The 212,592-nt window shown below is 39.7% G+C and overlaps 2 protein-coding genes across 2 annotated transcripts; both read right to left on the reverse strand.

The window, feature by feature from the left end:
- Window positions 1–14,131: 14,131 nt before the first annotated feature.
- On the reverse strand, window positions 14,132–17,230 carry caap1 (caspase activity and apoptosis inhibitor 1; the record flags this gene model as incomplete). Its single annotated transcript, XM_079215126.1, has 6 exons — window positions 14,132–14,625; window positions 14,752–14,819; window positions 14,936–14,993; window positions 15,102–15,186; window positions 16,019–16,210; window positions 17,126–17,230. 6 exons carry the CDS (start codon window positions 17,228–17,230, stop codon window positions 14,132–14,134), a joined length of 1,002 nt encoding a protein of 333 aa, XP_079071252.1.
- Window positions 17,231–47,960: 30,730 nt separating this feature from the next.
- LOC306733925 (phospholipid-transporting ATPase ABCA1) lies at window positions 47,961–176,679 on the reverse strand (the record flags this gene model as incomplete). The annotated part of the gene is made up of 49 exons (XM_079215236.1): window positions 47,961–48,089; window positions 54,030–54,273; window positions 63,250–63,342; window positions 64,743–64,846; window positions 66,825–66,959; window positions 67,911–68,052; window positions 69,259–69,365; window positions 70,883–70,945; window positions 75,656–75,776; window positions 76,212–76,341; window positions 77,170–77,293; window positions 82,862–83,006; window positions 84,197–84,312; window positions 85,407–85,584; window positions 89,761–89,930; window positions 92,629–92,703; window positions 95,624–95,729; window positions 96,296–96,390; window positions 107,599–107,788; window positions 108,465–108,563; window positions 113,248–113,372; window positions 116,641–116,780; window positions 117,409–117,441; window positions 117,604–117,711; window positions 118,565–118,613; window positions 120,251–120,456; window positions 122,217–122,295; window positions 123,389–123,603; window positions 128,906–129,043; window positions 129,805–129,944; window positions 130,604–130,735; window positions 131,578–131,749; window positions 132,477–132,593; window positions 132,856–133,060; window positions 136,626–136,847; window positions 141,407–141,629; window positions 147,661–147,837; window positions 148,317–148,522; window positions 151,593–151,790; window positions 155,415–155,531; window positions 156,261–156,400; window positions 164,126–164,300; window positions 164,417–164,503; window positions 167,703–167,900; window positions 168,770–168,897; window positions 171,658–171,785; window positions 171,934–172,075; window positions 172,319–172,412; window positions 176,614–176,679. 49 exons carry the CDS (start codon window positions 176,677–176,679, stop codon window positions 47,961–47,963), a joined length of 6,726 nt encoding a protein of 2,241 aa, XP_079071362.1.
- Window positions 176,680–212,592: the final 35,913 nt, after the last annotated feature.

Here is a 212,592-nt window from a genome sequence, read left to right on the forward strand (position 1 = left end):
AAGCTTTGAATTTTGGTTATAAAATCATAGTAAAATAAATGGCACTTACCGTCATGGTCTTTTTTTCCCAATACAAGAGCAAAAGTGTAAGAAGTTAATTAAACAATGTATTTTTCTTATATAGGAAGAGCTGCAATCTTTAGCATGTCAAGCTAACAAGCTCACTTCTCCAGAAGTAGCAGAGCATTACCTCCAGGGCACATTGTTCACAAACTACATCAGATGCAGGTTGAGTTCAAAATAAATAAATAAATGCTGTCAGAGTTTAAAGTGAAATTAGAAGCTCTGCTCTGCTCTTTATTGGATTTAGGCAAGTTTACACTCCAGGAACCACAATGTAACCGGATATAACTTAAGTGTGCAAACCACATTGATTTGTCTCTATTCTAAAAACACTTTCTCTTGTAACGTTCAGTGAAAACCTAAGTACATAGGTGCTTGTTATGTTAGAACAAAACAGCCTGAGCTTGTGGTTCATTCTGGACACATGACATCTATTGCTTCTGTCCATCCCGGGAGAGGGATCCTCCTCTGTTGCTCTCCAGAAGGTTTCTTCCTTTTTCCCTGTGAAAGGTTTTTTGGGGAGTTTTTCCTGATCTGAAGTGAGGTCCTGGGACAGATTATAAAGTCCTCTGAGGCACATTAGTAATTTGTGATTGTGGGCTATACAAAATTTAATTGAACTTACATGTTTTCTCATAATACTAAGACTAACTAGCTCTCCACTGAAATATAAGAACTAGATTGGATAAATGGATCTTCAACTGGTGAGGATGCTGAGATTTGGGACATGGAGCCATCGCGTTAATAGTCAAGGCACCGTGAACAGAATTGTCATTTAAAACGGACATTGATTTTTTTGGGAATTTTGAATTTGCATTCTTGATCACTCAGGGCAGCACTAGGCCGGCCTCCCGAGGCAAATTTCCCAGCCTGCTTACTATTCCGGTTGCGTGGCACGCGTGCTTCTCTTTATTGCAGAATTCACGGCCGCCCATAAAGGCCATTACAGAGCAGTTTAAAGTGACAAAGCATGTGATGTGAACAAGAAGCAGGGAGGCCATTATCACTGTCTAGGGCCAAGCTGTGTGCCAAGTCCAGCTGGTACTCCCAGACCCCCGGCAGTGCCCCCATGGTGACTGAGTGTCGGCAGAGTTACGCACGAGTCTCACAACTGTCCTGGAATATCTCTGAACGTCATCAGGATTTAATGAGGTGACAGTGCATTGTATCAAAAACTAGTGGGGGGTCTGCTGCTGCCTGCCACTCTCCCCTCATTAAAGCCCTTTTAATGGGCTGTGAAGAGGGGAGACCTGCTCTAACTGGCTTAACGCTTGTTCAGGTTGTCAAGGAAAATCATTTTTGTTTAAGGACGAACTTGCCAGTCTGCACTGAAATATTGATTCAAGTAAACTTCAAGGGGTTGCTGGCTGCAACTAGTATAATGGCAGTGACTACATAGCTGATGGCTTTCTGAGACTCAAAAGATATACGACTGAATACAGACTAGACTGTATATTTAGCAGGCCAGGCGAAAAGCAACACTGGAATACAAGAATGCATTGATAATTGCCTATTGACACTCTTTCATCACAGTTATGTCCAAGTAGTCAAGTTTAAACAAAAAGGAAAAGGTTAAAGCTAACAACGGCAACCATTTTGGAGAAAGTGTGACATTTGCAGGCCGGGCTTTGCTGGAAAAACGGATGGCATTTCCTCACCGTAGCACGGGCGGTTAACAGATCAGATCAATCAAAGGATATTATATGTTGAAAGAACATCCACAAACAGCAGCGCTTCATGCTGGTGTTTATTATGTGCTTTTCACTTTTCAAGTTCACGCCTCAAAAACGAGCCTTGAGCCAATCAAGATGAATACATTCTCCATTCAATGTGACAGCTTATGGAAATCCAACCAGCAGAGGCATTAGCAATGTGAAGTGTTTTTTTTTCTTTTCAAGAAGAACTAATTACATCATTAGCCACATTAAAACAACTTTGCATTTGAGAAAAGGGCAAATGACTTCTATAGCATAAAATGCAATCGCTTTGCTAGCTTGTGTGTCATTGCGTCGTGGTGATAGGAGAAGTTAGCTGTGTGGAAATTAAAGACGGGGCCAAACAACACGTTAATTAGTATGACAGTAATTGTCTATTTACTCCGTTAATGAGTGCAGATGCTTAAAAGTAGATAATGGCCAATATGTCTTTAAGGTACTGTGATTAACATTAAATGAGCTTTCTTTTTCCCACTCAGGCATGGTCACGCTCCATATCAAGGTTTGTGATCTAATACATTGTGTTCAATGGAAGGATAATACATGAATGTGGGCTATGTTGAGTGATATTGAGGAGTGGAAACCTGAAGCCGAGCCACAGTATTTATTTCAGATGTAAGAATATGCAATTTAACACATCAATTTAAATGCAATGCACGTAGATAAGTTTACAAACCACTACTTTTCTAGTACCGTGTGGAACTTTAGGCCCCTGGCAGCACTATGGTGCGATGTTTTTATGAGTTGGTCCCTGTTTGGGGCACAAGGGCATGCAGGCAACATAATAAACATTCCTGATTGACAGTCGGTGGTGGCAACATGCGAATAATTGTAGACATTTTCCAACAAGGCCAAAGAAAAAGACGACTAAATATGGATATAAACCATTTAAAATATCCTAAAATGCTGGCTTTGTGAGGAGGGAAATGCATAATTCTTTTTTAGATTCAAATTTGTTAGACGTTGAGGACAAACAAAGCCTTATGTTAAGAGACTAAATGTAAACATAGCATTGTTTAACAAGAAACGGCAGCTTTAAGTTTCACATATAAGTTGTATATTGTTATGCTTTTTATTATACTGCAAAATAGTTTTTCGCGTTATATATTATATTTTGGACAATATCTAATTCAATGTGCTGTAGATAAAAGGTAAGCAAGTCAAATAATGTGGTTCCCCTATTTTCATACATTTCTGTATTAAATGCATTAGCGTCGCTGATGGATGTATGCGCTCAAAGGGAAGCTCTGCTATCAGCTGACCTCTGGACAGTTCTTACAGGTAATGCTGAGAATGCAAAGACTTTGATGGGATTTATGCTGCCATTACAATTTCTGTCACTCTGAAATAAAAAAAGTTCAAGAGGATGACCTCCATACTGGTGAATGTGGCGACAGTGAAGGACACTTAAATCACTGCTAATCTTAAAAAACGTGAATGGTTTTTCCACTGACGCACAGACTTTATAGTGGGGCCTGACATTCAAACAGCCTTGTCAAAAAGTCTGGAAACAAAGTTTAGGGATGTCTTTTTTTTTATCTATTTTTATTTTTTTAAACAAATGCACATTTATCATGTGTTGTGCTCAGTGAAATTGAGAGACAAACCTGAAATCCCTGAATGATTTCCACACAGAGGCACTTTCTGTGATGCGAGGGGAAGCTATAACTCTTCAAAACAGCAGTTATCCCCGGCAATCTAGAAACATACATCATCCGGTAACAACACATTCATCACAGAATGGCAAGAAAAGAGCTGAGGAAGGGGAGCTCTGCGTAATACCTCTGATTAAATCTCGGGAAAGCGGCACAAAAGTTACATTCTCAAGCAAAAATCATTTGTTCTTGGCAAATTAGTGTGGGCAGGTGCTATTATTCTCGCATGAACTCTTTGGCTTTTGGAAAGAAATTCATCTTTTCAGAAATAGGAGGGAGCAAATCACTGTGAAGTTATTCAATCACTGCCTAGTGATTCAAGTAAAATTACCTTTTTGCTTTGTATGCAACTACTGAGCTTCAGTGTCGATGGCATTTAGAACAATGATAGCGGCTGTCAAAAAGAAGCAGCCCTGGTTCACAGCATCCAGGGACCGAAGGAATACAAAACTTACTGGACTCTCTGTGACTGCACGATTTCACTTTAAAGCTTACCCTTTAGATGAAAAACCTATTGCTCCCCTTGCGAGGCTAAAAGACTCTTCCTTTAAACTTGTCAAATTTCGACCAACAACACCTCAACGTGTTTAACTGACCCGCTCTGGCAAAACCGCCACTGAATGCCGCTGCAATATGAATAAATAAGCAAACATACGCTCATCTTCTGCCCACCCCTCACACAGCGTACAGTTCTGAACTCAATTTCACACACCGCTGCCTTCTCAGACAATTTAGACAGGCTGATGCCAACAGCAGGAAGTGAAGAGACAATGCATTTATTTATGTGTGTGTGTGTGTGTCAGAGGAGCAAGCGTTTGTCTGTGTGTATGCACCTATATATGACAAACACATTGGAGGGAAGCAAGAGAAATGTGATTCAACCCCGAAGAGGCGCGAGCGAGAGAGAGAGAGAGAGAGAGAGAGAGAGGAGAGCGAGACAACGGGCATATCCAGGGGAATTGTTTTCTTAGTCACTCATCCGGTGTTTGTCCCCAGCACTCCCGTAATGTGTCGAAGGAGGACATGAAACGCTCCCCGTCCAGAGACAAAACTCCACCATGAGAATGCTGACAAATAAGAATGACTCTGGGTGTAGTTTAAATAAAAGTAGGACCAAGTGTTGGTGTTTTAGGCACTGACAGTCAGGATACAGTGGCCTTTAAACAATTCTTCTTTTTGTCTAAATCTGTTGCATCCTCCAACTTAAAGAAAGCTGAACTGCAAGATTATCGCTTTAAACCATGAAGGATAATTCCGCAATGTGGTCTCATGAAATAACATTTGTATTCAAACAGAAAAGGAAGCTTTAAAGAAAAGTAAAAAAAAAAAAAGAAAAAGCTTTTCCTACCGTTTAAAAGACATGAGACTATTACTCGATTGATCCCCCCCCCCCCCTCCTCACCCCGTCAGTCTTTTTATATGCAGGGTCTCTGAAAAAAAGCAGCAACGGCTCCTCTAAAAAAAACACACATTTAAGTCTTTATTTTGTATCAGTTGCTCACTTTGCAAAGTGACGTCAAGGACAAAACCTTTAAGCTGGCAGGGGGAAAATAGAGTGCCTTGCCAAAGACGCGTTTCCGCCTGGAAATTATTCAAAGCACAGCCGTGTATAAGATATCCAAGTGCTCCCCGAGTAGAACCGGGGGTTCAGGTTCACTGAGCAGTTCCTTATCACAAAGACTTTGGATAATTGACACAGACATATCAAATAAACTTTCTACAAAATTCACAAGTAAGCAGGTATGACATTCTAATGGACTTCTTCATTAAGTCTTTCAGCGGGGGGTAATGTTTGAAATTAATGTGACATTTTCAACTCCAAAGAGTTTCAGGCTTCAGCTATTTCTCCACGCCTGAGACTCGCTGCGCATGTAATTTATGCACAGTTGTGATCTAATACAAAGCTGTGTTTTCTAAGCTGCTGGAATCCGACATCTAACACCGAACAACACGCACATGTGCGCGCATATCAGCGTTGGTGAAAGAGCAACAGTGATCTGAGGCTTCTCGCTGCCGGGTGTGGCTTTCTAAGACAACCGTGTAGGTGCTTTTAATGTATATGAGTAATACGTATTTTCACAAAACGTGCAACAACTGCAACAAAGACACGTTCTTCTTCTGTTAAAAAAAATAAATATATATATATATATATAGCACTTAATAATAACTACACATTATTTAGCATTAGTAAAGCATGAGTAAACACTTAATTCATCATTTAAAAAAAAAGCATTGTTCCAACATGAACACTCATTAGTAACTCGTCAGTATGCAATTCATAAACAGTTACAGATGTTTTATTTATTTATCATGCATTTATTTATACATGTAATGATTTAGATATGCACTACGTTTACATGTGCTTTATAAACGGCTTTTAATACTGCAAATCCTGATTAATTCAGGTAGTTACTAGTCGTTAGTTCAGTATTTTGTGCCACCCCAACTAAAGTAAAGGCTATCTATGCCTTACAATGCAATATATATATATATATATATATATATATATATATATATATATATATATATATATATATATATATATATATATATATATATAAATTTGTGTCTCACAAACGTCACAATGAAATAAATGCACAAAATATAAAATATATATATAAATCTGTCTCTCTGTGCTCTTTATGCTTCAAGAGTTACTTCCACTTCTGTCAAAGTGTGATTCCTGAAATTACAATGGTGAAAGCGATGGATACAGAATAATCCATAGTCTGGTAACTAGGGAAACTGGTTCTAAAATGCCAGTGAGAGACCGTGCAAAAGAAGATGAACGTTGTCTTCTTTCCCTGCAATATGAAGGGGTTAGTCTTCCCCAGTTGAGTTTTATCCAAGACTCTTTATCCAACACTCTGCACTATTATCATCATTTCCCACTAAGCAGAAGCTCCCCAGATACTCCCCAGAGAGCGGCATTGAGCTGTACTAGCGCCTTTGCCATGTTACCATGGAAACATTCCCATGGCATAGCCCATTACAGAAACAGACACTTGCACATCACTTCGGAAAAGCTTTCGGGGGAAGATTTCAACCCCAGTGTAAAAATACTGCAATTGTCTTTTGCTCAGACTTGAAACCTGAATTTTGCATTACCTGTGCAGTGATATGTGGGACACTTTGTCGGAGCTTTTTAAGGGTTTTCTGTTCAACATTAAGGCTGTCTGGGTAGCTTTCATCAAAAGAAATAGAAATACCGCAGCACTTTTCTTCATACAGAATACCATATAATAAAATGCACTACTGTAATTACCTCTAAACTGCTGACTAATTTCATCAAGCATTAATTGGAAATAACAAAGAACCCTCTAGCAGCCCCCCGTCTCCGCATCGATGTCCTCCATCACCTAAATGGTCCTTGATGAGGTTAAGTACAACGGTAGCCCCGGCCCGACTGTTGCACATATTCTGCTGTGGGGAGACATTATCCTGGAGGCCTGCTTGCTTTTGATTAAGTCACGTTTTTATTATGCCGTCTCTGCACCCGTGTAATGAGTCTGGCGGAAGGAGGATAGAGCCTTGATAAAACATCCAAAATAGCCGGTACGACTTCTCAGCCATCGAAAATAAAGAAATAAAAGGCTTTTGGTGAATGCTGAGTCTAACTCCCAGTGGCAGGATGTTGTTTGTTTACCTTTGGGAGCAGAGAAAACAGAGATACGGTGGGCGTCTTCTTGGCCCCTACTGCAAATACCAACCCTACTCTGAAGAGACATGTACTACATCACCGCCTGCGTGTCTTAAGCCACAGCCATCACTCACCTGCTCATCACTGATTGCTCTATTATGACATACCATTACCTCTGTGACTAATGAGTCACCTCGGAATAGGTGAGTTCATCAATACTGAGCAGCGCCATCGTAGGTGGACCTTTGCCGTGAATACAGAATGACTCGTGATGGATCTTTTGGTTTTAAGATGTTGATTTTTGAAGTGACTCATCACTTCCGTGTGACCTTTAATTGAGCAAAGTGATAGTCAATTCATCTTTGCAGGAAAAATGGCATCAAAGCTCAATTGGGAAGTCCTAAGAGGGCTGCATTGCCTGCTACTGATTAGTTTGGGTTGGGCGAGATTAAACTGAATGGCAAGGGAATGCTGATTAATGTTGGAGTCACTTCAAGCTCACCTTGATTAATTCCAAGGAAAAGGCTGTTTTAGCCTCTGACAAACAAATTGTTGATTTCTAAAGCTCATAAGCAGGCGGCGCAGCATAGACTCATTTGACAATGATATTTCTGCATGTATTTGAATTTGAATGCATATGCAAACATTGCTTTAGAACGACTTATTTGCAGAGGACATCGACGAATGAATAACAATGAGCAGCCACACTTTGTGCAAACGTACCGCTTCAGGCAGGCTGTGCAGGTCCCGAGGAGTTGGAGCCGGTCCAGAAGCTTCGGGCTCTTGAACTCGGAGATGAACGGCCCCCTCTTCTCCTCCCAGCATGCAGACTCCATAACACCTGTTCCTGCTGAGGTATCAGGAATGACATTTTAACATCTGTTCCCCCAAGTCCTCATCGACTCTGTGCACGCTTTAACATTACAGGTATGTTGACCTCACTTTAGAAGACTAAACTTGAGAAGCTCATTAATTAAGTGGCACAAACCCAATAAAGTACAACAACTCTCGCCATAATGAAGGGCTCACCGACTGCACAGGAACTGGCGTGCATTCAATGTTGAAAGTAGACAATATGTTAGTATTTGTTTCATCTTGTTTGTCACATTATTTATCTATAGACAGACAAATATATAGATGTATAGATATATGTAGATGATGTGACAAACTAGACTTCCATGAAACATTTAAGGTCTATGGAGAAAGTCTGGAAGTTGAGCAAAAACTACTTGAGGCTTTTTAGCATTTATTTTACTTCTTCTACTCAGTGAAGCATTTTAAATGTCCCTTTCCCCAGTAAAACCATTATATTGTTTTCACATCAAAATGTCATTTGAGTTGCAAAAGTACACCTTCTGTATAACCCCTCACAATCGGAGCAAGGGATAAGCAATAGGTTTTTGGGGAAAGCGTAAAGCTGCTTAATTGGCTGTCAAAAAGTGCAACTGAAATAGCACTGCCTTCACATGATGTGATGAAGAAGAGGAGAGTATGGATGTTTGGGCTAGAAGTGGCGTCAGGGCGTCGGTTTATTGGCTGTATGACTCATGCAATTGTCTAAAATTTTGGGCGGCTAAGACAACATATTTCACATGTCGTCTATAGCTTAAAAGCTTATACGGTTGTTTAGTTCTACGAAGGTTTTTTTTTTTTATAAAAGTTATCAGCCATCAATAACAAGTGATAAATCACACAAGCCACGTTTGTCACTGCAGGCCATGAAAAGAAGGGGCAACAGAGTTGTGTCACAGGAACAGAAACCAAAAGAGAAATGCAAAAGATTTGTTCATTTCTATCGATGTCCGACTTAAAATGAAAGAAAAAAAAGGTTGCCGTGACCCCCAATGTCGACATGCTGCAGCAGTTCAAATGCACGACAAGGCCATTAAAGTGAGGCAAGGAACGTAAAAAACAAAGAGACAGAAACTCATCCAGCAATACACTCCCCTCCTGACATTCCTTTTGACAATTACTTATGTCATACAATTGCTTGCCAGCTGGTGGTGGGAAGAAATCTGACAGTTTTATCACAACTTTGACAAAAGTAATTTACTTGGCTCAGTTCTGTTGTGCTTCTGTGGAAAAATAAATCATAAAAATAAAAATAAATAAATGGCACCCCACCAGGATTTGACAGTTCAATGTCTTCCAACCCTCGCACAAATGGTGTAGTCTGAACCTAACGTCATAAAAGTGGGAGCTACCAGGGCGGTGTGCGGTGATCCATCATCTGTCTGGGGGACACTTTGGTGGTCCATTGCTGTTCATAGGCCAGCTGGGACTATATCCAGACGGCTGTTTAAAGCTCAGCTTCACACAAACTGATTAGTTGAAAAGAAACTGGATTTAGAATGGCTTCAGATTTTATTCCTTATATTTCTCGGTCTTTAAAGAAATGTTTGTTCTACGCCACATAAAGTTAGGATCAGTATGTATTCCATCACAGTACACTGGAGGTACAGTATTGTGACAAATTCAGGAAGATTTTACTCAAAAAAAGAGCTAAAGTGTGGTTTATACTTTGCCGCAGTGAAGCCCCAAAAAGATGTGATAAAGTCGAACAGTTTAAAGGTTTGTGTGGTTCTATTTTTGGGATCGCTCTCACGGCAGAAATTCAATAAACTATTTAACGGAAAATGTTTGCTAGGCTAGACGTTTTTTCACCCCGCCAACGGCTGAGGGAGCTTGGACATGGGATTCCAGGTGGAAGGCCTTCGATATAAACTAGCCATTAAGGAAAATGTCTTCCTAAAAATCTGGCCGCCACCTCGATAACGGTCAACACCCAAGCAGAACTGAACTGACCCGTAGACATCACGCGCTCGACAGGATCTGATATACGGTCTGATTAATGATGCATCACATCCAATGCTAGATTTTGTTTTGTCTTTTTGTTTTCAGATTATTTCTTCCTTTTCCTGAATTGTACTCATCAGCTATAACACGTAAGCGATTGTATTGTTTTGTCTGCTGCTTGCTCTTCTCTAGTTGTGTGTATGTTGTATACCATATTTAAATCCTCAGGCTTTGTTTTACCTGCACACTACTGTATCTTGCCTCTATGATGAACAATGTTGCCATTGTGATGTAAACACTGTCCTTTCAAAATTCAACATATTTGAAATAATAGTAGTAATAAAAAGAATAATCGTTCCCAAATGAATACACATCCACATCGTAAAATACATCCGTAATTTGGTTTAATCAAATGTACAAGTGAGTGATGTATTTCCACTGGGCATGGTGACAGAATGTTTAAATACATGAACGTTGTTTTATAGTTATTAAAACCAAAATGAGCTTCAGTGTTTTGTGTTATTGATGTAGGATAAAACTTAATCTGATGCTCCCATAATTATCTTGGGCGCTGTAACCCTTAATTCTCAAAAGGAGTGCTACATCTTTGCATACAATCATAAATCAGGGCTGCAGTCTGCATACTTATTTCAGTGGGAATCAGTCACTTACGGATTGGAGATTAGCCAGAGATAGCATGAACATTTAAAAGTCACACGGTATTACAGATTTACACTGCGCTTACTCCATTAGTGGTAAAATATATTCACTTGAGGCTATCGACCAGAATATGTTGGTGAGAAAGAGGCTTTATTGGCTTGCTGGTGTACCTGACAGAATTCCAATGGTTGTTTGATGGTCTTAATGCACCATTTAAATGTAGACCCTGAAGCTGAGGGGAGGGGAGGAAACCCATGCGATGAGAGTATGCATGGAATCTGAAAGTCAGATGTCAGAGGAGTCAGTGGAGGGGAGGAATTTTCTCAAAATGCAGAAACCACAGGAGTGGAATATCAAATGTTTAAATCTTTTTCCTAGGGATTTTGGAGTGTGACTAAAAAAAAAAAAAGAAAAAAAAAGGGAGCTCTTCTCTTTCAGTAGCACCAAAGTATAATCGACCACTTCATAATTTAAAAAAAAGGGCCCCTCCAAGCATACAAGTCTTTGAGGAAATAAATAGAGCATTTATGCACACAAATTAAGTGAATAGTGAACAGATGTGCTGCACACCTGGGATGAAATGACCACAATGGCCATTCTTTTCCATTCAATGACACAACGGGGAACAGAAGGATCTATTTTTCCAGGGACACGATTAAAATTACTTACCACATGTAGTGCACACAAATCTAAAACAGAAAGGCCAGAAATCAACAGAGACATGTACAAGTCATCGAGCAATAACTTAGAGAATAAGAGCCTCTTTACAAAGGCAATCATGAATATTGCCAACGCAACAAACCTCTTTCAACATTAAAGATCTCTTCTACTTTAAGGAAAGCCGTCTGAAACTTGAAGGAAATGAAATGTGTCTGATGAGTCATTGCTTGGGGAAATCAATTCATTTAGTCATACAGAGGTGCTAAGTTATTTATTGCCTGTCAGCATGAGGTGCTGGTTCATAATGTCTTGCTGCAGAAAGAACAGACGCTAGAGGAAATTTGACGAGAATTATTTTATTTATACAAACAGGATGTGTTCTTAAAAAAAAAGAAAAAGATGATGAACATTTTTCTATACCTTTGTCTTTTCTCATTTTTCTAAAATGCTTCTTATGCTAAGAACAAAGCACAAATATGAAGAGAAATTCTCAAAACATTGAATGAAAGACAAAATGAAAACACAAAAAGAAAACGTCCCTCAAATAAAAAAACAAAACAAATACTGTACATATCACAATAGCAGCAATGTGCACCAAAACAAACGTTACAGCAAAGACAGTGAACCTTTCCAGTGGCTGGAATGCTCAACGCACACAATAAAACTAAATTGTTGAATTAGTACAAATCGGAAAAGACAGCTTTTGTCATCGGATCTTACTGCAGTTTCCTGAAAAATAAGAATTAGAGCGCGGTGGTGTTGTAATTCAACAGCGGTTATCTTAAAACGTCGCACAGCTCGTCAGATCATGTCGAGCCCGACAAGCCGGGGAGCAACATCCAACCGCCTCAGCTGTCATTTGTCAGCATCCAGATGTGCTCCATTTACACGTGCAGCTGTGCTTAGAGCCGAGACCACGTGCTACCGTCCTGCAACTGTGCGTATTTCTAAACGTTAACGTTTGCATGTTACGTGCAACCATTTGTACCACATGTCGAGCCTGCACATTGTTGGGCTTGAAATCCAGCAAACATCCTCACAGCAGGGTACCACAGCCAGCATGTCATTCTAAATGTTAATAGTTGCATGTACGAGTTGTCATTTATGTTAGCGTGTCAAGCGTTATCATTCTTGAAGTACAGCTGAGGCTAAAAGGGACCCGGGCCATTCATTTTTCATGTTAAATGTTTGTGACATGAAGGACGAGGGGACATTTTACCCGTTATTGGTAGAGCCAGATGAAAAGTTAGAGGCTCAAATTATTCATATTCTGACGACTATGGATGACTTCACATATTTTAGTGGCAATCAATCCAGTAATTATTGAGCCATTTCATTCTGAACCAAAGTGTTGGCCTAGCAGACGAAAACTGAACAAAACATTGAACACTTTCATATGCAGCAAAGTAAACGTAGAGCACGATCGCTGCACAATCACTTCTGTCTTTTAAGTTGGACTTTGCACCACGGAACACTTCTACAATCGAGAAGCCTAGTCTCTTAAAGTTTTGAGACATTTTCACACAGAAAAAGTTCAACATAAAGTTGAGGACACACCACCATAAAGTAATAATAATATATTAATGGGGAAATGCAAACGAGGCTTGGTCACAACAATGAGGGGGATGTCAGGTGAGGCTATTTAACAGATGAAGCAGTAAGCTACTTTCTTGCACAACCTTGTTTTTGACTTTCATCACAGCACCATTCGTGAAAGCAACACACCTCATAATTTTAACATGGATCACGACATTCATTTGAAATCAAAAGGTACTCCCTCAACAAAACAATATCGTCTCACCGCCATGAATCTGTTTTTTAGGCCACTCACTTTGATGTCTGCTTAAAAAGCCATTTGTCTGCTCATATCAAATTGTAATTGGCATTCTAATAGCAGTAAAATGTCACAGATACCAACAAAAAAAAAAACACGTACCAATTATAGACACTATGAGCACTTTAGAATTGTTGTATCCTTTACCTACCTACCCCACCCCCTCTTTCCTCCAATGGAAAAACCCTTTTAAATGCAAATACCTAGGAGGCAATTGGCTTCTTATCATATGTGCCATTGTCTCCTTTGGGGTAGAGGGGCAAAGAGCCGTTTTGCTCCGCATCTGCATGTAATTGCACGCAGAGCTTTACAGTTTATGGTAGAGCAAAGCAGCGTCCGAATAAATTACAGCAAAGACGCTCCATTAAGCGGGAGGATGCCATTTATTCCTGGTGCTACATAGACGAATGGAACGCAAACATAAATGGAACTGCGGCAGGTTCTGTAAGTTAATGTACAGGTGGGGTCAGCTGGTCTAATTTATCTTGGATTTATGGGAACTACTTCCTGTTGTATTTGCCTTATTATCTGGAACCAACCTCAACATATAGAAGATGCAGATATGAAAGAGAGGCAGTGCATGCTCTTACTATGCACACTTCAGCCTGACGAGTCAAACAGGTGGTCAGTGAAGAGACACTGCAGGTGTGACTTTCTACTGTAAATGACAGCGCAACACCTGCTTAGGCTGGCAAGGCCAAGACAACGTACAAATGACACTTCAGATAGTCTCACATCCTCAAAGATTAATCAAATGATACCGTAAATGTATAACTAATTAACATAGCAACTAAGACATTACTTTTATGCAGTCTTTCCAGTTTGACTATAAAGTGAGCAGATAAATCCTCTCTTGCTCTCGCCTCTGCACATCAGACATGTCTGTGCCACGGCAGGTTAACACTGCCATCTAGTGACCAGAGAGAGAAACACATCTGGAAACACCCATAACTTGATCATCCCAGAAGACATTGATTCAGTAGATGCAGGGCACAGCTTGAGGTGTTTAATTGTCATTAAATAATCTATTCTAGATGGTGTAAACATGGTTTGAAAGGTACACTCAATAAATCAGGAGTTTCATTCAGTCAACAACAGATAAGGCACGCTACACATTCTTTACAACGCATGGCTTTTTTCCATCACTTGCTTTCATCAGGGCCTTGATGGCCCTCGCCCTCATTTCTAACTCCAGAAGCTCCAGTTGCTGAATTGAAGGCTGACACGCTGCAGGTGCTCGACTTGAAACGGAGCCGCCTTGAACAGGTAAACTATCATCTGTGGACTGCGGAGGTACACTCTGTTCTTTAGCTTCCGCTTTACTTGAAGAGGATGAAATAGCTAAAATCTCACTGACACTTTTGTCTATGTCGCTTAGGATGTCTTTCTTTGCTTCCGGTGGTTGAGAGCCTGCGGGAGGCTCAGGATTTGCCGGGCCTGGGTTTACAACTGGGTCAGCTCCTTCCCTGCTGCTGTCCGCTACCTTCACTGCCGCTTCCACAGATTTAACAGTCTGCTCCTCTTTGGGTCCCTCTATGTCACTATCGTAAGTGTCTGCGTTTATGCTTAGGACGTCACTCTCCTCGCAGGAACCAACGCCCTCTGCAAAGAACATTACACCAAGATTTTACATCTAAAAATGGTCCTTTTTGTAGATTTTATTCTCTCTTTGAAGTTTGAAGTTGAGAGCCTGGGGCATTATCTTTCAGCGCGTTACATATTAATTACCTAGCTTCGGGTCCTCAGCCTTTACAGTTTCTTTGAGGCAAGATGTAGAGTCCACATTATTGTCTTGCCTTGATGGGTTAAAAAAAGAAGAAGGAAATAAACACATAAAAGTATAAGGAAAACGTGAAAACACAAACTACTTTTATTCAGAAATTGTACCCAGAATAAGTTAGCAACCACTCACTGGCTTTCCGAGGTCTCTTCTGTTTTTTTGTCGTTATTCCCAGATGTCAGTTCTTCCCCTATAAACAAGATCTTAAGTGAATGATTTGTTTGCAACACTAGAATGATTTTTCTTTCCAAAAACTATTCAGGTGTGAAACATTTTCCAAACTAGTCTTAAGTCTTACCTGCTAAGATCTGCGTAAGATTTTTCTCCGAGATCAGCTCCAGTTGCTCCCAGCACATCTTTTGGATTTCCTCTAAACTACAGTCCTGTGAATGATAATGTGTTCAATGGTATCTTTTAGGATGGGTTGCTTTGATAGCCTCCCAAGCAAACAGCAGAAGCCTATGGCATTACTTCTCTATCAGTATTAGATATACATTATCACTTTTTCAATCAAGAAATTAATACCCTTTCTAGAGTTGGCACAAACGAAGGTACTTTCCAACTTTTTTACTATACAGCTTTATAGCTAATTCATAGCTATAGATAGAATCTTTACAGCAATGAAACACAGTAAAATAGATACATAATTACTATCCAACTAGCGATTTTTTTTAATTATCTAAAAAACTAAAATGTGACTTTCAATCAGTTGCAATGAAATACAATTAAACAATGATATGCATCACAATACGATAAATGCCCACAAAAAGATGGAACAAACCTTTTCATGAAATGATCACTACTGCTCAAGGTGTTGTTGCTTTTTCAACCAAAGCTGTTGCTGTTGGAAAGTAGCCAACAGTCCAAAATATGGCCATAAAAGCCCAAAATGAGGTCCATAAAGCCACAGGCTAATGTCAGTTAAAAACACAGCGTGGCAGCAGAAAAATATTTTTTAGGTTTGTGGTGAACAGACATCTTGAAAACAACTTGTAAGGAAGTCAAAAGCTGCATTGAAACCATTGAGAAATTAAGCTAATTTATCCGGCTGGTTATGCTCCTTGATCAAGTCATTATATAATTTATTTAGCAACGGGAAACACATGGGCTTCAAAAACTGATATAATTTACATTGTCATAAGACAGGATGCAAGACATGCAGAGATCACGAGTTTACAATGACATAACATGGCGTTTACAGAACAACACAATCACCTTGAGTTCATCAGGCAGCATTTTCCGGAGCTTCTTCTCCCCGAGGACATGGAGACACTGCTCCAGCATCTCCCGCTTGTCAATGACATAAGCAGTGATCGGCTGGAACGGCATGCTGAGGTCAAGTCCGCCCTCCTCAATGTCACTGCCAACCCTGTCCAGCTCTGCGTCAGCAAGTTCCTCTTTGGTGTCCTGCAAAAACTAATGGGTTACTGACAAGTGACTTCAAATAGGTTCTAGGCTACTTTTACATGAATGACAAAGTAAACAGTGTAACCATCTTTACTTCTTTGTGCCAGTTATAGTGTGAAAGAGGTTTTCCCAGAGAACCTACACTCACGTCAACTGTCTGACATAGTTTTGTGGAGGCTAGAGTTTGTGATTCTGTCAGTCATACTGAAGCGTTTCTCACATTTTGTCCTTTTTGTATGAATGTTTATGTCAGGTTTACCTACGTTCACGTTATATATATATATATATATATATATATATATATATATATATATATATATATATATATACACGTGTAAACCCCCATTTTTTGTTCTGTTAAATATAAGACTCAGTAAATTGTTGCCATGCATGGACACAGCTTACTAATATCAAAACAACCCCTCATGTTAAAAACGACTGTTTGTCATAACCAAGCTCTCTTTGAAAAAAGGCTGGAAAGCCAAAAGTACAACAACACTAACAGTTATATATTAACGTCAATAACTAGCTAGCTAAACAAACCCAGAGGCTAACGAAACAGCAAGCTAGCTCGCAGTGTTTTCTGCCCTGACAGCATCGAAACCAATGCGCACGGTTTAGGGGTTGAAATGTGTTAAAAAGCAGACAAACAGAACCGATATTACATTAAAATACAATTAAAACTTGCATGTTATTCTGTGAAGAATGAAGAGAAACACTGCTACAATATTGAAGGAGCAAAACGTTGGGACGTCTGTGTTACAAATGCCTCAAAAGTCAAAATTACAACTTCATTAAGTTAGGGAAATGTATCCGTATACTTTGGGACAACATAGTATACGTCGACGCTACTCTGGCTTTCTGAAATAAAAACATGACACTAGCGTGACACTAGCGTTAGCTTGGATCTTTTACCTCCAAGTTGGATTCTGCACTTCTGCGTTTATTGCCGTCGTGCCGCTCTTCAGGCTGCGAGTGTTTCCTTTTCTTTTCACTGGCACTTGATTTCTTTTTGAGCATTTTCGAGGATAATTCACTCGCCCTTCTGCAGAAAGCTGTTTACTCGTGAGCTCACTGGCCTAAATTGAGTGGTTGAATGTCGCGGGGGGAAATGTGTCATTAGCAAGCGACGACATCCTTTTTCGTTGTCGGCGATCAAGCAGCCATTGTTTTTAGTTACCGCCACCTGCTGGACGGGGGTGGGGCTGCATGTATGTATTTTCTCGATGGGCCAAGAAAGAGGCAAAATCCTCACATTAATGTCGTAGCAACCATTAGGTTATATAATTCATTAACATAGTGTCTTTGTTATCCCACATGTTTAGTAGTGTTGTTGTATCTTATTTCGTTTCTAATCTACTGTAGATACATTCAGAATTGTTCAACACTTGGATAAAGATTGCTCTAAAACAATGTACTGTATTTACTCCCAGAGTACATGTACTTTGCAGTTCTAGACTATAACCATATGTCCATAAGCCTAATTAGTGACTGAAGCTTTCCGTTCCAGTATTTTAACTAACAAGTCTCTTTCTGGCGGCCACAACAAGAAAGAGTGGCAGTCTGATGCTATAGTATACTCTGTCTATCTGTCTGTATATGTGAGCCTTGATGTGCTGTTCCTGTGACCTCTCAAGCTGTTGATGGAAGTGCAAATACATTCAAACTGTATCCCCATCAACATTTTACACTTCAAAGCTTGCTCGGATTACTCGTGACAGTCAATCACAAGTCCTCGTCCTGTTTTTCACGGTCTTGCCATCTCCCCATTTCCATCTGCCTCAACATTTCATCGGATTCATTACCGCAAAAACCGTCATACCGACTGCCGCTGCTCATTTACACCGTTCGGGTTTTCACGTTTTAAATCAGACAGCACTGTCCTCATTGGTAATGCATGTTTCTGTCAAAGGAATTTACAAAGGAATATGTGGTCACATACTAATGACACACGGGTAACAAATGTTTGCAGAACTCAATAATGATGTCAAAAAAAGAGACACATCTACTGTCTATGGCTATAAAGCATTATGCATGCAAATATAAAACTGTGACTTGAAACATACACAGTGAAATTATAATTTTACATATAGGTATAGGTATGTGGCGCATGGATGTTTTTCTGTGGATATTTAGAATCAAAAGATACGTTCAAAGATTTGATCACATTCTCTGCAGTTAAAATTGAATTTGAAGGATAGATATCCTCAGACAGGTACATGTTTTAATATCAGAATATAACAAAAAAGATATCAACAACCACACAGAGAGCAACACAATCATGTTAACTTTACTTAAAGAACAACACGATCTCCCGTCTGGAGCAGAATTACATTACATTTCACTCATAAACAACTCTCGTCAGTATGTCATCCTTATTGCCACCAAGGCGGCCATGTGTTCTTCTTGAGCTGGACCGAGACACAGGTTTCAAGGTGGTGACGACACAAGTTGTAAATCACTCTAATTGGCTTACCCGCCTCTGCCTAAAAGGAGGCAGGAGCCAATGCAATGGCTGCCCGGGCGCCATGGCGACAGCTGTCTCCACATAATGCAGGTTGTTATCCTGATGCCATCCGCCAAATTATGCAGTGGATATGGTAGGAGGTGAGCATCGATCACAATCACGTCAAAATGTGTTTTCTTTGCAACATCTGCTCCCATGTGTCTGGATATCACCTCGTTAAAAGGGCAATGATGGAACAGGCGCTGCTGAAGGGGACATTGCATTTGAGAGCCATGAAAAGGACCCGGAAAACAACCACACGCTGGATATGAGTCTGTGAATTCAGAGACGTATAGCAAAACCAATTTTAAAATTACGGAGCAGAGTTTTGTGATAAGAAACACTTTCTATTCACAATAGCACATTGTTGCATTCTTAAATTAGAGGCTGCTCGTAGAAATAGCATTTCATGGTTGTCTTCAATAGATTTTCTGTTGAATACACAGCAAGGCTCTCTTGTCTAATGAGGAAATGTGGCTAATCAAGAGATGTGCAGCAGTGAATTTAATGGTTTTGCTTGTTTCTCTCATTTGATTTAGTCTAGTTGCCAAATGCAAAGAACATGATGAATCACAGAGAGGAGCCACAATTGGAATTACTTCAAGTGAGATTACAAAGCTCACACCAAAGAATACAAACAAAGAAGAAAAACAACAACAGCAGAAGCGGATGAGAAACTAAATGAAAATGAACTCAACGTACGGAAGGAGGGGGAGCAAGGAACAAAAAACACAAAATAAAATAAAGAAACAAAAACAAAAACGCCAACACAATACATACTACATCCAGTTCAATCTGGAGCGGGAAAAACAATGAAGTGAGTTGCATGTGTCTGTGTATGTAGTTTCATGGAGGATCTATATTGCTTTCAGGCCTTGATTCTTTTATGATTGTGCAGCTGAAAAGGAGCAAGCAAGAGACAAGACAATTGTCATAGAAAGTCTGTGTTAATTTAACTTGGAGCACACAAATCAACCACATTCTAGTGCTCATGTACATCCACACAATTACTCATCTCAGCACCCCTGAACACCTTTCTCGAAGCCATATAAGTGTTATGTGTGAACAGACAACTCTCAAATCGACACCTGTCCTTGACAAATCAACACGTATTGACAGTGAGATTGTTTGGTGCAGAATAACAACTTCTCTGCCAACTGAGCGGAAAGCCAAATTGTGGATCAGTTGACACAGACTAAGCCTCAGATAATACTTTGCTTTAAAGCTTTTGTTTTTGGTGCCAATTACGCCCCTAAATATAAAAAAATACCACTTGTTTTGTCAATGTGAGGTGTGAACAATTTGTATGTGCAAATGCATAGTTTTATTCAAGATTTGAAGGCCAAGTATATCCAATTTAAACTTTATTACTTTTGTCATATTACATCATTTTTACATACATACATACATGAAATTATTCTCTGCATTTAGCCCATCCTTAGCAGGAGCAGCGGGCTGCTGAGAAGCGCCCAGGGAGCAACTGGGGCTTCAGTGTCTCGCTCAAGGACATTTCGACATGCGAACTATGGGGAGGCCGGGGATCGACCGGGTCGCAGGACGACCACTCTACCCATGAGCCACAGCCGCAAATTGTAATCAAAGGAATTGCTTGGCATTGTTACTGTAATACAATATTTAATGATTCAAACCTATTCATCCCATGATGCAATCAGAACTGTTTTCACACAGGCTTCCCACTTATTCCACTGGCACCCAATTGAGACAACATGGGAATTTCTCATGGGGTCTATTTTGCTATCATTGTTGTGTCTTTAAAAAACAAGCTACTTATAGTGATCCAGTAGTACATACAGATGTAGGTCGACCAACCTAGCACATATTCTTTCTACTCAAAGTGGCATCAAAATCTAACCAAAGCCATGTCTCTCCTTTGAGAATGAGTCTCTTGAAAGACCACTGACATTGAGAAGCCTTAATATCATGACACTGGCTCAAAGTTGTATAGCTATACAGATAATTGCCCAACGCTGAAGGGTTTGGAGATGAGTCTTCCAGAAATCTCCTCCTATGGCTAAAGAGTCCTGGCAGCGCCACAGCCAAAGTGAAAAATGCAGCAGGTTTTAATTTAGCCCATTTTAATGGCTGTCCAGTTTCTCTAACTATGCTTTCAGTAAGTATCCTCAGCTGTCATCTCCCAATAACAATAACTTATTATCCTGACACAGCTTCGTGCAGCAGGCTGACAGTTGTCACCAATTAAATTTAACTAAGGTATTAGTTGCCTTGCCAGCAGGTGTGACATTTTAATCAGTGGACAACAGTTTGTCTTAAAAATGACTCTTCTCCACTTCTTTTGATATAAGCAATATATCTACCACTGACTTCCCTTGTATAAAGTTCAGTTTATGGCTATTGCCGACAACTTGCTAACCATAAACAGGATCAAAAACAAGAACAAACTTTATTTTGTCATATTACATAGTTTTTTTGAGTTTGGTCTCTGCATTTAACCCATCCATAGAAATTTAGGCGCAACATGCAAACTCATGGGGAGACTCGGGATTGAACCGGCTACCTTGCGGTTTCAGGACGACCACGCGAGCTACAGATTTCATGAAAACCTTAAGGATTGTAACTTTACAAATAGCAGTTGTTGGAGCCAAAATGGGGGTTTGTTGTTTGAGGGAAACACTGAGTGATTGGGGACATGTAGTTCCTTTATTTGAACACAGGATGGCACATTCAGCTCAAAGGGCATATAGGTAAGTGCCTGCTATTGAGAACAGGTGTGTGTGGAAGGGAAGCACAATAGTTTTTGACCATGGTCGTGTCAACGTGGTGGTGCTGTATCCGGTCTTGTTGCATCCTGTGTTGTGCTGCAACATGTAAGGCTAACTTAATTCAAGTGTTTGGATTTGTTTGTGGCAAGAACACGCGTCCGCACATGTTCTCCCATTCGCCCCCTCCCCCTCCCCCCTAGTGGCTCACCTAAATTGGGTAAGGTTGGAGCTTCTACAGCAGTTAATACAACAATGTTCACGAAACATGACATGATCCTCAACTTTTATGGATGATAAGTCCTCTTTTGAAAATGTACATTTTGTTTATTATCAACGGATTTGAAATGATCATATTTCTTTTGTTTATAAGATTTGTGACTTTTGTCAAGACCCCACAGCATAATTTCTACATTAATTTATTCGTCGGTGGTTAGGCAAAGTCAAAGTGTCTTAAACTAGATGTGTACTCTTCATTTACTTTAACTGCGATCTTTGAAACTCCTCCTCAATGTTCCTGAGGCGGTAATGTCTCAACGTTTGCATCACGACGATCTCTCGAGGCTCCCACTTGTTTGTCTTATTGCAACAAGGCTGTACACTCGGTGCACTTTAACATGTCTAATTCAAACCTCAGTAGGCTCATGAATATTTTAAACACACCTCTTCTGACACTGGCTGGTAGAAACCAGGAGGCAACCGTGAAAGAGAGTTTCTCTTTATCTCTTTTGCCTTTGAATCCCACCTGATTCAAACAACCTTCACTCAACAATGACCGCTGTTCCTGATGAGCTCTCCTACAAATCAGTGCGAGGTAGTTAATAGATTTTTAATACACATCTCTGCCTTTCATTACTCAAGACAACAACTGTGTACACACTGCCTTGTTTTTGCAGTCCTCTAACAAGCTGCCTAGCAGCACCGTGGAGAAAAGCTGCGGCTTAAGTGAGAGCAATTGATGTTTAAGTTAACAACATGCCGAATGAGGGAAGCAGCAGAGCTGCTGTATTGTGATCCTGAGCCAGAAAGAGAGATTGGTTCTTTAGTGCCATTATTCAGTGTTTTATGTGGCGCTATCAGTTGTTTTTTAAGGAGAAGACTAAAAGCTGTTGAATGCGAATGTTTAGCCAGTATGTGTTGTCCTCATTTATAATTGTTTAAGATTACATAGCGGAGTTACATCCGACCTTTTCATCTTTTTAATGCAACACAGTAAAAAAACCTGCAGAAAACAGTGAAAATAATGTAGTAATATGAACATGTCCCATTTCAATTTAAGACGTATTGGCAATGTCAACCAGAGCAATCAATATTGCCTTAACTTCCTAGCATGTTATAATGTTGGAGCTCCAACCTAGAACTTCAGATATTCTCTTTGTATTTTGTGTCTGAGTCTGCAATTCCTGCACTTAATTAATTTGTCTGCCTTTGCAGGAGAAATTCACAGACAATGACGTATAGTGTAATCCAGTGATGCTCGTTTTATATTGGTTTGCATAGTATTGACTGATTACTAACCGCATGTCAGTTTGTCGCACAGACTGAATTGCAACTTGAAAGCCAAGGATGAACTGTCAAGCTCTACTTTAAGTGAACATGGATCCGAGGTGCTCAGGATCCTGGTAAGTTTCCACATCTACATTTCCATGGCAACTGAGCAAAGTCAATGTGATGTGGTTGAAAGCTCCAGAACAAGTGGACATTGAGTTGAGCTTGTTTTGTCAATTACGGTTTCTGAGGTAAAAATTGATCTGTCATGCTAAATACATTTTGGAAAATATCACTAGTTTTTCTGAACTTTCAGACAAATCCACAGGAAACAGTATTAGACAATAATAGTAATAGACAAGGTAAGGTAGCATGGCATTGCATGTCAAATTTTTTCCGTGATTTTCTTCATGTACTCTCAAATTCTGAATTTGGTTTGCCAAACACCATAATGCATTACTTTTACTGAGACAGATTTTTATATCTCATGAGAGTTGCAGCAAATTCACGCTTCATTCCTCCATCCCAAGCAAAAATCTTCTCGAGAACATCCATCTTAAATCTCTGGTGTACCCAAGAAGAAAAAAAAAAAAAAGAGGCTTTTTTCACAGCTGGTGTGCATTTCACATAAACCAGTCAAGTGATGTCAGTCATACTCATATTCCAGCTGTCACCACAGTAGCTTTTTCTGCTGGGTTAAGCTGCTCCCTACTCAGGCTATAAGCCTTGAAATTGTTTACTAAATAATAAGATAAAACAGTGCATTTCTTCATAGGACAGGCAGCGAGATAACGGGAGTGGAAGTGGGATGAAAACGACACTGACATGTTTCATCTGCACATGTTCATGTGGGAGCAGCTTAGGAATAAGCAACATGTAAAGGAGTGTGTGGGAAAAGGATATCTGGAACTCACCCCATCTGCACTCCTGCTGAGAGAGAGCAATGCACTTTGAAGCTTCTTTGGAGCACAACTAGCAGCTCACTTGCAAAGGTTCCCAGGAGCTATGTTCTGTTCGGGGTGCGTTCGAGTTAGCGAGCGTGAACAAGCAGAGAGATAGCCTGTCGGGTAGCAGGGTAAGACGAGGACCAAGCACAGGCTGGGATTTGGTCTTCCTTTCGCCTTTGATTCAGTAATTGAGGGCTAAGATTGGGAAGGAAACTGACAGTATCTTGGCCCTCAAGGGTCAACCCTCAGCCTGCCAGACTCTTCGGGCAATGGTTCATTCCTGGGATACTCAGCCGAGGTTGAGCCCACATACATTTCTCATTTAATAGAGCGATCAGATCATTGTTTTCTGCTTGCTTTGAGATGGTCTGAGGCTACTTACCACCTGGCTGCCGCCTTCAGCCAAAATCAGAGGAACTTTCTCGGAATAAAAACAAAGACAAAACTGAGACTAGAGACACCAGCAAATTAAGACATTTACAAATCCCACTGTTTCACACAACACGTTTAATGCAATTTTTTAAATAGCCAATTAACTTGATGGCATTTGAGAAATTGGCACGTTAGCTTGAACAGTTGTCACAAATAGATGCAAGTTATGCCATGCTAGCCATTCTGCTAAAGTACGTACTAACAAGCTCCCAAGGAGAATGCTAATTCACAGTGTGCTGAGGTTTAGCAGCTAATGCTAATCATGTCCACAGTCTCAGTTTATTGACAGCATGCTTTCATTTGGGAATATCATACGTTTTTATTCGGGTTTATTGCATTGCTGATAAATTAATGTTTCATGGCGAAAATAGATTCATCCTTCTACAGCAGAGCTATGCTGTAATGTAGGCAGAAATCTATTATACAAGATGTATCAATGAACTGTAAAATGAATATTTCCAAGAAGAGAAAATCCATGTGTTAAGCCTGGACATATCTTCTGTATAACTTAGCCTTTTCACTGTCTTTTAAAAAAGCAGACTGTAGCTAACAGGCAACATTATATTTTTCTCTATTATCTTCAACAATTAAGATCCAAAAATCTGTAAAAAGAAAAGACAGAATAAATCCTTGATGTAATGTTTAATGGTACATATAAAATCAATACAAAAGAAGACATCTCACAAATCCCCTTTTTACACAATGTAATCAAATCAAGATTCACCATATAAAACATAATATCATACCATAATGTGTACTCTACAAATTCACTGGCAAGAATGCTGGAAATAACATCAAAAAGTTTGATGCATCCTAAGGTAGCTTTGAAGGGACAGGCGTTTGCAGCAACCTTAAAGTATGACTGACAGCTGCCAAATCTGACATATTGGAGTCATTTCCACCTGTCAGAAGAATATTTACAGTCACATAAGCCCTGGATCTGCCCATGACTAATTCTTTTTTAGCAATTCCTCCCTTCACTCTATCTCTTAAATACTTTCTAAGGCGAAATGTGAATCAGGTCAGATAATATATATAGTCTGCTTCAGTATATCTCGAGAGGAAGATTTGTATTAGAGCTTTAAGAGGACTGCCATGGGTTCGTCTGCATTAAATACGGGTCGTACACTCCGAATTACCATAGATGGCACTGTTTCATCACAGAAGACAGAGCCTGGCTCCTCTTTGCTGCCCAGAAACAATGATGCAGCGGCAGACTCCAGTTCAACACGAGTATGATGTCATGCTGTGACAAGCACTGAACCAAAAATTCTGGTGCTCCACGACAGGTGTTGTTTAAAAGAAGATATATGTATGTATGTATATGATTCCTGTTTAAGAATCGTTACATGTCAGATGCCTATTAGGCCGTGGAAGAGAATCATTATGCTCCCATGAGGCTCTGTAGACGGAAGAAGGGGGAGAGACTACTCAGAAGGAGTCTGGACCAAAATGTCTTTTGTAGGTCTCAAGTGTATATTAATTTTTTAACATTCTCTGTGATGAATATTAACTTCTCAGTATTCTCAGTGGCATTTAGATTGAACTGAATGGGTATAGAACTATTTTAAGCATTGTGCAAAAAAAGTACAATTTAGTGTGAACCATGGAGGGCTGACTCATGGCATGATAATATATACAATATATCACTCCTGATATACATATTAAGATAACTGTACTTTGTGCTTAGTGCTGATTAGTGCTGCTAACATGCTAAACTAAACTGGTGAACATGCTACCATCGTCATTGTGAGTATGCTAGCATTTTGACGTTAGCATTTAGCTCAAAGCACCATCTGTCCGTAACATCAACTCAATTGGTAACAAAAAGTAATTATAATTACAATTCTACACTAAACTTAATTTAATTTTGATCTGGTTTAAAAATGGTTTGAAGAAATAGCATTTACATGAATGAAATACAAATGAACATTATATGCCACTTTTGAATGTTGTATATTTTAAGTTAAAACAAGCAGTAATTGAATGTGGGTCTTTTTTTCTGATGAAATTGAAAACGTACTATTGTTGATGTCATTATACAGTTAGCACAATCAGTATAGCACGTAAACACATACGTTGAACTTGATAAGGTCCAAGAATCAATCAGAAATAAATGTATGGAGGTGGGTCTGCATTTGTCACTCAAAAGTGAATAATTATAATGCTTGAATGTAAGAGATTGGATAGGATCCCAGAGTTTTCTCCACCTTTAACATTGGTTGTGAAGGTGCCATTGAGCTTGTTTGCATGCTGAGAAAAACCAAACAGGGCACGCACGCACACACACGCACACAAACGCACACAAACACACACGCACACAAACACACACACACACAAACACCCATTATAGGGCAATGTCAAATAGGCAGGACCTGGGTCTGTCATGCGCTGTCTATCAGCCGCCCTTCAGCTTTTTGCTTGTAGAACTCAAAAAAAGCCTCTAGTGAGCAGGCTGGTGACTGATTATGCCTGACAATACCATTTCAAAAGCATCACGCCTCCTAAATATGACACAGGAAAGCGCTAGGTGTGGGCCGCTGCAATCCCCAAACTACTTTCAACTTCAACTGAGTGCTGCAAAACTACAAAATGCAATACATCACTGATGCTTTAACTATTGATGTTCTCCTGTCACTGGTCCACTGTGTACTCTCATCATCCATCACAAGTTGCTACCTGTCTCTTCTCTTTCTCCTTACACCTGTACTCTTTACAAATGAGCTCCCAGGATGCAGCCTGTCTATTCCCACCAATATTAGCCGTTTCACACTATTCTTCACAGTGGAGCTGAAGTGTTAGCTCAGATAAAACCGCTCTATATCTGAGCCCAACAGTCAGATTGATATCGGGGGTGGATATGAATGCGGATAATGCTTTTGCCTCACTGTGAAAATGAAACGACTCAGAAATGAACGCTAACAAAGAGCATTTCGGCTCTAGCAGGACCTGAAATAGCCCACGGATTTTGTTTTTACAATCAGATTTGCAGATTTTAAATCTGCATATTAATCTGAGAAAACAGACCACAAAAATGCATTCATATAGTTGCATTCATTTAAGATACTCACAGACTACAAATATCAAAGTTAAGGTTATTAAGAAACCTCATAATACTTCACTGGATGTGACCTCATGTGCTTCTACATGGAGACAATCAAAGTTTCAATCTGCTGTGCCGACCAATTTTGAGGCCCATCCAAGGTGTAAAATACAGAGGTCTAAGACGGGAAAATGTTTCCTGGCGGGATACCCCCTGTGGTATTTACACACTTTTCTGTTTTTCACACAGAAATGGTGCCAATTCCCAAAATAAGGTAGTATCCAGATCAGTAGAAGGCAAAGTTATGAGTGAAAATAACTCCAATGTAATGCCTACAAGTGCTTCCATGTTAGGTTAGGTTTAGGAAACTATTGAGTCACCGGACGTGCTTATTGGCTCCTGTCATGGCCACGAGAAGTTGGCGTCGCTTCTTATACTTGAGTGGGTGATCAACCATGTATGAGTGATGAATCTTTGCCAATCCGTATATATTACAAATGCTTTGGTTTTATAATTGTTAAACTGATCAGCAAGGTACTCCTGAAAAGAAAATGGGTTTTTCCTCAGACAGCGTTTGAGGGAAAAATGTATTACCATGTATGTAGTGTAGTTTTTTTCTGAATTGGGCATAATCCATCCATTAACACTAGTGATTGGGTGTACTGGCTGGACGCTGGTTGACGCAACCTTGCACTTCCACGACCATCAGATACTGCATGCACGAGTCAGATGAGTTAGAGTCGCTATTTCGGGTATTTGAGGGTATCTCTGAATATAGTATTAAATGTAAGCCTGTAATAATAAAATAAAAACAATTTCATTTTTTTTAAATAAAATTCCAAATGGCCGACTTCCTGTTAGGCTTTTTTTTGTACGTCCCATCGTGTTACATATACCGAGCAAATGTCATGCAGCTAGGTGGAACTCAATGTTAGGGCTACTCAAAAGGTATCACATCTTCGTCGGTGCTCGGCCCCTAATTAACTACTGTACCGTTACCGCCCGTGAGGCAGATGGACGTGGCTTCACCCCATTGACATGGCAGACCCTGGCTTTGATGGAGCAGCCTAACCTAATGTCCCTGTGTCCTACACCGCTTGGCATGACCTGCTCATTAGCTGGTTCAAGGGTCCAAACCCGCCATCTGTCCCAAGACTAAGGTTCATGAGGGGCCCCCACTGTGCCCCATTGCACTCTCTGTGGCCCTCCCAGTCGAGATGCCAAGGAGCAGAAGGTGACATTCCAACTTTCTTGCTCTCTCGCTCCAACTCCGGGTTCGATGTATTCTGAGAAACGTTGGATCCAAGTGCGGCATTGCACTGCACTGACTACAAAAAGAGGTGGAGAGACTCTGGTGTTTTTGTTTACAATGTGAAGAGAGAGCAGGGGAGAGTGTGTCTCCTTAAGAGTCTCAAATTGACAGAATCTGGCTTTGAACGTCTCACTGTGTGTTCCTGTGAACATGCTCTCTCTATGCACATCGTTGTACCCATTGGCAGTGTCTAGCGGGAGCGATGAGGATGGGCCGAAAGATGTTCAGAATATCCCTCTTTTCCCAAAAACACTTTCCAGAGGGCATTGATACTTGATAGAGATGTGCAAGCCGAGCTCAGCATGACAACGCTCACTCTCTCCTCTAAAAGTCACACAGGCAGACAGAGGGGAGGTAAGAAAAAGAGGAGGATCAAGAGTGGTGGGAGGCAAGAGTGAGGGATGGGAGACAGTGCTGCAACTCTCCTGTCAGAGCCTGAAGCCTGACTAGTGCTGACGCTCATCTCATGTGTCACCCAGAGCGAAATTAAGATGGGCTTTGACAGTCATAAATCAGGGGCAGAGCCTTCGCAACTGTTGCGGCTATAAATGAATTTCACCATTTAATCACTTTTAATCTGCCTTCTCTACAGGTACAGCCTCTCCTCAACTGGTCTTAAACTGAAAATAGATTTTATAACGAACGTAAGTAATGTCTTTAAAGGACGGCTGTTAAAGAACAGTCCAATTTATTTTCCTTCACTCCATTAGATGTGATAGTTATCCATTTGTTTTCAATCACAGTAATGAAGGATTTGAATGCTACTGTAAGAAGTAGAGAGAAAAACAAGCTGTCCTTTTGGGAAGGTTTTCCTTGCTGTGCTGGCATGTGCAGTAGGTACAGCATGTCCTGCTAAATCACCAGCAATATAAACTGCATTAAAGAGTTTCACATAAACCTTAATGTATTGGTCATCTAGCAGAACTGCTGGATAGATTTCCCAGCAGAATACAAGTTCACATTCCTTTAGCTGGAAAGGGCAAGAATAAGTGCTCCAACTTTCATATATTCACTTCTTTCCTAAACACCAAATACAGCCCACTGCACAGTACAAAGGTGACACACAGTATATCCACACTTACCACCGCAAACTCATTCCTGACCTGAACCACAAGGGGCCAGTAACAGAGCATCTAATCAATATGTGCGCAGCAATTGAACAATACAGAATGCACCTGAACACTTCTCACGGGTGGACAGTTCACAGAAGACGAGCTCTTTCCAAAGTGATTATCTGAAATATACAAAAGTGCACAGACTGTACAGCTGATGGTTAAGATGTATGTTTATTGTCCAATTCTGTTCATAATGTCGCATGTATCCCTCACTATTTATGACGTATTCTAGTGGAACGTAGAGAAAACCTTCAGCAGGATGTGAGGATCTGATGGTACTGCAGCGAGGATGCGGTGCCGAAAAGATGAAATACAACACGGCATCAATGTTGTGTTGCAAATGACTCCACCTTTGATGCCTCTCCAGTGAGCGTTCCAGACAGCCACCTCTTTGTCTCTCTCTCTATCTCTCTCCCCTGATTTCTCTCTGGTGACAAACTCCAGCCCAAGTCTTATATGTGAAGTTTCTATAGCAACCATGTTGCCAGCATGATCTCATCAGTTAATTTCCCCAAAGGCTGTCTGACAAAGAGAGGAAAAACCAAAAAGACTTGGGGCATCAGGTTGACTTTGCGGTTGAGAGGGCTGCTTCTTGAACTCCACTTTAATCTTCCAGATGACTGTCACTGTTACCCGTAGGAACACATCGCTGAGGGAGATCACCGTTTTTGATGAATTCAATCACATCAAGACTTAATTGCTGTCAAAAGGTACGTTTACAACCTCATATAAAAGAAATAGCAACGTCAGCAGTCAGTGCGAGATTGAAAAAAGTTTGTCTGGATTTGTCCCCGTAGGCGCCTCAAGGCAACGATGCCTCGTCAGACACCTCTACCCAGGAAGAGCATCGAGAGGACGCAGTCAACAGTCAACAAGAGTTTGAGTGCAGAGGACAGAGCACAACCTGCCTTGTTAATGTCTCCATGACAGCGGGAGATGCCTTATGTGGGTGGACCACACACAGCCCCGGCATTGATGGGCATTCAAGGGGGTCGCTCTCACGGCTGGAAATCCGGCAGCTTTTAGGCTCTGGCTGTGGCTCCAGAGGTCTTTGGAAATGTCAATCATGTGCCCTTCGACCCACATGCTGGGACCAGAGCTTCACAACTAAACGCTGCCCTGCAAACAAAAACACCTTTCGACAGGAAAATTCTTCTAGTGGCTTAATGTTCTAATGTTCAATTCAAACAATTGTGAGAATCTTGACGACCTTCCACTTTGATGAAGAAAATGATCTGGGAAAAGCCATTTTGCAGAGTAACTTCCAAGGTGATGCAGATTCTTCGAATACATGATTTGGAGGAATAGTCGAGCCTTTTGGGAAATATGCTTTTTTTGAGTTTCTTGCATAGAATGAAAAGATTAGATGACATGATTGATAAAACTGCACATGTATAAAACAAGACAACAGCTATTAGTTTCCACTATTCCCAGTATTTATGCTAAGCTCGCTTCAGATATGAGAGTGGGATCAATTTTCTCCATGAACTCTTGACAATTAGTACTTTTCCAAAAATGTTGAACCGCATTGATCATGAGGAGAAAAGGTGACAAGGCTTTATTTTACAATATGTAATTTCCTAATAATGTCAAAGCAAGTTTCCCTGATGGCAATAATTAGAAATAAAATAGGGACAGTGTATAGTTGAATCTTTCAGTCAGTGCACAGCAGATCTGCTGAACATGGGAAATGTGTCTGGAGACAACATTCAACACATATGGAGAAGCTTCAAACATGTTTCACAAAATAATACTGCTTGGAATTCTCTCTGCTTACAAACTGAGGAATTTCTGTAACTCACAACATTTTAAAAGAAAGAAGTAAGTGCTTTTAAAGCATACCTCTGTCATAAAACAATTTAAAAACACTATAAAACTTGAGAAAAGTGGCTGCATGGTTGAAATGGTCTAATAATCAAAATGCAGGCCAATATTTTGTTGTGTTATTGATTTTGCAGTGCTGTTTATTTTTTATGAGTTTTCCAATTTTCCTGCAAGTTGACAAGAAGAAACATCAATTTGGCTGTGTATAATCACTGACACATCCATTTGTTTCCCCATATAAAGTAATATGATTTATTGCAGCTCAATCATTTTATCTGCGTCTGTAAACATTTTAAAACATCAGTCTGCCACTCGTCATGAATGATCCCGATAAGTTCAGGTAGACGAGCCAGCCACTCACATAGACTTTGATTCGCTCTTCTAATACACAGCAAGATTAAATGTTTGTGCAGAAGTTATTAGTGCTTGTTGTGCTGAAATCTGGAATATGAGCGTCGCAGAGGTGAGCTTTTAAAACGGTTGGTTATATTTTTTATTTTAAAACGGGTGATTCATCAATGGAAAAGCTATTATATTTTGTTCCTTTTAGCTCAACACTTTCTACTCAAGGCTTCAAAAACATTTATTTAACACTACCTCGCTACAAACAAAGGCTTATCCCCACATCACCAATGGCATGTAATCATCCGTACAGAAGCAATTTCTGCATTGCGACTGAATTTCAGGACAAAGACACTTTAGTCACCTCAAGAACTGTTACAGCTCTTTTGTCCTTCGAGTCAGAAAAGAAAAAAGAAACTGTCACCTTTAGAAGCAAAAAATATTTCCTATTCGACAATGAGTGGATTACAATTTAAAAAGTCATAAGCCTTTCAGATTGTCTGAGAATAATAATAAATACACTTTCAGTATTTTTCACACTGTTACATTCTTTGCTTTGAGTTTGCTTCAACAGTCAATATATTTATGCTGTGGTACTCCACCTGTTTACTAATGTAAGAACAGTAATGTATGAGCTGCTGTCAAAGAAGTCCAATTAGTAAAAGCTGTGGTTCAGAAGGAGGCGAAATTTGCCATTCGTCTTCATGATTGTTCTCAGTCGAAACAGTTTGGGTGAACAGAGCAAAGTCCCTTGGAAGTCTGCTATATTTCTAGGTATCTACCTTCGGAGAGTGCTCTCTCTCCTTTGCCAGGGGAAAAAGGCCTAATATAATCATATCGAGCCATGACAGTACTTCAAACCAAGCAGAACAGACAAGACTATAAAGGCATCAATAATATTCCAGTGCGAGGAGGACAGAAAAGCTTCTTAGGCTTTTTACATCAATATCCAAACAATTTCATCAGGAGTCTCATTTGGATGGCTCGGTCATGCCAGGTAAAAAGCTTTGACATTGCCACCGGCGCATCATAATAGAAACTGCACCATTGTGCTTCTTCTGCCTGTGTGGCCGTGACACCGTCATCTCCATCTTTTCTGTTGTGGATGGATCTGACACTGCGCTCCCCGCCACCTGTCAATCACACGTTTCACCGACACATTAATGACCCTCATTATGTGGCTTGGCCATATGGCACTGTGCCCCCCCGGGTGTGTGTGTGTGTGTGTGTGTGTGTGTGTGTGAGCATGCATGAGCATGCATGCCTATGCCATCGTGCGTGCTCTGCCGTCCTGAAAGCAGATTGCACTGGAGACGAGGCCAAGCTCTTGGTCACCTCCCTTAGAATCTCATCGCTGTGGTTGTACTGACAGAGGAAATATGGCGGCGGAGCTGGGGGGCAAGAGTAATGGACTCTTTGCATCTGCTTCAGAATGTCATCCCAGATGTCCCCTTCTGTGTGAATGAGCAACGGGCAGAGTTGTATAATCGCCACGTGAGGCCACCGAGGGGTGACTGGAAGCTTCTGAGGGTGCAAGTCACAGTGAACTTTTGACCCTTTCAATATTAAAGTGTCAATCTTTGTGACAGTCATTTCTGTTTGAAAAGGGGGTTTATGTGAGTTCTGCATCAGAAAATGATGCAAGTGAAGGTACGTCGATCAGAACGGCACAGCATTTAACCTCCAATATCAGTGTCGCCGACAGAGAAGATTAAAACTATCATTGATTTGACACCCCTGTACCTTACAGGCATACATGCAATTACAAACTTTGCTTTGCAACGGGAACTCTTTTTCTTCCTAAAAAAAAACACGTTTTAGAAGTTCCACCCAGACAAAAGTTTTTCCTGGAAAATAATTCACACGTTTTCCTTTTGCAAAGACAACAGTCAGGTGTCCCGATTACGCCCTTAATAAAAACGTGGTTATTCGCATTCCAGCAGAGAGATAGATGAGAAGATCAATGTGTATGTGCAGTGTCTCCCCTGGTTGCTTGGTAACCTGCAGGGATGACAAGTAAATGTCCCTGGCAGTCTTAATGCTAAGCTAGGCTAATTGCCTCCAGCGCCATACTGTGTCTTCATGGCTCCCAAAGCAAAAGCACCACCTTTGCAGAGCAGCAGCTCCGTCTGTGTTCAGGATGCGTTCAGGGACAGTAATGAGCATAAGTTATCCGCGTTTTGGCAGCACTCAGATTCCAGCCCACAATTACTATAGTAATAAAAATTGCGTACAAATATGCTTCCTTGAGGTGGCCTGTGTAGACAGGTGGTTTTAATCAAATGAAGACACTCCGTAACTAAGTGGTTTAATCTTCTCATTTTACTCTTGGCAAAAAAAAAAAAATTCTCCTCAAAATGTAGAACAATTCTTTTAAAATACTGAGGTTTAGGTGCAGAATTGGGTCATATGATGGCATGGCTTGCATAGCAGTTCAGACAAATACAACTTATCTGTAAGGCATCACTTAATGGTACAGATAGATGTTTATTAAGAGTTCTAACTTGTGTCTTAATTATATGATTAATCAAATGTTTTCTGTAATTCTGTCCAAAACTGTACAGCTCTCTCATTCTTTAACAGTTATATTGTACATATTTGTAGTGTTTTTCTCTAGTAAGTTTTTATTTTTTTAAACGTAATTTTTCTTTTCTATCCTATTTATGTTCGTGAATAATGCAGTACTTCCCCAGTAGTTTTATTTCCTCTAAATAGGGTTATTTTAATGCGCAAATGGCCGGAGTAAATTCTGTGTAAGTGAATAACCTACTTGGCAATAAACCTTATTCTGATTCTGATTCTGTCTTTTTGTATTCTTCTGAGAGGAACATAGTGGTTCCTGTTTGTGATACTTACTCCAGGCTGTTAAAAATGTACAGGAAATGTCCTGGAAAATGAATTCCCTGTAATGCTTTTGCTTTTTGGTGGATTTCTTTTCTAAAATCATAATAAACAAAATGAAAACCTCGCTGTCTAGTGAAGCAGGATTTCAGGCCCATTGCGGCCAGACGTAATGACTCCACTGGTCCGATTGAGCTATGCTGACTGACTTCCTACTCTCAAGAGGCTTTTACTTCGCCAGTCCTATTTCATCTATATGTATCCTCTAATGAGCCTCATCTGTCTCCTCTTATACATCCAATGCTGCTTTCACATTGTGGATGGTATGAAAAGCAAATACACATGCATTTGTGGAAACTGGTCCTCATTTTTCATTGAAATAGTAAAAAGCAAAAGCTTCCATAACTGTTTTTTCTTTTTTTTCTTTTCTGCGAGAAGAAAAACATCTTGGCTGGCAGAGCTGTTCCAATTCCCTGAATAGGCTTTCTTTATTCACAAATCTCATATTTAATTATCTTCAAAACATACCCTGATAAGACATTTTCAATTAAAAAAACAGAAAATTGACATTTACCCTGGTAATTTAGTGTCGGCCGGACATGGATTGGTTGAGTCAGGTTGTCATTGACGTTGACTTGCGCCTTATGATGCCACCAGCGTGTTTATTTTTAGAGCCCGGTTTTAAAAGTGCGTAGTCCTCAGAGACAACTACACGCAGAAGAGCTTCGCCTCCTCTACTGTCAATAATATATTCCAGTGATTTGGGAAGCCAAGTGGGCTGGAGCAGGGTAATCAAAGCAGCTGGAAACACAAACAACCAGCAGCGAGCCTGAGACCAGACATTCAGGCGTTGCAGAGATCTCAGAGCCATGAGCCATTGTGCTCGGTTTCTAGCTGATCCATTTGATAAGTAAAGTGGTTTGATTAACTGTCTAACAGCGAGGTCAAGATATGTGCAGGTTGTAACACTCGGGGAATGACTCCTAAAATGTGGTTTCGGCTGATAATGAATGACCTGAGAAGCAATCAATTGCTGGTAACAACTGGACAGCAGCGTGTTGCTAATGACGTTTTTAGCTTACCTACATTAGAAGAAGAACGTATTTTTATTGCCCCTCAACACACTAAAAGAGTTCATGATATGGGATATTTGTCTTTATGTACATATATAATACAGTGTTTTATTTACCATAAAAATACATCACAGTCTTTTCTAGATAAATCAGTCACTCAAGCACAAGGTGTCAACAATAAAAACATTAAGGTCGTCAAATGTCACCGATGTTGGGATTTGGGCCCCGGAGATAAAGTCCCTCACTGGAGCTGCGTTTCCTTACAGGCTGCAGATGCAGTAAGACAACTCGAGGCGGTAAAGAGAGAAGATGTGCTGAATCCAAAAGTCCACACTTGCTCAGACTTGCAGGCTTTGCAGAGGGGTTAGGGCAGGCCTTTGCCAAAATGCATTTAGTCTGCAAGTGCTCTCATGCGAACATTTGGTGTGGGCTCTGTGTGGACTTCCAGAGACCGCTATCCTGTACACACAGTACAAGCGAGATTTCTCACAACTCACTGCTCTGCTGATATGATCATAAAAGACATCAGGTAGGGGCGCCCTGGTAGCTGACTAGGTACTGTAGAGCTTGTACCATTAAGGCTGAGTCCTTACCGCAGCGGTCTGGGTTTCAGTAAGGCCTGAAGTAAGCTTTTTACTTCTGCCAACTGCAATCACGCTTCAGAAATCATAAATGTGGTGTCCATTTGTGAAGATTATCTTGCTGAACAAAACGTGTAATTATCAGATACTTGTGTTTGCCACAGAGCTCATTGGCAGGTTTATGGATGCAATAATCACAAATCTAGTGGCTTTATGCAGGAGGAACCAGTGCAATGCTTTCTTCTTGGGTTGGCCTACAACAATACGTCATCCGTACATCACTCTATAGCGGGGACCTAAGGAGTCCATCTGGTGTTGGTCCGTCAAATTAACAATCAAAATATGTAGGAAGTTGCTACTAATACAATCGTTAATGTTGCCTTTGACTGCTTTTTATAGCTCTGAGGTTAAAATGTGTGAATTTTAACTCTGTATCTATCATGAAATGCAATCAGCACAGAGAGAACTCGACACGCTTTTGACTTTCATCAAGGCAGCTTTTGCCCCTTTCAGCCTCTTGAAGCAGCCTTGCAAACCAACGCATTCACAACGAGCACTTCAGTCATTGTCAGACTCCCTAAAATCGTAGTCCACCAGGGCTCTGTCTGCACATCCTGTGTCTGGACATTGAAATCCACCAATAGAACAATAGCGGCACAGGAAGCCCACCGAGCGCAGAGCAGCAAGCCAAAATGTGCTCTTTGACTAAAGCTGTTAAGCCCTTGCTGATCGATTGGACTGGCCTTTTACTGGCACTGTAAACACACACACACACACACACACACACACACACACACACACACACACACACACACACACACACACACACACACACACACACACACACACACACACACGCAGTAGGACATTGCTCCCTCTCGCCCATACATGCATGAACAGACCATGATACAAGCGTGCACACACGTCAAAAAGCCCCTCACACACAACACAATGCCACTCGTTGCTCTGAATACTATTCAACAGCTCATCTAACGAAACATTCAAGTACATTGTCACGGGCAGATCTGTTGACGAACGTTGCTCTGTGGTGCCAAGGACAAGGCAGCTACAATGATACTTACGGAACTAGCAATTTATATCATTGCTCTGTAGAGTTGCCCATCAGGAAGGAACCAGAGTGAAATGCGTCACATAAGTCCAGCTTGATTACTTGGTGTAATTAGGCTGTAACTAGGTGTTGGTGTGGCAATGTCTACAATAGTTCTACTCAACTGGTTTTGGGATGGCATTGAAATCAGAATCCAAATAACAATCCATTTATGCAAGAGGTATAAAAAGACCACTGGCATATGATGACAAGGATGGCAGACTTAACATCATGACTTCTTCATTTGTCTTTTAAACTAGACAAATTTGGAGGTGAGCACTAAAGTAGCCTCGGGGTTTTTATACAGCAAAATAACAATTTATTTATGACTTTCTTTAAACTACACCTAAATTCCTTGATGTATTTCTATCAAAAATATCAATGCTGGCCTCTGCCTTTCATAAAAAAATAAGGCTCAATTGAAGGAGTTTGTCCTGCTGCTGCAGCATTTTCAAGGTCAGTCATTTTGTGTGTCCTTAATTTTTTTCCTCCTGATTCAGCGAAGTCTAGTGATGGTAAACATATGTATCTCTTTCTTTTTTAGCCGACTGCGCTTATCTGCGAGAGTGCAGGGTGCTGATACTGTTTGTTTCCAAGCTGTGGCACCCCATTCAGATACGGCTTTAAACAGGGGCCCTCTGTCTCGCTTACTTTGTATTCCAATGACGGTAAGGTCAAAACTCATTGGATTTAAGGGGGGAGAAAATATATATATAAAAAATCTTCCTTGGTGTTTCATGAGGGGACTCACGACCAAAGGGAGACCAAGGTGGCACTTCAAGTGCGGCCCTGAAACGCTCCATCAAAATAAAAGCCTGGCTGAATCATCCTGAGCTCAATGACGCTTTGCTGATCAGTATGCACCTGCAGGCAGATGTGTGTGGTGCATTAATAGGTTCTTTCCCGGCTTTCTTTTTGACCTCATAACCATGCACTGCATAACAATTCAATTGGAAATAAAAAACTTTGTGTTTTTTCCCCCCGTATATGGACTGCGTTTTGGAATTCTGGCTTAACTATTGTGTCATCCCATCAGCTATGATTCCGTTCAAATGAACACCGATCACAACTCCAACCAGCTAATTTGTCTCTCAGTTTATTTACGACAGAAGTTTTGTCGCTTCCTGAGTCGGTTGCAGTTTGATAACAGAGCCCCAGCTACAGAATCAAGCATCTGCTCATGCTCCCAGAACAAGGCCGGGCGTAGCTGCTGGGTCATACAACCCTGTCAAAGTGAATAATGAGGTGGTCTCCGAGGCTGAGTCTGTGCCAGACCAGGTAGGTGACGTGCTGGGGGCAAAGCATGCTGGGAGCCGCGTGGTTCTGCCGACAGGCTCAGCAGCGCTTTGTCATCTGCCGAGTTGGCTTATGTGTGCACACTGAAGGGTTTGGGCTGTCATTGGAATCGAGGGAAGCCGAAACTCTTCATGATGTCAGATAAACACTGGGAGTGGAGTACGATGCTCAGTTACAAAACAGATTGGAAAGCACTGGGAGGCGTTGGGAAGTGAGAGAAGAAAAACAGCCGGGCATGAGAGTGTCTGGGCCGTAAACTCTCCTTCAGCTTTCTTTCCCCTCTCTTTCACTCCCTTTCCCCCACTTCAGTAACCTTGTTGGCAAGCCGAGACTCTTCACCATCCCATTAGACAGTGAGGATTTGAAGTGGCAAAAGCCGGTGAGAGCCGGCTCGTTATTGCACCTCTATTGTCAACGAGATCACTGGTAGCCTTTCAACCGAGTGCATCCCTTTCTAGACACGATTACATACAAAGACTCGGCCAAGACTGAGAATTCAAGCCACCCTTTAGTGGACAAGACAAAACGATAAAACACACCCAACTATATGATAGAGGAGGATTCTGGCACAAAAACCAGGGATATGGCATCCAAGCACATGTGTGGATGCTCAAAATACTGTTCAAGCCCTGAAACCTGCCTGATTGGCCAGACAACATTACTTTTGTATTATCTAAATACATTTACTGAAATGTATTTGTGTGTTCAAGCTCGGCAGCAGCCTGCATAGGTCCATCATGCATATCTTATGTTACAGGCACTACAATCAGATTTGTTTCGACTCACCCAACTGCCAAACACTCCAACCTTTCTGGGTGATGAGCTACACAAACTGTCCAGCACATTAATTATTTAAGTGAGCTTTGTTGCTGAGCCCTAGTGGCATCATGAATTGAAACAAAAAAAAAAAATGCTTGCACGAACTCAAGCAAAGACAAAACAAATCACAAATTCAACTCTGTCTCCTTAAGTATGTTTAATACATTGTGTTGTGTTGGGAAATGTTATTTATGCCAGGACATTTTGCCTGGTCCATGAAGTGTTTTCACACAGAGGTCTTGAGGAGGATATAGAAAGCTCTGGATTTTGTTTTGACATGGATCCCACAACATACATGTTAGGTTATGTTAAGGACTTTACATCAGGAGGCGATTGAGTTTTTTGTTAAATATTGAAAGAATACAAAATACAAAAACAACATTAAAACAGCATTGTATTGGAATAACTAATGAAATATATGTTACAAATTCCTTTAATGAAATGTTTCCTGGGAGGCATTACATTTCTGCTGTTGCAAATTAGTATGGGTGGGGATCCCACTCAGGAAAAGTGCTTTCAGTCAGTCTGCATATAATGTAAAAGCTGCATGAGAATGGAACGCTGTCCCAGTGGCCATGAGAGACCTGGACACATTTAAAGCTCATTGGAAGAAATGGTTAAATAGTACTCAGCTCTGTCAGCACTAGCATGTAACTGAACCTTTATGTCCTCAAACTGTCTGCACTGAACTTCTTCCAGTCTGTTTACTGTCACCTGATCTTCTTTAGAAGTTTAGTCCATGTTTTTTTATTTACCTTACTGTAATTATCCCTCATTTATTTGCTTTGCATATGTTGTTTGCATGTCTTAATAGTACTTGTTAATGTCGTATAAGCGTGTCCTGAATGCTGTTTCTACTGATATTAATATTCTCTCTTCTTGTATTATTATATCTGCATGCTTAGAAAAGATAGATGATTCAACTACAGATGAGAGATAGCGTCTTGGCTAACTCTGGCTCATTTACAATGATGTTTTATTAAGATGCACTGTCTCTACCAAATAAACCAATAAACAAACAGTTTACTCAGTCCTAGTCCTATATCATAAAACTGAAATTTGCAACTGAGAATAAGCTGAGGATGTCATGCTACATCCGCAAGAATGTTTTATAAATAACAGAAAAAGCTGTATGTATATCAAAGCAACACACCAGTATTGTAAAAGCAAAATGGGCTTTAACAATCACTCACATACTCTTTATATGGTGCACTTTATGTTGGCCACCTATTATGTTTTTTTGATTAACATTTGAGAGAAAGAAAATGGAGGGAGCAGCTACAGCAGGGAAAAACATTACTGAATCATATTCACTGGGTATACTTGGCCTGAATCAACTGCTGATCAGGTTTGTCCTCAAGATGTCTGTGGATGAGTATTTTTTCCATTGAGGTAATAGTGGAGGAGCAATATTCAAATTCCCCCTCAAAAGACAATTGCAATTTACATCCATTAAGCAAGTCCGAACGGAGACATGGCGTAATGACTTGGGAAGAAAAGTAATCCACCATTGATTGCAAAGGAGACTTATTAAAGAAAGCTGAATAATTAAAATGTCCGTAATCAGTCAGCTCACCAGACAATCCATACCTGACGCTGCTGTGACAGCGAACCCCACCTTCAAAGACAAGCAGTGCTTTGGAAAAGAATCGCTGGAGGGTGCTGAGAAATGTCTGTGACTTCGCAGCGGTGTTGGAGCATTCATCGTTGCGGGAGATCATAAATGAACACCAATCAAAAGGTAGTCGAGGACCACACAGCGAGCCTGAACCCTCATCATCCCTCAGCATGAAGCCCCAGAGAGGTGGCTGGCTGTTGAGAAAAAGGCATCTGGTGTAACTTAAATAGCCCGGGACTAAAATTGCGACAATACTCGGGTCATCGTAGTTATTTCTGACGCCGTCTAGCCTGGTTGAGGATTAGAGATTTGATTAAACTGAACCCCGTCACAGAATGTGTCATCCTAGCCCCCTGGTACCTCAATACCGCAGCATCCACAGAGGTCAGTCAGCCACATATTGTAATAGACAGTATGAAGCTCGGAACTTGCTCAAAATAGTCCAAAGCAGCGCTGCATACAAATTACCGACTCACTCAGTGTGAGCTTTGCTGTGTCTGCAACACGTCAGAGGGGGAGCATGGGAATTAAACAAATGCCACGAACTTAATAAAACAGAAATATCAGTAACACAAACTATAATGGCCACCATAAAAGAGAGGCTGTGAAACCATTTTTTTTTTGGAAGCAGTTACTTCCTATCTTAAAACTGGGAGAAAAAGGCCGGTGAGGAAAAAGAGATGTTATTTCCGTCCCTTTAAATCAAACCAGGAGACAAGATGGAGGGTTCCGCGTGACATGTATGCATGCAAAATGTCAACAAAGGCAATTAACTGCAGGAGGAGAGGAGAAGCCTTTTCCACAAGGCAACAAAAGCAAACGCAATGTTTTACACAATAGCACACATTGGGCTTTGCGCTGTGTGAAATGCAGGGTGCCAAAAATCCAAAGTTAAAGCAGCATTTATTTTTCCCTTTTCTTTTGTCGACAAGATGCTGCTGACATTCATTTCCACAGAAAATGCACCGCCTGCACACAGATTGGAATATGCGACATGCAAAAAAATACACACCTGATTTCTAAACATTGGCCATCATGGAAAGGACCTACTGCACACATAAGTGATGCACAATTATGAGCATAACAAGCCTGCTTTGTTCGGTAGATGCGTGTTGGCTCAGCACTCAGTAGTGGGTGAAGCAGAAGTGTTACTGATAGCGTGAACGATGGCTCTGTTCTATATAAGTGTCCCAGGAAGTCATGGCAGTGTGACAGCGAGCCAGCATACATAATATATAAGAATATAATAATCCCACGACCCGGAAACTGAGGCGGCTAAATGAACTTCAGGAAACATTAATCTCATGATGTGCTTTTCCTACCGTGACATGTCAAAATGTGTTCAGTGAGGTGTTACTGGACTGTTTTCACTTTTTTCTACTTTGATCGATTATTTTTCGTTCTTTTGTCTTTCTGCAAATGTAAAGTTTGGAGGAACACATTTTTTCTCCTATAAAATGTGATCACATCAGAGGGGGCTCCAGCCAACCTGCAGGGGTTTCATTGAAGCTCGAAAACGCAGCAGTCGATATGTGCCTGTAGCTGAAATAATGGGATAAATCAAAAATATGTGCAATACAAACGTCAAATCACATAAGGATAACACAATGTTAAGAGATTTCACGAGGCCATCATTTACTAATTAAATGAGTTTGAACAGGCCCATGCCTCTCTTCTGCAGAGGAAAGTCTACTTTTTTTCCAAGATAAAACAAGTAAATAATAAAACATCAAACAAATACCTAAAGTAACATCAAAGTAAGAAAATAATAATGAAACAACTCTATAATTAGGTTTTAAAATAGTTTCCTGATCACAACAAAGGCTTTAAAAGGGCAAACTCAGACTTGCGGAACTTGTGGAAGCTATTCCCAAATGTCAGCTTCTTTCTTTAAAGTAAGGAACAGCTTCAGGCGGCACATTGTTATAGCCGCAGGTCATATGAATATCATATGTGTCTGAGGCTTTAATTCAGAAGACATACTAAATGCTTTATTATTGTAGCCTGCAACGATTTAGCATCTTGTCATTGGAGTGAGTCTCCTACTTTAAAAGTCTCAGTCAAACCTGATTTTCAGTTTCAAAAAATCAGTGAGCTGTAATGCATTTGTCAACATGAGAAAGGTTAATATTAAAACCCATGACGAACGCTCATGAACACCTTGAAAGCATGAGGCCTGTTGAAAGATTATCAGCCCTGTGGAGACCTTTCAATTATGAAATTGACGAGATGTTTTCTATGATTGCAAATTTAATAAGTTCAAGGACTGTCAGTTTGAGAGTCAGGGTGTTCTTCAGAAATTACAGCGCGTTGTTGTTGTTGTTGTTGTTGTTGCAGCAGTATTTAAATGCATAAGATAGCTTTAGCAAAAGTTCAAAGTAGAGTGGTTTCCCACTGTGCTGCCACAAACCACACCCTGTGCACTTTATAATACACTTAATTTACGCAAGAGTGGCGTAATATACATTTGAATAGGATGAGCATTTACAGATAATGAATGGATGGTTCTAATGAGTGGGATGTAAGTTCAGTTGACTTCATGGTTTCTATTTAGCCAAAAGACTACGCCAGAGAAAAAGTAATGAAAGCAACATGAAAACACAAGCATTAAAATTAAAAAATGAGAAAAATATCTAAGATAAGAAAAATCACTCCAGACAGACAGAAAGTAACAAGTTGCTCTGAAGAGTCTGGAGTCAAACTGCAGTGAGATACACAGGCATGCAGCCTATATCACAGGAAGCCCGAAGCAAGAACAGCAATCTCAGTACGGAGGGTGATTACAGTCTGAAAGGGTGGCAGGAGCTTTCTGTAAAGCTCGCCTGTCGAGCAGATCATTGATCACAGATCATCCTCTAACTCCTGTAATCTTCCCATTCCGGCTGACAATGCCTTTCATTTATTCTTGTAACTTGACACTGAGACTGGCAAGAAGCCAAGTCCTGGGAAAGATTATGTATAGAATGAGCTATGAAATCATATTGTCGGCGTAATAAGTGGTGGTTTGCGAACTAAACAAAATCAAAGCCAAATAATTTGAGGAAAAATGAGGATACACTGCCAGAATAACTCTGACAAACTTCACTCCAAACATATTTCTGCAGCATTCAATATACTGAAATGGAAAATACCTTTCATTTGTCATCCTGCGTGCATTTTTCCACTCTCTATCATTTCATAGCAAATAATAATGCGTACCACTGCACCAAAAGAAGGAATTTTCTTTGGCAAATGGTCACCATGGACACCAAGGACAACTAAATAAATATTTAAAGAAAGGCTACCAATAGTTTGCCCTGAATGGGAAAAAACAGGTCTGTCTCTGCAAATCTAAATATATATACATATGCATATATGTATATATATATATATATATATATATATATATATATATACATATATATACATATATATATACATATATATATATGTATATATATGTATATATATATGTATATATATATATATATATATATGTATATATGTATATATATACATATATATATATATATATATATATATATATATATATATATATATGTATATATATATATACATATATATATATATATATACACTAAAGAAACATTCAGAGAATCAACGGCTTGAAATGAATTAACAGCCGAACACACAGACCCGAACACGCAACACTCCTGCTCTGTAATGTGACCTCTGCTCGTAAACCTCCGCAGTATTACAATTGGGCGTGAAGTGCGAGGGAATAATGGCGGAATGTGACAAGTAATCTTACCTTTAGACACGAGTTTTATCGCCTCCGTGAAGATCCCACCTGACTGATTGCCTCTGGCAGTGTGCCCCAGAGCGTGGCGCTCTAATGAGCATAGAGAGACAAGAGGTGCGATACATGCAGAAAAGCCCAAACATTAACTCAAGATACTTCAGTTAAAGCAACAGTTTGCCAAGATTAAGCCTTCTTACTGTATGTGGGAAATATGAATGGTGGATTTGAGGGAGCCATCCAAGAACAATAGAGATCATATTAGAGTAATTAAAGCTCACATGGACAATCAGAGGATTTGCTCATTCTTATAGACAGTTAATAATGACCCTTGAAATCAAGCTCTTCACTAAAATAATCTTAAGGAAATGAATTATATTGCATATTCAATTGAATTATATATATATATAGCTTATTACATATGTAATTAAGATCATATTTATACGTGTTTCCATTCAGACTGGAGCTTAGTACGTCTTGCACATCATGACACAACTGAATAAGACATTACACTTCCCAAAATAAATGAACTAAAATGTACTTCTGAGTCATCAGGGATCTATTTTATTCAGATGTGCATGCAGGCCAAGAAGCTAGAGAGTAAATACTTCAGCCAGGTGAGATACAGAAACCTACAGAGCTGTGCTCAACCCCTCTGACTGCCACTCCCAAGCAAAGACAAACAAACACATTTGCAGCAGAGATGGAAAAGAAAATACACATACATATACATACACCTCTATAATTTAGACGAGAAAGTAGATCAGGCACTTAAATAGATCAGGCGAGCTCTGACTGTCTAATCCAGAAGGGAAAAAGCAGGAAATCAGTATTGAAAATATTTTTTTAAATTACAGAAAAATGAAATGACGATGAATTATTGGAAGGAAGGCTGTTCCAAAACAAGTCCTAGATATTTTGTGATAGAGAAACAAAATCAAGAAAACAAATGGTATAACCATAAGGCATTCTGGTTTTGAATTTGCTGGAATAAAAGGAGCATAATAAAAGAATGTGTAATAGTTTGACAAGAAAATGAATTCCTTCTCAGGCATCTGGCAGACAACATGTCTCTCCTACCTCACTAAATGTAAGTAAAAAATGCCTTTCCCTTTCTGGTGCAATCGGTATCTGGCATCCCATGTTGTCAGTTACAGGATGGACGTATGAGAGACTCAACGAATGTGAGCCTGCAACTTAACCCCACACTCAAATTGAAAGACACCAAGGAGTGAACAGAAAGACAATAACACCGCATGTAGAAAGTTGAACTAAAGAGACTTTTCTAACCGGGATCCAATGACTCAGTGTACAAATAAAGCAATGCAAAAATTAAAGTCCAAGTCACGTTACAATTTGTGCAAATGTTTAATTTGTCTTGGCTTTATTCAGTGAAGATAGGATTCATTATTCTTTGCAATGGGCATCACAGTCATTTGAACACAGCAGAAAAATGATGTCAAGTTCTTGAAGTAAACCAGAGTGCCCGTGAGGCGTGAACTGAGGAAGGATTTACATTCACAAAGTTCTCATCAAGAACTCACAATCACAGACTGTGAGTAATTGATACACAAATGGGTTTTGTGGGTGAAGTATTTCTTTAACATTGTAAACAATACATGCTGCTGGGGCCCATTGATGGTCAAAGGGTTTTCCCACATGGCGGTTTAAAAGGCACATTGTGACTAAATGTATTGCTGTAACTGCAGTGACAGTCACAAAGGCTCTGAATAGTAGTTATCTGTAGTTACTCAGACTCATCGACCCTCTGCTGTAACCGCAATGTCTTTTATTACATATACAGCTGATGGAGGCTCATTCAGTTGTTCAGCACATCAGACAGAGTTGCTATTATTCTTCTTTTTTTTATCAAAGTCAATCATTAAAGTGCCTTTCAGAAAATTACAATATGAGGTAGGACCTAACTGTGGATCAATGCGTTTTAAGATAAACATTCTTACATTTAGTTGCTTGTTGATATGTAACCCACCTAAAACATCAGAACAAGCTCTCTTTTACACAGTTTCACGTGTCAAAATATGATCAATATAACCAACAAAACATCTCAAACATAATTCAATTTGAAGTTCAAACCTGGGGTGTCCTATATATGGTGCAAAGTATGATGCTTTCGGAAGATCATTTGGTCCTTGCACTCTCCTCCACTATGCGAAGGTCAGCAATATATTCCAAACTAAATCAAACTGGCGTTGTCTCAGAATATTAGGGTTTTAGTCTGCATGTGACCGTTAGGGTCATATCCCTACCAATACTTTTGGGAGGGAAAACTTGAGCAAACATTATCTTTGTTTCATCAGTACGGGGGCTACATTTGTATACAACTCACCCGTTTGAATTATATTAAGGCTTAAAGCTGAACATAATTGAGGGCAGGTGGGTGCCATACCGGTTCCCTAGCTGCTAACTTTTCTGCTGCATCACCTGCAGTTCCTCAGTTCCTCCGACGAGCCACGTAGTCCGCCTGAGCCTCCCACTTTGAGCTTTACAACAGCTCTTCAGAGACCTATGGGGGAGGTTACGGATACTACATCCATATTCTATAGTCTATGGTGTTGACTTTGCAGAGAAAGCATTAACTGAGAAAAGCTGATCTCCAGGAGAATAAATATTTAAAGGAAATACAGAATGCCTGAGAGCATAAAAGTTTTTTGCAGTGTACACTCACTGTAACTCGAGATTTAGATGAGTTGTGTAAGAGATGTTACGCTAGGGTGGTTATGGAAGACGACACAAACAATTACAGTACATGTCATTGTTGACCAATGCCAGTCATTGGTGCACTTGTGGACTGAACAATGCTGTGCATAAAAGGTTGAGCCCATCCTTCTGCCTGTGGAAATGACACCAATTTCCACTTGTTTGAAGTATATTGCCAGCCCACTGTAATTGTAATGTGTGTATTGGGTGTTACGCCATCGCTGCTTCTTGGGAGGCCTTCATCGACTGCATCGGGAGCTCATCTGAAGTGTCCACTGCGTTGTCATAGGCCTGAGAGTCATCTTCCCCTTGCTGGTGCTTCGCGAAGTTAACAAAGACCTGGAATATCAACGAGAAGAAGAAGGTACTTAAAGGCAAATACAAGATAAAAAACCTAGAATACACACAATGCTGAAGGGCCTGTGGACATTTCTCTCCCCATTTCATTTTTGCTCACCCCCCACCCTCGGCCTCAAAAACAAACAGAAGTAGCAGTACAGACGACGGGGTGCATGTGAATGAGTTGCCAGACAAGGGCTATCAAGCATCAAGTAAGCGTCTAGGCTCACACAGTGAATGTCAGTTTGACATCTTTGACCAGCTGAGAAAGAGAATAAAACAATCATTCTTCTCTCTGTGATACCCATTTAATGTCAGAAGAAATCAATCCTATGGCATTCATGAAAGGCGGTGTGTATTTTAGCGTGCCGTAAACATTGCTGGAGTCCAGGCTTTTTATTCGCTTCGCATTAGCTGTCTGTTGTGATAAAGCTACACAAAGATTTTTACACCACAGGAAAAAAGCAACAAAGAGGGTCATGAAAAATGATAAGAGCATTGCTTTTTCATTCAAAGATTTTTAGTGGCCGTGTGAATATAAAAGGATGTGCGAATGAATAGATTCTATTTAAAATCTCAATGGAGGAAAAAACATCGTCCAGATCAATTCAAAATAAATACTTTTTCAAAGCCACATCGCCAATAAATAAAATGGGATGGAAAGTAAATACCTGTGATAGAGTATAAATGAACAGAAATAAACAATAGTGCCCTTTCAGGCCTTTGTTTTTGAGAGGCTCAGCTAATTAAGGCTGGGTAAGAAAGATCTATCCTGTCAGCCTTTGAAGCTTTGGTTTTTAATTAGCCAATTTATATAATCGGTTCCCTTAAAATTTAATGTTAATGATAAAGAAAAAGTCTAAACTTAGAAAATTCTGTTTTCTGAACAAAGGAAGAGGTTTGCCTATTACTCTGAAGTATTGCCGTTATCACTGCTGTGTAATATTGTGTTTTTGGAAGCAAAAATGTAGGCAGGAGGTATTTCCATTGCTCTGGTCGTCTATATTCATTTATATACATCAGAACCTTTAAAGATGAGTCAGACATTTTGGGAAACATGTATTTGTTACTATAAAATTAACAATCTCACTCTCATAAGTGAACACACTCACTTGTGAGCAATGCTGCTGTAATGCTGCTGTAATCCTGTAATTTCCCCACTGCGGGACTAATAAAGGATTATCTTATTTTATCTTATCTTGTCTTATCTTATCTTATGTCTGTGTATTAATTATGGGCCTTGTGCAGTGAAACAATGAACTTAGTTTAGCTCTCTACTAATAAACTAAAAACCAACAACAAAACGCAAATCTGTGTACTGAATAAACAAACACTATATAAACTATACATAAGTACATTTTACAGGTGCTTGTCGGCAGATTGTTTATTTTATTGTAATTTGTAAAGTACATCATCAGACATACAGTGCTGCTGGTTGTAGTATTATTACAGTTGATCAATTTAAGTAAGTAAGTTTCTCTTTTTTTCTATCCAGAATAAGTTTACCAAGAAAACATATTTCTTTCCAGGAAAACTCTGCTCCAAAGTCACTCTTGGAAGCAACTCAGTACAGACAAAGCCCGAAGCATCCATTATCCGCAACCACTTATTCTATTCAGGGTCGAGGGTGGGCTGGAGCCATATCCCAGCTAACATAGGGCTGAGGCAGGACACACGGGGGCTGACACTAGAGACAGACAACCATTCACCCTCACATTCACACCTATCGGCAATTTAGAGCAAACAATTAACCTACCTAACCTGCCTTTGGACTTTGGGGAGAACCCAGAGAAAAGCCATAGGGAGAACATGTAAACTCCACACTGAAGAGCCGGTCAGAGGGTTCGACCTCTGGCTGGCGATAGGCATGCTTGGTGGTAGTAACGAGCAGCATCAAATTCCACTTTTTACAAAGGAGTCAGATTTTTTAAATTAGGGATTTCATGGAATCAACTGTGGGGCTTCCATTCAGGATTTGTAATGCACAGATTATGGTCCTTTGTTCACTCCCATGTACAACAGGCTTTTGCGACTTTGTGTAAAGTACTTCAAAAGCTTTAATGTTTTCTTTTTTTGCCCCAGACAAATACAAATACTGTTTGTTCCATTTAATTGGAATTTGGCACCTACATATTTAAAGCTTCTTGACCTCAAAGCTCTTGGAGCTGCTGGCGAGTTGGTTGTGTTAAAAGTAAAACAGCAGACTACCTTGTAATGGAGGAACAAGCTACGCCTGCAGAACGCCTGAGGCTAAAGTATGCTTCTGTGTTTGTGATGTCGGACCATCAGCAGTGTGTATCAAGGTCATAGTTGTCAAGGCATCTTATCAGGGGAGAATGAGTTGGAGGATAAGAAAAGAATGACAGTAGCAGCAAACACAGCCTCCACCCATCTATCTCGGCCTCTGACCCTGCCACTGGATGACGCTGGCTTGATGTGCTGAGGCATGCAAAGCATTTCATATTCATAGTCAAGGCTGTATAGCAATACAATTCTGAAGTACCTTTTGTGTTTAAGTTTCTCTAGGATTCATAATATGGTTGAAAAAAGTGCAACCACAGTTAATTCATTGCTTGCTTTGTGTTGTGACTTTCCTCATGATGTACACTTTCTGTATTTAGCCAACCAGTCATGACCTGAATGTCATACACCAGTGCCGTTGAGTGGTATTTTATTAATAACAGATAAACACAGGCATTAATTACATTGCAGAGGGAACATTTGGGTGTTTATGTAATGCCTGTTGAGGCAGAACAGAGGCGGGAAAGGAGGTGAATCACCCAATAACCCTCTTCTGTATGTTGAAGGAGCTTAATGGCTATTCTTACACACGTCATCCACATGTTCATGCTCTGCTGCTTTATATTAAGCATAATATTACACCAACTTTAAAATATTCTTTAGCGGTGGAAGATCTTGTTTTTGTCAGAGTGGAAACAATCCACACCTTTTGGAAACTATCTGCTCTTTCTTCCCGTGTTCAAGTAGTGTTCGAGTAGTCGTATGAACCTGAAATGAGTTCTATTACTTGTGTTATTTTATATTACATTTTTTTATATTTAACTATAACTATGAAGGCATGATATGAGCCAGATTCCTCAAAAATGCCTCCTAGATCGGTCCCCGAGTTTTTCAAACTGTATGGTTCATAAACCTGTATGGTGCAACAAAAATCCCAATAAAACAAAGCATTGGCATGTTAGGAAGGAGTTTCAGTCAAAAAACGGTGTTGTTCGGTTCAAATATGGAAAAAACTGCTTATTTTATGGCAAAACATTGGCCGATTTGGGTATGCTGGGTACCGAAATGATCATCAGCTTCCGCACTTGCTGTATGACGCGGTTTTAGAAATTTGGAAATGTGGATTTAGACTCCCACAAGCCCGTAGGGTTACGAAGATGTGTCTATTATCGAAATCTGAAGTTGTAAGGGGTACTTATTAACGTTTTAGTGAAACGTTACGATCACCGCGGCAAATTTACGGAGTTTCCTGAGCTTCCGGAGCTTGCGGAGTTTACATAAGTACTGAACCTTAACGGTTACTCTTTTTTTTTTTAAACCATAGGTCTCTTCTCACAAGGGTTACAGTCATTTAGAAATTCAAATGAAGTTAACCATGTAGTTGCGGAGATAAAGGAAATGTTTGAAACATATATTCTCTTTTTTTTGTCCGAGAATAGGCGTGGGGGGCTTGGTTTCCACATGATCCGACCAATTGCAGCTTTAATTATTATTTTACAGTAAACTACTAAATAATTCACATTTTTTGTTGCAAATGATGCATACTACTTGTAGTAAAATGCTTTTTAAAATACTTCAAGTTCACATTGGATGTAAGCACCATTACACCTTATCATTTACCCATAATTGTTATTTTCTACCATAATTTTCTCTGGAAAATGTATTATTCAGGCATTTATAATAGGGTTGAGTCTATTTTTTCTATAAATAAGAAGTCATTGGATGGCTGTATACTACCAATACAATACTCAGTGTGTGAGCATGTGAGCAAGGGGAAGGATTTCAAGTAGCACTATATAACCCAATGAATTTAAAAAAGTAATAGACGGAAGGGTTTGTGTTCCATTAACTCTGAGGGAAACTAAAATGTTATTGAGGTTAAATACAAATGTAGTTCATTATAAGAATACAGAGAAAAGTGACCATTAGGACCACATATACAATATAACTCAAAGGTCATCCGCTTCAGTGGTACAGTAGTGGCATGGCTGAATGTGGACCATTGTCTACACGTTAAGCAACACATATTTCACAGTCCTTCCACACAATCTGCTCCGACAAGACAGTTTAGAAAGTCACTTTTCCTTTCAAAAGCTCCATCTGCTCTGCTCTGTCTCGGCCATCAGTGTTAATGCCTGAGCTGCAGGCTGTGTGGATCAATATTAATTGTAGTGCAAGTCTTGTGTTATACTATAGGTCATGGCTCCTCTCTATAAATCACCAGCTGAAAGGTGACAGTCTGGGTCTCCACAGGTTCGCCATTCCTACCCTATGTGTTTTAATAATGTGACCTCCTGGTCAAAGTATGATTTATTTACTACCTCTTATCTGGTAAATATTGACCAGTGCAGAATGTGGGGTTAGTTTATGAAAATGTTAAAACTAAAATCACACAAGGTTGGATGCGGCAGTGCGGCTGAACACCAATGATGAAATAACCTGACTGTAAACCGGGCTCAGTTAAAGCAGTTAGCTTAACGAATAAATCCCTTCACCTTTCTGTTTCTGAAGGGCATATTCTGCTAAAATAATGCTACAAAAGATGGATTTATCTTCAATTTGGGGTTCTCCGCATGGAGATCAAGTTGTTAATGAAATACTTAATGTTCTTGGAATTCTTTATATCACATAATTTGATTTAAATATAACAGTGCCACAGTGCAAATATTCACACAGATTAGTTTTGTTTTTAAATCCAAGAAGAGCCCGAGAACTGTCTGGACCCCTCAGAGGTCATCTCCCACCTTGTCTACGGTTGCTGAGCTAATGGCGGGCTTGCAAGACCAGACACACTTGCCTCTGAGCAGCTGATTGCATCAGATCCCTGGGGACATTTGGAAAACACAAGGTGAAGCCAGTCCGTAACCTGCCAGGGCTCAGTTTATGTCACCAATCAGGGGGTCTAGCTAGTGCACTTGGACTGGAAATAAAAACAAAACAGGCACTGGCTGGGGGAGCCTTTTATATATAAAAAAAGAGACCTCAGTCCAGATTCTTGATCAATACTGAGACCTGGCGGCTGAACTATCTTGGCTACAAAAACTCTGTGTAGTCCTCATTGGTCAGTCTGACAGCCTAAATGGGAGAGGACAAAGCGTGGGCAATGATAGATCTTAAATCTTATGCTGAACTGAGCAGACTTGCATTAACTGAGAGCACTTAAAATGCTGCAGGCACTGACACTTGCCCTAATGATGTGTTAAACTGAGCTGGCAGTCCACAGAATTACAGTGGGACAATGAACATGGCCATGGATACTCTACAGTCTACATTTTGCTCATGTCAGAAGTGAAATTTGGAGTCTAATAGTGCATCCAATGCTACTGTACAAGCTGAAATCAGCGAACATTGATGTTATTCTATCAAGAATAATACATTACAGAACATCTGGATAAAAGAATGTGGCAACGCCAACTCTTTGTTGTGAACAAACCTTTGGAAATAATCAAGTTCATGGTTTGTTTTTGCTCCTTTTGTTCTTTTCAGAGCCAGCCAGGTCCCCAATGCATAGCCATAATAACTGTGCAAAGCATGTGTACAAGACAAAATAAACGTGGACTCTGTGTGGGTAAAGCCTTATCAACATGTTTTGTTATGATGATGATTGATGAATAAATGTATTGCCGAATTTGTATCGTACTAACAGTTAAATGATACTGTGGATTACTGGTCAAAGGAATAAAATGACTTTGGCATTACCTGATCGAGCGTGGTCTGGGACACCGAGTAGTCCTCCACGCCCAGCCTCTGCTGGTGGCTGGTGAACAGGCTGAAGATGTTAGCCAAAGCTCCTTGTGTGTATGGGAAATGATACTGCAGAGTATTGTGATGCGTCTCCTTCAGGACGCTGCCCAGGAAGGACTGCTGGACGAAGTCCTCTACTGACTTCATTGCAGGAGGAGAGCCACCAACCCTCACAATCACCGTGTAGCCGTCACCAAATCTAGAACAAGAAGCCACAATTAGCCCTTATGCATGACGAGGGACGCTTTTGGCTTGTTAATGTTTTGAGCATTTAGGATGTTAGTGTGTGGCATGGCATTTATTTTGCCAATGGTGTGAGTTTTTTAACTTCTATAATAAGTACATAATAAAGAGTGTAGACAAATACAGACTCAGAAACTGCTATTGAAAGGGTCAGCATTCTGAAAATTAATACATATTTGGTAATTATTAGGATGGTCAATGTTGGCTCCAGAATTCTACTGTGAAAATAAAAAGTAATATTAACATGTTGTTTAAAAAATGTAACCCTGAAAGTGGAAAGCAATTTTAATATGTTCTATCTCTACAGCGGTTACATAAAGAGAACAATTGTGTTCTCTAAGGTTAAAAGAGGGAGTTTTTTTTTTTTATCTGACCAATGCAGAAAAAATAAATCAAAATCAGGGTTGTTCCTAATCATTGACATAACCCAGATTGTGAAAACATGAATCCCCCTTGAATCTTCAGGATTTTCACCCCCCAAAAAATATTTTTGACAGACATTTTTGTCCTCTAAGGACACAAGAGCTAGACATCAGGTTAAGCTTTCTGTAAATGCAAACATGCATGCCACGCCGGTGTCAAATTGCTCTCGGCTGGTCATCTAAATAATGAACTTTTCTTTTCTCCTGTGATCACGGCATGGTGATGAATAATAAGGTGATGCACTGGAAGGAAGAGACGAGGCGGGAAGCAAAAAAAGATGACAAAATATAATTGGATGTGGTGAGCTAAAGGAGCACCTGAAAGCAAAAGCATTTCGACTTCAACGGTATATCGACGCTGCCGAGAATTGGATCAACTGTTCAACTTTTTCAAGTACTAATACGTTTCAACACAATCGCCTGCACCAAATGTCAAAGAAAGCATTCATTTGAGTAAAGCAAAGCAGCCAAAAGAGACAGAATTTGCTTTTAAGGTGTACATTAGTGAAGAGGCCTTTGCGTGATTGAAATAACTATGCAAATTTAAAAGCTAACTGTTTAAGGAATAATAAACTCCACGCGTTAATATTCTCTCTGCATTACTTATTATACAATATACCACCAATGGCGTCGAACAGCCACAGTTTTGAAAATGTGTCAACATGCTCTACTGGTATAGCTTTACAACATGAACAATATGCCCGGACATAAAATATTGTCACAGATGAAAATATGCCACAGCTAAGCTCTAAAGCTAATTAGCATTCTGCATCTTCCCAGTTGTATGCAACGTCTGGTGAGTTCCACATAAGACTCTGTGCCTTGTTATTCTGTCGTTAGCACTCTTATGACCCATTGTTTTCTGCCTAATTAATTCCCTAATGTTGGATTTACTCATGGAAATGTCCATTGTGGGCCAGTACAGAGCAACAAGCAACGCGAGTCAGAGGCTCCCTTAGTGGCAATTAGAGATATGGTGACTAAACTGCAGGCCTACACAATCCCTAAGGGAGTGAGAGTGGAAGTGAGGCTCTGTGCTGGTACTGAGAAGCACAGTGAATGGACCCCATGGGTAGCAGAGTCCCTTTAGTTAAACATGACTGCTTGATGTTGAAGAGCCACAGAGCAAGAATAGTGCAACTTTGCATAAATTGGATATGGGAATGCTTATTTAAAATTAATTTTCATTAAGAATGCATAAGTGTCTCTTTAATGCTACTTTTCGAATCATGCCAAGGCACATTGACTGGCAGGTCTGAACGCTGCTTAACTGGAATGTTTTGGCATTATGATTGGACGAGCCAGACTTCATCTTGTACCACATGTCAGAAGTATATTGACATAAATCTACAGGAGCTGGCATTCGAACCAATCAACCCTATGATATCATTATGTAACCATGCTTAGTGACTTCTGCCTCCGGCCACTAGAAGCGTGTATGATTTAGTGTTTGTTAGCATTGTGGTCTGATACCAGAGTTAAGGAAATGGTCACAACAAAAAATAGCAGTTTAAATAAACACGCACAATTAGATGGCGGGAAAATTAAAAATACAGACACAATTGCAGACAACGTGCACCAATGGCTTCTTCCCATTTCATGATGCAGCTGACCAAATGGCAACCACGTTGGCCTACTATATATAGGGAGGATCTGAGAATTGTGCTTGCACTCTGATCTCTTAAGGGGCGGCACACCACGGGTGATCAAAAGCATCCCCATGAACCTCGGAGACATATTATTTTGCACACATCATGTGGATAGAACTATGGGTGCCCTGCATGTATCAGCGTGTTAGCACTTCATTAAGCAGCTGCCCTTTAGACAGCCCTTCAACCGTTCCAAATTATCCTCCACACTGACCTGAGCCCTGCTCAACCTGGCTTTGAAATACCGTTCTTTTGCGGGGCGTTTATTATGTACATAGAGCTTCATCATCTCAAAGTGCAAATGGAAAAGCAGGATTATCATCAAAGGAGTAAGGGGTCTCAGCAACTCTGGTATTATAGCACAAACCAAATTATACCATAGCTGCAGCGCTTTGTCCTTCTTTAAGAAGCTCCCGTCAGTTGAAAGTCTTTATTTTCACGACTACATTCAATCCTATTCAAATTTATGATTCATATTTGCTAATGAAATTAGGCATAAAGGGATCATAATAATTAGGAATATTACACAGAAGGATTCTGAACTTGTGCTCATTTGGCAAGGTACTCAGTCCAAAAGACTGTAATTTATCATTTTTATTTTAATAATATTCTATTAAAATGTTGTACATTTGAGTGCAAATTGGCTTTGTAAGGCACAGAGTAATCCTGTGTAAGTCCTGTAAGTGGAAACAGTTAAATCATTATTAGATTCTGCTGTTAAACTGAAGATATTCAGTATAATCATTGTACGCAAAAACATTTTTGTGCTCTTTATGATATATATATATATACATATATATATATATATATATATATATATATATATATATATATATATATATATATATATATGTATATATATATATATATATATATATATGGTGATCAGTGGATTTTCTACCTGCGCAGCTGGGTCACGCAGGTCCAATCTGATTGGATAAGAGCGTTAACCAAGCCGCCCGCGAACAGCCAGAAGCTGAGGAGCAGACAAGACAGGAGCTGAGCAATGAGGAAATAAGCTAATAAGGAAAATAATTAAAGAATTGAAAAATTAAATTATGAAATAGCTATAACTTTGTGATTCTGTTTAGCCCAGCAGAGACGGCTTAGCAGGCCCACCACTGATGGTGATAGACCTGTGGACATACAGGCATTACTGTCTTTCTATCACAGTATTCATTCATAATAAAAAACAATGCAAAGTATTGGCTTTACAACATTAAATCAACAGCAATGGGTAAATGGGATAGCATTGTGAATATACTGTGCTATAGAAAAAATATATGTAATAATACAGATGACTATTTATATTACTGCATGGCTGCTTCCACGATGTCAAATACTATCACCGACTGGACTGCCATAAAAAGAAAGTATGTCAAGACTTGCTTGTCGGCTTTGATTTGCAGACACAGCAACATCTTCCGTGAGTGAAATGTTTATCCGGGATGCAGCCACATCATTTTTGATGATTTTTACAAGACTTCAGAGTCTGTAATCAGACACCACCACCAACACATCACAGCCATCCTCACACATCAAGCTTAATTCATCATCCAATCAAGACTACGAACATAATCCTGTTGTGTTTATTATAGCTGCCGGCTCAGGAAATGTGCTTTGTCCAAGGACTGCCAAGCTCAGCCAAGATGCAAAAACATTTTTGCAAAAATCCAATAAGGCCAAGAGAAATTGTGGCTAAAGGGTTGGCGGTATGGTTTGGGGTGTACGTGAGTAATGATATGCTGCTCCTCAGTGAAGGTAAAAGGGCTTATCGATTAGCATTCCGTCAGTCTTCCTTGCCTACCTTATTTTTTATTTATTCTCAGTCTGCAGCTACACAGGGGCTTCAGGCAGCACTTTGGAGAAAATATCTTTCTTTTATATTCATCATTTTTACTCTGCCTCTGTATTCAAAACAAAACAAGATTATTCATCTTTGATACACTGCCTGTTTCTGCTCTCCTCAAATCACCTCTGACTGTGTAAGGAAAGTTATGCGCAGATATCTTTAAACAATAGTGCAGCAAGCTTCAAACAATTAATAAGGTTTCAGCTGGCGACTGGTGATTTTAAAGCTAAAAGCAAGATATTTGCAATTTGGGGTTGAACAACGCAAAGAGGAAATAATGAATGGATTATGTCATTGCTGTGCCACATTGTCACAACTAATCCGTTCATATTGTTTTACATTAGGGAAATGATACAGCAGCGCAACACAGCATGGCAGAGACACTGTAATAGCTGCAGTTCTCTCCTTCATTTTCATTATTCTGCCTCAATCCTCTCCTCCACCCTGGTCTGCAGGAAAGCCGTTCTTCCATGTAATTTAAAACAAACACCAGCCAGACACAGATAAGGGCATGACAGGCAGAAAATAATTCTGCTGCCTTCCTTCATCTAAGGACGTCTAGAAAGGTCACCCTCGCCACTGCCAAACCTTGTATTTATGTCCGCGGGGGGAGGGCAGACGTGGGGCAAGAGGTCACAGCGTGGCTTGGGTGTTCGGGCGCTTTGATCAGGCAGGAAGTCGTCCAAAAAACATCCTTAGTTCCTGGAGGGGGAGCTAACAGAGCTCTAAGCAGAGGCTCCACGGGCAGTGGGAGAAGAGTTACGTGGATGAATGGATAAATAGAGGGATTGATGGATAGGTTGTCTTTGTCCAATCAGAACATTGTTATTATAGCTTTGATTTACTAAAATGAATGTGTGAATACTGATGATAGTCGTGTGCTTGCTCACCGGGAGCCTCTGGCAATGTAACAAGTTGGAGTTTTCAGTGTTATCATTGTGGTTGGCGTGAGACGTGTGCTTTACATTGGGGCCTTGAAGCAATCATGAGGTTTCAATGTGAGATTGTGAGCAGCTATAGTAACTTAGAATGAAACGTCATTCACTAATTGACATTGACCTTGAATATAGTCGTAGTATGTAGTGGTAGTAGTAATATGTAATTGAAAGCTTCACATAAAAGGTAGATTGGACCTTGAGTGAAGATTATTGTGTTCAAATAAAACTGTCAAATCTGTCCAAGGCATGTAATGTCATTGTGTGTTAAAAGTAATCTCACATGAATGCCATCAGCAGTGCAATTATTAGTACAGGATTTTCAAGCATGCATAGTTCACCCAACAAAAAGGCATCTAGGCGTGTCGGAATTTTCGTGAAGGAAAAATATATTTTGAAGGATCAAATATAGATGCAAGCTTGCCTCTATTATAAGCACAAAAATAAGCTGTGATGAAGTTGATGTCAATGCAATAACTCTTCTCGCCAGGTATATATGGAGAGCTCTCAGATATGTACACTACATATACAGTGCACCATCTGTGTCTGTCTGTGTTCGAGCAGTCTTAATTACACCTACTTTGCTGATGCATCATAAACCGTAGAGAGAATTATTTTGTCATCCATCTTTGCCGGTGACACACACTTAAAAGCCATACACTATTTAGTTAATGGCACACCTGCAGAGCTGATGCAGAAGGAGTGGGAAGAAGTTTATTGGACTTCTCAACGTCATCTTCAGGGGATTGATCCAAACTTTTAGACACCACTCTTGTAAAAACTCTTCAGTGCCCACACCACATTACCTTAATGCACTTAGGGCACTTTTACCCTCCACTTTTATATCATGACGTGCTTTAAGGAAGGAGAAAATAAGACTCTAAGCTGTGGTGTGTGCTTACTGCAGGTACTTTATGAAGAGGGGATATGAATGATATCAATCAGTGAAAAATTCGGCATCGGCTAGCGGGTGTCCTTTCTAACTGACAAGATTATAGGGGATCTTTGAAGCCTCTTTTATTGGTTCCTCCACTTCATTTGGGTTTACTTAACACCTGGGAGCTTTCATACCAGCACACTGCTGTACTAACGCACTATTTACAGCCTCTCATACGCTTTTTTTTTTGCTTATTTATTTTCCCCCTTCTCTGTCAGCCTTAATATATCCCTAGAATCGGGATTGAGTTGAGGGATGGCGGAGGATGTTTTTACCAGCCATGGAGGACAATAATGAAGGGGCTTCTTAAAATGGCCGCCCTAATGTTCTGAATTCACCGCCCAAACCAATTCTTCAGCCCCTCTCACATGCTGACCACCTCTTCAGCAGTTTAAATGGACTATTTGGGCTCATTTGGGCCTTGATTGATATGCAGAGGCGGGGGTTGTTAAAGTAGCAGAAGGGCATCTCAGTGATAAAGAAAGGGTCACCACTGAACTAAAGGGGGCAGCACTAACAAGCACTTGGATGGCTGGGTTGGAAGCCTTGCCACCTGAGAGTAGCAGAGGGAGGAATAAATAAGGGTAATATGGTGAGAGGTTTTTGAAGGAGAGGAGGCGATGGGGGAGCGAGGGCTGCGAATGTGGGAGAGTGAGCAATAGGGGGTCAAAATGTGAGCGCTTCCCCCACGGTGAGATTCTGCACTCCTTTCAGGGGCCTGTGATGAAAAAGAGATGGAGACGTTGGGGGTGTGGGGTAGGGGGAAGAAGCGGCACCCCCCAGCCTCGCAGGTCAACCGCTCACGCCGTGCGACGAAGGCGTACAACACCTGCTTCTATCGGCATGCTTCCCCTCTCTACTTCAACCCCTGCTGTCTGATGGAAGTCTTCCCATCTGCAAACTGGCAACAGCTTGTGCATTTGTGAGAAGCAGCCCCTCTATTCTCACATCAGATGTGGAGACAAACACAAAATGTTCAATGTTTTACCCTACAAAGCTGGATTGATGAGGCTTAAATGATGGTGGATCACATGCTAAACCTGTGTGTGTGTGTGTGTGTGCGTGTGTGTGTGTGTGATGGAGGGGCAACATGGCAGCACAAACATGTGGCGGGATAGTGACGAGAAAAGAAAACAAACGGAAGACGGCCCTTAATTGCCTTTTCAGTCATTAACAGGGTCCCACACCTCATGAAACATTAATTACACCAAGCGCTGAGGAGATAGGGACGCTTAATTAGAAATTATTCACTGCGTGGCAAGAACTGAGCGATAGCATTTCAGCGGCATGTAAATTGTCCGTGTGAGATCTAAAATAAGCACGGCAAAAATCGGCGTCGACGTCATGCTTATCTGGTTTCCTCTCCCTGTCTTATGAAGTGTGATTCCCTTTTTAACCCGATAGCATGTTAAGGGAAGTAGGACATGTGTTAACCCTCTGTTCTCCTCCCTTGTTTCGCTGAATTCTTCCCCGCACTCCTTTGCTCCAATGGCTCTTACCTATTCTATAACTGCATGCTTCATAAATTATTTACACCACCCTGCTCTTCCCCCTACAGACAGGATGTAATTGACACAGCGGATCTGTCAATTACCCTAACATCTGGGACGGACTGATTGGTACATCGCTCTCCCACTTTAGCCCTTTGCCTCTCAACTGGCCCTCCTCCCTTTTTGTTTAGCCCCATACACAATCCGCCTCTTCTCTCTCCACAGGCCAGTGATATGACAGTAATGCTCTTGATGTGAAATACCCTTGATACTGTTGCCTGCCCCTTGTTGTTCCATGCCTTTCCCCTAATCCCAAAAAATGGTCTGCTCCTCCCCTCATCCCAGGTGTATTGATCTTTCTCTCCATCCAACGATTGCCACCACATCTTCCTGTTGTGTGTGTCGCTCTTGTGTGTGTGTGTTTGTGTTTGTGTGTGTGTGTGTGTGGAATGTCCTTCCTCTTACAAGATCGCACAATGGTGTGGTAATAATGTCACCAGACTGTACCTAAGGTAATGAATCGGTCTCACTGCTACATGCAGGGCTCGGGACATAAGTGCTGGCCTTGAGAAATGTCCGATGAATATCAGAGAGGAGGCCCGCGTGCTAGAAGTTAGGGGCAGCGAATATCTGTTATGGAGACGTAACGAAACCCATTAGGACACATGCAGAAAGCCTATTAAGGATGTGCAGAACGACAAGGATGGTGGAAATAGAATTTATGGGTCTGGAGAGAAACACATGTGAAATTGAGATAATGGTGAAATACTTGGGACACTGACCTGAGGCCGACAGACCCGAACGTCTGCCCATTTGCCTCATATATGGATCTTTTCATGTAAAATCAATACAATCATGTTGATGAGTCTCGAAAGGTGCATCACAATATATGGGCCATATATGTGGGTTTATTAAGACGAAGCTTCATGGGAAGCAAAACAAATTAATACACTATCATTACATTGCCACTGAACCTCAAAATCAGATTTAGAACTTGGAGTTGTTTATAGTATTAACACATAAAGAACAGTTTTACATTGTGGGATATACATTCATATTTTTCTTAAGAGTGACAGTGAGATGAGAGGACGGATGACATTATCACGCCTGTATAATAAGCTGGTTAGCTTAGCATAAAGACTGAAAACAGGGCAAAGCAGCTAGCCTGGCTCCATCCAAAGATAAACAATATCTACCAGAACCTTAAAGCCTTTTGTTTGTTTAATCCATACTAAACCAAAGTAGAAAAACATGCCAGGTTATTCGTTTTCAGTCTTTAAATGAAGATAAGCTAATTTGTTTCTGCTAGGCAAGAAAGCTAATGTGTATTAAAATGTTGAAGCATTCCTTTTATAATAATGACATTATGAAGTTTACGCAAGGTTCAACTTAAAACTGCGAACTTATTGATACATTTGGTTTTTCTTTGTGTATCTCCCATCGAGTCCTTGTCAGCTGCAGTAGTACATTTTATCCTTGAAAACCCTGAATCATTTTATTTTCATTACTAATATACATGACCTTATATATGAATAACAGAACACCTCAGTGGGACACAGATTTCTTTCATCTCAATTCAAGGAGCTTCAAAGATAAAACATTTGTATTCTCCTCTCGGTGTATCGGACCTGGTCGTAAAAGACTTACCTGCTCTTCAGATGCTGGATGCTGCCAAGACACTTGAAGCGACCATTGACCATGATGGCCATGCGTGTGCACAGTGCTTCACACTCCTCCATACTATTGAAAGAAAAGAGGTGGTATTGCATTAATGAGAAGCTCGAGTCTCCTGCTAACCAGATGAAAAACAATATTTTAAAACTGGTCTTCTGAGTATGATGCGGGTATTTCATCATTATTGTAATATCTGACCTCATTCAAGCTCTAAAATAAAATGTTATGAATTTAAGGTGAGAGCATTCAACGTTTTTTTTAAAAAGGGTGCAACTCAGTTAATTTCATGTCATCTCACAATATTTTGCTGAAAAATATCTCCACTGATTTACTGAGACCTTTTTCTTCTAATGTACAGTTTAAGTTTGGATTAGAGCATTTTTACATGTCTACTTTGACACCTTAAATGGACGACAAATTTGGTAATTAGAGGGATAGGAAGGGACCATCTGTAGTTCTTATTATCTCATTTTTTCTCTTTCGGCATTGGGCTGGAGCAGGAGTCATTTGTAGTTGAGGCAAAACCTGTGAAGCCTTTCTGAGGAATGGTCCAATTAGGATTATGACTTTGTAAAACCTGGTGAATCTGCCACTTAACAAAACACAACCACCTGGTCATGCCATGGACGATTGGATGCGGCTCAGCCACATTGCCTTGGAGGACAACAAATGCTTTCATTTCCCCATGAAGGGAAAACATGAAAGAAAATAAATAAACAACAGCAGAGATTATTCATATGCACTGCTAGGGGCACACATTAATAAAAAACCTAGGCAATTTGGGAAATAGTCAAAAATATTGGGAGTAACTTTGCTCCAGGAAGTCTTGGATAATTAAAAGACTCCAGCAACGATATTGACAGTTTCTCCTTTCATGGAGTGGGAAAAGCTCCAGTCAGTCAATATGTCCTCATGCTTCGTGAAAGCTTTATAGCACCCCGTGTGTTTCTGGCAGCCAACATTAACTTCCACACAGGAAACAATACCTTGCAACTAAAGTGCAACTTAATCAATTCGAACTACAATATGTGCAGGTCACGTTCATTTTATGGTTTGGTTGCTCTGACATCCCTGGTGAAGATTCAAAATATTTTCATTACATCTTTGCGGGTGAAGTGTTTATGGAAGCTCATTCCCGCAGTAAAAGAAACAATGATAAGACAAGGAAGTCATAATAACAGCAGTCATAATTATGAGATAGAAAGTTAAAAAAATATATTTCCACCATATAACAGGAAGGGAAAAAAGAAAGAAAAAAAGAGCCAGTGCCACTGAAGCACATGTGCACTTTTTTATCTCATAATTTCAACTTTCTTTCTCATAATTTCAAATTTCTATCTCATAATCTTGACTTTCTATCTCACAATTATGACTTTTTCTTCGACTTTTACACGACTTTCTTATCTCATAGTTTTGGGAGGAAATGGGCTTCTATAAGTGTGAATCCATCAGAGAAATATATGTACCTGTGTGATGTGAGAATGACTGAGCGTCCCTCTTTGATGACACTTAGGATGCAGTCCCACAGGAAGCGCCGGGCTTTGGGGTCCATCCCAGTTGTTGGTTCATCCTGTAATAAATGTAAACTCTTTACTTTCATAGATGATAATAAGAATAATAATAATAATAATAATTTAAATGTATATAGCGCTTTTCTAGATCCACAAAGACGCTTTACATTATGGACAAGAGACAATGACAAATGGAACAGAACAAAAATGAAAAGACAAAGCAAACAAAACAAACAAACAGGACATTTTTGTGACAAAGAAAGAAAGAAAGAAAAGAAAACTGGAGAAGCTGATCATTTACAAACATGCATGTTTGACTAGACATGAAGGTGGGAAAGGAAACACATAGAATAGATGTGTGGATAAACATAATGGGCACCAATAAGCAACACAAAGCAGTCATCACATCTCAACCCAGCTTTTGAGACGTGTGAGACAGCGCTCTCCAACACCGTCAACAAAACATTAAATGGAGAAACTTTTTCGAAGAAGAGTGGTGTTCAATCTGTCCGGTGAAGGCCAAGGGACTAGACCAATGTGAGCCAAGGTGCGTTGAAGCTGTTCTGACCCGACACATCAATAAGACACTTGCTTTGTCCGTCTTATGTGCGTGTTTACAAACACATAAATGAGAGATAGAAGTGTCAGGAACAATACACATATAAAACCAGACATACCTCGGTACAGTCTGGGAGAATTCTGAGTATACCCATGTCCACATATTGGAGACACATCCTGAAGCACTCTCCAACACACACACACACACACACACACACACACACACACACACACACACACACACACACACACACACACACACACACACACACACACACTCACACAGTCTCAGTGACTTGCTGTTTCTTTTTCCTCTGGGCTAGTCTGTCCATGCATGATTAGAGAGTGACAGTACTCAGTCCATTGGCTGGTTTCGTTCCAGGCCTGGTTCTCTCTCACTAGCAGAATCCTACAAATCCCATGGGGCATTTCCATCACCGTGCCCAATGTGTCCCTGTGCAAACCCTACGTGGCACAGCCTCAAGGCCGCTTGGACTCCCTAGGCTAGCACACAATACTGAAATTGACACAGACAACACATTATCCCACTGCCTCAAAGTGAAGGCTAGCCTGGCTCAGGCGAGTAAATAAGTCGGTTCGGAACAGTGGAGCTCGATAGGCTAAGCACTGAGCCAAAAAGGAGACATGGTTTGGAAAGATTATTCTGTAAATTACCTGACTAAAATTGTTACTAGCAGCATCATCTGATGGTTAACTTTAAATCATGCAAAGTAAAGCATGTATCACAGTGTACGGGCAGACAGTCAGACAACAATAATGTGGCATATTGCAAGATATATGTGGGCATGGAATTATATTAAAATATATTCATATAATGCAATATGTCTAATTTATTAGACCATGTGAAGTGGTGGTTGGGACACGGTATAACAAGTAGAAATTGCAAAATCCTACACGGCCATAACTTCCTAATGCACATTAAAGCTGCTTAATTAAAGGCATGTGATGCAGTGTATTCGGAGTCACGCCTCCATTAATCTTCCATCAGTGAGAAAATGCTTTTGCCCTCAGTTTAAGTCCTGATGAATAGGAATTTAATACGTGCAAATACTGCTCTGTGTGCTCTGCGTTTTTTAATTGCTTCTCTCTTGAAAAAAATAATTAAAAGATGACCAGTGATTGACCGCTGAAAAATACACCCTTTTCTTCCACGAGTGATGTACTTGTAATCCTTTGGGATATCCAGGAAGAAGTTTCCAGATTGATCCAAAACTTGTCTTTTGCTCATTTCTGAAAGCGTACATTATCCCGCATTCCTGTTCTCCATCATCTTCTTGCTGCGAGTCGAGTCTTTGTGTGCTTGTTAAAAGAGAAAAATAAATGATCTGCTCTAATCCAAATATCTGCAGAGCATCAATATTGATGTAAAGTATTAAACCCTTAAGTCTCAATGAAACAGCCTTCCATACAGCATTACATGTTCACCATGTACAACACATCAATAAACATATATCTCACCAGGAAAATCACTTGTGGACAACCGATCAGGGCTATCGCTGTAGAAAGCTTGCGTTTGTTCCCACCACTGTAGGTTCCTGCCGACTTGCTGGAATATTTGACGAGCCCCAATTTCTGGATTCCCCACTCGGCCACCTTTTGAAAAGAGAAACCAAAGTGACCAAACCTATTATGGTGTCAAGAAGATTGTTCACATAAACACATTTTCTTTGAGGGATGATATCATGACTTAAATCTCCAATGTATTTAAGCCCTCTGGCTTTTCAAGAAAAAAGGCATGACAGCTGGCATCGCTTCAGGATGGAGGTTGTTGTGGAACTGTTCTCTTTGCCGTTTAAACAGCGTCTTGTCGAACATCTGCAATAAGCAACAGTGGCACAATATCATGTTGAGGTGTCACAATAATACAGGCTGTGGCACTTGCACTTTTCTTGATTATACTTGTGGACATTTCTGTTTACTGATGATACAAATGTGACACCTCAATTTGGATCGAGAATTGTCACCAAAAAAAAAGCACATCACAATGAGCCACAGAAGAAGAGTTATGCTAGCAGGGCAGAATGGGATCCCTTTTGCAATGCAGCTACGAGATCAAAGCCCTGACGCCCGGGTCTGAGGCCAATGGTCGCCGCCAGCCTATTCCTCTTTTGATCTTCTTGTTGTAGAAGAGGGAGTGCAGGGAGGCCGCATAAGGCCGGCCACACCACTGGGCATGGTGAATAATGTAGAGCCATAACCCTCAGCTGCTGCCTCTCCACCACTGGCCATTTTTCATTATGTATGGCTTCTCCCATTGAGGTTTTCTATCACTTCGACAGGTACTTCAACTTGCCCTACATGTATTCCAGTTGAAATAATTTTGTTGGTAAAAATATAACTAAAAATCATTCTAGAAGCAAATAAACACGTCTTAGAGTAGCAGACCTGCTGTGTTTCTTTCATGTTTTTTTCTGAAATATGCACAATTCTATATTTGCTAGTTATTTTTTAAAACATAGTGCCTCACAGCACCAGGCATTAGTAGAACAATGCCTTACTCCTCCTACAATGTACAAGGACATGATGAAAGGATGTAATGGTTACCATGGTGACCTCTTGTTCTGGTACCCCTCGTAACCTGGCGTAAAACTCAAGATGCTCTTGTCCGGTCAGCAGGTCATCAATGGCATCAAACTGGGGACAGTAGCCCATGTTCTGGTGCACGTCACTCATTTCTGTTCGTATGCTGTGGACGAGAATACACCAACAATTATTTTATACAAAAGTGTTGGCTAACATTCAATGTGCCAGCCAAATTTGACTTTTTATAAACCTAAAGAAACATGATAATGGTAAATGTGTGACTGAGAGACCACTACACACACATCACTCATTGAAAAAGTGTTATAAATGTATTAAACACAATCACAACCGAGGTAGTCCACTGCTGCTATCAGTTTGTTTTTCAGGCTGTTTTCTATAACAAGAGACTGCCAACGTTATACCGGCAAGCTTTTGTCTTTTGCATTCTACAGACAGTCACACACCAGGTGGTAAGGAGATGCCGAATCCGGGTATGAGCAACTATTCCTTGTGATAAGAGAGACAGTTGTCGGGAGAGCAAGAACATCCATTGAAAAGATGCTTCTGACAATCATTTTTTTTGCCAATGCGCAGAAAGCTGAAAACAGAAGAGTGGGCGTACTCACATCTGTTTCTTACTCTTTCCAGTTTTTATTCCCCCTAAAGGTCTCTGGATTTGTCTTTGATCTGCGTTGCCCACATTCATCAACATTAACACTGTTGTGTTAGGCCTTGCTTCATTCAGCGCTCTTCCTTTGTTGAACACAAACTCAATTACCAGATGTATAAATGAACAACTACAGCATCCGTTGTGATGCAAAATCAACCGCAGCTTACACACAACGGTGCTCGGATGTGCAGCTTGAGCGATGCATGCCGCGGCGAAGAAACACAGTTGTTTCTTCCTGAAAATAAAGAAGAGCAAGCCTTCATTTCGCTCGAGTCTCATATTGTTGGTGTCAAGGATTTTTTTTTTTGGGCATGTACAAAGATTTCTTATAACTGATTCTGCAGCAAGGTACAGGGCGAGGATGTGAAAAGGAATGGAATATGTGCAAGAGGCAGAAAGAAAGCGAGAGAATTTCTGAGAATATCGCAGTGAGATGTCATGAGAGAACCAAAGTTGAAATAGGCAGCGATGGCAGAATCTATAAAAGATATCATAACTACCAAGAAAAAAAACAAAGAGCTGGAATGAGAGAGAGAGAGGGAGAAATAAAAAGCGGAGTAATGCAGAACAAGAGAAGCTAACATAGGGTGTGAGCTTTAAAAGAAAAAAACACCTCTGCTCGATCCCCTTATGAGCAACCATCTTGGGTGGCTAATTATGATGAGTTACTCTGTGCGCTAGTGGGAGTTAGCGCCTCACCTGTATCCATTTAGGAAGGCCTCTCCACTGGAGACTGGGATGTCTCCTGTCAGCATCTTGAACGTGGTGGTTTTCCCAGCCCCGTTGATTCCCAGCAAGCCGAAACACTGACGGAGACAATGGGGAGGCTTCACACGGTGTTTTGTGGATACAAGCCTCATTGGAAAACAGGCAGCAGACAATGGTGGTGGATGACATTTCAAATACTCTGTATGGAGATGAGTTTTCTTTTGAATAAACACGACTCATTAACACCTTTAATGAAGTGTATCTATATATTGTAAATATTTGTTCACAACATACAGAATAATTGAAACTACAATGTATAGAGTATGCACGACTGGTTCGGTGTTTAGCAAAAACAACAAATTGATGTCCTGATTTCTGTACATAAACAAAACAACAGACACTAAATCAACATGGCAGGCACACAGGAATTAATACTGTAACAAAAAAAAACAACGCACTGCCTCTGTAAATTTCTACAACAAACACAACTCTCTCTCTCTCGCTCTCTCTCTCTCTGCTGCTGATTTTTACTTCCCTCTGGAAGCCATGCGGCAGGAAGCCGTCTTTACGCAGCCCCACGGTCATGTGACCCGCCTTAGGTGCTCTGGCTGCGGCATAAATATTTGATTTCTGTCATTCATTGATCCCTGCTTGTTTGTGACCTGTGCCTGTGAATGCATAGCTGAGGACTAAGCTTGATGTAAATAATGCATGGAAATGCAGTGTGTGATCAGTCGAGCCCTGTGAATCACAATATTCCACTGGCATTTACATTGGGCTTTGAGTAAACAGTAGCCGGGAGGATTGATACCACCGGAAAGCCCATCGAGCACGACTGCCTGTCAGCATTTGAGATTATCTTTAAATGAAGCTTCCAGCGGTAGTGGAAGTGTGTATGTGTGTGTGACCCTAAGTGTGTGTATGGGTATGTGTAATGTGTAACATGTCATGATGAATAAGGATGCTTTACATTGACGGTCAATTCCACACAAAGGTTCCTGAAGTCAAAACATGTGTAAAAGTGTTCTTTGTTGTATTTGGTGGATGTCGTTTCTCACTGCTAAATTGGCAGCGTTCTGAACTAAACAGCACTGGGTCCTCATTCCTTCGCTTGATAGACTCCGTTGCTCTGGCAATGCTCTTCTACTAGCCTGCTTAGCACACACATGCTTGGCAGTAATACAATGGCAGAAAAAAAGCCAGATAAGGAGATTAGTGTTTCTCCTAATGCCTTCTCTAAGCAGCATTTGGAAGATATTTTGATTCGACTCAGTAAAAAAGGCAAGACGAAGCCAAACAACAATTTGAATCTTCAAGAAATAACTGCAAAACTGCAAATCAAAGCCCAGACAGAGTGAATCTGCTCACTGCTCCCTGCTCCCTGCTCTCGTGTGTCAACATTTTGTAAATATTATCATTGATAGAACATTTTACTTGAATATGTACCATTTTGTCAATTCACATCCAAATGTTGTATTAACAGGCAACCAATAATGCTGCTGGTGATCTTTGAAAATTAAGCGAATGTTTAGGTGCTACAAAGTCGTCTTGCACGGACAAACTCAAAGGGGCTGCTTGAAGAGGTGCATGTGTGATTCTGCAGCTTTTGGCTCACCTCTGCGGCAGGTACTCCCACACATAGCCCGTCCACAGCAGGGGTGCTCTTCCGAGAGTATACCTGCAGGGAGCAGACAATAAAATGAATCAACCAGCCAGCCATAGAAAGAGAAGGCAGGGGGCAGGAACGGGTGGGGAGCAGACAGCAAGGAAGACAACAGAGAGGATAGCATGACGAAATATGGAGCGATAGCCCAAAGCAGCAGGGAAGAGCAGAGATGGAAGGAGCAGGTGGGGAAAGCAGAAGGGAAAGAGACAGAGAAAGTGGAGGAAAAGAAATTACCAAGAAGGGATCATTTGCCACATTTAGAGCCATCCAGATGGGAAAAGGTAGTAAAAAGTTAGACACTTCCACAAGGGAGGAGAAGGACATGGACATTAGTATTTGTGACCGGATGACAGTATTCATGAGGAAATCTGTCTCCACTTTTAGCATCACTTCAGAACCCTCAATAACCTTCAGCACACTCACAAGTCACCCAACATCCTATGTATGGACACCAGCTTTACTGCAGCTGCATTTAGTGATGTCAATATACAGAGATGACTTTGGTGAAAAAGCATGTTGTCCTTAATCTGAAAAGTACTTTGTGAAATCTATTGCAAATGGTATAAGTCTATAGCCAAACCAGGGAGAGTGATGCTAAACTTAAACAGCTGCTTGTCGCTGCTGGAAATGCCCCTGATAAGAGCATCACAGTGAAAGAAAAACAAACAAAAAAGGTTACAGGCAGTGAAGCCAACAGAATGAGTTTAATGAAGCCTATAGCACCCTTTATCTGTATGAAAATTTTGAAAATTGCATAACTAATACACTTAACAAATTGTTGTTAAGCTTGTAATGTCAAGACAACATGAGCATATTAGCATGCTATGTTAGCATTAATCACACACAAAAAAACAAAGAGGCTGATGGGACTTCTAACTTTAGAGATTGATCTGTTGGTCGTAAATACCATCCGTCCTTAAGACAAAGTGTCTCGCGACCACGAACATGTCCACCAACAACGCCATCCCTAAAGCTTCTACCATTGCTAAAAAAGAAAACTAAAAGACTAGATAAAAAAAAAAGAAAAGACCACGTCGGAAGCAGAATCCCATCTCTCATAGGAAAGAGATCACAACTTCTCACATTCTGATTTTAAGTCAGCATCCCGCTAAGACCAAGAAGCGGCTCTGGAAACGAGAAGGTGATTGATGTTGTACCACATTTCGCGTGAACACTTTCCATGCAGCATCCACATCTTCCCCCGCTGACCAGCCTCATTCATGCACATTTGCATTCTAGTCTGCATCATCTAAAAATCCTACCAGAGGAGGTAAAGTAACTCCCACTTAAAGCGTCCAGGATTTTTTTTTTGGTGTGTGTATCTTAAAGAGAAATTCAGCAGTCGAAACATTCAACAAAATGAGATATTTAGTGCATGAGGTATTTTTCCACATCCAAGACTACCAGCATGTTAGGATTTGACATGTTTTCAAAGTGGTTTGAAAGCAGCCTTGTCTTACTCGAGCACAAAAAGACAAGACAAGACAAGGCCTTTGTTGTTGTAGCTGACTGTGACATTCTGTGAAAATTCTAAATCAAGGACACCACTGTGCCCCTTTGGGTTATGAAACAGTGACTACGGTTGGCTGTTTCTCGATGAGCGCTATGTGTGTTTACAAGCCTGTATGTGAGTGTCAGAGACTCAAACAGTGAATGTTAAAAGTGACAACGTACATTTCCAAGTATGAAGGCTACGTTTCCTGTATAGAATCTCCGGACCAAATATTATACACCATTAAAAAAGAAAGAAAAGAAAACAGCCATCCCAGACACATTAAGAATGCTACCAGGTAAATATTAATTTAGAACTGCCACTTCAAACCTGACAAACAATGACATTGCATTTATTACACAGTTGGCACATCAAACGCATGAGATAAAAGCAGGAGTTGCATAGATCCACCGTTCTTTCAGTGCCATCTGGCAGCTGCACTCAGTACTTATCAACCTGGATTACGCATACTACTTTTTAGTGACAGTTTGCAGCGCTAAAGCCACATCAAAGCAGCATATACATGTATGGAGGAAGGCAATTAAAGGATAATTCCCCTCTGACTCGAGCACCACAGCAGCTGTCATGATGAGCAGGCTGACGTCTAATCAGAGGAGATAGTTGGGACAACGTGATGGCGGCAGTTGTGCAAACCTAAAATATAGATTTAGGTTTGAAAATCACAAGGTTCAAACGCCGAATGCTACAGCTCAGGTACTAAACCATGATATTGACACTCCTATATTCATTAAAGATTCCAAGGTAAATGTATTCACAACGATATTAGGTGTACCAACACCACCTGTTTCATTACTGACATTAAACTGGTCATGTGCAATTGTATAAAAGTTGATATCATCATATCTTTTTTGTAAAAAACAAAGTGATACTTAAAGCAATTTAGTTTTAATCTTTGTTCTAATGACTTTGGTGAAGTTTCCACTTGTAGTGGCAGAGGCTGGTTATTTCAACCATTACTTCGAACCATTTATTCTAACCATTCTTTTTTCAAGAATAAAGATTTTGTGAGAAATTTGTGAGATAGTCACAAGTGAAAGAAAAAAGAAATAAAAGATTTTTGAAAAAAAAAAGATTCTGAAAATGAAGACAAGAAAATATAAGAAAGAAAAGACCAGTATCCAGTCAAAAAACAGGTGGTAACATAGTTTTTTAACAAGTTATATATATATATATATATATATATATATATATATATATATATATATATAGGCCCACAAAGGCCACCTTTGTGTCACCATACAACACAGAGACTACCCTCATTCAAACCACTCATATGCCCAGAGTAAATATAATCACATGGTCATACTTGAAGTATTTCAAGGTGCAACTCATCACTCTTCAGTCTCCTGAACTCAAACAGCTGTCACAATGTACTGTAAAACTTCTCTCTGTCAACTTAGTGAGTGACTGGAAGGTTAAAGCGACAGCACTGGGCCTAGAAGACGCTCACAGACGGACACACTTCCATTACAGTCTCCATCGATTACAGTGCCGACGCTAATGCAGCAGCTAAGTGGAGGCTAGCAGGTGGGGTGCGTTGCAAAATGCTCCTGTTTAGAGCAGCAGGAAAAGGAAGGGGAGGAGCAGGAATCTGACAGATGATTGATAGGCTGTCGATCGCTTCAGAGGCATGCTTAGATTAATGACAGGGCTCAGCCTGTGGCACATGGCCACCGAAGCCATGCGCTCATTGATCAATTTGTTATCTACATCCCAAATGGATGGGGCACAGCTGTGGTGGGAGTCAATGAGGGCACTGCATGAAGAATCCTGATGCCTTCTGCCACTGCACTGCTGTTTTGTGTGATGACGGGCCACTGGGTCTCATCTCAGGGACATATTGAACAAAATGAAAGGTGTGTGTGAACAATGGCTCCCAGTCAACAGCGGACAAGCACAATCCAATCTACTTCTTAACATTTTGCCACCGCTTTAAGATGCACGCAGAGTAGAGATGTTAGTGTTTTCACAAGTTTGCAGAACATGAAAAAGTTCTACCGACAAGTTTTTGCTGCTAAAGGAACATTCTACTCCACACGGTTTCACCTTGCAAAATGATTTGTAAGACGTTACCCATCCAACTGATTTACCCAGCGCTTGTTCGGTAATTACCCTAGGGAGTGTGGAGCACGTCTGTGTCCGTGAGCAATGAGTGAAAGATTAAGTATAGTGAGACTGCGAAGACAGAGGGAGTCGGGGACCGAAGAAGGGTGGTAAGAAGCAAGAGGCTGTTAGATCGTCCAGCTGTCGGCACTGGAGCTGCAAAGCAGGCTGCTGCGGTGACACTTCCTGCTGCCATGCCGCCCGCAGGGAAGAAACATCTGCCGATGGATGAAGCGTTAATCTCAGCTGTGTTAAGGCATGCACCATCGCGGCATGCTTGACTTCATCTGCTGCAATGTGGGAAGGGCCAGAGCTGTATAGCAGTGCGGACCTTTACACCCTTAATATGCAATCTTGTTTAGTTCTGATGCCCACTCATGATGTTTGGGAATGTTCACAGCTGCACAGTCGCTATCTGTCTTTCTCATTTGCCTTGCAAACTGAATTATGCAGGTGCAAAGAAAAAAACTCCTCCCACCCACACAAATCCACATGCACAGATAAAGTGGATTACGGCCTTTTAAACAGTGTTAATTACAGGGGGAAACACACTGTGTTGTTTGTTTTTCTTCTTCTTCAAAGTTATTTGTTATGCTCATAAACTATGTGCAGTGAACAGCAAAGTAGCATACGGCACTAGTGGGTATTTGTTATTAAGAATGAGAAATAGAACAAGAGTAAAAATAAGAATACAAAATGAATAGAAGGGATAGAATAGAAAGAAGATCAAATAAATACAATTGTGTAGGTTGGCTGTTACATTTTCTGGTAAAAAACACAGTGAAGAGGAAAAATGTAAAAAGTCTATGGCAGAGCTAAAGATTCCCAAAGGGCAACATGAGGTCATGGATGTACAAAAGTCAAAGGACAGAGTTTACCATCCTGAAGGCCTGAGGGAATACACTTTCTGAGTATCTCTGTGTTAAAGAAAAGTTAAAAACTATTGCACATTTCACAAATAATAAGTAAAGAAAAATCAAATAAAGCAATCAATCTACACCTGATAAAAAAACAAAACATGACATAAATGACTGAATAACGTGGGAAATCCTGACTACAATCAGTGCAATACTTTAGCAGTAACACAAATATGCACAACACAATACCTTAGTGAGGTCGCAGATCCTCAGAAGGTCGTTCTGGGCCTTCCCTTCATACAAGCGCTTGCGTTCCTGAGCAACATCAATATCCTCTTCCTCTGAAGATAATGATTTCCCTGAAATGAGCCTGGCAGAAAGAAGTCCACCACAGTTGGCACAACACCATTCATTAAAATTAGCATGACAAATGATCGCAGTCAAAGTGTAAGCACAATGAAATAATCTCGGCAATTTTCATAAAAATTAGAAACCACAGGTATTAGCTTCCATGGCAACCTTGCTATTGGAGTAACTAAACGCAAAAAAAGTAAAAATCGAAGTACTTTCCAAACAGATTCACAGTGCAACATGTGTTTTTATGAAATCCATATGAACTGCATTACTAATTAAAATGGGAGAGAATAGGGGTATGTTTTATCTGACTAAAACAAATACTAGATGGAAATTTACTGAAAACATAAAAACTATAACAGTCAGAAATATGAGTGTAGTGGCGGAACTTTCTTCGGCCAGTTTTGGACTAATTTATTCTGAAATAACAATTTTTAACAGCTTCCTTTACCTTGGTTTGCAGAAAAACCTATACTGGATAAGGATTGTGATGGCAAACATGACAACTCCCTGGATGGACATCGCACAAAGGTTCTTTCCCACCATGTCCCAGCTGAGAGGGTCCTTGAAACGGTCTTCCCCTGAAAACAAAGTAAAAAACTGAAGAAATATGGTGATAAACAAAGGCGATAAACACAGAAAATGAGAAGTAATGAAATGCTTTATTGCTGTGTGTCAATTCATGTTAATATCCAGCCCTTATCTACAAGCTCAGAGTATGATTTAGCAGAAATGTCTTCAAAAAAGGAATTAGCAGTGTTTTCTTTCATGCACAGCCAAATATGTCTTTGTCAAAAGTTAGAGGACAGCTGGAATTTGTCACCTCTTTGAAGTGTTTTTGAGACATATTCATTGCTGAAAGCGAGCAATTTAGCGAGCCACTTAGCCTTAAAAAAATAAAACGTAAAAAAAGTGCTGTCACGTACGTCATGTGCGGAAATCAATGATATCCTTTTCTTTTCATATTGAGGCCTTTTTTGGTCTAATTAACACTCAAGTAAACCGGTGACAGCACCCCTACTCTGATCATTTTAAATTCTGCTCTCTGTCTTTCCTCCCTCCCTCAAATTCTACAACCCTTGAGCCCGAGGAGGCAGAGTAAGTAGACAGGTAAAACGAAAGTGCTTGCAGTCTCATTCTCTGGTAAATAGCAGTTCTCCACACTAGCCCTTTTAGGTTGTGATTGCTTTCCCGTCCTGCTCTCCGTCGCAAATGATTCCTCAAGCCACTATTTCCTGCTCCATCTCTCTACAGATAACACTCCTCTTCCTCTTTCATGTGCCTCTTTGCCTCTTGATGGCCTCCTCAACCCTGCCGCCATCTCCACAAACCTGGTCCCCTCTCCTCCGTGTCTGCTGTGTAGATGTAACACATGTAGGGTAAGTCATATAGTGGTGGTGACTTCTTACCAAAACTGCTGAAGAGGGTGGCCATCGCCTGGTTCTTGGCCATGTCAATTAGTCCTCTGCCCAGACAGAAATGTGGGAATATCAGCAGCACGTTTTTCACGATGTCATTGATGCGGGAGACATTCTGTTGAGGAAAATGCACACAATCACACAAAAAAGATCAGAATGACAATTCCCAATTCAATGGCAATTAAACACTTTGAATATTTAAGCCCCGACTGGGAATTAGCCAGCACAAGCCTAATATGTCGACTCGCCGCCTTGAGTCAGCACGGCCAGCGGCGCAAGAGGCTTGGAGGACAGTGCGTATGGCCCGGACACGAGCGCGGATAATTAAAAAAACATCCTGCACGACATTTGCACGCTGCGAGCTGCTGTGTTGCGAGGTTCTAAACGGCCCGCTGAGGAAGGGCAGAGCATCTCAGTTCATCTACCTTCTTGATGTTGGGATTCAGCAAACATTAGGGAACATACTGTGTGATCTGTGAGGTAGCACACGGACAGAATGTGTAAACACAAATTGATGAGGTTGTGCTCAGGTAAGCAGATGTTCATCCTAAAAACCCTCACTAAGGGTAGAAGGAGCACCCTGAGACCAAAAAGACACAGCTGGCAAAAGACAAAAACAGTGAAAACACAGACAGAAACTCTGTGTCTGCCTCTGTTCTTTTTTCTGATACTGTAGACAAGAACAAAGAGACAGATACACACATATACACACAAACACAAAGCCAAAGCATACTGTTTCACTGTTTCACAAGGCATACATAAAAAGCTAGTCTTATCTTGACAGGGCATTTCCCAGCTACAACTTGTCTTTCTCCCCTAAAAATAGTTCTGTCCCTTTTTCACTTTCCTCCATCCTGAGGCTGCAATTCAAAAGGGCCCTGAGTAAAGCACAAAGGAAATAATGTATTTAATGAACACACAATGGACTGGGCTATAACAAACTGGCCCAAATAAGGAAGGAAGTACAGTAAGTAAGGGAGATAGGAAGGTATGGGAGAGGGACGACTAAATATGACAATTTTTTCATGTTCAAAAGCACAAAAGCAAGTTCATGCATTATGCATAGGCTACTGCTTCATTGCAGCATAGTCTTCAAAGCTCTTGCATACATGGAGGAAGAACATAAATCCATCATTTCTGTTTTTCGGTGAGCCCAAGCAAAGAGTAGGGGGTGCATTTTGTTTAAGCCGTGTACAAGATTTCCAGATGACGGCAATTGTTGTTGCAAGATATATTCATGGGTGTGTGTACCTGCTCTGTGATTTATGAGTTTCACCGAGTAAGATTTAAATTGGCAGTTAAAGATGAGTGCATGAAGCCTGTCTGCATAAAAACAGATAGCTAGATTAAAATATATTTTTATCGAATAAAAATCAGTTTTTTTTGTTGAGTGAGATGAGATTGATAACACTACTATGTCTCTATGGTGAATATCAGAGCCAGCAGCTGGTTAGCTTAGCTTAGCAAAAGGACTACAAACAGGGGGGAAGAACTAGCCTGGCTCTGTCCAAAGGTAACACAATCCATCAGCACGTCTAAAGTTCACTACTTATCATATTATATCTTGTGGTAGTAACTTCCACAGGTTGCCTGGCAACTGGTTCCTGCCAAGAAACAGTCAGGCCGTGAAATGGCTAATTGTCATTTCTGTGAATCGCTTGTGGGTGGATTTTGTCACCCTTGGACAGAGCCAGGTCAGGTGTTTCCAGTCTATATGCTACTTCCTATGTCCATAGTGTTATATTCTATGATACAGCAGGCAGACATGACAGGGGTCTTGATCTTCTCATCTAACTCATACAACACATTTGCTAAAATGTCAAACTATTCACATTTGCCAAAATGTCAACTATTCTATATATATATATATATATATATATATATATATATATATATATATATATATATATATATATATATATATATATATATATATATATAGCTTTTCATAAAACATCATACAATGACTTCCATGTCAAAAAGAAGAAAGCAATCAATCTTGAACAGAGTTAACGTGGGCCCAAGTGGGCACATGCATATGGAGAGATGACTAACTTTCTCTAAGGGGCATATGAGAGTGTGATAGAAAGGCCTCATTGATCACGGTGTCAAATCAAACCTTCAGATGTCTGCCAATGTCTTCAACCATAATGCATCACTGCTTTTATCTTCGTTTACACGTTTGCTTGAAGACTAAAGGGTACAAAGAAATGTAATAGCTAAGAGTAAAATAAGGGTTATTTAGAAAAACGCATCCCTCCCTCTCATCAATCAATACATCAGTATTCCGAACATTCAGAACTAGAGACTAGATTGTGATGGCAAAATCGGGCCAGCGGCCAACTTCCTCCTGCCTTACTTCCAAGCACCCTTACTTGGACTGCACCCATCTTCAAACACGGCTTTCATTTTGATCCAAACTACCCACCTGTAATGTTTTGTGTATGCATCTAACACAGTCTGTTTTTTTTTGGTCCATCTGACCAAAGAAAGACAGCTATATGAACACATGGCAAAAGTACATTTTGCAATGATGACTCACATACAGTGAACAAATACCAGCCACACACTGCCTTGGCTGGCAATATGTTTCAGATAATGCCAATACAGCACAAAGGTGACATATTCAATGTCTACATATTATAATAGCTCATACTAATTAGAGCTGAGGTGCGTTCAGGCACATTGTCTGACAAATCCAAAAAACTGATTACTCTTTAGGGTGTATTTTGAACCAGTTTGTTATGTTGACTTTTATCCAGTTGATATGTATTTGTCCTTTCATGACAGTATGCTATACGGATGTATATTTAAATATGGAAACTATTACAATCTTTGCATCGGCAGTTCAACGTAACAGAGGAATGTATACCCTACAATGCGTTAACACTATCTTTCCTGAAGGTTTGCAAACTTTTAATGTCAAAAATATTTTTATCCCTGTATGTAAATGTTCAAATACACACACGTCTTCGGATTTGTTGAAGACACCTCTGTTCTAAACATTCAGTTATACAGAGATAAAGAAAGTTGAATAAACCAACAGCGATGACCTTGGCTGAATGCGGCCCATCTGTCTGGCCGAGGAATGCGAAGAAAGCAAGTCCTAATTTGAGATCAGTACATGAAGTAAAACATCTTCATTCATGGTGTTCATCAGGGAGATCTTAGAGGCTCTTGGTTGGGGATGATGAAATGCTAGACAATTTCCTCCTTACGCTTGTGCTTTATGCCTATGAATCATTTTCAAATGGTTTTAAAGGTGGTATAGTCGGCGAGGCTCTTGTCTGACCCATATTGCTACATGTGCTTATTCCCACAGCACGGCTTCATTCATAATGCTGGGAATTACAACGAGAGCAGACTGACACAATATACGGCTCAAACTGTCTCGTTGGATATTTTCTGCAGACGATATTTATGTTTTTCTAAGCTACTGCAGTTCTTTTGGGAGCGCTACCAACCACCAAGTTCAAGTATTTGTATGTAAATCTAGCTAAATTATTGCTTTGCTTGTGAGACTATACTTTGTTTTTTTAAATGGGCTGGAGAGATAACTGGACTTAGTCAGCAGGAGCCCTTGCTTCTGTAATACTATAGAAAAGGACTGATTATAATACCTATTTTAAACACCCTGCTGATAAAGGATGCTGGACTCCACACAATTACACTACATGAGGCAGGTAGTACCTGCTCACACCTTTATGTTTGTCCAGGAAAATCTATCTGTGCCTGTGGTTATCTACGAGTGGCACGTGGTGGAGTTATTGACTCAGACACTGCTTCAAGCATACAGGCAGGCAGGCTGGGATTGATGCAATCCACAGGGAGCTGGACAGTCCTGAGGGAAAGAAAATCTCCCATTGGTCTCGAGACAAAACTGGGGCATCGAGTCTGTAACACTGCAGCTCTTCTTCCTCTCTTGTAAAAAATAGTGCTATGCCCAAAAGGGATCTAGATTCACCCTGTGCTTGAAAACAGAGAACAGATTGAGGCCTGTGGCTTTACTTTTGAGTGACATTGTTTAACTAATGCCACCGCTGAGGAGTCTAAAAATGACGAGACAAAGCTTTGAAACAGTAGAAGTCGCAAGAGGGGAAGACTAGCTTGAGCTGTCAGATGGATCTACCCTTTCTGCCGTACTTGGGCACACTGTTGCACTGTTGTATCCAAGCTAGATTTTTTGTGAGGAGTCTTTTCCCTTAAGAGATCCAAGCTGAATATGGAAACTTGGAGAGTTGTACCATTTGTTGATTGATGTTGACCCATCAGGCTTTCTTATCGGCAGTGAAATCAAGTCACATTAGCAGAATTACCACGGACCTCTGTCCCTGTCAGGCCTCTGAGGAACACTATCTCTTTCTCTCACACCTTGGACAAGAGAAGAGCACAATAAATCTGTCCCTTTACACTGCCAGTGGGCAACATGCTGTCCATTAAATTATTACCAATGGCACCCTGTATGAGTAATACGCTCCTCTAACGTCGTATCAATAAATAAAGTGGATGCAGAGACAACAGAATGGAAACAATGACAGACAATGACAGACAAGACTTGCCAGATGAACAAAACAAATTGATAATGAATGTTTGTGATAATGAAATCCCAATGCAAATGATGCCGCCTCGTTAGGAGGCAGGAAACCGCCATGCCATAGACGAGCGGCGCCAGAGGAAACATCAAGTCAGAGGCAGGCGTGTCGGAGGGGACAGAGTGTGCCGAGGCAAAGTCTTCGAGACAACATTGTGCTCAGTCTGAAGTGTGGGATCAGAGCTGTGGGAGACATTCCGATGAAGCATCAGATGGATAAGCAGCTTGTCAGAGAGCGAAACGACTTTGTGTGTGTTGACGAGGAATGACTGATCAGCCAGCACAAGGCTAAAAATATGACGTGAAAAAAAAAGATCCTGAAGTAGGTGATGTATGCTAATCACGCAAGTAACAATTAAGTCTTCAAATCAAATTAGTCATATTTAGTTCAGAGACCAAAAAAAGAAAGAAACCGAGAGTCTAGGATCGTTTTCTAAATCATTGCAACCTTTAAGGCACATTGAGTGCTCTGGCTGTGACACAAATTGTAGAATCAGAATAAGATAATTTTTCACCGTTTACATCTTTTATTTTTTTATTATAAAATGTCACTTAAATTCTAATCAAAAGTAAAATGACTGACAGTCAACATCCCTATTTTTTCACTCTCTTTCTCTTCCTAAGCTCTCCATTACTTATGCAGGTCTTTTTTTTTGGTATCTTTGTCTTTTGATTCCCCGGAGACCGAAGCAGCTTGCAGTTAAAATGAACACTTGCTGAAAGATGGATGAGGAAAGTTCTCCGAAGACCCAATTCTCACCAAACGATTAAACATTAAAGAGAATAGGGAAAATAACTCCTTTGAAAAATCCTTGAGAGGATAAAAGAAATAAATTAAAAGCTATACCAGGTGGGCACACACTTCACCCACATGTGTATGGAAGCAACACAGCATGTATCTGTGATTCAAGTCAATTAGTCATCCACTGCAATAGCCCCCGAATATATTTTTTATGCAGCTATGGGAGCCTGGATGTCTGTGTCTGCTGTTTGACAGGAAGTGTGGCTTCCACCATCTTAAAATTGTGCACATACTGTATATACGCGAGTCTCTTGTCCATTCCAGTGTGCTTGTGTGTGGCAGCTACTTACGTCATCATCAAAGAGCTCCAAAACAAAGGTTGCGATGCTGCCGTTGATACCAATGAAGAGGTTGACGCAGGTCAACACCACGTAGGCCGTGCTGGGCACGCTGAAGAAGAAGGAGGCTGGGTACATCATGGGGGTGATGGCCCACCTGAAGAAATGAAGACGCCGTCACACAAACAGACAAGGATCATCCGACACGATTTAGTAAACCTACTGTACAAACAAAGTCAAAATTAAAATATACTTAAAAAACATAGCCCGAGGATGAACTCTAAATTAAACTGTTAACACCAGTTTATGTGACAGCAGCGGCCAATGCCATGTTAGCAGGATTTATAATTCATAAACGCAGATTACCAGGTAAATTGTACAGTTTCACGGCCTCACCAACCAACCAGTGACCCATAAAACACTGCTGAACAATAAAAGCCTCCCACACTTGGCCTGCAGTAGTTCAAGTTCAGTATTAGAAGGAGTAGAAGTGAGGATCTGCTCTAAGGAGTCCCTGAAGTAGTAAAACAACAGCTCAATATTTCAAATAACATTTTATGAATGAGTTCGGTATGCTCATGGGCGTGCAGGCAGGAATAAAAAAATCAAATTGACCAGAGAATTTTAAGTGTTTAATAATGTTTTATCTGTCGGCTTACAGAACGTAAAGGTCAGTCTCCAAATCTCTTTGATTCTTTTTTGACATCAGGCGACCCATTACTGTATGCTTTGTGATAAGGCTGGTCATGTTGGGTGCTTTACGTGTAACACCTCATTAACATATTGATTTTCATTAGCTTTCACTTGGGAACTGCAACATACAACGATGCAACAACCACGACATTGCACTCATGCTATGATCTCCACCATGCAACGGTACCTACTTTGTATTAATCAGCTTTAATGAATGTGTTGCACATTTCGCCTGCTATATAATAGTAGCAGTAACCGTTACATTTTATGAGAGCGGCGGCTCAATATCTTCATAAGTCTAGATGATGTACTTTGACGATTTAATTTTGTCAACCAAGAACTCCTGTTTTCCCTAATGCCGGTTGAATTATGATAACTTCTTCCTATCTCCATTTTATTTTTTCATTAAATATACAAAGTGTGGTTGCACTGTAGCTTCCATAAAGCACTCTAACTAGTGGATGCAGAATAAATTATACAGTATGTAGTACTGCTGAACAGTGTGAAAAAAAGGAATCTAGTAAGGAACCATCCATGATCCAAATGTCCAAAAAGGGATAACCCAACCACCAATTGGAACCCGCTATTACTCATAAATTGACTGAAAGGAAGTTTAAGGTGGTATTGAAAGTATTGAGTTTTTAATTTACTTACCCATACAAAATAAGCAGCAGAATCAAAGCAGGCAGGTTAGGAGGTGAAACGTAGGCTTTTTGTTGGAAGCAGAGGAAGATCACGATCACAATCAAGCATGGGATGATGTAGTTACACTGCCGGAACAAACATACACAAGCACACACACAAATAAGCAGCTACCCCATCAGAAATACAGGCCAGTGCATGATTAAGAAATGCATTTTTCTTCAAGGCATTAGTGACAGCATAAAAAACATTTTCAATCATTACCATTATCCCCCCATTTCTCTTTCACACAGAAAGGACGTGTACTTATTAAGCAATATCATTAGCACTCAAATACATCCCCCTTTAATTTTCTAATTAATGACCGGGATAATAGACCCATCCAATACTCGTCTTTGAGGCAAGTGTCCCCAATGATTTTGAAAGTCTTTTCAACTCAGAGACTTATATTGATTCAACATCTAAAGAAGGCTCGAAGGTGTAATATTCCTGTAGGTGTAATATTCCTCTTGGCTGCCTCTTTAAAAACAAATCTACAGTTGCCCACCGGTAACATAGTAAATTATGTAGTATAGATACAAACAGAATGTATCAAGATATAATGATACATATTTATTTACAATTCACAGAAAAAAGTTTAAACTGAAACCTGGATTCGCTGTAATATCACTCTTTGATAGATTGTGTATACTAATGCAGATAGCTTCAGGCTAGACTCATTAGAGGGGCTCCTGCATTTGTCTTCTACTCAGACAGCATTTATCCACCAGATTGATGAGCGCCCTGGTGCCATTTCTTTACCAGAGATACCTGATACAATGTTTACTCCCATTATGCCTCAGGGAAACTGGCAGTAAGCCTGTTGAGTGTAACCAGCGGGGGCAGCCAGCATCAATAATTACGCCTCAGCCAATAACTGTTGCTCAGAGGAAGCTTTTTCCCAGAAGCCAGTGGTGTCAAAGCTACATTATCAATTAGAGTGAATGGGTATTTGTTGTTACATTCAGCCTTAGCTGGATAAAATACCTGCTGGATAGTACAGTAGAAAGTAACAAAATAGGGTAAATTGAGGTCCACAGCACTGAAACCAGAGTCGTATGAGTTGCATTATCATGCATATCTTGAAGTTTTGACCCAGAACAAAATGTCAATGCTAAATTGTGCACCTCAAGTTATGCTCAATTAAAAAGGTGATAAAGCAGCCTTAAAAGCTGATACTTACCATGTCCCAGGCAAAATTAGCCAACCAGTAGACAGCTGGGTTTACTCCACTGACAAATTGCAGATGTTTGGCTTTGTTCACCCTCTCTTGGATGAGGAAGAGGACAAAGCTGGCAGGGATGAAGGACATGGCAAAGATAACGCAGATGGACACCACCACGTCAGTAGAGGTTGTGGCCCTGTGATTGAATGGAGAACAGCAAACAGGAAGTAGAGTGGAGAGCTATTAGTGTGTACCAGGACACTGACAATAAAACACCAAAATAGAAGCAGACATGTCCATTTAAACTCTCAACACGATGTTTTATTTCTGTGAAGACTCTGAACTACAGGATGTGTTTCGTTTCCTTTTTGATGTGAACAAACAAGGTCACAAAGATGGAAATTATTTCATTACAGCGCAGGTAAATTGGATGAACATATTGTTTCCACTGTGTTTACATAATATGCTAAGTTATGTAAACTGTAGACACGGATTGGAATATGAAATATCTTCAGAAATTACAGGACCTAACTCAACAGAAATTTTAATTAAATGGTCTCATGCTTTCAATACAAATGATAAAAACTCTCATTTTCATTTTAATGTATAATAATACTAAACCTCATTGATATAGCACCTTTCAAAACACTATTACAATATAAACAGAACACATACAAACTAACTAGAAGCCAGCAGCTTAACACATTAAAAAAAAGATGGTAAAAAAAGGACCGATATAACTGAGGATGCCAAGGTGTGGGAAGGGACAGAGGGCAATATGAGATCTGACAGATAACTGTCAAGGCTTTGTACATAATCAATAATATCTTAAAATCAATTCTAAAAGTAGCAGGTAGCCAGTGTAAGGAACTGCAGCAGCAGAGTTTTGGATGAGCTGAAGGCGGGAAAGGGATTTTTTTGCTGATGCCAGAGTGCAAGTAGTTGCAGTAATCTAATCTACTAATTATAATGGTTTCTATGACTTCCTAACTATAATTTTTTAGGGCAGACTGGTTCACTTTGTTTTTTATTTCAGTGAGGCACTAATTATCAGAGTATCCCCAAAGCATTCACATTCACCTCTTTTGGCAAAAATACCCAAAATGCTGGTGTATGAAAAAATGAGCGCACATTTCTAAGGGATAAAAACAGGCCATTTGTTGGTTCTCTTATTTCCAGGAAATGATTTAGATGACACTTTAACAACGTTAAAGCAGCATTTGGCTCATTTCCTGTAGTGCAAAAAAACACATTACATTATTACTTTGCAATAATTAGGAAGCATTTAAACACATGCTACACCTACAGAAATAATCTATATAACTAATGTTTCAGGTGTGTGTCAGTTTTAATGACTTCCTTAGGCACTAGCACTACATACATTAATGCAACGCACTGAGAATGCTGTTTGTATATAATACAAAGGCTTTTAACGGTCATTAACCTTCTGAAACCATGATAGGTTCACCTTTTAATCGCAAGAGAATAGGAGCAGATTTCACCAGACTTTTTATATGACTCTTTCTTGTTTGGAACAAATCGTCCCTTTCACCTCCAAGACGCTGACCTTCATTTCACTGTTGTGTCTTCATTTATGCCATCCTAGCTTTGAGAATGTCTTCCGTGGTGTCTGCTCAATAAGCATTGGAGAGCACTGTGCTGTATTCTTTGAACCCCCATTGTCATCCTCACCTTCGGCCCGCCATAATCTCTTTGGCGATTTCTTACTGTGTAATTACCATATTAAATACGCTACCCTGTGCGGCAACATGGCTGTATTCATCATCGGCAACGAGACACAATTAAAACATATAAATATGAAATGATGTACCACAGTGGGTACCGGCCCACATTTCAACAGGTTTCAAAGGGCTATGTGCTCTGGTTGGGCGGTTTAATAATGAAGGGGACAATGCTGTGAATGACCTAACCCTGAATGCTTGAAACTGGTTAATTGCTGTGAAGACGAGGACAAGCAATCTGCTAATGAACTAATAATGGGAGAGCAAGAAAGATGAGCAGCGGGAGTACAGCTTTACAGGATATATAGCTTTTCTTCAGGTTTTTTTTAATGACAAGGCCTGCAGGACTCAGTCTTCAGTGTTAAAGTGTAGGGGGGCTGAAAGCAGGAGCTAATTATCAAATCTGAAGCTCCTGGCACAACATCCGGGTTGTCATTTGTATTATACAGTATTAAGTAGATAACATAGAGAACCATTTCATTTTTGATAGAAGCATATTACAATTAATTTGATAGCTCAACCGTATGGGGTTTTTAAATGGGATATTTTTGCAGATAGCATGCGGGAATCAGAAACAATATTAATTTGCTGAGTGTAACCAAATTACACATGCAATTCTACCAGGGCGGAGGAGCAGAATTTTTGTCAGTTGCCAAATTGATATTCCTGAGCAATTAAGAAGTGATACATACTGTGTATCTCCATAATGAAATGGTGCCAAAGCATGACATTTCTGAAAATTATAGAGAGGTCCTATTTTTGCGCTAGTGCAGATGAAGCAATGAGACCTTGCGCAAATTAAGTGGTAGTTTCTAAAGTTGTATGCATCACCATTCTTTCCTTCTGCATAGGTTTACCATTTTAATGACTCATGACGCCACCTGCATTGAGGGGGCACTAGAGGGGATGGTCACTTCAAATTAGACGGTGCAGTGCAATCTTTGTCATTCGTGCCAATGGAGTTATTATCCATAGAACGACTGAAGCAATTATCTCTCCATGACATTAGGTAGGTGTTAATTCGAAATATAAAACCATTAAAAAAAAAGATTTTCCGTTAAATTAAAGTTGCTCCTAAGAACTTTCATTTTGTGTGGATCTTGGCAGCTTTTGATGGAGTCTGAGCAGGAGCTTAGCTTTGTTCTTCACTTCTATAAAATATCTAAGTGTTGATTTATTTTACAGGTAAAGCTATTGCAAAAAAATCTGATAAGTAAGAGTATAATTTGTGAGTCTTTAAAACAAAACAAAAAATCATAAAAAGGCTAACTCTAAAAACAACAGTTCTTTATGGTTTTATCTTTTGTCACATAGCACATTATCATTTGATCCACTGCTCATATGAAACCATTTGAAGTGGAGCTTAAAACGTCTTAATTACATCGTGCTTAAGTCATCTGCTCAAGAAGTCTCTGCCCTTTTCCCCACTCTCGTCTGCAACCTGCACACTCATTTAGCAGTGAAGAAGTGTCCAAGCCTATCTGGAAATCATAGTTCATAAATTGTAGTCGTCACACTCTCAGCACAGAGAAGTCGAGAGGGAAAGAGGCTTATCCTGAATCTGTGGTAGGCAGGCCATCGTAATTATCTCTTAACTATGCCGCAGTCTCCCACTCTAACTCAGGCCTGTCGTGGGCACCTGATCACTACATAAATACCTGAGGATTGGCCTGGAGCGACGGCGGAGTACGGAATAAAACTGCTACTATGTGGTGATTGGTAGCAGCCACTGGATTGCCTTTATAATGTCAGGAGTTGTGGCGACGGCACTGTACAGCAATGTGCTGCAGTTGGATGTATTCCAATTTCCTTTGAAAGTCTTGATCAAAATCTCTGAACAGACCAAATGCATAATATCAACAACAGACATTCTTAAGGAATAGACACCAGCTCAGAAGAACTGGTCACAATCACAAAACAGTACACAGCACGCACAGAACCGTTAGATCCATATGTTGTGATTTAGCACGCCATTAATCTCTGCCTCTCATGGGGAGCTGCTCTACTGCTAGCCTTGGGATAAAGCAGAAAAAGGGTATATCCTCATAAAGGGCTCATACAAATCCCTCATCTATCTATCTGTCGTGCGCTTTCTATTGTATTGTCTCTTACTCATCTGTTCTCCCTTTGTCTACGCTGTCGCCGCTTTTCTTTCTCCCACTCCATTGCTCTGTTCCTCTCACTCTGCTTTATCTCCCTCAGCTCCCCAGTCACCATCAGTCTTTCTCCTCTGCATCTCCTGATGTATTGTTAGAAAATCAAAAACTCTGTCTTCCAGCGAGAGAAAAATGTTATCGCCGCGCTAAATATTGAATTCTAAGGAGGAAAAATAAGATGCAGGTTCCGGAAATAAATGCAGCATGCACTGTAGACACCATACAACATGTATTTTAACACGATTAGATCCTGAGCACATGTTATCCAGATTACATTTTTTTAAATCCCACATTTTTTAGAGGCCTTGTTCCTTCCTTCCCCTGTTTTCTCTGAGCTGGACCACTTCAAGGCACATGTGATGTATTAATGACTAACAATAAGGAATTTTCAACTTGTGCCTTTGCTCCACAAAGCTAAAGCACCGCAGCATCTACCCTTTAACACATTTTTTTTTCCCCGGTCAGATGACTCACATGGCTGCATAGGAGAGCTGCGCCTTAGTGAGGTTGAGGGGGTGATTGGACGAAGAGATACCATACTGGCTGGGATCCTGTCCTGCCGGTAGATTTCCCCTCAGGATGGCGTTGTTTGCCACACTTAGGAAGGACGCCATGCCATGCCATGCCTCGTTGTAGAACCACACCTGCAGAGGTAGAGCCAAGCATTATAACTGAGAACAGCATGAATCGTAGGTGTGGAGAAAGATTTACCATGCAAGTTATTTTGAGAGATTGATTTCTTTATCAAAGAGGTAACCACGATATTTGGACTCGACGCACGTTGTCCAATTGTTTTGCACCATTGAGTCCCAATTTAAGTCATCTCAGTTTATTAAACGACTCTTCTGGCTTTATTCTTTTGCTTTGTTGGAAATCTGACTAGTCAGAAAAGTATCCCAGACAGTTATAAAAGAATGGTTAGACAGCATCTGTGTGCTAGTTTTAAAGCTGGGTTGTTACAGTCAGCTTTTTAGTAGGGCTTATAAGACCTCTGTACCACTTTTACGGCAACAGAAAGTATGTAAAATCTATTTTACAGATGAAGACATGGAGAACACATTGCCATTTGAAGATAGCTTCTTGTGCATTTTTGTGCAATGGTGAAATGTCCAGTACAGTGTTGCGTTACTGTTGGGCTACTGTGAATTGACCCACATATTTTTGTCTCGTAATGATCAGATTAATTAATCAAAATGAATCTGTGTCCACTCGGTGCACAAAATGCACTCTGAAGTGAGAGGGGTCAAATAATCACTCATTTTTCAGGGGGGCAACATACTGATCTATGAGAATAATCAATTGAACTGACAAACATTCCTTTTCTATTCAACAGAAGATAAAAGGCCTGCAATGAACGCCAAATCTGCAGAGACAGAGGCGGAGTAAAACATTTTTTGCACACTTTCTTTTTAATGCAAGTGATTCTCTGACTCTGTGGCTGCTGGGGGTGGAGAAGAAAAAGAATGGATGATAGAGAGTGGGAGTGAGAGGACTCCCCGCTGATAGTGCAGCACTAATTAAGAGAGGATGGTGGTTGAGTGTCAGCCTAACACTGTATCACAGAGGAGTATATGGAGTACACCAACAGATGTGAACACACACACACACACACACACACACACACACACACACACACACACACACACACTTGCCTTTTTGTCTCTCTGCTCTCGTTGTATCTCAGAAACACACATCGACCAAAATTGATATTATTTTCACTCTCATATTTTCTTCAGCATGTAGTTTCTGAAAGGTCTGCAGCTAAAATAGCATTTGATGTACTCAAGATAAGTAGAAATTTAAGTGCTAAATGCATGCCAGTGGTATAGAGGGAGTGGAAATCTTGAGAAGATCAAAGATAATGGCAATCCACATTGCATTTCCACTTTAAACATCAATTTATTTTGGGGAGGAGCAAAGCTCTAGTCTCAGTACATAAGCCTGAGATATTTGCAAGTTCAACATAAATGAAGGTTTAACGAAGGTAAACACAGTGAACTGCCGTGTGTGACGGCACTGTGCTCAGATGTGCCAATTTTCAGAGGCTGCAGATTTATCAACATATCAGTCCTCGATAAAGTCCTCCGACTGAACCGACTGAACCGACCCATAACTAAAAGGGCCCCAAACAGCTGTAGATGTATTATGATGTTTAGATATGAAAATAATGAGTACTTTAACTCAGTGTGCCCCAAAAAAACGTACAAAAGGCCCCAACAGCACGAACAAAATATGCAACTCAACTGTGTACTACTGAGTGTTTACTTCTAGTAGTAGTACTACATTCTCCTGCCATAGAAATGTTTAAGTATAATAAACTATCCATAAAAGAATTGAACACCACCTTAAATGGGCTATTTGTGAATTTAAGAATATTGTGCTGATAATACCTCTCTTTCACGCTTCACTTGAAGTTAACGTTTCAATGCAGCACTGTTACTGTGCGGTTTGGAGATGTAAGTACTTCTTCTACTACCACTGCTAATATCAACATTCCCAGTTATAGAAAGAGTGAAAAGCATAGCAAGACACACTGGATCTGTCCCTGAAAAAAAATTGGTTCACTTGAACAAAACACCAGGGGCTGACTTTACTGGAAATGTAAGCAACTGTAACTCAAAATTAATTTAACTATCCAGCATTATAAATTGAGTGTTCAACCTTCACCAGACGTTAACTATATTTAAGTAAATATTACATTTGAAAGAGAGGCATTATCAGTTCAATGGAACTGATAATGCCTCTCTTTCAAATGTAATATTTAATTAAGTTTTAATATGTTTCCATGCGAGAAAGTAAATGTTTAGATTCACAATATGTTATCAGTTTGTCCAAATACCGCCTGTTATTAAAATTTGCTGTCTTTTTTTTAGCGTTTTTAGGTTGTTGCATTGGTACTTTTACTTGAAAAAAGGATGTGTTTACTTCTTCCACAACTGAAGTTGCTTTTTAAGTCATTGCACACCCTTTCCCATTCTGTACAAAGTTTACGGACACACTATTTGCATTAGTAGACTGAAACATCGTGCCGTATCCTACCTTTACAGCAATCTACTTATAAGCCAAGGTGTCATTATTAACCTGCCACCATCTGATTTTTTTGTATTATGTAGTCATTATAATTCATAATGAAGTAAATTGCACGAGTAGAAAGATAAGTAGATAAGTTTTATGTGGGTATGCACCTTGACTGTCTCTGTATATATCCCGTTTCTCATAATCACCAGTGTTCCTCCTTAAAAATCTGAACTGCAGCTGAATTATTTCCCCTCAGAGATCATTAAACTTTAATCTCATCATGATCTCATACAGTAGAGCAAGTGGGCGCAATGCAATTACTACCTTTAGGTTGTCCCTGGTTCCCAGCTTCTTCAGCAGCGTCTCAGTCTTCTGCAGGAACTGGTCAGTCAAATTATCCTAATGAAGATGAGGAAAACAAGAAAACACAAACACTGAGTTGGAGGCTTAATTGGATACACTTGGAAAAACACCACTGCGCTTTTGAAATGCAAAGCAATAGGCATAGGGAGACAAGAATTAAGACTTCCCGGAAGCACTTGGGTGTGCTGAGACACTTATTTCCCTCAGACTTGGGAGAAATGTACTCCAGTCATGTTGCATGTGAAATGAGCCTTGGGATGAGGGCTTGAGATGATAGGTGATTTCCAAAGTGTCATGTTGATACCATGCTGTTCAGCCCAACCATAAGAGAACTGAGCACATTACACATGTGATATAAATGCAAATGGGCCTCCTGTTGGACCCTGCCCTCATAGGGGCGGGAGTGGATGTGGCATGTGAGTAGTGGTCGGTGGAGGAAAAGTGGAGGTGACATCTGGGGGAGAGAGTTTGGGGGTAGACGAAATGAGAGGAGAAATATCAAGAAAGAAATCCCAAGGATGCAGGAGTGTGCTCAGGTGCAAGTGTCTCCTCTGAGTTAGAGTGGAAAGGAATAAACCACCAAAGATATCGCAGTCCCCAAGTTACCTAAGGACCACGGACATCATACTAGTTGTGTTCTCACTTTTTCTACCCGGCAATCCTTCACTTAGCCAATCCTAACCGACTTCCTGGCATTATCAGAAACATTTCAAGAGTGAATTCAGGGCTTTTTATTTGCCCTGTCATAAATCTCATGTGCTTTCCGTAACATAGCCTAAACTCTTCATCACTTTCCATGACACTGCGTAAAAGCTAGGAACCCCCCACCCACCCAAAAAAAGCCTCCATCAAAAGGAGTATTTGTGTTAAATAACATCAACTCTGCCCCAAGACATAACCTATTCCTACACACAGAACATGTCTTCTACTCTTGCCTGTCATGCTACCTTCAGCAAAACCAAAGGAATCTTTGCAGCATGTTTATTTATTTTTTTACTTTACTCCGGTCTGCATTGTGCCAACAAGCAACGGGTAGCGCCATTAGGCGGCCTAGCTGAGGATTAGCGTAGGCTGAAATGAGATGAGAAGTGGGCCAGCAGCTGCCTGGGTCTAATCCTTGACAAACTCCTCCCCGCTCAAGGACAATGACAAGGCTGGTTTGGCCAGTGGACCTGCCCCGTGTCACGGCTAACAACACAGCAATAAAGCCACTCGAGTGTGTGGTGACTTTCTTGGCTTGTATTCCAAAGTGGCCGGCACAGTTCAGTGGTCAAGTGCTCCGTGTGACTGGCTGGTCATATGGGGACTGTGGGGACTTTGTGTTAATATGTTTCTGCACGTGTGTGTGTGTGTGTGTGTGTGTGTGTGTGTGTGTGTGTACTGAAAACTTGCCAGGAAGGATAACTTTTGTTAAATTAGGGGACTATTTCTCTGAAAACTATAAATGATAAAAAAAAAAAGATGTTGTTTGAGAAGGTTACCGTAGATTACAGGGAGCAGTAGTGACATGAATACCATCTACATAACACACATTTTGGAGTCCATTTTTTTGGGCTTAATTATACAATTTCCAGCACACAGGCTTTCTTGTTTTTATCATTGCCTTCAATTCTTGCAACACCAAACCTTATTTCTACCTGCTAGACACAGGAAATGCAATTAAAGTTACATTTCACAGCTTGCTTCCCAGCCTGCACAGGTGGCCCAGAGTGCAAAAACACACTACTTCCCGTTACCGTCTCACATCACAATGCCTGCCGAGCAGAAGAGAGCCAGGCATTTCCAAGGACAGTGAAGCACTTTAATAACACAGAATCCAGAGCTGGGACGGCTAATGCCCGGCCATTAGGGTTACATCATCTCCGCTGCACGAATTAAAGTCACATTAGCGTCGAGATCCAAGAGACAGAAAAGGGAGTATGTGTAGGGATGAGACCGGAGACGCCTGAGGGCAAAGCAATGTGCTGATCTCAAAGTAGTTTGAGAGTCCAAAAAAATTGAAATATTAATGAGAGACCGTGTGTATGCAAGAGAGAGATACAAGGAGGGGACAAGTGCATTGGCATGTAGTTCAAGAAACACAGTGCCGAAGTAAAAGTGTATGAATGTAATGAAATGAATTGAATTGAGGTGGTGAAAGTAGATCAAGTTTAAAAGAAATACGAGAGCAGAAAGGTTTGCAGGATTGTGTGCGTGTGTGTGTGTGTGTGTTCGTGTGCAGTGAAGTCCCAGATTCCTCCATTTATTCAAGGCAATGCACATACAATCAGAGCCTGTTGCCATGGACACTCAACAGAATGGATTTGAAGAATCTAGCCCTCCTTTCCTCTTTGCTTTCATTCTTTGTTGTCAATCATTCAAGAATACAGCGGGGTCCAAGAGTCCCCAACAAATAACATCACCTGGGCCCAAGATACAAAGCCAACTGAACAAAGAACGCCATGCTCCAATTAGGAGCCGCTCGCTCAAAGAGCAACTGGCAAACTGCAGCTTTGATAGGATAAAATCTATTTCTGATCCACTTCTTCAGGCACTAAACTAGTTGAAACATTTAGTGTTGGAGAAAGACTTACAATGCAACAGAGCGACCAACCCACACTGTCAGATTCCGTCGACATGGCTGAGAAATCTCAATTCAAATTAAAAAACTTGCAAGACTTTAAGAAATTGTATTATCTTGATTGAAGATAACATGTGGGTTTCTATTTGAAAGATGTGTACTTGTATTTGGTGGTTTCAAATAACTTATAAATAACACATATAAAGATCAGCAAAATGGTGACTTGAGAGGTGTTATTATTCTAAGTTTTAGCGTTGCAGATGAACAAACAGACTACTCAAATAATGCTTTGGTATCATTATGTATATATATATATATATATATATATATATATATATATATATATATATATATATATATATATATATGTATATTCATTTGGTATTTATTACATACCTGAAAGGAGCTGAATAGGTCTTTTACATCCCTGAATGAAGCTTCGATTGCTGCCTCGTTCAGACGGACTTGGGAGTTTACGCCTCCGACAGAGATGCCTCCGTACCTGGAGTAGGGGCAAAAAAGCAGAAAGAGAGGGAGGTTCAGGTGGAGGTAAGGGCATGTGATTAATGTCAAGGATACACACACTCATGGATGTTTTACTCTAGCTACACACACACACACACACACGAAATACAGACATCCAGGAAAAGCTGGTTTTACAGTGGAAATATGGAGATTACCAGACATGACCATGTGGTAATTTGGCCACCCAAAACCAAAATGACTGAGGAAAGTCAGTAGTTTGTAAAGTGTGACAAGAATAAAATATGTGAATGCACTGCGATACCTGGATTTAAAAAACCTTAAATGTTGCAGCATATTCAAACGAGCATTACCGCCTCAGGGTTGTATGTTGTAGTTTACATCTATGTCTGTCCAAAACGTTATATTGTCATAATTAACATACGAATTATTGAGTTGGCAATAAGAGCCCTTGACCTTTACCAACCCAATTCAAATCAGTTCATCCTTGAGTCCAAGTATAATATCATCCCGGACAAATCGACAACAAAGTAAAAACTCTTGACAAAAGTTGATATTCACAAGTTTCACAATGACATGTATTACCTTGTTTTACCCGAGCGTTGAAAAGTCTTGACCAAGAAGTCAGTCATGTTCCGTCCGGTTAGATCCAACAATGTGTCTGTTGTGTTCTGGATCCTCTGTTAGAAAGAGAACAAAGAAAAATAAGTACAATTGAAATGTTGGAACTCGAAAAATAAATCAAAACTGAGGTTAAACATGAATTGATTTTGGGGGCATTGAATGTCAACTGACATAGTATCACTTTATTAAGTTTATATATCACCTTATTTACACATCTAGCAGATACAGAGCAACATTATAATCCAGTCATGTTTCTGGGAGCATGATGAATGTTACTCCATTATTCACCCTCATTTCAGCCTTGAGTCAACTCCTGAGAAAAACATATCTGGCTCTTAGCGCTACATGCTACACTAACTTTGTCTGCTCATGGCGCTGGCAAGGAGCATCCAGTGAGACTGCTGCCTGTTTCCGCTGAAAACGATGTTCATGAGAGCCATGAGAGTGAATCAAAACATCGCAGTTGCCAACTGTGAAACCGAAACAATACGGTTGATAGATACCAAAATGCTCCGTAGTGTGACGCCTTTCACATTATACATAGTCAAATCATCCAATGGTGATTCAAAAATATTGCTTAGAGCTGCTTTAAATTTAAGATGCAGAAAATAATTTCAAAACTTTTCTTTGCAAAGCTAATCTGAAGATAATGACTGGGGATGACTTTCTTGCAAAAAAAAAAAGAATGCAACACTTTTTCTTTTACTTATGGAAGGATTTAAAACTTTTGCATATACTGCAGCACTAAACTGGCTGTAGTGCAGCATCATGAGCAGAAAGGCTCACCACAGAGAGACTCAGCTGCTCACAACTGCTCAGCCACCCATGAAAACTCACCCAGTAGATCACCCAATAAAATCAACTAAACTTAACAGAACATTTTGCAGTAGGTATCTGTTCGCAGTACTATGGAACATATTCCCCTTATCATAAAAGTCAATTATGCCTTGCCATGGGAGGCCTGGTTGAAATCTAGACCCCCCAGCCAATGCTGTGCCTAATGTCAAAAAACCCTTATTAGATGCCCTTCTGTGGATTAATGGGTACATTCAAACATCTAATTACGGGAGGGTGCGACACAGCACCCTGAATGCACTCTACTTCCCAGTACACACACACTGCTGACACCAAGCTGCTTTAGCCTTGCTTATTTAGAGAGCTAACGCAATGCTAATTAGCAACGTGATCCTTGATAAAAGAATTGAGACCCCCGACTGCAAGGCAATTTACCAGCAACACCCCCTAGTTATGCTGGTTATCTATCCGTCTGTACAAACAGCTTGATGTGCAAGCTTTGGGTACACATAGTGTGTTGTGTGGTACCGTTGTGCATAGACCAATTATTTATCACGTATAACATCCAGTAGATACATGGCATGGCAGTGTCAAAGGGGTATAGAAGTAGCATTAATGCAAAAAGAGGAGATGAGGAGGAGGAGACGAATAAAAAGAGTTTAGAATCCAGATTAAAAACAAATAGGATAAATAAGAAAGCAGAGCAAGAGCAGATCGGGGACGGAAACGTAAGTTACAAATTGGAGATGAGAGCACAGGAGGAAAGAAAAAGAGGAGGTGAACTGGAAATTACAAGGAAAAGAACAAACAGAAGGAGAAAGAAGAGGAAGAAGAGGACCCATCTGGCTTATGAATCAGAGATAAGGAGAACGAACGGCACATCCACCTTGGCTTATCTCTGAACAAACATGCTTCTCTTTCAAAAAGCCACAGGAACTCGGAAACAAACAAAGCCAAAAATAAGAGCCTTTACACTCCACTGTGTGTACATTGAGTTATACAGGAGCATACCGTCAGTGTGGGTCTAATTATGTTGGCCGTGGTCCACATCCCCCATCAAAAAGACTGAAATGGGAACACAACGTGATTGCGCAATACCCGGGCCTCTATCTCTTGTTCATTACCTGGGAACAGCTTCAGAGTGCTTGGCATTCTGTACATGACATCAGTTCTCCACAACACAGTCGTTGCGTGATAGCTCGGGAAGCAAACAGGGGTGAGGGAAATGTAAACTAAGGAGTAATCAAATCTGCTGAATGAGCTGGCATACTGGAGCACTGAAGAGATAAGAAGCCGTGCTGTGTTCATATTACTCTTGGCATTGTTTACGTCGCGCTGCACCTCCAAGGTAAAATTAAAATGTTATCTAGTGTGCACAAAAAGAAAAGCAATGCCGGTAAAGCTGAATCGTCGATAATTAACATGTTATGTTAAGTCGTCCCTTGTCCTCTGACTAGGATTTTGCAAGGGATGATCAGGTTAATTGTTTTTGTTCTGTCAGTGTGAAGTTGTATCTAATATTTCACTTATTATAACATGATGTGTTTGTAGTGAAAGTGACAGGTGGCCTTCTGTGAATCTGTGAATTTGTGTGTTTTTCATGAGCTGTATTTCATTGTGTTGTGTGATTACGTCCACTATGATCACATCACAACGGTCGTTTAAAACAATACCATAAGATAATAGCTGGAGTATTGTGGGAAGCACTCGCTGGGTAGCAACACACAGTTATTAACCACAGCACTGCTCCGGCTATTCTGTCCCAGATCATGAGCGATTGAGTTGCACACCTCCACGTGTGATGACAGATTTTCATCCAAACCTTTTCTGTTCCGTTTAGCCATAACAAAGGGGAAGCGCCGCCTCATCCACCATGTGCCTCACCTCACAATTCAATGACCTTTCTGCTTTTGTTTGAGCATCTCTTGCCTTCCGCTGAGAGGGTGGCTCTGGACAGGTACTTTTAACACTAAAATGGATCTGCGGGTGTTGAGAGTGAAAGTGACAAATCAACAGGGCCCAGCAGAGAAAGGATGTGTCAGCCTGTTGTGTTCGCCAGGTTGAGTATTGGCTGGCGGGCTTTGGAACTGATCTGCGCTTAGTTGGATTTGTTCTTTGCCAACAGCTGTTGTTGGAGAAAAAACCTGCCCCTATAGGTTTTTTTATGGTTTCAGTGAATACATTATGACATTAACTGGCAAAAGTATGTCTGCTCTAAGAATTGTACATTGTAAATTAATACTAATTATGCTGCATTATACAATCAACGCTTTCTTTTCAAAAGGTACAACAAATAGTCTTGCTGAAAAGACTTATTTCCTGTTAACAAGGTTTTTCTTCACCCTCAAACAGACACACTATAGTAGATAATGGTGTTTGTATTTCTCATGCAGAACTTCTTTTTTTTTCCCACACAAATGGTCAGCCGATGCCCAACTTCAATACACTGATTGATGAGACCAAGGAGAGTAATTTGCAAGCAAGCTCTAGTTAGGCCAGTCTCCAAATGATAAATACATCAATCGTAATTCCGTGAACGTGGCGGCTTTATCAATTCCTCTGCACACATGACGGCCTATTCATCTATGAAGGTTGAATATCGCCTGTGAACAAGAGTCAATACTTCAGAATTGATAATGGGCTTACTGATGCCTGTCATTTCCATAGAAACAATGATTCCACACTCCCTCATGTGGTGATGGTGTCCGTGTTTTTTCCCTTTCTCTTCGTCTTTTCTCTAGTTTCTCAAGGGCATATTCGGAGGATGGGCAAGATAAAAGATTTAAAAAAAAAAAAAAGTAAAGTGCGAAGCTGGTACACTTTGTCATGATTTATTCAGCAGGGGAAGCTTTCAGGTCAAAGGGAATACATCCTCACAATGTACTCAGCTTCTGTGGGTGGTCTCTGCCTTGGATTTGTATTTAATTCATGGCCCCCATGTGACAGGGCCACAGTCTACAGGTAAGCAAAGTCATGGTAATTGCATATGTTCCCACACACATGAAATAAACTCATATTTATATCAAGCAGCAATCATATATCCATATATGTCACAATATTAATCCTCCCTCACAAGCAACGCTTCTTTGCAAAAATGATATTCTTTCAGAGTTCATACTGTATATCTGAGCCTGACAGCCACACTAAAGTTTCTATCCCATGACCTTACACTTCATTTCAAACGGTAAACTGTGGGTTATGGCCCGCTGGTGTATTGCTGTTAACAGCAGGGAGGCAACGAAAGTCGGAGAAGTGTGGAGGGTTATGGTCTACAGTTACACACTGAACCAGACCAATGCGCTCGGGTCTTTTCACTAATACTGGGGAAAAAAACTCATAATCACACTGCATGTTTCTACCATATTAACTCACATACTACCCCAGTGGTGTAAATCTTTCAATATTTTAGATGAAGAAATAAAAGGCTGCAAAGCTTGCTGGCTTTCTGTGTTACAAAGACTGACCCCTGCCACATAAATAAAGTGTTTCATTATGCAAAAAGAAGGTGATGAACAGAGAGACGTGACTATTGAAAGCATGTGGCTTGCATACAAATGCTTTCCCCTTCTCACTTGTCTTCTGCTATATTCTCTTCTCTTGTAGAAGCTTCTTATTCTTCGCATACAGATCCTCACACAGTGCGAGATGACTGGCAATAATCTTGTTGCATCATTATGACTCAATGTCCTCAAGGTTGTTTCCATGCAAAAATAATAGTCCATTTAATATCCTTTTACAAGATCTGGATTGGATGTTGTAAATAAAAGAGAAATGATGCAAGTGAATGTAACAAGATGTAGACAAGAATTGGCCTTTGTAAATGTTCTTTTTTATTGAGGCTAAGTGTACTAAAAGTGCCAGCTACATATAAAATGACACTATAAAGCAGAAATCCAGCAAAGTAGTGAAAACTCATAGAATAACAGAATTGATTCAGGCTGAGGAACACTTAAATGAACGAACGAGTGAAGTTGTTTAAAATGGGAGAAGCAGGTGGAGAGGAGGAAAAGAGCAAAATAGAATAAAGGGTTAGAAAAAAAGACCTTGATGGCCTTGCACGATAAAGAATGATACAAAGATACAAGTAGCGCCACGACAAATGGGGTTTTCCTTGACAGTGCTGTCATGAGCAAGGAACAAAAACGTCAGGGAAAAGAAAAAGGTTACACAAAGGGCACATCTCTTGTTTGGCTGTCTCAACAATCATCCTATAACATGATACCTGGACAGTTGCTCCTTTGAAGTGGCCCTGGATGGCCTTGTCACAGGAAGGAGCACACAGCAAGACTCATACAAGTTCAACTAGCCATTACAGATCTGTAGAGAGTGTGAAATGGCAAATGACATAGTGTGGGGTATTGTATAGAGGAGGTATAGGGGGAGGGAAGGGAAATAAAGGAGTGGCAGACGAGTGCAGCAGTCTCATTTCACGTCCTGCTTCTCTCTGTGTCATTCGGGGGGCAATTCCATGACAATTATGAGACAAAATTGTTGAAGATATATCTCTATGTGACTGTGAGTGTTTTCTTAACAGGGCAAGAATAATTTCTTCCCTAAAAACAGGATGCGAAAATCCCCCTGTTGATACTATCAGACAAAAAACAACAATATATTATATACGGAACCACATCGTTGTTTAACTTCATTTAAATTGCTACAATACCGCAACCCTTGTGAGAAGATACTTCTGGTGTGAAACATAATTCAAGTAACCGTTAAGTTTAAGTATTTACGTCAACTCAATTTTTGAACCGAACGACACAGTTTTTTGACTGAAACTCCTTTGAACACCCAAATGCTGTGTTCTATTTTGATTTTTGTTGCAGATTCCAATTCTTTAGGTCCTAATCTTTCCAAAAAGCTGTCTTATTAGTATGTGGACTGTTGTTAGGGCACCATAATACAGTTTGAAAAACTCCTTGACCGCTCAAGGAGGCATTTTTGGGAAATCTTGCTCATATCGTGCCGGATATTCATAGTTTTGATCAAAATATCTTTTAAAAGTGATTTTTTTGCAGATATAATTTTTTTTCCCAAGACTTTGCTGAACAGATACATACAATACAGATATTGGAATTAATGTGGGGTTCCTACGATGACTCAAACACAGGGGAAAAGGAAAAAAAGTCTGTAACCAAAACTGGTTCCACCGTGCTTAAAGGGTAATAAGTGAGACTTATTTGCCACTTCACAACTTTGCTTTGCAAATTAAACTTACAAGTAATTGTAAGTTTAATTTGCAAAGCAAAGTTGCAACTTAAATATATATATATACATATATATATATATATATATATATATATATATATATATATATATATATATATATATATATATATAATATAATATGCATAAAAGAGTTGACAAAGTTACAACTTAAATATATATATGTATATACATATATACATATATATGTATATATGTATATACATATATATACATATATATAATAAAATATGCATAAAAGAGCTGACAAAAAAAAAAACGTGTAAGGCAATGTCAACCACAGTGAGGCATAACTTTGTAAATGTCCATTGTGTCATTAGACCCCCCAGACAAAGTGGATTTTTCATTGAGTGGCACAGTATATAAATAAACTATATTAACACAAAAGGCTTCAGGCCATGTTGCTGTATTTTAATTGTAATTATTATGTTTAATTACAGTAAGTAAGAAAAAAACTAAAATAGTATCGCTGGAAAGGGAAATATATAACTACATTACTAGAACACGAGTGTATTAATGTTCCTTGAAAATATGGTTCAAACTTACAAACTAACATAACACACATTTTCCGCTGCTCTTCCAGTTAAGTGGATGAGTGTATTCAAGTGCAAATTGCATGCTTACTTGTTTTACTGTATCATGTAGTTTCTAAAGCAGCTCACGCTTACCCAAGGGGAAACCTAACAATGTGTAAGAAATGCAGGTGTGTTAAGCAAATTAAATTGTATGTAGGTAAAGGTGGAGTGGTAAGTGTTGATAAGGTTGTCTGCTCTTGATGTGCAATCGAGAGATAAGTGTTCAACTTCATGAATATACTAAGTGCTGATGATGACAACTGCAAGCTGTTGAGCCAACCATCATCAGACAGCAGGCATTTATATTTTCCTCAAAATAAAGGTCAACACTGTGATTGTTGTTTATTCACGGAAGCCTCTATGAAAAGTGTTTGACATAATAATAATAATAGTAACAATAATAGCTAGGATTTATATAGCGCCTTTCATGAAACCCAAGGACGCTTAACAAAGACATAAATAAACACAACAAATGTAACAGTAGCTAGAGGACATAGGCTTTGGTGAAGAGATGAGTTTTGAGAAGTTTTTTGAAGGTGTCCAGGGATGGTGTGTTGCGGAGCTCTATGGGGAGAGAGTTCCAAAGTGTGGGGGCTGTCACACTGAAGGCTCTGTCCCCAAAAGTTCGCATTTTTGTGTGAGGGATGGAGAGCTGACCCGTGCCTGAGGATCGAAGGTTCCGGGACTGTGTGTAAGGGTGGAGGAGGTTAGATAGATACTGAGGAGCCAGGGCATTGAGGCATTTGTAGGCGAGGAGGAGGATCTTGTAGGTGATGCGGGACTTGACCGGAAGCCAGTGGAGGTGGATGAGGGTGGGGGTGTTGTGCTGCCAGGGCTTGGTGCGGGTGAGAACCCTGGCAGCTGACATGATGAAGATCCAATGTTTTTAAACCCGATTAAAAAAATGTGAAACGTGGGCAGACATTACTCTTTTCACATAACACTATCAACGTGTCTATGCCACATACACTTTTATTTTTTTTACACCTACCTACACACAGGATTATCTGCCACACCTACACCACTACACCAATCCGATTATACTGAACCAAGGCCCACACGTTTATTTACTGTCACATACACAACAATTACAAAGTGGCAGTCCAAGACCAGTCTGTGTGAGTTATTGTGTGTGAGTTATTGCCTTATGTCCCCAAATGAGTGATGGTTGAAAGCTCTTGAAATAATTTGATGACAAGTTATTGAAGCATGATGATCTGTTATGATTTGCAAACTGTTTCAAAATCGCAGTTTGCCTGGCATGCTATTGCTTGTGAACAAAATGCTATCCAAACTGCCCATTATCAAGGACTGCCTATGCTCACGCATGCAACTAACATGAGTTGGAAGTGCAACATTGTGAATGACCTATCTTGCAGTGGCGGGCCGTCAGGGCCAGGTAAGCCTTCTCTGCTGGCCTAAACACAATCACAAAGTTATAGCTATTTTATCATTTCATTTTAGTATTTCTTTTTTATTTCCTTTTTTTTAATAATTAAAAGTTATATCTATTTTATAATATAATTGTTTTTCACAAATACACTACATGTATTATAATAATTTTTCCCTATTAGCTTATTTTCTCATTGCACAGCTCCTGCACAGCTCCAATTCCCATCTGTTCCTCAGCTTCTGGCCAGCACGCTGGCCAGGGGCGTTTCTAGGATTCAAGGAAAGGGGGGGCTTAGCCCCTAGAGAACTGGCATGTGTGCGCGCGGCAATTTTTTTTCATTGTATTTAATTTATCCATTGTTTCAGACAGTTCATAGATTGGTTCAATCAAAAAGAGTGTGATTTTGTTCTGTAGTTTTGCTTGCATTCATTCAGTTATGACAACAGAAGAGACAGAATTTCAGGGTCATAGTGAACACAAATATGAACTTTTCTCAAATAACGAGAGAGAAATACTTTTCCTGCTTTTAAAGGAAAGACGGATAAACTAGCTTTCAAATCCACGTCACTCCCAAATCCAATGGATGGAGAATGGACCTGTCAGTGTCCACTTTTGAGTTGTTTACTTGTTTTATTTTGAGCAGAAGGGAATAAGATTTTGATCTATTTTGTTGTCTGTGTAGTTTTCACAAACCAATCATATTTTATGCTAATTTGGACACTATCACTGAGATAAAGATGAACTAGTTCAGTGTCAAATATACCATTCAATAGTAAAAAAAAACATGAATAACAAAAATAAAAAATAAAAACATTTCAAGTACATCTTAATTATCGAATGATAAATATTGTACTCCTTGGTATAGTTTACTATGAGATAAACTCCTTGGTGTAGTTTACTTTGAGATAAACTCCTTGGTATAGTTTACTATGAGATAAACTCCTTGGTGTAGTTTACTTTGAGATAAACTCCTTGGTATAGTTTACTATGAGATAAACTCCTTGGTGTAGTTTACTATGAGATAAACTCCTTGGTGTAGTTTACTTTGAGATAAACTCCTTGGTGTAGTTTACTATGAGATAAACTCCTTGGTGTAGTTTACTTTGAGATAAACTCCTTGGTATAGTTTACTTTGAGATAAACTCCTTGGTATAGTTTGCTATGAGATAAACTCCTTGGTCCTAGTGCCCTAAGGTTAAGTATGATGATAGGCTATTGGATTGTAATTTTAAGGGGAGAAAACATACAAACCAGAACACACGCACATATGTAGCATGTTAGAGTTAAGTTGTCCATGTGAAAAACAATAGTTTAATTTAATGACATCACCAAAATAAAAATAAAATTAAAAAAAAGATTTTTTTTTTTTCATTTTTTTTTTTTTTAAATTAATATTCGGGGCTAATTAAAAAACATCCGGGGCTAAAGCCCCTGCTTTACGCTCTTGTCCAATCTCATTTCACCTCTGTTTCTCCTTATGAAGAAGAAGAAGCCGATTAATCTACATGGTGACAGCCAGCTAGATGGGCTGTCACACTCCGGTACACTAGGGGCGGTATGCAGCTAGTCAAGTTGGTTGCGATCCGCAATTAAACTCAAGCAGCAGCAGCAGCAGCAGCCGCAGCCGCAGCCGCAGCAGCAGCCGCAGCCGCAGCCGCAGCCGCAGCAGCAGCCGCAGCAGCAGCCGCAGCAGCAGCCGCAGCAGCAGCCGCAGCAGCAGCAGCCGCAGCAGCAGCCGCAGCAGCCGCAGCAGCAGCAGCCGCAGTAGCAGCCGCAGCAGCCGCAGCAGCAGCAGCAGCAGCAGCAGCAGCAGCAGCAGCAGCAGTATAATTTCCCTGTGGACACTGTATAACACTTGGACCTGCTGTCCGCCCCGCGGCGCATCTCACCCTGCTTGGCAACCCGAGGTGCGATGGAAAGCAGGTCTGCGCTAGCTCGCTGTTAGATCGGAAGGGGGGGGCGGCGTGCGAACAGCTGACGCAGGGAGAAAATCCACGACCCGCCACTGCTATCTTTTAAATGCAATGATGTTTTGCAGCTAAATTCCAGGTATCAGACAAAAATCCGGCCTGACCGTGAATCAACCTGCATAGTTTTTGTCAAAGGCGACCCAAGCCTGAACCACAGCTGCAGTTTCTATAAATTATTAAACATAAAACTGTAATTTGAATGTCAACTGATCTTACCAAATGCATAGCACATCCTATAAAGCTGTTATTTGCTTCATTCAAGCCCAAGGGAATTTTGAGAAATTACAACCCGGCCCGGTGGGTCGAGCCCAATTGGTTTCTGGCAGAGAATCAAAGATACCAGAACTCCCCCACTGCTTTCCTCTCTTCATCGGGGGGAAAGAACAACAAACGAAATGCTTAACTGTCTCCAAGACGAAGAAAATATTGGAAGATTTAGGTGGGGTTAGGAAGTAGACATTGAAATTAAAATCTCTTAAAATTCAGGCACATGCCATAACGCCTGAGTATACAGATGTAGCCATTTGTAATATAATGACTATGGGTGGAGGTGGCGAGTTCTCCTTTTGTTCTCTCTCAAGCTTATATTTATCATTATCATTAGGAGACAACAATGCCAACCATTTTGTTCTAAATGAGCTCAAGTCTCTTCAGGTCAGACCGTGCAACATTTGTATATATTGCTCAAGTAATATCAAACATTGGTATTGACTTATGGAGGTCACCAGAGTCAGGCAAACCTCCCAGAAATCATGATGTGAGTAGAAAAAGTCGTTTGCAGAGTCTATACTGGCTGGCCTTGCAACACATTGTCCTAAAAGCTGTGACACAGTGATAGGTTGGCGTATACATGAACATGACAAACTATGGATATATGTTAACTGAATTTTTAGTAGGTATTGGGAACTGGCTGAATCCCTGCTATGTCCAATTCAGTGTATTTGCAGTGGAATCAATTTTGGCCCTATTTTCATGCATGCACGCTAGCTCAGAAAAGAGAGGCAGCACAAAAGGCTGATTTACATTTTGCAATGCAATGCAAATTCCTTGTTAGTAAGTACCTTTACATTTTCAAATCAAAATGATGCTGACTGGGACTTTCAGACAGCAAGCCAAAAGCTTCCATGATAAGCATTTTTTATTGTACTGTTGTGTCATTGATTTATTTTGTACACTTAGAACATTCCACTATCTTGCTGCTCTATATCTGACTTTGACACACATACAGAGTACAGGGCTCACAGGAAGCCAGGAGCAGTACCCCTGGTTCAGGTCTTGCTCAAGGAATCTCAGACAGAGACTTACCTGAGGTGGAGGGAGCCCTCCTGCAGCCGGTGGACAGTCAGGAAACATGCTATTTCGTTTAGGCGTGCTGCACTGACAGGATGGGGAGGGGTTCGACATGCTCCAGTTCCCATTGAGGAAGGTGTCATTGACGGACTGATCCACGGATGGAGTGAACCAATCAGAGCCATTGGAAGAACATGGAAAATTCCTAAGAGCAAACAATGGAGTGGATAAGAGTGTTTAACTGGTTATAATGTCAACCACACCTGCTGAAACACATACACAATATGCTTTCTTATCGTAACCCCCCATGTAACGTTTGTGTAGAAGGGGGAAACAAAAAAAAACATGAATAGTGATGGTATTATATTCACTTCTATCCCTTTCACTTGTACATAAGTCACAAGTAATACATTAACAGATGTGTGGTTTGGGTTCAAAGAACTTTAGCAGAGTAAGATGCACAAGCTCTTGTGAACTATGTGGGCTCCAAGCTAATACTGTAATCCCATTTCGTTTTTACGTTCATAAAAGGTATTCATTATTCAAGTTATTCTGATCAGGATGATCCGGAGAGTGTGTGAAAAGCTAATCATTTATTGATCAAATGGATTCTTAGAATTGTCTGTAAAAATATAATGCAGAGCACTCCTTTCCAATGCTCTGGGTTACTTGGCTTTTTTACAGCTTGTTCTATTTCAGCAGCATTTCTTGACGGAGGCAGAGACATGCTCTGACATGCATACCTCCGTGTTTGCACTTACATGAACACTAGCCACACATACACACCATGCGAAGCTGAACACTTTACAAGTACCATTTGGCATGACTGCATATGCGTACACTAACGCAATTATTTTAGCCTCTTGAGTATAAACGCTTACGGTATTGGGTCTCCATTCATGCAGCGACTCCCAAAGCCAGGATTGTTCACCAAGGTTTCCACCACCTTAGACACCTCCACATTAGCTGGCCCATCATTGCTGTACATATTAGGGGATATAATCAATACAAGTACAAATTCAAACATTTCAATGTGCAATAAGGTTTTTAGATTTATCTCTCATAGCAGGTGCACGACAGTTAAATCCTCGAGCATCAGTCAATCTGTCACAATGTCAATAAAACAAACCAAAAAGTCTCATTTGGGTATTATGCTCTGACATAAGCACAAACAAAACCTTTTGGTAGAGCCGTGGTAGAACTGTCCTTATTAGAAACTGGTCTTATAAAAACAGGAATGTACAGGCTAAAATGTGAAGTGACACTAGGCATAGCTTATTAAACGGGCTGTAGTATTGATTGGTTGAAGGAGAGCTTGAGGAAGACAGCCTCTGGCCTGATTTAAAGAGGAATTATCCAAATAGACGTTCAAAATGGAAACACTAATCGTGGTCTTGGTGGTCATGATCTGTCATCGCTTCAGATCTATCAGTCCATTGGTCCATGATGGAGTCTATCCTGAACAGATGAATTGATTTATAGAATGATCTCTGCAGTCTTGATTACATCTAAATGCTTGATATTTGCAACCAAACATCTTTAAGGTTCTGTGTTGGGTCGAGACCACACATTCAGTTCCAAGAGAAGACCGTCAACAGTCAATAAGAGCTGAGTTCACAGAAAAGTGACATTCTGACTCACACCTCTCCTGTGGGTTTGACTTTTGTCACAGTTGACAGCAGGGATTACTTGAGATTACGGGCCCTGCAATATCGAAACAGAATAATTATTTCAGTTAAATGTGTGATATGTCTCCACATGTTTGTGCCAAAATGCATTGTCACAATTAGTTAGGGTTTACGAAGTATTCTAATCTGTCTTACATCACAATTGGTTAGGATTTAAAACGTTTTATAATCTGTCTCCCTTCACAAACGATTACCATTTTACAAGTCATCTAATCCGTCTTCCACATTGGCAGAGCACAGGAGTTTAGATGATCATTAATCTTAAACGTGTCTTGACATTGGAGAAGGCCTGAAAGGAAATGGCATGCATCAGGGAATCCGATGTGGTGCATTTCAAGTAAATACTCTCCAGCAATGTAGCACGCAAAGGGGACTCAATCAAGAGTGAGAGAGAAATCTTTGAGTTTGCCATCTTTTTTCTTTGAAACATGAATTCCCAAAACACCATTGACAGATCACTGATTCACACTGTTTCTCTATGGTTTGAGTCCAGCTCTGCCCTCATGAGTGTGCACGCACATTCCAATATGAGCCTGTTCAACATTCTGTGTACAGTATAGGCTCTTCCCAGCCTTTCATTATTATCTGAGTGTCCTGTGCATATCTACGCCTTGTGTCTCAGTTAAACAATCTTCCAATTTCATTCTCATTACTAACCACACACATTCTGCCCTTTATCTTAAAGGTACCGTGGGAGTTAAAGCACAGTGTTTCATAAAGACCATTGTGATGGCCTTCTGCCAGCAGTGGCCACAGCCCAGCCAGCCATTTGGAATAATACAGTGTTCACTGTCTCATTTAGAGGCGTCTCCATGAAGGTCACACGGTCACTTCCTTGGCCACCAGTGAGCGCAATTGAAGTAGCCTGATTGTAAAAATGGATTATGTGCAGCCATCTGTTTTACAATTAACAATGGCTGGGTTACCACGTTATTTGAGATAATAAAACTATTGGACAGTTCCAAAATGAAGACTTGTGCATATACACAGAAACAGTGGAACTAATGAATAGTTCATCTAGTCAAACATCACCGAAGTATGAACTGAGACAACATTAGAAGAAAGTCAAATGAAGGCTACATTCATTATATTACAGGAATAACCCCTTTGGAGAATAAAACAAAGAGTATTATTCAGTGTAAATATTACTGTCCGTATTCTGATATCTCGTTCCAATTTCTAAAACAAGAATTACATTAACCAAAAACTAGAAATACAGAGGGTGACTAATGGCCATTATCGCCACAGATCTTCTACTTCTAAATTAGATCGATCGTTATCTTCAGTCATTCTCAGCTAAAATGATCATTGACATGCATATGTATATAATGCAGAATGCTCCTCTGAATGAACTGTTGAGATGAAAAGGCACACTACTTTTAATCACACTGTCATCATCAGGCAGTGTGTTTTAAAAGTCACTTAAGAGAAAAGACAATATTTACTAATTGGCCAGAGGGAATGTCAGAAAAATTAAAAACACTCCAGTTTTATAACGCATCATACAAGAACCATTCCAAGGAATTCCCAAGAGCACCAAATGTGTAGTTCAAGTTTAGTCACAAGAGACTATGTGACAAAGTAGGCGAATCATGCTGCATTGTGTTATATATAATTATATATAATATCAGAGTGTCATGTAAAGGTCTTGTCAGTCTTTTGAAAACACCCATTTTCCACAACATTGTACAATTGGGTTGATAGGTGTCTTCCAAGGTGTCTCTGAGATGGTTGTTGGTAAGTGCTCATGACATCTCTTTGTACACCATGCATTGGTCATAAAGGCAGTAATAATAGTGGTGGAAGTAGTAACAGCAATTAGACTGGGGTTGACTGTTTCAGCACCATACTAGAGAAAGAGACTTGAATGTTTTAACACTGTGGACAGTGATTATATTACATCCTTAGCAAAGGTAAAATACAGTAAAAGAAGAAAAGCACAACATTGTACTTTTAGACATGTAATGTAGTGTTCTAAAAACAAAGGTTGTGGATTGTTTTAATATTCTAGCTTCAACTTCAAAAGAGAAAAAAGAGTTGTGCTTTATAGAACCTTTTAGGGAATCAATCACGACCAATAATAACAGCAGCAGTGTCCTCAAGTGTTCATATTTCATATGTGATGCCAACATTTTGAGAAGACCGGTCCACCAAAAGAAGTAGCATGACACTTTATACAAAACCCTATCAGTTGTCAATGCAGTGGACTGGTACTGTGTGGCTATAACCAAATACACAAAAGGTTGAAGAAGTGTTTGTCGTTTGCATTAAGTATAGTGCCACAACAAAGTATTACAAATACCCACCACTATGTTGAATGGAAACAAAAGTGTATAAATACATCAACCCAAAAAAAAAAAGTCTGAAGTTAGTCTCACAAATAATCAGTTTCAGGTAACAGTGTTGTGTCTTGACATCTTCAAAGTGAATCCCTACAAAGTGCTGCCAGGGGAAATGAAACACCTGCAGGGTGGATAAGCAACGACATCTTCATGTCAAAAGAACATAGTATGAATACGTGTCAAGATTAGTTTGATGGTTTGGACAGATGCTGTAACGATTGTTGCATATTAGAATAAAACTTTTTCCAGCACTTTTGTTGTTCCAGAGAATGAAGAGTCATGTTGCAGCAATGTTTAGCCTACTAATGGGAATATGGAGAGATGTTCTCAAAAGATTATATTCAAAAGACAGTGGAGAAACATATTCAATTCTTTCTTAGGTGGTCATTATTATGCACTATACTTTCTAGGGTAAGATTCTATTAAAACATCTATGTGTTTTTATGTTTGTGTCCTCATCCTTTGCAATAACTCAAGTTTGTATTCAGTGGGTGTTGAAGTCCACCAAGGCCGTGCCTTGTCACCCAGTATGTGTCTTCTCAATGACAGAGTAGCAAGCTGCCACCGAGGAGGGGACAGTGTCCAGATTGATGACCTCAGCAGTGCAAAAATCCCTTGGTGATCAAACAGCATGAGCGGCACTCTGACATCTTTTTTCTTTGATTTTCTGTCGTCAAAGCTTACATTTCTGACAGTGTATTGTTCATCTATTCGTGCTACTATAACTAGGCAGCTCTTCTTTTTGATTAATTATTCATGCCCTCTCTGCCTCTGATAACTAGGGTTGGGTACCGAGAACCGGTGCCAGTATGGCTGCACGGTATATAGATACTAAAAAGGTAGCGCGGTGCCCGCACGTTAAAATCGATTATTAAAATAGCGGATCAGAGCACACTCGCTGCTCTGCTCTCTGTCTGCCTGCATGCAGAGCGGGGCTCGAGGGGGCGGGGCTTCCAGCGCTCACACACACAGTGCGCGCACACAGAGATCGCTAGAGACACGAGCACGAGCTTTTGAACGTCCGTCCTTGGCTTGATGGAACAAATCTCTCCAGTTGATATGAATGATGACGTGTAGTCCAGTAAAGCGGCAGTTTGTAGGATCCAACAGTGTCTGAGTTCTGTTGCACACGATCCCATCAGGCCATGATGCTTGTGTCTGTTCTTTTTTTAAATATATATTTTTATAGTTTGAAGTTAAAAGGTTTGAAGCTGTAGTTTGAAGTGTGTTTTGTATGTACTTATTTATTTATATCTATAGTATACTTTAAACAGTTAATAATATTGTTCAATTTGAAGAAAAAAAAATTGCCTTGGCAATAAAAAAGTATCGGTTCAGGCACCGTTTAGGCAGCGGTAACATTTTAAAAGTATCGGTTTAGCACTGGTATCAGAAAAAACCCAAACGATACCCATCCCTACTGATAACAGTAAACATAATTTTCTCGAGAATTTCTTTCCCTGGAAAAATATTGTTGCCTCTGGGTAATTATATTATTTGGTGTGTTACAACATTAAGCAACATTAAACTTAAAAACATTCACAGCTAAATTAAAAGCAGTGCTGAATTAGGTCAAAATGTCATAATTAACTATAACAAACACAACATTTTATAGTATATCATAAAGGTGTTACCTGTAAAAGGTGGTTTGAGGATCATACATCCAGGGTTGCAGCTCCAGACTCGGATATTCAGTGAATGGTGGGACGATGAGCGAGAAGATCAGAGACAGGCACACAAAAACAGCAGGCAGGACCACCTAGGAGGATGGTAACAATGCCAAAAACGGTTTCAGACATTTATGCTGCTACACATGAAGTCCTCTGTAGTAAAATGTGATAAATGTGGTAGAAGTCTCTAAATACGGAGACAACCGGTTGATTTCAATGCTGTACACATATACAGAATGAACATAACAGTACTAACGACTAAAAACCAAAATAGCAGAATGCGGCAAACATTTTTTTAACGATTTGACTGAAAAACGTGATCATGCAGCTACTGTGCAGTGCAGAAGGACAGAAATATGTCCGGCATTTTAAATGTGAGGACAGTTCATTTTAAGACCTTTGTAGTAACAACATACAATGACATCATTCTCAGCGATAATATCAAAGATGGCCTAAACACGTTGACATGGGTGATACAGATGTTTATCTATGCACTGGAGGCACAACAGCAAATGATTCAATGCAAGATCAATTTGATCACTTCCCCACCCGAGCCTCCTCGCTGTCATTACGTGCTACAAAATGACTGATGCAATCCACAATATTGCGGCCGCTGTGATAATGTGTGCACATTAATATGCTCTACACACACTTGTTTGGGCTCTTCTGCATGCTTTATGAGTTTGATTAAACACTTCCAACACTGCCACCATCATCTGGCCACTCAGACATAATTAGTTTCTCAACATTTTCTTGTCCTTTTTTATTTATTTTTAACCAGGCGCTGCCACGCTTCTCCTATTCCCCCCCACCCATTCAATCCTCTTTTCTTCGTCATGTAATTCTCTTTTCATTTCCTTGTTAGAGCTGACAAAAAGGTCAGTGGGAAAAATGCAAGCTATCTTTAATGTTTAATCACTCGAAGGTTGGAGCGCACTCGGCAGCAGGGGGAGGTTTGCGTACACTTGATTAATTGCAGGGCCTGCAATTTGCCAGGCCAATTCAAGATGCTACAATTGAAAATCCTAAATGTACTGCACGGAGCTACGGCCATGGAAATGTGCTTGGAAGAAAGATAAAGAGAGTGCAATGAGAGTGAAAAGCCTAATGACAGGCCGCAAAAGAAAGAACTATTTTTCTTTCTGTTGCTTTCCCTTTCTTTTTATTTCAACAGTAACAGATGGTATTTCTGCCATTGAGAGAAATCTGGGGGGGGGAAAGGAGAGATTATTATACTCACTAAGCCAAGGCACTTCGATGAACAATGTACGCGTTTAGCACATTTTTAAATTCAGTGGGGATTTAAAGAGGAGGATGGGATTATATGCAAACTGGGTATAAACACCAAAACACAATTAAGATGTGTTTTATTTCCTGCAAAGTCCAATGGCTCATTAGATTTAGTTGGTTTCCTCAACAAACATTTATGTCTTTCCTATTTCATTTGTGAATTCAATGCTGCAGCTTGCGTTCAAGTGCATAATAGCTTTGGATATTTTCATTGACGTGTTAATGTGGTCTTTTCTTTTCTCAGTGTTCAGATAAAACACAACAAATACTTGGTCTCAACTTATTGTCAAGCGTAAACACAAATAAAACAGAAACAAATGAACGAGTCATGCTGTAGCTGGAATTAGATTAAAAAACAACCTACATTCTGAATTACAAAACGTAAATCATCTGCAGCCTCAGAGCAAGGTGGCTGCAGCTGGAAAAAGCTTGTTGTAGTCAGTTCAGTTTGAGCTCCAAACACCAGAACCCTTCAACTCATCCACCGAAACCACTAACTGCTTTTCCCTGATTCTGACATTGCCAGCACTCCAATGTCCCCAACTTTCATCCCCATAAATCACTGCTTTTGTGTTACATGCCATAATCTCTTTTATATCCCCCTAACCGCTTGTATTCAAAGAGATTACCTCACCACACAATCATATCTCCTGACAATGGGAGCTGTTGACATGATGGGAAAGAAAAACCTCCTGCCAAATGAATAAAGAGGGAGAGGTAGGAGGTGCGCCCTTGCAGACAATGTGCACCTTTACATCCACGCTCACACACTTATCCTGCTCTGCGTCTCCACTAAAGAAGGACGTCCCAGATTGACAGTGACTAATGGGGATTGGTACTGCAGCAAATTAGAAGAAGAACCTCAGAAAGGTGAAACATTGTTCTCTGTCTCTGTCTCTCTCTCTCTCCACACACACACACACACACACACACACACACACACACACACACACACACACACACACACACACACACACACACACACACACACACACACACACTGCAGCACAAAGGAGTGAGCTGCATGAGCTTTTTCAGGTATGATAATTTCAGCATCATGGCAGCTGTCATAACTGATGGCATTACAAGATATTCACAAACACTCTATGAATCTAGATGGGTGGTATGTCAATTCAATTTAAGTCAGAACACACTTTTTAGAACTTGGGGGACAAAAATCACTTCAGTCCCTTAGAAATTGCTACTTACCAAAATTGATTTTGACTTGTTTAAATTAGGCCTGTTTATTGGTTTTGACTTTTGAAATTATGTTTATGAGGTGCAAAATGATATAGACGTGCACTTAATAGGCTAATAGCAGTCTGTCATCTCTGTAATTGTTAAGCGATCACATTTAATACATAGCTAACGAAAACACACGATTAGCACACAGTGAAATGAAGGAGAAGCAAATCATGTGTGTCACTTTGCCTTCCTGTTGACAATCACCGTTCAGCTGGAACTGAAGGTACTCTAACTGCTGGAAAAAACACCTTTCATAGACTCACTCTGCACCCAAATGTATGAACAGTTTCTTGCCAACACCAGACACGACATTGTGTCAACTCCATGAATTGACCCTACTTGAGATTAAACAGGTCTGGTCCCAGCTATCGACACTTTTTCTGCTCACAGAAAGTGATTTATGAAAACCAAAGAGCAAGTCCCCTCCACAACAACAATAAACACGTCGCTCATGTCGTCTCCAGCCTCTGAAGTCCCTCAAGTATTCCTTTGGGAGTAATGATGATGATTGTTCGTGCAGTTCACTGATGATATTACATCATTCTTGGCGCTGCTCTTCACATTTTTCAAACTTTTTCCTTGTATCCGATATACTACCCTCAAATTGCTTCTCACACAACTTAAATTCCACAACTATTGAGCAAATCAAGATGGATGACATGACTTTTCCCTGAAGATCTTAAATGAGCTTACTCTATCATATTTGTCATTAACCGATTTCGAGTGGCAACATGTATTTCATACGATCCTACCTTGATCCTCCCATGCAACCCTCCTTCTATAACCCTTCAATTCATCAATATGACAGACGGAGGCCATTACCTGGGCAATGAGTCCCTTGCGGCTCCTTCGGGCGTGGTGGAAGCGCTTGATAAAAAGCGCCAGGAACTGCCTCCTGATCAGCTCCCATCCGGTGATGACCATGGATCCCTTCCCACCGACACTGGTGTTCCTCTTTAAGTCTGGAGTGGACATTAACCCACCATGTAATTTATTACCAATGCACATGTAAAATATCTGGAAAGCACACTAATGGCCGTATCAAATATAACTTAAGTATAAAACCTGCCAGCTTCACGAGCTAATTCCACAGTGTAACAGCTATTTTTTTTTAAATAGATCATAATTTGGTAATTGAGCAAGACTAAGAAGGGAAAAGGTGATCAACAAGAGCTTTGTAGACACCTTGGTTTTATGTCTCACATTCTCCAGAATATCTTTGCTAAAAAAGAGGACTATCTTGCCACAGTAGTTATTAAGAGAATAAAGCATATTCTGATTGAAAACCGTTTTCATGGCGAAGACATTGTATGAAAGTGATTTTCTTTCATCAGGGCAAAATTGAAAAACTAAAGAGACAGGTTAGATAACGTTGTATGGATTTTAAGGAAATTATGTTAGAAAATTCAGACAGAGACAGAGCCCTTGTTTATTCCTTCTTTTCAAAATGGTCACTGAAGTGAAACAGACAAATTGAAGCCAAAGTAAATTAGGTTATTAACTGAAGAATAAAAGGCGTATGGAAAACAGACATTTGCGAGCATAATCAAACTAAGATTGTCTGTACAACGGACGTGGTACTGTACCTACCTTCCACTTTACTTGTGAACCTTTCCTTTAAGTCTGCATGAGAAAGAAACAAGCCTCAAGGTTAATTTGAACTATTTGAAATAGCACCTATAAATATTAGTATTGGTCCACTTTCTGCATTGAGTAAATTCACAAAAGTTTAATTGAGCTTCCTTCATTAAAACACAACTGCAAGATACATTTGGAGAGACTTGCCACTCATTCCAGAGACTTGCTCTGTTTTCATGTGGACGCTGGCGATGCTGTTCCGCTTGGCTGTACGGGAGCCTCTTCTGCAGTCTCTCACCAACAGCTCCTTTGTTGCTGTGGGAATACAAATAAGATATGTTGTTTTGGCCTGACCCAATTTAGGGTTATAAATAACAATAAGAATAGCTACCTGCCGTATTGTTCCCTGAAAAAGCAAGAAACCATGTGTTTTAGGAACGTGAGGAAATGGGTTTTTAGATTAAACTGAAAAGGGGAGTTGCTTGCTGATGGATGGTAGATTTATCCACTGAGATCGATCAATGAGAAATAAGAATGGATTGGTAAGCACAATATCATTCTGTATAAGTATGAATGCCATGTGCACAGGGGTAAGAAAAGCGCCTGGGAAAAAAATTACTTTTCCCTTTGAAATAGCGAGCTATTATCTGCAAGCATTGCCCCAAAGTCTGCCAGTCACCTGCTGTTTACTTTCACTCCATGATAAGTTCCACTGTTAATGCAGTTTGTTTGTGTTCAGTATTTCTTGTATTCCTTTTTTTGCATATCAATTGCTATTTTTTTGTTTCTAGTCAATCATAGGATTGACTATTTGACTGAAATAACTGCAGTGTGGATGCAAATGAAATGGCATCTCTGGGGCTAGGTTAGTTGGCGGAGGCGAACCTGTTGGAGAATCATCACGAATATGTTAAAGACTCAAGGAGGAATTAGCTTGCAGACGGGATGCATCATAGTCTATCACATTAAGCTGTTGTGTTTCTGTAACAGAGGCATGATTGTATTTTCCCATGGCAGACATAAAATACAATGTTTTAAACAGTCATGAATATTACCAACATTTACTAGTGGATGTTGTTAAGCTACATGCGTTTCCAGAAAAGATGATATACATTACACCGTTCATCCCCGTAACATGTGATAGCATGCAAACATATTGCCACCTTACTTGGCATTTCTGCGTCCACTTCAGTATCTTCTGCCACTTTAAGAAATATCTGTGAAATTAAGAAAATGATGCATTGATATAATTTCTCAAGGAAGCTACAGTATGTTTCCTTTCCTTTTATGTAAGCATGCACACAAGCAGGCAAACTAATGCTACAGAAGTAGATACGATAGTTACACTATCATGTTTCTGCTTTGAATAAGATCAGGGTTGTGCATCCACGGAGACCCTAACCATTGCTTGAGCACCTGCCAATTGGCCTCTCTAAGATAAGTGCCCTCCTTGGCATCATTTATTAATTTAGGCCATATGTCAAAAATAAATAAATCTGCATATTCAAGAAAAATCTCTGAGTGACCTTCTGTTATTTTATTCTGCTGTGTGTGTTAAGCCCCGTTTCAACATCTGCCTTCTAAAAAGTCTCTGAACAACCCTGGAAAAGCCTACAAAATGTGTACTGAATATAATTTTATGTGGTGAATCACATCAGTCAAAAACATAAAATCTAACTGCTGACATCTTAAAAAAGTCAAAGAGTCCTTTAAGAGGTTTTTTATATCAATAACCAGGATAAATTGTATTATATGACCAACTTCCATGAAACATCCCATTCATCAGCCCTTGTTTATTAGTGCCTTAAATTGAAAATCACTGCGTATTTCAACTGAAGTGTCATTGGACTTCAATGAAAACATGGATTGATGAAATAACCTTGTCTTGTCTGAATTTTAGAAATGCAAAAGGAATAATTTAGATTGCCTGCAGGCCATGAGTGTCTGATTCATGTCTGAGTTACACGAAGAGTATTAACCGACAGTCACTCAGCTTTATGATCCAAGATAAGTCTGGATGGCAAAATACTGTGTGAGTCATAGGAAAAACATTAGACTGTGTACTGTACGTGTCGAGACTTTCATTGCGCTTTATTTTGCTGCTAGATACTGGGCAATACCTGCTAATGTCTCATGGATGCTAAATATACTAACACAACAGCCAGAATCTTCTTCACTTCCTAAAAGTCAACACAGGCGTCTTTCAATAAGTAGATGGGCATGAATGGGTGTGAGAAGGTGACTCCTTGTATGGAAGTACCTGGCATCAGTGTATGAATGGGTGTTAGTGGGTCAATGACATGTAGTGTACAAGTGCTTTGAGTGGTGGTCGCTATAGACTAGAAAGGCTCTACAAATGCAAGTCCATTTCACATTTAAAAGCAGATAGCCACCTGGAAGCAGAATACAACCAAAGCGTATTTCACCGGTGTTTCTGACCGTGAGTAGTCCTGGGTGTGTTTTCCCACTGTATTTCCCTGTGTAAATACTTATAACACTAATAATACCATAATAATAATAACATTACCACCAGGAAAATGCAGTACCTCTGCTAATTGAATCTGCTCTACTTTACAACCACTGTGGTCATGTCAGAGCAAGCGATCGTTAAGTGCATTTCACTGATGTTTCTGACTTCAAGTTACAGATTTAGAGATGATTTGAAAACTTTCTTTCTGAAGTAAAACTATCACGTTTCAAGCAGTAAAATAGTACAAAGTATAAAAAAAAGAGAGACAAGAAAAACAAGGGCAATGTCAGTACGTGAACTTTCTTGTTCCTGTGTGTATGTAGATATCTGCTCTATATGTGTGCATGCACAGTAGCTAGGTTTTCAATCCCACGCTTAGTGTACCTCCTCCAGCGTGGTGTCAGAGATGCCGTAGCTGGTCAGGCCGAGGTCAGCCATGGCCAGGTCAAGCCCTTGGAACAGCAGAGCAAAGGTCCCATCTCTGGCGCCACCATAAGGCAGTATGTAAGTGATCTCCTGACCGATGCTCTCCAAGAAGACCGCCTCAGGGACATGGCGGCGCACAATTTGATCCAGAGATGTCAAATCTTCTGGAAAATTACAGACCAAAAAAACACTAAAGGATGGTAAAATCACACGCACGCAAATAAATATTTATATCCCTCCTTTCATCCTTCATCCTTTTAGATGAAGTTCTTTGTTAGATTTATAAAATGGACAGAGGGTTCAAGAGCAACCACGACGATTCGCTGCAAAATAATACAGTGACTAACAGCACATTTTTAAACCAAATGTTGATGAAAAATTATATATACAAATAGGAACCAAATACATTTTCATATTTAAAAAACGCTGTGTACTGTATGGAGATCAACACATACCTGATGATGTGACCTTTAAACATACTAAAACAGATAATTCTCTTGTCTCATTCATTCTGAAGCTGGGTCTTAGTGAGAATCAATCAGGACAGTGTTGCAGAACGCATCGCATCCATTATCGATCCAGAACCTCTCATACATAATTACTGCAGCTTAACAACCAACGGCTTGGTGCTTTATGAAGAAGTAAATGGATCTGCCTCTCACATCAGATTGAATTATTTGTAAAAATGAGCGTGTGTATTACCGGTGTGTGCTGTAATAAAGAGAAATGTGCTGTCACTTGGAGAAATATGATTATTTGTATGGCATTTTCTATCTTATATTTAATCATCTTGTGTGTAATCGTTGTGAAGGTATGAGCATTGCTTTTCCATCCATAATAAACTGGAGCCGACCTAATATTTTTCTTCTGATCGTCTTTTACATTTGTACTTTTGTTTACTTGATCAAGGCTGCAGATGGTAAAAACAAATGAAATCCCCAGCACCACATGTTTTAAGTTGGTCTATATCTGTTCTGCTCCTGAGGTGTAACTGCATTATATTATTCTTACATGAGTCAATCCAGAAAAACTGACGTGAGGTTCAGGAAAATCAGATCTGATCCTTTACCCAGCACACTCAACTGTAAGGTCAATACATATTTGGTTAATACGTTGTTTGAGGATTTCGGCGGGTAACTATATTACAAAATCCTAGACTTAAAACCTGCAATAATATTTTTCCCAGGCCTCTATGGGGCAGTAAACACGTTATAAACACAACCTTGACATATTGTGTCTTTTTTGCTAAATTGGCCAACTTGTTAAAAAAAAAAAAAGTTGCTTATTCATACATCCAGCAGAAATGTCATCACTCATTTTGAGTCGTGTCTCTGGCCACCTGATGAATGGAAGTCCATTATTCACTCTCCTGTTCGCTCTGTTTTTGCTCTCCACCAATTACCTCGGTTAATATCTGGCTCTTCAGCTCCAAAATGCTTTTGATCAAGAACATCATTCAATTGCAGGGCATTTGTCATACTTTCAGAATATTATGGTCAATGTCCATCATTTTCCATTTCGTCTCCTACTTTTTCTGCACTCACAAAGCTCTTCCAACTCTCTCTATCACTAAAACCCCTGCTTTCCCATTTGTACCAACCATTTAACCATTTAACCTGAAGCGCACTCTACCAGTAGTAAGAACCTTTCAACAACATCTCAAGGCAGCAGCTTCTTTACTACTCCTGTGGTGTCTGTTGGTTTCATATTGAAAAGGTATAAAATAAATCTTTAAGCACATGGATCTTCAGATCACACAACTTGTATAGTTATTGTTGACATGTTTTTGAACTCTTCCAAGACTCTTGTGTGGTTTTAAAGAAAGCTTCCAACTATATAACATTTTGATAAAGTGTAGATTTACAGGTAAGGTTAGGGGCTAATCCTCAACTACGAATGGCGCTAACAGAGACAAAGTTTCCACCTGAGGGATCAGAGTTGTCCCAGCTCTGGCTGCCGATGCCGTCATCCGGGCTGCTGTTCCTCAAAGGACGGTCTTCCTCCTGTCAATCAGAATGAGATTAGAAGAGTCTTATCATGCATTGCCACTTAGAATGATAAACAGTGCCTCCCTGACAACTCCTTGCTTACAGTAATGTAATAATGGATGCCATTCATGAGTTTCTATTTAATTGCCCTAAAATAAACTGTTTGCGTGAGCCATTGTGATCAACCGGTAATGCAACACTCTTTTCAGTCTAAAACAACACACCCAAAGGAAAATTACATTCCAATTCCAACAAAGGTTGAATAAACCTCACTGCGAGAACTTTATGACATTCATTAAATGGAGTTTAATCACACTAAATGAGAGCGGGACAATCAAACTTTGTCCAGCTCTGTTTCAGAGTTATATTGGCTGTGTAATTGCAAAATCTTCCACTGGATTACAAAATCGTCATCTAGAAAATGGGGGGGTTCTGTTCTACCTTGCCCACAAGGTGTTTGCATGCTTATTTATTTATTTTAAACAAATGACTCTGCTCACCTCAAAGAGACTGCAGACTAATGGTAATTGCTCTAGCCCTGCTGGCATCAGTGCATCTTGTTCATTTGCTCCTATTGATTAAAACTAAGTGTGCGAGGCACCATTGGCGAGAAAAAGCGAAAATCCCCCCTCACCCCGGTGACAATTAGTATCATCCAGCACGTAGGCGTTTGCCAATTCTCATGCTGGGAGAGACTAAACACAGATCATTACAGGGGGAGGGCGGCAAGGGAGAAAGAGAGCACTCAGGAAAGTCGTGAGAGTGAGCCATGTTCAATAACAGACTAGAGATGGGTTACTGTTGTATCAATGGGGCTTGCAGCAGAAGTTCTTTTCTTGACACGTGAAGCCAAAAAGAATGATCCATTTCCAATTACAGCAGTTTTATGTAAAGTTATTTTAGTGGGGATAAAAACTAATTGTGTTGTCAGACAATGTCCCTAATCTCCAAATGTGTGGTTATCTGGAAATAATGAGATCACACAGAGCCAATCTGTCTGCCAACAGCCGTTGTGCACAAAATAATGTTTTGAGACTTTGTTGAATATATTTTTTATTTAGGTCCTCAAATTGTTAGTAACGTAACTACACATGCTTTCTGTTCGTACCTCTTTGGCCTGATGGTGTATGATACCATTTCGCTGAACTGTCATCTTTGTAGTCCCATCTCGGACCAGAGTGAGGTAGTAGCCGCTGCCAAAACGTTTCTTTAGGAAGAGTGAGGAACCGCAGCACCGCATCTTGCCATGGGAGATGATGGCAATGCGATCACCTAAGATGTCTGCCTCATCCATGTGGTGTGTAGACAAAATGATGGTGCGACCTGAAGAGAGAGAGAGAGAGAGAGAGAGAGAGACTTAATAAGGTGTTTGGAGTAGTGTCTACGTGTGTGCTGTCAGTCATAGCCATGAAGTAAAGTATAAAAACCCTGGATTGCAATTATAAAATAGTTGAGGCACAACCTGGAAATGAAAAAAAAGGAAATAGCACTTCTAAAGCATTTTTCTCTTTAGAAATTGTTTGTTTTGACAACTGTGGTTATGAATAGGAAGCCAGAAAAGATGCTCCAGATCAAAAGTGTTCAACATCAAGCCAATATCACAACTTATCTCTGTTTGGTAGTCACTTATCTCCATATTGCCAATTCCACAGTGTTGTTTTACCCAACAAAGAAAACTCCAGAGGAGTGTGTGGGCATGCATCTGGGACTAAATAATAATTATGATAAAGGTCACCCTCAGTCTATACTTTACAGGCCACATATTATTTCCGCTCTCGCTCTCTTGCACTGCAAATCCTTTGATTCGAGAGGCATCAAACTGAGCACAATTGCAATGACAAATACAGCATGCATCGCAAGGTGATTCACAGGTGTTCTAATCTGTTCACATAACGCTGTACCACATACCACATATTCATTATCACATAGCCCAGAAATCAGAAAAAACAGTACTAGATCTGTAATGAAGTCACAGCAAGGTCATGTCACTGCAGTCAGCATGAAAGCAGTATCACAGAGCACTGGGTAACTTTTGATCCAGTCAATTTTAAAGCAGAACACATTTAACCCGATGCCTTTATCATTATGTGACAAAGACAGGAATGTGCTTAGATGTCAGTAACTGTGAAAAGAGTGGTAGCATTTTTTAAAGCTAACAAGGGACAAAAGAGTCAACAAATGCTAATTACAGATGATTTTTTTTCGTGCTAGTGGAATGGTTGTGGAGATGCTAATAATGGCCTGTTAGACGGTTGCTGGGTCCCCCACTTTGGTCCAAGTATCCCAACTACTGAATGGATTGCTATGCACTTTAGTAGAGATAACCATGGTGCCTAGAGGATGTCTTTACTGATCTCCTGACTTTCCCTGTTACAACACAATGTCTGTATTTGTAATCATTATTGTACCAATTAAGTAGCATTCACTATATCAATTACTCACTCCGTGTTGCCTTTAATCTGTGAAGAAAAGTAAAAAAACTAATTCCACAACAGCAAAACTATACAAAACACTCACATAACTCATGCAGTACAATCCAGGTCTCATTTCTCTAGTCGTATGCTAACTACTCCCCAGTGTACTTTTTAATTCATTAAGTCTTTTCTTAGTCTTATGATTCTCTGTTAACCATGGAGACATGCAAGACAATCTACGTTGAGTAACTGATGTCCATATTTATGTTTTGGGGGTGAAGTATTACGAATTAGCATTACTTATCAGGTCAAAATTTTTATTTGGCCAATAATTCAATTGCAAAACTAATGACATTCCCATCGGCCTCAGCTGCACTGTACCGTTTTACAATGCTATATTAAGATGGTGAACCATGCTTACCATTAAAAGATTGCTTCTTAATGTGCTCAGTGTAAGTAAAGCGGGGAATCTACAGCACTCGTTTTGTAAAACATATATTTTCCAAAGATTATTAGCAGCTAATATGAGGCTTTAGCATCAGCATGTTAGCATTTCCATTGTGAGCATGCTTGCGCTAGCATTTAGCTCAAAGCACTCCTGTGCTCACAGTGTTGTTAGCAAGGCTACAGACTCTTTTTAAGATTTTGAAAGGCAAGTTTCAGATCACATCAACTCCTTTCAGAGATTACAGGTTGTGTCATATCAATCATATCGACTTCAAAACATGGCAAGGAGATGCACTCTCAGTACGTAGCTGATTGGATGGAGTTTTCATTCTGTATTCATTGAATTTTTTGTTTTTTGCAAAAGGTCAGGTGCTTTGCTGAGCTTAGCTCCTTTTTTTGCATAGAGCTGGTTCAATCAGGTCACATTATCAAGTGGATAAAGACACACTTAGAGGTCATTAACTGCAGGCCAATGCAGCCATTTTGCTTGGCCAACTATTTCCACTCTGTCTCCCCTTCTTCTATCTCCCACCTCCCACACTTTGTGTGCCCTGCCACCAGCTGAGCTGCTAAATCCATCCCTTCTCTGTTAAGTATTGCTGCCTTATGCTATGCCAAGCAAGTCTGAATCCCTCTAAACACAAACTCCAACAAAATGCTCAAGTTGAATGAATGCCCACAACCCAGTCAATTTAACATATGTGGGGGAAAAGCTATGCTTATAAGGGGGTGGGTTGAGGATATTGCTTGATGTTTAGTTTGACTGCGCCAGCTCATTTTGTATGGGATGCTCAAACTCACAGATTATCTTCCTGGGGATTTGTTGTGCTTTACAAAGGGGGAAAAAAAACAAATTGCACTGCATCATCCGTAAGTTGGGAGTAAAATAAATGTGTTTGGACTGCAGATGGCCCACAAAGGTATGCTGATTTATAGTGTGTTGTGGTGCATTACGGCCCAAAGTGATATATCAAATGGAGTTCCTTGTTCAGGTAAATTGGTGGTACTCGCACTACGTACAGCAAAGTAAGACTGGGAATCTTGTTTCTATTATTCAGCTTCCTTCCCTCTAAATCAAGTTGATAGAAATGGATTTCACAGTGGGTGAGTAAGCCTGGACAGATATTATGTACATCGGCAGTAAGATGAATTACGGGACAAAACTGTATTAACTGCTGTTTGTGGCAATCATCCATCCATCCATCCATCCATCCATCCATCCATTAGCTATACCTGCTAATCCTTTAAAGGAAAGCAGGGGCTGGAGCTGATCCCAGCTTACAATGGGTGAGAGGTGAGGAACATCCTGTACACTCAAGCTCACATTTGCACCCATAGGCAATTTAAAGTTGCCCATTAATTTAACCTTCATGAAACCTAGACTGTGGGAGGAAACTGGAGAAAAACCCACGCAGGTGTGGGGAAGGCCATAGCCAGCAGGTTGGAATCCTGCAATCAATACATTTTTAAATGACCTTGACGCCATATGCAGCCTGCCCACAGAGATAATAGATACAGTGGGCCTGTTGTTTTGATTAAATATGACTAAAAAAAAAGAAGGAAAAAACAGATTGGTAGAAACGCAGCTGCATGGTAAATATGTTTTAATCAATGTAACAACTGAAACTTAGACATTGTGTTTATTGCAAGGAATCTCTATGTATTGAATTATACTACAGTCTTCCCCTCCACCCTCAACATGTTTTATTGAAAATATTTGACATTACACATTAGCATACCAAACATTTTCAGAAATGTTTTTTTTTTTCTGTCATGAAAACTATTTTAGTACGATCACATTGGAAGAAGAAATAAGAAAAAAAAATAGCCTGGCTGCATTTTCATGCCATTTGTACTGGAACATTGGCTTCAACCCTACATTCATTTGTATTCCAGGGAAGAATGTATTATGTATAGTATTTCAACTTTTCACAAAAATCTAAAAGTGCATCCAATTGCAATCAGAGTCTACAATAAATAGACTTGCTGCAAACTCTATTACTTTAGAGTGCTCTGAAAATATGAACTGTTTCCCACTTTTTTTTTTGCACCCCTTCTATCTCACAAACTTAATATCTCAGGCATTCATGTTGAATTTAGGCTATAATTAGACATAGGATTTAAAATGCTCAAAGCTGTAATATACTATGGTATTTTGGAGAAGCTATTTTATGTTATTTAACTGCATGAACGCTATTTAAATACCAATAATTTAACTTCAGGGGCGCTAATGTTTTTACTTCCAGTGATTACATGGCTGCCGATACAAGCTGATAAAATAAGAAAATCATTATGTAAGTCGGAGACATCCTTAGATAATAAGTTTCATTAGCTATGTGATCTCGAATATTTTGTGTATAATATGCAACACTGTAAAATAAAATGTGCTATTTATGACACAGTAAATAGCTATGAAAGGTAAGAGAACCAGGTCTTTCAAGGCACCAGAATAGTCTTGTAAATTAGTAAAGTTATCAATTACAATCAATATAACAGGTGATATAAAATGATGCTGTCACAGCTAAAACACACTAGCTGAATGTAAAAAAATCCATTATATGAATAGCATCCTCAAGGCCCATTCCATAACATAATGAATGGGGTAATTTAAAAGTAATCGACTTCCAGTAGTGGATCATAATTAAAGACTTTAAATCTCCACTTTCTACGGTAATTGTCTCATGGCAAATGACAAAAGAAATGAATGCCAACTTAAATGCAAAGATCTAAAGAATAATGAAATAGCATCAGGCCACCACATTATGCATATATGATAAACATTCCTTAATTACTACAATATATATATTTAGCATACTTCTCTAATATTACACATCTTAAATGTACATTGAGGATTAAATGTAACCTATTAGTGCATGTTCCTTATGTCCATGTTGTACTTTGAGCAGTTTTAAGACCAAACAAGCCCCAACTGAATTTAATCAAAACAATACCCACTTGGGGCAATCCAGTCAACCATTCTGTGTGAAAAACCTCCACGCTTAATTAGCTATGAAGAACCGCAATATTAAGTCCAATTTCAGCTTTTTTCAAACAAATAGACAGACTGCAGCCTTTTTTCCTTAATGACAAACCTTAGTAATACTGTCACGCAAATAAGACTGGAGAGGCACAAAACACGAGTCATTCAAGCAGCCAGGATGTGGGTGTTCTCATTATAACGGAGTTATCTCCACCTCCCAATTGGAGTGAATGGACTTGATAAGAGAGAGAAGCTAATGACACAGTGAGGGCGGAATGTCACTCAATGCACATTAAACATTTAGACATCTGTCGAGAGTTATGTCTTACTATAATGTCCATGTCCTGCTTAAAGCCAGTAGCAACCACAAAGTATATAAGGCCAGCAAGTGACAAGCAGACTGATAGAGCAGACAATTAGGGACTCTGTTAAATAGCAATGTCAATTAAAGCTTCTGGGATTCACTTGTCTTCACTTCCATTTCAATCTGTTCCAGTACAAATTATAATTTCTCTCCACCCACAGAGTGTCACAGAGGGCAAGGCAAAAAAAAAATAAAAAATTGTGCTGGCAACTCGAGATGGATCATTACCTGAACAGCTTTCATATTGGATATATTTGAGCCATTACAGTTAAAAGTCTACCTTGAACTCAGCTCAGTTTTGAAACGTTTCTCAGCTTGAAACAGATCAAACATGCACTGTGTGCATTCAAGCCAATTCTACAAACATGGAAGATTTCAAAGCCTTCAGTGGAGCCTTGGTTCTTACCACCAGTTCCATACCTTGTTTGTATTTTAACAGCAGTTCCCAGATACCCCTGCGGGCAAAGGGGTCCACTCCTGCTGTGGGTTCATCTAGGATAACGACTTTTGAGCCGCCGACAAAGGCTATAGCCACGGACAGCTTCCTCTGCATCCCACCTAGAACACAAAACAATCTCCATCAGAAACAACATCCTAGTTATATATTTTGTCTTGGACAGGTGCTTTTATAACAAAAAGAAAAGAAAACTACAACTGACATGTATTAGATACTCATCTTTGTCCTGGGTGTTTTGCCTGTTATCAGTGAAACATTCTACAAAACCATCTGACAACATTAGGCTTTAGATGTAGAATCTACTCAAAATTGAGAACTGTTTATTGAATAAATGTGTCAAGATGTCCGTCTCCAGGTTTTTATTGTCTTTTACATGATGTAGTAAAATGATTGATAGCAGAGAGCTAGATACACCTTCCTTGGGTTATTCCAGTCTCCACTCTCATGGCGAGCTCTTCAAAATGCATCCAATGTAGTGCTAATGTCGTGGAAATGTCAGCATAGATCAACCTTGAAAGTCATATTTCAGTGATTTTGCACACAAGCAATCTGTGACTGGGGACAATTTATCAAGCAGGACTTGCTCATGCCCCCCAGACAATGAATTACAACCTGTGACACACACGGACAGTGCATGTGTACGTTTAGACAGCTGCATGCACATGCACATTTCACTGGGCAGCTTTATCCTGAACAGAAAGGATAATCTACAGACAATATTCCTTTCAAGGGGAAATGAATGCACTGAGAACAGAAACTGATGAACACATAAACAAACACATTTACATCTATGCATAATTTCAATCAGACACTCAAACACACACATCCAAAACGTGTCATACATGCACACATTCAGACGCACCTGACAAGTTCTTAGCAAGATCCTTCCGCTTATGTGGTAAACCGACATCCTTAATCATCTGGTCCATCTCAATTTTCACCTCGTCGCGGCTGCGTCCTTTCAACCGGGCGTAGAAGTAGATATGCTCCTCCACCGTCAGGCTGTAAAGGTGAAAATAATATCGCAACGACCATTTGATTGACATGTGAGGCGGAACGAGGGACGAAAGAGGGCCATCACCTGCCACTAATTCATATGCAAGCATCTGAAATATCTAAAATGTCATATTGATGCAATTTGCAAGATGATCTGGCTCCCTTCTAAGTGCACTTTTGTGAAGTGACGTAAAGAAAAATCCTACATTTCATCATAACTGTCTTCATAATATGTCTATCTCTATGTTTGCATGAATATTTTAACCCATGCTTAGTGTCGATGATTTGACTGTCTGGGATTAATATTAATGTAAGTGATTTGCAGGTGCTTAGCCATAATTATGATGTAGGACTTGAGTCGAGATGCAGGTAACTAGTTTGTGGGAGAGAGAAATAGAGGGGACTCTAAAGGTGAAATAAAAAAACAACTGAATAATAGTTCGGAATAATGCCATTAAGAGAAATTTTGGGAGAAAAAGGTAGAGAGATAATGATGTGTTGATGTGAGACACAAGCCAAGATTGAGCCCTCATTATGCATATTATCAGATTATATTATAATGATCTTTTTTTCTTCTCGTTCTTCCTTTTTTTAAATACACCAGAAGCAAAACATAATCATACTAATAATCAGTGGAGAACAGGGATGGTTTGAAATTCACTCACTCATCGAATAAGACATTGTGCTGTGGGCACATTCCCAAGTACTTTCGGATGCTGTCCATGTCAGTGAGGATGTTATATCCGTTGATGAGAGCTGTTCCTGATGTAGGTGGGAACAGTCCTGTCAGAATGGACCTACAGAGAAAAAAAGACACAAACAAAACACACAAATCCTGATTATAGAGTCAGCTTTAATGTTTATAAAATAGGAAAAAGATTTGCACTGAAAAAGAAACTGTAAAAAAAACGGAACTGCTGTGACAGAAGATTTGGAGCAATGATTATCCATATCATCTCCATTAACTTGTCATTGCCATCTCATTAATTATGTATTAATTAGGGACTAACCTGGGCAGAACATTTACATCAAATTGTGACAAAACAACATTTAATATTGAGTGTTTTGGTTAAAGATAGTGGGATGCTTCGTGGGATGTGACTAGATTTCCGCATATAACAAAACTAAACGCGACAAGATGTTTGATTTGTTTTTCGTGCCTCTACTCAATTGTAACACAACATGCCACAGATACTGCGCTGTGGAAATGCATCCACACAGAACGTCGGTGTTTGACAGAGTCCTTCCTCTGTCCTCTCGGTTATTGTGCTCTGTTATGTTTCGTTACAGTAGCTCAGAGCGGATGTCTTCCCTTCGGCCCTTAGTCTTGCATCACTTGCTCCCTCTCTCACTCATTCTTTCTGGGCCACTGGGTTTCAGTTATTTGCTGTCACCCTAAAGGCCTTCCAACCTTTCGGAAAAAAAAATGTAAACAGCAATTAGATAAGTTCCGCTATCAAAACAACAGCTGACTCTGTGTGATAAATGTCCTCTCAGAAGATGTCACTCTTTGAAAGCACGGGCCACCGCATTAATGCAGCTCCAGTAGTCGGCATTGTTGGATTAGTTGCACCCTGTGAAAATACATGATCATTGAGCCAAGCGGCAGGGCATGAGAGAAATAGATAATGAAACTCACATTGTGGTCGTTTTTCCGGCTCCATTGTGGCCAAGAAAAGATGTGATCTGATTCTCGTAGAAGTCCATACTTAGTCCGTCCACAGCGAGCTTCTTTCCGGTCTTGTATATTTTAACGAGATTGCGGACTGAGACCCCTGCTTTCATATTGGGTGATGGTTTCTCCAGATAATCTTAAGAAACACAATGCATACATTCATGAACACACACAATTCTTTTTTTTCTTCCCTCAATTTGGTGCTCATTCGTCTCTTCCTCTTTTAATCTTGTTTTCATATTGTCAATCATTTGTGAACTCAAAATAAAATATGATTGTATGATTGACATACAAACAAGAGTAACAACGGGTAAAAATGTAATCTATTAAAGATGTAAATGATCCAAATTTTAAAAAAGAAGAAAGAAAAGGCAGTTCTTCAACTAGATAATTAAGGACGGACAAGATACATACTAAATTAGAAATATGTATTGATGCTGGAAAGTTTGTACCCACTGGAATAAAAACATATTTTCTTCTACTTAAGTATGTTATTATTCCTTCAATTCTTCTTGTCAAAAATACAGATTGGTAGAAAGAAACACTGCTGAGGACTAAAAGACACAAATAGCTCACTCCCCTGAATGCTAATTGGAGACAGTTTTTTTTAACAAGTTCCAGACTTGAAACTCACCTACGTTCTTCACCTTCACAAGGCGCAAAACTCCATTAGCACTCAGAGTGAAAGAAAAGAATAAGGTGCTAATGTGTGTTTGCGATCCATCCCGATTAACTTCCACTTGCTATTAGGACTATGTTCCCTCTAGTACACGGCTGAGCGATTGAGAATGTGACACTTATGTAATAATTGCGTTGGTTACACTACAGTTACTCAATGTGAGTATTGAAGTATTGCAATTTACCGTTATATTCAGTGGAGTCCTTCAGCACGCTGGGGTCAATGTCAATCTCTGAGGCTGTCCCACACCAGTAGGATGCAGTGAATGGGAAGTACCACGGCTTGGGGATTCCATATTGGCCTGGCATCAAACGTAGAGAACATTACAACAGATTGGCTTCAGGGAATATGGCACTTTACAGTGTGTGTTTCCTCCTGACAGCAGAGCACAACTCTTATCTTCTTTTAATTAGAGTCGATGAGAAACGCATTAAATCTAGCCTGTCAAGAGGGCTGCATTGGCTATCGAGTTAGGTTGGGCTAAGGCAGAGGATCTGCAAGAAGAGTAAAGTAGATAGTGAACAAATAACACAATACTAATTAATCTGCTTAAAAATTAATACCTGGAAAGACATTCTCAATGTACCAAGTGAGCACCCAGTAAAAGGCAGCATCAAAGAGCATCATGATGATGGACACGATGAAGGTGTAGCGGTCTCCCTCTTCCGGACTCTTGTTGATATTGTACCAGTGAATACCGATGCCTTGCTCCTCGAACTTGGCAAAGTTCTCACAGCCATAGCCAAAGGCCACACATGACAACAAACTCTGGGAAGGAAAGACGTTCAAGGTTAAAGGAGTAGTTTGCTTTCCCGCTTCAAGTTTGATAATAAGATTGACACCACGTTATTGTCTGTACGGTAAATGTGAAGTTGGAGTCAGAGGCTAGTTAGCCACAGCTAACCTAACTCCAACTTCCTGGAGTCTCTGCATTCCTGGCAACTGGCCCCCTATGTAACAGTGAAATGCCATTTTTACACATCAGTTGTACAGTTTAGACAAAAAAACTACAAAGAGTGCTCTCTGTTGCCCGTTGTTTCCAGTCTGTATGCAGAGCTAAGCTTTGAAGCTTCTGGCTAGCCACATATTTAACTAACATGAGAATGGTGTCCATCTGCTCATCAAATTCTTGGTAGGAAAGGAGATCTGTGTACTCCCAAAGTGTCTTTTAAAATGGTCTCAAAGAATATTTCATTAAATATTTCAAGGGATGACTTTGTATTACCACCCAAGGTCGCACTCAACTGATCAATAAACTACTGCTGCAGACAGAGGAGAATATCCACACAGGCATCAGCTGGTTTAATTGCTGTGTTGCCTTTGTGAAAATCTCTCAAGACTTCATTTTAGACGTGAACAAAGATGGAGACTAAAATGTTTGTGCTGAAACAAAGATTCTTTGGAGATTTCATACAGAAGGAAATTGCAAATGATGCTTTGCCCGTGAGACATCATCGGCCATGGCCTATCACTCTGCATTGCCATGTTGCCTGCCAGCTGTTTTCTCACGCCTCATTTGCTCGCAGCATTTTCACTCCGGTAGAAGTAGCATTTGCTGAAGCTATAGAGACGAACAATCATGGATACTTGGTATACTTGTCGTTACATTGCCAGGCAAATAATTCGGAAAGCCCTGCAGTGACACCAAACCTCTGGCCTGGCTTCTAACACTGCTTGCAACTTCCTGTGTTGTCCTCCACTGCCCATCTCCTGACAAGCAATCAACAGTGAGTCAGTAGATGAGGGGTGACAGCAGGGCTAGTGGGCACCCATCCTTGACCTCAGTATGAACGGCTGACAAAACCACAGGAGCCACTTATTTGGCATTTGAGAAAAGGGCCTGAGTTGGGAGGCAGACAAATAAGGCCCCTCTATTGAACACATGTCAACACTGCAAATTCAACGACCATTCAGCTGGCTACAGACAAGGAGCATTGTTAAGAGGAAGTGTGATCCGCATTGCAGCTCTTTCTAGGAAGTCATTTTCCAGGACAATTTGTTTGAAAAATCTGTCTGAAGAAGTTTCCTTTAAAAACTGCATTAGTCAGTTCTTAGTCCTCCATGGAAATACCAGATTACAAAGTCTGTCTGTGTGTTTGTCAGAATGAATTAGTTATGTCAAAACAGAGGCAAAAGCTGCAATAATCATACCATCAATTAATTCGTCTATAGACTGAAAATTGGCTTTAATTTTGATAAGCGGCTAAAAGGAGAAATATCAAAGGTTCCCTTGTTTTAGCTTGTCAAATTTGTGGATGAATATCTTTGGTGTTTTGGCCTGTTGGTCAGACAAATCAAGCTATTTGGAAAACATTATCTTGAGCTTTCCAGAATTGTACACACATTTTTCACAATTTGATGACATTATACAGACCAAACAATTCATCAATTAATTAAGAGAATAATCAGCAGGGCAGTGTAATAGCAGATTGGTCAAGGATGATACCACATAACTACAAAGTGCCCCGTTTGATTCCAGCTGGGGGCGTGTGTTGCATGTCATTCCCCTTCTCTCCCCCCTTGTTTCCTGTCTGCCTCTGTACAGTCTACTGTTGATTAAATGGAGTATACATTTACACTTTACTGTATATTAAATTGTCAGCAAAGTCATAAAAGGTTTGAACACAAAATATATGCTTAAGTGAACTTCCAGATGTTGCAAAAGCATAGATCAAATAATTGATTTCAGCAAAAAAAAATCCGAGAAGTTCTAAACGATTTGTCCAGGACTGAAAGATTGATTGGAAATATTTTGGGTTTTCAGGAACTATGGGCTCTCTCTTGTGTCTACTTCATTACAAAACTGGAGGTACAATCAGTACAGTAGATTGTTGGATAGTGATTATGTCCTGTGTAATAGTGGCCCTCTGATAAACTGTGATGCTCACACAGCTGCAATCAAAACCTGTTCACATAAATACAGGTGATCTTTTGAAATTCTGTTCAGATTAAAGACTTCATTATCAAGGACAATGTGAAAGAGAATTTGTATGCCTTGGTACGATGTAGCTTTATCCGAGTTAGTAGAGAGAAAAACCTCTGTGAGCACACACACACACACACACACACACACACACACACACACACACACACACACACACACACACACACACACACACACACACACACACACACAGTGTAAGGAAGAACTGGATAGTGGTTTGGTCAGAGGAACATTGCTCATGCTAATTAGAGGACTAGAGGGCTATCCATCTAGTTGGAGCAGGGGAGAAAAATCTCAGCGCAGGGGGAGGACCCAGCAATAACACTTTGTGTAGAGATTAAATAAGGTTTGCAGTGATTTATATGTAAAATGCCTACCTAACCTGCCTGAGTCTGTTAAAGAAAATGGACTGGAAAGTTTTTTTTAAAGGAAAAGAATGACAAAGCTATAAAAGGACTTGGTCAAAGACAAGCAATTTCACTATGGTAAGTTGGCACTGCTGGCTATAAAAAGTAAGGTCTACAAAGTGTCAGAAAATGAAAGGTGAAAGCAGAAGTGACTCCTGTCAGGTGCCAATGTAAGGTATTATTGACTGCCACTATTTCAATTCAATAAATAAGAAGCACAAGACTGTTTGCCTAGGCCACCTGCACCTGATGCCGCATTGCCGGAATTGACAAATAAGAAAACATGAGCTGATTGAAATTCTGGGGAGATCCACTCGCACGGCAATGAAGATTCAAGATTTTGTGTGTCTTTGTCTGCAGAAAGGACAGCTGGAGAACAAATGATACGGGCACCACCATAAAGGTCAGGCAGAAAGGCTACACTGAAAGTTGAGCAATGGTGTACCGTTTATCTTTATCTATCTTAAAGGATAAGAGAAAATCACCAACTTCCTCACTATGTCCTTCTAGTCTCTTCTTTTATGGAAATGCTTCATCTTTCTGTCAGTTTTTGACATAATTCTTCTGTTTTCTGCCAAAATATATCAGAACAAATGGGAACTGAATGCATAATGACAGTATGGATATTTAAAACAATTTCAAAATGCTTTTGTGTTTAAACTTCATGGGACCTTTAAATTCATGTTGCAGACGCACCTTACATCTCATTATCAGGAGAATTGGGCAGGTAGGATAAAAGCAAATCTCTCACAGATATTATCGACGGTGAGAGTGACTTCTCTTCATTTTATAACAACCAGCACCAATCAAATCAGTTTGGATTTGAAGGTAAAAGATGAGGAATTAATGACTGGGATTGCAAAAGTGTGATTATGGTGGTAAAAAAACAACCTAAGAATATACAGTAACTCAAAAGACAGTCATGTATGATAGCATCTGGGGAAGATATTAAAAAATGTGTCAGAGCTAAAGGCGGACTTACCACTGCAACCTTGGCCTGAAAAGCCATGACGTCCCTCCAGGCGTAGCAAAGGAGGTGCGGCAGGTAGAGGACAAAGTAGATGAGGCCACCGCACGCCGCTGCTAAATTGGCCTTAGAGAAGAAGACGCTAATGAAGAAGCACTGAGCTATGGTGGCCAGGGAGAACACCAGCAGGAAGACAAAGATCAGCGAGGGGTCGCTGTATGACAGCACTTTGCCATACTGTGTGGGAAGACAAGAGAACAAAAAGTATATGAATCTGTCAAAAGAAACCTCAAAAGTTTGAGTTGTGGTCGAGGAGGTTTTCTGGCAGATTACTTAACAAGGAAATAAAGAGATTCAAGAAATGTGATTATTAAAGTACATTTTGACGAGACAGTGGGCAGAGTAAACGAGGGTTTTGAAAGGGTTAAAGGTGCTCATGGAATTCAGACTGCAGCATATTTACTGCCTCCACACGGCTCTCAACATGGAGCAACTGAGCCAGCGGGTAGCATCTTATTTTCATTCTCTGTCATTAATCCACTATATCTTTACATTGCAAATTGTTGTTCGCTGCAACAGTATTGCTCTAAATGGATCACATATCTGGTGTATCAATATTTCTGAGACACCTGAACATTTTGACAGTTGACTGATATTCTTTTCCACAATCTAATAAACCTATCACTCTTTTACTCTGCCAGTTTTGAAGGAGGACCCGTCTCTGATTTTAGTGAGCTACTCCTGCATCCATCTCTTCTCCCACATTACACCATAAAGCTGATGTCTTCTCCGAGCCTAATTCAAAAAGGCTCTTGAACTGTTGGGATAATGGTGCTATGTAACGAATGCAATTATGATTAAAATCCTTACAGAGGACGCTGTTACATGGAGCTGTATGAATGTTCATTATAGAAACTCCTCTAAATGTGCACATACTAAATGAACTTTCAAGTACAACTGTGCTAGCTTCAAGTACAATGATATCATTTTAGTGCTCGAGCTTCTCCTCGGTTTAACATCTTTTGTATTTTAAACAAAAGTCTAATCACGCCATTAGACTTGATAGGCATAACTCTCCAAAATAAGTGTCGGGTCCTCCTTGAATCATTGTTAAATCATTTTGAAATCACCTTCAGTATAACGGAAAGCAGGAGAGCACTTAAGGCCAGCGGCAGCAGACTGGACACTGCCCAGCTCAGCCAATAGATGGCACCTCTGAGGCCCATGATCCTCACGGTCTCCTTCAGCCTGGCTTCTTTCTCTGAGACGATGCCCTTAATGATCATGGCCACTGAGTATATCCAGGCTAAAGTCATGTATAAGGGGAGGGAGCTTCCCAGAAATCGAAGGAACCTGAAGGGTGGAGGAGCCAAGACCAGACAAGACAATGACCCCATTTACATCTGGTATTCACACATACAGAGCGTAATCTGTATTTGGACACATACTGGCATCTAATCGCAGAACTTAACATTTCTATCTATATTAATCAATATTCCTGTTATTGTGATTCTGCCAGCGTTGCAATTGGGTCTAAATACAAAATTCTTGTCAACAAACATTACAGATCATAGAAAGTGATGTTGCTATAAGAAGATCTTGTTTTCCTCTGTGATAGATGGAAGAGAAAAATGTGGCTGACTTCTTAACATGTTGGGCTGATCTTTTTTTATATTGTTAAGCCTGTAGTTGCTAATCATTTGGCCATTTCGTCCCTGTGTTCCCCAACAAGTTGCAACGCTGTCTGCTGCCCGGTGCTTAGCAGGTAACGTACAGTGAGTTTTTAGAGCTTTCTGACTGACAACAGTTGTCTGCTGCTGGAGATGGCGCTGACGAAAACGCTGAGACTGTACCTAAACAGTGACGTTGTTGGTCGTAAACCCCAAAAGACCTTAAAGATGTTAAAGGACTTTGCAGAGCTGAGGGGAGGGTGACCATTCTTTTCCGATTCATCACTATAAGCATCACCTTTCACATGCACACAGCCATTTGGCCCATTGCTGATATATACAATTATTGATTACAACTGCTTTAAGAATGTGGGCAAACTGTGCACACAACATTTTCACCTGGCTGAGATCGTAACATACTGCAATCCATAAGTATTCTGATTGCAATGTGCTCTGCATGCATGTACACCTTGATTATGGTGCTTCTTTTCCTTTCCAGAGGAAATAGTCAGATATGGATTCCTTAGTTAGTGTCTGCCGTAAATGGGGACCAGCAACCAACAGACTTCTCATTATAGTGATGATTAAAAAAAGTACTTGCACGTGACAGTACTGTTGAACATTCTCACTGTGTAAGTTTAATACAGGTGTGACCCATTGTCAGTGGTGGAAGAAGCACTCAGAGAAAGACATAACAGTAAAAGTAGTCATTTCACAATGTAAATTTACAAGTAAATGCCCAGCATTAAATTTGTTACTGCAATGAAAGTACGTAAGCATTATCAGCAAAATGTTCCAGAGGTCTAAAAGTAAAAGTATTAATTATGCCGGCGAAACGGCCCACTTAATATAAATCTGTATGTAGCATTTTAATGTTGTAGCTGTTTAAGGTGGTTTTAATTACTAAAGGTAGTATATTATATAACAATGTATCATATTTTAAACCAATATCTAGTAACTAAAGCTGTCAATAAATGTTGAACTCTTAAACGAGAGGAGATGTAAAGTAGCAGAATGCTTCAAACTCAGACTTTAGAACGAGTGTAAATATCAATAATGTCTAATTTTATGAATTTATTTCAGTAGTGTGTGCAAAAGGGATTCCAGCTGTGAAGGTGTTCTCTAACCTTGGCATTTGCATTCTTTTCTCACTGTCGGTGTTGTTGTGCAGAACAAATTAATTACATTTTAAAGATGAGTGCAAACATGACCAAGCATTTAAAAGGTTGTCTCACATTGTTAACACAAGGACATACTGTTTGTGTGAGGAAATGTGTATTGATCATCACTGATCAGTGTTAGCTTTCATGAAAACAACACTTTAATTCAGCTGGTTTGCGACTGGAGCCAAATGTGGAAATAGTGTGAATACATCAGTCTGGATGCCAAATAATAAATGCATTATCTCCTCTGTAATGGAAGAGAAAACAAGTATAAAATGACAGAGGACTCAGGTGCAGGTGACAAAACCGGTTGTTGTCAACCCGTATCCAGATACAGCCTTGTGATAATTACCATTTGATTTGCTATTATTATTAATGTGCTGGAAATGGCTGTGAAATTATCATTTAGAATGGGCCTGTGATCTGAATAAACATCGTGTTTGCGGTTGCTCCTCGAAGGCACTCAACTAACTCAATTTATTGTTATTAATGTTTACAAATTGTTGATAGCTTGCAAACACATTAGGCTGATGGGAAATTACATTTCACCCAGCTGTTCAAATATCAGCTTTTATTTACCAGCCGCATTTCCCACTTAAACTGCAAAAATTGATTAGGTCGACCTAAAATAACAATTATGTTTAATTTCACGAACAACGACCACAACAGTTGTTGGAAGATGGGCTCTGTCTTAAGGAGAGCAATGATAATGCTGCTCCTTGGAAAGTCACATAAGGCCCAAAGGGGATCCCTTTTGTGATGCATGCATCTTCTCTCATCGATCCTTAAGCAGGATCTTTCCAACAGATAAGCAAGTCCATTATATCCCACATGGTCATTGATTCAACAGAGCGATCAGTAAATAAACAACTAAAAACACATACTTCCAGTAGGTAGACATTTGCTGAATAAGAAAAACGTACTGCACATAACTAATGTTGGTCACATGTTTTTTAGCCTCTTTTCAGCCATTTTCCTTTGCAAACCTTTTCCCGTGATTGATGATGTTACACCCATTAGATGATTGTACTTACAGTGTGTTATACATCATGAGCGTGATGATGCAGAGATATTGTTCTAACCTGTATACAGTGTTGCATTGGTTCAAAGCCTGGAGATAATTCCGATACAATAAATCTTTACACGGTGCTTTGACGAGTACTCTGGACTTCAAATTACTTTTGAGGTGTTAACTTTTGTTTTAGTCAGCACAGGAAAAAAATAAGCAAAATATTAATCTTGTTTGGCCATATTTGTCTCACATTAGGATTAATGTATCTTACTTTCATACAAATCAGAGCCTTGTGTATGAAAAAACCCAAACTCCAGGGCTGCCAAAGGTATTTGTGTACACACACACTTGAGCCCCTTTCTTAACTTGAGCTCTTTGGTGCACCACTATTCCTCCCACTTTGAGTTATTAACCCGCACATTTTATTTGACATAATGTAACATATGGTGGCCAAAGATAATAAATGTCCATTGCAATCATGGAAATATATCGTGGCAATCATTCACTAATTAAATTATATAACGGCCTTCCCTATGTATGAGGCAGAGGAAGAGGTGATACAATTACAGGAAATAAAGGGCCCCAATACTGCTGCCGTGGATATTATTTGACTAAATTCCAGTTTTGCTTGCAAGCTCAATTAATTAGAACAAGGAAGCTGATTTGAAGAATCATGGATACTGATTTGATGTTGTGCTCATTAATTGGTTCTGATTAATAACAGCAAAACTACCAAAACACAAAGCATGACAAATTGTCTTTTCATGCAACGTATGCACACACATGCAGCAACAATGAGGACGCCACAATTCTCACAACCCGTAAGCAAATCTTTGAACACAACTTTGTCAGAGAAATAGGTAGCTTTAATTTTTAAAGAATATTCACACATGCATTATATTAATATTGTATGATTTGTGTTTTGATACTTTGAAATATTTGTCTACTGACCGTAACCATGACACTTATGAGCGCACAGGGGACTGCGAGCAGAACAATGTTCTCTGTGAACCTTGCAGACCACAAGGGACCGTTTTGAATGCCGACAACACGAAGCACTTCCTTGAGCCGGAGTTCCTTCTCCAGCACAATGTCTTTGATGGTCATGCACACAGTGTACATGAAGGCCAGCACCAGGAACATGGGGAGGATGCCTCCAATGCTGGAGAGGAAGCTGGTTGTAAAAGAAAGCAATCAGAAAGGTCAGGGCTGCACATTGAAGAAAGGAGTCTATGTGGAGTGTACAAGGTTGTCTATAATGTGGAGTAAATACTCCCAGATGAGTCTTTTTTAATCTGCTGCATACGACTCGTGCTATTTTATAAAGATGTTGGCAGCTCAGTGAATAGAATTATTTATATTTTTCAGACAATTTTTGTAAAATGAAATAAGATGTACGTCATGAAGATATGTGACAAATCAAAATGTTCCACTGCAACAGTATTCTCTGTGTACATTTTTTTTGCCAGGATTTAGAAAATCTCTCAGAATGTGTTGAGGGGTTTGGTGTATGTGTGCACTTCTCTTTACCACATAATTGTACAAAATTACATTATTTACTACACTGATGGTTGGTGATATGAGGAGCTGTAATTATAAATCGATTAGTACATCAACAAAACATTTGACTGAAACTATTTTGGTAACTAGTTAATTAACTAAATTAATTTTCTTATGTAAGTTGAATATATTTTCAATAACTTACATCACCTATGGCTTCAGTAGAGTGTGATGAGCATTTTTGACTAATTTAGAACATTTGAGAGAAAAAAAGGCCTTGATGATATTGAAGAAACAGTCAGCTTTGTACATGCATACTCTATTGTAAAGGTTGCAATCTTTCCCCCGTTCTGTAAAATGAATATGAAACTATACTGCGGATACTAAAATATTTTATCAGAGGGACAATCTGAGTTTTATTCTTGGATTCAATGCCACGAGTCCTTTTTATCTTCACGCTGAGCTAACCTTCATAAACCTGGTGCATCAGCTCAATCAAGCCATTTAGTGCTGCACCTCATGCCAGATATGATGTATGATTTGATGCTGTTACAATACAATAAGGCAATATTAAACTGCCTTCATAATGCCACCAAAATGCCATGTCAATAGCATCTCCACTGCCAATATAACAAAGTGCTTATTTTGCTTTATTAGACACAGAAGGTGAGATATCAAATAGATTTTGACAAAGTATAGATTTCACATATAACTTATGCTTACAATCGATAAATACTGACGATATAATGCAAGCAAAGCATTGTTCAGCATGGCTGTACGGACGAAGCGCAAAGTGAATACGCAGTCATTTTTAGAATATTGCTCCTCTTTCAAGCTACTTAGGTTCATGAGGATGCAACATTTTTTCAAGTACATTCATTATAAGTTTCAGTCAAGCAAAATGTTGTTTTGCATGGATAGTTTTGTTAGAAGAACTTGAATAAGAGAGAGACAGACTTATTTTCTAGGACACTTTCCCTGCCTCTGTGGGATTGATCCCTTCCAAACAAGGCCTTGATAAGCAGCAAGAAGGGATCGGTTGGCGTTTCATAAAGTTCAGACCCAGAGCAACTAAAACCAAAATTCGTTACAAGATTGCATAAAGCAAATTGCCTCTTTTTGCGCCTGGAACACGAAACTTCAAGAGCTTGACATACTTCAACAAACAAAGCTAACTCGTACATTAACACCTTTTCTAGGGAGGTTAGCAGACTTTGGTTGCAAAGGCATCAAGTTGAATACTAATTCTGGTATTATCTGCCTCCGATTCTTCCCGAACATCTCTGTAACAGCTGACAGCTTGTGTGAGTTAACTCCTTCTGTGACTTGTAGCACTGAAGGGGGAGAGATCAGTCATGCACACCGTGTCTGACACTGACAACCTTGCCACCAGATGCTCTTGAATTATACATTCACTGATCGATCAAGGGTGCTTAAGTAATAGAACTCCCGGCAGGTCTGTGTTACGGGGCTCCCGTTACATTGGCAGCCTGACCTAAATTTAGGCAAGCTAGAAGACTGATTTCTCAGTAAATCGAGAGATAGTAGAGCACAACCTCCCCAGAGGTTGGTGTTCTATGCAAAGAAAAGACAAAGAAGCTTCCTGTCTCATTATGAGCAAATATACTGTTGAGATCCTTGGCTGGCTGGAAATGAGCAATTCATTGAAGGGAACAGACTTTATTATTCAATGTGGATTATCTTGTCGCTGGTACAAATTATTGCTTAAGGAAAAGTGTGCATGCAGTTATGGCACTAAGAGCACTCAGGGACCCATATGTTGTGTTTTTCGGGGGGTTTTGTAACCGAAAAATCTATAAAACAAACTAAAATTCTATCAGCCAACAGTGGAGCAACATTTTGAGGAACATGAGAGTTTAAAGATTATTTTATAGTTTTAAAATCCATATACCAGCTATACATTCTGGCGAAAAATTTATATAACTATTCGCCATTGATAGTGACACCGCTTTGTTTACATAATGTTATTTCAAAGTGGGGTCAAATCTTGAGAGAGACAGAAGTTTTGTGTTATGTTTCATCTTGGTACAAAACATTTTATATACATTTTATTTCTCCAATATTTTCCAAAATAATTTTTAACAAAATTGTAATTGAAAATATTAAGTTTGACGAGTTTTAAGTTTTCGTTTTTTAGCAAACACAATATAAGCCCAATTTAAAAAAGCAATTGAACAAAAAAACTGAATGTTATTTTAATATCTTCACTTAAACTATTCAGAATTGCCATTCTGCAAGCAAAGGGGGAAAAAAAAGTATATATATATATATATATATATATATATATATATATATATATATATATATATATATATATATATATATATATATAATGATATTTGATACGTTATCAAATGTATAATAACTTATTTGTGCTTCATGTGCTTGGGTATTACTATTAAAATTCAGGTCTTGAAAAATGTCACACAGGATCAAACAAACCAATAATTATTGCACACTCTGCTTCAGCTCTAAACAACATGTCGATTGGCTACATCCATTTAGCATGTTTAAAATACAGTATGTGGGCATATTGGTATCCAGATTGTTCAATTGAATCAATATACAGGATATTCTTATATACAAGAATTTTTGGAGAGCTTTAAAAACAGCACGTTAAGCCTTTTTTCGGCCATGGCTACAAAGGGGTCTATCAACAGGTGAGGAGACACAGGGAATATTTTCACGACAGCATGTAAGCGAGCAGAAGCACTAACAAGACATCACTAGCCGTTTTCACTTGTGATTTGCTTTAGTTCCAAAATATGCTCAACTATTTCACCCACTGACAGGAGTAAATGTGCTCACATAAGGTTAATCAGCTCCTTCAGATGGACAAAAGCACATTCCTTTAACATCCTTAAATTGAATAGTCTTCACGCCCACTGTGGTCCTGTGTCATGCCGCTGAAAACAGTCTTAGATCTCACATCAAGCCGGAGCACAGCCTCAGTATCCAAACAAGAGCAGTGTCTGATCCAGCAAAGGCCGCTGATAAAGGGACAGTTTACGTGCTATCAGGCTCTGCAAGGGTCAACCTTTATCCCACACATCATCTCAGGCCTGCGCACAATGTGACTATGAAGACAGTGGAAGTTAATACAGGTTGGTTATCTCAAGTTCCAAATGCCAACGGGGTCAGCTGTGGTTGAAGTGGCCCAGATTGCTGGTAGTTCATCAGGTGGATTACAGTCAGCGAGGAGGAAATGAGGAACGCAAAAACGGATAGAATTTCAAAGGCAGGTCTAATAATAGTAGTTTTGATCTGTGTTGAGGTCAGTGCAGATAATACTGTCTTGCTAGTTGAAGTTCAGGATCAGTGAAGTAGAAATATTGTTTTTGTGAGACTGAAATGAACCAGGCAAAGAATAGCACAGTGATGACGAAGCCTTCTTGCAGAAACTAATTGTGCCGTTGGCAACAGTTTATTGAGCTTCTGTTTAAATATTTTCTGTGGTTTAAATTGTAGAATTGTCAAACCCAAATAAAAAAAGCTTGATCCAATTTTCGAAAAAATTTTAAACTTTATGTTTGTTAGAACTCATATTTTGCATTTAATAATGCTACTGTAAGAACAGACTTATTAGCCCAACACGGTATGTATATGTTTGACTGTATAAACATGTATGTTATTTATCATATATTTCCCAACTGGAGAAACCTTTTTTATTCCGTGTGGCACATCTGAAAGTAACTAAATGCTGAAACTGAAAAACTGTTAAAGCAGACGGCAAACATGTTAGTCTGAATGCACAATGTTCTTTCCTTCCTTCTGGCTGAAGACACAACACAATTTGAGATGAAAATAATTACCACCAAGGTTCTTCCCCTTCATGCCTCTGTGTTGTAGCACATCTTTGCTTTGTGTGATTTCACTTTCAATTATTTATAAATGAAATAGCAGTTTCCAAGTGTTAATAATTTAGAGAAATGCCCAAATGGCTAGGCAAGCGAAAGAGTAAATGGTGGGGGGCTTTGGGATATTGCAGGGCTCTATGGCTCCAATTTATCTTATGCAATTTCTTAATCCTTTGTGTTAGGAAGATGGAACTGAGGCGATGGGACCTGCATTAGCAAATAAGCTGTATCATGTCTAATTTCAGGTCACTATCACAACAATAAGCTGCAAATGACGACGATCAGCAATGCTCCATATTCAGCATGCCACCTCTGACATGAATATAATATTAGGAAATCTGGCGTTTTGGTTGTTTTTGTACTGGAATTAACAGGTGCAGTAAGAACATGTCTCGTTCTAACTGCAGTGTGTCTATTCTTTAATTTATAGAGGGGGTGATTTTGCACTGTAGTTAATTCAAAATGCTAAAATGTATCTCAGATGAGCATCTCCTCTGGGCGCAATATTTAGTTCAACATCCCTCCAATTAGTTTCTTCTGAAACTATCCTATTGTCTGGCATGCCACACCAAGCACACCCACTTAGGCAGTTAAAACAAATATGAAATATGTGTCTTAAATTAAGTTTACTACAGCGGCTACAGTGCAGATAATGAAAGTCATATCAATAAAGCCATCACATAGATTTTGGTTTTCATAGCAGGGATTTTGTCTCGTCTCCAAGACCAACATGTGGTACAGAATAGGGCATTACTATTTAAAACATGTAGACATTAGCTGCCCAAATGCATCTACGATGTGAAGTTAGAATGTATGTATATGCTTCATCTTGCTTAGGCTTCTTATGTTGATTCAAAAGCTTTCTCTCAGTTGCTTTATTGTTAATTCTGTGCTATCCAAAGCATATACTATTTTTAAATGAGATCCCTAATCTCTGGAACTGCGTTTTCCCACAGGGGTGAATATTGTGTGTCTACTGAAAAGGGCGTATTGTGTTGTTGGATTTAAATCTCCATGGTAATTATCTTCACTCTTGATGGCATCATTGGGCTTTTCTTTTTTTATTAGAGATCATAATGTTTTTTGGCTGGGAGTAATTTCCCAGACTCTGAGGAAATCTTTGCTGTGAAAGATTAAGAGTGATACCACATAATATCTGTCCTTTGGTGAACGATCTAACATATTGGTAGCTAGTACTATCAATGGATACATACACAACACAGCTGGAGTACTGCTATACATTTGTGCACATGATGGAGCTCTGAGACGTGGAGTAAGGTACTCTCACTTTGTTGAGAAAGAATTGCCTCGGAAATACAAGGAAGGAAGTGAGTCATGGTGGTTGGTTAAATTATTTAGCATCCATCAACTATTCACAAATTTCCTGTGGTTTTACTCAAATCAATAGTTTTGGCCCACTCATTCTCCTCTTGCTGGCTTAATTTATTTATTTTCCCTTGTTGGGAATGTATTATTAATTAATGATTGAGCCTCAAGGATGTGACATTTTTATAACAACCTTTTCCCTGTAGTATTATGAGAGGACTTTGCTTACCTTTGTCCCTTCATAGGTAATCAGCAATAGCATAAGACACTCACAGAGGAGCAACACAGATCATAAAAAAGTTTGACAAATAAAAGGGAGCATCTTAAAGTTTCCACAGGGAAATCTGGAAGGCCTGAGTGACTGGTAACACCATAACTCAACTAAGTGTTGGCAGTGAGTGGCAACTCCCCAGAGTGAGCAAAATGTTATTGCCGTATTACCACCTTCCTCTTCAAGTAATCACGAGGCGGAAAGATAAAAAAAAAACATGTTATACTCACGGATCATCCACAAAGCAGGGGTATGGCATTTGCTGTGCAAAAACACCAAGTGTTTGGGTCTTTGACGTTTGTGTTCGTATAATACCATGGTCCATCATATCCTGCAGGTAGGCGAAGCCTCCCCATATATAGCGCAGGTCGTTAAAGGGGTTGTCTCGAGCCCCGGGAGACCATAACCTTATTAAAAGCAGACACAACATGATCTGTCTTAGCAAAGGGCAAGTGAACTACAACCAGAATGGTCAGAAAGACTGTCAAAGTTGCATGACTGTTTATAGAGGTCGTATTTTTAGACAGTAAACTTTGAAAGACAAAAGAAATATCAGATCTTCTGGTAAGCAGAAAGGACAATAACACGAGGCTTAAAGGAATACTTGCTTGCTATTTCTCCCTCTTTTCAGTCTTTATGCTAAGCTAAGGTAACCAGGATGCGGGAGGCTCATATTTAGCGTAGACATATGAACATGCTATCAATTTAACGCACAGCAAAAGTAAGTAAACACAATTCCCTAAATGTCAAATTATTCCTTGAACAAAGGCAATGTAATGTGATATGTAAGAGTGTCAGCAAAAACAATTAAGTAAATGTACTATTCTAGTAGGTGTGATAGCGATCCCTTATTTGTGTTAAGCTGATGCTGAGCTGTGTCACATACCTTTCTTTCACTTTGTTGGTACGTTCTGCATTGTCAACGTCCATGCGGATTTTGTATTTGACATATGGAGGGGGGTGGCTGGAGTTCGGCTGGAGGTTTTCAAAGACAACGGCAGCCCAGAACGTATCATTCTGCAGAAGCTCCTGTGCTCTGCTCACCAGATGGCTTTCGGTAGGGGCTGCCTCAAACTTATTCAGGTCTAAACACTGTCAACAAATACAGATGTATCACAAAAGATGGCTTCTTTAATATCATATTCTTACAGCAAACCATTCCTGTTTTATATACATCTTTAGTATCCAGCAAATAGGGAAAAAACAGAGGCAGGCATGAACTCACTGACAGAATGGCAGATGGATATTTTTTTTAAAGTATCACTCAGCTATTGACTAAACCGCGCTGAGTGCAGTTCCAAATTATCTGGAGCTGCCAGGGGGTGGGAAATGTTTTAGGCTTCAGCAGAGACAAGCAAATGAGATACAGCCTTGCTAGCACTCCCGGTTCTGTAGCCTTGTCCCCCTGTTCCATGAAACGATAATGAGCTCGCCATCCTGGGAGGCAGTCACACCTGACAGCTGTCCACACATCCCTGTGCTGCAATAGTTTTATCATTTCTCCCCCAGGATTCTCTAGTCTGTATTCTATATCAAGCTATGGTGGTAAACTAAATATCACAGCAACAGCATTTGCTCAGTACATGCTAGTGAGGATATAACAGCTGTGGAATGGTTACGTGAGCCCAAAGTTTGAACCAAAGTGAAATATATGGAATAAAATGCTCTACAAAAACCATGGACAGGAGCTGTGGTAACTGCCACGTCTGATGACTAATGTTAATCATAATAGATCAGAACAATTGTCGTCCTTAAATGTCTATTTAATAAATGAACTAATACATATCACTGCCTCCTCCAGAGATAGCATTCAGAGACTTCCTTGTCTCCATTTAATCATGAAATAACATCACTATTCACTGTGAGGACAAGCTGTAAACCATGATGTGTCTAAAGGAGCAAGATTGTCTGTGCATTTTGGGGTTTTCTATGGTCTTTGACCAATGGTTCCAGCGGCCAAGGCTAATCTGTCTGATATGAACAATCTGACCTGGCTCTGGACTGAGACACTCGCCCCGCTAATAGCTCCCCAATCCCATTTTGGCCTCATTCAGAGGAACATCCAGGGCAACACAATGAGCTGTTGCGGTTGCATCATGTTTGTTGAGGATGAAAAATATATTGAACATCAACTTTATTTACTCAAGTTGGAGAGACTACAGGAGTTTTAGCAGCTCATACCGTAGATTCATCCTTAGATAAATTACTAAAGCGCCCTAAATGTTTATGCAATAGATTAATATGCTGCAATGCAACGTTCTCAATGAACTACCGTGTCATCTGAAGCTACTAATGGATAATGAAGATGACTCAATGGTGCCGTTTACTACCGTTACTGCTGCCATGAACACATTCATAATGACTTGTTATGCCGTCGACACGACTATTGCTGTTCTTATATTTTTTATAATTATTATCCATTATTATTATTTCCATTATTCATTTATTGATCCTATTACATTGTGGGGCACTCATTAATGGTGCAGGGCAGTGGCAATTTGTGTGGTATTAAAGAGATGCAGCCTGATTCTTCAGTGGCTACGCTTATGGTGGCCCCATAGTGAGAAGCAATGCCAATTATAAAATTACCACAGATTAGTGGCCATTGATCTTGAGTTATTCATTTGAATAATTTTCTCCAATTTGATCCATAATTAAAGTTAGATTATATAATGTGTCGTCATGGTGGGCCTAATGTGTCTTACTATATGAATTGATTTGCCTTATGGCTATTGAACCTGGCCATTGCATTGCCATTGCATGAACGTACAAACGACTCAGCCCTAGACTGAAAGGAAATCTCTATTTCCCTACAGATGTATTCACCCAGACAAGAAGACACCACAGTAAAGGTTGTCTAATAACTGTCTCTATCCTGATATCCATTTTGAGCAATGCAATTTCCATTAGGGCAGAAAATAGATTGCATTATGTTGGAATTTCATTGGCCATGTACGGCTAACCCCAAGGGCCCAACCTGCCATCTCACCTGCCTGTAGATTGATATGATGAGTGTGTGGGTGAGTGTGGCAGGGTGTGTGTGTGTGTGTGTGTGTGTGAGAGGGAGTGTGTACATGTTTTATCACACATAGAGAAATAAGGATTTTGCTTCAAACTGTGCCAGAGATCAATACATCACTGTCAAACTGTGTGTGTGTTCTTACTTAGAGACGCCACTTTGTTTGATACAGATTCACTATAGTTGTTGTTCTTCTTTTTTTGATTATCATGGAAGCAATGTAGTGACAGATCTTCCCGTGTGTTTGACAGTTTGCTAACTTAACGATATAAAAATTTAATGAATACAAGACTTTCAATAACATTCTTTTTTAGCTTGTTCTTAAAAAAAAACACAATAACCGATAGTGTAAAAGTCCTGATTTTGCCTTCAACAGCAGCAAAGCACAGACACTGCAACATAAGAGTTAAGAAATGAAACACGTTGTACTAAACAAGGACACATTGTGTCTTAGATGTTAAGCACCCTGCTTATTCAGCAGCACCCCGCTGTTCTGCCAGAGTGGTGTCACAGTCGTGAACAGAATGACACAGGAGTAAAAGAACGAGCAGCAATTATGTCAGGGATACAGGACTTTTACAAAACCACTGTCTTAAGTCTGGAGTTAGAAGTATGTGTGGTAATTGCAAATTGTTCACATGGCATGATTGGGAAATTACAACTGACGCTGTAAAATAAAGTCATCATTATTTAAAGTGTACAATGCTGCTGCACGAGATTGGCATGGCTTACGTTAGCTCACCTGATCATGTTTTTAGCATCCCAACAAACCAGAAAACAAAACTGATCAAATAGAATCTAAAAACATATTTTTACCAAAGGTTTTTGTTTGAGATCACACAGCATTTGTTTTTCACCAAAACCAACCAAATAAATTGCATACGTAATATCAGTTGAATTGGATGAATAACACAAAAGGGAGAGGCTAAAGGAGGTGAACAGTGGAGGGCAGGAAAAAAAAAGATTTCCAATTTCCTCACCAGGGAAAATTATTATAGCTTATCACATCTTAAATGTCAGAGTACAGAATATTATTTTAAATAAAATCTCTCTCTTATCTGAAGAGGTCACACAACCCTCCACTGCATGAGGTTCGTGAGGTGCTAAGCATTTCATAAAAGCACAGACAAAAGAAATACATACACCCAGGAAGTTGGAGAGAAGCTTCAGGATTTCGGAAGTGGTGTTGTAAGCATTTCGCCAGTCGTAGGGCGGCATGCCGGGTGGACGATCCTCTGGAGGCCCGTTGTACAGGAAGTTGGCCAGCAGCTCGCTCGACCACCCCGTGCTGTTGAGAGGCTGGTTGAGGACAGCAGCAGCCACTGGATTTGCCAGCAAAGCCTGATTTCAAAGGCCAGGGAGATGGATTAAATGAGTTACTCTGGTTACTTGTGAGGGGTTTAGAATGAATGTAGCATGAATGCAATGGAATCTGAGGACCAAAAGCATGTTAGACGACAGCTAATTATTATCTATAATAAGAATGGGAGGTCAGAGTTGTGCATTGGTGGCAGTGACATTCATTCTTCTGTAGCATTAATTAGGAGCATCAAGATAGATCACGCTGTTGTACTTCAAGCTCTGGAATACACATCAAGTCTTGTCGTGGGCAAGAAGTGATCCTGTGCAGAAGCACATAGTATAAATGCACAGCACAAACATATATACATATATACATGTATGTATATTAAGGACCAGAGTGTGAACATGAACACAAATTAAGAGTGTACACACAAACATATCGAACAAACACAATTCAAGAGATGTACCTAAATGCTAAGCGCCCCACCCCACGATCCCCCGCACTAACATGATAACAAAACATATCGGTGAAGCACTCATCTCAGGTCATGGATCAAGCTGTACCTGCTCTAATCGTGCAGGGAATTAATAAAAGTGATATGCTGGCATGGGAGCCACTGTAGCCTTGTACTTAAACTACACAGTATACAAACAGACGAATACGTATATGCATTTTTGTTGCAAGAATTAAAACGTTCTCAGCTCTTTAAAACAATAGCTCTAACATAATTATACATTTTTACTCCCACATGTTTGTTTTAATGTGTTACCCTCTATTTAGTAGCCACACAAATGTATTTCCATCACTCCCACTCAGTATGTTCATAGTTTAAGGCTGCTATGAGAATAATGCCCAATTAGTTATATGACACTGTTCCTGTAATGACAGTGTTACTACATAAACTAAGATTAAACAGGACAGTGATAATTTACCTGTCATGTCCACTGAAAATGAACCTTACCCCACTGAGATAACACGTTACTTAAATTATACAACCATTTATTATTCCAGGGGCGATAAAAAAATCACTTCTCCCTTGAAAACCAAACGTTCCAGTCGTTAATTGTGTGTGGTTCACACCACCATGTGGACTCTGACTTTTGGAGAGGAAAGGGCTCAGGATGTCAGCAGAGAATTGGGCCTCTAAAGTGTGAAGTTTCTGAGTTGAGATTCAGATATATTCTGGCCAGTGTGCTCAGTGGCATTTCAATGTCAACACTTCTGATGCTATTCTGCTTAACCTTAAAACAAAGTGTCAAATTAAGTAATCTCTATGCTGCATGTGACCTTTTAAAAAAATCAACACATCCATCTTAGTAGGTGCTACATTAAGGACACGACCCATCAAACATGTGTGTATTCTGTAAGTTATCTTGATATAGAAGGAGCAGAGGCCCGTTGTAAATTGACTGTGACTGTTAGACAGGCTCAGGATTTGAAATCTTCATCCGCCTTAGACTGCTTTTGGCATAGATTTCTGTGGCATTTGGGTCAATGAGTTGGAGATATGCCATTTAACCTTGTTGGTCATGTGTCAAATGTTTGTCATGGGAGGATTTTCTAGTGAGGAATGTATTTGCTTGCTTTTCTAAATGGTCAGATGATCCTTATAGCAATTGTTAAAATGTTAGCATAGCTGACAAGTTACATGATTGAGCAAATGTCAAGACTTGAGGACTAACACGCATGTGATTCATCTTATAGCGTTTTTATTTATCGAATTATCTATTGATAACAGCCTGACTGTTTACTGTTCACTTTCTTTACCCCGTGTCAGAGCTGTATTCACTACGCAATGTGCTGCTGCTGCCTCACATTAAAAGTATTAATGCAGGGTGTTTCTTACTGCGTTCAATAGAACTGCAATCACCAAAAAAGCAATCACCTTTAGATACAATATGTACAGGGGGTGGTGGAACAAGGAGGACCAGTCACACAGCGAGCTGTCAGATACAGAGTTGTGTTCTTAAACTTCTCAGAAAAGTAAACCCACGTTACTGTCCCCTGCTGTTGTGTGGAAAACTACTTGGGTCAAGAGCAGCATGAAGTCATATTGCAAGTTGGTCATGGCCTTATGGAAAAAGGCAGATTATTGACATCTTTATTAAAACAAAGTCAGTCTGTTTGGCTGCACTGTAATTCACGGATCTGTGGAATTGAACTGCGCTTGCTGTTCCCATAGTAACAACGGGCTCCATCAACTCAACCATATGAATTAAATCATAAGGATTTCAGCTCTAACCTGTAAACACTGTGCAACGCCATAGGTAGTTATGTCAAACATATTTTCAAACAAGTATACTTGTGAGCCATCTTTATACGGCATGTCCTACACCCTAGAACTTCTGTCTCAAATGTAGTTATGGTGGTGATGGTAATCGGTCCATGAACGTAAAACATGTCTGCGACCTTGAAGAACCTCTGAAGATGACAGACCTCCGACGCCACTAGCTTCGTGGAGAGAGAGAGAGAGAGAGAGAGAGAGAGAGAGAGAGAGAGAGAGAGAGAGAGAGACGGGCTTGGAGAAGATGAAGACAAAGGAGGATTGCCGGCCCATTTGTGTAAAGGTTAGGGCTAGGGTAATGAATACCCTGGCTATATGGAGCTCCCAATGTCTGCTTCCCTCCAGCTGCCTATAAGCTCATTTGGAGTGACACTGGAGTAATGTCAGTGTCAAAGAAATACGGGGAGAGGCAAAGAGAGAGAGAAGGAGAGAGGAAGGGAGGGAGTGAGAGAAGTGGTGGCGAAGAGTCCATGTCCTCTACTTCTATAGATAATCCTTTCTGCCAGGATGAAAATTATCCTGCACTTAACCATAATTACTTTCCTCCTCCGGTTTCCATATGTAACAGAAGGAGCAACAAATTGATATACACAACATGTCTCACCTGCAGAATATATATATATATATATATATATATATATATATATATATATATATATATATATATATATATATAATATATATATTACCTACAAATGTTTTTTTTTTCTCCAAATACAAATTTAAAAGTCGTTGCATTTTCTGCAGCAAAAACACACAGGGAAGGAGGTTGTGATGCAACTAACCCGGCCCAGAAGATGCAGTCAATGTGCCTGTTACGCTATCTGCGCCATCTATTTCACAAGGGTGCTGTCGCTGCATCCTGAGCAACCAGACGACTGTGATCGGTTAGAGACATAAAAACAAGCCCTGTGTATCCGAATAATTATGTGGCTATGCAAGACTAGGCAACCAGCAGAGACTCCAGGAGGTCGCTATGCTCGACCAAGAAATAGTCCAGCACCTCACCCTCCATAAAACCACATACTGTTGCCAGTACACTTATGAATACAACTCACTGATGAATCTGCGACAGTTAATTAGTGAGCTTTAGAGGTGCTGGTAGGTTACTAGCTGTTTGCCCCTGTGTACATGTGTTATGTGAAGCTAATGCTCTCCTAGCTGTAGCTTCATCGTGGTATCAATGTTACTCTGGGCATAAAAGCTCATTTCTCAAAATGTCCCACTAATCCTTGACGTTTTGCATCTAAAACTTGTCACCTGTTGAGAAAGTAGAAACTAAACTTTCCTGCACACAAAATAAAACAACAAAAACAATGTGGGCTCCAGTGATTCAGGTCATTTTGTTGTATTGCTTCTTAATTCATTCAAGTCTTACCCGTAATGTGTTGACTTGGCGGCTATTTTGAAGAAAATCCCAGACACGTGGCCCGAGTTCATCCCACAAATCAGTGATCTCTTTAAGCATAGCCAGGGCATTGAATGTGCTATTTGCCTAAAAGAAAAAAGAAAAGCAATATTTGATCATTTTACATCAATTTGAACAATAGCGATCCTCTTAATTTCGCTGTGAGCCAATCCAAACATGAAAGTACTCCACATCTGCACATTTTCGCTAATCCCCAGAGGAACTCATCACATCGTAACACCGCCACCCCCTATGGTGATGAATGTAATTGGGGTTATTTCCCCCTGAACATTGACTTGTAAACAATCTGACTATGTCTGGTGTGAAAAGGGCCCCCTGCGCCAGCACCGGACCACTTGCTGTGAAGTCGGCAAATTGTGCTCGTACTCATTATGTATTCTCAATGCAAAATCCTCACAGGCTGCCTGTTGTTTGTTTTGCTCATGCAGTTATCAGAATGATGCTAATATCTTAGAGAAATGTCATGTCATGGAAATGAATTACATTAACCATGTTCTCTGAACAGGCCTCCTGACTCATTATTGTATTATATTTATTTTCCTTCCCCAGGTGGTAACTGTGTGACAGCCAGTGTTTTTCATTTCACCGCTGGAGGCTTCTTTGCACTTTTTACTAATACCTGCAATTGGCCTGATCCTGTGGACAGAAGATAATCAACTGTACAAAAAAATTAGAATAATTGTTTCACTTTCATAAAACTTGCTCATATCACACAATGATATGAGCAACGTGTTCATCTACTTTTCAAGTGCATGAAAAGTCTGTGTGCATGCATACAAGTTAGGTTTTTCTTACCTCTTTCACCATGAGGCGGACAGCAGGTGTATCAGGTGTGTAGAGGACTTTCCCTTGCAATAACTGCTTGAAGGTGCTCCAAATGTATCGCAGGCCAGGTGTGCCCTCCAGGGTGTCGACAAGAGTCTGACAAAAAGCATCTACAGAAGAGAAGAATAGAGGGAAGAAGACGGGCAAAGTCAAGCCAAGACCGAGAACACTTCTCTAAATTTCTGAGTCCTGTGTGCAAACTGTACGTATTGTCTTTCTTGGGACAGGATGGAAGAGGAGAAACAAGCTGTTTGATCCGAAAGAATTCATAGAATGTGCAGCTCCCAAGAAGCAAACATGATAAATATTGCATTAGAGCTTGAAATTCACCTTACCTTCCAAAGCAGAGAGAGAGAGCAAAAATGAACATAGAAGATGGAATTAAGCATACATCTTGTCCATTTAATATGTGTAACTAAACCAGGCATAATTTTAAAAGTAATTGAAATAACTATACGATTATAAACTATACAAATATGAAGGAAAATCAACTTACTGGTATGGCAGAGGAAATTATATTTAAATTAAACATTTTCCTAAATCAAAGTTTGCATGTTTTTCCACACGAATAGTGTTGAGAAATAAGATCATACAAACAGAAATAAGAACAAATAAGAATAAATGACTGGAAGGTCCACAACAGCTCGAGTACGCCGCAGGGACAGAATTGATACAATCACTGCACTTCGGAACAGCTAGCCAACACGTATAACTGCTTCCAATGACTGCTTTTTCTACAGTCTTTATTAAGAGTCTTGCTCCATTATATTGATGTCATCTTTAGTAATAGCAGTAATTGCCATGGTGTTGGAAGTGTTTTTTGTGTGCAAAGATCACTTTGCAACCGTTTTACAAGTACTTTGACACAACAGTACTAAAAGCAGCTCCTGTTATTTGAACACAACGTTCAGGAGTAAAAGTGTTGTCCGTGTTTATTGCAGTTTATCGTGAGGAAAGCCATGTCTTTACTAGCCATGATAGAGGACTGAGAAACAAACAAACAGACACAGACACAAAGAATCTCAACCCTTTTTCTTCTGTATGCGTTAAAGCCTTTGTGACTGTTAAATGCTTGTTCTGGCCTCACTGCTGCACCCTTATATTTTCTTGTACATCTAGAAATGATCTTTGCCCTCTGGGTGTTATGGTTTCACTTGTTGTTTGTATGCCTTCGTGTTATTATTCCCTTTATAGCACTTTGAAGTTTTTTTTAAATAGCTATATAAATAAAGATTAATTTCCTCTCCCTAATTAGGGCGGGATAGGAGTTTTGGTACAAAGGGGGGCTCGAACAAGTTTGGAAAAGTTCTTGGTGATGGCACTGATACTGCCACTCAACACGTGCAAACCCCTCCAAAATAAACTAAACAATTACCCTATTATGTGTCAATTGAATCATGTCTCATGCCAATTGAAAAGCTATCATGAAGTGGATATTCAGTCAGATACTGGTACTCAATTACACATCAGGGACGGCGGAGCAAAGTGGATATATTTACAAAAAGTTTGGGATGATTACTTAAAAAGCACGCACACACACAGGCAGAGGCAAACACAAGCCAAGAGGTAAGAGCTGAGTAGATAAGGTGAGTCAATATGCTCACCGGCAGTACGATCATTACTAATTTAACTTATCTGCCAACGTGAATATTGCCAGTTTGGGAGAGTACTGAATGGGTTACATAAGAACCTGCACTGCAAATAATGTAGCCTGGAGTAGCTTGTGCTTGGATTGTTCCCGCCCCTTTGTTTTTACTGAAAATATGTGATTCTCCCAGTGCTGTAGTTCGTCAGACAGCTAATCAATTCTGTGTGTCGTCTGCCAGTCAGTTGATCTGTTGCTAACTGTCCCTTTTGTTCAGATACCTGTCATTACATCAGTGCTTTCCCCCGTCTGTCTTCTTGCAACCTCAATCCTCCACATCTTTTCATCTCACCAGGGTGACCATTTCCCCCATCAGAGAGATTTTAGCGGCCATTTTCAGTGCAATTAAATGTTAGCCTTTCTGTCTCCTGGCCATCTTTACCTGGTGCTCCTGGGAGGTCTGTGTGCGGGCAGCTAATGGCCACCCCTTAGTCTGAGTCGGGCCAGCTGTTCCCTCTACAGACTGCACAGATGCTACTTCTTGCCATCATAACACTTGAGAGAAAAAATGTGCTTGACACTGCTTAGTCGTTCTGTGGTAAGGTGTCTCTTGTGAGTCTAAATTTTGAGATTTTAAAGATTTTTGGTGTTTTAAAAAAGAGTAGACTTTAATAAATGCAACATAATGTTCTATTATGCATGTCAATACCACTAACACAAAGGGGAATAGCATTCTAATGGAATATAACAAACAAAAAATGACTGATTAAGGTACTGAGAGACAATGAACATGAGCGGGCAGAGTAGACTAATCATCTCAAAGCAGCAGTTCGTATTGTGGAGGTCTGGACCTGCTATTTGGTGCCAATCTGAGGGGTCACAAAATGATTAAAGACATGTACAGATTTATGGTAGAGAATTATGTTTATCTTTTACAGTTTCTCTTTAGGTCTCTAGCAGAAGATTGCTAGCTAGCGAACATAGATAGGTTTAGGATAAGTGACAGGTGATGTGGCCCCACTTTCATTTAATTAACACCTGAAAGTGTCATTTCCAGCAATATAGAGTCTTCAATCATGACCAATAAAGCTACTCTTTCACTAGCTCAGTTTATATTGAACTATATATTATAGTGTGTTCAACAGGATGTTGTGACACTGAGGTGGGTGGAACTTCTGGAAGAAAATGTTGTGCATTTTAAAGTTAAATTCATCAATCTGGTGCACTTTGAGAGAGACAATTAAGAGGCTAGACCTGTGAATAACATTGTGCTCTTGGAAACAATTTTGTGCTCTGGTTAACAATTTAATCACAAACACATTGGTTGAATAGATATGAAATGTGATGACACCACACACAAAAAAGCCACAACCACAAAGCATGGTAAACGAGACGGGGTCTGTGTTTCTAGACTGGTCGAGTGGGTTACTGACACGGCAGCGCGGTTTAAAAAAATCATTTAAATAGCAAAGTTGTATGATCCAGAATTGGGATTCCACTTATGGAGACATCTAGAGTGTGCAGTAATCGTTTAATCAATTTTTGAGCACATTCAGTTCAATATGCATATCTGAAACACACCTCCTCTGTGTATACATTATGTTACTTTGTTTTTTCATAATATCTGATTTTGAGAGTGATTATGAGAATAGACAGCAATGCAAATTGACCTTCAACATAATACTCTGGCCAAGACACAAAGAATAAAGAACGGTGGAGCATGAATGTAGATGGCAGTGGCAAATACATACCACTCAAACATTTGTATCTTGGGAAAGATATATCAGTTTTTGATATTATGTTTGCTAAAGGGAGTATCAGATTACAGAGGTTTGCCATTCTCCAGAGCTGTAAACTGTGTAGTTCTTTTTGACAACAGAAACAGCAGTAGAAGAGAATCTGTTCTTTACACCAGGTTTACCACAGTCAAATAATTGCTTGGAGCCTCAAGTCAGCCACTCAACTTACCTGGCAAATTTAATCAATTTGAGTCGCACCCTAGAGATGGGCTCGGTTCAGCACCACGGCGAGACAGCGTCGTCGACAATGCCGGCGCACACACCGTCTCGCACATGCAATCGCATGTGCAAAAAGGATGTTACTCTGGGTTCACAATGCTCATATTTCAGCCATTTCATGCAATGCTCAGACAGGCATACACACCAAATGCGGCACATCAGTCTGAAGTGAACTAAACCAGGCATCAATCGAGGAGCACTTATTTCTTACAAGCAGTACGAATCAAGTACTATCTTGCCGTCTTCCAACAGAAAGTCAAATAAGCTTGAATAAATGTCATTGAAGTCACTCTCTCACAAGAGACAGAGAGAAGCCGCTTTGACATTCAGTAGTATAAGACAAGCTTTTCTCACTCCACGCAAGTCAAAAATTCTGCCTTTACCGGTTCCGGTATATATTGAAAGGGATGTGCTTAAAACGAGTAATAAAGGTTTCCAATTGCTAATCATTCAAATGAACGCCTATCGCAAATACTCAGAGGATGACAACATGAGTCTTGAGATAATTAGGGAATGTTTGGATGTCACTTCAGTGAAAGTAGGACAATGCAAAATGAAAGACTTATTGTGACAGATCAACAGAAGATGTGTTCATTTCAAAGGTTGATGTTTGGTGTGGGTACAAAATACATTACAACCAATACCTCTATAGTGAGCAAAGTTAAAGTTTCAATATTAAAACGGTATAAAGTCAAATCACTAGTTTTACAGCTACGGCTATAGTGCTTTAACTGTGTGGCCAAACCATTTGAATCCTCCGTATAGTACCAAATACCAAATAATGAAAACAACCACTAAAATGAGCCGTATGTATAAGAAACTCCAACTACATTTGCAAATCATCATTTAACTAATTTCTCCAACAAATGCATACATGTAAGTTTTTACCATTGCAGAGCCGTGTAATCACTTCTTATTTGTGTTTATCTGTTAGGCAAATTCTAAAAATGGTAATAACTTAAAATTACTGTTGTGGAAGAACAGATACCGCCCCAACAATTCTGTATAATGACTCTGACGTTTTCCTTTGCTGTCAACGATTAATTGGGAAGGGAACACTGCATAGCCATTAACAAAACCTCTGTGTTGGCCTTTATTGTTGCTATTCTGCTATTCCTTTGAGTGTACTTTTACATGTATAAAGGAGTTGTAATTGGCCATTATGCCGACGCGCTGCATATTCCAGATTAATTTAACTGTACATGGACCGACAGAATGAAATGCCACGGCAAATTCAAAACAGCCATTAGCATGCTAACAGAGATGTTAGTGCTTATTTTGTACGGATGAAACAATGTTTTTCCTAATTTGCACTGGCACAAGCATGCAATTCTACTTTGCAGTGTAACTTTATTCCCAGGAAATAAGGGCGTCTTATTAAAATCTAATTTTGTGTAGTTGTCTCCAAAGAACAGGCATTTAATGAAACAGGAATGCTTGGTCTCTAATGAGCATGAGCCTGCAAGAAGTTACACTGAAGATCTAATTCTCAAGGATTTCATGGAACAAACACATTCAGTGATCTCTAAAGCTGTCTCCACCAACACGTACAATGGATGTGCTACTCTTATTTACTTGTTTTCCTTTTTATTACAGAGCGGTGCTGTTTAATGAAGTAGTAGGAAATCATACTCTTTTTGGTAAGAGTGTGATAATTTCTTTGACAGCATGCTTCTTTGCATGGATTTATGTTAGTTAGTTCATTTAGTTACCCTTTTTGATTATGAACCTGTATCTCCAAGTATAATAGATATATACTTGTTTTATTGTTTTTAACCTATTTGATGTGATGGACGTCCTGTATTTTAATGCCCTGTCAAAGTGTATTTTTGTTGTAATAAATGTTGTAATCTTGGGGTAATCCTTGGTCTCATTAAGTCATCCACTGCCACATGTACCCTTATAAATTGGGAGCTCTATAGTGGTTTTGAGCTGGTGTTAAAGGTGTAGTACACTAACATTTAAACCTGATTCAGGCCTTGTCGCGGCCCGTGGTCACAATGAATTAAACAATCATTGCACATTTTTATATTATGCATTTTACGCATTAAATTATATTAAACTCTATACATGACAATAAGAACATGTCTTTATAAGTCTGTTATATTATATACCGGTAAGTATATTTGTTGAATTTTCATTGCACTCCTTTTTGTTAAGGAAATGAGGCAGCCAAAATTCACGCTACTCATTTTAAAATGCAATGTGTTACTGAAGAAACCATTATTTTTACATTAGATTATTAACTTGGGATTTACTTAGAAAGTATTGATGCACTTAAAGCAGACAAGAATGATTATCCCCATGTGGAAAAAGTTACCCTCCCTTTAATGATTAAAAATAGAATCAGGTGCACTTAAACAGGTGCAAATGATAAAACAGTTTGCTAGTCTTAAAAGGTCCACCCATACATCACAATCAGACACATGGCCATGATTCTTTTTACATTTCCAGGTGTGTGATTATCCTACAGGCTCTTTAAGTCCCAAAGATGCAATACAAAAAAACAGTAATAATGTACCAACAATATCTAAAATTTGATCTACATGGTAGCTCAGGAAGTTCTACCAGACAACAGCTGGGTGAAGAAGAACAACAATTAAAAAAGATCACCCATACTTATTTGTGAAGCATCATACAGATGTTTGGGGATGCCTTACTGCCTCAGGCCCTGAGCTGAAGGCCTCAGTTAACCTTGTGTTACATGCATTGCTTGAGCGCTTTTTTTCTTCTTTTAGGTGTGTGTACAATGTGATTTTTGTAATTTTCATATCAAGTCCGTACCCACTGATTTAAGCATCAGAAAAACACTTTGATGCAGTAATACTAGCAAAGTGTGTTCTGGGCTAGATCAAAGCGTGATTCATATCAGTACTTGACTTTATCTGCCATCCACAAATGCTTGTAGAATATATCTTCCCTCTTTTATTAATTGAATCCTTTCCGCCATGGGAATGCTCATTCATGAACTGAAGGTGGGTGGCGCGGCCTGGATTTTCAAAGCAGTGTGAATATACCACTGATATCTTCAAATGTAGCTACCAGATTTACACCTTTCATAAGTAGCACCAGGCTGCTGCAAGGCACACAACTGTGGCTGGCTAAAGCTCTGGAGGATGTACCATGTTACCATGTTACCATGTGTATAGTACACTGCTACAATTAGCAGTATGGGAGATAATTAGCAGTTTGGGAGACAACAACATCATGACGATGCAATGGGCCCCGTAATATATATATTATATAAATATACATTTTAAAGGCATTACTGAACTTCATCAGGACTGCATTTTCCCAAAACTCTTTTTAAACTGAGCCAGGTTCAGTTAAATATATTCTGAGTGGGGGAATTTGAAATTATTTGGCTCTCATTGTACATACACTGGAAAAAATACAGCTAAAAAAAAAGGGTTAAATTGTTGAATAAATGTAAATAATAAACAGCTATTGTGTACATATCAAATACATAAAAACAATACAACAAGGAAACATACAATGTATATACATGTGCTAACAATATGGGTGCCATGGTTGTATAAACCACCCTCGCTGAATAGAACAAAAGACCAGTTTAGAACTCAAAAGAGTATTTTAGTGACACCATCTGTCCTCTGTGAGAAGTTAGGGTTGCCATATGTTCTTATTTAGGATGTTATATATTCGCGCCTTGGGACTCTGCACTACCCAGACAACAACATCACTTTCCACTTGGGATTCGTTGCTCTGGACTTTCCTCTCCATTAAGAAAACATCATTATGTCAATGTGGGGAGTGAGTGCACAGCTTTGAAATGGAATGAGGGGAGCAGATTTGATTGGCTTACGATTGATGCCAGCACCTGACACAGCCGCCAATAATGTATTCCTAATCAAACCCAATTTCCAGATCTGGCACAGGTGCCAACTGTGCCACAGGTGCATGTTCTTCCACATAGACACGTCCTGTGCACCCGGTACAGCTGACTGCACTGTGGACCATGCGTCTTCTATTCATGTAAATAGGAAGCATTGTTTTGACGTGGAACACTTGGGTTTGCACTGAATCTGTCTGTGCAGAGTACATTATCTAATACAATTACTTTAAGTCTTTATCCATAAACAACACATCTAACCCCCAAAACCGCTCAACAACTTTGATGTGGTTAGTCATGATTCATGCAATAGAAAATGCAGATAGAAGATGAAGACAGTGTGACAACTTTGCTTTGTAAAGCAGTTTCCTGCAGCGCTTACCGGAACTGTTGCTCGTAATGGAGAAGGACGTCTCGTTATCCACCTGTCTAGGTGAGCGTAAACTGATGGCAGGCTTCTTTCCACAAAGTAGCATATTGATACTGCCTATCATGTCCTTTTGGAACTCCAAAGAACCAGCAGCCTTAAAGACCATGGAGTTCTGCAATCTGGCCATCTGAAGACAAGAATGTAATACTTGTGAATTCTTAAAATACTGAAAAAAGCCATGTCATCATCAGAGTAAAAATATGTATTCCAGAAAGTTGTACGAGACATAGTTGCAACACTAACCTCTTCAATCACTGGTAACGCATGCTGAGTGGTTTTCCCCATCAGTGTGAGTGTGTCTGTTCCATTGAGACCCACAGCTGATGGTACCTGAAGTGGAGCATGGACAGTTGGTTTTCAGAACAACACTGTAGCTATCAAAGGAATAGCCCAAAACTTGAAAATGATATAATCCAAAGTATACATTATCCTTGCCAGTTTAAAAAAAATTGTGTTTAAAGTTCAAGTTTTTTAAAGAAATTTTCAGCAAATACCAATATGTGTACTAATGTCATGCATAGCCATTAGCTACAGTTAAAATACATTTACAATAATTTATGTTCATAGATTTTATGAGATCAACTGGTGTCCACACCTTAGCAAAAAACATCTTCATCCCTGGCACTGGTTAGTACAAACTACATTAAAATGAAAAGTGTTACTGTGCGTTACAGTGACATTCTGAAGGTACACAGCATGAGTCCAATTACTAAAACTAAATGGCATGCCCTTTTAACCATTGTCATTTTCATGCATCAAGTGTCAAGTAAAGGCTGCAGGAGGAGGCCTGCATTGTCTTTCAGCTAATAGAATTGCGAAGCTTAGAAAGGTATGCAAGATATAGGCCCAGAAAGACAGGTCTCATTAGGAGGCGAAGAGACGGACAAAGAAGGGGAACACTGCTTTTGTATTTGTTAAATAACACTTTCACAAATAGAAGCCCATTCAAGCCCATTTTGGACAACAGCCTGGCTATTGATTGAGTCTCAAGGAAATTCATGAAAGATCACTTTTGTTGTGTGAAGAGCAGACAGTAAGAAGGAAACCTACGAAAGTGCAGGAGTGATTCTAGGACAATTGTGAGCTAAAGAACAGAAAATCACAGATCGATGGAAGTTTTGAGCAATGTCACATTAGGAGGTATGAAAACAGATTTCTCAAGCTCATTTGTTGAACTAAACTTTTAAAGAACTTCGTAACAGTTGAAGACATCAATGTTTTTTTTGCTAACCAGGTATGTTGAATTACTGAAAAGTAATTCAACAAGAATGATATAACCATACATATGTTGAATGGTACAAAAGTTACAATGTGTTGAGTTAATGAACTGTAAGGGAGATTTTGCATCAAAGGCAGACTAAAAAACATACTTTGACATTTGAATGACCTGAGAGCCACATACATTCAAATGTTTTTTGTTTACCGTCTGCCATGTGCATTGTGTTCGGAAATCATTTCCAGAAAACCAACAAAGTTGTGGAAGCGCTGTCTAAATCCCCCTATGCCTCTCACTATATCAGCGATAGACCCTGACTTATTCCCTTGTGCTGTTCTTTATGTTGTTGTTGTTGCTATCACAATCACTCAGCAACGTCAAGCTTTAAGTGTGAAGGCTTGATGTTCTTTTCCAACCATTTGCTTGCGACGCTGAAGAGCCTGTCCACCATATCTTGTCTGGGCTTTATTTTTCCTGCATCTGAAAATGCCTGTGGGCTTAAATTGTTCAAATGCTCTCTCCTACGAACTTCCTTCCTTATCACTTATTTATTGGATTTGCTGTCCTATATATTTTCTTTAAAAGATAAGCTCAAAGAAAAGTGCAGGCTTTCATCATCCCAAAGGGAACTCAGAGATTTAAAAGAATTCAACCTCACATTGGTTCTAATAAATAATTCCCACCTGATTGCATGCATTCTAGTAAAATGACTGGAAGACACATGGGTGCACATGGCAATGAACATTTTAAATGCCTAGTACCTATGAGACATGACATTATATCTCACTTAAAATAAAATAAACAAAGAAACTACAACATAATGGTGCAGTAATAACAGGTTTCCTGTAGGTTTTGCCTTAAAGTGGATGCAATAGCACATTTTAGATCTGAAGGCTATTTCTTCAGCTCTCTAAGTCACAGAGCAAGACAAGCATAACATTTAACTTTTAAATTGGTGAGTCAATTGGCTGTCACAGAAAATCATTGCCTTTGAAATCGATTTCCTGCCAGCCATGTGATAATTATAGTTAGAACAGACAATGATCTCCAAATACTTTTATATAGTATTAAGTTTAAGTTAAGTTTCATCTTACAGTACCTAATTGATATAGTATTCATGCTTAAAATTACCTTGTGCAGCAACATTGACTTTGTATTATTTATGTTTCAATTTAGGGTGAATATCTATCATAATGCCACAAGAAGGCTCAACAGGTATACAAAAAACATCTCTGGCATTTCATTTTTTCTTAGGCTTAAAGTTCATAATATAACAAACATCATACATTTTAAGCAAGAAATGGCAGACTAGATCGCCGAGCCTTGAGGCTTAAAATGGTTAGCTCAGCAGTTCAGAACCATATTTTTACCAATAACCCTGTCTTTAAGGGCACACTGAATAGTTTCAAAAGTATTCAGCTCAAGGTTTAGGAAACAAAATATGTTTCTCAATCACTGATGGATTTGGAAAATGTGTGGTTAATGTTTCACCAGTGGAGCAGAATTGTAAGTGTGCAATGGGTTACACATAATGTTGAATGCGGTAAAAGGACAAGGAGTTTAAATTGGAATCTTCTCGACCACTTGTAAAATGTTCTGTTAACTAAGAGTAAAAATAAGAAATCATTGATGAATCCCAGAAAGCAATGGGTACTAACAAAATAAGAACAAATTCTGTATGCGAACAAAGATAAGAGGACATTTATTATTGTTATATCGCTTCTAGCATGGGGCCCAATGTTCGAAGGCTATACAGGGCTATAGTCAGTAGTGCACAATGGAAGCTGACAGTGCATCTAACAACACTAGCTCTCAAATGTAATTCTTGGGAAATGCCTTCCAAGAGGCCTGAATCGAAGATGCAGTTTCCACACGAATGTTGACAGACACTTTCTCTTTTGAAAAAATTGAAAAACTACACAAAATAGTTTAAGTATCTTTAGTTTGACGGTAGGGTTCACATGCATTCTCCCAAGTAATTCCTCAACTGCAACAGGGGTGGCTGAGGCGCACATGGTTTAACATTTACATATTTAATACTAGCTTCATTAGCCCAGACAGTGCAATTTGTAAGCATGCCAGATGTGGGTGACCTTGCCAAGCGGGAATTACGACTTTTCATCTGTCGACAATATGGCCTATATTACTACAGCGTCCCCGTCAGGCCAATTGATGTAAACACAGCTCCCAAATGTATTCACTCTCCAACTTTTGTCAAAATTAGACTAATTGTGTCCGAGTTACTATGCAAAACCCCAAGTCTCATCAACATCAAATTGGATCAGTTTCGGTGCGGTAAGGAAGACAGCTCACCTCAGAAAGCACTTTCCTCGCGTCCAGGTTTTGCAGGAGTACTTGCTGGGCATTAATCAGTTGCTGTGGATCGCGGGAGCAGCTGACATTTTGAAAAGCCTCTTTTTCAGCTCGGCTGCTAAATTGGATATACTCATCCAGATCTGTCCCTTCACACAGGATGCTCTGCAGGTTGTCTGGCCTTGGGATGCCCATCCCCTGAAAAAAATATACTGACTTTGATCGAAGTTGAGTAGCAAGAGAACTTTGCATCTTAGCATTTTGTAGCTATTGTGTGTATACATGTGTGACACAACTAATGAATGAATGTTTTTCGGACCTTGTGCAAGCAGCCAGTATGCCAAATCAAACTTCAAAATACAATATGAATGAATGTTTTGATTTGAATTAAGCCTTATTTTTCTTTGCTCGTCCTTGAGTAAAGACTGACATACCGTGCTGCACAAACAACCACAAGGTCACTTGAAACAACAAAAAAAATGTGACAGACACAAAAATGACCACCTCACACACACAGATGCATGTACACAAGATATTTTCTATCATACTAGACAGTACATAATGACACCAAGAAAGACAGAGAATGACTATGCACTGCACTAGGAACTTCTATTTGCTGGGCACATAGTACAGTAGAATGTCCCATACTATACACACTAGGGCTCTTTTAATCATCTTGTCATGCAGCTCAACTAATAATTGATACATATCATGGTATTGATTGGGGAGCATTTAGAGACAAGACATTGTTATTGCTCTTGCAAGTTCATTTCAATGCAAATTACCTATTGTAGCCACTTTCAAACCACCTTTTTTATCATGCAAATGCTAGAGTTTGCTTTGATTATGACTGTCAAGGCAAAGAGTCCCAGAGGCAGTTCTTGGCCATGATATTTTACATTTGCTCAAGCACAACACCCTTGGCACATCAGGTCTTTTGAATATTTTGGTTAACACTTAAATTCTTTTATTTACAGAAGGAAGTGGAAAATCATGTTTCAAAGCAGCTGGGATTCCTATTGGTTTGGTGTTTCATTATACAAGCAGTGTAGCGAAACGATACTCACTGGATTGAGTTTAATCTCAGCATTCATGAGGCTTTGGACCACCGTTATAGGCAGCATCAAATCCTCTTTTAGATGAGTAGAGAAATTTTCATTGTCTCTGAGAATACTCCGTAGAATCACTGGTTGAGCTTCAACATAAAGATGGAAAATCATTACTTTTGCAGAACAGCATTTTATACACAACAATAGAACATATAGTGTACCACAGTGCAGTTGATGTTTAAATGTGTGATGCTGACAACTGGTAAGCGATGGGAAACTTAAAGGGAAATATATGTGCTTCCTTTTAACCCAAATCTTATTTTCATAGTTTAAGCTGTAAATCCTCCTTACTCGCCATCTGCACTGCAGATATTTTGCAGCCAACCCTGCAGTCTTTCTGTCTCTACCCCCCTTGCTTGGCTTTCCTCACGCATTTTATTTCCACACCACTGTTCACAAATATGGATGCATGCAGAAACATGTGTGAGGCTTGTGTCATTTGCCCTAATGGACACATATGCCAACCATGGAGGAGTGCCTGCCTTGTGACTAATAGGACAGCAGCCCTTCCAGTGCAATGGAAGCCTGGTCTAACAAATGCATTGGAGGATTTATTCTGTTTTTGAAAGGAAAAGGTTGAAGCAAAAGTCCATGTCTTCAAAATCCCTGCATTGCAGTTGCTGAGCACATCATATCCTAAATTATATGAACAACGGCCAAATAAGACCAACAACAAAAAGGAAATGACTTATAATAATTGAAAATCGAGATTGCTGAATTCTTGATTTTGTTTTACATGTTGCTTGTAGTGGCTTTAGATGAACACGAGTTCAAAGGATGCTTTCTAGATGAATGTTGAAATGAAATTAGGGAAAGTAGGGGTTGAGCACTTGAGTTAAATGAGTGCGTGAGAGGACACTTTGTTTCTTAACGTGTACCACAGTGGTGGATTGGCCATAGGGAGTACCAGGAGTTTTCCCGGTGGGCCGGTCAGTAATGGGCCGGCAGTGGCTGACCTTTTTTTTTTTTTTTGTATGTAAAGACGCATTAGAGGCCCAGTGGCCCTATGATAGACCCAGTAGTCCCGCCCACGCATTTTCCAGACCCCCCTCGTCCAATCACCTTTAATGATGAGCTAATGACACATCATTAGCAATCTGTGAGAGAGAAGAGAAAGCAAAAATGGAGAAAAAACGAAAAGGCGCTAAAATTCTAAAAATTCTAAAATGTTGGAAAATGATATACTATCTTGATTAATTAACCACTATTTTATGGTGCTGTGGTTTGAGCATGCAGATCTGCTTTTTCACAATTTTTATAATTACAAATCAGGTCACCAGAGTTAAAGTGTTTTAAGTATCAATATACTTTCTCTAAGCTCCAATTTGTTCAAATGTGCTTTACCTAATTTTTTCTGTCAGTGTTTATGGTTTATTGTCCATGCTTTTCTTTTTTTTGAACACTTATTTATGGAAATGTTCAGATTAAATTACATCAAATAAGAGACAAGGAGACAATGACCCATTTCAGTATAGTAGTGTTATTAAGGGCTTGTGTAATTATATGTACAGTACATCAACGGACCGAGTTGGCACAGTATCTGCGCGCAGATTGTGGTGGGTCAGTCTGGACCAAAAAGTCCAGGGCCGAATTTTTGTCCCAGTCCAAGCCTGGTGTACCATATTGTTCACCAGCCATGTTCTTCTGAAGAGCTGCCTACATATAGTCCGGTTTTAAATAAATTATCTTAAAAAAACAATTGACTGTTCATTGTTACCTCCCTCACAATGCCTTAACATGGGATCCCACTAAAGTATCTCCCCACACTGCACCAACTGCAGTTATTCAACATGTGTTCTCTTCTCTCTAGGACTCTTGCATGTGCTGTTGAGATGATGAAGGGGCGACGTAATTTAATTAGATTAGCCGTTTTGCAAGTGTAATGCATGCAGCTCATTCAATTGTCAAGATGAGGGGGGGAGGTGACATTTACTGGGTCATTCAAGGTCCAATTAGGATAAATGTTTTGTAAAAATAACAAATCATTCAGTTTTGTATTGAGTTAATTATGCTGTTTGATGCAACCAACTAAACACATATCATTATGCCCCTCATGACTGTGCGAGCATCAGGGGGGGTGGACAGGGTTAGATTATAGGGGGAAACATGCTCCGGGCTCTTCCTGAACACGGTTGCCTTTCTGATTGAAATGACCACCTGAGTCTTTTAATCAATCTATGGTAAAAACTAAAAAAGGACAATACAATCACCTTTGCCACTCTAGCCTTTTGATAGTACATAATTCCCCATTCTTGTTCATGACCTTTTATGCTCTTGCCTCCCGACAGTGAATTCCATTAATTATGCCCAGGCTCAGATCTCTGATGGATTTAATCTTGTATATTACAAGCCAGTGACCCCAAAATGCAAATGGCCCTCAAGCCGTTTGTTGCAGAGCAGACCGCCCCCCCACCCTCTTGTCTCTTTGCAAATTAGGTGCCGTATGAAAATCTGAATATCATCAGGGTAAATGAGCCTAATGCAAAGCAGCAACTTATCAAGACAAACGATCTGTCAGTCTGCACAGCAAATTGCATCATAAATAATCATGCGCTATTGTTTTTGAGGGATAAAGGGGAATAACAAATCCTCCAACTTGTCATCCACATGAAGGGGATACTTTCCTTGATGGAGAGTACTTAACAAAGACATAGCAGAGTGATTGTTGCTGAGCCGTTATTTCTACCTTTTACTTTTGGAACCATCAGCAGCAATGTAGTATATCAAGAAACATCAATCTCGATGTTAACCCTATTGCTTTCCACATATTTTGATGATCGTTTTTGAATCTTAAAACTAGGTAATTTTCAATGTTTTAAGGTCAGTCGATCAAGAAAGTATCTTACCATCACCAGGGTTAGCCTGTGACAGGGCTGAATCCCACTGGTCAAAGTCATCTGCCAGCAACTGTGCATTGCTGAGAATAGATCTGTTCACGAGGAGGGTTTGCAGCTCTATCAACATCCCGGCAATTCTAGTTTACCAGAAAGAGAAAAAAGATCACAAACTGTCTGTAAATGTCACGTCTTAGATAGAATCTGAAAGCATTATCAAAACATTCAGTTTCATCCAAATGTACGCTATCTTAGAAGAGACAGAAAAGGGCGCATTAGAGTACGTACATGGAGCTGTTGAAGTTGTTGACTTGGCCTGGCGTCTCCCCGGGCGTTGGATAGTTCAAACAGGGATTGTTGATGTTACACATCATACCTTGAAGCCAGGGAAGCACGCCAGCCGACGGCATGGCTTTATTTGGGTAGTGGCCTACAGGAATATAGATGGATACTTACAGCTGCATTGTTGAAAAATTGTTGTTTGGATATATAGATGCAGTGAGGTCACAACAGAAGGTTAGTATTTGTTGTGTTCTGTCTAGACTCTCTAGATCATTATATTTTTCATTATAGTATTATGGAAATACAAGTTAAGAACTGAGGAGTGGTACTGCAGCTTTATGTGCTTTAAATGAAAAAGAGTTAAACATTACAACGTGACGTCTTCTCTTACATTGGCCTTTATAAAGAGGCTTATTGGTGGACCGCACCCACACCAGTATGAAGAAGAGAAAGAGAGGCCATATAACTTCAACGACCAGCCGCACCTGCACAAAGGAGAAAATGGTCTCATTTTCATAATGTTTATGAAATACATCTTTGGAATACATTTTGGCTCACAGCATTTGCATTATATTTTCATAAGTGAAATGTGACATGACTGAGATAAAGTCAAAGCAAATCTAAAAGCAAAGTTAAGTGGACTATTAATTAAAAGGCGAAAAGATAAAAAGTTGAGTCTCTGCCGTTGAGACACTGTTGATGATTGACGAAAATGACCTCAAGGCTGTGTGTATCCATGTGAGTGTGTTTACAACGTAGCTGCACATGCCATAGTCCATATGTTATGCTGTTAGTCTTGCTTTTACTCTAAGCACTTAATGGATTGAGAGAGAAACCTCAGCGTGTGACTCCACAAGCCGAAGCTATCACACACTCCCTATCATCACGTCCACACATTTAATCCTCTTCTGGATGAAGAATACACACCACTTCCTTGCTTTAATACAACCACTTCAATACCTGCCAGCAGGTAGCGGTCCATGTGACATGCCAGGCATTTTATTTCAATCTCAGGGGATGGGGGGAGAGTGAAACCAACAAAGCACACAAATGAATTACCTCAAGGCTTTGCTTCTTCACTGGGTTGTTTCTCATTTTTTTCTACTCAGTTGGCCTTGAGGGGGATTTTAGAGGCAAAGTACCAAGGCCTTAGAGTTATGATGCACACACACACACACACACACACACACACACACACACACACACACACACACACACACACACACACACACACACACACACACACACACATACACACGCCCAAGCCTCCACATTTACCACGCCTACATGCTCAAAAAACATGGCTAGCTGTTATTGTGGAAAGTAATATTAAACAGCAGATGACTTCTAGTGCGATATTCCTTGAGTCTTCAACCAAACACCCTTTGCCATCAAGGCTTTTACACATCCCCAGACACACCATCGCTCAACATCCCAGTCCCTCCATCCCTCACCCATGAGCCCCCTCTCGCAAACCTGAACTGACTAAACTCAGAGGAACCTCTTTTTATTCCTTTGCTGCGAAGCAGGAGATGATCATGAAGGCATATGAGGAAGTCAATACCGTAATCATTCACAGCAAACGCGTTGCGAATATTCAAACGTTTTTGCAACGTTGTTGCCGTGAACGCAACTTTAACACCTGCCCCGCTGCAAGACATAAGCGTCGCAAATATATCAGACAAGATAAATGCGTCAGTGTTGAGAAAATGTATCGGCTAATTTGAAGTGCTTCATCACCCAAATCAATCAGATTATATTTACGAATAAGTATATACTTATGAGGATATATGTACTGTATGCACATATGAATCATGTACTATATATGTGTATATGAGTTTGAATATGTGTATGGGCGGATCAGTATGTATGCATTATTCATAATCAGAAATTCAATCAATTGAAGCAGTGAAAATAAATTATGTGTGATTCTCTGTATTCTCATCACGATCACCTTAATCATGTTACAATAATGATATGTATGGTGTACTAATAGCACTGTCATATAATTATGAGTGCTTTCAACACATCCATAAGTTTCTTAAGAGCTAAATAAACTTAAGAACAGCGGCATGCAGCGGCTGATAGTCTGTGTCTGAGACGGGCGATCAGCTACACCTTTGGTGATCAATGTCCGCGGCTCGAGAAGCTCTCGTAAATAAATTATTTCTTGCCGGCAAAATCTATAGCGCCGCGTACAGGAAGTCATGATAATGTAAAGGATGGATCCTGGCGATCTGGAAGAACTCTCTCCCTATAAAACTAATATAACTAATATCGCTCCTTCATCAATAAGGAAGTGAGCTGCTTTTTTTTGTCCGGTGGGAGTGTCCAGTTTATCCAGTGAAGTTCAGTAAGCCTGCCCGGGAGCAAGTTTAAATTTTGGGATGTGTTGCTATGGTGATTAATCTAAGCTTGCTTCGAGAACCCGAGAACGCCTGACCTACGTCATCTTATCCTGACAATTAGCCCGCTAACTCAGTAAGCCAGGTACGAGAAATAGGGCCCTGGTCTGCCTGCACACTCATCTTTTTCAGCGTCTTTGGTGGAGTGACTTGCTCAGAGGAATCAACTGGAAAGCTCTAGTCAGCCAACCACCTTGCTCCTGCTATTGTAACATGTTCATACAGTGTATCTGATGACACACATTAGCACAAATAATACGAGAAGAAGTCCATGTTGACGTTGTTGTCTTCATAATTAAACTGGAGGGCAGGCAGAGGTGAGGAAATACAAAAATACATACTACATGTAATGCCAAAGCAACCTTCTAGAATAAAGTGAAGTTCTTGCAGAGGGATTGGGATGAGGTTTTTATTTATTTTTGTAAAGGCATATAATGGATTAGGTATGTCATTTTCTTTTTACTATGAATTACAGAAGAAAAAAAACGGAAAAGCGAATTGCATGAATTTCAAAGAAACTCAAAAGATTTGATAAATTCTGTCCTTTAATTCCCTCCAGTCTGTGTGTCAGAGAGGATGTAGTGCTGCTGAGAGGGGGAATTATCATAATACATTTCAAAGAAAAGGCATGGAGAGGGAACACAGAGATCATGGGGACTTTCTCAATGTCTGGCTCCCTAGGCATTTGCCATCGGACACTAGTGTCTTTGTGAATAGATAATCTCCTCCTGTGAAATTATGGGAAATACTGGACCATAAAATCAGTTTCATGCCTGTTATAAAATCTTAAAATGCTTGGTGAGGCATTCATATAATTGGTCATTAACCTCCACAAGCCCTCCAGAAGCACCATTGTCCTTGCTAACTCCCACCGGTTTTGTTTAATGCCAATATTTCATGTTGACATTGGCCAAATATCCCACGTTCCATGCACAAAACCACCACTGTCCCCTGACATATTCTAGGGGGAAAGCCAGTGCATATTTCTCCCTTAAATAAAAAGTGAAGCACCATATTTTTTCTGTTGGTTGAGACAATTAACAAGGGGAATGTTTGACAGATTTAAAGTTAGAAAATTGCACATGACTTTGCCTTGAGTTATTTCAAGAAAGTATGAACTTTGACGAAAGCAGATTTTCTTTTTTTGTGAAGATGTCTTTTGTTCTACTCTGGCAACAGGCGCACTGCTGTGCTCGAACCCCTAACAAAACAAGTGGGTGGATGCAACTCCTATCATCACTGCAACAATACAAATCAAAGAGCATAGCTCTTTGTAACTGCTCTATCTGCCTCAAAATGACACGGAAGACTAACTAGATTCCATGACAACTTGTTTTGACCCTTGAAATGCAGTTGCTACACGTTGTGTAACTTGTTATCTTCCCCCAGCAAGTGACCTCTTGTCCATTGTGAAGGACATCAGAGGCAATAAAATCCATCATATATCACTGGGTGATCGTGTGTAGGCTAGTGTTCTGTGAATAAGGAAGTAATGACTCAGGTTAAGGGAACTAGCCAGGGCAAAGGGACAATGACTCAGAGACTTGAGCCACAGCAGCAGCAGCTGCTACGCAACGTAATATGTGTGTTCTGTGTAAATGTAGTAGTAAAAAACACCAGTTCAAAACCATAGATCGACATGGGTAATAATCGGTATCTGAAGGCCTTAAGTGTGAAAGATGAAAGCAGGTCAAATGTAGCTGAAGTTGAGCGGCAGAGATACTTAAGTTATACAAGAAATATGTAAAATGACGGCAGATTTTCATCTGACGAGTAAATATTAATAACCCATAAATGTTTGGTAACATTTTAAACTGCAGTGACACTAACACTTTGAATAGCAATGCTGGGGACAGGCTATGGCAGTGAGTTAGTGAGAAGAGCCAGAAAGAGTATTTGCCCTTCAAACGAAGCGTTTAACAATCGTCACTCCGGATCCCGTTCCATTAGGCCACAGACTGGCTCTGTTAGGACTAAAACACAGGCAATGTGACATAAAGTGCACAAGAGACACATCTCCAAAAATTGAAGGTGACACCCCAAATTGGTGGGCATTAAGGTAAGATTGTTCTTGTTCTCTAGTGGGAGAGTTAAAGGCGGCTTACTTCTATAGGGGACAATTTTGGTAGTAAATCCCTCCTATTACCTTCCCCTCTCATGAATAACTTAGTTCCCCTTGATGACACAATCCTGGGACCATATTCTCACTTTCCCTCCACTGCTGACCAATTTGATCAGATATACGTTGATTTGCAAAGGTGGTTGGTGAGCAGAAGTGTACCTTTTGTCTCTTCCGGAGAGTGAAGTTCTTCCACATGAGCAGAGTGAACTGCGTCAGGAGACCCATTACGGCTTATCCTGGCAATATCCTGCCAAAGCGTCGCTATGGAAACTGGCCCACTTAATAAACCCTGGAGGGAATAAAAGGCAGAGTTTGGTTTTAATACAGAGGAGCAATGCATCTTGGGGGAGTGCCACTAATCATTCACTTCCCCAGGCCTTGGGGCTTATGGTGCAGCACCTGTTCTAAGAATTATTATCACCTACACTCAGCAAATCTCAGGACCGGGCAATGTCTCACACGGACCGTGCGCAGTTTGGATCTAGAGTATACGAATCTTCTTTAAAAACCTGATGGTTGTTTTACTTAATGTACTGCATGTAAAGAATATGAGGTCAAACCTAAAATCTCTTTTCTCTTCCTCTTAAAAGGGATTAAGGCATTGTGAACTGTGTTCTTTGTGTAGTTAACAACCACTACTGTGCTACAAATTCTCTGTCAATTAAACAGTCGTTTTTGGTGACAAGAGTAAAATAAAAGACAAAGCTTCATGGGTAACTGCCAAAGATTGCTGTAAAATTATTTATTGCAGGTTTTACTACCCACTGAACACTGATTACACAGATAATAAACAAATAGATCTGCTGTGTCATGTTTACACTGCTACATCAAGCATGACCTTTATAAAAAAATATATACAACTGACAGTCTCTTGTTTGACTACAGTTTCTTCATTGGCCTGCCATGAGTTCCCATTCATTATTACAGGAATGTTGGTTGTCTTTAAGCGTAATTATACAAGTGGGAGTTTTACCAATTTACAGTCGCCATTTTAAATGAGTTCCAGTAAAGTATCTTCTCTGTCAGTTAAGGTTTCACACATGGTAAGGGTAGTTTATATCATCCAACATATTCTAAATTAAGACCATTTAAATAACCTGCTATACTGTATATAACATGCAAGTTCATTTTCTAAGAAAACTGTTAAGAGAAAATACTTTATTGATAAGGAAAATGTTGTTGAATAAATACAGAAAGGGGTAGTTGGAACTAATCATTTGTAAGACCAACACTTATGACATATATTCAGAAAAATATACATGTGTAATATATTAAAAGATACATTTTAATTTATTTTCCAAGAACATACTTATGTGATAGTTAACAGCTAAGTTCTTCCGAGTGGTCTTTTTTTTATGAAGCTGGGGTTCGACAGATCTGGAGGAAACTGCATTCTCTCTAATTTATAAAAATATGTACAATTAGAAACATTTATAAACATTGATTAATCTAAGGGCATCATGAAGAATCTGTTGATAGAGGCATGTGGTAGCTTTTTTTCTTGGTAGGCCACTGTGTTAAACAGCTTTTTAAATATATTTTTTATATATCATGTAGTGTGCATTGTATTTGATTGTTTTGTGATTTTGTATGCCATCTACCTTGGACAAGTCTCTTTCAAAAAAATTTTTTTTTAACTTAATGGAACTCAATTTCAAAGTAAAAAAAAAAAACGTCAGCAATGCTTATTACTATATATGATATCCTACTGCCATGCAATATATAAATAAAACTAATATTCCCAAACAAAATGTGTCATTTGCTTTATTACATAATGAACTCAAAATAAGTTTAAAAATGTTTGTCAACTGTATTTCAGATCTCAATATTGAAAATATATTTGAATTGCTAGTGGAGTGAAAGTTGGATTTGAGAGCATGTGTTCAAGTATGAGCTCAACTACAAACACTTAAAAATGTGAGCAGGGCTTTTAAATCATTAAAATCATTCAAGAATATGAATTGTTATTGTTAATATGTAATGCCCAAAGTAACATGTTGCAGAGCACTTCAACTGATGCTCTGTGGAGACTTTGAGGAATAGAGTTTGTGTGCAAGGTGGGTCTGGTGGAGATGGGCTTTTTAGCCCAAGGGTAGTCCTGACAAAGTGCCACCTTTTAACGCTCCATTTCCTCTTTCTGTTCAGCTTCCCTTGTCCCTCTGTGTGTTTACATTATTTACTGCTACTTCATGGATGTTTTATTTACTGTCATGCGAAAGTTGAGGCTCCCTCAGTTCCAAATGGCCAAATAAGTGCTCTAACGGGCAGCGGACGCTCATGGTACTTCAATAATCTTTTACACAATACTGGTGAGATGTAGCTGGCTCAGCATAGATTTTCCTGAAAAATATTCCTTTATCGCAATGCCAATTTGTACAATTGTAAAAGCCAACTGTGTTGGATCATGCTATTACATCTGCCGATTAGCCATCAGATTGCATATGTTTTACATTGAACAGAGATTGCTGTTGGTTGAATGTTCTATTGCCACACCACCTCTTCCACAGTAGTTTTTCATTTTAAGACTTACTTTATATCTCTTTGGAAGAAGATGGCGATCATGAAATTGTACAAGGGTAAAGTGACCTGGGTCTTTACAACGAGGCCTAGTATGCACATGAACACTCAACTCCATCAGATGCTTGTATAATTGAGTATCTGCTGCGTTGGCTAGCACGGCTTTCAAGCCTTATCTTTTGAGACATGTAATGCGCATGAGAAGGACAGCTCGGTACCACCTCCACTCGGAAATCACGTCAAGCATGAAGGGTAAACAACATCTCGAAGAATATACTCCACCCATACGTCAAAAATGTGTGCGTGCTAGTTGTGTTGGTATCTAAGAAAAGAGATGCGTCTGTAAAAGATGGTGTGTTTGTGTGTGTGTGTGTGTGTGTGTGTGTGTGTGTGTGTGTGTGTGTGTGTGTGTGTGTGTGTGAGGACGGGGGCTTGAGTGTTGTGGAAAAGCCCAGCTCAAGAACTCTTTTTCAATTCCACATCTAAAGAACAGATAACAAGTAACAAGAGAGGATATGATTGTGATTTGCATTGCAGACGCAGTGTTATGAAACACAATGCGCACAGTTCTCCAGAGAACAAAAACCATACGCTGTGAAGAGTGTTTTCCAGATCCTCATTTTAATCTACAACGAGGAGCAAAGAGAATAATTGAAGTAATAAGTTATTTTCGCCACTTTTTGGACTTTCCACAAGAGTGTGGCCATCAGACGCTGGCATCAGCTTTTCACGATATCATTAGTTCCAAAGGAAGCTCCAAGAAAGGGGAGAGAATGTAGCGATACAAAGAAGAAAAGAAAAGTTTTGAGAAAATATAAGTGCTGATGCTTGCGTGGTGTTTGGGGACCAGGGACAGCAAAGTGCATTATTTTAGCCCCTAGGATGATCGAAAGAGTACACATATATTCGTCATAGAGTATGAGAGCAGAGGACGGCAGTGAATGCCTTTGACATCCGTTACAAGGGGGCAGCTATCGCCCTCTGAAGAGTAGCATGGTCCCTGTGCTGCTTCATTCAATCTGTCTTTTTTCTCTTTCTAACTCTCCTCTCTCACACGCTGATCCACAGCCTCTCCACAACAGGATGTCACGCTGTATACCGTGAGGAAGTAGGGTCAAGCAGATATTTATGTTATTTGTTTAATTACAGGTAATACACTGAGCTGACCTTCAGCACTTTTCCCTTTGGATGTAATATTCAGGTTCTTGTTTTAGAAGAGAGCAATTGCTTTTTTGCCGATTTTTTTGCTTAACATCAGCATGATCATGCTGGTTATTTAATTGCTGTATAATTTAATCACCAGCATGAACCCTGATCGTGCTGCTTTAGTTCATTGTAAAACAATAATCTGAACTGACTAAATGTTCGAGACATATTATGTGTATAATATTGTGTAAAAGATCCTTTAAGCTGATGCCTCTAGTTTTGGATGAAAATAAAATAGCCACAAAACATTTTGGAAACACGAGAAACTTATGCAACAATGTTCAACAATAAAAGATTATTTTAAAAACAGCTTTCTGCAGCCATAGAAATATATCAAAACTTTAGCAAAGCAGCTCACTATAGCTAACTGTCAGTTAACTTGATGTTAATTATACTTAGCATAATGTACTAAAGTACCAACACAAGTTATCTAAATAATGAGAAAGGTCAGCTCTCTGCCAGGTATGACTGCAATGACCACTGAATATGATCATATATCTGCCAACCCCCGTCTGCTTGGCAGGTTTATTATATAGTGTGTCCCTACTTCTGTCCTTAATTCAATCTTTTTGTACCAAACACTCCCTTTAATTATGAAGATTTGAAGCTGTGATATTGGCGTCTGTCAAAATGATATCACCGATACTAAGTCTGTCATTACACGTAATTAGTTTGAGAGAAGTAATAGCACCAAGCTCTGGTAACTGGGCTTCCCGGGGCAACCTGTCAATCACGTTCAGCAGCTAATTACTCATTCATTAGAAACAAATGAAAATGATAAATAAATAAATTATAGGATGAACGTTAGCACTTAATTAATTATTAAGACATGTCATTCAAAAATAAATTATTTTGCACATATAGTAAAAAGGATCGCCATATGTTGGACTACATATTTACTGCTTCTTACATCAGTTTAGGCTCACTGTTAATCATTACCATTGGAATAATGTTACGTCTTTTTCTCTCAAGCCGTTAGAATATGAGCATGTTGGAAATTCTTCATATAGTCAACTATAACTAAACCAACAATTAAGAACTTAATGTCCTGCCGTCACTGTAACAATTACAATCCATTTCCTTCTCAGCTTCTTTATTTCCATTTTAAGGAGACCAGTTAATTAAATGCTTTCCAATAAGATTAACAGTTCTGAAGGCACTCTATTGGATTTACTTCAGAAAAGGCAAAACGCAGACGAGTTTATAGACACCCAGACCTGAGCCCGAGCTAGCCTCGGGAGCAGAGAGTGAGCCACAATAACAACAGCAGAAGAGAGGCAGCAACACAGGAGACTTGGCTCCAAAACATGTGTCCTGTTAGAGCAAACAAACTGTCAAAATCAACCTACCTCCGAGCAGTTTAGCTTCCACCCGTCAGCATGTCTTAGGGCCTGAAGATGGATTTGACCGGTTTTAACTGCCGGCCCTTATGAGTCACGCAAAATTTTCCCCCTACCTCTCTCTCTCTCTCTCTCTCTCTCTCTCTCTCTCTCACACACACACACAAACTCCTTTGCCTACCTCTCATGTCTCTGTCCTCTTTTACCTAGAGTCATAAAGTATGCAAATGACCTTTGCTGAGCCTGTCGTAGCAACTGTAGCCGCACTACCATAGTCCGGAAGCACACAGGTGGTGTACATTGCACAGCATGCTCCCTTAAGCGTTGCCCTGTAGCAGAGCGCATATGCCTGCGTCTTGTAGTCATGTGTCTGAGTCACCTGATGAGCCGAAGAGGGTGAACAGGAGCATTGCCCTACATTTCGCTGGCCTTGTTTTTGCTTTTATGGGCTGTTTGAATTTGTCTCGCGGGGTCTCTCGCAGTAAACTTTCAAATGTAGTCACCTGTTGAAACATGAGTTACATTCATGAGTTAATTAGTCCTAAAACTATTCCTTTTTATTTTTTAAACAAGTGAAACTTCAGTTAAAGAGGTCAAAGACCTGTTGGTATCGTGGGAAGCGTTTTTAATAATTGACTGACTGACTGACTGACTGGGGGCCAAAAAGGTGGGCCCCACCCCGTTTTTTTATTTAAATGAGCTCATGAGCCTCCCCTGATATAGAGAGAGAGTGAGTGATTGAGTGTGTGTGTGTGTGTGTGTGTGTGTGTGTGTGTGTGTGTGTGTGTGTGTGTGTGTGTGTGTGTGTGTGAGGGGGGGGTTGGGGGGGCAGCTAAGTGCAGTGACTGTTGGGTTTTATAGCAACTATATAATTTGGTAACAAGGGGGCTAAGATTTTATTACGTGCCAGGTGATAAAGAATAATACCAACGCTGCACAGGGAGGACATAATTATGTTGATGAGAGGGGTGTTTAGACAAGGAATAAACAAGGATGCTTCCCCCTCTGGATGATATTACTGTGTTCATTATTATGTCATTCATTAATAGGGCAATAAAAACATTATTTTTTCTTCTCAGACAAAAGATAAAGCAGGGCCATATATAATTTTCTGCAATTTATTAAAAAATACATGTATTTAACATTCCCTGAATTCATATAAAGATACTTGTTTTTACATTTTTTGATGTATATATATATATTTATATAAATATATATAACTCAATTTTCTTATCTCTTTATTCTTTATCATGATTGTTGTCAAACGCTCTCCATGCTCTTATAAACTTCATGATGAAAGTTTACTTTCAACACAATTACTGAAGGGATTCTGTGATTCTTGAGCTGTCGGTCAAAACTCTCAATTAGTTCCACACACACACACACACACACACACACACACACACACACACACACACACACACACAAACTCATGGAACCTCAACTGCCCAAAAGTAATTGCTTCGAATAATGAAGTGCCGCTGCTCGAAGGAGCCAGCGCGATGGAGTACACCTGCTGTTCCCAGGTCAGTAAACCCTGTATTAGTCTCGCCATACTAATGGAAAATAAGGTGCACATTTGCAACAAGACTATAGCTTGTAATTTGTTTCTTGCATACCTTAAGGAACCAGTGATAATGGCAACACAACCTGAACCTGACAAGAAGAAATGAGCAAAGGGCCACAAACTAAAGAGCGAGATGAGCATACAGTAAAGAAAATACGGAGAAAGCCATGATGAAAGCAGCTATTCAGTGAAGCAAATAGTTTCCATGTCTGACTAGCTCAACCTCGCTACATTATTTGCAGTCCTTAGGATGTCTGTGTGGGCAAATGATTTATTATTCGATAGAGGAAGACAGAAAACCTAAATAACGTGCAAGCTCACACAACTACAAGAGAACCCACTGCTGCTCCAACTGTCACGCCCTCATCACCATCTCACTACTCTCTATAGGGCACTAATGTTTGCTGTGATCTGCAGAAGTAAAAATATTCCTTACATAACAAACTAGTGGAAGGAGTAACAAGCTTCTTTGCAATCCTTGCCGATTTTATTGTCTGCTCAGGGGAACTCAAGTACAGATAAGTTCACTGACTGACTTATTTATGTGCATCATAGTTCAAGCTGGCACTATTACTCGGTTAGACTCTTGCGCGCTTGCATTTATGTAGTAAAACATTTGAAAATTACACATTCTCAGATGAATACCCAGGCAAAGTTAATCAATATCCCAGGCTGTTGACTGATAGCATACCATATCAGACATCATAGAGATATCTTGGGAGTCTTTCCTCACAAGCTAGCTAGCCGTGTTCTTGTGCCCTCACTTTCTACAATTTCTCCCACCCGGTTGATGAGTTGAGAAGTAAACACACAGGTGCTTGTTAGCCATGTTCATACGGACAGCTGATGGACACTGGGCAGGGATAAACATTCAGCAGCTATAGGGTCACAGTTGTTATGTCTACCTCTGAGCAGGTTTGGGTTGTCCTGGGGAAAAGAAAACCAACAGAGTTGAGGAAAACAAATAACAGCCTTCCTCGACAGACGCTGTTGCCTCTTCCTGACTACCGGCCACGGGTACAATTGTGTTTATTTTGACTTCAGCCAGAAAAGCCCACACAGACTGTGCAGAGGGAGAACACTTTTTAAACTTATGTAGTCTGTTTTGACATCGTCACTGTATGGACTGCAGTGGAAACATGAGGAAAACAACCCCTGGAAATTTGGACCCACTAGGCCATTAGATTCATGCACAAGAACTGGTCATTTACTTCTCAGCCAATTCTATAAGATTTCAAAGATACATTTCTTTGGGATATTAGATTAACACAAATAAAAGCCTAGAATTAAAATGTCAAGGTTGATCCAAAATGAAAAAAGGACTTGACCACTATTTGATTTAAAGTAGAATAACCACTCACAGTTTTATGACAAGTAGTTGCAGCAAACATGTCACAGATGTAGTCATTTGCTGGATAGTTTTATCCTATTAGACATTTGTGTTTAATTGTCATTATTAGCATATGAATTCTTGAGTCATGGACAAAAATATCGTTTAACAAATTTCTAATCAGCTCATCCAAGTGTACATTTGTGCCACATTTGCTGAAATTCACCCAAAGCGTTCTTGAGATATTGCAATCACAAGAGAATCGGTGACAAGAAGAGAAACTAAGCCAGAGAGCTGAAGACACAGATACTTAAAAAAATGTCACTCTCTCTTTTGTCTGCTGCACAGACATGAGTCTTGCTCAGACATGCTTGTCTGCGGGAGAGAACGATAACCACAACCTGAGGGCCAGGCCGGCTTTAGCCTTTGAGATGGTCCATCTCAGGCTGGGAACGACTCCTCAATTGATGTTTTTGTGTTGCTCCGCTGCCTAATTTGACGCGCAACATCAGATTTGCTATGGTACCATTACTATAAAGAAATTGCATTCAGCTAAGGGCCTTACATGTTTCCATCTTTGCTGACAAATTCAAAATGCTGTCACATATTGCTCCACACATTATCCGTTCCTCACGGCTCACTGGTTTACTTCATTTTGAATTAACTAAGCAAACAGCAACAGCCGAGGTTACTAAGGGAAGCAGTGTTCAGTAGATATAGTCAAAAACAATTATTCTTTTATTCTCACTGTTACAAGTCATCTACTCAAATGCGAGTGATCACAGCAACTTCCCGGTATGGTAGAGCCGTCCCAAATAACATTTTTGGGGCTTCGAAGCTTCGGCGAGAAATGTTTGCTGATACAGAAGCTTTGACGCATCACTGTTGGCCAACTGCATTAGTCTCTCTCTCAAATAATGCACGCATATGTGTTTTTACAGAGAGGAAAAGAGAGAGGAGACAATCTTCTTATCTTCACGAGCGCCAGTTGCCTCAGATATACAACTGCTAGACAAAGTTTTTTTTCTCTTGTGGCAGATTATGTCAGAGCAATAAAACCCTCTGCTGCTGCATTAAAGCTGTCAAACTTTGCTCAAACTTGTGGTCAATATTTACTTATATTGTACTTTACTTTGCAATCATTGTCTAATAAAGGATGAGGATAAAAAAACTTGGATTTTCCTTTTGTTAGGATGCCCGAGCAACCATAGAGACAAATGAGCCAATCAGGAGTCAAAAGCCGTGAAGTTGCAACTTCATTTAATTTCTCTTTCTGTTCAGTTGTCACACCAACGTCCGCAACTGGTCTCTACCCGTTCCTTCACAAACAAATTGAGCCCTTTATATACACCCCTGGTGACTAATTAGATCAGACCTACCGTCGAGAGGTCAGTCTCTCTATAACAAAATAAGTGCACTAAATAGTTACATGATTTTACCAACGCCAAAAATATCCCTAGTAATTTATTCTTATTTATACATCCTATACATAAAGTAAATTATAAATCCATAGTTTTATTTAACTAAACACACCAACACATATTTCTTGGTATTTCCCGGAACTATATAAATAGGTGCTCAGGCCGCTGGGGAAGTCCTTTAGCCCGAGCACCCTAAGAGGAGGAAACAGGTAAGTTGTTGCACCTTTTTATTAAAACAAAATACCCTACAAAATGTGAAACAATCATAACAAAAATATAGTGATATACTATTGCCACACAACTGGGGAGTGGACCGGCAGGGCTTGCTCAAACTTCAGCACATAATACGCTGTCCAACTACAATGACAACTGAAAATAATCAGCTGGTGACTTGTATCGGATGAGCACACGGTTGTCTCCACCCTCACCTTTCCCCGCCGCCGGACTAACAGTGAGTGTTAGCAGCAACACCGGATGTAGTGTTTGGAAACGAGCCCCACTATATTAGAAAAGGTAAAAAGAACTTAGATTTTTCACCTTTGTGCATGTCAACAGTCCATAACAAAAGGGTTGATAGTCCACAAGGCAACAGCCAGGTGTGACACCTGCTGCCACATGGCATGCAAAACCACAGAAATAACAGCGCCAACCCAGCTATTTACCAGCATATTGGTCGAGCCAAAGTCAGCAATAGTCTCATCTGCATTGGTTGGTGCTGCTCCATCAGCTTGATTAGCTGATGGAGCACTCACTTGTAATGGTGGAGATTTCCATGTGGCTGAAAGGATGTTAACACAACGTTCAATGATATTAATCTATTTTACATAGATGGCCTTGATGCCTAACTTGACTTAAGCACAATGCAGTGCTGTATGTGTTAGCATACATTTTACATTCATTAAGCACATTCCAGTTAATTTATTTGTTTAGTTTTAAGCCCAAAAACTAAACTAAATACTCGGTAACCATACAATGTGATTTATTTCATGGTAGATGACAGTTTTCTTTTCAAGGTTAACCGATTCATAAATTAAGAATGGACTTGTAACAATAGGGTAACTCACTCTGGCCTGTGTTGAACACATTTTCAAAAAAGGAGTATTTGTGCCAACAACTATGATATTGTTCCAAACTTTTAACCCTAATAAATACATTTCCCAAATGAACACATGCTGTTTTACAGTCTTCTCTTTCAAAGGGAAAAGGATATCCGACATTTGCAACAAAGATAAAAGCAGCACTAATGAGAATTTATTTTGTATCTCTGTCCCTCATGGAAATATAAACACTTCACTGTGGAATTGCATGCCTATGTTATCTGTAAATACCTAACTTTCAGTTTCAAAAGCTTAAACAAACAAATAAGTCAACAAGAAGAGCCCCAACATATAAAAAAAGATTTAAGTTTCATTTAAATCCAAATGAGGCTTATCTGAATTGTCTACACAGTGTTTCAGAGCTGCTCTTAAATAAGGCTAGTATGCTCCCAACAGGTGAAATCTCAGGCCAGCAAGATTGAACTCTCTTTCCATTCAGAGGCCCAGCTTCACCGATGCACAACTTATTATCTGGGAGAGTCATACAGATTTTGGCATCATCTATACTGATGGATGACCCTAGAACTCTTATACTGTGAATAAGTTTAAGACTCTATCTGTTGGCGAGCAGCTGCAGAGTTGCCAATTGTATTTTCAAATATGCAGAGCAAAAAAATAAGGAAATATGCGGAACATATCTGCCAATATCCTCCTCGGCTTGTCATTAAAATGAGAATAGCTAGACCACCTTTTAAAGCCCGCCCACTTCAAGGCAAACTTCAGGACTATCCCATTTATTGTAATCCACACGTAGCAAGCGTGCCACGCGAGTTGGAGCATTTATTCACAGGCCAATTGTTCAAAGTGCACACAGTGACTGATCTCCGTGACTAGCCACTCGGCTGGGTGTGGGAGAAGATCCTGTTCCGTACTCGCTGTTTCAGAAAAGAGTCCAGGCCGTTTGTATGTCTTTGGGTGGGGTTCTCCGTTTAATATTATATTTGACTGCTGATACAAGTTGTTCTATTGGTTTCCTGGTCTGTCTCTGAAGTGTCTTGCTAGCGGTAAAAAATGTGTGATCTCCCCATCACTCATGCGTCATTATCCCCATGTCAGTTGATCCTGTGCCCTATACATAAACTACCACAATAAAATACACATAGCTAATGGCTCCTACAGTGACTGATACCTTTATAATTTTACTGATAACCTCTCTCGCTCTTTCTCACCCTCCTTCTCTCTGCAGCAACTTCTAGCCTGTCGAAGTCTCATTCATCAGCCTCTGAAAGCCCTCCATCTGCTCCACACGCGACCCAACTAAACACACAGTATCTGCTCATTGCTGTATTTTTATGATCATCATTAAATATCAGTAAAGTCATTGACTATTATACACCAATGCATATATAGTATAGAAAAGACAGATTAAAGGGGCGGGGGGCACTCTTTTCTTGTCTGGTGATCATGACATTCCAATATTGTGACCGTGATAGAAAGGTGTCACTCTAAATCTATGCAGTGTTGAGCTTTTTACTTCAAGGTTTTCAATCAGATCAATACAGAAGATGATTCATCATCAATCCCCGATACATGAGGCTTCCGGAAAGACATGATTCAACACTATACTACAGGCTTTACATGGCTAGCATTTATTGCATTGGCTGTTGTATTGGATTGCAATATTTTGTGCAGAATGTGCCAGTCGTGTTCACGCCCCAAATGTCTACCTCCAGTGAAATTGGCAACATTTTGAAAATGCTTGCAAATAATTTCTTTAAAAGGTAAAATAACAAACTAATTGCATATCGATTACTGCCAACTGCAACAATTAGAGGAAGGCATCTTGTCCCTGATCTGATGCAATGTGCTTGGAACCTCTTGCGTCTAGTAGAGATAACGAACCCTTTGAGTGTTCTCACGATCATATACATTTGAGGAGAAGGATGAGGTCAGTGGACGTTTAGCAATCTCAGCGGTATCGAAGCAAGTAATGGAATTTCAAGCTGCTATTGGGAAACATCGTGGGTAGTTACTATCTTTCTCATTCTTCCAGTTTACAGTATGTACAGTATAGATGGGACAATGTGTAGAGGGTCTGTATTGACGAAAATACACTTAGGTTTTCTCATTATTCAGCATAAAAGTACTCTCAAGTGGATGATCAATGCATTAATGATTTTCTGATATTAAATGTGGATGTATTCTAAGGGCAAAATATTTTAAGGAGCTTCTTTTCTATACTGTACACAACTTTGAAATTGGCATTATTTATCATACTATAAAGCCTTCAAAGTGAATTAGTGTTTTAATTTGGTGAGTAGTGCGCTATGACCACTGTTTATGGTTCCATGTCAAAGAAAATAGCAGAGTGCTAATGGCAGGCCATGTTCTCAGAGTAAGCGCTCCACCAACTCAGACACAAATAGACATGTATTAATGTCAATTAGTACAACAGTCAAATCAGCTGTTAAGCTGCTTCTTATTGCTTTTCATACGTGAGGTACAGAAGACGGTGTTCTTCATTAACCCTAGAGCACAAACATTAAAAATAGTCACACTATCACTAACGTCGGGTGAATTTCACCCGATTTATAATGTACCTGATAAAATATACTTCTCATCTAAATATATTCAAATACAACAATACAAGGAAAGTTGAAGTACTCTTTTATTTTACCCTATAAAATTTCTCCTAAAACAATAAACGGGTATCACGAGGAGACCCTGAAAAAAGGCTCAAAAGCCGGTGAAAACTTAGAGAATCATCAATAAAAAGATTATTATAAATGAATGAGCTATGAACGTGTTATTTGGTCCACATGTTCCTGAGGCATGTGAGTCTTGTTCTGTGTAGGAAAAGTTAATTAACGTTAAAAGTCAATGTTAAAACCCATCCGGAAAAAATAGTCACACTATCACTAACATCGGGTGAAAATCACACAAACAGGTGCCTGTAGAAAAAAACTGCGATCGGAGCAGAGAGACACGCCCACCTTCACTAAGACACGCCCACCTTCACTAACGTCAGTGAGCAGCACGAAGCTACAGAAGGACCCACCCAACTCAGACAAAAGCAACACAATGAAAATAACGTAACAACAATCGCTCGGCTGAAAATCACCCAACGTTAGTGTTCTAGGGTTAATCAATTAATTGAACCTAACATGTTTTATTTTAATGCTGTCAAAGAAAAGGAAATGACTTGAAAAAATAGTCAACAGTTGACAGAAAAGGTGAAAGAAGTAGCTGCAATCATGTTTACGACATGTCATCTAAAATAGCCACCAATTCACATATAAATAAGTACAGGAAAGAAAAAAACAAGTTAAGTCGCAACATATCAACGGCAAATTCTCTTTTTATATTGTATCTCGAAATCAACAAATACGCCATTTGTGCTCATTTATAAAAGAGAAAATAAATCGACCTTTTGTTGGATGTGCTCCAATTATGGGGGTTTCACACTGCTCCGTCATCCTGGGAGTATTCCAGGGTGCTGAAAGGAGGCTCCGACTGATTGTCAAACCTCAGATCCAAGAGGAACAATGCAGATTCCATTCTGGCCGTGGAACAATGAATCAGCTTTTTCAAATTGTGTCTCTGCTCTTTGCAGATGTGGCGTTGGCTCCTTCAGAACTTGACCTTCACACTGGGGTGAGTTTGAAGCAGATTAGATGAGACTCAGTACCTCAAAGTCTGAGACCAATGTTCTCTGCCTAAAAAGGTGGATTGCACTCTGCGTCCGGGCTGGGAGTGAGTCACTAACCCACGCTCAAGTATCTTGCAGTCTTCTTCCTAAGTAAGGTTAAGATGGAGCGTGAGATGGACATGCGGTTCAGTGTGGCATCAGCAGTGATAAGCAAATAGAGAATGGAGGGTTGGTTGGATGGATGGATATTGCTGGATTGCGCACTTAAATACCACAATCAAATATATTTCTCTATGCAAATCCAAAGGATTATACACTGCACCTGTCATATTCACAAGACAGCAGTGTATTAATCTATGGCATTTAAATATACTTTTCTTGTGCATAAGGAAATTAAATGTGTTCCACAGACAACTTGAGAAGCATAAATGCTGTGATTTAACCATTTTTAAGTTACAGCAAAGTGAGTACATCCAAAGATAAAATACTGTGTTTTTGTTCCACACAGGGCACAACAGCTCAAGTTGTTGTGGTGATTTGATTTGTCTGGAGGCAGCTTGAGCTATTACATTTAGCCTTGATAAAGGTTACATAATAAAGACTATCAAAAGGAGGAATTCAGTGATCGGCATGAAAAACTTTTTTTTCTTTTTAAATTCATTTCATTCTTTGTTCCGGCATGAACCACTATGTGGTAGACAACTAAACACAACAAAGGTATAAAAGAATAAATGCCTGTTCAGAGCATTTCCTTCATAAATCTTTGTGAGATAATAATCCCCACAGTTTACATGCTCACTACAAACAAACAAAGCCTAAAATCACCCTAAAGTTTCTTGAAGTTAAGCCACAGAAGAATAGACATTTAAAATAACAGGTCTAGCATGTTAGCAAAATAGGAATGAAATTACCATAAAAACGTGCTATTTTGATGTCATGGCATTTGTCTTGGGCACCCTTACTTTGAGCAGAATGTCATCGTGTTTCGACATGTTTCTTTTAGCAGTGCTGCTGTTATGGTGGGTAGAAAAAGCCTAATCTACCCCGAACATGTTATTTTGTCTGTAATAGACATGGAATGTTTCCATACAGGAGTCCTATGTTTGAATGCCAAAAAATTGCCATCTTATTCTGACACGTGAAGCAAGATTTGTTCGGGTTCCAAAAAAAGGATTCACGATGTAGTTCAATAGAGCTGGAATTCAAATAAGCTGTTAACTCATCACAAAATTCAACCATCCAAGATCTTCCCCAACCTATTCTTTACATAATATGGCAGGGGTAACACAAACACAGGTGTTCCAAATTGATCTCAGTGTGATGTTACAGCCTTGAGCTCTCGCTGGGAATACAGGAAATTGACTTGTATCTTTTCGTGCTGTATTTGAGAACAAGAGGTTGCTCTGATTCACCTCACTGCATGAGAAAAGAGTCAATAAAAGGTGGATAAACTGGCCGTAGGACATTTGCACGAGCAGCATCCATCTCTTAATAAAGACTAACACTGGAACACAGTTTGGAGCAGCATCTGCATGCATGCCGTTTTTCCTTTTTCACAGTACAGTACTTTCCTAGCAGTGTATTAGTGACATCAAAGGTTATACGTCATTTGCTGACATGTAAATATATGATATATCTGCAATGCACGACAGCTCCGTACTGCATCAGTAAAAGAAGAGATAAAGCTTTGCGCAATCTAGAAGAGGCTTTTCACTCATTTCACTTTGTAGTCACTCTATTCATGAAGGTGACCATATTGCCAAATGCTGAGCTATACAATATCTGTTACAAGTTGGTAAACTACCATTAAATATTACAAAAGGTCATCACTATTACTATCTTCCATTAGGCACGCTTACAAGGTTTCTTTCTTGACATATCTTGATCTAGTCTTTCGAACTGTACAGCTATATGTAACAATGGATTTCTAAAAGGTTTGACCTTAGATTCACACCTTTGAGTGCAGACGGCTCAGGGAGGCCCAAATTGCCCTCTGTTCAACTCTGATTGACGTTTCAAAAAAATTGTCCATCGATTTGCTCAGGTTATTTCCCCCTCTGTGACACTCCCCAGGCTGTTATCCCAGCAGGAAGTTGACTTGCGGCTCAGTGTAAGAGCAGGTAGCATGAGCGGGCTAAAACCAACTCGTTACAACCCATGGATGAACTAAAACGGCAGTAGTGGACAGATGCTGACCAAGACATAAAGCTGCTCAGTGTTTAAACGTGAGTCCAAGAGGCCTTTCAAAAGAACAAAAAAAGAAATCAGGAAGTGCCAGAATGCTAAACTTGCATGATGTAAATAAATGCAGGGTGCCAATGATGCCCAGCCAGCGCATCTTCAGGAATCTCTGACAATATATCTGCTCTGGCAGGAAGGCCTTGGTATACATTAGGGCTGTATATGACAATGCAGCCCTGCACAGTGCAATGTGTTGCTTTTTTGTCAGATGCCCTGTTTCTTTATTCCTGTTGCTCACTTTGAAAGTGCCACAATGGACGAGGTTGAAGTTGAAATTAGTTCTCTATGATACCGCCTTATTTCACTACAGAGACCGAAATAAGGAGGTAGCTGACTGGAGGGAGAACGCCAGGGAGCTGAAAGTTTCCTACTTGTTGATTATATTGTATGTCATTTCCAGTAAATCTCACAATATAAACTGCTTTCTGTTGAAAAAGAACAAACATCAGATGACAGCAAGTACTACTTATTACCACCACTTTGGACAGAACCTGTGTGCCTCTCTGTGGCCGAGTTCTCCGTCATCATTACAGTAGTTGAATTGTACCTGGTTCAGCTTGACCAATCCCCAATGAAACTGTTTTTAGAAACGTTTTTTAAGTCACCCGCAAGTCTCAGAACAGATCTGTTTTTCTTTACTCATGAATACATTTAATTTTATAATATCAAGGCCAGGCCTAATACTCTAAATAAGTATTTTTTTGCACCAGAAATATGATTGCAAAGATCACAGACACCTTAATGCGACAGAGTTATAGGTACCCTGTTTAGAGGCAACTAGGAGTGCTATTAGGCATGTCAAGTGAAGTTTACCGTTAATCGGTTGAGCATGTTGGTTTATAGGTTCATTTTGATGGGGGGCTGTTAACCAAATGGTCTGTACCCGCAGTGCTGTTCTGCAGTGCTGCGCACAGTGCGGATGTCCAGCTGAGGTTGCGCAAATCAAAGTGCAGGAGAGGAAGCAGACCATTGTGTATTGAAAATGTTTTAATCCGATCGGAGCACTCTGATCAAAAGGCAGACAAAATTAAATAAAAGGAAAGACATTTATGGATAGGCTCCAAAGCTCAAAGAGTTTAAAGACAAATTAACTCTAAGTGCAAAGAGCATTTAATTTAATGAATTTAATTGAAACACCATTTTGGGAGCCATGATGGATTTTAACTGTAAAAGAAAAAAATAATGGTTTTATATGCTTAATGTATTTTTTTGTAATTGACTAAAGTGATTGACAATTTACACTGCTGTTGCCTCTTCATCTGTTTAACTTATTTTGGAAATATAAGAGCCTCTACATTTGTCCTCTTGTGTCCTGTGATTGCTTAAATCAAGGGCAGAACAAAGACAAGCATTTACCTGCAGTTTGAGATGCCAGAATGCCGTGTTCAAATCCAGACCAAAATGTACCCGTCAACCACATCTCTTCACAGTAAAGCCGCTGGCCTGACAAAAATATTTAGCCCTGCCACTCTCTCGATATTGGATATGTCACCCTCCATTGCCTGTACCATGGACCAATGTCAAACTCATTTAGCCTGTGGTGATTTTCTGTACAATGAACAGCACAATAGCTTTCTAGGAGATGATGCCATCCATGAGAAGAATCTCAAAATAAGGTAAATACATGGTTGGCTCAGAGGGTGCAATCTCTGAAACTGTAATGACATATATGTTAAGTGGCATGTTAACTGAATACAATAAAAATGTATAAATTGTTTTACATACAACCAGACAGCTCTCAGTATTGTTGAAGTAAATTGTCTACACAAACATGGTAGACCCACTTAGGTATTTTCACTTATTGTTTTGGCTTAGACCTCTCCGCAGAACTGGGGGTGTGCACAGATCAGGCTGGATTAACATCTTCCTCATTGTTAAATCAGGACTACTTATACCATTTGTTGTTATTGGTGTATATATAGTTTTGTGACCTTAGATCATTTCCAGCACAGCTTGACTTACACTTCACCTGAGCATAGGTGTAATCAGCAAGAATAGCTGAAAACACCTTTGTGGGTGTACACGGCTTGTCACAAAGCAATTTAACATGCACTGACACATCTTTCAATCTTTATGCCAATTATTAGGCCCTGGCTAATTAGCCAAAAGTGTTTCCCAATTACCCATTTTCTGTTTGTGCTTCTATTCTCCTTTAATCATTACCAGGAAAAATCAAGACCCCTGAAGCCAAGCTGGCAAGATTCAAGGACCGACAGGCAGTAGGAGGAAATTGTACCACCAACACAGTGACAACCAATTTAGCCAAACAGCCGCTGCCTGGTTGCTGCAATATGATGTGTCACGAAGGGAAGGGAACTTTACATGAAATGTCAGGGCAAATGTTGCCTGTGATGGGCTGACCATTGAGGTAATCCATTACTGGGCTCTGATAATGGCTAATGGCGATCCACAATCTCTCAGCAAGAGTCCCTCAACACCCGTGGGGGTTGGGTGTGGTGGGATGACTGAACGATGTGAGTGATGACTGAAGATGAATGACTGTTAGCGGAGCAACGCCTGAGCTACAAGGAGCGCACTGACTTAATACACTACCTTCAAATATGTCTTGCAAGACCAAGAGCCAAGATCAACACATCTGGTTTAGTTATTGTGCCAACAGGTGTGGCCTTGTTATAAAGGTGTATGCAGAGGGATGTGCACATTTACTTTAATTGTGTTCATACCAAGTTAAATAAAAGTATAAAGAGATACAGCCTGGCAACACTGTCATAAGAAATTCATAGAACAAAGTTAAGCCAATGTATTTTAATATAACTAAATAGATTGAGACAGTGGATTTAAATTGGATTATCTATAGACTATAGCACCAGACCTATGTTGCTTCTCTCATCATAATTTGTTCATAAATAGACTCTCTGTCATTTCAACAGATGAAACAAAACAAGAACGAATTAAGTCATCAGTTACATCACTGCAAGAACTGTGATCTACAGATGTGGCTCCCAACTGTGTTTGGTTACAAATTAAATGGGATATCTATTCAAATGTATATAACCAAATGTATGAACAAATGATACCTGAAGTCAACTACTATACAATATGTAGATTGCTGTGTGACAATGAAGAAGTCCAGTTTTATAGTGAATCGTGTTATCTTGTCCTATAGGTTGCTATATTTTGGTGGAGAATGCAGGCACTCAGCTCATTCAAACCGATTGATTAATTAATTAGAATCCAGATACAAAAGGATAGATAAAAGAAGCTCAAGCGCAGGAGTTCTAGTCTGGTAAGTGTGTCCTTGTCCTAATCCCAATTGTCAAATCCCAGTTCAAGTGGCATGGGTTTGAGGTGATGGAGAAGGGTAAGCAAGGTAGAACAACCTGCAAAAAGAAAATCCTGTCAGATTGATCAAATGCATCTTCTACAGAAATGCCATGGCCCTGATGGTGTTTAGATTCCAACACAGCTGAAAGCCCAGATTTTGACCCTTCACAGGAACCTCTAGGCTCCCAGCTGGCCCTGGCCCACCGACAGGACCTTGTATAACTGAAGGGCTTGACCTATCTCTGACCTACCTGGATGCACCACAATAACATAATCACCAAGACAGGCGCTGGCCCTGTGGCATCCCAGATGATTAGAGGGAGACCATTAAAGAAAAGGTGAAAAAGATGGTGGGAATGGGGGTTATGAAATCTCTAACTTCAATGCCTACCCCATGCCTAGAGTTGTTGAGCTAATCGAGAGAGTAGTCTCCACCCGGTTCTGGTCTACTATTGATCTCATCAAAGGATGCTGGCAGATTCCCCTCACAAAGTGCAAAGGATAAGACAACCTTTTCTACCTCGGAAGGCCTGAACCACTACAAAGATTCCATGGAGGCACATTCCATCGGATGACGGGCCAGGTGCTCGGCCTCATCGTGTGCATGCGGTGGCCAACTCAGACGATGTAATAATCCACAGCTCTGACTGGACTTCCAATCTAAGCTATACCGGAGAGCTGTCCTAGGAGCCCTAACACGAACCGACCTGACAGTCAATCCCAAAAAGTGCCACCTTGGTCTTGAGTCGACATAGTATCTCGGCTACTCTATTCAGGGAGACCGTGTAAGACCCCAAGTCCGTAAGGTGGAGGCCGTCAATATTGTATTCCTTACTTTGCTACCATTGCAGCCAAAACAAACAAACAAAATTACAAAAATGATTTCCTTTGGAGTGGCAAATCAGAGGAAGGAATGTGTGGCAATTAAATGTTTTTGTTTTTTTAATTACATTTCTTTGAGTTATGTGTAAAAGCAACATTCATAAAATAAACATGGAACCACTAAGTTATGAAGGGATACAAACAATAGACACACATGTGCCACAATCAACTCAAATAAATTGAATAATTGCAGATCATTAGTTATATATGACACCAGCTGCATGGATGGTTGGTTACTCTGCCCCTCTGGGGAAATAAATCCAATAATAATAATAGTATATATTACACCCAATAATATCTGATGCTGCTTTTTGTTTACATATAACGTGCAATATGCATTTCTTCTCTGAGGAGCTCATTGCTCATGTTAGAAGGGCCCTACAAATCCATACACAACAAGGCAAAGAAAAGTCAATATCGTTTCACTTAATTGTGATCTAGAAGCATTTACAATGTACCACCCAAGCATCTACAACGTATTGTTAACCTAGAGTTTTTCTACCTAGCTGGAGCTTATTAGCAAGCTATTGTATGTTCACATATGTCACACCATTATAAAGGAAGTATCAATACATCGAGGGAATACACACATACTGAAACGAATAAATATACATTTTTCTTCACCACAGGTTTGCGGCTGGACACCATTAAATGGATACAATCATAGCTTCTTCAGAGCTGCCCACAGGCAGCTGGATTGGTTGCCACCCATCAATCCATTTGCTCCTAGTGTATAAACCAGTACATTTCCTTGTCTACCGTGCATGTTGAGCTGTCAAGATGCTCCTGAAAGAGGGATCTACATGGCTGCAATATGGGAGGACACACACGCGCACACGCACACACACGCGCACACACACACACACACACACACACACACACACACACACACACAAACACGCATGCACGCACGCTCCTTCCTTTTCTTTTAACAATTTCAGTTTCAACAGTTCTTTCAGGCTGTGGCTAATATCTTTGAATTTGTTTTCACATTTCAGTAAGCATGCTGCAAGTGCCTTGACTGACAACCTATGTTTACAACAAAGTGGACCAAGGGAGAGAAGAGACAGTCACAGAAAGAGTGACTGTGACGTGTTCAAGTTAAAATGCAAAGTTGCCCACCATTGTGGTTCCTGTCATCAGTATTCTGGGTCACTCCGAGACACTCATTTATTTATTTTATTCTGACTCTCACAAGGTCTGGGGCTTTTCATATCACTGTGTGATGGAATGTACCCATTGTTCCCCCCTGGAGATTAAACTCCATGAAATGTCAATTTGAAATAAACTGTGAAAAAAGCGATTCAAAATCCAACCCAATCACTTGGGAGGGAAGGCGGAATAGCGTTGGGCGAGACAGAGGGGAGGGAAGAGGAAGAAACTTGGGAGAGAGAACAGTATGAGCAAAGTGTTTGGAGGGGGGTTCCGAGATGTCTTGTGCAAGGGAAGACATAGAGTGTTGTAATTCCATAAATACCATTGCATTCATTTATTTTGTGTGTGGTCCGCTATGAATGTTTGCTTAAGTTGTTTTGTTTTTCCTGTGTTATTTAATTGCACTGATCAGGAGCACTCCTAATCCCAGTGTATTCCATATTATTACAATAAAAGCTTTCTATCCTTTTCTATAAGCGAGTAAAAAAGATTTGGGACTGAGCCGCCAAGCAAATAATTTCTATTCCTCGAGTATAACAGCCATCCTGAAAGAAAAAGTGTTTCATTCATGCACATTTTCTGCCACGGGAGATTGGACAAACCAGCAACCAATACATCGTAAAAGTGCCACAGGAAGCTTGGGTGAGGAAGGTTAATGAACCCACCTTTTCCATCATCCCAGTGGGCATTTTTAGGGGAGAAAAATTAATTACATGTGACAAATACATCGGTGCTTGGACTGCCATTTCTGCCAGGCGACCTGTGAACAAAAACATTTTTCCAATGCGGTTATATTAGGCATGGACTTGCCTAATCAGTGCCCTAAGCAGAAACGTGTGTCAACACACACAAAAGCGAATAACCAAAGCTCCATCCCAAGACTCACTGACAAAACATGACAGCCCATGAAAAATGCAAAGTTCACAAGCTGCGACACTGATGGCATGCCGTTTCCAGAAGAAAACGCTGTACTCACTCTGCCATTCTCCCTGTAATCTCTGGGGGAACAGCCATGTGAAATGACAGACATTCGTCCTCTTGAGCTCACGGCTCAACCGTCTTCTGTCCCTGGCATCCTTACACAGGGAAAACTGCAGGGCTTTAGGATTTCTTTCTTTACGCAGTGCAGCAAGATGCTCTGAAATGGTAATGCAATCATTTGTTCCCGTCTTATTGCCGTGAAAATAAAATGACATGTTTTAGTATCCCCCGTTAGCAGCATATTGACCCCATTAATCACAATGCTAAACACCGTTTCCTTTTCCGTAGTGGTCAGTTTGAGGAACTGTCCAATGGCTTAATGTGTTGCAGTGCCAAACTCTGGACCATTATTGTTAGGCTATTAAAGCATATGGAGTTTTAATAATTAAGATCATGCTGGCATTTGATTGCATTCATAGAAACCATGGAGACATGATATTACATATAAATGAAGCACTAGCTGTATGACTAAGTAAATATGGAAGAAAATGTTTAAAGATCACCTGACACCCAAGGAAACAGCTATAAACCATGTGGGGAGTGCTGCCTACAAAAGGAAGTAAACTGACTCTGTTCACTTTGATGATCAGCCCACTGACTGTCGATACACTTGTATTCAGCATATCCACATGGCTCTGCTCATCTCAAATCCTTTGAGCTGACCAGAGAGAAGTGTCCCTGAAGGAGTTCATTAATCCTCACATGTGACTAATAACTTTGCATGATCCTCAGAGAGAGAAACAGGAAGACAGGGATATATATGAGCCAAGAAAGAGAAGTACAAAAAGGTGAAGAATTTAATGTGGATGTCAGATCAAAATAAAGCAGAGGAGGTCATTCCAGAAAGGCATTAGACACTACTGTCATTGAAAGCGCTGAAGTATAACCACAGCAAGACAATTAAATAGCTATAAATTTCCTCTAATGGTCGCATTTGGTGGAGGAATGACAAATTAGAATCCAATGAAGTTGTACTTATTATAGCTGGATGCTTGCCTTTTAATGTCTGTGCAGTGTCACACTGAACTCACAGACAAATTACCCAGAACACCACAGCAATGAATTTATTATGTTATACTAGATGACGGACACATTAAGTTGAAACTTCCCCAAGAAAAAGGAGGCAAACATGACAAATGCAACCCGTAGCATCAAATCTTTTGTGTTTTCTTTGGTTAAGGAAAAACAACACACCCACTCTTAACATTAATACCCATAGATAACCAGATATCAGAGCATAACCTATTTGTATATTGTTTTAACATTGCTTAGTTATAGCTATAGAACTGTCTGACTACACAATAATCAGTGAAGGGGAAACTGACACAAATGAAAATATTAGATTTTCCAAAGATGGCAAATTAAAGCAGGTTTCTCTGTGTAATTTCATTTTCAGCATCACTGCAACTTCCACACTTGAGCATAAAACCCAAATATATTGTTGTTGGAATCACCAAGCAGTTTGGAGTGGCACAATATACTACTATAATAACGCATTTAGCATTAGTGTTTATTGCTGTATAGAAAATAATTGGCATATTTTAAATATATCTCCAAATATTAAGGTGATGATACTATAAGACAAAAAACGATTATTACCAAACTATAAAAGGCATCCATCTGCTAGTAGATATGTCAAAAAAGCCAACTAAATGGGCCAATAATCTCTTGGCCAGCAAATACAAACAATAAAAAAGATGCATTTGAATGTACAATTTAATCAAGCCACTCACTGTCTATGTGGCCAGTTGGGAACCACACTTAATTGACAGTATTTTGTGCAGGAATACTCCATAAGCTTTGGCATAGATTGCCTTTAAAGCTCTCTTAGTGGGACATGCATAATTATGGGAACACAGACACAGATGCTCTGGGTGATATGATGGCATCAGAAGGCTCACTTAATTTAATGCAGGCACATCATTTGTCCTATGGGAGCTTTATCCTAATACAGAAGCTTATTGCAGATTTAGTTAGATACTAATTTCAGTCATCACTCACTTATAGGACTCTACCAGAATTGCTACTGCATGAAATGGATAGGACATTTACCAAGGTTCTGATTGTATATTCAATTTGTTCCCAAAATGATGGAGGACATGACCTGCCGGACAGGCAGAGCAAGACTGCATGTTCTTGTTTAGTTGTTCTAGACATAAACTTGCCTTTCTGTTTTTGATTAAATAAGGTTCATGAAGCAAAAAAGTATTTTGCACACTCATAGTTTAACATGCAATTTGTTACATGAAGAAGAAAAAAGAGGCCAGTAGCAACAATATTTGTATTAAGTGTAAATGTATCCCTTAAAACTGTGGATAATTGTAGGGAAATGTAGGGACAAACCTACAGAAGAAGAAGAAGCTGTATTTTCCTCAAAGATATGATAATACCTGCAGAAGGCTGAAGTCAACTTTCGATCTGGTGGGTCATTTGTTGTCTTAAATTGCTCCCAAGACAAGACCATTTGGTTCACTCAACTATGATCTACTTGGAATGGTGCATTGTCAAAGGCCTGGAAGACTTGTCATGGTTAGCTTTCCAGGGGAAGAGAATACCACAACTGTCCGTGATATCAGATATAAATGAATAGATGCACTTCTGAATAGAAATAGGTCTTGATACGCTATGGGGTCATTACTTTAAGTTAGATGGAAGAAAAGGGATTTTGACTGAAACCCATATCTCAAGAGACAATGTAAGGTCATGGCAGTAACATGGGAAGCACCGTGTGGTGCTGGATTATGGATCATGTGCTGGAGGAGCACCATTTGTAACTTGGACTGATTTACAACACAACTATGTTTTGATGACAGAGTGAACCAGCAGGTTATCTGAGAAAAGTCATGCTTCCAACTGGAAAAAATGTATTACAAACAGGATGTTCGACAGGAAAATAGAAAACTGTAGTCTGACACATTTTGTATCTGTGTTATTAATTGTGTGATTGACAACATATTTACAGCAGGGACTACAGTATGGCATCAAACAAAAAAAACAAAGACATCTCTCAACACAGGACGTTCACTTGCCAATAACACAATACTGATGATGCATTAAAAGGGAAGATGAAAAGGAAAAGGAAGATATACAATGAAAAATACATCATATGCCTTCAGCAAAAGAGAAGGGACTCCTGTGGAAACCAGCTGTTTATTTGAATCAGCTGTTTGGACTTTTGAAAAGGGGCTTGAGCATGAATTTGTATGTGTGAAAATACAAACATGGCGTGAAAAGTGTCACTGCCAGTGTGCATGCTGGGTTTTGAACATTATTGATACTGTCAAATGGGATCGGTGTGACCTGACAAGCTGTCAAATCACGAAAACAGGGACGATGTGAGCGTGAATCAGGGAGCCAACCAAAAAAGCTTTGCTTGTTGAACGCAATGGCCTGGACTATAAAATAGGAATAGGCTGAGGATAAAATGTAGTTCAGTGACTATCACAATTACCCTTTAAGCACAATTGTTTTGTATTGATTGGGACCTATACGTGAGGATCACTGCATTGTACTTTAGCTGGAATGCAGCTCCTTCAAAATCCATTCAAATCCAGACATTTCAGAAGGACATCATTCTCTCGTAAAACAGGCAAAACAAACTAGTTTTTAATTGTCAATAACTTTGCTTAGAAAACTTAATCTTTTCCCCTAAAATATAAGTGTAATGTAATTCACTAACTCGTGGAATGCACCGCAATGTGCAAAGCCGCCAGAGCGAAATGTGCACGCTAGCAGAGGAGCAGGAGCGGCTTCAGTGCTTTGACAGTATCTACAAAGGATGTGTTCAAGCACAGTAATGAGTGTGGGTTATCTGTGTTTTGACAGTGCTCAGAGCTCCACACACAATCACTGTAATGCTCGTAAAACAGAAGCTTCGGGGCACAGCCATGTTCATGTATAGCGCAAGCTTTTCGTCTTGAATCAAAAGATGCATCATTGTATTTAGTCTTAATGTATTCATGATGCATAACACTTAGATAGTTGGAAGCTTCGGCTAAATAATGTTCCCAAATTATTAGAATCGTGTTAAGGAAAACAAAAAATATATAAAAAAGCAAACACAAATCTCTACTATGTCAGATGACACGACTGCTAAAGCTGTATACAAATGTTTGGTCCTTTCCTCTTCAGCAGTAGAACACAGAACGTGAAGGACTGGAGCACTACACTCTGGAACATTTCAGTACACTCAGCTGTATTAATACAACCATAATTGCAAAAATCATGCTCATATCGCTTCCTAGGGAAGAGAACATGTATTTGTCATACCACCACAAGATAGCTCTGCTCTTTCTGCCTCCCATGTATAATATTCCTTTGTCTCTGTATTGCAGTGCATTTCCACCATTATGCAAACCAGCATAGTGAGTGTAGTCTGGCTTATCTTTGTCATGCATATATATATTATTTTCTGTATAAACAGTATAGAACTGCAGCTCCCAACAATTAATCACTTTACTAACGGCTTGCTAGTTTCAAAATTATTGTATTAGCCTCCCTCCCAAATACAGTATTTCATTAAGAATAACTGCCATTAAATCTGACAGTTGCATAAGCAGACCCTCAGCACGAAAAATCAACTATATCACATAGTGGCCCTTTTCTCCCCCGCCATCTGTGCGACAGTTCAATTTCCTGTACAAAGCTTTAATTTGGAGCATCCTCTCTATAATGTATCTGGAATTTAGATCTTGCAAGGTCACCCAGGCATACAGAAGAAAGGGCCACCGCGCAGATATTCATCTGCAAGGTGATTTCTTATTTTACCCTTTGTCCCAATGCAAACCCACGGCAGAACAACGCTTATTTGCAGGGGATCTCTGTTATCGGTATTCTCTTCAAACAGCCAGGGGGCGTTTAGTTTTGACAGCTGATGGTGAGAGCTGAAAGAGTGATTACGTAAATATCACATAACTAAAGGCCAGGAACCTAATGCAAACATGCTGTTAGTCCCATTGGACCACTTCTTCTCAAAGAAGGTGATGGCAGAGGTCGGCACTGACCACTAAAGAGCAATCTGTTTTGCAATACTTATCAAATTAAATACTTCAACAGTATTCAGAGCCAAATATATTGAGGTAATATATTGCATAAAAACAACGTATCTAACACAAAAAACTCTAGAGTAACATCGACCGAAGATGTCTAAAAAACACATGCTCGCACACACACATAACCCAAACTAGTGTTTTATTGATTGAGGAATGTGCTTAAATTAATTGCCTAAGGTCAATCTATCAAGATGAACCGTTTTCTTGCTTCATTAAAGGAAACAACAACTTCTCCCTCAGTCATTAAATGTGAGTTATTGACTCCCAGTCTCGTGACATTTTGATACAAAAGAAATGTCCCACAGATTGTAGATAAACTGATTATGTTTGCTGCCCTTTGTCTTGTAAAAAATGTCTTTATCGGACGTACTCCCATTTGGTTTAGCGACTGAGCGTCTGTAAATGCATGTATTTTCAAAGAGGACGGATGGATATGACTCACAGCTTGATATATATCCTTTAGACCTGTAAGTATAATGTGAGTAGTACATGCACAGTTTTGTTGTAGTGTAAACTACCATTTAATTGGGATTTACATGTCATACCAGGACAGCATCATGGGGACTGTCTGTGCAGGTCTACCAAAGCAATGAAAATGGAGGGCATGAAAGGAGCAGAGCAGTAGAGAGAAAGAATGTTAAATTAAAAAATATTCGTTATCTGTCTGATTACGCATGCAGCCACTGTGTGCACGTGTGAAACTGTGCACCAGTTAACGAATACAGAGTGTGCATGATACCATTACAAACTTATAGAAAGGCTACTTTTTCCCCAAACAGAGTAAAACATGGGACTCATTTGCACACTGCAAACCAAAATGACAAAATGTACTTTGATTGCTTGTAATTTCTGACTTCACATGATACTTCTTCATATTTGAACACATAATTACATTTTTACCTGCCTGAAATTTACAACATTTGACTCTCCATGGGTGTTTCTGAGAGAAATTGATTGAAATTAAGCCAATTAAGGAAGTACAAGGAAAGCCAGGCAATTAGTTATTTGAATGCGCTGTTCAAAGCCTGGAATCAAACAAACTAATCATTCCACAAATCCTCAGTCTCAGAAACAGTCCTCTAATGTGGAGCATTGCAGATTCAGACCAAAATGTCTACTTCTGTGATAGCGGCGAAAACCAAGCTTTTGCACGATGTAAATTATGCTCTGAATATGAGAATGTGATTCCACTCATAAAAACATAATATTTAGATATGGATTAAATGTCAACTGGTTTGACAGCAGGTTATTTAAAGTTTCTGTTTCAGAACATTTTATGAAACTTGCCTGATTTCCACAGAGCATCTCTGCTTCTCCAACTAGTCCAGACTCTGATGCTCAGCGACCCAATTAGGAAACATGGCACTTTACAACTTCATCATTTATATCTAACTGTGTACAGCTATGTGCCAGCATCCATGATATAACCCGTGTTGGTATTAGCATCCAGCCATATCCGGCCCCTGTGATGAAAGCAGATGTGTACACATTAGTGAGAGCATCCCTTTAGGATATCTCATTAAATTGCTCAATCACAGCAGTGTCCAATCAACAGTATCCACAGAGAATTCAAAGGAATATATTTTTATTATCTCAGCCGATGCTGCGTGTAGAACTTATTTCTCTAAATATTTCCATGCCTGTAGACAACAACAATAGAAAGCCATATCTCTAGTCTCAATTGCATATTTTTGAAGGAACACTGATTATAATCAAGCAAGGTCAAGAGATTAATGGATTAGTGAGCTCATTAGAACCACACACAGTGATCTTGTGAACTAACATCAAGAAACTGTACACTTTCATCTTTCACTTTCAAACCAAACAGTAGCCAGAAAGAAAAATAACAGCAGTTTGGATGAATAAACAGAGACATAGCCTGTATGTTTGAAGGTTTTAAGATGCCGGTGGTGCATCTGTGACCAGCGGAGCTACCCTGCCGTGACATTATCGCCAGAGTCAATCTACAATATGCTGATTCTATCATAATAAAGAAAATTGGCTCAATCCCCGAGGAGAGGGGCCCTAATAGAAAATAATTCTGCCCTTGAAACACTCTGGGCCTGGCTTTGATTAGATGATGCTATCTTTGTTTAGACTTGAGCATCTGGGGCAGGACCATGTGTTCATATATTTAATTAAAATACCTTTGCCTGCACTGACAAAGGGTACTTATCTAATCAAAGTGTTCACCCTGGATTTTTTCTCTTAATTCAAAAGATTATCTTTGTTGATTGGCCGTAGAGGTGGGATGGATGGGAGCAGTGGTATGGCATCTATTGGCTTGTCAGAGTACGGGCTCATCTGCTGTCCACCTTGACTGCAAGCCAGACATCATCACTGCAAGCCATCTGGCACAGAGACAGAACTATTTTACCTTTATCGCCGCAATTTTATCATTCATCTAGAGGTTTGTGAGAGCATAATTACAATGTCATTATGGTTGTCACAACCTTGCAACAACATTTGTACTGCTGACCCACCAAACATGACCTTTGTATGCTTCTACAACCAGCCTGTTACTACTGATACACATGCACACATGGGCCATTGCTTTTTATATTATTATTTCTTAGTGGGCTGCAACTGTTGTTTCTTTATTTTCTGATTGATCTGTCTATTATTATTTTCTCTTTGATTTTAAGAACTTATTTAATTGATCAGTTAGTCGATAACAAATCAGAAAATAGTAAATCGATAATGTTATTATTTCCCACATCCCAAAGATGTATTGAAACAACATGCTTTATTTGATCAGCAGTCCAAAGTCAAAGGTAAGTGTTGACTAGATTTTCTGACTTTTGTACCATAAGTTGAAAAGTAGCGATATGCTGTACCATTTTCCATAACCCCAGGACAATTTGAAATGACAATGAGGGCTTAAAATTGTATATTGATCAAATGTTGTCGGACAGAAGAGAGAGAGCAGAAAGCTCAGCTGGTACACACACACACACACACACACACATACACACACACACACACACGTGTGTATCGATGCTGCAAAAAATGAGTATTGGCATTGTTTCAAAAAATTCACTATTATTTTGTCTCAATTATATTTTTGCCAAGTCCACATTACATTTAGCTGACACTTTTATCCATAAGGACACAGCAACAGGGAGCAATTCGGGTTTAGGTGTTGCTCAAGGACATATTGACATGTACTAGCAGAGCCGGGGCTCGAACCACCGGTGCTCTGATTGAAAGACAGGCATGCTAACCACTGAGCCACAGCCGCCCCCACTAGCTATAACACTGTCAGTATCAGCAGACCAATCGATTCATCAACTTATGCTACAACTCTATTTATAAGCACGATGTTAAGTGATTGACTTAAAATGCATGTGCTTTGGTTAATATGTGATTTGAAATAAAAAATAAAGACGAAGAGAAGATGTTTTAGATGTTATTCAAAAGAACGCTCGTAAGATTTCCGGTGCTACTTGCGTAGATATTTATCGAAGCAAGGACATCACTAGAAAACATCTTTTAAATACTAGCAATGTTTTCACATAAAGACGTTTGTGAGAAATGTTGTTTAAATTAGAAAAACTGCCTTATAACAACAAAGTGCAATTTAAATAAAATATGTAATTGTTTTATGACAAACAGTTGGTATCTTAGATATTGGAGAATGCACAGTGGGCTATAATGTCTGGGAAATATAGGAACATATTATCCCAGTAAACCAAATATACAAACATAATAGAGGAACGTTTTGGATGTCGAACCCAATCTCAACATATTATTGGAAATCAGCTATGATCCAATCCAGTTTTTCAAGGTCAACATGCTGCAACATCTCAACTCCAGACCGACTGTAAACAAGCCTCCCGCTGAGATGACTTAAGAGCTTTAAGGCCGCTGAGACCAAACCAAGAGTTAAGTAACAGGTGAACTACATCATGCTGCAGTAGTCTCTCTGGTTCTGTATACGGTAGCACACTCCATCCTGTGACCTACAGTAACACACACAAATTCCCTGGGTAGCCATTACCGCTTTCCCGGGTAGCACGCTCCTTCTCCTGTGGCCTGTGCACTGAAAATTATCCTCTAAATTAACTCACAGAGGATCCTTGTGAATGTCACGTAACCTGTTTGCCCGTGGCATGAGGGGCCCGTTTGCTTCTCCCAGGTGAGTAAGTGTTGTGATACTGTCAGGCATTAAGGGGTACGAGGGGTTCGCTGCTTTTCCCCTCCGTCATAAAACAAGGCTGTGATAGGGCATGATGCAGTGTATTTATGTGGGAGCAAACGTGACAAGGGAACTGGGAGTGTGTTTAAGATACAGAGCAATGCAGGAGGGGAATTGCAAAATAATGCATCAGGCTGACATTTAGGTGATGTATGTAAACAAACAACTACACGGAGGAGACGAAATAACAACAACTTCATGAAACAAACTTTTCAGTGACTTACCCACAATGCAAACTCTGACGAAACCAAGTGAGCAGTATTTGTCCACTCCTGTTAATATTTTGAAAGTGATCAGTCAACTTATCAATTAGTTGATCAGCACAGCACTGAGCAGCAAAAACACAATCATGTTTTTTAAAAGCAAAAATGCAAAAAATTCACTTCATTCCAGCATCTTCCTTTAGTCTTATATGGCAGTGAACTGAATTGGTTTTGGGCTCCTGTTTGGATAAAACAAGACATTTAGAGTTGACAGCTTGACTTCTGGAGAACTGATAGGCACATTTCCCTATTTCTGACAAATAACAGACCAAATTATTAATGAAAAACAACCATTCCTGAAAAAGATTGTGGTTGCATCCCCAATAGTGTTAGCTTCTGATTGTAACTGTACCTCCTTTTCAAAGCAGTTTCTTTTTTACCCTTAATATTGTTAGAGTGTTTCCTCTGGTAAGTTTGACACAGGTTGGAACGTCAAAACTCTCCGGCAACATTTAACGTTAGGCTACAAATAACCCACAATGCAACACTTTCTTAAATATCACGAGGGACTTTAACGTCACATTATTTTTTTGTGTAAAATTTCGTATTCATAAATGGTATTGAGCAAATTGAAACATTACATTTTATTGGAAAATAAGGAAGCACCAAAGAACAGTTTGTAATTAATATAATGGTTTTATTTATGCAATTATTAGAAATTACATGCATATTTAATATTTTTACATTTCCCCCCATAACTTGTTTCCAGCAGTATTATCCCTCTATGCAGGACGTTATCATCCAATTCAAGGTTCAATTGGGTGGAGCTATGCAAAATGATGTAATGTCAGCAAGGTCCAAAAATAATAAATGTGTAATTTGTCACACATTAACAGGAAAGTGAGAGATACCATCAATGCCGGTAACGTCCTGAGAGGGTGCAATCAGCCCAACAAATAAAATACAATTCTGTGGCTCTGTAACATTAATTAATTATCAAAAGGTAGGTAAACAAATAAACCTGAAATATCTTGTGTGAAATAAACTGTACAATCTTTGGAAAGACATGTTGTGGTCTTTTAGGATCATAACCCATTGTAAAAAGCTGATGAGGAAAATATAATATAAGACCTGAACATATATTTTCCTCATCAGCTTGCAGGACCTTTAAGATGATAACCCTGTCATTTATTGATATGCTTGATAATAATGTAAGTTTCTCCAAGTTCTATGACCTTCATTCTTATTGCAGTAGAGACCACACTTTAATATCTCAAGTACAACCACAGCCCAAAGTCTTGAACACGTTGGGCCCCGAAGTGGCAAACATTGACCAAATCCTCCCCTCTATCTTAAATCAATGTTATCTTGGCTAAAAAAGCCAGAGAGGTATTTTCTTTTATGTGCTAAGGCTGTCAAGTTGTCCCAATACACAAAGCTGGAGATGACATTGATTCACCTTTCATTTTGGAATTCTGCCAGGCATTCAGCCATTGATTTTTCACTAGGGGGCGAGATATATAAAATGTGCCATTTTTTGTATCACATATACTATTGTTGTTTACATGGCATGCACCTTTCTCTGGCCACTCATTTTCACTCACGCGTGTGCATACATGCAGACTCACGTCCTCAAACACCATATGTGAGTACACATATGCACAGCTGCTTGCAAACATGTGTAGACACGGATGGCAGACAACAGTTTTCCAATACGTTGTCTCTCCCAGAAACAAATGGACACCTGTCCTTATCGGCACATAGCCTCCTGTGATAAAACAGGCCTTTGATGTACAATTGGATGTTAGTCACATCAATGATGGCAAATGAAGGTTCCAAATATGTTCATCAAAAAAACGGAGAAAAACAAAAAAAGTGTGTGATTTGGTACCATTGGAAACGTATCAGATTATATCGATTTTTCAAAGAAAAGTACATCAGATTACTTTAACGTTCAGTCACATGAAAGATAAAATCAAATACATCAGTCATGAAGATAGTATGATTGGAGATTGGTTTAGAGCTGGAGGTAGGATGCAGGGAAATCACCCTTAACTGTCAGCAACAAGGATATCTGCAGTCACAGTCAGGGATTGTGGAATCAAACAGCTTGCCAGAGAGCTTCCTCGGGGCCTTGAAAAGTGTTATTTCTATCATACACATGTGCTCCATTGCATTTTACTGTGAAATAAGGACACAGACAATATGAAAAACGGGCGTGAGTTCCTACAATATTTGCTGATTATCCACCAGAACATCTTGAGACCAAAAAATAGCACACTATATTGCTAATTTCTTTGGTATCTCCTTGGGAGTGCTCTACTTCCAGAGCATTGAGCAGATGTCATAACTTACTTTGTGGTTAAGGAGCCAAGCAGAAAACCTTAAGTTATGAAGGGTTTTAGTCTAAAGTCTAATGGCCTAGCCAGCACAAATTAAACAATTGTGCTACTCAGAAACCGAGTAAACAGTGTGAATTAAAGATAGCGCTCTAATTAAAAATATCTGTGTCCTTTTATGTATTAGTAAACATCTGTACACCATTATACGTCTGCAAAGCCAATGGGAAGTGACCTGCAGTGCTACTTATTCACTGTGGCATTTTGTGCCGCGCAAGCATTTTCTCAGCCAGCGGCTTATGAGCTTGCGTACCAACTTATTAATAAAGTGGATAAGGAGCCAGAGTGGCATCTTCAGCACATTTCATGAACTCGCCCCAGTTTGTAAATGCCATTCAAAATGATGCAGCGGGGACAAACAGAGCTGTCCACCGAAGCCGTATCTCAAAGTGAAGATCCACCCAGGGACAGTTCATTCCAAAATAAAAAATACAGATTTGTCCTCCTACCTGTGGTGCAGTTTATCAATCTGGATTGGTTTGGTGTATATTACCCAGTTATGGAGAGATCGGCCATAGATATGTCTGCCTTTTCACTATTAGAATAGTACTATGTTAGCACTTTTTAAAAAAAAAAAAAAACAAACATTTGTAGACATATACAGCAATGTCTCTCCAGAAATCATGACAGTTACTTAAAATAATCCACAGACATTATGAAGAGTTGCATGATTTCTGGAAACCGATATTACTGTTGAGTTTTTCAAATGTATTGTTTTTTAACACTTTGAGCACCACAACACATTACCATATATTTTCATTTCATTGGAGAGAAGGCCCACATGTCCGTGGCCAATGTCTCACACCAAAACGGATCAATAAATAGCACCACAGGTAAATGGAAAAGATATGTGTTTTTGATTTTGGGATGAACTGTTCCTTTAAGCATACGGGCCAATGGAAGATCAAGGCTGTATTAAGAGGAGCCAAACATCCCTGCTCATTTTTCACAATGACTCAGCCATCAATCACAGAACCAGCTCTGTGAACATTGCTAGAATTCTTCCTTTTCATCTTGCAATACGTTACAACAGGATATGGTGAAATACAATAAGCAAACATAATGAGAGAAAAGTACAGAAAGTGTGTGAATGCCGATTACACAGTAGAACAATTCATCTATTTGTCCACTGGAAAAGTCTAGAATACCAATATATGATGAATTAAGTAAACTAGGTTCATAGGTGCAGTGATACAATATTTAAGTGTAATATTCAGTGTATTGTGCATATCAGGTGGGCCTGGAATTAAGTGTGTGTATTCTCTCACCATTTAAATGGACTACTTCATCTGTGGGTGCGGTTAAAACTAACTTTGTCAGTGTGTCATCTGGTGCTGCGCTCGTTGCTGATGAGCAGTTGCAACGGCATGCAACAATACAATACTATGATTTAATAGTTCCTTTTGCATACTTACCTTACTTCCTGTTTTCTTCCAGGATTAATGGGCCGGTTGACTTTCATGTATCGTGCTTAGTTTATCAAAACTCATGTAAAACATACAGTATCTGTAAAGAATTCATTGGTTACACCAGCAGTGATATTGAAATATTTATTACAGCTTATGAAATCACTGCTTCTATTGTAAAGCAGACCAGAGCATACAGAGCACATCCACTGTTTCTGGGCCAAAATTTATTTGGCACTAAAATGGACAGAGGGCTAATGAGGGATATTA

The sequence above is a fragment of the Taurulus bubalis genome (assembly GCF_910589615.1).
Source record: "Taurulus bubalis genome assembly, chromosome: 3".
Lineage (NCBI taxonomy): Eukaryota > Metazoa > Chordata > Actinopteri > Perciformes > Cottidae > Taurulus > Taurulus bubalis.